Source organism: Drosophila pseudoobscura, chromosome 4, assembly GCF_009870125.1.
Source record: "Drosophila pseudoobscura strain MV-25-SWS-2005 chromosome 4, UCI_Dpse_MV25, whole genome shotgun sequence".
NCBI classification, from domain to species: domain Eukaryota; kingdom Metazoa; phylum Arthropoda; class Insecta; order Diptera; family Drosophilidae; genus Drosophila; species Drosophila pseudoobscura.
This window is the reverse complement of record NC_046681.1, coordinates 30,353,665-30,634,658: the sequence shown is the minus strand read 5'-3', so window position 1 is coordinate 30,634,658 and position 280,994 is coordinate 30,353,665. Positions and strand designations below refer to the sequence as shown.

Below are 280,994 nucleotides of genomic sequence, written 5' to 3'. Positions count from 1 at the left end.
TGCTGCGCACAACCGCATACACACACACACCCACACATCCACACAGACACTCAACCCAATGCTGGCTGCCCCGGACCAGAGGGCGGAACAACAAGGAAAGAAAAACGAAGATGTAAACAAAAGAAGCAATAGCTCTGGCTGCCCCGGACCAGTGGGCAGAGGAGTATCGAAAACAAACAAAAAACGAATAGAAGACTAGATACAGAATAAGGAAAACATGTACATATATGTATATATATAGTCGCCCTTTGTGCCAATGGCAACCAAATGTTCCCCTTAATTGGTAGTTTAAATTTTAAATCTAAGTTAAGAGTATTATGCTTTAGCTCTACCCACTTCCCCTCCCCCCTTTGGCAAACGGACTGTTTACCGAAGTGGAGTGAGGTTCCCAAAAGATGATTGCGCCGGCAGAACTGCCGGCAGAAGAGAATTCGTGCTGCCTAAAGCATTGTATATGCTGCCTACAGCTGCTAATAGCAGTTCGTAGACAGCTACTTACATATATTTATAAATGCAGCCCCAACAAATTGTACCCAAAATGCTAATAGTAGTATTAGTACAATAAAGTCCACATAGCGTAACGTAGCCCTGGCTCCCCTAACCTGCTGGTCAGGCCAAGGCTCGAGCCGGGTTACGTTGCGTTATGTTAGTTACGTATCGCCTCCGTTGCATACGACACATCAAAAAACAAAAAAAAAAAAAAAAAAACAAAAAATATTAAAGCAATAAAAATTGCTAAAAATATTCAAAATATATTGCACATGTATTAATATACATTGTGCAATATTTTTGCAAATACATTCCGGGCAACGAAGTGTTGTGCCGTGTAAAAGTGTTCGCTGTGCAAACATAACCCAAGTGCCGACAGTGAAAAAACGTGGGGTAGGCTGCAGCCGCTGCTGTCCCCCCCCCCTCCAGCACGTTCACACGTGTGTAAATTTGTGCAAATAAAGCCACAAACAGTAAACAATGGTGCGAAAACCGTGCCCTAAGTCAAAAAAGAAGACCAATTCGGCCTCGTGTGCTCCCTGTTCGGACAGCGAGGATGACCTCCATCCCTCCCCGCAACTAATGCGCCCCCTCTCCTGTCGTTCGGCCTCATTGGCGGATCTGACAAGCGACATGCCATCAACTTCAGCTGCCGCTGCAGCCAAGTTGATGCAGGCCCCGCCCACAGTGAAGCCATTGCCATCCCCCCTCGCTACCATGGTAACCAGAGCCTCTGCTGCAGCTGCTCGTGCTGCCATTCCTGCTGCTGCCAAAGCCGCCGCCCCTACTCGCGTAGCTGCTGCCGCAGCTAAACGCCCTCCAGCTGCAACAGCTCCCACTACTGCTAGTGCTGCACATGTAGCCGCCCACGCCGCTCAACGTCCACCAGTTTCTGCTGGTGCCCTTGCAGCACCTGTGCAGAGCCAGCCGACTCTGCACGAGATCCTCAAGAAGCAGCGGGAGCAACTGGAAAGGGAAAAGAAAGCAACTGCCAAGCTGATGGCAGAGTATGAGGCCCGGAATAAGAAGCGGACGACCACCTTGGGCTCGCCAATCATAAAGGCGTCGGCCAAGAAGAACAAGCGGACAGCAATCCCCAAGGAGAAGCCTGACTCTAGCCAGAGGAGTATAACGAATTACTTCGATATACTCTCGGATGCTGACGACGTAGCCAATGACGAGATGGATGTGGACACTGACTGCAGCGAGGGAGAGATGGAAGCCGAGGAACCTGTTCCCACAAACAGGCCCTCTACTCCACACACCACCCCCCCGCCTGCTCCTACCACTGCGGACGCACCCAACGCTGCTGCCACTGCTGACGCCAGAACTGTGCGGCCAGCCCCCATATTCATCCCCAACGTCACCGAAATCGTTCCCCTGCTCCAATGCATTGACAATGCCATTGGCGCAGGCACATATGACACCAAGACTGCCCACAACGGATCGCTAAAGGTCATGTGCCACACAATGGATGGCTACAGGGCCCTAATCCGGCTCCTATCCGAGGGGGAAGGTGTGGAATACCACACGTTTCGCCTGCGTAGCGAAAGGGGAATGCGTATTGTTATACGCCACCTGCATCGCTCCACACCCACAGACTGGGTGCGCGAACAGCTCGACAGACTTGGCTACAAGGTGAGGCATATTGCCAATATTCCGAAACGATTCACGAAGGAGCCGTTGGACCTATTCGAGGTGGAGCTAGAGCCTCAGGAGACCAACAACAGCATCTACGAGCTAACGGCAATCTGCAGCCAACGGATCAAGGTTGAGAAGCCCATACGCGCGCCAGGCGTTCCCCAGTGCCACAAATGCCAGATGTTTGGGCACTCCAAAAACTACTGCAACCGGGCAGTCATATGCCTGAAGTGTGCAGAGAAACATGACCCCAAGGACTGCCCCAAGAAGCGGGAGGATGTGCCGAAATGCGCCAACTGCAACGGTCCCCATGTTGCCAGCTACCGTGGTTGTGTCAAATATAAAGAATACTGCAACAGAAGGAACAACGGGTTAGAAAATACCAACAGGATGTTGAGCAAACTATCAATGCCTACCTTACCCGCCACTCAGGGTTTGCGTCGTCCCCGCCAGCCACCCGTCACCAACCAGCAGGGCTTTCCAGCACTGCAGCAGCCGCGCCGCCGGCGATCGCGCTCAGGCGCAATAGCTCCTGCTCCTCCAGCTCAGACGAGCACCTATGCCGATGCACTCCGCACAAGGCAGCCAGCGAGTCATCCCCAGCCCCTTTCAGGGACGCAAGTATGGCAGACAACCCCAACCACAGCGACCGCAGCTGGACTCCAGCCCACGGTGAGCAACCAGAACGACCGTCCTAGCGATGAGCTCAGCCAGAAACTGGACTATCTCATCACCCTGCTGACTCAGGAGCGGATCCAGCATGCGGCCGCCGCTGCTGAAGCCACCCAGAAACTGGAAGAGAAAGTGGATGTTCTAATTGCTCAAATGACCAGGCTGACAGATTGTCTGTACGCTGGCATACAGGCGAGTTCCCATGCCGGGAATGTGTAGTGCTGGTTCAGCCAAGCCAACGAAAGCGCACACAAAGGAAGCAAACAAGCAAAAGCTCTGGCTGCCCCGGACCAGTGGGCAGAGGAGAAACAAAACAAGACAAATGAAAGGAACAAGAAGACAATTATTAGAATAAATAACATATATATATAATCGCCCTTCCCGCCAACGTAAGGCAACCAATATGTTCCCCTTAATTATAGCCTAAATTTAAATCTAAACTAAGTCTAGAGTATTATGCTTTAGCTCTACCCACTCCCCCTCCCCCCCTCTGGCAAACGGACTGTTTACCAAGGCGGAGAGATATTCACACAAGATGATTGCGCCGGCAGCACTGCCGGCAGAAGAGATTTCGTGCTGTTCAAAGCATTGTATTTGCTGCCTACGACTGCTCTCAGCAGTTCGTAGACAGCTATTTACATATATTTTTAAGCTACAGCCCCAACAAATTGTACTAAAAATGCTCCATAGTATAGGTACAATAAAGTCCCCATAGCGCAACGTAACTCTGGCTCCCCTAACCTGCTGGATCAGGCCAAGGCGTGAGCTGGGTTACGTTGCGTTATGTTAATTGCGTATTGCCACCGTGCATACGGCAAACAAAGGGCAAAGAAATGGGGCATCAGCATCAACGCTTCCAAAACTGTGCACATAGTGCATACGTTGCGCACGATCCAGCAGCCAGATGATGATTTGCAGCCGCACATCGCCGACCAGCGAATCAGTAGCGTCGCCGTGCACTCATATCTGGGGGTCAAGCTGGATGCTAAGCTACAGTTCCACCTGCACATCACCAACGTCGTCACCAAGGTCAGGGCAAGGGTCCAAAAACTGCGCTGGCTCCTGAACACCAACAGCAAATTGAACCTCAAAACCAAGGTAATGCTGTACAAGCAGATGATCGCACCGATCTGGCAGTACACATTGGCCGTATGGGGTCCATTAGCTACCAGCGCAGAATTTGGACGAATACAAGTCGAGCAGAACAAGACCCTACGGCTGATTTGCAATGCGCCATGGTACGTGAGGAACGACACCATCCACAGGGACCTGGAAGTGGACACGGTAGAGGCAGTCTACGAGAGGGCATGCAAAAGGTACTCTGAACAAATGAGATCACACCACAATATTGAGGCAGCCAAAGTGGTCAATGACCCTTATGTACCGCACAGAATCACAAGACCCCGGTACTCCGAGTACCTTAGCAAACACCTTCCCAAAGAACTCGCGAAGCACGAGTGGAACCGTATCGAGATGATCCCAAATCAGCGCCCATACACCGAAGAAGAACAAATCAGCCACGACCGGAACCTTGATGACATGCGAAGGATGCTGATCAGGATGGATCGCCCAGTGTCGCCGCCAACAGAGTTCAATTACTACACAGAGGTCATACTGCCAAGACGGAGGCTACTGGAGCCTGCCCCCATAGCCACGATCGATCTGACGGTCAGCAGCAGAAGGCAGCGATTGGAGCGATTGGGACTGGCAATAGAAGCAGCACTGAACGACATAGCTGACACACATTCGCGGCACAGCGAGAACGGCCAAGGCAATGTAAGCACACACACACACACTAGCACAAATGCCCATGAGAGTCCACCACCGTCGGCAACAGGCTCAAGAAACACAGAAAATAACAGCCAAAATGCTCAGCAACAGTGAAGACTTACCGCCAGCATAGTCCCGTTCAGCCCCCAAGGAGGCAGCAGCAACCATGGCTGCCGCATCTGGACACAGAATACACACACGCACGAAGGAAAACACACAGAGTAGAAGACTCATGCGACCGACTGCCAAAAACGCGTCCGACCAAGGCGCTGCTGTTTGAAACTGTGAGCGTTAGCTTTTCTGCTGCGCAATTTCTGTCTCCTCCTTCTCCTATAGATCTCGAATTGCCGCCAGAGAAGTCCCTGAGAGGAAGAGAGAGGGCAACAACTGGAAGGTGGTGGATTTCTGCCATCTCCGCTGCCGAGACAACTGTCTGCTGCGCACAACCACACACACACACATACACACAGCACTCAACCCAATGCTGGCTGCCCCGGACCAGAGGGCGGAACAACAAAGGAAGAAGAATGAAGAAGGAATCAAAACAAACAATAGCTCTGGCTGCCCCGGACCAGTGGGCAGAGGAGAACCAAAAAGATGACAAAACAAATAGAAGACAAGATATAAATAAGATAAACATGTACATATATATATAATCGCCCTTCCCGCCAATGTGAGGCAACCAATATGTTCCCCCTTAATTATAATCTACATTTAAAATTTAAACTAAGTCTAGAGTATTATGCTTTAACTCTACCCACTCCCCCTCCCCCCTTTGGCAAACGGACTGTTTACCAAAGCGGAGAGATATATACAAAAGATGATTGCGCCGGCAGAACTGCCGGCAGAGGAGAATTCGCGCTGTGTAAAGCAATGTATTCGCTGCCTACGGCTGCTAAATAGCAGTCTGTAGACAGCTACATACATACATATTTATAAGATACAGCCCCAACAAATTGTACCCAAAATGCTAGAATGTAGTATTAGTACAATAAAGTCCACATAACGTAACGTAGCCCTGGCTCCCCTAACCTGCTGGTCAGGCCAAGGCTCGAGCCGGGTTACGTTGCGTTATGATAGTTACGTATCGCCTCCGCTGCATACGACACATCAAAAAAAAAAAACAAATAAAATAAAATTAAATTCAGCCAAAATACAATTCAAAACACTTACCAAATCTGCAGCAAACCTGAAAATAAAACAAAATTTAAAACGTCAGCAACTAAGCAAGCAACCAGAAGACATCCCAACACAACATCCAGGGAATCAACTTGAAAATAAAAAAAAAAATATATTCAATAAAAGCCAAAAAATATAAAAACTAAAAGTACTTAACTTAAATGCCGACAATTTACCACCAAACCTACAAAATATAAACCTGCAAATAAAATAAAATTAAATTCAGCCAAAATACAATTCAGAACACTTACCAAATCTGCAGCAAACCAGAAAATAAAACAAAATTTAAAACGTCAGCAACTAAGCAAGCAACCAGAAGACATCCCAACACAACACCCAGGGAATCAACTTGAAAATAAAATAATTATATTCAATAAAAGCCAACAAATATAAAAACAAAAAATTACTTAACTTGAATGCCGACAATTTACCACCAAACCTATAAAATATAAACCTGCAAATAAAATAAAATTAAATCCAGCCAAAATACAATTCAAAACACTTACCAAATCTGCAGCAAACCAGAAAATAAAACAAAATTTAAAACGTCAGCAACTAAGCAAGCAACCAGAAGACATCCCAACACAACACCCAGGGAATCAACTTGAAAATAAAATAATTATATTCAATAAAAGCCAACAAATATAAAAACAAAAAATTACTTAACTTGAATGCCGACAATTTACCACCAAACCTATAAAATATAAACCTGCAAATAAAATAAAATTAAATCCAGCCAAAATACAATTCAAAACACTTACCAAATCGGCAGCAAACCTGAAAATAAAACAAAATTTAAAACGTCAGCAACTAAGCAAGCAACCAGAAGACATCCCAACACAACATCCAGGGAATCAACTTGAAAATAAAATAATTATATTCAATAAAAGCCAACAAATATAAAAACAAAAAATTACTTAACTTGAATGCCGACAATTTACCACCAAACCTATAAAATATAAACCTGCAAATAAAATAAAATTAAATCCAGCCAAAATACAATTCAGAACACTTACCAAATCTGTAGCAAACCTGAAAATAAAACAAAATTAACAAAAAAAAAAAACTCAAAAATCAACAAATACACAACTCAAACTACTTACCAAATTCTCCGCACATCAAAAGTCAAAACCTGAAAATAAAACAAAAAAACAAAAAGTTTTTATATCTTTTACAGATAGCAAGCAAATGCATCATCGCTTTCACGAAACTTACATCCTCCAGACCCATACGCATCCCGGGTGGCCGGACCAGCAGCCACTCGGTTGATCGAGCCAATCCACAGGCAACGCATCCTCGGTGGCCGGACCAGCAGCCACTCGGCCGAGCGGGCTAACCTGAGCTTAATCTTAAAATAAAATTAAATTAAAGCAAGAAAAAAAAAATTTTTTTTAATTAATTGTAATAAATACCACATTGTTATCGATATTTATGTAATCTTATGTTGCCAAAACTTGTAATGTTGTCAGATATAATGTTATATGTTGCTAGATAGTAATAAGAACATTAATAAAGTTTGCGTCAGGTCACACTGAGCAAGTTTACACATCAAAAGGTAATGCTGTACAAGCAGATGATCGCACCGATCTGGCAGTACACATTGGCCGTATGGGGTCCATTAGCTACCAGCGCAGAATTTGGACGAATACAAGTCGAGCAGAACAAGACCCTACGGCTGATTTGCAATGCGCCATGGTACGTGAGGAACGACACCATCCACAGGGACCTGGAAGTGGACACGGTAGAGGCAGTCTACGAGAGGGCATGCAAAAGGTACTCGGAACAAATGAGATCACACCACAACATTGAGGCAGCCAAAGTGGTCAATGACCCTTATGTACCGCACCGTATCACAAGACCCCGGTACTCCGAGTACCTTAGCAAACACCTTCCCAAGGAACTCGCGAAGCACGAGTGGAACCGTATCGAAATGATCCCCAACCAGCGCCCGTTCACAGAAGAAGACCAAATCAGCCATGACAGGAACCTCGATGACATGCGTAGGATGCTGATCAGGATGGATCGCCCAGTGTCGCCGCCAACAGAATATAACTATTACACCGAGGTTATTCTGCCAAGACGGAGGTTACTGGAGCCCGCTCCCATAGCCACAATTGACTTGACGGTCAGCAGCAGAAGGCAGCGACTAGAGCAACTGGGCCTGGCAATAGAAGCAGCTATAAACGATATATCCAACGACCAGACGCCTGACACACACTCGCGGCACAGCGACAACGGCCAAGGCAATGGGAACACACACACACACACTAACGCAAATGCCCATGAGAGTCAACCACCGCCAGCAACGGGAACAAGGAACACAGAGAATAACAGCCAAAATGTACAGCAGCAATGAAGACTCACCGCCAGCAAAGTCCCTTTCAGCCCCAAAGATTGCAACAACCATGGCTGCCACATTTGAACACAGAATATACACATGCACGAAGGAAAACACAGAAGTATATGCGAGCGCGACAAATAGCCGTTACGGAATGATCACTCTGACAAACATCTTCCCGAACCGAGCAACTAATAACATGGAAATGGACAACTGTGAACTTAAAAAGAGTAGAAGACTCATGCGACCGACTGCCAAAAAACGCGTCCGACCAAGGCGCCGCTGTTTCACAACTATGAGCGTTAGCATTTCTGCTGCGCAACTTCTGTTTCTCCTTCTCCTACAGATCTCGTATTGCCGCCAGAGAAGTCCCTGAGAGGAAGAGAGAGGACAACAACTACTGGAAGGTGGTGGATTTCTGCCATCTCCACTGCCGAGACAACTGACTGCTGCGCATAACCGCATACACACACACCCACACATCCACACAGACACTCAACCCAATGCTGGCCGCCCCGGACCAGAGGGCGGAACAACAAGGAAAGAAAACTAAGATGTAAACAAAAGAAGCAATAGCTCTGGCTGCCCCGGACCAGTGGGCAGAGGAGTATCGAAAACAAACAAAAAACGAATAGAAGACTAGATACAGAATAAGGAAAACATGTACATATATGTATATATATAATCGCCCTTTGTGCCAATGGCAACCAAATGTTCCCCTTAATTGATAGTTTAAATTTTAAATCTAAGTTAAGAGTATTATGCTTTAGCTCTACCCACTTCCCCTCCCCCCTTTGGCAAACGGACTGTTTACCGAAGTGGAGAGAGGTTCCCAAAATATGATTGCGCCGGCAGAACTGCCGGCAGAAGAGAGTTCGTGCTGCCTAAAGCATTGTATATGCTGCCTACAGCTGCTAATAGCAGCTCGTAGACAGCAACTTACATATATTTATAAGTAAAAATGCAGCCCCAATACATTGTACCTAAAATGCTAAGAAGTATCTGTACAATAAAGTCCACATAGCGTAACGTAGCCCTGGCTCCCCTAACCTGCTGGTCAGGCCAAGGCTCGAGCCGGGTTACGTTGCGTTATGTTAGAAAAGCATCTAAAAGAAGACACAAACCTAGTGATAGACGGCTACCACGTCTACATGGCAAACCACCCGTCAAACCGGAGCAGAGGCGGAGCGGCGGTAATCATCAAGTGCAACATCCCGCACATTTCCCTCGCACCAACAAGAGAGGACTCCATCCAAATGTGCACCACAGCTGTAACAATAAAAAACCATCAAACAATAAACATTGGTGCGATCTATTGTCCACCTGCACACGAATGGGCTGATACACAATTTAAACAGGTTTTCGACTCTCTGGGTAGCAGATTTATCGTAGCTGGGGATTGGAACGCCAAAAGTCAGTGGTGGGGCAATGCAAGATCCTGTAGAAGAGGGGCTGCACTTCTGAAATGCATCCAGGAAAACGACCAAAACATACTGGCCACTGGATCCCCCACCCATTTCCCTTCAAATCGACGACATATGCCGTCTGCTATAGACTTTGCGGTTTATAAGGGTATTAGACACAATTTAATTCACATCGAAACATCATATGATTTAGGTTCAGACCACAACATGCAAATCATTAGACTCCTCCTGAGACCTGAATATGGAAAAAAGAAGATACTATTACCAAAAAATGCAAGTATCAGAAGATTTCAAGCTCACCTTGAACAGCGAATTCATCTGGAGACTGAACTTCACAACGGCGACGACATAGACGATGCAGTGGCTATCCTTGAAAGAAACATCTACATTGCAGCTGAATTGGCCTCGCAAGCCTCAAGTAACCAGCACACAGTGTACGGACCGCAAAACCTTCATCTTGACTCGCAAACGCTGAAAGCGATCAAGATCAAAAGAATACTCTGTAAAATCAACCAAAGAGATAGGTGCTCCAACCCCCTCATTGCACGCACTATCAATCAGCTGACTAACAGAATACGTAAACGGATCAAGCTGCAAAAAGACAAACAAATGAACAGACTGTTACACGACATCGACCCAACTGATAGGTACAGTATGCAGAAACTATGGCGGCTCACCAATACAATCAAGAGACAGCCTATTCCAAATCTGCCAGTCAGGAGGCACGTGGCGGAAGGGCAGCAAGCTCCTGCTGATCCTTGGTGCAAAACTACGGAGGAAAAAGCTGAGGCCTTTGCGCAGCACCTGGAAGCACGTTTCACGCCAAAGATCACGGCAGCCCTAGAAGACAGAGAAGAAATTAACGCAGTATTGCAAGAAAACGGTCCAGCTGCTCAAATAATCAGACCTGTGACCATCCAGGAACTCAAATCGGAAATCAAGAAGCTCAAGACGAAAAAGGCACCCGGTTTCGACAGCATCGACAATCGCGTCATTAAATCTCTGCCAACATCCGCCATCGAGTATCTGCTGTTGATATGCAACTCGGCTCTGCAGTTCGGCCACTTCCCAAAGTCCTGGAAATGCGCAAAAATTTCAATGTTAAGGAAGCCAGGAAAGCCGAGTGATAGGCTTGAGTCCTACAGACCCATCAGCCTACTTACAGGTTTCTCCAAAATCCTCGAACGCCTCATCCTCAAGCGACTCTTTGAAGAAGAAAGCTTTGCCATGGCTATTCCTAACCATCAATTTGGCTTCAGAACGCAGCATTCAGCGGAACAGCAAATCGGACGTGTCACGCAATTTATCCTCAGATCCTACGAAGCGCAGCGGCATTGCAGTGCCGTGTACATGGATATCCAGGAAGCCTTCGATAGAGTCTGGCATCAGGGTCTTCTCTGCAAAGTTAAAACGATAATACCTGACAATTTATACATTCTACTCACCAGCTATCTCTCTGACAGAAGCTTCAAAGTCGTCTGCTGCAACAACATCACCTCAAGCCTAAAGCACATAACCGCTGGAGTGCCGCAAGGAAGCGTACTTGGCCCAGTGCTCTACAATCTTTACACTGCCGACATGCCGCAGCCACCAAGACACGCAAATGCAACCCAAATGCTAGCAACGTACGCTGATGACGCAGTATACCTCGTATCTGCCCTGTGTCCAAAACAAGCCAACGAAAATATGGAGCGGCTCCTGGCTGATGCATTATCATGGTCTAAGAAATGGGGAATAACCATCAGTCTTGCAAAAACTGCTCATGTTCTACACACTCTCTCACCTGCGCAGCAACACACTCCAGCTCCAAGGTTAGCCGGGCAACTCCTGGCCAAAAAATCCGTCATGCCATACCTGGGAATACAAATGGATACGAAGCTCAATTTTAATAAACATGTAGCGGCTGTTGTCACTAAAACAAGGGCCAGGATCAAAAAGCTCGACTGGATCATCGGCAGAAACAGCAAACTCCCTCTACCTCCAAAGGTCCTCCTTTATAAGCAGCTGATTGCCCCAATATGGCAGTATGCTATGCCAGTCTGGGGGCCACTGACTTCAAGCATGCAAATGGCCAAGCTCCAGACGATCCAAAACAAAGCTCTCAGAGCAATGACGAATGCTCCCTGGTATGTGAGCAACAATGCACTGCATGCGGATCTCCAAGTAGCAACTGTGGAAGAAGTTTTTAACAGACTCTGCAGGAACTACTACACTCGGCTAATGCAGCACACAAACTTACTTGCCTGTGAGATCGCAACGCATCCATACATTCCAAGAAGGCTGGCCAGGCCAAGGTATACCGCAATGATTGAAGAGCACAATCCAAACAGCAACAGAAGCCTGACAGCCATCCAAACAATACTGCTCCAAGTCAGACGCGAGAACTGGCTGCGCAATCCATTTGCAACACACAACATGGAAATCAGCCGCAGTAGCGCAAATGCAGCTGCTACGCAGGCAAATGACGCCCCCAGCAGAGAACCTGATGATGAACAGCGGCAGCTCCAGAATCCAGATGATGGCGGCGGCTGAAAAGAAACTAAAACCCCTTTTATTCTTCCACAGACACGAATCCACTCACCTTCACAGAAAATCGTAGTCCACATCCAGAATGACGATGCACTGGACCTCGGCCAGCTTCAGCCCTGTTGATGCTGTCCTGCAGTCCCAGTTTAGCGTCGACACTCGCAAGGATTCCACTTCGCAGCTGATGACGAGACCAATAGGCGTAGTGATGTTCTCCACGGCTGCATACTCCACCTGAAATCAAAATAAAAACAAATAAAAATAATGTAAACAATAAGTATAGTGTTACCCTAGCATTTAGACAAACTATCGATACCTACTAAAAAAAATACCAAATAAGCCAATATCGTAACAAATGTTACCCTGCCAATTAACAGCCACTTCTGCAACTACATGTAATGTAGATAAGCAGCCGGCGCGAAACTATTTGTAAAATATGCTAATTTTAAGAGTATAATCAAATAAAACGGTTCTCTCTTCATGTCAGCCTCCCTCCCCCCCTGCTAATGCAGGTGGCGATGGGATTGGTTCGACATGAAGAGAGACTGCCAATTTAGTTCGCTAGACGAACACAACCAAAATGCATACACACCAGCTGCGCAAGGAACGTGGCTACCGTATCATCTTGAGAAATCTGCATCACTCTACTCCTTGCGATTGGATACGCAAATTAATTGGCGAGATGGGTCTTTCAGTGCGTTATGTAAATGTAATTAAACATAGGCGCAGCCGCAAGCCGTTAAACATGTTTGAAGTTGAATTGGAACCAACCTTAGACAATGGTAATGACAAAATCCTATCACTGACTACTATGGGAAACCAGGAAATTTCAGTTGAACGACAAATGAGACGCATTGACCCTGTTCAATGCCACCGCTGCCAATGCTTTGGCCACAGTAAAAATTACTGTCGCCGAGCTTTTGTTTGCCAAAAATGTGCCGGGGCACACCCATCCACAGCGTGCGCCGAGGCTAAGATCCCAAATCCTAAATGTGCCAATTGTGGGGAAGGACATGTTGCCAGCTATAGGGGCTGCAAGGCGTTTAAGCAAGCCCAGGCAACACTCAAATCCTACCGGGCGCACATTGCTATTGGAAAACAAAAGCGGACAAACTGGCAGCACCAGAAGAATATCAACTCCACTCGGCAGAATGCAGCTTACAGCGGGGAAATAAACAAAAGCTTGAGATGGCAGCAGCGAAAACAAAAACACCACCTACCTAAACCACACCAAAACACGCAGCAGCAGCACAACAACAACAGCTCCCAGCCGACCAACAGCCAGAACATTAACAAGGCCCCAAAACGCCAGCTTTTTAGTCAACTTTTCAGCAACAACAATAAACTGTCCGTTGGCCAGCAGGAAAGCAACATCAGCAGGGCCCCTCGCGGGCATCACCAGCAGCAGCGAAAGACACAAAAGCCTGCGCCGGCTAACCTGCAGCAACAACATAACAACTCCCAACAGCCCACCGTCAGCCGGTACACTAATAAGACGCCAAACCTCCAGCCTTTTAGCAACAAAAATCAACCATCCGATGACCTTCAGGGCAACAGCATCAGCAGGCCACACTCCTCCTCTCGTGGGCATCAACAACAGCAGCGAGAGTCACAGAAGCACGCCCCCCAACCACAGCTATACCAGCAGCCTGGGGCCCCATATGTGAATGACCAGCTAATGCAGGTAGTGCACCAAAATCTTCTCCTTGTAAGTGAAATGGGCAAAAAAATGGATGCCCTTATAGATCTATTGCATACTTTTATTATCTCAAATAAAGGACAAACTATTTCCACCGCTAATGACATTGTAAATGAATAATTACGCCGAAATACCGTATACTACAAACACTATTTCGGCCAACAATACAGCCAATTCTCTAGCTACTACCACCATAAATGTAAATACAAATAACTTAGCTCATACCACTACTGCTACTACAGGCGCCCAGTACAACAGCTCTCTCAAAATCGTTTATTGGAACGCCTGTGGTCTAAAAAACAAAATTTTGGAGTTAGAACTATTTATGCAGCGTAATAACGTGGACATAATGATGGTTATTGAAACCCGCATAACCACAAATGACCCTACTACCACAATAACAGACAATCTAACCATAAAAGACTACGTACTGTATACTGCCTCACACCCTTCCTCCAGAAGGAAAGGTGGAGTAGCCATTTATGTCAAAACTGGTCTCAAGCACATTGCACTTGAACCAATTACAGAAAATTTCTTGCAGTGTGCTCCCATCGCATTAACCACTAACAATAATGAGGTCATTGCTCTAGCGCCAATATATTGCCCGCCAACTATCACCTGGACGGAGCAGCACTTCAAAAGGTTATTCAAGTACATGAGCGAACTCTGTTATGGCTCCAAATTTATAGTTTGCGGGGACTGGAACGCTAAGCACCCATGGTGGGGAAATGTGCGATCCTGTAAAAGAGGCAGAGTTTTAATGAACACGATCCATGCAAACACCTGCTTAAATGTGTTGGCCACTGGGGGAGCCACACACTACCCATTTGATCAAAGAAAAAGGCCCTCCGCTATCGATTTGGCAGTATATGCTGGCATAAACTATGACAGAATTCACACCTATTCAGCAGTTGACCTGCAATCAGACCATCTTCCTATCTTCATTGACCTGGGCATCAATGGCTCAACGACAGTCCCGGTAACAAAGCGCCGACTTCTACCAAGCAAAGCAAATGTCAAAAAATTCCAAGATTTCCTATCGCAGCGTATCAATCTCAACATGGAAATAAACTCAGGAGAAGACATTGAGGATGCGATCGACATTCTAAATCAAAACATCTACAATGCAGCGGCGGCTGCAACTTCACTAATAAATCCGCGTTCTCACCCACGCACAGGGCAACTACCACTAGATAGGAAAACACAGAAACTATTAAGGCTCAAATGGCAGCATAAAAGGGAGCACATGCGCAGACCCACCTTGGAGACGCGAAGGTTATACAACGCAGCAAATCATCGGCTAAAAAAGGCCCTTCGTAAGGCTAAAAATAACCAGATCAATAACCTTTTCAAAAAAGTAGACGCTCAAGATCGTTACAGAATGCAAAAACTATGGCGCTTAACAAACACTTTAAAGAGGCAGCCAGAACCAAACTGGCCATTGAAAATTCCCAGCAGTAGTGGTAGTAGAGAAGGCTATAGGTGGACAAAGAGTAGCGAGGAGAAAGCTGAAGCTTTTGTTTCACATTTAGAAGAAAGATTCACACCAAAACTAATAAACTCTGACGAATTTAGAAATAGCGTAGTTATGGAGTGTAATGAAATAGCGCAGCTCAAACGCTTAACAACTAAACCTGCCTGGCTTCAGAGGCAACAATTTGGGCGGGAATACGATGTAAATAGACTCCCGTTCAGGCCTATTTCCCCCAATGAAGTTATGATGGAAATCAAATCTCTGCAAAACAAAAAGGCTCCTGGCATGGACCAAATAAACAACAGAGTCATTAAAGCGCTACCTCAAAAGGTAATTATTCATTTGACAAATATTTACAATTGCATCTTGAGACATGGCCATTTCCCCAAACAATGGAAATGTGCTGCTATTACAATGATTAAAAAACCGAGCAAAAATGCAAATGAAGTTGGCTCTTATCGACCGATTAGCCTTTTGGCTGGCTTCTCTAAAATCTTTGAAACCTTGCTCATGAAAAGGATGTTTGAATGCGAAGACTTTGAGAAGGCTATTCCCTCTCATCAGTTTGGATTCAGGAGAGAGCACAGCACGGAGCAACAACTGGCACGCGTTACACAGTATATTCTTGATGCATATGAGAAACAGTTATTTTGTTCTGCTGTATTTATCGACGTGAGCGAAGCCTTTGACCGAGTTTGGCATAATGGTCTACTACTTAAGCTAGCGAAGCTACTCCCGTTTACATATTACAACGTTTTAAAAAGTTACTTAGCAGATAGAACATTTATTGTAAACGGAAACAATGGAATACGCTCGAGACCTGGAAGGATCTGCGCAGGAGTGCCCCAGGGTAGCGTCCTCGGCCCTGTACTCTACACAGTCTTCACGTCGGATATGCCGCTACCGCACCTGTCAGAACAAAATGAAAGAATTGAGTCGAATATATACAACAACATGATGCTTTCTACTTACGCAGATGACACAATCATCCTATGTGCTAAAAAAGAAGCCAGTACAGCGGTTAGAACAAATCAGCGCTATCTTGAACACTTCACTGCCTGGGCTTCCAAATGGTGCATCAGCCTTAATACCAGCAAAACGGTCCATGTCCTCTACACAAGGCGATCGATTGCAAATGGCATAGGTGAGCTATCGCCAAAAATGTACAACGAAGCAATCAAAAGTAAGCCAAGGCATCGCTATCTAGGCTTGATAATGGACAGGAAACTTGTGCTACATGCCCATACCACCCAGTTAGCAATTCGAGTGAGAGCAGCAGCCATGAGACTGAACTGGATCATTGGTCATCAGAGCCGGCTATCTAAAAGATGCAAAATGGTTATTTATAAACAATTAATCGCCCCAATATGGCAATATGCCTTACCTGTATGGGGAGCATTGGTATGCGAATCACAATTTTGCAGGGTAGAAAGCGCACAGAACCAACTCCTACGGAAAATCGTGAAGGCTAGCAGGTACACAAGAAATCAAGTTATCCGAGATGCACACAACATTGACTCTGCAGAAGAAACCTTTGATAAAGCCAGCGGCAGACTAGCAGCTTCACTATTTCGCCATCCAAATCTGGAAGCAAAAAGACTCATCATGCAGCCATTCATTCCTCAAAGGCTTGACCGGCCAAGATACACAAAGCAGCTGGAAACTCACTTTCGGCCTCTCCAACAACAACTCTTGCAGCAGGCAGCACAACAACAACTACTGCTGCCAACTTTAATCAGGCACGAGCAGCTTGAAATTGAACAACAGCGCCAACTCCGGGAGTCCCAAGCCAAGGAAGCACTTGTCGAACGGAAACGCCTTGAACAAGAGCGTTGCATAGCCCTTGGTATCCCGCAGGAGAGACCCTCAATAATCTGGGTTAATTGTATGGCGCAATGTCTCAGAAGAGGAGAAATGAATCGATTAGAAATGGCACAGAAGATTCGTTTTGAACCTGAATACATACAAAGGCTCATAATGACTCCGCTTGAACCGCACGAACTCCCTCCGCCTACTCCAGAGCAGCTTCTCGAAGAGCAGATGCAGTCCCTGCAGCAGCAGCTTGAGAAGGAACTCGACGACGAGATGGACGCAGCATTTGCCGCCGAAGAAAGCCGAGCCCGCACAAATCCGCACCAGGAAGCCTCATCTGTGTGTGTAGAAGCTGCACAACCAAAAGCTATGGCCACTCCAAAACCTGAAAGAAGACAAAACATCATCAATGCCAACCTGGATGGCAATAATTCTGCTTACCTTTATTTACAGGCAAATATCACAGCTACTGACGGCCTCTTGGTGCATCCAAGGCAAATCTGGCGCCCAGCAGTCCATCCGTTGGCCTGCCATCCTGCTGTAATCCCTATGGCTGCCTGCAGCGAGCGGCCTCCCACGCCATCTTCTATAAGGGCCTCGCCTACTGCCGGGATTGACCTGCGTATCCGGAATGACTCTCTGGCAACTTCTCCGAATCCGCTTCGCAGCCTGCAGCAGCCTATCTCTACTCCAAAACCTGAAAGAAGACGACAAATCATCAATGCCAATCTGGATGGCAATAACTCTGCTTACTTCTATCTACAGGCAAACGGCACAGATACTGACGGCCTCCTGGTGAATCCACGACGAAAGCGGAGGCGAGTAGTCCATCCGGTGGCCAGCTATCCTGTTGCGAATCCTCTGGCTGGGCGCAGCGAGCCGGCTGCAATGCTCCCTTCTGCACGGGCCTCGTCCATTGCCGGTGCACATTTCCGTCCCTGGAATCGCCTTTTGACTGGCTCGCCAAATCCGCACCGCAGTATATCCAGCATCCAACGAAGGCCTGTCCGACAGTTACAGCAGCCACTGGTGAATCTTCTTCTCATTGGCCTAATGCTCGATCCATGGCAGTTGCAGCAGTCCAATGACGTCACGTGGCATTTACTCAGACCGCTCCCAGGTCACCTGAAATTTCACCGCCGTCCAGTGCGCCAATGGTGGAAAGGCGCACACCGAAAGACACGCCCTCTGGAAGCATATAAGCGAAGCAATCTATAAAAATCAAATACTTACTCACTTACGGTGCGGCTTTATACTTCCCCTGAGGTTGCAGCAGCCTGATGAAATCACCGGGTCCATTGTTTTGACACCTGCTCAAGCCAACTTGTACAGACCCAATTCCATCCAGTGAGCTGATGATAGAGGTCCATACCTATATACATATACGTCCGCTGTAATTAAATGGGCAAAGAAATTAAAATTAATGTAGCTTATATTTGTTAAATTTATAATTCTTAATACTTACCAAATGTAAACAAATGCACGTTGTTGCCAGAGTGTCTTGATTTCTTGTAATGTAAAGTTAAATGTCCCAACCATGTGTAATTAGTGGTTCAGCTGTTAAATAACAGCCGTTAAAAATATTTGTAAATGCGTTCAAATGTAAATTGCGAAAACAAATAAAATTAGCTGAGGGTCACTGTGGCCAATCAGTCTTATTGTGCTCGCGCCGTCGACACACAACCACAAAAAGTCACTGTGGCCAATCAGTCTTATTGTGCTCGCGCCGTCGACACACAACCACAAAAAAAAAAAACGCGCCGTCGACACACAACCACAAAAAAAAAAAAACACACAATTAATAAAATCAATTATAATTAAATCGCCCTAATTGTCCACACAATTTGTTAACGTTTTTCAAAGCTGTTCGTACGTGAGCGTTTTTTATTTTCTGACTAATTTTACCGTGGTAAAATTTTTTATGTAAAACCCGACGCGCATGTATAAGTATTGCGAGTGTTTGTTCCGTGTATGTAAACGTATACGCATTAACATACATTTGTATGCGCTGAATAGCTTAATACTTACAAGACTTTTCGCGCCAAATTACACACCAATACATCGTCTATGTAAACGTATACGCGTTAATATAAATCCGTGTGCGCTGAATAGCTCTAATACTCATAAGATTACTCGCGCCCTGTAATTTTACACCAATACCAATGAAACCCCGCCTTAAAACAAATACTATCAACATGGCATCAAACCGGGATATGTGTGAGAAAGAGAATCACTCAATTTCAAATGATTTATTTCCCCCTCAAACGCAGCCATCTCCCCCGCATACACCGGCTGCTGAGCCAAGTGCGGTAGGAAATTCAAATGCAAATGCAATTGATGCGCGGGTGGAAAGCGTGCAATATGAGGTTAAGGGGAAAAAAGTTGATCTAAATACCAACAAAGATGCAATTAGCATCTGCAACTCTGAATTTTCTTCGCCTAACGCCACTATGGACTGCTCTCCAATGGTATCCAGTATATCAACCCTCAGCGACGGGACCACTAATCATACCCAAATAAACGACAACAACAACAAGACCCCTGGCCAGAGTACAATGGACAAAAATAATAAAGTAGAAACCAGACTAAATCCTTTGACAACCACGCCACCGCACAGGCCGCGTGTGGCTTCAACTCCCAAATCTACTGCAAAGAACCCTATATCAAAGGCAGGCAATAACTACCGAGTAGGAGATGCCCGGCATAGTACAACTCCGGCCACAAAACCAGGCCCCCTATGCAGTAAAATAAGGAAAGTATTGCCCTTGACTCTGTCCCGACCCAAGCGTCCCCAATCTGTCACTGCTGCTATAGTGATGGAGGCGGTTAAAATGAATATTGGGCCCACTATTGCGGCCAAACTGGCCAAAACTCTTTCCAAAACTGCGACGGCAGCAACAGCCGATGCAGGAGAAAGCAGACATCCCAGCGAAGCTATGGAAATGGATCCATACACACGGGATGACGCTGCAGAGATACCAGGTGACTCAGCCTTGGGTCAGCAGCAACAACAGCAACAGCAGCAAACTCAGCAGAGCCACCTGCAGGATCAGGGTCAGTTGCCGCATCAGCAGCAACAATACAAGGCAGCAGACCAGAAGGAACCTCAACGGCCTATCACAGAAACTAAAATACCAGCCATCTATCTGCATGACGTTTCTAACATACAGCCTTTAATAGAATCCCTTAACAACGCACCAGGGGAACAAAATAAATTTACCACTACCAGTGTAAGGGGTAACAAAATTAAACTGGACTGCGGCGATATGGAAACCTACAACAGAGTCATGGCCAAACTTGATGCAGACAATATAAATATGCATACACACCAGCTGCGCAAGGAACGTGGCTACCGTATCATCTTGAGAAATCTGCATCACTCTACTCCTTGCGATTGGATACGCAAATTAATTGGCGAGATGGGTCTTTCAGTGCGTTATGTAAATGTAATTAAACATAGGCGCAGCCGCAAGCCGTTAAACATGTTTGAAGTTGAATTGGAACCAACCTTAGACAATGGTAATGACAAAATCCTATCACTGACTACTATGGGAAACCAGGAAATTTCAGTTGAACGACAAATGAGACGCATTGACCCTGTTCAATGCCACCGCTGCCAATGCTTTGGCCACAGTAAAAATTACTGTCGCCGAGCTTTTGTTTGCCAAAAATGTGCCGGGGCACACCCATCCACAGCGTGCGCCGAGGCTAAGATCCCAAATCCTAAATGTGCCAATTGTGGGGAAGGACATGTTGCCAGCTATAGGGGCTGCAAGGCGTTTAAGCAAGCCCAGGCAACACTCAAATCCTACCGGGCGCACATTGCTATTGGAAAACAAAAGCGGACAAACTGGCAGCACCAGAAGAATATCAACTCCACTCGGCAGAATGCAGCTTACAGCGGGGAAATAAACAAAAGCTTGAGATGGCAGCAGCGAAAACAAAAACACCACCTACCTAAACCACACCAAAACACGCAGCAGCAGCACAACAACAACAGCTCCCAGCCGACCAACAGCCAGAACATTAACAAGGCCCCAAAACGCCAGCTTTTTAGTCAACTTTTCAGCAACAACAATAAACTGTCCGTTGGCCAGCAGGAAAGCAACATCAGCAGGGCCCCTCGCGGGCATCACCAGCAGCAGCGAAAGACACAAAAGCCTGCGCCGGCTAACCTGCAGCAACAACATAACAACTCCCAACAGCCCACCGTCAGCCGGTACACTAATAAGACGCCAAACCTCCAGCCTTTTAGCAACAAAAATCAACCATCCGATGACCTTCAGGGCAACAGCATCAGCAGGCCACACTCCTCCTCTCGTGGGCATCAACAACAGCAGCGAGAGTCACAGAAGCACGCCCCCCAACCACAGCTATACCAGCAGCCTGGGGCCCCATATGTGAATGACCAGCTAATGCAGGTAGTGCACCAAAATCTTCTCCTTGTAAGTGAAATGGGCAAAAAAATGGATGCCCTTATAGATCTATTGCATACTTTTATTATCTCAAATAAAGGACAAACTATTTCCACCGCTAATGACATTGTAAATGAATAATTACGCCGAAATACCGTATACTACAAACACTATTTCGGCCAACAATACAGCCAATTCTCTAGCTACTACCACCATAAATGTAAATACAAATAACTTAGCTCATACCACTACTGCTACTACAGGCGCCCAGTACAACAGCTCTCTCAAAATCGTTTATTGGAACGCCTGTGGTCTAAAAAACAAAATTTTGGAGTTAGAACTATTTATGCAGCGTAATAACGTGGACATAATGATGGTTATTGAAACCCGCATAACCACAAATGACCCTACTACCACAATAACAGACAATCTAACCATAAAAGACTACGTACTGTATACTGCCTCACACCCTTCCTCCAGAAGGAAAGGTGGAGTAGCCATTTATGTCAAAACTGGTCTCAAGCACATTGCACTTGAACCAATTACAGAAAATTTCTTGCAGTGTGCTCCCATCGCATTAACCACTAACAATAATGAGGTCATTGCTCTAGCGCCAATATATTGCCCGCCAACTATCACCTGGACGGAGCAGCACTTCAAAAGGTTATTCAAGTACATGAGCGAACTCTGTTATGGCTCCAAATTTATAGTTTGCGGGGACTGGAACGCTAAGCACCCATGGTGGGGAAATGTGCGATCCTGTAAAAGAGGCAGAGTTTTAATGAACACGATCCATGCAAACACCTGCTTAAATGTGTTGGCCACTGGGGGAGCCACACACTACCCATTTGATCAAAGAAAAAGGCCCTCCGCTATCGATTTGGCAGTATATGCTGGCATAAACTATGACAGAATTCACACCTATTCAGCAGTTGACCTGCAATCAGACCATCTTCCTATCTTCATTGACCTGGGCATCAATGGCTCAACGACAGTCCCGGTAACAAAGCGCCGACTTCTACCAAGCAAAGCAAATGTCAAAAAATTCCAAGATTTCCTATCGCAGCGTATCAATCTCAACATGGAAATAAACTCAGGAGAAGACATTGAGGATGCGATCGACATTCTAAATCAAAACATCTACAATGCAGCGGCGGCTGCAACTTCACTAATAAATCCGCGTTCTCACCCACGCACAGGGCAACTACCACTAGATAGGAAAACACAGAAACTATTAAGGCTCAAATGGCAGCATAAAAGGGAGCACATGCGCAGACCCACCTTGGAGACGCGAAGGTTATACAACGCAGCAAATCATCGGCTAAAAAAGGCCCTTCGTAAGGCTAAAAATAACCAGATCAATAACCTTTTCAAAAAAGTAGACGCTCAAGATCGTTACAGAATGCAAAAACTATGGCGCTTAACAAACACTTTAAAGAGGCAGCCAGAACCAAACTGGCCATTGAAAATTCCCAGCAGTAGTGGTAGTAGAGAAGGCTATAGGTGGACAAAGAGTAGCGAGGAGAAAGCTGAAGCTTTTGTTTCACATTTAGAAGAAAGATTCACACCAAAACTAATAAACTCTGACGAATTTAGAAATAGCGTAGTTATGGAGTGTAATGAAATAGCGCAGCTCAAACGCTTAACAACTAAACCTGCCTGGCTTCAGAGGCAACAATTTGGGCGGGAATACGATGTAAATAGACTCCCGTTCAGGCCTATTTCCCCCAATGAAGTTATGATGGAAATCAAATCTCTGCAAAACAAAAAGGCTCCTGGCATGGACCAAATAAACAACAGAGTCATTAAAGCGCTACCTCAAAAGGTAATTATTCATTTGACAAATATTTACAATTGCATCTTGAGACATGGCCATTTCCCCAAACAATGGAAATGTGCTGCTATTACAATGATTAAAAAACCGAGCAAAAATGCAAATGAAGTTGGCTCTTATCGACCGATTAGCCTTTTGGCTGGCTTCTCTAAAATCTTTGAAACCTTGCTCATGAAAAGGATGTTTGAATGCGAAGACTTTGAGAAGGCTATTCCCTCTCATCAGTTTGGATTCAGGAGAGAGCACAGCACGGAGCAACAACTGGCACGCGTTACACAGTATATTCTTGATGCATATGAGAAACAGTTATTTTGTTCTGCTGTATTTATCGACGTGAGCGAAGCCTTTGACCGAGTTTGGCATAATGGTCTACTACTTAAGCTAGCGAAGCTACTCCCGTTTACATATTACAACGTTTTAAAAAGTTACTTAGCAGATAGAACATTTATTGTAAACGGAAACAATGGAATACGCTCGAGACCTGGAAGGATCTGCGCAGGAGTGCCCCAGGGTAGCGTCCTCGGCCCTGTACTCTACACAGTCTTCACGTCGGATATGCCGCTACCGCACCTGTCAGAACAAAATGAAAGAATTGAGTCGAATATATACAACAACATGATGCTTTCTACTTACGCAGATGACACAATCATCCTATGTGCTAAAAAAGAAGCCAGTACAGCGGTTAGAACAAATCAGCGCTATCTTGAACACTTCACTGCCTGGGCTTCCAAATGGTGCATCAGCCTTAATACCAGCAAAACGGTCCATGTCCTCTACACAAGGCGATCGATTGCAAATGGCATAGGTGAGCTATCGCCAAAAATGTACAACGAAGCAATCAAAAGTAAGCCAAGGCATCGCTATCTAGGCTTGATAATGGACAGGAAACTTGTGCTACATGCCCATACCACCCAGTTAGCAATTCGAGTGAGAGCAGCAGCCATGAGACTGAACTGGATCATTGGTCATCAGAGCCGGCTATCTAAAAGATGCAAAATGGTTATTTATAAACAATTAATCGCCCCAATATGGCAATATGCCTTACCTGTATGGGGAGCATTGGTATGCGAATCACAATTTTGCAGGGTAGAAAGCGCACAGAACCAACTCCTACGGAAAATCGTGAAGGCTAGCAGGTACACAAGAAATCAAGTTATCCGAGATGCACACAACATTGACTCTGCAGAAGAAACCTTTGATAAAGCCAGCGGCAGACTAGCAGCTTCACTATTTCGCCATCCAAATCTGGAAGCAAAAAGACTCATCATGCAGCCATTCATTCCTCAAAGGCTTGACCGGCCAAGATACACAAAGCAGCTGGAAACTCACTTTCGGCCTCTCCAACAACAACTCTTGCAGCAGGCAGCACAACAACAACTACTGCTGCCAACTTTAATCAGGCACGAGCAGCTTGAAATTGAACAACAGCGCCAACTCCGGGAGTCCCAAGCCAAGGAAGCACTTGTCGAACGGAAACGCCTTGAACAAGAGCGTTGCATAGCCCTTGGTATCCCGCAGGAGAGACCCTCAATAATCTGGGTTAATTGTATGGCGCAATGTCTCAGAAGAGGAGAAATGAATCGATTAGAAATGGCACAGAAGATTCGTTTTGAACCTGAATACATACAAAGGCTCATAATGACTCCGCTTGAACCGCACGAACTCCCTCCGCCTACTCCAGAGCAGCTTCTCGAAGAGCAGATGCAGTCCCTGCAGCAGCAGCTTGAGAAGGAACTCGACGACGAGATGGACGCAGCATTTGCCGCCGAAGAAAGCCGAGCCCGCACAAATCCGCACCAGGAAGCCTCATCTGTGTGTGTAGAAGCTGCACAACCAAAAGCTATGGCCACTCCAAAACCTGAAAGAAGACAAAACATCATCAATGCCAACCTGGATGGCAATAATTCTGCTTACCTTTATTTACAGGCAAATATCACAGCTACTGACGGCCTCTTGGTGCATCCAAGGCAAATCTGGCGCCCAGCAGTCCATCCGTTGGCCTGCCATCCTGCTGTAATCCCTATGGCTGCCTGCAGCGAGCGGCCTCCCACGCCATCTTCTATAAGGGCCTCGCCTACTGCCGGGATTGACCTGCGTATCCGGAATGACTCTCTGGCAACTTCTCCGAATCCGCTTCGCAGCCTGCAGCAGCCTATCTCTACTCCAAAACCTGAAAGAAGACGACAAATCATCAATGCCAATCTGGATGGCAATAACTCTGCTTACTTCTATCTACAGGCAAACGGCACAGATACTGACGGCCTCCTGGTGAATCCACGACGAAAGCGGAGGCGAGTAGTCCATCCGGTGGCCAGCTATCCTGTTGCGAATCCTCTGGCTGGGCGCAGCGAGCCGGCTGCAATGCTCCCTTCTGCACGGGCCTCGTCCATTGCCGGTGCACATTTCCGTCCCTGGAATCGCCTTTTGACTGGCTCGCCAAATCCGCACCGCAGTATATCCAGCATCCAACGAAGGCCTGTCCGACAGTTACAGCAGCCACTGGTGAATCTTCTTCTCATTGGCCTAATGCTCGATCCATGGCAGTTGCAGCAGTCCAATGACGTCACGTGGCATTTACTCAGACCGCTCCCAGGTCACCTGAAATTTCACCGCCGTCCAGTGCGCCAATGGTGGAAAGGCGCACACCGAAAGACACGCCCTCTGGAAGCATATAAGCGAAGCAATCTATAAAAATCAAATACTTACTCACTTACGGTGCGGCTTTATACTTCCCCTGAGGTTGCAGCAGCCTGATGAAATCACCGGGTCCATTGTTTTGACACCTGCTCAAGCCAACTTGTACAGACCCAATTCCATCCAGTGAGCTGATGATAGAGGTCCATACCTATATACATATACGTCCGCTGTAATTAAATGGGCAAAGAAATTAAAATTAATGTAGCTTATATTTGTTAAATTTATAATTCTTAATACTTACCAAATGTAAACAAATGCACGTTGTTGCCAGAGTGTCTTGATTTCTTGTAATGTAAAGTTAAATGTCCCAACCATGTGTAATTAGTGGTTCAGCTGTTAAATAACAGCCGTTAAAAATATTTGTAAATGCGTTCAAATGTAAATTGCGAAAACAAATAAAATTAGCTGAGGGTCACTGTGGCCAATCAGTCTTATTGTGCTCGCGCCGTCGACACACAACCACAAAAGAATATCAACTCCACTCGGCAGAATGCAGCTTACAGCGGGGAAATAAACAAAAGCTTGAGATGGCAGCAGCGAAAACAAAAACACCACCTACCTAAACCACACCAAAACACGCAGCAGCAGCACAACAACAACAGCTCCCAGCCGACCAACAGCCAGAACATTAACAAGGCCCCAAAACGCCAGCTTTTTAGTCAACTTTTCAGCAACAACAATAAACTGTCCGTTGGCCAGCAGGAAAGCAACATCAGCAGGGCCCCTCGCGGGCATCACCAGCAGCAGCGAAAGACACAAAAGCCTGCGCCGGCTAACCTGCAGCAACAACATAACAACTCCCAACAGCCCACCGTCAGCCGGTACACTAATAAGACGCCAAACCTCCAGCCTTTTAGCAACAAAAATCAACCATCCGATGACCTTCAGGGCAACAGCATCAGCAGGCCACACTCCTCCTCTCGTGGGCATCAACAACAGCAGCGAGAGTCACAGAAGCACGCCCCCCAACCACAGCTATACCAGCAGCCTGGGGCCCCATATGTGAATGACCAGCTAATGCAGGTAGTGCACCAAAATCTTCTCCTTGTAAGTGAAATGGGCAAAAAAATGGATGCCCTTATAGATCTATTGCATACTTTTATTATCTCAAATAAAGGACAAACTATTTCCACCGCTAATGACATTGTAAATGAATAATTACGCCGAAATACCGTATACTACAAACACTATTTCGGCCAACAATACAGCCAATTCTCTAGCTACTACCACCATAAATGTAAATACAAATAACTTAGCTCATACCACTACTGCTACTACAGGCGCCCAGTACAACAGCTCTCTCAAAATCGTTTATTGGAACGCCTGTGGTCTAAAAAACAAAATTTTGGAGTTAGAACTATTTATGCAGCGTAATAACGTGGACATAATGATGGTTATTGAAACCCGCATAACCACAAATGACCCTACTACCACAATAACAGACAATCTAACCATAAAAGACTACGTACTGTATACTGCCTCACACCCTTCCTCCAGAAGGAAAGGTGGAGTAGCCATTTATGTCAAAACTGGTCTCAAGCACATTGCACTTGAACCAATTACAGAAAATTTCTTGCAGTGTGCTCCCATCGCATTAACCACTAACAATAATGAGGTCATTGCTCTAGCGCCAATATATTGCCCGCCAACTATCACCTGGACGGAGCAGCACTTCAAAAGGTTATTCAAGTACATGAGCGAACTCTGTTATGGCTCCAAATTTATAGTTTGCGGGGACTGGAACGCTAAGCACCCATGGTGGGGAAATGTGCGATCCTGTAAAAGAGGCAGAGTTTTAATGAACACGATCCATGCAAACACCTGCTTAAATGTGTTGGCCACTGGGGGAGCCACACACTACCCATTTGATCAAAGAAAAAGGCCCTCCGCTATCGATTTGGCAGTATATGCTGGCATAAACTATGACAGAATTCACACCTATTCAGCAGTTGACCTGCAATCAGACCATCTTCCTATCTTCATTGACCTGGGCATCAATGGCTCAACGACAGTCCCGGTAACAAAGCGCCGACTTCTACCAAGCAAAGCAAATGTCAAAAAATTCCAAGATTTCCTATCGCAGCGTATCAATCTCAACATGGAAATAAACTCAGGAGAAGACATTGAGGATGCGATCGACATTCTAAATCAAAACATCTACAATGCAGCGGCGGCTGCAACTTCACTAATAAATCCGCGTTCTCACCCACGCACAGGGCAACTACCACTAGATAGGAAAACACAGAAACTATTAAGGCTCAAATGGCAGCATAAAAGGGAGCACATGCGCAGACCCACCTTGGAGACGCGAAGGTTATACAACGCAGCAAATCATCGGCTAAAAAAGGCCCTTCGTAAGGCTAAAAATAACCAGATCAATAACCTTTTCAAAAAAGTAGACGCTCAAGATCGTTACAGAATGCAAAAACTATGGCGCTTAACAAACACTTTAAAGAGGCAGCCAGAACCAAACTGGCCATTGAAAATTCCCAGCAGTAGTGGTAGTAGAGAAGGCTATAGGTGGACAAAGAGTAGCGAGGAGAAAGCTGAAGCTTTTGTTTCACATTTAGAAGAAAGATTCACACCAAAACTAATAAACTCTGACGAATTTAGAAATAGCGTAGTTATGGAGTGTAATGAAATAGCGCAGCTCAAACGCTTAACAACTAAACCTGCCTGGCTTCAGAGGCAACAATTTGGGCGGGAATACGATGTAAATAGACTCCCGTTCAGGCCTATTTCCCCCAATGAAGTTATGATGGAAATCAAATCTCTGCAAAACAAAAAGGCTCCTGGCATGGACCAAATAAACAACAGAGTCATTAAAGCGCTACCTCAAAAGGTAATTATTCATTTGACAAATATTTACAATTGCATCTTGAGACATGGCCATTTCCCCAAACAATGGAAATGTGCTGCTATTACAATGATTAAAAAACCGAGCAAAAATGCAAATGAAGTTGGCTCTTATCGACCGATTAGCCTTTTGGCTGGCTTCTCTAAAATCTTTGAAACCTTGCTCATGAAAAGGATGTTTGAATGCGAAGACTTTGAGAAGGCTATTCCCTCTCATCAGTTTGGATTCAGGAGAGAGCACAGCACGGAGCAACAACTGGCACGCGTTACACAGTATATTCTTGATGCATATGAGAAACAGTTATTTTGTTCTGCTGTATTTATCGACGTGAGCGAAGCCTTTGACCGAGTTTGGCATAATGGTCTACTACTTAAGCTAGCGAAGCTACTCCCGTTTACATATTACAACGTTTTAAAAAGTTACTTAGCAGATAGAACATTTATTGTAAACGGAAACAATGGAATACGCTCGAGACCTGGAAGGATCTGCGCAGGAGTGCCCCAGGGTAGCGTCCTCGGCCCTGTACTCTACACAGTCTTCACGTCGGATATGCCGCTACCGCACCTGTCAGAACAAAATGAAAGAATTGAGTCGAATATATACAACAACATGATGCTTTCTACTTACGCAGATGACACAATCATCCTATGTGCTAAAAAAGAAGCCAGTACAGCGGTTAGAACAAATCAGCGCTATCTTGAACACTTCACTGCCTGGGCTTCCAAATGGTGCATCAGCCTTAATACCAGCAAAACGGTCCATGTCCTCTACACAAGGCGATCGATTGCAAATGGCATAGGTGAGCTATCGCCAAAAATGTACAACGAAGCAATCAAAAGTAAGCCAAGGCATCGCTATCTAGGCTTGATAATGGACAGGAAACTTGTGCTACATGCCCATACCACCCAGTTAGCAATTCGAGTGAGAGCAGCAGCCATGAGACTGAACTGGATCATTGGTCATCAGAGCCGGCTATCTAAAAGATGCAAAATGGTTATTTATAAACAATTAATCGCCCCAATATGGCAATATGCCTTACCTGTATGGGGAGCATTGGTATGCGAATCACAATTTTGCAGGGTAGAAAGCGCACAGAACCAACTCCTACGGAAAATCGTGAAGGCTAGCAGGTACACAAGAAATCAAGTTATCCGAGATGCACACAACATTGACTCTGCAGAAGAAACCTTTGATAAAGCCAGCGGCAGACTAGCAGCTTCACTATTTCGCCATCCAAATCTGGAAGCAAAAAGACTCATCATGCAGCCATTCATTCCTCAAAGGCTTGACCGGCCAAGATACACAAAGCAGCTGGAAACTCACTTTCGGCCTCTCCAACAACAACTCTTGCAGCAGGCAGCACAACAACAACTACTGCTGCCAACTTTAATCAGGCACGAGCAGCTTGAAATTGAACAACAGCGCCAACTCCGGGAGTCCCAAGCCAAGGAAGCACTTGTCGAACGGAAACGCCTTGAACAAGAGCGTTGCATAGCCCTTGGTATCCCGCAGGAGAGACCCTCAATAATCTGGGTTAATTGTATGGCGCAATGTCTCAGAAGAGGAGAAATGAATCGATTAGAAATGGCACAGAAGATTCGTTTTGAACCTGAATACATACAAAGGCTCATAATGACTCCGCTTGAACCGCACGAACTCCCTCCGCCTACTCCAGAGCAGCTTCTCGAAGAGCAGATGCAGTCCCTGCAGCAGCAGCTTGAGAAGGAACTCGACGACGAGATGGACGCAGCATTTGCCGCCGAAGAAAGCCGAGCCCGCACAAATCCGCACCAGGAAGCCTCATCTGTGTGTGTAGAAGCTGCACAACCAAAAGCTATGGCCACTCCAAAACCTGAAAGAAGACAAAACATCATCAATGCCAACCTGGATGGCAATAATTCTGCTTACCTTTATTTACAGGCAAATATCACAGCTACTGACGGCCTCTTGGTGCATCCAAGGCAAATCTGGCGCCCAGCAGTCCATCCGTTGGCCTGCCATCCTGCTGTAATCCCTATGGCTGCCTGCAGCGAGCGGCCTCCCACGCCATCTTCTATAAGGGCCTCGCCTACTGCCGGGATTGACCTGCGTATCCGGAATGACTCTCTGGCAACTTCTCCGAATCCGCTTCGCAGCCTGCAGCAGCCTATCTCTACTCCAAAACCTGAAAGAAGACGACAAATCATCAATGCCAATCTGGATGGCAATAACTCTGCTTACTTCTATCTACAGGCAAACGGCACAGATACTGACGGCCTCCTGGTGAATCCACGACGAAAGCGGAGGCGAGTAGTCCATCCGGTGGCCAGCTATCCTGTTGCGAATCCTCTGGCTGGGCGCAGCGAGCCGGCTGCAATGCTCCCTTCTGCACGGGCCTCGTCCATTGCCGGTGCACATTTCCGTCCCTGGAATCGCCTTTTGACTGGCTCGCCAAATCCGCACCGCAGTATATCCAGCATCCAACGAAGGCCTGTCCGACAGTTACAGCAGCCACTGGTGAATCTTCTTCTCATTGGCCTAATGCTCGATCCATGGCAGTTGCAGCAGTCCAATGACGTCACGTGGCATTTACTCAGACCGCTCCCAGGTCACCTGAAATTTCACCGCCGTCCAGTGCGCCAATGGTGGAAAGGCGCACACCGAAAGACACGCCCTCTGGAAGCATATAAGCGAAGCAATCTATAAAAATCAAATACTTACTCACTTACGGTGCGGCTTTATACTTCCCCTGAGGTTGCAGCAGCCTGATGAAATCACCGGGTCCATTGTTTTGACACCTGCTCAAGCCAACTTGTACAGACCCAATTCCATCCAGTGAGCTGATGATAGAGGTCCATACCTATATACATATACGTCCGCTGTAATTAAATGGGCAAAGAAATTAAAATTAATGTAGCTTATATTTGTTAAATTTATAATTCTTAATACTTACCAAATGTAAACAAATGCACGTTGTTGCCAGAGTGTCTTGATTTCTTGTAATGTAAAGTTAAATGTCCCAACCATGTGTAATTAGTGGTTCAGCTGTTAAATAACAGCCGTTAAAAATATTTGTAAATGCGTTCAAATGTAAATTGCGAAAACAAATAAAATTAGCTGAGGGTCACTGTGGCCAATCAGTCTTATTGTGCTCGCGCCGTCGACACACAACCACAACCTACCTAAACCACACCAAAACACGCAGCAGCAGCACAACAACAACAGCTCCCAGCCGACCAACAGCCAGAACATTAACAAGGCCCCAAAACGCCAGCTTTTTAGTCAACTTTTCAGCAACAACAATAAACTGTCCGTTGGCCAGCAGGAAAGCAACATCAGCAGGGCCCCTCGCGGGCATCACCAGCAGCAGCGAAAGACACAAAAGCCTGCGCCGGCTAACCTGCAGCAACAACATAACAACTCCCAACAACCCACCATCAGCCGGTACACTAATAAGACGCCAAACCTCCAGCCTTTTAGCAACAAAAATCAACCATCCGATGACCTTCAGGGCAACAGCATCAGCAGGCCACACTCCTCCTCTCGTGGGCATCAACAACAGCAGCGAGAGTCACAGAAGCACGCCCCCCAACCACAGCTATACCAGCAGCCTGGGGCCCCATATGTGAATGACCAGCTAATGCAGGTAGTGCACCAAAATCTTCTCCTTGTAAGTGAAATGGGCAAAAAAATGGATGCCCTTATAGATCTATTGCATACTTTTATTATCTCAAATAAAGGACAAACTATTTCCACCGCTAATGACATTGTAAATGAATAATTACGCCGAAATACCGTATACTACAAACACTATTTCGGCCAACAATACAGCCAACTCTCTAGCTACTACCACCATAAATGTAAATACAAAAAACTTCGCTCATACCACTACTGCTACTACAGGCGCCCAGTACAACAGCTCTCTCAAAATCGTTTATTGGAACGCCTGTGGTCTAAAAAACAAAATTTTGGAATTAGAACTATTTATGCAGCGTAATAACGTGGACATAATGATGGTTATTGAAACCCGCATAACCACAAATGACCCTACTACCACAATAACAGACAATCTAACCATAAAAGACTACGTACTGTATACTGCCTCACACCCTTCCTCCAGAAGGAAAGGTGGAGTAGCCATTTATGTCAAAACTGGTCTCAAGCACATTGCACTTGAACCAATTACAGAAAATTTCTTGCAGTGTGCTCCCATCGCATTAACCACTAACAATAATGAGGTCATTGCTCTAGCGCCAATATATTGCCCGCCAACTATCACCTGGACGGAGCAGCACTTCAAAAGGTTATTCAAGTACATGAGCGAACTCTGTTATGGCTCCAAATTTATAGTTTGCGGGGACTGGAACGCTAAGCACCCATGGTGGGGAAATGTGCGATCCTGTAAAAGAGGCAGAGTTTTAATGAACACGATCCATGCAAACACCTGCTTAAATGTGTTGGCCACTGGGGGAGCCACACACTACCCATTTGATCAAAGAAAAAGGCCCTCCGCTATCGATTTGGCAGTATATGCTGGCATAAACTATGACAGAATTCACACCTATTCAGCAGTTGACCTGCAATCAGACCATCTTCCTATCTTCATTGACCTGGGCATCAATGGCTCAACGACAGTCCCGGTAACAAAGCGCCGACTTCTACCAAGCAAAGCAAATGTCAAAAAATTCCAAGAATTCCTATCGCAGCGTATCAATCTCAACATGGAAATAAACTCAGGAGAAGACATTGAGGATGCGATCGACATTCTAAATCAAAACATCTACAATGCAGCGGCGGCTGCAACTTCACTAATAAATCCGCGTTCTCACCCACGCACAGGGCAACTACCACTAGATAGGAAAACACAGAAACTATTAAGGCTCAAATGGCAGCATAAAAGGGAGCACATGCGCAGACCCACCTTGGAGACGCGAAGGTTATACAACGCAGCAAATCATCGGCTAAAAAAGGCCCTTCGTAAGGCTAAAAATAACCAGATCAATAACCTTTTCAAAAAAGTAGACGCTCAAGATCGTTACAGAATGCAAAAACTATGGCGCTTAACAAACACTTTAAAGAGGCAGCCAGAACCAAACTGGCCATTGAAAATTCCCAGCAGTAATGGTAGTAGAGAAGGCTATAGGTGGACAAAGAGTAGCGAGGAGAAAGCTGAAGCTTTTGTTTCACATTTAGAAGAAAGATTCACACCAAAACTAATAAACTCTGACGAATTTAGAAATAGCGTAGTTATGGAGTGTAATGAAATAGCGCAGCTCAAACGCTTAACAACTAAACCTGCCTGGCTTCAGAGGCAACAATTTGGGCGGGAATACGATGTAAATAGACTCCCGTTCAGGCCTATTTCCCCCAATGAAGTTATGATGGAAATCAAATCTCTGCAAAACAAAAAAGCTCCTGGCATGGACCAAATAAACAACAGAGTCATTAAAGCGCTACCTCAAAAGGTAATTATTCATTTGACAAATATTTACAATTGCATCTTGAGACATGGCCATTTCCCCAAACAATGGAAATGTGCTGCTATTACAATGATTAAAAAACCGAGCAAAAATGCAAATGAAGTTGGCTCTTATCGACCGATTAGCCTTTTGGCTGGCTTCTCTAAAATCTTTGAAACCTTGCTCATGAAAAGGATGTTTGAATGCGAAGACTTTGAGAAGGCTATTCCCTCTCATCAGTTTGGATTCAGGAGAGAGCACAGCACGGAGCAACAACTGTCACGCGTTACACAGTATATTCTTGATGCATATGAGAAACAGTTATTTTGTTCTGCTGTATTTATCGACGTGAGCGAAGCCTTTGACCGAGTTTGGCATAATGGTCTACTACTTAAGCTAGCGAAGCTACTCCCGTTTACATATTACAACGTTTTAAAAAGTTACTTAGCAGATAGAACATTTATTGTAAACGGAAACAATGGAATACGCTCGAGACCTGGAAGGATCTGCGCAGGAGTGCCCCAGGGTAGCGTCCTCGGCCCTGTACTCTACACAGTCTTCACGTCGGATATGCCGCTACCGCACCTGTCAGAACAAAATGAAAGAATTGAGTCGAATATATACAACAACATGATGCTTTCTACTTACGCAGATGACACAATCATCCTATGTGCTAAAAAAGAAGCCAGTACAGCGCTTAGAACAAATCAGCGCTATCTTGAACACTTCACTGCCTGGGCTTCCAAATGGTGCATCAGCCTTAATACCAGCAAAACGGTCCATGTCCTCTACACAAGGCGATCGATTGCAAATGGCATAGGTGAGCTATCGCCAAAAATGTACAACGAAGCAATCAAAAGTAAGCCAAGGCATCGCTATCTAGGCTTGATAATGGACAGGAAACTTGTGCTACATGCCCATACCACCCAGTTAGCAATTCGAGTGAGAGCAGCAGCCATGAGACTGAACTGGATCATTGGTCATCAGAGCCGGCTATCTAAAAGATGCAAAATGGTTATTTATAAACAATTAATCGCCCCAATATGGCAATATGCCTTACCTGTATGGGGAGCATTGGTATGCGAATCACAATTTTGCAGGGTAGAAAGCGCACAGAACCAACTCCTACGGAAAATCGTGAAGGCTAGCAGGTACACAAGAAATCAAGTTATCCGAGATGCACACAACATTGACTCTGCAGAAGAAACCTTTGATAAAGCCAGCGGCAGACTAGCAGCTTCACTATTTCGCCATCCAAATCTGGAAGCAAAAAGACTCATCATGCAGCCATTCATTCCTCAAAGGCTTGACCGGCCAAGATACACAAAGCAGCTGGAAACTCACTTTCGGCCTCTCCAACAACAACTCTTGCAGCAGGCAGCACAACAACAACTACTGCTGCCAACTTTAATCAGGCACGAGCAGCTTGAAATTGAACAACAGCGCCAACTCCGGGAGTCCCAAGCCAAGGAAGCACTTGTCGAACGGAAACGCCTTGAACAAGAGCGTTGCATAGCCCTTGGTATCCCGCAGGAGAGACCCTCAATAATCTGGGTTAATTGTATGGCGCAATGTCTCAGAAGAGGAGAAATGAATCGATTAGAAATGGCACAGAAGATTCGTTTTGAACCTGAATACATACAAAGGCTCATAATGACTCCGCTTGAACCGCACGAACTCCCTCCGCCTACTCCAGAGCAGCTTCTCGAAGAGCAGATGAAGTCCCTGCAGCAGCAGCTTGAGAAGGAACTCGACGACGAGATGGACGCAGCATTTGCCGCCGAAGAAAGCCGAGCCCGCACAAATCCGCACCAGGAAGCCTCATCTGTGTGTGTAGAAGCTGCACAACCAAAAGCTATGGCCACTCCAAAACCTGAAAGAAGACAAAACATCATCAATGCCAACCTGGATGGCAATAATTCTGCTTACCTTTATTTACAGGCAAATATCACAGCTACTGACGGCCTCTTGGTGCATCCAAGGCAAATCTGGCGCCCAGCAGTCCATCCGTTGGCCTGCCATCCTGCTGTAATTCCTATGGCTGCCTGCAGCGAGCGGCCTCCCACGCCATCTTCTATAAGGGCCTCGCCTACTGCCGGGATTGACCTGCGTATCCGGAATGACTTTCTGGCAACTTCTCCGAATCCGCTTCGCAGCCTGCAGCAGCCTATCTCTACTCCAAAACCTGAAAGAAGACGACAAATCATCAATGCCAATCTGGATGGCAATAACTCTGCTTACTTCTATCTACAGGCAAACGGCACAGATACTGACGGCCTCATGGTGAATCCACGACGAAAGCGGAGGCGAGTAGTCCATCCGGTGGCCAGCTATCCTGTTGCGAATCCTCTGGCTGGGCGCAGCGAGCCGGCTGCAATGCTCCCTTCTGCACGGGCCTCGTCCATTGCCGGTGCACATTTCCGTCCCTGGAATCGCCTTTTGACTGGCTCGCCAAATCCGCACCGCAGTATATCCAGCATCCAACGAAGGCCTGTCCGACAGTTACAGCAGCCACTGGTGAATCTTCTTCTCATTGGCCTAATGCTCGATCCATGGCAGTTGCAGCAGTCCAATGACGTCACGTGGCATTTACTCAGACCGCTCCCAGGTCACCTGAAATTTCACCGCCGTCCAGTGCGCCAATGGTGGAAAGGCGCACACCGAAAGACACGCCCTCTGGAAGCATATAAGCGAAGCAATCTATAAAAATCAAATACTTACTCACTTACGGTGCGGCTTTATACTTCCCCTGAGGTTGCAGCAGCCTGATGAAATCACCGGGTCCATTGTTTTGACACCTGCTCAAGCCAACTTGTACAGACCCAATTCCATCCAGTGAGCTGATGATAGAGGTCCATACCTATATACATATACGTCCGCTGAAATTAAATGGGCAAAAAAATTAGAATTAATATAGCTTATATTTGTTAAATTTATAATTTTTAATACTTACCAAATGTAAACAAATGCACGTTGTTGCCAGAGTGTCTTGATTTCTTGTAATGTAAAGTTAAATGTCCCAACCATGTGTAATTAGTGGTTCAGCTGTTAAATAACAGCCGTTAAAAATATTTGTAAATGCGTTCAAATGTAAATTGCGAAAACAAATAAAATTAGCTGAGGGTCACTGTGGCCAATCAGTCTTATTGTGCTCGCGCCGTCGACACACAACCACAAAAAAAAAAAAAAAAAAAAAAAAAAAAAAAAAAAAAAAACACACAATTAATAAAATCAATTATAATTAAATCGCCCTAATTGTCCACACAATTTGTTAACGTTTTTCAAAGCTGTTCGTACGTGAGCGTTTTTTATTTTCTGACTAATTTTACCGTGGTAAAATTTTTTATGTAAAACCCGACGCGCATGTATAAGTATTGCGAGTGTTTGTTCCGTGTATGTAAACGTATACGCATTAACATACATTTGTATGCGCTGAATAGCTTAATACTTACAAGACTTTTCGCGCCAAATTACACACCAATACATCGTCTATGTAAACGTATACGCGTTAATATAAATCCGTGTGCGCTGAATAGCTCTAATACTCATAAGATTACTCGCGCCCTGTAATTTTACACCAATACCAATGAAACCCCGCCTTAAAACAAATACTATCAACATGGCATCAAACCGGGATATGTGTGAGAAAGAGAATCACTCAATTTCAAATGATTTATTTCCCCCTCAAACGCAGCCATCTCCCCCGCATACACCGGCTGCTGAGCCAAGTGCGGTAGGAAATTCAAATGCAAATGCAATTGATGCGCGGGTGGAAAGCGTGCAATATGAGGTTAAGGGGAAAAAAGTTGATCTAAATACCAACAAAGATGCAATTAGCATCTGCAACTCTGAATTTTCTTCGCCTAACGCCACTATGGACTGCTCTCCAATGGTATCCAGTATATCAACCCTCAGCGACGGGACCACTAATCATACCCAAATAAACGACAACAACAACAAGACCCCTGGCCAGAGTACAATGGACAAAAATAATAAAGTAGAAACCAGACTAAATCCTTTGACAACCACGCCACCGCACAGGCCGCGTGTGGCTTCAACTCCCAAATCTACTGCAAAGAACCCTATATCAAAGGCAGGCAATAACTACCGAGTAGGAGATGCCCGGCATAGTACAACTCCGGCCACAAAACCAGGCCCCCTATGCAGTAAAATAAGGAAAGTATTGCCCTTGACTCTGTCCCGACCCAAGCGTCCCCAATCTGTCACTGCTGCTATAGTGATGGAGGCGGTTAAAATGAATATTGGGCCCACTATTGCGGCCAAACTGGCCAAAACTCTTTCCAAAACTGCGACGGCAGCAACAGCCGATGCAGGAGAAAGCAGACATCCCAGCGAAGCTATGGAAATGGATCCATACACACGGGATGACGCTGCAGAGATACCAGGTGACTCAGCCTTGGGTCAGCAGCAACAACAGCAACAGCAGCAAACTCAGCAGAGCCACCTGCAGGATCAGGGTCAGTTGCCGCATCAGCAGCAACAATACAAGGCAGCAGACCAGAAGGAACCTCAACGGCCTATCACAGAAACTAAAATACCAGCCATCTATCTGCATGACGTTTCTAACATACAGCCTTTAATAGAATCCCTTAACAACGCACCAGGGGAACAAAATAAATTTACCACTACCAGTGTAAGGGGTAACAAAATTAAACTGGACTGCGGCGATATGGAAACCTACAACAGAGTCATGGCCAAACTTGATGCAGACAATATAAATATGCATACACACCAGCTGCGCAAGGAACGTGGCTACCGTATCATCTTGAGAAATCTGCATCACTCTACTCCTTGCGATTGGATACGCAAATTAATTGGCGAGATGGGTCTTTCAGTGCGTTATGTAAATGTAATTAAACATAGGCGCAGCCGCAAGCCGTTAAACATGTTTGAAGTTGAATTGGAACCAACCTTAGACAATGGTAATGACAAAATCCTATCACTGACTACTATGGGAAACCAGGAAATTTCAGTTGAACGACAAATGAGACGCATTGACCCTGTTCAATGCCACCGCTGCCAATGCTTTGGCCACAGTAAAAATTACTGTCGCCGAGCTTTTGTTTGCCAAAAATGTGCCGGGGCACACCCATCCACAGCGTGCGCCGAGGCTAAGATCCCAAATCCTAAATGTGCCAATTGTGGGGAAGGACATGTTGCCAGCTATAGGGGCTGCAAGGCGTTTAAGCAAGCCCAGGCAACACTCAAATCCTACCGGGCGCACATTGCTATTGGAAAACAAAAGCGGACAAACTGGCAGCACCAGAAGAATATCAACTCCACTCGGCAGAATGCAGCTTACAGCGGGGAAATAAACAAAAGCTTGAGATGGCAGCAGCGAAAACAAAAACACCACCTACCTAAACCACACCAAAACACGCAGCAGCAGCACAACAACAACAGCTCCCAGCCGACCAACAGCCAGAACATTAACAAGGCCCCAAAACGCCAGCTTTTTAGTCAACTTTTCAGCAACAACAATAAACTGTCCGTTGGCCAGCAGGAAAGCAACATCAGCAGGGCCCCTCGCGGGCATCACCAGCAGCAGCGAAAGACACAAAAGCCTGCGCCGGCTAACCTGCAGCAACAACATAACAACTCCCAACAGCCCACCGTCAGCCGGTACACTAATAAGACGCCAAACCTCCAGCCTTTTAGCAACAAAAATCAACCATCCGATGACCTTCAGGGCAACAGCATCAGCAGGCCACACTCCTCCTCTCGTGGGCATCAACAACAGCAGCGAGAGTCACAGAAGCACGCCCCCCAACCACAGCTATACCAGCAGCCTGGGGCCCCATATGTGAATGACCAGCTAATGCAGGTAGTGCACCAAAATCTTCTCCTTGTAAGTGAAATGGGCAAAAAAATGGATGCCCTTATAGATCTATTGCATACTTTTATTATCTCAAATAAAGGACAAACTATTTCCACCGCTAATGACATTGTAAATGAATAATTACGCCGAAATACCGTATACTACAAACACTATTTCGGCCAACAATACAGCCAATTCTCTAGCTACTACCACCATAAATGTAAATACAAATAACTTAGCTCATACCACTACTGCTACTACAGGCGCCCAGTACAACAGCTCTCTCAAAATCGTTTATTGGAACGCCTGTGGTCTAAAAAACAAAATTTTGGAGTTAGAACTATTTATGCAGCGTAATAACGTGGACATAATGATGGTTATTGAAACCCGCATAACCACAAATGACCCTACTACCACAATAACAGACAATCTAACCATAAAAGACTACGTACTGTATACTGCCTCACACCCTTCCTCCAGAAGGAAAGGTGGAGTAGCCATTTATGTCAAAACTGGTCTCAAGCACATTGCACTTGAACCAATTACAGAAAATTTCTTGCAGTGTGCTCCCATCGCATTAACCACTAACAATAATGAGGTCATTGCTCTAGCGCCAATATATTGCCCGCCAACTATCACCTGGACGGAGCAGCACTTCAAAAGGTTATTCAAGTACATGAGCGAACTCTGTTATGGCTCCAAATTTATAGTTTGCGGGGACTGGAACGCTAAGCACCCATGGTGGGGAAATGTGCGATCCTGTAAAAGAGGCAGAGTTTTAATGAACACGATCCATGCAAACACCTGCTTAAATGTGTTGGCCACTGGGGGAGCCACACACTACCCATTTGATCAAAGAAAAAGGCCCTCCGCTATCGATTTGGCAGTATATGCTGGCATAAACTATGACAGAATTCACACCTATTCAGCAGTTGACCTGCAATCAGACCATCTTCCTATCTTCATTGACCTGGGCATCAATGGCTCAACGACAGTCCCGGTAACAAAGCGCCGACTTCTACCAAGCAAAGCAAATGTCAAAAAATTCCAAGATTTCCTATCGCAGCGTATCAATCTCAACATGGAAATAAACTCAGGAGAAGACATTGAGGATGCGATCGACATTCTAAATCAAAACATCTACAATGCAGCGGCGGCTGCAACTTCACTAATAAATCCGCGTTCTCACCCACGCACAGGGCAACTACCACTAGATAGGAAAACACAGAAACTATTAAGGCTCAAATGGCAGCATAAAAGGGAGCACATGCGCAGACCCACCTTGGAGACGCGAAGGTTATACAACGCAGCAAATCATCGGCTAAAAAAGGCCCTTCGTAAGGCTAAAAATAACCAGATCAATAACCTTTTCAAAAAAGTAGACGCTCAAGATCGTTACAGAATGCAAAAACTATGGCGCTTAACAAACACTTTAAAGAGGCAGCCAGAACCAAACTGGCCATTGAAAATTCCCAGCAGTAGTGGTAGTAGAGAAGGCTATAGGTGGACAAAGAGTAGCGAGGAGAAAGCTGAAGCTTTTGTTTCACATTTAGAAGAAAGATTCACACCAAAACTAATAAACTCTGACGAATTTAGAAATAGCGTAGTTATGGAGTGTAATGAAATAGCGCAGCTCAAACGCTTAACAACTAAACCTGCCTGGCTTCAGAGGCAACAATTTGGGCGGGAATACGATGTAAATAGACTCCCGTTCAGGCCTATTTCCCCCAATGAAGTTATGATGGAAATCAAATCTCTGCAAAACAAAAAGGCTCCTGGCATGGACCAAATAAACAACAGAGTCATTAAAGCGCTACCTCAAAAGGTAATTATTCATTTGACAAATATTTACAATTGCATCTTGAGACATGGCCATTTCCCCAAACAATGGAAATGTGCTGCTATTACAATGATTAAAAAACCGAGCAAAAATGCAAATGAAGTTGGCTCTTATCGACCGATTAGCCTTTTGGCTGGCTTCTCTAAAATCTTTGAAACCTTGCTCATGAAAAGGATGTTTGAATGCGAAGACTTTGAGAAGGCTATTCCCTCTCATCAGTTTGGATTCAGGAGAGAGCACAGCACGGAGCAACAACTGGCACGCGTTACACAGTATATTCTTGATGCATATGAGAAACAGTTATTTTGTTCTGCTGTATTTATCGACGTGAGCGAAGCCTTTGACCGAGTTTGGCATAATGGTCTACTACTTAAGCTAGCGAAGCTACTCCCGTTTACATATTACAACGTTTTAAAAAGTTACTTAGCAGATAGAACATTTATTGTAAACGGAAACAATGGAATACGCTCGAGACCTGGAAGGATCTGCGCAGGAGTGCCCCAGGGTAGCGTCCTCGGCCCTGTACTCTACACAGTCTTCACGTCGGATATGCCGCTACCGCACCTGTCAGAACAAAATGAAAGAATTGAGTCGAATATATACAACAACATGATGCTTTCTACTTACGCAGATGACACAATCATCCTATGTGCTAAAAAAGAAGCCAGTACAGCGGTTAGAACAAATCAGCGCTATCTTGAACACTTCACTGCCTGGGCTTCCAAATGGTGCATCAGCCTTAATACCAGCAAAACGGTCCATGTCCTCTACACAAGGCGATCGATTGCAAATGGCATAGGTGAGCTATCGCCAAAAATGTACAACGAAGCAATCAAAAGTAAGCCAAGGCATCGCTATCTAGGCTTGATAATGGACAGGAAACTTGTGCTACATGCCCATACCACCCAGTTAGCAATTCGAGTGAGAGCAGCAGCCATGAGACTGAACTGGATCATTGGTCATCAGAGCCGGCTATCTAAAAGATGCAAAATGGTTATTTATAAACAATTAATCGCCCCAATATGGCAATATGCCTTACCTGTATGGGGAGCATTGGTATGCGAATCACAATTTTGCAGGGTAGAAAGCGCACAGAACCAACTCCTACGGAAAATCGTGAAGGCTAGCAGGTACACAAGAAATCAAGTTATCCGAGATGCACACAACATTGACTCTGCAGAAGAAACCTTTGATAAAGCCAGCGGCAGACTAGCAGCTTCACTATTTCGCCATCCAAATCTGGAAGCAAAAAGACTCATCATGCAGCCATTCATTCCTCAAAGGCTTGACCGGCCAAGATACACAAAGCAGCTGGAAACTCACTTTCGGCCTCTCCAACAACAACTCTTGCAGCAGGCAGCACAACAACAACTACTGCTGCCAACTTTAATCAGGCACGAGCAGCTTGAAATTGAACAACAGCGCCAACTCCGGGAGTCCCAAGCCAAGGAAGCACTTGTCGAACGGAAACGCCTTGAACAAGAGCGTTGCATAGCCCTTGGTATCCCGCAGGAGAGACCCTCAATAATCTGGGTTAATTGTATGGCGCAATGTCTCAGAAGAGGAGAAATGAATCGATTAGAAATGGCACAGAAGATTCGTTTTGAACCTGAATACATACAAAGGCTCATAATGACTCCGCTTGAACCGCACGAACTCCCTCCGCCTACTCCAGAGCAGCTTCTCGAAGAGCAGATGCAGTCCCTGCAGCAGCAGCTTGAGAAGGAACTCGACGACGAGATGGACGCAGCATTTGCCGCCGAAGAAAGCCGAGCCCGCACAAATCCGCACCAGGAAGCCTCATCTGTGTGTGTAGAAGCTGCACAACCAAAAGCTATGGCCACTCCAAAACCTGAAAGAAGACAAAACATCATCAATGCCAACCTGGATGGCAATAATTCTGCTTACCTTTATTTACAGGCAAATATCACAGCTACTGACGGCCTCTTGGTGCATCCAAGGCAAATCTGGCGCCCAGCAGTCCATCCGTTGGCCTGCCATCCTGCTGTAATCCCTATGGCTGCCTGCAGCGAGCGGCCTCCCACGCCATCTTCTATAAGGGCCTCGCCTACTGCCGGGATTGACCTGCGTATCCGGAATGACTCTCTGGCAACTTCTCCGAATCCGCTTCGCAGCCTGCAGCAGCCTATCTCTACTCCAAAACCTGAAAGAAGACGACAAATCATCAATGCCAATCTGGATGGCAATAACTCTGCTTACTTCTATCTACAGGCAAACGGCACAGATACTGACGGCCTCCTGGTGAATCCACGACGAAAGCGGAGGCGAGTAGTCCATCCGGTGGCCAGCTATCCTGTTGCGAATCCTCTGGCTGGGCGCAGCGAGCCGGCTGCAATGCTCCCTTCTGCACGGGCCTCGTCCATTGCCGGTGCACATTTCCGTCCCTGGAATCGCCTTTTGACTGGCTCGCCAAATCCGCACCGCAGTATATCCAGCATCCAACGAAGGCCTGTCCGACAGTTACAGCAGCCACTGGTGAATCTTCTTCTCATTGGCCTAATGCTCGATCCATGGCAGTTGCAGCAGTCCAATGACGTCACGTGGCATTTACTCAGACCGCTCCCAGGTCACCTGAAATTTCACCGCCGTCCAGTGCGCCAATGGTGGAAAGGCGCACACCGAAAGACACGCCCTCTGGAAGCATATAAGCGAAGCAATCTATAAAAATCAAATACTTACTCACTTACGGTGCGGCTTTATACTTCCCCTGAGGTTGCAGCAGCCTGATGAAATCACCGGGTCCATTGTTTTGACACCTGCTCAAGCCAACTTGTACAGACCCAATTCCATCCAGTGAGCTGATGATAGAGGTCCATACCTATATACATATACGTCCGCTGTAATTAAATGGGCAAAGAAATTAAAATTAATGTAGCTTATATTTGTTAAATTTATAATTCTTAATACTTACCAAATGTAAACAAATGCACGTTGTTGCCAGAGTGTCTTGATTTCTTGTAATGTAAAGTTAAATGTCCCAACCATGTGTAATTAGTGGTTCAGCTGTTAAATAACAGCCGTTAAAAATATTTGTAAATGCGTTCAAATGTAAATTGCGAAAACAAATAAAATTAGCTGAGGGTCACTGTGGCCAATCAGTCTTATTGTGCTCGCGCCGTCGACACACAACCACAATAGAGCCATTAAAGGGAGATCCGATGGACAGCCACTCGACCAGTTCGAGTTGGAGATAGCCCCCAAGCCGGATGAAAGCCACCACGATGTCCTCCAATTAACCCAGCTGGGCAACCAGTTGGTGACCGTGGAAAGGCAGGCCAAGCCGGTGGACCCAGCCCAGTGCCACAGATGTCAGGCATTCGGGCACACCCGCACCTACTGCAGGCGTTCATTCGTCTGTATGAAGTGTGCGGGTGCCCACGCGACCACGGCATGTGCCAAGCCAAGGGCAGACGCCCCTAAATGCGCCAATTGCCAGGGCGCCCACATCAGCGCCTACAAGGGATGTCCGGCATTCAAGGCAGCAAGGGGCCGCCTTCTGTCCCACCGAGTGGCCATGCAGGAGTTGCGTCGCAAGCGCAGCTCGCTCCTGCAGCCATTGCCAGAGCAGCAGCCACCACCAGCAAGAACAACACCAGCACATCCAGGGCGCCGACAGCAGCAGCAACAGCCAGCTCAAACGCCAGCCAATCCCTGGCGCGGACAGCAGCAGCAGGCAGCAAGGACGCCACTCAATGTATCCTCTCCTGGGCGACGAAGAGGACAACAACATCAGCAGAAGCAGCAGCAGCAGCCAATACATACAAATAAACAGACGCCTGCTGCCTCTGACCCACGCACTGGGCGACGACGTCCAGAGCAGCCATTGAGCCGTTCCCAGGCACAACAGCAGCAGCTGCAACAGCAGCCGCAGCGCGAACAACAACAGCGACAGCAGCAGCAGCAGCAGCTTGTCAATGCACGCTCCTGGCAGCAGCCGCAGCAGCAACGCCAATTCGATCCAGACCACCAACAGCCATCCTCACGATGCGACGGCTCCTGCAGACAAGTCATACTGGAAAATATAAAAAGAATGACACAGTTAGAAAAAAAAATTGAAGAGATGACGCTATTACTTTCCACCTTTATTCCGGGGCAAGTGAACACAAATGCAAATGACCCTTCCAATGCCTAGACATAACTATATGAGAATCCTATCCTCCAATACTTCTGCCGAATCTGCCCCTACCATCCACTGTATAACCCAAAACGATGGCACCATTAAAATCGCATTCTGGAATGCAGGCGGGGTAAAAAATAAGATAAAAGAGCTAGAGATGTTCATGGACCGGGAGGGCCTCCATGTCATGATGGTCATTGAGACACGATGCAAAGACATCAACATAGATGGATACGTCACATACTACGCCAAAAACCCAACCAATAGGCGTCGAGGGGGAATAGCCACACTGGTCCGCACAGACGTAAAGCATACAGCTCTCCAGCCAATCAACAGCGAAAAAATCCAATGTGCCCCCGTTTCCCTATTACCAGATGACGGCAGTGATAGAGGAACGACGGTTCTCGCACCGCTCTACTGCCCGCCATCCTACAGATGGACAAAGAAGGAATTCCATCAGCTTTTTACAGTCTTTGACATAACGACGAGTGGCTCGCCAAATAACAAGTACATATTATGCGGTGACTGGAATGCCAAACACCCTTGGTGGGGTAACTTTAGGTCCTGCCAACGAGGAAGGGAATTGTTTGAAGCGACCCAGCTCCGAAAAAAACACAATGTCCTGGCCACTGGTGCGGCCACCCACTACCCCTACGATCGGAGAAAAACTCCCTCTGCCATCGACTTTGCCATTACAAGTGGAGTACAAAAGAACCAAGTCATGATCCACGCCTCCATGGACCTGGATTCAGACCACCTGCCAATGGTAATCCACCTCTACAAGCCTGGCCAACATAACTCCTCCAACAAGCCCACTCATATCTCCCGACTACTGCCCAAGGGAGCCAACAAACTAAAATTCCAGGAATATCTCGAACAAAATATTCACCTGAACACGGAGGTAAATTCTGGCCAAGACATTGACGACGCGGTGGACATTTTCACTAAGAATATTACAGACGCGGCTGCCATCGCCTCCAAAAAATGCCCGCAACCAAACACCAAAGCCTACTACAGACAACACGCCATCCTCGACGGTCCCACTAGACAACTACTGGAAGAAAAGCAAGAGAAAAAGAGAGTATTTCTGGCACTTAGAACGACTGAGTCCAGGAAGCTCTACAGGAAAGCCCAAAACAAGCTGAGCAAGGCCTTGGCTGCCACTAAAACGGAAAAAATCAATGGCAAGTTGAGAGCTATAAGCTCCACGGACGGACACAACTTGGCCAAGTTGTGGCAAATTACCAAATTAATCAAGAAACAGCCGATACCAAACTGGCCAGTTATGACGAATGACGATGAACAAATAAGATGGACTCGGAGCACCCTCGAGAAGGCAGAAGCTTTCGCCAATCATATGGAGGAAAGACTCACCCCACTACACACAAGCACAGCCACGGAAAGGACAAAAATAATTGAAGAACTGACAAGGCAAAAGCGGACCATGCAAGATGACAACGCCGCCAATGAGCTGCAGCATAAAAAACACTTTACGAAACCAATTACTCTGGAGGAACTGCAAAAAGAAATCAGACTACTAAAAACAAAGAAGGCCCCAGGGGAGGACAACATTGACAATAGGCTAATAAAACTATTACCAAAAAAAGCCAACCTCTATCTCCTGCTAATATTTAATTCAATCTTACGAATAGGCCACTACCCTAGGAAATGGAAACACGCAGAGATAGTTATGATCCCAAAGCCAAAGAAAAATCCCTCACATATGAAGTCATACCGCCCAATCAGCCTCCTATCGGGCCTCTCAAAAGTATTTGAGAGACTCCTGCTCAAACGGCTGCTGAGCGAAGAGGCATTCCACAAAGCCATCCCGGACCACCAGTTTGGCTTCAGGAAGGAGCATGGCGCAGAGCAGCAACTGACCAGAGTCACCCAATTTATCCTCAGGGCCTACGAGGAAAAACAGTACTGCTCAGCAGTATTCATTGACGTAGCTGAGGCCTTCGACCGTGTCTGGCATGAAGGATTACTGTCAAAACTAATAAAAATACTTCCCCTCAGACTCTATACAATCCTAGAAAACTACCTGTCTGGGAGAACTTTTGCCATTAAATGCAACGATGGCATCAAGTCTAGGACAGGGCGAATCACAGCTGGAGTTCCTCAAGGGAGTGTGCTAGGCCCCATCCTTTACACGATCTTCTCCTCCGACATGCCACTACCTGCGCTCACGCACAGAAGTTTACATACGAATCCGGGCCCCAAAAAAATGCTCCTATCAACATATGCGGACGACACGGCCATACTGAGCATGGGAGACTATCCCGCAATGGCGGTCCAACGAAACAACAACTACTTAACGCAACTGGTAATATGGGCTAAAAAATGGTCCATAACCATCAACCCAGTAAAAACGGCACACGTCATTTTCTCCAAAAGAAGAGTACAGATTAACAACATCCCAATAAAAATAGATGGCATACAGGTCCCAGTCAAAAAAAGCACTATTTATCTGGGCGTCAAGATTGACAGCGGACTTACAATGAGTGCACACGTGACGCAACTCCGAATAAAAATGTGGGCCAGAGCCAAAAAATTGAACTGGCTGATCGGTGCAGGAAGCAAGCTGGCAAAGAAATGTAAAATGCTGATGATAAGACAGCTCATCGCCCCACTCTGGCAATACACCCTACCAGTGTGGGGTGCCCTATGCTCCAACACGCAAATCAAAAGAATACAGGGACCGTACAACAAACTAATAAGATGCTCTCTTAAAGCGGGAAGATATGCCAGAAACGAAGCACTTAGGGCGAGATACGACCTACTCACTGTGGAAGAGCTTTTCCAAAAAGCCAGCGGCCGATACGCCATTGCCCTAGCCACCCACACAAATCCAGAAGCCCGCAATCTGGTTGCCAATCCATTTGTTCCAACAAGACTACTAAGGCCGCGGTACCTAAACCAAATAACCAACCACTTTATACCTCTGCAGGCTCAGGCTAACATCACACAACAGCAAAAGCAGAGCCCCACCACTAGCACCCAACACGCGCCTCGCGAAACCACCAACCAGCTACCCACTCTTCTGCGGATCCAAGAGGAGGCTAAGGAAAAGCAGGAGACTGCAAGAAAGGAACTGCAACGAGCTAAACAAATGGAAGAGAGAACACGCCGACCAGCAAGCCGATACTGTGAATCAGTTATAAACGAAATCAAGCGACGTTACGCTAATGGCCAGTATACAAGGGAGGAGGCCATTAGGCAGGTGGAGGGCCAAAACCTGGCAGTGCAGAGGCTGGTGATCCCTGACTACACGCCAGCCACCATAGTCATATCGGACGAAATTCCAAATGGCCCACCCTCCACAGCAATTGACACTGCAGCACTAGTAATAACAATCTCAGACGAAGACTCAACAAACCACCTACAAGCTCAACTACAGCCCCAAGAGTAACTACAATAGACACAGCTGCTGACCCATTAACCGCGCTAGATCGAACTGAAGGGGCTATCCAAATACTCACAGCACTCCGAAGATCTGCCCATCCTTCCATCAATCCATTGGAGAGTGTACTCCCGTATCCGATTGGCCGAATGGGGGCCCTCTGTATATTTCCTCCGTCACTATTGAGGATACAGGGTCCCTCAGACGACTGAATGAGATCGACGCCATTCCAGCTGGCGACACACACACGCACACTCACTCTCTTCAGGTCAAAGGAGAGGGGTGATGGCGGGAACGTGAGCGCCTAAAACATGGGGGCTGTAGCCAGCACACCTGAAACAAAAAAAGAAAACAAGCCATTAGACCAAACACCAATGAAAATCTGCCTCACACAACAACAAAAACTGACGGCCGGATCAGAGCCGCCAGTATGCAGAGCGCTGATGCTTGCTTACAAACCCAAATGCAGATACACACGCAACTACATCCAATCCAAATCGGGGGCTGGCTTCGAGCCGCTCGAACCTTGTGTGAGGTGTCTGCTTTTGCCCTGAGCTGGTGGCCAGATCCAGTGCCATGGCATTCAGAGTGCCCTATGGTCCTGGAAATGAAAAAATTTATCAGCCACAAATACGATTAAAAAGGGCTCTCAAAATACTTAATGCCAGCCATTCAGACACACACACACACACACATCCACTACACTTGGGCGGCCGGACCTGTGCCGTTCGAGTAGATGTGTGTCGTGTCCGCCATTGCCCTCATCTGGTTGCTGGAACCAGGTGCCGTGGCATTCAGAGTGCCATCTGTACCTGGAATGGAAATACACACACACACACAACCATTACACTTGGGCGGCCGGACCTGTGCCGTTCGAGTTATGTGTGTCATTGTCCACCTTTGCCCACAGCTGGTGGCCGGAACAGTGCCACTTGCTCTACATCAGGGCCACAATTGCCGACGCACACACACACTCACATCCATTTCACTTTGGCGGCCGGACCCGTGTCGCCTCAGTGATATGTATGCCGTCTACTCCTGACTCCCAGCTGGTGGCCGGACCTGTGCCACTGGTTCTCCAAGAGGGCAGCCACAGCCACAACGACGACGAGGTGCTAATTGCAGCTACCTCTGACGACTCTGGATGACGCCAATTTCGACGACCAGGGGGGACGACGGGGTCGGCCGGTATGCAACGCAATGTCTTTACAAGCATTGTGTTTTGCTATGCCGGCCGATGCTTCTAGTCTTCCCTGTAGCTATAAAAAAAAGATATAGACATTATTTTAAATTGTTATGTTTATTGTAATATTGTAAACGTAAATCAATTGTACCTGTTTTGTCTCGTCTTTGTTCCAGTGTAGTATCTCTTTTATTACCTGTTTTTCCGTCGTCTCCACTTCAGTCTACTACTTACCTGTATTGTTATTACTGCAAGTGCTTGTCTCTTTTTTATTTAGTGTATTTCCTTTTATTTTCCACGCAAAGCACATGCATTGTTTACCTTTTCTCTTTATCTATTCCTCAATTGACTACGTGTTGCAACACTGCACTTTCTGAATTTTCGATCTCATTTCTTTAACCCCTTCTTCCCCCCCCCCATTGTTATTATCGTAATTAGTCGGTTCTCCGACACCCCACTAAAAAATTATTACAATCTGTGATAAAACTTCGGCGGCAACGGTGCTAACAATTGATTATCGGTTTCGTAATCGATTTCCAAATCAGCATCAGTTGCCGCCACACCCCACCACTACGGCCTAAATTGAGCCAAATATGCTAGTCTTCGCATAATTCCACTACGTTCCCTATAAACTGCCCGCCCACATGTACATGATACATTCCTAGTCGTCTGCCCTCAGCAGGCGGCAAGGGTAGTAGAGGGGACTGAAGACCACATACCGCATAACAGCCAACAAAACATCAAGTTGACAAACTCACAGGGGATTGCAAATCAAATTTTAAGTTGGGGAGAAATACAGGGAAGGGACAGCATACTTTTGAGCGTGGCCCCACTTATCTTTCTTGACTTTCACACCGCACACACACACACTTGACACCCTCTTGACGATTCCCTCTTTTGGAGCCTTTTGCCCCGATCGTGGAATGGTCTAGAGTTCTGGATCTGTGTCCCAACGAGGAAGGTCGTGTCGTGAGCGTTGTGGAGTCGAGTCGTGTTTCGAGGTTTAGTTCCTCCGTCAAAGTGCCGAATATTTTGTCTCTCTCTTGTTTTCTTTTCCCCTTGCCCCCCGCCCCCTGCTGACTGCGGGCCTAGTCGAGGTTACAAGTGTTTAACGTTGCTGCAGTTTATATGTTTGTAAATTATTGTGCCATTAAATGTACTAGTGTGTTTGAGTGCCGTTTAAAGTTAAATTGTAAAACAAACAAAAAAAATGTACATAAATTAATATTAAGACATATACTGCCCACAAAAATCCCAACTAATAAAGCAACGCGCTTGGTTGCTGGCGGCTCACACCCCAGCCTCTCAGTTCCTCCCCCCTGTAAGGTGGAGCACTGTTGAGCCCTCAACCCAAAGCGGGTATATAATTTGGAATAATTCCAAATAAGCGAAAAAAAAAAAAAAAAGCAGAAAATCCATCAGCTGGATTTTGGTGGCGTGTATGATTGAAGTTGCATCTGCTTGTGTTTTTGGAGTTGGCTCATCGGACCGAGTGGCACAGGTGCGGCCACCCGGGATGCGTTGTTAATGTTGTTGGCATTGGCATCAATGTGTGATGCCAACGGTATGTGTTGTTGGCCGAGTGGCTGCTGGTCCGGCCACATAGACGATGATGTGTGATTGTTGGCGACCACAGCATGTTTATCACTGTTTTGCAGAATCTGCTGATAGGCTTCTTTGCCTTTCTTGTTTTTCTTTAGAGAGTTTTTGGGCTACTGCGTCCGACTTTTGTTTAGTGCGTTCCTCCTCTTGGAGACGCAAGAGTGTTGGGAGGGATTGGCTTTCCGTTTGTGTAGTTTGATATGGTTGCAGATTTGGTGTCTTCTTATGCGGGATTATGTGTTGTCTTTGCTGCTGAGTATATCTTACTCTCGTTAGCTGGATTGGTGGCTGGATTTTGGTGCCGTGCATCGTTTGGTGGAATGCCCTACGAAAACGCCAGCGCGCGCCGCCGACGCCAACAAACACCAACACAAACCACCGCAAATCCCCACAAAAAGGCGCCAAGCCCAAAAGTGAACGCCGAAACAACGCCACTCTCTCACGTCAAAACGGGTGAGGGAGAAGGCGGAGGAGAGCGATCAAGCCAACGCCCAGGGGCGGGATGCCATGGAAGCCGACACAAGTCAACCAACAGCCAGAAACAATCCCACACACACACACACAAACGCGACTTCGTCTGTGTAAAGTGCGGTGGTTCGTCCACTGCACCCAGCTAAATGCAAAAGTTGCGGTGGTTTAACAACTTCTGTCAACGCGGTTTTGTCTGTGTAAAGTGCGGTGGTTCGTCCACTGCACCCATCTAAATGCAAGCCCTACGCTGATGCTGATATGAGGATCAGATGGAGCCCGCTCCGAGGACAGGAACGGACTGAAAAGGCGCAATCCATTGCAGAAGAAAGCACATGTTAATTTTAAGTCTAGTGTTACCTTAACTTTCTTCACTCAATATACTTGCATGAAAAAATACCGAATACCTACAACTAGTGTTACCTTCCCATTGTTCAGCTAAAAACATTGCAACTACATGTAAAATGCAAAATATGGCATGTATTATTTGAATTTATTACATATACAAATAAGTAGATGGCGTATAGGAGCGGTGGCGCTCAAGTTCCATTTTAAAAGAAAACACATGTTAATGTTAAGTCTAGTGTTACCTTAACATTCTTCAGTCAAAACATACCGAATACATACCATTGCTGTAACTAGTGTTACCTTCCCATTGCTCAGCTAAAAACATTGAAACTACATGTAAAATGTAAAAAAGGTAGTTGGCGCCAAGAAATTTTGTAAAATATGCTAATTTAAGAGTATAAGCAAATAAAACGGTTTTCTCTTCATGTCGGCCTCCCTCCCCCCTGCTAATACAGGTGGCGATGGGATTGGTTCGATATGAAGAGAGACTGCCAATTTAGTTCGCAAGACGAACACAACACAAAATAGATACACAAACTAACTAGATACACAAACTTACTAGAGAAACACAAAAAAGAACATTAATAAAGAAAGCTTCAGGTCACCCTAAAGTGCCCTGAGCCAGTCAAACCATTAAAAAAAATTACCGTAAAGTAAAAAAAAAATGCCTAAATGTTAAAAAAATTGTAAAAGTTTCCATAAATAATGTTAAATGTTGCTAATAAGTAATAAGAACATTAATAAAGATTGCGTCAGGGTCACTCTAAGTGCTCTGAGCAAGTTTATACATCAAAATAAATAAATAAAGTTAAAATCATCACAAAAAATCATTAAAACCAACGGGCCGACACACACACACACACGACCGGATCGAACCCGTTGCGTATCGAACTTGGTTCGAGCTCGAGCAGCGGGTCGATCCGTGCCATTGCCCAGCCTGCGCCAATACCACGACAACCAGCAACAACACAACCACAACCACAAATACCACCAACCCAGCAACCCCAAAGCGGAGCTACCGAAATCGGCATCTACACGGCCAGCCAACACACACACTAACACGGTCGGATCGAGCTCAAACTCGGCTCATACCAAACCTGGTATGAGTTCGGGCGAGGGACCGATTCGCGCCGTTGTTCAGCCACCAATACCAGTGACGCCACGCCCCCATCGTCCGTGAGAGTGACGATGAAGAGAGAGAGAGATAGCAGGCCAGCCGTCGTAGCCGCCATCACCACCAGATGCAGCGGCCACCAATAAAAAGAAGCAAGCAGCAAAAAAAGCCAAAGCAGAAAATCCATCAGCTGGATTTTGGTGGCGTGTATGATTGAAGTTGCATCTGCTTGTGTTTTTGGAGTTGGCTCATCGGACCGAGTGGCACAGGTGCGGCCACCCGGGATGCGTTGTTAATGTTGTTGGCATTGGCATCAATGTGTGATGCCAACGGTATGTGTTGTTGGCCGAGTGGCTGCTGGTCCGGCCACATAGACGATGATGTGTGATTGTTGGCGACCACAGCATGTTTATCACTGTTTTGCAGAATCTGCTGATAGGCTTCTTTGCCTTTCTTGTTTTTCTTTAGAGAGTTTTTGGGCTACTGCGTCCGACTTTTGTTTAGTGCGTTCCTCCTCTTGGAGACGCAAGAGTGTTGGGAGGGATTGGCTTTCCGTTTGTGTAGTTTGATATGGTTGCAGATTTGGTGTCTTCTTATGCGGGATTATGTGTTGTCTTTGCTGCTGAGTATATCTTACTCTCGTTAGCTGGATTGGTGGCTGGATTTTGGTGCCGTGCATCGTTTGGTGGAATGCCCTACGAAAACGCCAGCGCGCGCCGCCGACGCCAACAAACACCAACACAAACCACCGCAAATCCCCACAAAAAGGCGCCAAGCCCAAAAGTGAACGCCGAAACAACGCCACTCTCTCACGTCAAAACGGGTGAGGGAGAAGGCGGAGGAGAGCGATCAAGCCAACGCCCAGGGGCGGGATGCCATGGAAGCCGACACAAGTCAACCAACAGCCAGAAACAATCCCACACACACACACACAAACGCGACTTCGTCTGTGTAAAGTGCGGTGGTTCGTCCACTGCACCCAGCTAAATGCAAAAGTTGCGGTGGTTTAACAACTTCTGTCAACGCGGTTTTGTCTGTGTAAAGTGCGGTGGTTCGTCCACTGCACCCATCTAAATGCAAGCCCTACGCTGATGCTGATATGAGGATCAGATGGAGCCCGCTCCGAGGACAGGAACGGACTGAAAAGGCGCAATCCATTGCAGAAGAAAGCACATGTTAATTTTAAGTCTAGTGTTACCTTAACTTTCTTCACTCAATATACTTGCATGAAAAAATACCGAATACCTACAACTAGTGTTACCTTCCCATTGTTCAGCTAAAAACATTGCAACTACATGTAAAATGCAAAATATGGCATGTATTATTTGAATTTATTACATATACAAATAAGTAGATGGCGTATAGGAGCGGTGGCGCTCAAGTTCCATTTTAAAAGAAAACACATGTTAATGTTAAGTCTAGTGTTACCTTAACATTCTTCAGTCAAAACATACCGAATACATACCATTGCTGTAACTAGTGTTACCTTCCCATTGCTCAGCTAAAAACATTGAAACTACATGTAAAATGTAAAAAAGGTAGTTGGCGCCAAGAAATTTTGTAAAATATGCTAATTTAAGAGTATAAGCAAATAAAACGGTTTTCTCTTCATGTCGGCCTCCCTCCCCCCTGCTAATACAGGTGGCGATGGGATTGGTTCGATATGAAGAGAGACTGCCAATTTAGTTCGCAAGACGAACACAACACAAAATAGATACACAAACTAACTAGATACACAAACTTACTAGAGAAACACAAAAAAGAACATTAATAAAGAAAGCTTCAGGTCACCCTAAAGTGCCCTGAGCCAGTCAAACCATTAAAAAAATTACCGTAAAGTAAAAAAAAAATGCCTAAATGTTAAAAAAATTGTAAAAGTTTCCATAAATAATGTTAAATGTTGCTAATAAGTAATAAGAACATTAATAAAGATTGCGTCAGGGTCACTCTAAGTGCTCTGAGCAAGTTTATACATCAAAATAAATAAATAAAGTTAAAATCATCACAAAAAATCATTAAAACCAACGGGCCGACACACACACACACACGACCGGATCGAACCCGTTGCGTATCGAACTTGGTTCGAGCTCGAGCAGCGGGTCGATCCGTGCCATTGCCCAGCCTGCGCCAATACCACGACAACCAGCAACAACACAACCACAACCACAAATACCACCAACCCAGCAACCCCAAAGCGGAGCTACCGAAATCGGCATCTACACGGCCAGCCAACACACACACTAACACGGTCGGATCGAGCTCAAACTCGGCTCATACCAAACCTGGTATGAGTTCGGGCGAGGGACCGATTCGCGCCGTTGTTCAGCCACCAATACCAGTGACGCCACGCCCCCATCGTCCGTGAGAGTGACGATGAAGAGAGAGAGAGATAGCAGGCCAGCCGTCGTAGCCGCCATCACCACCAGATGCAGCGGCCACCAATAAAAAGAAGCAAGCAGCAAAAAAAGCCAAAGCAGAAAATCCATCAGCTGGATTTTGGTGGCGTGTATGATTGAAGTTGCATCTGCTTGTGTTTTTGGAGTTGGCTCATCGGACCGAGTGGCACAGGTGCGGCCACCCGGGATGCGTTGTTAATGTTGTTGGCATTGGCATCAATGTGTGATGCCAACGGTATGTGTTGTTGGCCGAGTGGCTGCTGGTCCGGCCACATAGACGATGATGTGTGATTGTTGGCGACCACAGCATGTTTATCACTGTTTTGCAGAATCTGCTGATAGGCTTCTTTGCCTTTCTTGTTTTTCTTTAGAGAGTTTTTGGGCTACTGCGTCCGACTTTTGTTTAGTGCGTTCCTCCTCTTGGAGACGCAAGAGTGTTGGGAGGGATTGGCTTTCCGTTTGTGTAGTTTGATATGGTTGCAGATTTGGTGTCTTCTTATGCGGGATTATGTGTTGTCTTTGCTGCTGAGTATATCTTACTCTCGTTAGCTGGATTGGTGGCTGGATTTTGGTGCCGTGCATCGTTTGGTGGAATGCCCTACGAAAACGCCAGCGCGCGCCGCCGACGCCAACAAACACCAACACAAACCACCGCAAATCCCCACAAAAAGGCGCCAAGCCCAAAAGTGAACGCCGAAACAACGCCACTCTCTCACGTCAAAACGGGTGAGGGAGAAGGCGGAGGAGAGCGATCAAGCCAACGCCCAGGGGCGGGATGCCATGGAAGCCGACACAAGTCAACCAACAGCCAGAAACAATCCCACACACACACACACAAACGCGACTTCGTCTGTGTAAAGTGCGGTGGTTCGTCCACTGCACCCAGCTAAATGCAAAAGTTGCGGTGGTTTAACAACTTCTGTCAACGCGGTTTTGTCTGTGTAAAGTGCGGTGGTTCGTCCACTGCACCCATCTAAATGCAAGCCCTACGCTGATGCTGATATGAGGATCAGATGGAGCCCGCTCCGAGGACAGGAACGGACTGAAAAGGCGCAATCCATTGCAGAAGAAAGCACATGTTAATTTTAAGTCTAGTGTTACCTTAACTTTCTTCACTCAATATACTTGCATGAAAAAATACCGAATACCTACAACTAGTGTTACCTTCCCATTGTTCAGCTAAAAACATTGCAACTACATGTAAAATGCAAAATATGGCATGTATTATTTGAATTTATTACATATACAAATAAGTGGATGGCGTAGAGGAGCGGTGGCGCTCAAGTTCCATTTTAAAAGAAAACTCATGTTCATGTTAAGTTGAGTGTTACCTTAACTTTCTTCACTCAAAACACTTGCATGAAAAAATACCGAATACCGACAACTAGTGTTACCTTCCCATTATTCAGCTAAAAATATTGCAACTACATGTAAAATGTAAAATATGGCATGTATTTTTGAATTTATTACATATAAAAATAAGTCGATGGCGTATAGGAGCGGTGGCGCTCAAGTTCCGTTTTAAAAGAAAACACATGTTAATGTTAAGTCTAGTGTTACCTTAACTTTCTTCACTCAATATACTTGCATGAAAAAATACCGAATACCTACAACTAGTGTTACCTTCCCATTGTTCAGCTAAAAACATTGCAACTACATGTAAAATGCAAAATATGGCATGTATTATTTGAATTTATTACATATACAAATAAGTAGATGGCGTATAGGAGCGGTGGCGCTCAAGTTCCATTTTAAAAGAAAACACATGTTCATGTTAAGTTGAGTGTTACCTTAACTTTCTTCACTCAAAACACTTGCATGAATAAATACCGAATACCTACAACTAGTGTTACCTTCCCATTATTCAGCTAAAAACATTGCAACTACATGTAAAATGTAAAATATGGCATGTATTTTTGAATTTATTACATATAAAAATAAGTCGATGGTGTATAGGAGCGGTGGCGCTCAAGTTCCGTTTTAAAAGAAAACACATGTTCATGTTAAGTTGAGTGTTACCTTAACTTTCTTCACTCAAAACACTTGCATGAAAAAATACCGAATACCGACAACTAGTGTTACCTTCTCATTATTCAGCTAAAAATATTGCAACTACATGTAAAATGTAAAATATGGCATGTATTTTTGAATTTATTACATATAAATTTAAGTCGATGGCGTATAGGAGCGGTGGCGCTCAAGTTCCGTTTTAAAAGAAAACACATGTGCATGTTAAGTTGAGTGTTACCTTAACTTTCTTCACTCAAAACACTTGCATGAAAAAATACCGAATACCTACAACTAGTGTTACCTTCCCATTGTTTAGCTAAAAACATTGCAACTACATGTAAAATGTAAAATATGGCATGTATTTTTGAATTTATTACATATAAAAATAAGTCGATTGCGTATAGGAGCGGTGCCGCTCAAGTTCCATTTTAAAAGAAAACACATGTTCATGTTAAGTTGAGTGTTACCTTAACTTTCTTCACTCAAAACACTTGCATGAAAAAATACCGAATACCTACAACTAGTGTTACCTTCCCATTATTCAGCTAAAAACATTGCAACTACATGTAAAATGTAAAATCTGGCATGTATTTTTGAATTTATTACATATAAAAATAAGTCGATGGCGTATAGGAGCGGTGGCGCTCAAGTTCCGTTTTAAAAGAAAACACATGTTCAGGTTAAGTTGAGTGTTACCTTAACTTTCTTCACTCAAAACACTTGCATGAAAAAATACCGAATACCTACAACTAGTGTTACCTTCCCATTGCTCAGCTAAAAACATTGCAACTACATGTAAAATGTAAAAAATGGCATGTATTTTGTAATTTATTACATATAAAAATACGTCGATGGCGTATAGGAGCGGTGGCGCTCAAGTTCCGTTTTAAGCGAAAACACATGTTCATGTTAAGTTGAGTGTTACCTTAACTTTCTTCACTCAAAACACTTGCATGCAAAAATACCGAATACCTACAACTAGTGTTACCTTCCGATTGCTTAGCTAAAAACATTGCAACTACATGTAAAATGTAAAATATGGCATGTATTATTTGAATTTATTACATATACAAATAAGAAGATGGCCTATAGGAGCGGTGGCGCTGGAGTTCCATTTTAAAAGAAAACACATGTTAATGTTAAGTCTAGTGTTACCTTAACTTTCTTCACTCAAAACATACCGAATACCTACCATTGCTGTAACTAGTGTTACCTTCCCATTGCTCAGCTAAAAACATTCAAACTACATGTAAAATGTAAAAAAGGCAGTTGGCGCCAAGAAACTTTGTAAAAAATGCTAATTTAAGAGTATAAGTGCAAATAAAATAGGTATTTCTTTTTGACGGCCTCTCTGCCCCTCCTGCTAATGCAAGGTGTGAAAAAACTGTTCTGCTTCAAGAAGTTAGTCTTCTAATATTTCTCCCACGACAAACACACTTAAAAAAAAAAAAATTACAACAAACGAGCCATAAAAAAAAAATATCCAGCCAGTTTCTACACATTACACATTCTCATTCTCAGAGTCACGGCAGATCTAGAAGACAGGAAGGAAATCGAATCACCCGAAATCGCAACACATCCATGCATCCCCAGGAGGCTAGCCAGACCAAGGTAAGCCTCAATGGCAAACGCAGAAAATGCCCAATTTGTAATTGCTTAAAGAGGCGGCCACTTAATTGATATTGTTTTCAAAACATAGTCTAAATATATTGTAAAGAACCAAACCAAAAAAAACTAGCTCTCTTATGGACATCGATTGTTTTTTTAAAAGTCATTCGATGTTTCCATACCGTACTAAAAGATGGCACACCCTGCATATACATTTTTTTTATAGGTAGTGTATTTAAATATATCATTATTTTAGTTCAAATCGCTTTTTTATATGTGATGTGCAAAGACGTCGAGAACCGACGGCGTTTAAATAATATTTATATAATTTATAATCTACCTGTCTAAAATAAAGATATAAATGGGCTTTTTTATTCTTGTAATATTTTAAATATTATGGTTTAATTTATATGTATACGTCGTATATTTACCTATTCAAATTAAGCAAGCAAATAACAGCTTTTCTTTTATTTCCCACGCCCAAGTGGCCCCACCCACCCTGCGCATTCTTTATTTATTTTGTTTCGGTCAGGTCAGTTTATGAAGACTCAAACAATCTCAAATTTTGGTTCTAGCGGCCAGCAATACAATAATACACACGCAAAGTACCTGCGAATGCGTTTGCCCATACATTAAAACATGCTGGAGGCACAACAGAAAACTGAAAATAATACAGACATAACAAAGAAAACTAAAAGAGCTTTCAATCTCATATTTTTGTCACACAATATTGTGTGTACAACACATGCAAAGATGTTCTCTCTGCGTTTGGCTCATGATAAAGAGGCGGTAGCCGAACGCCAGACCTGAAGCCCATGGGACGCAATATTCTGTGTTCGATGCTGCACTATGATGCATTCTATGAACTGGCACATCTATGTAGACATATACTGTATGGCTAGTGGCTGCAGGGAACATCGTGTAAGGTCTTCACTTTGATATTTTTTCAAGCGATCCAGTCTTTGATCTTCCACTAGAAGATTTTTAATGTTTAGCTGATTTTATTGCTGAGTTGCGTACAACTACTGTTGGTTTAGTTGATAAATAATTGTTACCACTGGCCGTCATTTATTTATCAATTGCGTACTTAACGTCCAGCCAATCCTGGAATGGTTCCGCTTTATTATGTCATTTACGATAGCCTTTCTTACGGCCCTAACTGCCGATAGTTTTTTCTAATGATTTCCAGTAGACTAAGCTTGGTGGTAATTTTTTTTTTTCAGTAGATTACTTTGCCTGATACCTGCCCTAGCCTGAACCACCTTTACACCTTTTACACATCTTCCCCCATCAGGCGGTAAAACCTGCGAAGATACCGAAATGTTCTACATGTTCAAGAAATCTCAGTTCTTGCTGATTCTGCTTGATTGGATTTTATATGCTCTTTACAGTCTCGACGTACGTCAAGATACGTCAGCGACTGAAGAAATCGTAGTGCAACCCCATTTTCGCCCACGTCCTTCAGTTTTTAACTAAACCCTTTCATTTACTTCATATAATCAGTAAGCACGGTGTTCATATACCAAGGTAAGGTTGGTGCTGGTACCCTGACACCCAGTTTTTTCCGAGATTCTAGTATTTTCTTGGGAAAATGCCATACGTTACGTGTTTCGTCATGCTGTGACAAATTATATTGCATTATGTTGGATAAGCATAGATCAATTGTACGGCAGAGCTGTTAAGCGACCGGATACATCCAAATATATATAAAACATAGCAAACTATACATGTACTGTATTTCAGATTACATGTATTAACTTACCAACGTTTCCCAATAACGGTCCACGGGAACTGTAAACAAGAGATAAATCGTCGATTAAGTTTATTGCAATAATTTTTTTTGTGAAAATTTCACGTATTGTACATACACACATACATAAATATAAACTATTGTAAGGAGAGTCTTTTGGCGCATATTTAAAATACTACCAGGCGATCAGTTTCGATTGGTTGTCGTTATATTTTATTTGTTTATTTATCGCGGTGATTCCTATTATATTGTTACAATTAAAATACCCATATGTGCATGTGGGTCATTCGTTTGGATCTTTAATATATTTTTGTAAAGGAAAATACATTATCTTATAGTTGGTTACAGAAATACAAGGACAGTGTATAATATACATACATACAAGCATGTTGATTAAAAACTTTTGGGCAAACGCATACAACGCACAATCGACAACATATAGTGGCAATAATAAAAGATACAAAAATATGTGTACAATTTAAACATAATAAATGTGTGTAATTTCTAGTCAAAGCATATCCAAGATTTTATACAATTTGAAAGAGGCCAACTGAATTACCTTGACGGTTACAAGAGGGTCGGGTTGGGGTGGCTGGCTCCTTTTTTGTGATAACAGATCTGAGCGAGAAATCTATACTATGTATATGTATACCTTAAGCTCATCAATTGTAGGGGAGCTGTCTATTAAGTAAATATAGGCGGATAGTATGACAACTACAACTTATGCTGTGTGAGAGGACTGCACACATCGAATTGTTTTAAATTAAATAGCGTAGAGCGCAGATACAGTAAAAAACAAAAGCCAAAGACGGGCTGCAGGCAGATGCAGCCTGCTTCTCTGACTTTTAACTTTTAAAAACAAAAACTAAAAATTACGTTGCTGTTGGTGTTTCTGTTGATGGCTTCAACCTTTTAGCACTCGGTGACGGTGGCAACGGTTTTTCAGCGTCTAGTCAGTTGATCTCCAAATGCTTTGCCTCCTCCCACGAGAATCCGTCGCGTCCAAAGTGACCGTATGTGCTAGTGCGCTGGTAAATCGGCTGACGCAGGTTCAAGTCCCTGTAACATAAAAAAAAACATAAATATAGTATGTACATAATTAGCCTAGAGCTCAGTTTCCACTTACTTCACAATCTTGCCGGGCCTAAGGTCAAAGTTGCGTTTGATAATCTCGAGCAGTTCCTTTTGTGATTTATGGGAAGTACCGTAGTCAAACACAGTGATAGACAGAGGCTCGGCCAAGCCAATGGCGTACGAGACCTGAACGAGACAGCGCTTGCAAAGTCCAGCCTTTACCAAGGATTTGGCAACCCAGCGTGCTGCGTACGCCGCAGATCTGTCAACCTTGGTAAAATCCTTGCCTGAGAAGGCACCACCGCCATGTGCACCCCAGCCTCCATAGGTATCCACAATGATTTTGCGGCCCGTTAGACCAGCGTCACCCATCGGACCACCAATGACGAAGAGTCCGCAAGGATTGATGTGGACAATGGTGTTGGCATCAAAGTATTTAGCGGGAATGACAACTTTCACAACTTTCTCCATAACCTCCGAACGCAGAGTTTCCAACGAAATCTTCTCCGAGTGTTGCATGGAAACGACAATAGTATGAACGCGCTTGGGCACTGCCGAGCCTTGATTGAAGAGATACTCGCAGGTTACTTGAGTCTTGGAGTCAGGGCGAGCCCACCAGAACACGTCCGAGCGGCGCAGCTCAGCAATCTTTTCGTTAAGCTTGTGGGCCAGCACTACAGTGAGGGGCATACATTCATCTGTCTCATCGGTAGCATATCCAAACATGATTCCCTGAAAATAGTTTTAAGGTCGGTTAAGCTTTGCTCTTTATGATATTACGCCAAACGAAAGCAACACAAATCAAAAAGCCGTACCCAATTGTAAGCATAATGTGTAAAATACACTAAGGTTTAGGATTAGTAGGGGATGATTCAAGCAACAAGTTTTCAGAGTTATATATTGGGATTGGGGTGTAGAGTAGCTGTAACTAAGTAGCAAAAGTAATGGTCAGATAGTGTAAATGTACATATGTATGCTTGCGGAAATTATGCGCTAGTGTGTGCCTTGGTTTTGCGCATTTGTTATTTGAAACAATAGACTAAGCTGAACGACAGAATAAAAAGGCCAAATCATATATTTCAAATAATTTGCAGATCCTGCAATGATCGAATTTTTCGGCTTCAAATAACAAGCGATGCGGTGAAATGCATTCCCAAACATGGCATCATTGCGATGATGCGACTTTGAAACATCATAAAATGTGGTACAGTAATAGCAATAGACAAACTACAAAAGATTTCAAAATTAATCGCAATACTGAGTCTTGCTAAGCTCTTTTAATTAGTTACGCAAATGAATAGGAAACAATAAATATGTGCAACTAAAAAAATTGTATTAGTGGCGGTAAAGCCCCTTCCAACAGAGTTATGATACCGCCTAAGCCATACCACCGAGCAAACAGATGTGCTAACCCGCAACCAAATGACAAACATGACAAACATCGTAAGGCGCAACTCTTTGGAAAGGGAATACGATCCTCGGCCTGCCGAGTATGCCATTACTTAACAGTTTACTGTTTCTAATTCACACCTGATCTCCGGCACCGATTTCTTCCTCAGGGCGATTGACATGCACGCCAGCAGCAATTTCGGGAGATTGTTGGTCCAATGCCAAAAGCACGTTGCACGTTTTAAAATCGAAACCTTTGAGTTTTGAAAGTCGTTTGCAAAATTGATAATATCGTATAAGATAAGATATTGGTTTGTATCGTGTTTTTTTGTACACATGAAACGAGAGAGAAAGAATAAAAGAAAATAGCGCAGCAATATTGCGCACACACAGGGAAAATGTCTTTAAATAATGTATAGCAAATGATTTTATTCACCCTATTATTCTAGTTTATATGTATGTAAAATGTTTATAATTAATTAAAGATGTTTGAAACCGTAGCCGTTGCTGGATCTTCAATCTTCAACAAATCAATCCACCGCAATAAGTATCATAATAATAGTTGATTTTTAGTCGTTTGACCTGTGTCTAGGAAACCATACTTATAGTCATCTGTGTTTTGACAACTACAGGGAAGTTTCTTAATAACACTATGCAACAGCAAATTTACGCTTCGAACCAAACGGACTTCTGATAGTTTTGGCCCTTTACATTTTTTTTTTTATTAGGTATGATTTTTCATGATGTGGTCCTTTGTAATTTTCAAAACCTTGTACATTCTTTTACACTTTTCTTCATAGGATGTTCTTCTTTTTTTCACATAACTTAACCATCTTACATCTGTTTGTATTGAACTTTGAAATTCTGAAAAGCTGATAAATTCAGCTTCAAAAGCCCCAAATCTATCACAAAAAGTCGGCTTGGTTCGACGCATAAATAAAAAGTTTATTTTTGTTTCCTAGTGTAATAAGTCGCATGCAATATTTATTTCCTGTTGGTATGAGTTCTTGAGGAACGCTTTCGTAAAAGCTCTACATCGAGTATGTATACCTATGACTGGGTTTGGTAGAATGAGGATTTATGTCGTTAGAATATCCGAAGTGTAACTAAAGTGATTGTATGCAATTGTTTGAGCCCACAAAATGGTTTTTTTTTCTCAAGGCTTTCCAATTGTCAATGCAACATGTAACAATCTTTGTCCTAAATTTGTAGACATTAATCCAAAATATTTATATGGGTACATTTATGGTACTGTAATGCGATCGTTGGCCCAATATTATTGTTAAACTGAAATCAGCTGAGTTCCTTGAAATGGGGTTGTAACCTTGTGATATTATAATTAAATGAAATATATGAAAATTAGATGGCTAGTTGATCTCTTTTCAGTGAAATGAAACACTTGTTGGCCTGCGATCGAGCAAAGTGAGTGGGAAAAATATACGATATAAGAGCAACATTGAACAAAATGTAAACGTAACGAACAAACGCACACACTTTTCCGCATCACTTAGTGCTAGGCGGTAGTAGGAGAACGGAATATCTTTGCTGTACCTGGTCACCAGCGCCGACGTCGTCTTCTTCGCGGTTGATGTGGACACCGTTGGCAATGTCTGGGGACTGTTGTTCAATGGCGACAAGCAGATTTAGGGTCTTCCAATCGAAACCTTTTTAATTTTGATTTGATTTTGTTTTAAGTTTAATAATGTCTTTGCATGTGTGTAACGGTAAATGCCTGAAATCCCACCCAAAAATATGTCTCTCTATATTCTACGGTAGACCTATCGAACTTACCCTTGGAGGAGTCATCGTAGCCGATATGCTGGACAGTCTCACGTACAACCTTCTGGTAATCGACAACGGCCTTCGATGTGATCTCGCCGCAGAGCAGAATCATACCTGTCTTTGCAACAGTTTCTAAAATTAAAGAAAGATTAATTTTGTGTTCAAAGCACGGCGTCGGCAACAAGTCAAGCAACTCCAGGGAGTCCAAAGCTTCCCAATGCCCATTATGGATTGAAGAAATTTGTTTATTTGTCAAGGGTACAGCATTGGGCGGCTAGCATTACACACGCGTCGATTGTTGTGCCGATGTTTACTTTATAGACGAATTTGTTTACTGATGGCAAGACACTACCAGACAACAACAAAATTAACTTATCTCGCTTTAAACTTGCCACTATCAGTCTTCAGAGCTGACTTTAAGAGTCCCACAGAGGCTTATTTATTAGATTCCATTTTCGGGATTCAAGCTTTGTGGCCGACAGAGTTGTTGCTTGATGACTTTGTTTTTAATTTACCACATGCTACTTTCGCGTTAGGATCCTGCTTGAGATGTGCATCCAAGATAGCATCGCTGATTTGATCGCACATTTTGTCTGTAAAAAAGAGCAGAGAATAAGAAAATTATATAAAATTTGTATCGAAAAGCACAACTGCAATGGACAATGGGAGGGAGAGGATGCGGGTAGAGCGAGTGTGCCAAATAGTTGCCAGTTATGTGCTTTCCCCCGACATTTGTCGCCGACCAGGCGCGACAGAAAAAATTGCTGGGCCATGCAGTTTATTTTAATTTTTTCAGTCTGCGATTGACAGCGAAATTCAATACCACTTTATATGCCAATGTGTATAACTTTGAACACAAGCTGCGATGCCGCTGTACAAACAAAAGATTAAAGCAAAAAAAAAAAGAAGCATACCCACATGAGATCCTGGGATTCATATAACGCCGCCACAACTGACACCAGTCCCGATGCCAGCGTTTAGAATCGCAACACGCCTGCGAAATGGGAGCTTTTCGGCAGGTTTCATTGGAAATAGCGTTATTGAACCTATATTTTGAGTCAGCATTGGAGGGTTCAACAGGTTTCCACTTCTTTGCCTTATGAGCTTCAAAAGTCAATAACTGTTGAATTATTTTAGTGTCGCATCGTCTCGATTACATCTGGGAAAGTGATCGCTCTTAGCACAATAGTACTTGGAAACACGCTGAACAAATGGATTTACATAAATAAACTCCAAGAAATAACCTGCGACTTAATTCACATAGTGACTGAACATCTGATAGTCCCGAATACTTTGCAAAAACCTAATAAGACATTGTTCATCATTTCCGGCAAACTTAAGTGTCACTCATTCATCATAGCGCGACAGGTGAAATTAATGGCGACTTTCCAGGGCCTCTCTTTTGGGTCACTCTCCCCGCTTATCAAACAGCAGATCTGTCTAGGGCTGTCTTATGCAGCCAACTTAATTAGCGTTATAAAATGGTAAAAGCAATCAATGCGTAGTATAAAAGGTCGCTCTCTCTTATCAGCAAATAATATTAGTACGTACACATCTGTATATATGTACCTATACATACCCGCATTTATGTACATACAGCTCATTACATTCACATGGACCTACTGATATAAACAAATAGCAAGGCGGCGTCGGACATGCGGCGAAACACTTTGCCAGCTCGATGGAAACACGTGGTCGGCCATTTCATCAGCAAGATAAGCTTGAAAAGCTAAGAAGCTCCCTGCCACATAAGCCGCCAACGTGGATTTGTTTTATTTTGGCCATTGTTTTGATCGTCTTCTGCATAACAGGAACTTACATATATGTAGAAGTACACAACAGTATACTATATACATACATACATATGTATGTGTATATTTAGCGTTCGGCAATGGTGGCAGAGAATATTCCATACATGTAGTCCCAAAAGCACATGGTGCGCATGACGCAAAATTCACAAATGTGTGAGAGCGGAGCGAAGAGAACAAGTCTATAAATTGCGTCAACCCCACAAACAGAAGGTTGGGCCTCGCAGCTGTGCGGGGGCTAGAAAGTGTCCAGCTGTTTGAGGGCAGATACTTTGTTCTGTCGGGGTTCATGGGGTGCCAGCTGGTATATTTCTATGCAGCAATTGCATCTTCAATGCAAATTTACTAAAAGTATCTACATACATATTTGTATGCATATCTCGCGACACTGCTCGATATGGTTCGAAAAACCGGCACATATAGTCCCCTTACCTGTTCACCCTAAGAAAATGCTGCTTTTAGACGGCCGCTGCTGAGTAAACAAGCACGTTTTTCGACACAAAATCTCATTCCGCAGCAGCTACAACAGAAGCGCAAATTGTAGTAACAATAAGGTTCGACGAGGGATAGTCGCATGAGCAAAGGTGAGCGCACCAGCGCTCAGCCGCCATTTTCTTAGATCTTAAACAACCCGCATTAACATTGCAATACAAAAAGGTTTTAGCAGACAGTCAACAAGCTGACCGAATAGCGGGAGACAGGGCCAGACCCCAGTTCCTGGAGAAACAGTTATGTTAGGTTAAGAGAAGAACAGAGAAACACAGCAAACTGACGCAGACGCCAAGTGCGAGAGTATGCGTATGGATGTGCATGTACATACATATGTATGTATTCATATATGCAGATGCATGGCCGCGCTATGATGCAATAGAAGATACCTGGGATGCAATTGCAGAAGGCTGAGCTACACGATTTATGTGGTTTAAGGGACGGGAGCACGGGACTTACCTGGATGACCCTCGCCAACAGATTCGGAAGTAAATAGGAATGTTTGTCCATCTTCCATGTCATAGGAATTTCCATTGCTGCCATTACAACCATTGGCGCTGTGTCCGTTTGTCTTTTGCGGCATTTTGGGTGGAATTCGTTTAATTCTTTTCGTTCAGTTGTGGATTAAGCTGTGTAAAAAAACGAAGCAAACAGTTGGCATAAGTTAATAGGGAGAATATTCATGAGCAGATTGATTTTCCACACTCTCACTAAAGAACTATTTTTCACATGTACGAGTAGTCGGCGCCGCTGTCGCCGCTGCTCTGCTGTTTTTTAGCTTTAGACATTTTCCGGTTTTGCACGCTTTTCGTAGTGTATATTTTTATATAATCACAAAGCGTATTTTTATTTTTCCTTTCATGCGGCGAGCCCTGGTGTTTCTGAAGCTCACACTAGCACAGCAAGCAACGACAGAATCTAGCACGCACCGACACTCACGTTATAAAAGGTCAATAACTATTCGACAGGCGCTGTGTTTTGTATACTAGTTTATACACTAGTTCCGTTTCTATTGCTATTAATTCAATAAATTATACACACTGAGTCTCTAATGTTTCAGCGACGGCAACGTAATAAGCAGCGCAGCCAACACACGTCCAATCTTTGCGACGGTTCTGTAGAAAAAGAGCGCACACTTTTTGTGAGTTTTAAAATTTATACCTCGTTCGCCAGAATTTTTCGTGAGCGAGAGCGAATATAGAAGCGGGAGAGTGAGCGGGAGAATATATTTTTGGGGTTTACGGTGGCGCTCTTTGTTGGTTGTTGGGGCCGCAAAACTTTCCTAGCGTTCTGGAGTGACATCTCCACGTTTTTTCTTACCTACCCACTGATAAAAACAGCTGTTTATGAGTGCTGCCACCTCGTTGGAAAATATACTTCTCGGATCTGGGTCCTTTGTACTTACTTTAATTAGAATATTGGGCGCGGGCTCGACAATTTCACACTCACGACTTGTCTACTGCTCGAACAGAGTTCGACTGCGGTCGATTTGTGAAAGCAAATGCTAATTTATAAACTTTTTGCAGCCCCAACTCGGAAAGATGAGTCGGCATGAAATAAGAGCTTATCAAAACCAAATCTATGCGGTACTATTCGAAAAACAGCTTATTCGCGCAACCATTTGAAAATGTAATTAATACTCTGCCCCATTCTTGTCAAGGAATATTTACTAAATCGCAATATGATCTCATTATTTGACTATGAGTATAATTTGGATGCACTTATGGCTTTCAGCTCTACCCGATATGATTCGTCGGTCAATGACAGACCACCCGACACTAATCAATGAAATATATACAATTTAGGATTTTCAAGCCATCTGTAATTGATTTCTTTGCAACATGGTCACCTCATGATAACGACAAACGAGGTCTTCCAAGATCAAGGCGCCGGTTATCAGCTTTCTGCATAATATAGTAAAGATTCTAAAAACCGACTCAAAATAGCCGAAAAAAACAAGCTGCATTATCTTTCAAATGATTTTGACCCCCCTAGGTCTGATCGCGTGGGGCTCAAAAACAACATTCACATGTGTATGTTTGTATATTCCAGTATATAGTTAAAATATGCGAATGGGAACTCTATTGTTAAGCCTGAAAGAAACAGAAAATCGGACCTAGTTACACGGTAGTCGCACCGCAACGTCTTCTAACATTGAAATTGTCAATTTCGAGCTAGATCTCTGCACAAAAGTTATCAGTGCCGGCCCCTGCGACCCCCATCGCCAACGTGACTTGACAGAAGTCGAAATGACGCCTTGCGAACTGATGATTAATAATCTTGTTTGTGTATAGTTCGTTTTGAATCAATTAAACTCTATTACAGGCACAATTTCCGTTCAAATATTTTGCGGTGCCTGCCCGTATCTGGTAGTTACTGCGATAATATGGCAACGCTGCGATAAATTATATCTGATAAACAGCTGTTACTGACGTGTTTTCGGTGTAATGAAAGGAAAACAAATTGTTGAAATTGTTTAATATTAGTTAAATGCGTGCGATCCGCATATCACTGCATCGCTTAAAATGAATCTTAGCCGCTGGTCACTGTTTTGGAATGCAGCTGTAATTTGTCTCGTACTGCAAACAGTAGCGGTGGACATCAACGGGCAGGAATCACCAAATACAATACTTAAAAATTCTAGTACAGCAGAAAATAGTAACGCCAGTCATGTAAATTCCTCACCCAGCAATCCATTGGTGAACGTCCCAGTCTCGACTGTTTCTCCCATCAATGGGAGCACCACAAGGAAGGGAAACACCTCTACTCTAGTCACGGAACCTCCGCTCATTGATTCTCATGCTGTTGAGCAAGAACACAACTCCTCGCTGTCTTTATTCTTTGTCATTTGTGTAATTATGCTAGGTATTCTACTGATCCACTCAATGCTTCAGACTGGCTTCCAATATCTGCCGGAGAGCATTGTAGTGGTGTTCCTTGGCGCCTTTATTGGACTTTCGTTGAACGTTATGTCTGGCCAAAATGGCAGCTGGAAGCGCGAAGAGGTGTTTTCTCCAATGGGTTTCTTCCTTGTCCTCTTGCCGCCCATTATTTTTGAGTCCGGCTACAATTTGCACAAAGGAAACTTTTTTCAAAACATTGGCTCGATTCTAGTCTTCGCAATTTTTGGCACAACCATATCTGCTTTAGTCATCGGAGCCGGAATATATTTGCTTGGTCTTGCAGAGGTGGCATTCCGGTAAGTAAATTTCCTTCTTTTCTCTTCGGTTGCTCAACTGTTGCTAACTTCATTCACTCTCTCGCAGGCTTAGCTTTTCAGAGTCTTTTGCCTTTGGATCGCTCATCTCAGCAGTTGACCCTGTCGCCACTGTGGCTATTTTTCATGCACTGGATGTTGATCCAATACTTAACATGTTGGTGTTTGGCGAGAGCATTCTAAACGACGCAATATCGATTGTTCTAACCGCTTCCATCACACAATCTGTCAACGCAAATGCAGAGGCTAGCACGGGAGAGGCAATCTTTAGTGCCCTAAAGACGTTCTGTGCCATGTTCTTTGCTTCGGCCGGCATCGGAGTCATCTTCGCATTGATATCGGCACTCTTACTTAAGCACATTGACTTGCGGAAGCATCCGTCCCTTGAGTTTGCCATGATGCTTATGTTCACCTACGCTCCCTACGTTTTAGCCGAGGGAATTCACTTAAGTGGTAAATAATTTATGTAAAGACAATTAGAGTGATCGCTAAGAGCTACTGAGAGTTATTGTATATAACTTATTAATTTTACTTCCTCACAGGAATTATGGCCATACTGTTTTGTGGAATCGTGATGTCTCACTACACACATTTCAACTTGTCTACGGTAAGTTACTAATATTTATTTGTTTTCCTTGCAACACATTCTAAACACCATCTTACTCCAATTACAGGTAACTCAAATCACCATGCAGCAAACAATGAGGACCTTGGCTTTTATAGCAGAAACTTGTGTGTTCGCCTATCTGGGACTAGCGATCTTTTCATTCAAGCACCAAGTTGAGCTGTCTTTTGTTATATGGGCGATCGTATTGTGTCTTATTGGACGAGCCTGCAACATTTTTCCTCTCGCATTTTTGGTTAACAAATTCCGCGAGCACAAAATCAACAACAAGATGCAGTTTATTATGTGGTTTTCTGGCTTACGTGGAGCTATTTCCTATGCGTTATCTTTGCACTTAAATCTTGACAGCCAAGAGAAACGCCACGTTATTATTACAACCACGTAAGCGTAGACAGTTTGTAACAAAATGACAGGGTTCTTTAATTTTCGATCCGCAGGTTGATAATCGTGCTTTTCACAACCTTGGTTTTGGGTGGTTCTACCATGCCGCTGCTAAAGTATCTTAAGCCTGGAAAAAAACGAAGACCACGTGGAACTGTTCGCAACTCATCGGAGGAGGCAGTGGGAGCGCGTCGCAGCAGCAACAGCCGCAAACGCTCAAAGTCTATTTCCCTCTCGAAGACACGGGAGTGGGGTCAGGCGATTGATTCAGAGCACTTGTCCGAACTTACCGAAGAGGAGGATGTCTCCTTTACCCAGGCTCGCAATCGCTTTGGGCGCCTCGATCGCAAGTACTTCATTCCGTTTTTCACCCGTCGATTCAACAGCCAGGAGCTGCATGAGTGCAAGTCTCAGATGGCGGACTTGACCAATAAATGGTACCAGGCGATTCGTGTGAGTCCCTTAGATTCGGATGAGTCGGATGAGGAGATTGGATTAGCGGCTAGCACCAGTCAGAGCCATCTCACACGGTCGTAGAATTAGATGATAGATGGAACTCTGTGGCTGTGTTAATACTTTGTGGCCAGTGTGAAGGATCATATGTATTTATTTTTGTTGTTGATATAGATCAAATGTAGCCCGTTTTCTTTTTTATGAACGCGAAAATGTGGTGGTGGCGTACGTTAACTTGTTTAATATTTGTTTTCTTTATGTTGTTTTTGGTGGATATAAATCCTAATAGATTGTTTTTTGGGGTTGTCTTTATTTATCAGCTTCAAGCAGTATTCCATTGCAATCCAACATTTCTCTCTGGGGGACATTTCAAAACAGCCATTTTGAGGTCCACTAAGTCAAAACTAATTATTGAAACTTCAAAGTATATTATAGTTGTATTTGTGATTTTGTAAATGTTTGAAAACCAAATAATTAAAGATGTAAATGTGATACGAATAACAAGGAATGAACTTGAGCTTGGTGACAAGTGTTTGAAGTTTTGAGTGGAAAAACCAGAAAACATTTCTCAATTCTCTTTGGCAAAAGTCATATTAATTCATTGCTAATTGATACTATTATGACCTATTAAAACTAAAATTGTCTACAAAATGTGTGCATGTCTGTGCGTTACAGTGCCATCTACAGTTCTTTGTGCGCTGGCTCCTCATTGAGCGCAGTTTCCGAGTCGCTGCTGACTGCAATCAAAACAATATAGAAAATCGTTAAGGATATTTAAGCATATTCTGTTTAATCAGGAATACTGCTGATCTTTGAAATGACTTGGGCGCGAATTATTCACAGAATAAACACTATGTCCCACTTGGACACTATGATGGCTAAGTTCTGCTTATAATGACTTCATAATGAGTTCCTCCAACTGCTTTGTGTCGATTTCGGGCTTATGGCCTGCTTGTGGCGAATTAAGCCAGTACTCAGAAGCAGCAATATATACGGCAACAGCCGCACCAACAACGCAGCCCCAGCCAATATGTGTGGAGCTTTGAAAGATAACACAAGTGGCCACGCACATGCCGAAGTAAGTGAGTAACCGCGTGAAGTTCACATACGAGTCGCGTTCCTCTGCGGATTGGTCTTTGGAGAGCAGGTGCGCGAGAAATGTGGGGTAAAATTATTTTTTAGATGGTTTTTTTTCCAAAAATTACGAGCTGCGTCCCAATCCATTTACTTACCTTGACATTTGCCATCTTTGAGTACAAAGCCATCCGCACACTGCTTGCACATGTCTGGACCATCGCCATCACAACCATTACATGACCGATCACACTCGAGACAAGAAAATGATCCTTCGTTGTTCACACAGAACTGCTGCGGACGGCAAGCGGTTGGACGCTGCTGATCCAGGCATTCATTGATATCGACGCATCCAGTTTCCGAATCCATGTGCCACCCATCCTTGCACTTGCGGCAGCTCTTTGGACCAGCCCCAGTGCAACCGCCATCGCCACACGCAGCATGGCACTGTGTGCACAAGAGCTTCTTTTCATCGCGGAATGATTCATAGTACTGAAGGGCACACTCTTTGCAATTAGATCCCGCGTAGCCAGCGTCACATAAACACTTTCCGTTTCCCTTTCGCGTTCCGGCTCCTTTGCACTTGCCTGCATTGTAAATACAGTATGATAATCGGAACAATTATAAATATAATGTTTTCGTTCATACCGTTCCCGCTGCACTCGCTACAAGGCAAACAGTTTGGCCCATAGGTGTTCGGCGGGCAGCACACGCTCAACTGTTCAATACACAGCCAGGACTGAAGGTCCGGACTCTCGGCTTGCTTATGGGTGAACCAGTCTTCAATTGCCGCTTCGTGTTCGTTGGCGAGGTTGTGGCAATGGTCTTTGTTGACCACTTCTGCCTCTGAGCACAGTCTCTCTTGGATCTCCACGAGGCGGACTTCACTGTTTTTATAGGAACGTAGTTTTTCCTCCTCCCAAGCCGTATCTCCACCACCATGCCCCCGCTTGGTGCGTTCCAGGCCAACTTTGAAAGATGTTGCCAGCAAACTACAGGCCTTACAAGGCGGAGGTGTAGCCTTATCGCCTGATGTGGATGCCACCGCCAAAGCCAGAAATGCCATTATGGTTGAATAATGATTAATAAACAACATGTTTTTGTGCTTCTTTCGTTATAACCCCGGGCCATCAGAAATATACCGAAGCTACGTCACATATTTCAAAATATACCGTATGATGAAAAACCGAATTTAGCCCACTTAAGCCCCCTCTATTTAAATAGTTCAACTACTTTAGGTAAATGGCGGAAAATAAAATAAATTCTTCTGGTAAATTCAATTCATCTTTCCTTTGAATTTAAAAAAAAAAAACACGATATCTTTCACCTGAACTGCGTTAAGATTATAAAATTATTATTATTTTCGGTGGAATATTAAAATACCCTCTTGGCCTACAATGGGTTATCGTTCTCCGGCAAGGATTGGAAACCATATTCCTCGATTTTGATATTCCGTCGAATATTATTAGCTAAATAGAATATATAGCCAAGCCCACATAATTTTATCCAATTAATGGTCCTATTTTCTAGTTGACTGGCTTACTTTAAACATATGCTCTTATTGGATTTTGCTAAACAAAGGTTTTAGCAAAAATGGTCAAACAAAAAAAGGTTTTAGCGAATGACATTCATGCCCACTTCATTTTAGGCCATTTATGGATAAATTTTCTACAAGATTGGCTAGTTTTTTTTAGTCCTTTCTTTTATTGCATTTTTTCTAAAACAAGGTTTTAACAAAAAAGTTCAACAAAAAAGCAGTCGCAGTTGCTGGTACTTTAAAACTTGATGCGTGAATACGTAGATATGTATTTGTATACTCTATTTCGTTAGTTTAATATGAAGATCGATTTTCCGAACTGTTTTTAAAACGTAATTAATAAAAAAATTTTCTCAAATTAATATGTTTTAGATATATTCATGCATATGATTATCATCTTGTATAATAAATATATCTCGATCCTGGTACCTAATCTTGGTATCTTTAAGAAGACAATAAGCTGCAGAATATCGTTGAAATATCTTTAAAACAGAGATTAAATTGTTTTTGTCTTCTTTGGAGCCTGGGATGGCAAACATTTTTGGCCGAGAGCAAAAATCGCGTCGACCCGTTTTAACCGGTTCGTAGTTTGGCGGTATATTTAAAAAAGCTAAGTTTATATGGATATACTATATGTGGTGTATATCAAATACATATTAAAAATAACTAATTAATACCAATTGGGCTCAGTTAAAGTGACCAACATGGCAAGTACCTGCTGAATGGCATGATGGCAGGAAACGGCCGCGACAAAATGTCCGGTTCGGTTATTGATACTATCGACTGATGAAAATACCATATATACCGTAATACCGTAAGTATATATATGTTTAATTCATTAAGACTGATATAGCCCAGTAATACCAGCAATATACTGTAAGGTTAGTGGTAATACCTATTAAATCCTATTATTTTTCGTTTTTTGCACTGCCCACTGCCCATAAAGTCATGTCATGGAACTAATTATTTGAAAGTCAAATTTTTTAAAGTTCAAAATTTGTATTAATTGAGTATACAGTAAAGTATGAAAACCTATGACCGTTCGCGAAATTGACTCGGCTTCTGATATTTTTTTCTTAAAGAATAGTAACTTTTGAGCTATATGGTATTTTATATCGACATCAATCAGCATATTCATTATAGTACGGCTACTAACAGATGCAGTACTATCAGTCATTGTTCTTTCTTGTTCTTTCAATATCCTCAAAATGCACTTTGCGACCCATTCTGAAACGGGATCCGCAAGAACAGCTATTTTACATATTATTTTGTCTTTAGTTCTGGAGAGTTTTATAAAAAGATAAGAACAAAAATTAAGTGCATTTATATTTTTTTCCAGGCTTCAAAAATAAAAAAATTTATTGTTACATAAAGATTTTTGAATCTTACAACTGTTTATATATATATGCTCCCGCACGGAAGCAGATTATGCAGCCGTTCTGTCGCGTCATCTCGCTAAGTAGCCCAACAAAGACATATTGAAGAAATCCCAAAAATTTAAGCTACACTGAGAGAATAAAAGACAGGGGAATAGTTAGTGTTGTAAATCTTCTAACCTATCCTGGCGAGGATGAATTTGAATTGCTAAAATATGACATATGTGTAGATACTTTATATAATTAAAACACATCAAGCATAATTATACCTAAAAGAGGTCCCCTCAAATAGGGGTTATTATATTTTACTTAAATGTTCTGTTAAAAATTATTCGTGAAAATGTGTATATTGTACGTTTGTACAAAAATAAATATTTGGGCTTATTATTAAATGACGTGAAAAATTGTAATTTAGCCTTTCGTGTCTGTCTATTCAAAATGTATATTGTTGAGGATCATGGGATACAATTAAAAAGTTACAGTGTAAACTTTGCATGGTCATTATAGTTTTTGGCAGTTTTTACATAATTTCAAGCAAATGAACTAGTTTATAAATAGTTGGTAAATAGTATATTTTACGTATATTTGCTTCCTAGACAAATTGAATAAATTATTATTACAAACTTACTTAAAATAGTCCGAAACGCTAGACATGAAAATGCAGAATAAGAGGAGATTTTATCAGAATACTTGACGCCATTGAATAGCAACAATTACCATTTCAATGGAGTGCTTTTGTTGTAGTATGCGTTTGCCCTAAGAGGAAATAAAATATATGCTGAAGAATTCATTTAAAAATAATAGGAACACAAAAAAAACTTACTTAACAACGCCAAGATTTTGAATTGCGGTAAGAGTTATTAAAGGTGTTAAGCGTTCTATAAAACGATCGTTGTTACGTTCCAATTCACGTTGGTAATCCTTTTGATCTGAAAGTATTAGGTTACGATTCTTTTTCAAAGCATCAGCACATCGCTTTGAAAACTCGCGAAAACACAGCCGTAATTTGTTTTGCTGTTTCGTTGGTACGGTTGTGCCATCTGATAAATTTAAGAGAAAAACGCTAGCCATTTCCATAGGTCCTTGGTTAACGGTCGTTCCAATACATCCTTGCAAGACCATTTGCAATATTTTAGGATCAGCAGGCTCCTGATTTGTAGCAGCCGCCAATTCAACTGTTTTCTTTTGAATATCCTAATCAAAAAACAGATACGAAGTTGAGATTAATAACTGCTCAGATCGCATACCATCAGTTTACTTACCTCAATTGCTACTTCAATTGGATCCAAGACTATTTGCTGCCGACTAATTACCATTATTCTTGTTTTTACATATGGAAAGTGATTGGCTGTTGTTAAAATTGTCTTTCTCTTGCATTGTTCATGCAACTCTCCATGGGCCTTACCACTTTTTGTAAATGGTGTGGCATATATAAAACGTTCTAAATTTGATCAATAGGTGTTAATATAATATAAATGCTATAAATACAAATAAACACGTACTAATGTTAAAGTTCCTCTCAAAGTAGGTTTCGCGATGACGCATTTCATATGTTTCAAAATAAGGTTCTACGTATGTGATTTGAATATATGCCTTTTCGGCATCTAATGAGTTCACATCAACTGTATTCGAGTCCTTTATGATATGTACAGAATCTGGGCCAAATCGTTCCGTATAAAAGTTCTAAAAATGATAAGAGCATATATTTAACTGTGTTCAAACACTTTAAAAAGTGTTAATTTTTTTGTATGGCTGCAAAAAAGATCCCATTACATATCCCATGCTAAAGGTGACCTGCTTAAATAGCAGGCGTCGTTAAACTTGAGGTTGGAAAATTTCCGAAAAGCCTATATTTTCACTGTGCAAGTCTTAACCTCAATTTGCTCGAAGTGACTTCAAATTAAATCAGAAATGTTAAACACCACTTCAGCAACGAAGGAAATCAGAAAGGTATATATTTATATATATATATATATATATATATATATATATGTCTGAAAGGTAATACAAAAATATTCTTCACTTAAGTTTCTTCGCATATGATTCTACATACTAAGTGCACACAGGGTAATGTAATCGTCATATTGCAGTACATTTAAATTGAAGAGATTGGGACCAACAATATATATAGTCTTTGAAAAAGCATGCACTGTATCCGATAGAATCATAATATAGAATTGTTGCCAGTTTAAGAGAAATTAATAGAAAAAATTCCCCCTTCGAGAAATCCCGTGTACACCCTTGTTTCAAATAATTGAATATTGTATACCTGTAGTCGGCTGAATATCTCTGGTAACTTTGTCAATGTCGGCTCCTTGTAAATAAATTCTTGTTGATCTAAATCTCCAAATTTGCTTCCATAGAAACCCACACGAAAATATGTACCAAACACTCGCTTGCCCTGTTTAAATATAGAAAATTGGTTTTAAAAATCATTTCTTGCATTGGTGTATCAACGTGCTGCTTACCTGTAGCTGGGAGATTCGATTAAATGCTTCCTGCAATTTTCCGTGAACTTTACCTAGCTTAAGAAAGTCTCTGTTGGCTTCGCAGATGGGTATTAAAATCTTATATACTTCGTTCATTGCTTCATACATTCCAGCGACTTGAAATGAGTTGGAAGCCTCTTCAAGCAGCGCCTTTAGGCCAGTCTCAGTAAAATGGTTTCCCAGGCAAATACCATCCTCGCCAGGGCTAAGCACATCATCTGATACGGCCGACTCCATGAGCGTATTTGGGGAAATGCGTTGAAAGCTGACTGCTCCAACAGGTAAATGGGTCTGAGACTCCAACATGCTGAGATATTCTGAGACTAAGGCAGCTGCGTGAACGTAGCACATGGCTGCCTCTGTATGATTAGCACGTTCACGGTGCTTTTTGGCCATGTTTTCTAACCAGGTCAACCGCAGGTCTGGATTGTTTTGGTATCCTTTGGCTATACGATTCATGAGATCCAGCAACATTTCTGGGTCTTCCTGATATTCCTTCATTTTCACTGTATCCGATAGAATCATATGCAGATTGAAAAGCAAATCTTGCACCTGCTCAGGAAATGATGTATCCTGTAGATCGGAGTCTGACTCGGCATAAACTAAGACCGTTTTCAGGGCTCGACGAAGTGATTGCTCGCTAAATACAGTGCTGGTACCAACTAATGAACTTAACGACATTGTTACTTGCATCTTGACGCGAGCAAAGTTCTAAAATGACAAAATTCGAATCATATACAAGTTGTAAAAAGTATTTAAAATAATAAAACCTACATTTCCAATTTCAAAGTTTTGTCTCATTAGTAAATATAACGAGGCTGCAGCCTGTGAGCGTATTCCTGGTAAAAGCGATCCACAATGCTTTAGTAATATCAAACACAAATCCGCACAGATGTCCGTTTCCTCGTCAAACAATAGGTTGGGGAATTTAAAAATTAGCGCACGCTGAGAGGCAAACAAATTTTGCAGCGCCAGCGTTGACTGATTACGGGAGAGTGCGTGAAGCAGCACTTTAAGCAGAGTACCAAGTAAGTTATGGTGAATGTTGGCAGCTACGTGCACTAATATTTCTAGAGTGTCGAGTAGAACAAGCGTAATTTCAGTTGCCAATGACCCTTCGATAAAGTGGCTCAGCTCCAGATCGTGCTCATTTTTGCCAACACTATCGGTGTAGGGCGAACGGTAGGGCATCTGATCCTTTCGCCACCGGAATTTCTCGGTCGAATTGCGATCTTTTCGACGATTAATTAGATCATAGCGGGCGGAGTTCGTACCTCTTATACATTCTTCCAATTTTTCCTTTACGTCAGTAGATGCGTTCTTTCTGAAACTTTGTGTATTGGTCCGCTTTAGGGTGGGAATGTATTTTTGTCCCGTATACTCAAAAGTTTTTAGGCAGACATTTACCACTTGTAGCATTTGGTGCACCCTATGAGGAGTTAAACCTAGCAACCAGCGGTATAATATGTTACGCTCCAAATTCTTAAGTACCCAAAGAAAGCATACTAACAAGTGGCGCGTGTTTTCAGAGCTTAATGGGGACTTGTTTTTTACTTGTTCACTCATGTAGTAGGGGCGACTTCCAGATATTGCGTACGCCACTTCTGGACTTATAGTCGCTGCTGCAATAGTTTGCTGCGGTCCTTGATAATCTTCAAGCTGCCCGATCTGATGTAAGCGGTCATGATCAATGCCATGCTGATGCAATTGGGGAATGCTGTCCATCACTATGAATAGAAGCGGTATGTATAAAGACGCCACACGGGCGCGTGCTTCCGTTTCGCTATACCGTGTATCTAAATCATGTGAAGTCATCAGGTTACGAATGCAGCGTATCGCTTTTCCGTGCAATTGGGGATTGGGTACCTTCATTACTGAAGCCAAATCGCTTAAAACCAGTCCGACAAGAAAGTGTTGTTGAAGGAACTCCTGACTAAGATCGGCTTGCACTGCACGCTCAAGCGAACCCTAAAAAACGAAAATGATTGAGAACTGCAGTGTACTTGTTCTAATGTGCACTTACACATGATGTTTGACTGTTGCTCGACGTCGTACTTGGGGTTGGGCTGCAGGGTGCTGAAATCATTGTATATGAAGTCCCGAATGGCAAATTCAGTGCTACAAAGTGCTCATGGCTGCATACAATTCTCAGAAAATCTATCTTATAATTCATTAAGTCTGGAATAGACGCGTTCTTCGAAATTAGCACTTTAGTATACGTTTTTATCAGTCCAAAAACAAATCCGCGGTCCATGATGCTTAATACATCAAATATGAAAAAGCTTAGACTAGCATTCAAGGATTGTGCCAACTTGGGTTCATTACTATGATATCCCACAACTTTTGTGGTAACTAAATGAACTAGTGTTGACAGATCGTCATTATATTGATGTGGAAATCGATTTTTACGTGGCGCGTTTAAAGTGTTTGAATTGTGCAAATGCTCTATCATAGACTTGACAATAAGCTCGAATAAAAACCATGAATTCGCCATGGCTAGCTCTGCTGCTTTCCCACTGGCAACGACCCAGTGAAGGGCCAGTTCTTCGTGCAGCAGCCGTTCTTGAACATCACGACCAACAATAGAGTGTAGCATATTAATAGCAGGATCTGCGAAGGAAAGTGAATGCGTTAAATCGTAAAGTATTTCACAAAAGTTGTACTAACCCTTGCGATCCAAACTCCGACCACTGGTTGAAACATTGTCATACAAACTGTATGAATTGCTTAATTGCAAGTCTTCGGTGTTGCTTCGTCTGCAGGTAAACCGCTGCTTGCTGAGGAGTGGGTGTGGTATTTTACATTGAAATTGCACATAAGTTGAAAACAAACTTTGCCGTCCATATTGATCAACTATTAAATCGTCGCTTAATATTGACAAAAGTGAAGATACTAAGCAAAGAACTTCGAAGACTGTAGATCCCAGGGACATAGTCTGTCCACCAATTTTGTGGGTCGTAACTAACAATTCAATAAGCTTGTCCAACACTAGGGGTAAGTGTCTTACTAATGGCTCACGGTTTGCATGCTCGATATCCAACAAACACTTTTTCAACTCAGCCTCCATATTCCCCTCGCCGATATGTGAAGGTATATTACGGGTGTCCACATATTCACACAACAAGAAAAAACGATCGAGGAACGAATCCAAAGTATGTATTGCAGTCACTGCCTCTACGTTAATGGCGAACACGGCTCGATGATTGTCAAGCCACTTAATTCCTGGCAGGTGTACATTTGGAGGTATAAAAGAATAATTTTCTGGCGGAGTCTCCACCATAACAGGAAGATTAAATTCACCAACTTTCAGTTTGCCATCCTCTAATAGGGGCAGCCAAGTGTATCCGATGGGGGTTTCTACAGAAGGCTGCAAATCCTGTGGTTTTTTTTGGCAGGACACGTGGTATATGGTGAATAGTAGATGGTGATGCTGTTTTATGGACGCAGGTAAGGCTATCTTAATCTCATCATAGAATGACGGACATTTATTATGATAATTTACAGCCGTAAATGCTTCAGAAGAAAATTTGGGGCAAGATGATTTGCCAAAAATAGCATTAACTGCATCTTTCGAGGTCTCTCCAGCCATTAGTTGAACACGAACGGCAATGTTACGTGCTGAGCCGGCGCGTGAAGAGAAATTGAGCTCCTTTGGCGACACGAAAAGTAAGTTCCGATAGCTATAGTGTGGATTGTATATAGCTGATTGCGGGAATTCTAGAATTTCTTTGATTGGTCGAATATTTTCACCACTTTGTGGGTTAATTTTAGCCAACTCTGGTGTTAGCGAGTTTTTGACTTCCTCAACACATGGAGATATTTCCAGTTTAATCGAGCCTGGAATGCATTTGTATTTTTTCATAACTGAGCTCGGCCGCTTTAGCTCCGGTAATATTTTATATAAATCTTCATCCTTCATTTTATCTGCCTCTTGCTTAAAGAAGCTGGGAACCGATATCGTAATAGGCCGAAAGTTCTCAACAACATTCGCGAAATCATCTGGTGACCATGAACGCCGTTTCTCCTTTCGCTCTAGAGAACCACGCCGAGTAAGCGTTCCACTCATATCATTTGCTTTGCGTCTTAGTTGATCAAAGCTACTCGTGGAAGACTTGCGATCTAAGCTGTTGGAGCTTGGAGCCGTACCTAAGCCGCCACAAACGTTACCGCTGCCAGCCGAATCACGCTCTCCTCCACCAACATCCTTGTGCTCAAAGCTGTCACCATTGAAGACGTTTGTTAAATAAATGCCAGTCCAAGCAAATGGCATTCGATATTTTCCCAAGCGCTCACAATAGTCTGCAGCATTTGATTTTACCTTTTCACGGTACTTGTCTTTGTCTTCCTTTAAGTAAGGTTCAACGGAATTGTTAATATCCCCCTGTAGCACTTTCTCCAGACGAATAACCAAAAACAAATCATTGCTCGGGTAAGAAACTTCAAATATTGCCGAGTGACTTTGGGTGCTTATGTCGGCGCATTGGACGTGGCTGGACAACATTCGTTTGAGACCGTCTGAGTTCATGTCAAAGTAAAAGTTCTCTGATAGTTTTTGACGTTCCTTGGCATCATATAAAGCCATAGAAGCAAATATTGGTTCTACCTCGAGTTCGAGTCGAAGCTGCAGACACTTCACCTGAATGCGATGACCCATATGTTCCATAGGAATCTCAGCAAGCAGTCTGCGTTCGATACGCTCCTCCTCTGCTTCAGATTCCGGGTACAGGGAAAAAAGAGCAACCTGTCGATCTTGCTGGCGTCGCACTTCATTGGTTTGATCAATTTGTTCGGGCGGTACATTATTAAGCAAGTTTGGTATTAGAGGATCATTAACAGAACGGCGCAAATCAAAACTTGCCCACGAACCGCGAGGTGTCAAAGTGTCCGTGCATGAGCTAACTGAAGCCAGGCTAGCTATCGATTGCCTGGAGCTGGGTGTGCAACTTTCGCTTTTGTACGTGAATGTTTCATCAAAAGATGCAAAGTCTTTGTCTATCTCGAACTCTTGTTGGTATGCGGAGGGACTAATTGTGCCCCGATCAATGTGTTCACGTATGTAACACGAGCTTGAGTAGTGCCTTTGAGCATATTCTACCACCTTCCATGGACGGGTATAGCAGTTCACACACTCCTGCACGTGCTGCGGCAAATCAGTTCTGTAAAAAGATTTTTAAGTACTACAAACTACAGTTACAAATTACACGGACTACGTACATTTCTTCATTTGGTGTAATGTGATCAATCGTTCGGATTTTGCGTGGAATGGTTTTAACAGTTACATCGCCCTGGGGGAAGTCCAAGATAAGCTTCAATGGATCGCGGTTGACGATGTTCATATGTTGTACGAGGAACTCCTCATAGTCAAGCGGATCTGTGGGAGATAGCTTTTTGCGAAAAATGCAACATTATCAGAAAGTAAATAAGCATCGCCGTATAGACTATGAAACAAAACTTACTGCGGATGAACACAGAGAGGTGTCTGCTGACTTTGATTGGATGTGGTAATTACAAACATTTTTTCGAACATCTGCAGCAGGCTGTCTGGTGTATGAAAAAATTGGGGTAGATGCAATTATTGGGCGTTTCTTTGTTTGTTGGCTTAACCTTGCGAATGCTCACTTACTTTGATACTTTTTGCACAAACGAGCGCTGTGCGTTTGACATTTTGTTGTTATCAAAAGAAAGCCACTAACTGTATTTAAGTTAATTTAATTGTTATTTTAGTTAGTTATTTTAATTGCAATCAGTGTGACCGCGGACTTATCGTTAACATATACGGTCTGACTCTCAGAAATATACCTAAACTACGTCACATATTTCAAAATATACCGTAAATATACTGACGAATTATTTGTTGCATTTGTTCAAGTTGCATTACATTCTTCGTTTTGGATATTCCGTGGAATATATCTAGCTAGGTAAGATCATAAATTTATCCGATTATTACATAAATTTCCTACATGACTGGTTAACTTTAAGTTCTCATCATTATTGGATTGTTTATAAAATAAGGTTTAAACAAAACCGGTCAAAAACAATTTCCACTAAATTAATTTAATTACATGGTAACTGCACGATAACTACACATTAGCTACATATTAACTACATTTTCATGTAATTACTAAAGGCGACATCTGAAGGGCAAATGTGTACGTTTCAAAAATTGTTGTCCTTTTTCTTTTCATATATGTAAGCCCGAAACGCCCGTTGTCCATTTTTTGACATGCCTTTTTGTCCTACATTCCGGACAAGAGATTTTGAGATTTTGATGGAAAACGATCAGGAATTCGATTCTGATCACGAATTAATATTCGATGTGGCCTGGGACTTGGCTCTAAGTGGCATTTCTACACGGTTTCTACATTGGTGCATTGGACAAGAGGGTGAGTCCATAACGTGTCTTAAAATATACTGGAAAAACACTAGGAAAAGTATACAAATTGCGAGATATGTGAGCTAGACGTGGTGGCAAGAAAACAAGAAAATCCGATAGAGTATACATACAGTATATGGTTAGTGGTTTGACCCTCCGAAAGATACCAAAATATACCGTCCAATTTTAAAAATATACCGTAATGACGAACCCAAGTTATATTATACATATTATACATATATTTTTAAGTACTCCCAATTATTGTATTTTAACTATAGCACTGTTTAAACAAAAAAGGACAACAAAAAAACAGTGGCAACGTAAGTGAGAATGGAATGTAGGGAAAATCTCAGAGGAAATCTCAAAAAAATCCCACAAAACTTAAGCGCCAAATATAAATTGTTTGAAAGTGAATGAGTGAAAAGGATTTAAATGCAATCTATTGGAATAAATGATACACATAAGTAAGATTTGTGTGCGAAAATTCAAAAAACCTGCGTATGGAAGTTTCTATACCCTTTGTTCTCTAATATATCCAATAAATAAATACTATTGCCGAAAACAGTGCGCCCGTGCGTTGCGGATAGAGGTGGAGAAACAACGATTCAGTGTTGCCATTCTAGCCTATTTAAGACTAGATCTATTTTATTGGAAAACGGATATGCTTGAATAATTATGAAAACTCTTATAGCGTTAAATCTAGCCTTTTTTAATTTCACTAAAAAATATATTTAGTCCCTTGGCAAAGTACAGATGACTCTATAAAGCTTTGGTCAGAAGAACGTACTGACTTTTAAAGTTGCTGGCGAAAACGAACTTTTTGAAGAAATAGCTTTATTTGATATTGGAATTTTAATTTTCGCGCCGGATTGTTACTATAGCAGGAAGGCACAAATCTTTTTGCAGTGGCTATGCTTCCTCCTTCTTTCTTTCACACACTCTTCGTAGTACAATGTCAGCGACGTCTAGGTAAGTATCGGGAATAAAAAGAGGCCTAGCAGCAACTCACGTTGCCCCTCGTTCTGTTTGTTAGTGTAATTAATTATCTTTGTAAAATTATAGTTTAGACCGAAACAAACGGGAACATTGTAACACAGATCATTTTGAAGATATAGTTCTGAGTCAGAATAATTATTTGCATTATTCATATTTTAAATTTAAATAATTTTTACTGTAAACAAAAAAAAACGAGGGGGAACGTTGTGAGTTGCTGCGGACACCGCAACTCTACGGTTATACCCGATACTAAGTCAGTATGGCTCTCCTCCAGCAGGCGGCGTCTAATATTAAACGACACGACAAAGAGTGCGTGCGAGAGAGACAGAAAATCAGTCTGAGCGTGACGTCGGGCGCTGCGTAGCCAATGCAAATTGATTTGTTCCTTTTGGCTACAAAAATTATCTGATCTGATCCAGATTCAGCAATCTGATAGATATGGTCATTATCTATGATTCTGCGTTTTTAGTTTTCTCAAATCTGAAATATTGTGGATGCAACAGATTTTCGTCCTTTGTGTGGGCGGAAGGGGGTGGGGCGAAATTTTGAGAGACACGTTTTATAGTGAGATCTAAGAGGAGTGCGGATTCCAAATTTGGTTACTCTAGCGTTAATAGTCTCTGAGATTTGTGAATATCCCCAGATTTGCATCTTTTGCGGGGGCGGAAGGGGGTGTGGCGAAATTTTGAAACAAACTCGTCTCGGTCTGATATATTAGGAGTGTGGATACCAAATTTGGTTGCTCTAGCTTTTATAGTCTCTGAGATCTAGGCGCTAATGTTTTACTCTAAGCAAAGCCGCCTATGCTACGTGTGTGTTAGAGAGAGACAGGGCGAGAAAAAATGAAATTGTTTTCTTGATGCTGGCTATAATAATAATACGATCCAATTCAGATTCTGCAGTCTAAAAGATATGGTCATTCTCTACGATTCTGCGTTTTTGGTTTTATCGTATCTTGAAAATTGTAGATTTTCGCCCTTTGTGGGGGCGGAAGTGGGCGGGGCAAAGTTTTGAAATATTTTTGTAGCAGTGACATATCACAGAAGTCTGGATCCAAAACATCGTTGCTCTAGCTCTTATAGTCTTTGAGCATTAGGCGCTGAAGGGGACGGACAGACGGACAGACGGACGGACGGACAGACGGACAGACGGACAGACAGACATGGCTCAATCGACTCGGCTATTGATGCTGATCAAGAATATATATACTTTATGGGGTCGGAAACGATTCCTTCTGGACGTTACACACATCCACTTTTACCACAAATCTAATATACCCCAATACTCATTTTGAGTATCGGGTATAATAAAGCAAACATAAAAAATAAATTATTTTTTTAATTTTTGGCCTAGAAAATAGGAAAAAAATTAAAAAATTAAATATTCCTGATTTTATTATCATTAAAAAAATGAATTTCCTAAATATATGTTTATTATTTTAAAAGCTATATCTTTAGTTCCGCTTGATTGACTGTTTCTTCGGAAGAACCAAGTAGGATAGGCCGATTAGCGCAACCAAGCACAATATCAAGTATATAATCTTCCAAAGCAATGGTCTAAAGAAAACGATTTGGCGCATACTCCAGCTGAGCCAAATGGAGTTCCGCACCTATTCAAGATTCTACACTGCCGAGGCTCTCTATTTAAATCTATTTGAATCTAAATCTATTTAAAATAGTGTTACATATAGCAAGGATACTCATGCGACGCCACATGGCACTTTATTTCAATTTTCATGCGCTTCCGGCCAAACGACATGTGCCGCAAGTTTTCACTTTCACCCACAAGCAACAGCTGCATTGGCTTTGGCGGGATTTTTTTTATAGATTTAGAGCACGCCACGCACATTCCGACGCGCTTGAGAATGTGCTGTTTTTACGAGCTGCAACATCCCAGCCGGTATACAGAAGTGGCATGTTTGTCATTGAGAGAGAGTGGTGCATTTGATGTGGGTGTCGCAGAATATGTAGTATGAGTTGGATTTCGCCTGGACAAAAATTCGTAAATTTTATCTGTCAACGAGACCCACGTAATAACTTCGTGGTTGATTTGATTTGCTAAGTTGATCTAATGTCATCATTCACATACGTGTGCAAACAGCTAACCATCCTTTTACTGTTATCCCAGAGCAATGGACAAGTAAGGTGACACGAAAAATAAGTAATCTGCCACATATACATATGTATGTACATTCACGGGATATAATTGGTGGTGGCGACAATCTTAATGAATTCTTAAACATTTAAAATACATAAATATGTATTACTTCAGCGTTAATCCATTTCTTTATATGTATGTACTTTTTTATATTGTTTTTAAATTATAAATACACTCAACAAAATTTCTCAGAAACAAGTTTATTGGTAATAAAATAATTGGGATGAATTTAATAGAAAACATTATATTCTTACAAGTATTAAAATGTCTTCTGACATTTAATTTTGTAAAAAAAAGTTGTTTGTTTAACCAAAATTTTCTTTTGTGTTGACGCACCTTGGCCGCGACTTGGAAAACACTTGAGATCATTTTTTGCGCTGACGACAAATTATGACAAACTGTGAGGGGAGCGATAATTTCCATACACCCAAATATATGGAAGACATGGCCAGCTGCGATGCCGGCAATTTTGTTTATGTGCATTTTAACCCAGGGTTGCGCCTTATTGCCCGTTAACGTCTAGGGGCATTTAGAGCGAAGACATAAATATGAGTTGCTTGTCTTCCGATTCGTTAAAAATTTAAATATTAAACAGTGAATGCTCAAAATATGCATTTCCAAATACAAGACTTTGATTTCTTAGTTATAATCTCGAACTAATAAAAACCTTTCCATTATTTTTAAGGACTGCTTTCGAATTATCATCTTCACTGATAGTCCATAGTATCCTGATAGTAGTCCATATTACCCTGATAGTACTAATACATGTAATAGAGAAAGGTGCTGGCAACAAAGACTGGGACGCCTCCGCTATCCGTTTTGAACTTTTGTGCCAGAAAGCAGACACTTGAACGACAGATGCCACTATGCGCCAGCATCAAAACGTTGCCAAAAAGTCGGCCGCTGGGTACAAAGTCCAATTAGTGACATTCTAACAAGATGTTGCATACAGACTCGCACCGCGATCGCCACGTATGTACATACATATGTATTTAATACTCGTATACTCAATGAATCGGTCCGAAGAAGCAAAGCTCTTCTAATTGTCTACATATTTTTAACGGCTGGCGCCAATTTTCTTCATGTGCAGCGTACTATCAACCAGAAGTTGTATATCTGAGGCTGTTCGACTGCAGTATACCCGGTAAAGTTTCTGATAAAATATTGTTTTTAAATGTTCATATATGTATGTATGTACATACTCATGTATATACATATGTAGTCGGGTTTCTTTCTTCCTGATTCTTGTTTTGTCTGCCAAGTATCAGCATTTTGTTCTTTTTATGAACGAATATTATTTTGGTTCTGGAATTCGGGAGTTTTGGCTAATCGCTGGACCTTTAGAAAATCTAGGTTTTAGTTTAGCCAGCCATTATTTTTAGATTATGTGGCTTTTGACTCCTATGGCCACGTAGGGCTATGCTTATGCGAATGTTCAAATTAAAATATACAAAATATTCGTAAAAAACCTAATGTAATGAAAAAAAAGAAACTGTAAATATGCATTCTAATTAGTACTCTTAAAAAGATTAGTATTACTTTATTGGCAGACCTATGCTTTCAGCTATTTTTGGCAGGTTAAAGTGCTAACTTGAAATGTATTTTGGTCTTGCCAAGTAAACGTTGAAGCAATGTGTTAATTAAATTATAGTAAACTATTTGTATCTGCAGATTTGTGCTATTTTTATTATACTCATATGAATAAAACCATATTAATAACTGTCTGGCACCTTTCGAGGTGTTCATTTTTGATTACTTTGCCGCGTGCCAGACGGGTCGAAGTAAGAATATTGAAGAATGGGCCAGGTACACCGAGAAATAGAATATGCAATTAAACTGGATTTTTAAAGTAAATTTGAAATTTCCATTATCTAATCTACAATATATTTTACATATTTTTTGTACGACAGATATTGCGGCAGTAGGTTTTAACCAAAAAAGACTGAATACTATTTTTGCTGATAAACTAAAATGACTACCATGGTCAGCACTAACCGACACAACGACAAAGGCTAGAAGGGTATAGAATAGAAGAATAAATTCATATGAAACACTATTTATTATGGCAAACAATTGTTCCAAACAATAGAAATCTTGCTAAGGGCTCGGTCCAGTCGCGTAGTGCAAATTTGGGTGGGTCAGCGCCGGGATTAGGAGGGTGCCTGCTGAGCGAAGCGGTAACGCCAGATCATAAACTCTCGACTGAGCCCTTTCGACTGGGCGTTCGTAAGGAACCAAAACTAATCCAATTAATAATTTAACATTTCTACTAAGTATGTAATATTGTTATAGTGTTGGCAATTTATCGTAATGCATCAGCTGCATCGCTTTCAATAAACTTTTCACTTTATTTTCGATAAAATTTGGATACCTTCAGTTCCTTGCTCCATCGTCAGGGTCATTTTACCTGCTGCTGATATTCCGTATTATTGAATGAACTTTCCAAAAGCACCTGAAAGACCCAACCGCATGTAGCAGTTATTAATTTAGGCACGACGACGCCGATCAACAGTCGATGCCCGCCAGCATATCTTCAGCCGCAGAGGCAGTTGGTCTGCACCTTTCCATGACAAGGCGTCCTCAAAGAACTTAGGCCGGCTGTGTCCCGAACACTAAAAATAATAGCGACAGACTTTCCGTGCAAACATAAGTATATATGTACATATACTCGTATCTTATATATACATGGGTATATGTGCATGTGTTTGATGGGCAAGTGCAGTCTATACATGTTTCTGTGGTACGTGGGTATACGGAAAAGTGCCTTGAATACTTAAATTTCTCTCTTAAATTAGCTATCCATAGCCATCACAAATGAAAAGTAGAGTCCTACAAGCATTCAATCTGATTTCTGCAGCAAAACACGCAACTTAGAGAAAAGTGTTTGTTTGTGAATGCAGATGAATTGTAAGTTTTAAAACTCATGATTTGAGAAATTTGCGATCTTTCGTCGCATAAACTTAGCAACAGATGTGTTCAGCACGCAAATGAAGAATTCAAACCAGTTGATGTTGTTTCGACGCCGACAAGTGGAAGTGGCGAATGCGCCAACATTGGCAAATGAGTGGCCAATAGTCCGTGTCGTGTCCATCGCTATACGCTGTGGCATGTGTCAACGTCAGCGCGCGACAACTGCAAGGCACCTGGTCGACATAGTGGATGGTGGTTATTTTACTTATTTGCATTGCATTTATGACACAGCATACATAGTCCGAGGCCACGGCAACCAGCTGTGCGCCTGGCGCCAGTCAAAAATTAACAAAATCGTCTTCTGTCTGGCTCTTTGTGTGTTGACTGCAAAAATGAAAAATCCTATATAACAAAAGGCAAATGAACAATACAAAGCCATTTTATGGCGAGGATATTCAATGCCCAGATACGAACGGTTAATAGCAGGAAGTGCAGCTAAAGGCCAGCGTGAAGACAGGTACCACAAAACCCTAATATTTCAAGATTCTGTCTCTTGCCTGAGGTATTCTGAGTTGAGGATTGTTTTGAAATTCGGCCAAACTTGCTTTGGCACCTGCCTAGCTTTTTTGCCTGTACGCAGTTTCAAAAAAGTATTGCTTTTTATCAGGGCCACACAAGTTTAGCCCTAGTTAATAGAGCTTCTTATATTGTATGTTTTGGTAGTGCTATGCGGATCTCAGCATGAGTGACACTGAGGATGCAAACCAAGTGTGGCCCAATACTTTTTCGAGCGCCATAGACCGGTGTATAAATAGAAAGATTCGAGGCAAATGCAGTACCAATACCACCACATGCCAAGACATTCTGTAAAGTAACTTATCCTCTACCTCGTTTTGGGGCTGTGGCCTGATGGCACTTCTGCCCAGAGCGATCTCGATTTTCATATTAACAATTTGCTGCTGCCGTATTGCTTCTGTGTAATTTCCTATACACAAAGCAGTATGTATGTATGTATATGTACATACATATGTGTCGACGCTCATACGTCCAGTCGGGGGATTTGACGGGAGGGTGACTGCATGAAGATGCAAACGCGTTGCTTACATTTTTGCTGATACGCTTGCGGGTGTTTCTCGTACCAAGAAGCGTGGGAAATTGTTGCGATTTCGTTTTCTGGACTCATTAAATGTTCTTTTGGCTTCTTCCTATTGCGTGCAAAACCTCTCACAAATTGCAGTTGTGGGGGTTGTCTGCAATCTGTCTCGCCAGCAGCCCTGATTTCGAACTTTTTGACATTAATAGCCTAAGTTTCAGTATCTAATTGTGTTTTATGGGTATGATTGCCCGCACGCATGCATTTGATTGCCGATGTCGATTCCACGTTTGGCTTGCGGCTGTCACGTTTTAAAGGAGCTGAGCTTTTCCCTGCTCCTGGATCAAAATGAAAAAAGTCAAACAAGCGTCCGATATATTTAAATATTTAATTGAGGTGTGTTTGGGGGGGGAGGAGGTTGAAACCAAACCATTTTGGTGTGGGTCGCCTTAATCACCTGCTGTTACATACTAGTTAGATTAGGCGGGAGTTCGTTCCCAGCTTACACCAGATGTGCGCATACTCATAATTTCCCAGGCAGAGTCAAACATTTTCCCAGCAAGGAATACGTCATGTGAAGACACTATGTCGCCAGTCTCAGCGCGACTGGGCGCAAATTTCACACATTTTGCATTTAAGGATGTGTACGTTCCTATCCTTCTCTTTCTGGTCACCATATGTTCCATTAGTCGCCGACAGTGCAGTTTCCATGAAAAATCGCAAATCAGGCTGACGCCGCTGAAGGTCGCAGGGCGGGGCAAGCGAGCACATGTGTTGTCCCCCGAGGCCAGGCAGTGTCCATGTGTGACTGGATGTGCCATGTGCTCAGAACTTCGCTTCTGTAAATAAATTGTTTGAAGTCTGCTGTTGTAAGCAATCCTTTCACACCACCGAGAATACTGCGTGTCAGCCTTAAGAATTGACAAGGAACAAAAAAAAAAACAAAGATGTTAAACAGATTGACGGAAGCTGGTGCTAGTTCTTGCTTTAAATGGTGCAACAGACACTTGTGAATTTACTTTCGCGATAAACTAGCTTGACCTAAAAGATAGTTTAGCTTAAGAGATTGGCCTTGGCTGACATGTTTCCCCAAATGAAGAACAAACAATATGAATAAATCGCTGAACAACTTCTAGGGGGGTACCCGCATCCTCGTGACAGGACAGGCGGGCGGTCGGTTGGTTGCATTACTTTTAATCAATGCTGAACGTAACAATAACGATAGAACATGTGCAATTACGGGAGCGTATGTATGGATGTATGAAAAATTGTATATAAATGTTTCATGCCAATAGTTAGATGAAAAGCTTACATTTACAGTAGGTATGCATGTTTACACAAGCAGTACACTGTGGCTGCTTATCTGGATATTTTGCAGGCTTTCGACCGGGTGTGGCACGAGGGACTACTCGCCAAGATCAAAATTACGCTCAAATCCAAATCCCTCTACGGTCCGAAGGTAAACAGGGCAGACCCTCAAGGTCGCAACATTTGCTGACGACACAGCGGTACTCTCGATGGTTATCTGTGTCAATACAGCAATACCTCAAGCTGTTTGAAAACTGGGTCTTCCTGTTTGGGAAACTCGTGGAGCAGCGTAGGAATCACACATACCTCGGAGTTACACTGGATGCACGTTTAACTTTCGACAGTCACATCCGCAGCGTGAGGAGCAAGTTGGTGGTAAGGTCCAGAAAATGTTCTGGCTACTTAAACAAAGCAATAAGCTCAGTTTATAAAACAAAGTCATGATCTACAAAGCCATACTACCCCCTGACTGCAAGTACGACATTGAGGTGTATGGGATTGCCGCCCAGACTAACCTTGCGAGGATCATGACATTCCAGAGTAAATTTCTGCGTAGGATCTCCGAAGCTGAGTAGTACATCCGTAAGCGAGACATCGCCAAGGACCTTAACGTAGTTGGTGATGTTATCAACAATCAAGCGAAAAGCCATATTTGTAAGCTCAGAAGCCACCCTAATGTACTGGCTAAGTGTCTTGCGAGATCCAGATACCGGCGTAGGCAGAATACACCAGGCGACCTACCCAACAGGATGATCTAAGAGGACCCCAACCCTAGAATACCTCGACAGATAATTGAGACAAATAATATCCTCATCCAAATTCTTCGACCTTGATGTTGTAATTTTTCTGTGACTGTTGTATAAGTTACTCTAACAGTAACCACAAACAACATAATTTGTAGCAGTGATATTATTTTATAACCAAAAATACAAAATAAAATCCTGAATATAATAAAAAAAATGTTTAAAACATATCCATTTGGGTACAGCTGACATTAGCTATGACAATTCCGAGAAGTCAGTGCTACCTGGCATCGAAATGACTTGGGTGGGTAATTCCAGAAATCTATCAATCGTTCGCGGGTCAGTTGAACTATAGGCATTGGCCGGAAATTAGTCTTAGCAGACTGAAAACAATTAGCGATTGAGACTTGACCTAGCACGCGAGGATAGCGCCACGTCACAATTTGCGCAGGTAACGGTATACGAATAAAGTAGGTATGTATATTTGCTTGATTTTATTTGTATATGCATACATATGTTCACCATTTTAAATTAATATAGACACATATTTATTTTCCCCAGAAGGAAGCCCCTTCCTCGAGCTTTATAGGCGACTGTATACTTAGTTTTTAAAAGGGTCAGCTTGTGTAACCGTTTGCAGCCAATCTGAGCGCTTTGAGTTTCAAACAGAAGCCAAATCAATAAGTGCAATTCCATAAAAAACTTACCAAACTAATTCTTTAGTAATTCTAGCTGGGGTTTGAAAAAAATGGTTGATTTTCAAGGAGACGATCAAATTTCGCCGACACGTACACAATCCACTTTTCGAAGTCGAGCGGTCCTTATCCTTGAACCTCGCGCTGGACAAAAGACAACGGCTAAAAAGCTTTATCGCGACCTCAGCGGCGGTAACGGTGGCTGCTTAAGTTGCCACTACGGCGGCTGGAGCTGGAGTCTCCCGTCCAGCTCCAGAAAACAGGTTAGCCAGCCGTCCAATCGCATTCTTATAAAGCAGAACAAGTCCCTAAAAAACGAAAGTCATCATTCAAAAAGTATTCTGCGCGACAGCAACAAACTCGTGCCCAACGTACATCTGCTGCTGAGCTCGGGGTATACCAGGCACAAGGAACCCTAACGATATTCTGGCCCACCTCATTTCCGCGATTGGTTTTGTTCTGTGCCGCGTAAGACGAAGCGAAGGCATGATCATGCGAAATTTAAACTTTTTCCTAGAATTATTTTATTTAATACCCAATACGCACGGAGTACACAAGTTCGGTAAATATGTATGTATGAACATTCCTATGTACATATGTATGTACGTATACATATGTATGCATTTGGAAAAGGATATTCGTGTAGGTATTGAGTTAGACGCATATGTATATACATATATACTCGCTACCTCAATCACGAACATTGACACTCTCAGCGAAAAAGGCCCGTGCTATCGATGACGCCATTTCAGATCTTAAATCTGCAAATGAGGCTACCCTGTGTTTAATTTTTTTCTTACAGCACAGCTCGTAAATTAAAACCACAAACGCCGCCAATCCCAATCCAGACACCAACACACCACATACAATATCCTTGACTTGTTGCATGTGCTGCATACAGCATACACCTTATCACGTGTGGCCAAAGTTATGGGGAGGGGATATTGTCGCCACTGAACAGCGACTGGTGTAGCTGTTTTTTTTTTTTTTTTTTTTAAGCCATTTTTGCCGTGTTGTCGCAACTTGTTTGTTGGCTTTGGAAAAATGGGAGCTTTGGACCCTTGACCAAGTGTAATGGCTCTGTGAAATTAAAAAAAAAAAAACAAGTGGACTAGATCCTTGCTATTTAATCTTCATTTACATAGGTATGTACATTAGTATGTATGGGGGATGGTAACGCTGTGTTACGCAAACTTCTCAAATTTGTTGGCATTGCATCACACTCGTAAATACAAATTAATAATCTGCAACCATTGTCAAAGACGTCAAAAGCAGAAGCATCTACACATATGTGACGCATTTGATTCCTACTGCGCAAACGCCTTGCTGGTGAAACAGATAAAAAGTGAAAAGGTTTTTTGGGGATATCCTGAAAATGACAGAAGCCACGTCAGCAATATAAATCTGGCCCATGGGGCTGGGTGGGAGGTGTGGTGGTTCTAGCTTAAATATTCCAAAAAATTTCGAAACCCAAAATATATATTACCATAGCATGTCCATACCATACCTCTTTTACTTTGTCGGCAACATGTTTCCCAGTCACATTTTTAGGTCCCCAGTAACATATTAAAATTTTCTCCGAGGAGGGAAGACTACGAAATCAAAGTAATTGGTTCGTGCCAGTTCGTGAGAGCGTCTTACTTGAAACATACCTTATGTCCATACCATACATTTTTTTTACCTTGCCAGCAACATGTTTCCTTGTCACATTTTTAGGCTGCCAACATATGAAATGTTCGCCGATGTGGGAAGGCCACGAAATCAAAGTAAGGTTGGTTCTTTGTCCGTTCGTGATAACCCCCTACTTAAACATTCCTTATGCCCATACCATACATTTTTTTACCTTGCCGGCAACATGCTTCCCAGTTGCATTTTCAGGTTGCCAGCAACATTTTTAGGTCCCCAGCAACAAAGGCGGGCGTATTTGAATGAATGAAAGAATGAATGAAAGAAACTGTCTGAAACATGTTTTGGCCACCGACAAGGAAACAACAGACAAAGTAGTGTCGGATTTTCTTCTGAACTCGAAAAAGTTCGTTGATTTTGATATATTAAAAAAAAAAAACAATTCAAACAAGACATTTTTGCCAGAAAACAAATACTTAAAATATTTAATTCAACAAACCCTACTTTTTTGTAAACGGTCTGAAAATACTCGTGAAAATCGGAAATGAAACAGCAATAAAAAAAAATGTTAAATGATCAAAATAGTTATACAGTTTTCTTGTGAAGGAGCCTTATAAACAAGCGCAAGCTTTATATAATTTAAAAACAAAGTGTTAATGATAGAGAGATATCAATTAGTTTCCGTTGATATCGTATCAGTTACTGAAAATCAAACTACTACGCGCCGCTGACCATCGTTAAAAAACAGCGTACTTGGCCCGTTTTTTGGATTACGCGCTCCTTCTAAGCAAGTTTGTGACTTTTAGGCATTTCGACTATGGCTGTTGCCCAACCAGACAAACTCTACATGCAATTAAGTGCAGCGGAACTAGCGGCCATCATTATGAAAGGTAAGAGCGCACGAAATGTTATTAAGGGCTTTGGCCACCTGTTGCCGGCTAACTGTGCAATTTAAACATGCACTTTAATATTCCCCTATATAAGTGCATGCGTACTAAGTACATATGTTCATATGTATATTGTATGTATGTATGTATGTCCCGCACCTGGAAGTTATGTTTTTGGATTATATTTTGCGTGTTGAATAAGTCACATAAAGATCTAGATGCGGTTGCAGAGTACATTACAGCAATGGATATAATTAATCCGATGCTGAGTCAGCAATTCTACTGCCAATTTGTTATTCTGAATTGAAGTGAAATCTCTGTAATAGAAACGTTACCAGATAAAGAGGTTCGAAAAGCAAAGTAGTTAGAAAAACCAGCTGTGCAAAAGCTCTAAATGAAGAACCGAACATGATGACTATCTGATGACAGATAGTATACTTTATGGGGGATGTGCTGGGCCATTCAGCACCAGCAGCGTAATCATAAAAGGGAAACAGTCCTTTGAGGGTGGCAAGCAATTGAGATACAGACAGATACGTAAACAACGCCAACTATTTGTCGCCGCCGTATGTCTGCCTGGGTTCTGTGACGCATATGTCAAACAGGCACTTTGCCCGCTCTAGTGAATTGAGGACGACGACGTCGCCAGACATATTGGCAATTTGTGTGTGACTGGGTTTGAGCACAGTTGGCCTCGAGAACGACTCAGATTCACTCAGGATTAAACTCAAAATTTTAAGATTCAGTATGAATCTAGAAAATATGTTTGTTCGTCGTTTCCGAAAGTTTGTATGTGTTCCAAAACTTTGCTTCTTTTAAAATGAAATAATATTTTAATGTAGTGTCGGTATTTTCTCTTAGGGCCTTCGAAGCTTGTCATTGGCGCCAAGTATATTTATTTACCAAACATGGCATTTCAATAGTTGTCATTAGGGAACTCGAATTGATTTTTTTTTGTACTATTTTTTCATAATCTAACATTCCTGATAATGTCGGAATCAGCTAGGACCAAAATGAGAGCCACACATTGGTCAATAATGCAAGTAAAAGGCTGTGAGCCATAGTCTCTGGTTAATTAAGCGATCGCAATGCACCATTATAATTTTGTTGTGTTTCATTCATAAAAATGGCGCGTCATTTTACTACAATACTCGTACACCATTTAGTCGTATAGACATATGTACATACATATAAATCTCATCTATAAATTTATGGATCTTTATATGCACGTCTGAATGTAAATATGTCTGTATGTTGATAAGCTCAGACTTCCCACACACGGAACGCTTCCCAGTGGACCGACCGGCAGCCAAAAGCCGCCTATGATGATAACCTTTGGCTGACTTTTGGCGTGAATATGGGATTTTCTGATGCCTCTGACAGTTAGTGTCTGCCTCTTTTAAGTAGGTTTTAGCTGATTTTCACGGCAGGGCATTCATTCTTGGAAAGAAAGCCCAATAACGTCTAAATGGCTGCCAATTTTAATGCAAAAACGTCAAGTTTGGCTTTGTGATCAAAAACTCATTAGATGCATGTAAAAAAAAATCAGAACTGACTTTGTATCATAATATGTATGTACCGCCAAAAACATCTTTGTCCCCAAGATTGGGAATTGATCCTATTCGGTTTCTACTCACTACACCGTTTGTCTATCATACTATATAGGCCATCATTCAATGCACTCCTTATATGATAGATAAAGGCAGATGTTAACCACGAATACTTCGTTTATCTCGATCCACACACAAAACCTTACATTCATATATGTAACTGAGATGTTATATACGACGTGACGTGCACAGGTGTTTTGGCTTATACGACGCCATTGACGAAGTCGGCTTTAAGCAAACATTTGTCTGAATAAGAAATACAATCCTCAATATGAATGCTCTACACACAAGGGCTAGAGCTGTAGCTATAGAACTGCTGTTATTTATCCAGCCTGATTTCGTCGCTGCAATGTCAGTCAGTTGCTTTAAATTTCGTATGTTGTTTGTCTGTCTAAAATTAGAAAAGATAGCACAATAATTTGCTTATAAATAGTTGTGTCAACATGCAAAAACATACCTTCCGTCGTGTTTCCATACGTGTCTGGCTCGACTCAGATAAACGGTATACTTAGTACAAGTTAATACATCTGTATTTACATAGGTGGGAAACCGCTATCATATGATCTAGTACGTATGAGGAGCAAAAGTGGGGTAATAATGCATATCATTGGCCAGATGTATTATAGAAATATTTTGTAACGGAAAAGCACATAATTAAGTTCACTAAATGAACAGCTGTACTGTATTCTTGGGTAAAACTTATAGTATACTCTCTATTACTGTTGGCGATAAGAAAAAATAATACTATCCTGCCTGCCCAAGTCCATTGATTTGCATTTCACCCGAACACTTGCAGTTGGAGCGAAGTACACCTTTATTTTTTCGTGTTTTTGTTTTATTAATTACTAACCGGGTTGTTGGCTTCTGATGCAGTGGCTGCTGCTGCTGAACTTGAACTGACTTTATTCGCCAGACGCAAAATAAATTACTTTCAACAAGTAAGCTGTGCTTAAACGCTTTTTAAATACCTTTAGAGGTCAGTGGTAGACCGACGGGCCTGGAAACAGGTTTCATTTTCGCGAGCAATGCAAAATTTGAATTTGCATTTTAGGACGTACATATGTATGTATGTAGATACATCAACTTTTTAACAGATACATATAATTTTGTACTTGCCAAATAGCACCAAAGGATAATGATTTTATATAGATGTTAATAGTTGTGTCTCACAGCCACAAACTAAATCGAGTACACAAATATATCAATGGGCGTTTGGATATAATCATAAAAGATTTTTGGTGTGCTGGTCAAAACAACCGCGAGGGGCTCCGAATGCCCTATGCGGCATGTGTTCCGCGAAAAGGGGGATTTTTTTAAATTTACCAAGCCTTACTTTAAGCAACCGGTTCAGCGTAAATACGTCACAAATGGAAGAAGACAACTAACATTTTAACTCTTTTGTTTATTTTTAGATTCACCCAATTCAAACGACCGTGATGCGGGTTTTTGTTCCGCCAGCTCGGAAAGCGAAGGCGGCGACGATTTAGCCGTTGAGCAAACGCGCAGTGGCAGTCCCAACATCGAACTAAAAGGAACTGAAGACTTCGGAACAGCAGACTCTAAGCCAATAGCACTAATCCGCAACAAACGCAAGAGTACGGAACCTTCGAAAGTTGTGGGATCGATGACGTCCACATTTGGACAAGCCAACGCTTGTCCTTCCTCCTGCGCGAGTATTGCTGCAACAGGCCCGCTTAAGAAACGCATACGATATACCTCTTCTGCTGATTCAGCAGTGGTTTTGACACCTACAAGCTATAGCCCCAGTCGTAGTGTGCCAACCCCGTTAAGCTTGGAACACGAGATCATACCAAATCCGGCCCATATATTTGTTCGTCACCCAGGCGTCACTACTCTGCACCGCACGTTCGCCACGCATCCAGAGCAGAAAGAACCCCTAGAATTGGTGACAAAGAAACCACAGCAGCTAATTGAAACAGAAAAAAAATCGGAGACTTACTCCACAATGCAGAACAGAAAACCACAAAATCCAAAAAAGACATTGCACAAAAAAATGGCGAAAGAAGCAATCGCGGCATCATTGATTGATGCAAATCTTAGCGATGAGGACATGTGCAAGGTTGGGTCGGGGTCCGATACTTCTACATTGCGTCCGCACTCGCACCAACGCAATTATAAAAACATGACGCGGGAGCGCCGCATTGAGGCGAATGCGCGGGAGCGGACTCGAGTGCACACTATTTCTGCCGCCTACGAGACGCTACGACACGCCGTTCCAGCATATGCCAGCACTCAGAAGCTATCCAAGCTCTCTGTGCTGCGAGTAGCTTGTTCCTATATACTGACCCTCAGCCGTATGGCTGGTCAGGACTACAGCGCTGATCAATCGGAGCCGTCCATTGCCGATTGCATCGAGGCCGTCACATCAACTATTCAAACGGAAGGAAAGGTGAAGCGCAAGAAAGACGAGTAATCGGTATAGTTTACCAACTCTGAAAGACTTTTATTGGGACTGATTACTGCTCATGTTACTGTTAGTCGCGTGTGTTTGATTGTGGGTCAGTTTGACATACTGTACTCATAACCACACGTTCTAGGTTTTAGGTATAGTTGGGGTCACAAGTGACCGAATAGCTTTACAAGTTTTTAAAGCTTTGTTTATAGAGATATACACACCAGCTAATTTGTAAGTAGAGGGTACACAATAGGCGCGTTATATACATATTCTAGTGTACATACATACTCTTATATATATGTACATATGTAGGTATGCGTACTTGCCATAATTGATATTTTTAGAATCTAAGACCAGCGATGTGATCCTAATTTAAAGTTGCTTTTAAACTTTGAAACTATAAGAATATTGAAACAGCTCAATGTTTTTGGCAGTACAAATATTGAAGAACACAACAATTGTTACCCCTAACATACATAGGATGTATGTACTCACGGCTTTTCATAATCCAAATTGACAATAATAGTATGGGAAATCCTAAAACTGTATGCCAAACTACTAAGTAACTTTGTATGATGTAGGTATACGTACCGATACACTTAAATATAGCCGATTTTCTCATAAAAGCGGCAAATTCCTAAAAAGTCACTAAATTTAATAATGGAAGTCATTAGTTTTACACTACTGGCAAAGTAGATAGTTTCCAATGTACAAAAGTAACTATACCATTTTTACAGATATATTATTCAAGAGATGAGCAAGATGTATGTACACAAATACAAACGAAGATCCGCAAATGGAACTAAAATGAAAACCTGAAATTTTCTTGTCTGTGTGAATATTTATAGTCTTTTACGCCTAAATTGAAATCTCATTGTTATAAGTACAGTGTATATGTATGTAAATTATGTAGAGATATAAACATAAGTGCCATAAAAGCAGTAAATATACAAATCCGACTGTCAAATGCCATGTATCCTTTAATTATCTGGTTGGGAATCGAGTTTCCAGTGCAAAAGAAGTGCAGAGTGGTGTTGACCCATTAGTCACCTGGGTGCGAGCGTACTTGGAAGATTACAAACAAATACGAAGAACCAAACAGCGGTAACTGGGTAGAGGGGTAATTTATGTCTATACGTTAAATAATCTTATCGCTTCGCAACAAGCCATTTGGCGGTATAATAAAGTCAACAGGTGCGCACAGAATGGCAGGCGATCGATTCAGTACACCCGAACCCATCAACCCAGCTATTATAAACGCGTTTTGGCACACCATAGTCCCTTATCAGGTTCGGAAATAAATTTGTCAGCTAATCTAGCAGGCACAAAGTTTAACGATATCATGGTATAGTTAACATAGTGCAAGCGTACCCATGACGCATACAGGAACGATGCCAAACTAATAACTAGGCGTATACTATACTCGTATAAAACGAGGTGCCTGCATCTATTTGACCCAGTGCAATAGCCGCCAGAAATTACATCAGCTTTTAGAAAACAGGTTAATTAGAGCAGTCTCTGATCAGTATATAATGACTAAAAATGCAAACGTTACTTCGCTTGAGCCAGGTGGCTGTGCCTACACTTGTTTGTGGCCAATTATACAAAAATATTTACATCAGCTTATTTAAATTTCTACTCGAGGTTATTCTCCTAGTAGTAATCGTACTGTATATTTGAGTACATTTACAACGAATATATTCAAACAGTGTTAAAATTAATTCAATAATATGGTAATGAGACAACGGGATACTTATACATACATATATTAGCACAATCAAACTGTTTTTGTGCAAATAATAAAGAGAATGATTCAGCAATTCGACTGTCTTATGAGTAGGCATGTTTGCATCTATCTCTGGCTGGCTGGGAGCTTCAAATTTGATTGCAGTGCAGCATTCTGTAAGCAGTCTGTCGTCGTTGCTATCGATCGAAACAGTGCACAATGGAATTGTATCACGCCCAGCTAACCTCCTCCTCCTCTAAGACTAATCAGATGTAATCCGACATAAAACATCAAATTAATGTTTCATCACTTGAGAAACTGCGAAAGTGGAATATTTTACGTTTTTACCAAACGAATAGTCTATACAAGTAGGCTTCTTGAGTAGGAACATTGACTTTCCATTCTATTCTAGTTAAATTATCTGCTACGGACGTAAGCCTGACGTAATTACAGCAGTCTATTTCAAATACACCGGGCACAGAGGCAGCTATAATAAAAAGCTCCGCCATCTCACTTGAAAAGTGGTTACATTTGTCAATGAAGGCCCTAGAGCTAGTTATAATTCTATATCAATGAACCTGGAATTACATGTAATCGATTTATATGTAATGCCTCTATATATTGAAACAATTCAACATTTTATGAATTATTTAGTTGAGTCTTAGTGCTTCTCTGTATGGAGTTTAGCCATAATAAAATTCTGTTTTGCACAATATGCAAAATGGGAAGTTCATTGAACTAATGAACCACTGGACGGTGGCCATATGAATGCACACTTGTTTCGCCCGGCTGTCTACTGGTGAATCGGTATTAAACTGATTCGGCTTTTTACATGGGATTGTGCGGTTGACTTAGATAAGGAAGACAGCCTGTAGCTGTAGCTGTAGAAGTAATCCATTTCGTGGGTAGTGCTACCGGCATCTACCTTTATATTGTCTGACTACCTAAGGGAAGTTTGGGCAATCGCGTAAAAATTATTTTCAAAACAAAATAATTGAAACAATCATCAAAAGATCATCAAAAAATAATGAAATAAATTTTGCGAACGCATTTAAAATGAGACAAAGCTAATTTATATTCCGACAACACAACGGCGGGACCTCAAGAGCACCGAAGAGAAACAAAAAATTAAATGCAGGGTATGGCAAAGAACCAAGCGACTGCAGCTCTGTTCAGTGATATTAATAAGATTTATTCTCACATTAAAACTCTTTCTCCTTACGCAGGCACAGTCGATACAGTCTCATGTCCCATGTCGACGATTCCCCCAACCATTCGAAATCACACAGAGGCTCCGACTGTAGATTTCGGACTCTGCTCCGACTTCGACTCCGACGCCAAACTCGTGATGTTCACTGTTCACTGCCTGTTGCAACATTAAAGACATTAAACAAATGGACATCTGTTGCCAGCCGGCACAAGTTTTGTGCTTAGCTCGCACGGGGGCTCACGGGGCGTCTTCCACGAGGAGACTTCTACTGCCAACGCAAAAAATTAGCATTTGTGTAAACAATTAAAATAAACTAAACTATGGCAAGTCGGTGCATCACATGTCGTGATGAGATGTTATTTTAGTGGTAGCAAACTGAGAAATTGTTGTGCAAATATTGGCTTAAATATCGTCTAAAAATACCCATTCCAACTGTAGTTGCTGTTTTAACCCATAGCAGACGTCAAATATTGTCGCACCTGTCGCAGGTGTGGCCAACGTCTATTTCGGGGCGCACTTGCGCGTGTGCCATTGAAAGTGCGAGGGTGATCCGAGCCATCTTTCCTCATGGCATCACATGCTGTAGCTCCAAGCGTGATCTGTTCATTTAATATGCGTATAAATTAACATAGCTGACGTTGGCCGGACTGGACTACGTTGATAATTAGGTACAAATTTACTACTTGTCATAATAGCAAGGCTAAAAATAGCTGCCGCCTTTGTTATTTGGTTTTAGGCTAAATTAAGCCTACACTTTAATAAATTTGGTTCGATACATTTTTAACCAAATATTAATCAATTTATATGGTATAGAATAACTTTTCTGTCTGCCTTTTCTGCTTTCTAACCGGAAGTGAAACATTTGGGAGACCGATTTCTGGGAATATTTGCACAGATGGCGGCATTTAGTTAGGACTGAATGAAACTTATTTGCAACGGCAAATTAACATGTCCCCAAATTAACGGGGATGGGATGGGGTCTGTAAGTGCATGTGTGTGTGTTGCAGCACAACGCGCACACGATTCATTGGCGCCAAGATTGCAAGGTACAAGTGACAATTTTTAAATAAAACCAGACTGTCGCGCTAGTGGCGGGGCCATTGCAATCGTTGACCAAGCTAAAACACAAAAGAAGAAAAGGAACCTAGCTATTAGGCGAAGCGACACGACGCGACGCGACACGACGGCTACTCTTCATTGCTTGCCAAATGTTTGTCTAGCAATTGTCGTGTAAAATATTTTAAATATACTGGATCTTTCACGTCCCAACATGTTATACATATGCATGTATGTACATATGTCCATATTATAGGTACTTACACATATACACACAAAAGTTTATCATTAGCCTTTAATGCAGTAAGAGCTGCATATAGTTCAATAATCGGTCGTATACGTTATTCTTCGTCATCTGTTGTTTCCAACTTATAATACCACCATGCATACTCCGTATTGACACCCAGTTGTTTATTGAATGGCTATCGTGGCCAATTATCACGTACTTTGCGGTAAATTAAGTACAAGCGATTGTCTGTGTGCGTAATTGACGTGGCAGACGGGAATTTCAATTGACAGATAGACAGACGGTGAGCAATGCGCATGTGCGCAGACGTTAACACAAAAGTGTCGCCAGATCCTCGTCGCCAATCTTGCCATGAAAAAATGTCACTTGGCGCCAACATTTTGCATTCAAATTAAATTAGTTGGAGCCGGCCATCTATTCGTTTAACATAGATGAAAAGTAAAGCATTTCGAATTGAAGATCCGTTAGCTTACCCCAGATAATTGCCAAAAGGATACAAAAAAGATGCACGCACCAGTTAGCAAAAGGTCTCATTAAAAAATACGTGGGGGCGTTGTTTGAGTTCCTATATTTACTCCGCAAAAATTTATATTTGGTCAATCCTGTTTATCTAAAAGGGTGTCCGCCGTAAATTATAAACTTGCCTGCGTGAAAGAATTCCAAAGCAATCATCTTTTAACAAACTCGTCTACATAGCATGTACATATGTGTGTGTATATTCAAAATTGATTGGATTTACTTTAAGCACGCAACATTCGAAGTTTTCATTAGACGAGTGCTTCGTAAACTTTTTGGTTTTTAAAATCAACACAAAATTGATTGTACAGTAAGTTCGTAGAACGATTTTATGAAGTTGAATGTCATATCTGACTACATATTGGCTGTATTCTGAGAAACTATCAGGTGCATATATTGGTTGATACTGGACCAGACTCTTATTGTCTACCTTACTGCGTAATAAAGAAAAGTGATGCAATTTTCACACAAGTTTACAACAGAGCTATGGGAAATTGCTTAGTTGTTTCAATGAATCTTACATTACTTTCCACGGCCTAAAATAGCAGGCACTGCCAACGCAGTTCTGTTGTTCAAAACAATGCTAAAGTTGGACGCCACACAAGCCACCAGCGGATCCAGTTCAACTTTGGCCAACTATCAATGCTATTCAGCGTGCAGCGTCAAAGCAGCGGACCCTGAAAGCCAATAAGGCAAGTGCAACATCTGGGTGCACCATTGACTGGCTCTCTAGCAGCAACATGTGCAAGATTAAATGCACAATCCCAGCGAAGTCAGTTACAGAACGCATTAAGAGCCCATCCCAGAGGGCAGTAAGCCATACTTTCCCCTGGCGACGGTCGCGACGGCCATCAAGTAGACCGGGTGAGCAACACGATGCCTATCAGTGCAACAAAATTTACACATTGGTGCTGCTACCAGCTGTGACCACCGCCATCGCCAAACGAAGGCTATCCAGTATAATCCTGGTTGCAATGTAGGAAGACATGCGCATTGAATTGGCGCCAGCGCGTCCACGTCCACGCAACATGCCTTGCCGGACCCACCGCTCATCATCCCACTCGTCTGCCTGTTCTGGCCAAATGTGCCACATTGAAAATGATACATACACATCGAATTATACGTATTCACACATACCTCTCCTATACTTATAATTTACATATATGTATTGTATACATTTTTCTTGTTTTTACACTTAAATTTGTACTTATGTTTAATGGGGGTCCAATCACATGGCATGGCTAATCCAATGGGCAGGGATTGTACATCGGTCAAATCTAAAAAATTCACAATTGGGATAGTAGGACTGTCCAATATTATTCGCATTCAAAAAAGGTCAGATATTGATTGTATTAAATTATCGACAAACATAATTTTAACGCGACTAGAAAAGAAAACTATATGGGTAGAAAAGGCCCTTTCCAAGACATCAGCAATGAAGAAGCAAAGAAACAGCAATAAACTTGCTGGAATTTTCGTGCAGGGACCCGAAAAAAAAACTGTTTGTAACACAAAGCAAGTAGCAAAACAACAGACGCCGACCCGACGCTGATGCCATTGCCGACGGGACGGACTGTGGCTGCCGGTGGCTGGCGGATGGCGACGACAATACCGAAAAAGGATGCGAGCGAACGATGTGATTCTGATGTGTCCAACTACCATATAAAAATATGCAATCAAACGAGTGTAAGATTGATCTCGGGCGATATTCTGAGAAATCGAGAGCCGGAGCAGCGGTCGGTTTGTGGGTCCCTTAGTTGGAGGAGAGCACACACACACACCCAGACCGACAAGTATAATACAGCATTTTTAAAGAAGGATCGGTCGGTCAAATGTAGGTTTAGAAGCGAACCAAGAATGTCCCATTTTGTGGATTTATCGCTGCCAACAATGGGCACCGATAGCCCTAGTTTGACCAAACGTAAACCTTAAGTTGTAGAGTTAATATTAATAATTTATAAGTGTATGTTTTAACACTGTTATGTATGAAATACAATATCGGCAAAAAGATAAAATGGAGTATTATCTATATGTTGTTGGGTATTTTCTGAATCAGAATCAAACATCTTCGATTTAAGCCGATCAGAACAAATATCCACAGATTTAACTTCCCAACTATTTTCGCCCGAGCTCTGGAAGCTTTGTCCTTGATCAAGTGCTCTTATGGTAGTCCATACGAGAACACATAAAAGGTTGTTGTCACTTCCATACCACGTAATTGGTTCTGACATTGCTTAAAACGCACTCACATTGGCAGGGTTGTCTGAATCCATGGGATTAGCATCGTGTCCAGTGAAAAAAGTGATTGATTTCCTTTCAATCCTTTCTGCCACGAATAGCGTTCTCTGCAGTCCATACACTATACAAAACTGTATGTCCACTCACCAATTTTTCGTTAACTTCTTTTTTGGATGGTTCGTAATTCGGACGGCGACGAGCATTCAGCTTTTCGCAGACTGCGTGAGTACGTCGCATGCGAAACGAGTTGCATTCCGTTGACCATTTCAAACAATTGCCACTGGCAACTGCTGTAGCAACAGCAACAGCCACAGCAAAGGCACAGGGACAGCGGCAGAGCCAGCGGACAAAACCCCAATTGAGGTTTAATTTAGAATGTACCCACTGCTACCGCACTGCGGAGGCATAGGCATTGATTGCGCCGTGTTCTGTGTGACAACAGTACACAGTTGGAATATTGATAAGCCCCTCGATACTCAAACTGCAGCACCAACAGCGGCTCACTTTTCCGCCTGGCCTGGCTGGCTAATCGGCGGAGGCTGGCGAACACAACATGTTGTAAAATGGTGCGAATGCATTTGTTACCATTTACTTCTGAACTGGCTCGTACTATCGCCGGCCCAATTTCGTCCAATTCGATTGGTTTTTTTGGTCGGAAATTCTTCAATGCGACATTTCTTAGGCCCTAATTATACCTGGGCCTGCGTAGTGAGGGGGGCAAGGGTTTATTGCCAGCGCAGGGTTTACATGTGTACATATGTATGCATATGTGTACATAGTACGTAGGTATGGAGGATTAGTATCCAAATCCGTAGGGCTGTGCTAACTATTCTTTATTATGAAGAGGATACAATGAGTGGCTATATAAGAGCTGGAGCATCTTGATTATAAGCAATTACGAATTCTGTTATGCTGAGTAAAGAGTCCCGAGACGTCAACATCCTTTAAATTAAATTAATAACATTATCAATCCTGACAAATTGATACAATGCACTGGCCATGGTATGCGTAAAATGCGAAGCCGGATCAACGAGATGCCACAGAACAGGTGATGATTGAAAGCCAGGGACTGCCCAGAAGCAACATAAAGAAGCAGCATAAAAAATATGAAATTAATAATTAACAGGCCCAGCAGCAATAAAATCGTCTTCAGCAGCTGGCCAATCAATAGGGGAAGAGAAAACGATACCAGCGATAATTACTATACGCACTATACGCATCCTGAACGAAGTATCCGAAATACTAAAAGATTGCCACAGCACTTGGAATTCACAATTTTCGGTTAGACTTTTCAGCGATCAAAGAGACCAAATGAACCTTTTGTTTTTTTTTTTTTTTAATAAATTTGAACATAAACGTATGGGTGACCAATTGGCGGTGCCTTCCATGCCCGCATAATTAATTTTGATTAATTACCGCAAATGGGTACACTCATCAAACCAGGAGCCAAGCCAGATTGTCCTCTTTTCGCTCACATTTTTTCACGAAATTTACCAGCATTTCAAGGCCTGTTGATGAAATGTTTTTATACTCAGCCGTTCAACGCGTGTAGCAAAATTAACGTCTGTTTAGTTAGATCTGTTAAATATTTATCATTTTGAAATATCTCATTCTTTTGTAACCTGTATGCTGTTCAGTGGGGTTAAGAAGTACAGGCTGGCTATGAGTGTTAATTACTTGTTGCGAAAATACATACATTTATTCATGTAAAATAGTTGCTGTTAATAAATGTTATAATAATATATACTATATACATATGGACCACCACCAAAGCCACAAAATAAGCCAAAGGATGCCAGCCAACTCTGGACCCAACGTCGCAGTAGACAATGACAATCGGTAATCCACTTCATTAGCAAAATGGACCAAAGCATGCGTAACACGTACGAACTTGAACCATAAATAATATTTTTTCTTGGCAATCGCAGCGTTGGCAGAGACTACTTCCTTTGGCAAGCCCTGGGAAATATTTACAGGGATGACGTTTTCGGCTTGAATTGTTTTGCTGGTGCTTTTTGTTGGCCATGCCAAAACAATGTCAACTGTCTTGCTAAACACATGTAGACATAAACGTCAATTGAGGACAGCATGCTCAGTGACGACCCTGGCAGTACTGCACTGCAATACTGTGTCCTTAATCGATTATCGTTTTTAATAATCAATTTCCGAGGCCCTTCAGACGGTCAGGTCCGGAGCGGTCTTGTCTGAGCTTCCTCTGCTCGTGCTCCTGCTCCTGCTGCTGCTGCTACGTGCTGCTTATGGGCAGAGGCTCAGTTGACAACGACAGCACATTGACATTTATGAGTTGGAGCGCGGCGCATTGCACTAGACCTTACTCCTTACTCCAGGGCGCAGAGCAGAGCTATTTTAATTGCAGAAAATTCTGTATACGTTTGGTAAAGATGAAATCATAAATCTACGCACACAGTGAGTGGCAGTCGTGTGGTGTGTGTCGGCCGATCGTAGTAGTAGTTTGTTGGACAGCAGCAGCGCCAGCCAACAATAGCAAAAATGGCACCCAGATCGAGGCAATAAAGACGACGTGGTTCTTATAAATATAAATTTGTACAACATGTCTTTCGACAGGTTGCGTTTCCGTCCAAGAAGAAGGGTAAAGCCACATATTCAATAACATTTTCAGGAATTATTCAATGTGAGTTTGGCGCAAAGTTCTGATAGCTCGTTGGATGATTGATTGGTCTGAAAAGGAAAAGATGTACGTCAGTTAAAGGTATCGACATAGCCTGGCAGATCGCTAGAACGATCTATTTTATTGGCATATAGTATACTCACTAGATCGGGGCCGACCGAGCCTGGTGGTCTCGATGACTACATCCCAGAGCCTCACGTCTCCACGGATATTAACAATATCCACACACTCTGGGTTCATTTGATGCTTAAAGCCAAGCAAGAGTTTTCTGTTCACGAACAACTCGTAGTAGTTAGGTCGACATGCAATTAATATGACAAAGGCTTTTCCAGGTCTTAGACTTGTGTGAAGGTGTGACACTTTCCTCTTCACCCAGGAGCCATTTAAATAAGCGCTCCGTGTGATGTTTACCTTACCAACTTTATCGCGTGATTTTCGCAAAAAACTCGGGCTAAAATAAAACGACACGGTTGGCTGTGGCCAAATTTGCTGGCCCTGCTGTAACGCCACACTGAAACTTTGGGGCATCATGCGTACCCGGCCTTCGATTCGAACTGCACGTCCCTCTATGAGTTTTTCGTGGTTTGGCACGCGGCCGTAAAATGGAAGTGCTAGGTTTGTATTTACTTGCCTTGCAGCTCTCTGCAGTTTGGATAAATTGTCCAGGGAGGCCCAGCTTTGTAGCATTCTAGTGGCTTCCTCATTGACCCATTTCAATAAACTAGAGTCGTAGACAAACGGTAGAGCTCGAGCCACTGATTGAGATAGCCGAATCGGATACTCTGTCACATAATATTTATCAATGACAATTTCATCAATGTCACCGCGTAAGTCGATTGCACCTAGCCATCTATACGGCATGCGATGAGCGTATTCGGCAAAATGATAACCATTTACTGAAATGTAGAACGATTCCACTGTGAGGAGTATCTGCATCCAAAAAGTATCCCCGCGTCTCAGTTGAAAGCGGAGCGGTGATGAATTTTCCTCAAGTCCCCATTTTCCCATTAAACGGGAGTTGCGCACAATATAGTTTTGAGGTAGTCGTGCACCGAGTTGCAGCAACACATCGCAGTGATCGCAATTTTCTTTTCCTTTTATAGTGAGGAAATCGATGGTAAAATGTTCACATGCACTAAGAATAAGTCCGTGGAAAAAGAAACTTAGCCCCGGCCTTGGCGGATCCAACAGTTTAAAGTGTTTTCGTCGATTGGCAGCAGTTCGTTTCTCATAAAACATTGACATCGCATCCCTTTCTCGTCGCAGGGCAATGGTGGTAGCACCGGGTAAAAAATTCATGGCGGGTAGGCATACTCGAGCAAAATTTTACTAATTGAACAGATTTTGACCGAAAAATAAACGTATATTTGATGAAGATCTAACTATTTCGAAAAACCTCGTACAACAATGTGCTTATGTTGTTGGCAACATTCATTACTGCCTAATGTTTAACCAAAACAGAAAAGATTTCCGCACTGTACTACAAGGGTGGTCACAGTCAGTCCTCGATTGGTGCTCGATCGGAAGAGCATTCAGATGTGATTAATCACATCTAATCACAACATACTTTCTCAAGCGTATTCGGATCCGTTCATCAGTGGTATTGTATATGACAATCACGTAGTAGAACTGTGTTTGGTGAAGCAGCACGGCTGGTTCAAGGACTCGAATAATTAACAAAGCACCAAGCTCAACATAGGAGAATAGTGCATACTGGAGTCTGATTAGGACCTTCACCTCCAGTATGTGGTTGGTTTCCAGTTAGCGATGCAGATCCAACTCGGGTATCAAGAGCGAGAGGGGGGTAACTAGAAAGTCCATTAAAAAACTATAAGCTTACACTTTTTGGAAATAAAAGTTCCCATCTGATTTTAGCCTTGTACTCCGTCTATACAGTGCCACTGACCTTTTTCAGGCGCTTCATTGACAACAAGGTATATTTCACTATCAGACATTGTCAAACATGTGCTTTTTTAAATACAATAAAATATAATTTGAATTGGCGTTTAAATTCAAAGCGAAAATCGCGCTACAATTTTAAAATATTTTCCAGCAGTCTGGCAGTTCCCTGGCGCTGTTTCACGTTTCGGTGCAATATTTAAACGATGAAGTGGCGCCCTCATCGGTGTAAGAGGGAGTTTCTTGAAAGTGAAGATAAGATATTGATATTAAACGAGGGGGAACGTTGTGAGTTGCTGCGGACACCGCAACTCTACAGTTATACCCGATACTAAGTCAGTATGGCTCTCCTCCGGCAGACGCCGCTAATATTAAGCGACACGACAAAGAATGCGTGCGAGAGAGACAGAAAATCAGTCTGAGCGTGACGTCGGGCACTGCGTAGCCAGTGCAAATTGATTTGTTCCTTTTGGCTATAAAAATGATCTGATCTGATCCAAATCCAAAGCAACCGGATAGATATGGTCATTCTCTATAATTCTGCGGTTTTAGTTTTCTCGAATCTGCAATATTGTGGATGCAACAGATTTTCGTCCTTTGTGGGGGTGGGGCGAAATTATGAGATATACGTTTTATAGTGACATCTTAAAGGAGTGTGTGTACCAAATTTGGTTACTCTAGCCTTAATAGTCTCTGAGATTTGTGGTTGCCCCAGATTTTCGTCCTTTGCGGGGGCGGAAGGGGGTGTGTCGAAATTTTGACACAAAACGGTCAAGATCCGATATCACAGGAGTGTGGATACCAAATTTGGTTGCTCTAGCTCTTATGGGTTCTGAGATCCTTGAACTCATATTTAGCAATTTGCAAAACCGACCATGAAACCTGTGTGTTAGAGTGAGACAGAGCGAGAAAGAGTGAAATTGTTTTCGTGATTCTGGCTGTAATAATTATACGATCTGGTTCAGATTTTGCACTCTAGAAGATATAGTCATCTTCTACGATTCTGCGTTTTTAGTTTTCTCGTATCGTCGAAATTGTGGATGCCACAGATTTTCGCCCTTTGTGGGGGCGGAAGTGGGCGGGGCAAAGTTTTGAAATATTTTTGGAGCAGTGACATATCACAGAAGTCTGGATCCAAAACATCGTTGCTCTAGCTCTTATAGTCTTTGAGCATTAGGCGCTGAAGGGGACGGACAGACAGACATGGCTCAATCGACTCGGCTATTGATGCTGATCAAGAATATATATACTTTATGGGGTCGGAAACGATTCCTTCTGGACGTTACACACATACACTTTTACCACAAATCTAATATACCCCAATACTCATTTTGAGTATCGGGTATAAAAATGCTGATTTAGCAGCATTAAATGCTGTCATAGCAGCTGTCCTTCCTACAGATGTTGCAGCAACATAATATGTAAAATCGGCCTTTATATTGTACGTAGTGTAAATTTAAATATTATTAAAATTTCTTTTTTATAATATTTATTTAATTACACAATTTTTTTACTCATAGAAAACAAGCTTAGCAATTTATTATTGTCGCTCAAAAACTTGGACAAAAGAAATGAATAAACAAAATTCATGCTCGTAGTGGTTCAAGATGCAGCTCTCCATAGCTAGTATTCGTCATAGTACATGGGATTGTGATAGATACGCACATTCTTCCCTTTAACCATCGGATTGTGCTCCAGAGTGACGTTCCATAACTTCAGATCTCCTTGTATGTACACTGTGTCAACAATCTCAGGGCTTACTTTGTATTTAAATTCTGTTATGAACCGCCGGTTGACATAGACTTCAAATGATTCCTTAGCACATACAATGGCTAAACTGAAAGTTCGACCGGGACGGAAATTTGTATCTAACTCTGAACGTTCCTCTTCCGCCCAGCTACCATTGTACCAGGCATTGCGACACACGACTGCTTTTCCGATGGCACCGCTGCTCGCCTTCGAGAATCGTGGGTTTAAATGGAATGCTATTACAGGATGTGGCCATATGTCTCGGCCCTGCTGCAAGTTTATGTAGAATGAATGTGGAAGAAGACGCACGCGTCCTTCAATCTTCAAGCATCGACCCTCAACTAATGACTGCGTTGGCAGGGAGCCATAATATGGCAATGTAAGACCTGGATCGTTTGTGCTGTGTGTACTCTTTGGGCTGTCTGAATGTGTAACTGGCGCACTGATAAGGCACCATTCATGAGGTATATTGATAGCCTCCTCAATGTTGGCATCAATTTCATCAAGTCCGTCCTCTATGTGGAGTGCAATGTTCTTAGCCTGGGATTCGGGCAATCGTTGAGGATAGTTTTCCACTATGATTCGCTGCATTTCCACATCTTCGACATCGCCTTTTACCTCCAGAATTTTAACTGCAATATATGGAATTCGATGAGCATACTCAGCAAAGTGGTTACCGTTCACCGATATCATATAGCAAGCGTCTGTAATGAGCACTTGAATGGCGAAATTATCGCCTCTGCGTAGTAAAAAAGGCAGTGCTGAAGAAACTTCCTCGCTGCCCCATATATCGGCCACTTTGGTGTTTCGGACGATATAATTTTGGGGCAATCGTGGATTAATGTGAAGTGCCACATCCCGCGTCTCATTGTTGTGCACCAAGTTTATGGAGAATCTGTGGGATTGGTTCGAATGTTGTAATCAGATGGAAATTGATCAAATTGGATTAAATTGGATTTCAGACCTACCTCTCACAGTTAATTGCTATTTTGCCAGTAATGGTGAAGCTAACTCCTTCACTTAGTTTTCCAATTTGTTCGTTGCTGTACTTTGGCAGTGCATCTGAATATTCGTAAAATGAGGCCTAAAATGTGAATTTGATTTAATAGTCTTTAGATTTATGAACACTCCTTTACAATACTGCGTAGCGGCTTCGTTAGTTCAGGGTAAATGTTAAGGAAGGATAACATCATTCAAAATTCAAGCAGTTCGTATGAAGTGCCAACAATGGGAAGGCCTACTCAACGTAAAAACTCAAGTTCAATTTTAAAATAAAATTTTAAAAAATGTAGATATATATGTCAGCACTACATTTGGGTTTGGACATTAATTATACACGTAGGCCACATATTTAATTTTTTTCAAGTTCTTCCTATTTTTTTCATTGTTGTTTATTCTGAATGCATAACGCATTTTCAATAACATAACAAAGATCCACATACATTTATGTATACATATTCTTCACTTACTGCTTACCTCATTCAAACCGCCCTGTTTGTTCTGGTCACCACAGCAGAGCAGTTTTCTACATAAATCCCCAAGACACATTTTATATCCTTAGTTAAAACGGAGGCTACACAAAAACTTGAATAACTATACACTTTACACTTCAACATATGTATGCATTCTCTGGTACATTCGGTAAAAACATATTCTATCAATAGGCAAAAAACGAACAACATTTACAGCTATATATGTATATTTAATAGAAGGCCTCTAAGTGTGTAATCAATAATCTTTAATTCAACTAATATCTGCTTTCACGTAGCTAAATGATGATTCAAAAGCTGTCCTTGTATTTACGATCACAGTACATATAATTATATATTATAGGTACATATGTATGTAGTATATACACAGTATGAACTTGGGCACTACAATATATTTTGGTTCCCCATTGCCTTCGGTTATTCGAGAGATTTTTAGGCGTCAGCCAAGCCAAAAAAGTACGCCCTAAAGAACACCCGGTGAATCCATTATTGACCGCTTTGTTTTATTGAAACAACCACTATTATATTATTTGGATTTACAACATTTTTCGCTGCAGCTATAGCAATTGTTTATATTTATTCGGTTGTCTCACGCTTCGCGAATGACTCGCTATAAGAAACTCAAAACAACACCAGTGGGACAGCGCTAAAAAGCTTTTGTACAATAAAAGTGTGCTGCGTACTTCTACTGTACAGATATTAGTACTTGAGAATGTTTTTAAGTATGAGCTTCTGAACGAGCTTCAATATGAGATATTGTACAAATAAATACACATATTTATGCATATTTTTGTAAATAACATTATAATGATGGCGAACGTGCCAGGCCTTTGAACGGAGAAAACAAAAATGAGAGTACAACACTTTTTATGCCACGACTGTTGAAACAGCTGTGCAAAGCTTTCCAATGCACCCCAACAAATGCGAAAGAGAGAAGACTCTTTAAAGCACGCTAAATGTCACAGTAAAGACGCAAAAAGAGTGAATTAAATGAATATGTATAAGTGTACTAGATACTGGTATTCCAAAATATGTAACAAAACCGAAATATAGAAAGCTTATCGAGCTCGTACTCATGCATACACACATACATTTTTAAAGACACATATAGAAGAATATAACCCTAGGCTGTCATATGTTTACTGATTACGTACATTGAACTCCCTGCCATCAACAATTTCGATGTCAGACAAATAATCCATCTGGCAAAGGTGCTGACGCTCCGCTTCCTGAAACCTTAAATGCAGTTCCTGCGCTGTATCGTCGAAGTTTTCAATAATTTGGTTACAGTCTGCGCCGGCCTCAATGGCAGCAAAATCCACGTCTCTCCTACGATGCATGCTTTCCGCGTTTTTTATGTACTGACGCAACCAGAACTCCCGGCAATGAAATCGAAACAATTCTAGTCGACGCTTGGTATGGTAGTAGGTTAAACTGCGGTCAATGTTAAAGGCGTTTTGCCAAAATGCATCCGACAGATCGAGTAGTTCGCGAACGGAGCGGCAGACTAGTAGTATTATTGCCGTCATACTAACAAAAACGGGTTAGCAAATTTACGCGTTTCTCGTGATGCAGATGCGATTTGATGAAGCTTACACTCTCTTTTCTCTCTCTCACTGTCTGGTATTCAGCGCAGACTTGGCAAACGAGATGGGGCTCGTTTGTGTGATGTACGTATAGTATATGTACATACATGTATGTGCTCAAGTGCTCATGTGTTGGTGCCTGTTGATATTATTTCTGTGCGCACAGTTCTCTAGTCTTCTATGCCAGTGCCGCCACCTTTATGCTAAAAGTTTACATGGGCAATGAAATAGTTAAGCTTTTTCGTTGTGATAAGGTGCGAGGTTTATAAGTGTGGTGCGACATACATATCTCATAACGGAACACATACAAGCAAAATTAGGCGCGAGCGTTGTATATTGTAAGTTTCGATAACTGTGCCGCAATCAGTTGTATCAGCATTGAAAGGCGTTTCTTAACCCAGGGATTTTACCCTTACTTTGATTCTCCTCTGGCTTAAATGATAATGTACAATCGAAGGATTGTACTCAGTACTTACATCATGTACTTGTTCAAAGTGCAGGCGATGTTCTTCATCGCTGCTATAGTTCGCTCCACGCTTTCGCTTTCCATAGCAGCAATTCATCATTAATTATAAGACGACACTATCAAACAAATGTAAACAGAGAACATATGGATGTAGGTTTTTTATCAATCACAGCCATTATCAGTTAATGAGATCGGGATAAAATAAATTTTACGATAACGGTGTTTAAATCTTGCCTATGGTTATGTACATAGTGTACATATGTACATGTTTTCTTTTGAAACAAAAAATTTATTTTTAAAATATTGGCGGCGTCACACTGCCAGTGCGGGTCGTTCATCTTCCTTTGCTGAAGGAAGCACCATTCACCTGCTAGCACCGCTCTGTAGGAACAACCGCCGCACAACGCGAGACATATTCAACTGATGTTTTGCTTTGCTTGTTGTCATCAACTGACTCAGACAAGACAACCTGTGCCCGTGTGTACGAGTATAGTATATAGAATCTTTATTTTTTATACCCGATACTCAAAATGAGTATTGGGGTATATTAGATTTGTGGTAAAAGTGGATGTGTGTAACGTCCAGAAGGAATCGTTTCCGACCCTATAAAGTATATATATTCTTAATCAGCATCAATAGCCGAGTCGATTGAGCCCTGTCTGTCTGTCCGTCCGTCCGTCTGTCCGTCTGTCCGTCTGTCCGTCTGTCCGTCTGTCCGTCCCCTTCAGCGCCTAATGCTCAAAGACTATAAGAGCTAGAGCAACGATGTTTTGGATCCAGACTTCTGTGATATGTCACTGCTCCAAAAATATTTCAAAACTTTGCCCCGCCCACTTCCGCCCCCACAAAGGGCGAAAATCTGTGGCATCCACAATTTCGACGATACGAGAAAACTAAAAACGCAGAATCGTAGAAGACGACTATATCTTCTAGAGTGCAAAATCTGAACCAGATCGTATAATTATTACAGCCAGAATCACGAAAACAATTTCACTCTTTCTCGCTCTGTCTCACTCTAACACACAGGTTTCATGGTCGGTTTTGCCAATTGCAAAATGTGAGTTCAAGGATCTCAGAACCTATAAAAGCCAGAGCAACCAAATTTGGTATCCACACTCCTGTGATATCGGACCTTGACCGTTTCCTGTCCAAATTTCGCCACACCCCCTTCCGCCCCCGCAAAGGACGAAAATCTGAGGCAACCACAAATCTCAGAGACTATTAAGGCTAGAGTAACCAAATTTGGTACACACCCTCCTTTAAGATGTCACTATAAAACGTATATCTCAGAATTTCGCCCCACCCCCATCCGCCCCCACAAAGAACGAAAATCTGTTGCATCCACAATATTGCAGATTTGAGAAAACTAAAAACGCAGAATCATAGATAATGACCATATCTATCAGATTGCTGAATCTGGATCAGATCAGACCATTTTTTTAGCCAAAAGGAACAAATCAATTTGCAGTGGCTACGCAGCGCCCGACGTCACGCTCAGACTGATTTTCTGTCTCTCTCGCACGCACTCTTTGTCGTGTCGTTTAATATTAGCGGCGTCTGCCGGAGGAGAGCCATACTGACTTAGTATCGGGTATAACTCTAGAGTTGCGGTGTCCGCAGCAACTCACAACGTTCCCCCTCGTTTTTTTTAAAACTCGATTCGATTCGTTTCGTTTCAAATTATATAGTTGTCAACAAATCCATATTACTTGTTTCAATTTTAAATTTTATAATACATAATTATCGCATAATACAAATAAATGTTTAATATTTATTTCGCGAAAATAGTGATTGCTGGGGTTATTATGTTATTAAACAAAATCTGAATGGTTATTTAGAGGTAAAACTAAGCAACGTAAGAGTAGACTTCGCAATAGCTGATGACTTACATACATATGCATACTATTAAGAGCTGATTATGAATGGAGGTTTGATCTTCTGTTTTATAGATGGTATTGTTCAATGATTGTAAGTGAAAAGAAACAATTTGACAAAAGCGGCTATCCAGCACTCCCTTCAATTTTCTTGTTCCAAGAAATGAATTGCATAATAGTAGTTTACGTTAAGCATTTTCTATGTTAGAATATTTACATATATATATGTATATGTATGTACAAAAAACCCTTATTGGGATAAAAGATAAGATGTTGCAAAATTACTAAAAGTACTTAATACGGACCAAATCATTAGGAAGTATCAAATATGATCTTTAAGCATAAAGAGAAGTGCCATTTTACATACTGGTCCAACTCAGTGTATATATTCCTTGAAATTTTCAAATAGTTTAACTATTTTCGCACCATTACGGCTAATAAGCTTCAGCTGCACAAATAACTGCTATATACTATAACATAGTTAATGTATTCGCGTGTACATTAAACACATCGACATTTTTGCATGAAAATGCGTCTTAAATATATACAATATTTGTCCAAAAATATATTGTCGTATTTGATACGTGAAAGGTAAGCGAGTCGTGTATTTCAAACATCTCAACGTTGCCGTGTCGACCGTGTACCCATTGAGTGTTGTGATTTCAGGGACGATAATGTTTTGTCACCGCTAGGTCCCTTATAATACTTGGACATAGTCTTGCTGGTGCGTGCGGGGCGACTGCTGCTACTGCTGCCGCTCCTTTCTAAGGCTTTCTCCCCTTCCGTTTTCAACGGCAAGTCATCATCCTCATCCCATCGCTCGGGTTTCTTTTCTTCATCCGCTGAGTCTTCCACTAATACGTCGGTCTTGGATTTGCGATTTCTACGATTCCGCGACGAGGAAGAGCTAACATCTGTACGTTCAGATTTTTCACTAAAAAGAAAAAAACAAGTTATTTGTATGTTTATAATATAACTAGGGCACTCACTCTTTCAGTGATGGTTTTCTTTCTTCAGATACTTTAGATCTACGTTTCAGTAGCGCAAGCTCTCGTTCCGCTATGGCCTTTTTATGCTCCTCAGCTGATTCGGAAGCACTCGGCTTGGTGGTTGAGTCTGCCAATTGTTTCACTGGCTCTTCCTGCTTGACTCGCTTCAATTGTTGCTGTTGCTCCTGGGCCTTTTTCAAAGAACGTTTTAGTGCGCTTCGGACAGTATCTCGTGAACTCTCCGGTGGCAAATCGCTATTCTGGGGTAGACCAATGGCCTCTAACAATTTTTGACCAAGAGCAGACTTGACATCTGATTTGCGAATTCCTGTTTTGCCGACACCTTCGATATCATTGAAAATACCTGCAGCGGCATCAGTTGTTGCCTCAGGTTGTTCCTGAGCGTTGGGTGTAATATCGTCATTGTTTTTGGCTTCAGGGACGGTACTAGTGGGTGCTTGTGACAATTCTAATGGCTCTTGAGGACTTGGCGATTTCCCATCTTTATTTGTATCCTCTTCTGTATTCTTAGAAATAGTAGGCCCTGTTGCAGCACTGGTTTCATTCCCTTTTATGAGAGTCAGGGGTTCTTCCTCATTAGGCACTATGATTTCAGGCAGTTCGGATAACGGAGTGACGGTCTTGCGCCTCTTTACAATTGGGCGTGTTATCAAAGGTTCTTGGGGTTGCGGGCTTAGGTCGTCTACCTCGCTGATGTCAGAAACAGTTTGAACGCCCTCTAGGGCCGGTTGCGGTTCGACTAGCACAATATCTTCCAAATTTAGATTACTGCTGGATGCACTACGACGACGGTGGCTTTTATATTGGTCTTTTGATTCCTGTTGTTCCTTAAGCATTGAAATAAGCGCTTCGTTAAGCGCATCGGCTGGATTAGATCTGAATTGTGACATTAGCATAGAGTTGATGTTTAGTAGCTCGTTGGTAACACGTTCCGCATTCGATGTGGCGGCTGCAGTGTCAGTGTGCGGCTTTCCAGAAACAAATTCGCGGGCGCGCATCTTTCGTTGTGGGCGCTTTACGGAGGGGACTGTCTTTATGAGCCGTAATTGTGGTGGTTCCTGATCGGTGGGACTAGATGGCACTAATTGAACTGACGTTTCCGGAGGTAATTTATATGGAATCGAGCTTGATAAGTCAGCTATGTTTATAACCTCGTTTACCGCCGGTGAAGTCAACGAGTTCGATGCGAAAAGGGATGTAGACGACTGATTTTCGTGGTTTTGCACCACCGCCAGCATAGGAGCCAAATACGGGCCGAGCAACTGCGTGAGATCAGTGTCTTGCAAGAGATTGTTGTCAGACATAATACCGGCAAACTTTGAGCTCTTTAAACGAGTCATTTGCTCTTCACAATTTCCGTCTGAGACTGGCCATTTGAGTGCTTTTAGAATAAGCCTTAACAAGTCAGGATCCCGAATAACACTTCCCAATGAAATGGCATCCGTAAGGCTATTTACATTAGACATCGATGGCGATGGGCCAGAACTTTGTGGACCGGTCGGTGCTAACGTTAAGTCGAGTGTGACAGGGGCAGATTTGGTTGGGCTTGAAACTATCTTTTTAAGTTTTGATGGCCCCTTTTGGACCATGTGGTGGACATCATCCTTTTTTTTCTTGGGTGCCGCTATAATAATGTGCTCCGGCAGTGCTTCTTCGACGCATGGCTCACATCCATACAGGGATCGGTGTGGCACTACTGTAGTGGTGACCAATGGTCTAAGATTGGCAACTGGTTGTCGACTTTGAGCCGATTTCAGCAATGATACCTGTCCACTGTGTATGGCTTTTATATTGTTCAATGCATTTTTGAGATTTCTCCGTTTTTGCTGCAGCACGCTATTGGGAAGATTAGGAATGCCGACACTACTGGGAGAGGGTGAAGCCTGCACGGAAGCTTGAGGATTTCTGGTATCCGTTCCGTTGGAGTTTTGTCCGGAATCCTTTTTGGTGCTACTACTACTGAAAGTAGGTGCGTTGCCCGTAACGCGTCCATGCGTCTGAATAAAGTTAATCACGCCTGCCGGCGAATGTTTCTTTTCCGGGATGCTTTTCGATGTTTTCAAAGCCCTCACATCGGAATGAAGGGGAGCTAAGGATGGAGGACACTGCATCGACCGCTGTGCTATCGACATCGGTGCCGAACCGTAACGCGTATCAACAAAAACGCTGCTGCGCCGCCTTGGTATATTATTGCTTGTCCCTGTACTTATGCCAGCCATGCTATTACTATAGCTGGAAGATGCCACTGGTAGGGCATGCTCCCTTCGCGTCTCGTGGTGGATCTCCTTCACTCTATCGCCCACGATGTCATCCTCTTCTTGAGTGCCCGCCTGGGGCATTGATACAGTGATGGTGGTTTCTGGTCCACGAGTCAGAAAAATCGGACGGAATTCATCAGGCACCGAATGCTTTTCCACGTTTTTTCTAACTGTCTGCTCCATTGGCATGTCAAGCCGTGCTGCCGTTGCTTCGCGATCATTTTTTGGCTGAAAGATTTAATGATATCTAAGCTTAATGGTTTCTTAATTAAAAAGACTGATTAGTTTTACCACTGTGCTTAGTAAAAAGTCCCGAAACACAAGTTGTGTGTGCTTTGCTATATTCGAGAGTGACGATGTTGCCTCCACCTGCCGATAGCAGGATTTGCAGAGTACCTTGGGCAGTGGATCCTCCTCAGCTACCTAAAAAGATTGAAGGATGAATAAACAATACAAATTTGCCATTATTATAATCCCATATCAACAGGTTTAATGTGTCGTGCACCTGTACATGGACGCTTTTTCGCTACCACAGCCACTATTTTCAATTTTTTTTTGCCAATTTTGATCGACTATTACACACATAAATATACGTATTACATGCAGCATTTGCAGTTTTGCACAAATACATTTTCCGTTGTTATACTTAGAAGCTTTTACGATTTTTTTCTCGTTTTGTTTGCGAGAATGTCATATTTGTTAAGCTTTGTTTTGGGAATGCGACTCTTCTTAAGTCGCGAGATATAAATAAATCTATCTTTGCAATGGACTCTAAATTCTGCAGTAACGGATCTGGTTATAGTCGTGCAAACATAAATTTCTTTTTATACTATGTATTACCATTTTCAAATTCTTCAATTTCAAATGGGCGCGAGGCTAGACACTACCAGGGATGAAGCATACAAAATTTAGTATTTTTTTTGCCGATACACACTAAAAATGCCATACCGCGGTCCGGTTTGCAAAAACATTCTGTGCATAGAGCATAATTGCAATACCTCAAGGATTATATATTTACTTACGTTTAGGTATAGATGACGCGATATTTTATCCTTTAAACCTTGGGTCTTGAATATGAAAACACTTTCGACCACAGAGTTGTTTTTGCTCTTAGTGTTGGCCGCACAAATACGACACAAGTGCTCAAACTGTGCATCCATTTTAACAATTTACTAAAATGTCTCAATATTTATGCCGAATTCAATGCACGCACACTGCCATGGGTCGCTCGCCTTGCAAACTATATTTTTATAACATTTTTACAATTACAATTTCGTGAAAGTCGCGCGCGAACAATAACAAACTGTATTTATCCACATTGAAAGCGGCAAGAGAAGAGAGCAACTGATCTTGCTCTCTCAAACTCACATTTTGCTTTCTTCTTTTGACGTTATCCGCACTCGCTATGCTATGTTTTTGGTCGAAAAATAACTTTTCTTTCTCAAATATATTGTTTAAATGTTTTCAGCGCGTGGTTCGTTTTCTTTACAATGTTCTTATAAGGCCACTGCGGTCTATAAGGTAAATTTTCCAGCTTCAAATTGACTTTTGCCACACGATTTCACCAACACTTGCGTTCACACGAGCCAACAAAATAAAAATGAACGAAATAAACGTTGCTGTTTGCTATTACACTCTCCACCCTCCCATACATATGCATTCTTTCACGCACACACGCGCGCTGCGACGGTTTACTGTACTCTCACGTCGCTGTTGCTGTTGCTTATATTACACATTTACACGAATTTTTTGTTTCTTTTTTTTGTGCAGTGGTGTATGTGAACGCCTGGTATTCAGTCTGTTTGATGGCGCACAGCCAGTTTTCCGCTCTGTCCGTGTGGCCTCAATGTTTGTGCCTGTGTGCATATACCAGGGTATATGCATGAATTTTGGTTGGCTTTTCTTTCTGCCAGTACCAGGGGCGGACTGGGCAGATAATGTTTGTTAAAATTATGTCACTGAGGATGTGAAGCACTTGATGGAGAGAGATTCTGTTTAGCTTGTATACTAGGTATTAAATATGTGCACTTGTTTGTGAAACCAATGGATATCGAAGATTCGAGTCGAATGTTCTCTCTTCTTTACCAAAACTAGTTGTTGCTTTGTTCATGTGTGTGTGTGTTCGTCTGGCGCGTGAGAGTACATGCATACGTGTGGGTATTTGTCGTATTATGCTTTGGTGCTTCTGATCTTTCATTCCTTTTGTTGCTATTTCTTTTCGTTATCGTTGTATATTTCCTTTCGTTTTTCTATTCGTGTATTATGCAGAGAATTCATATGTACATACATATGTAAAAACTTTTGAATTATTTAAAGTTAATGTATGCAATTATCATCAAAAAGGGCCGGGCGGGTAATAAGAAAGTATTTTAGGATCTCTGAAATATAAATTAATATCGAAAGAACCCATTTAGTCGCTATTTTAATATAAAACAAAAAAGTAGGCAAACGTTTTCCTTTGTTTCAAATTTATCTATATAGATTATATGATCATAGATAGATATTTTCGGTTACATAATATCTATGGGAACCATTTATAACATACATTTCTGAGCAATACCTTGTGTTTACGATTTTCACTGTTAAAAAATATTCTTTCCTTTTTTTTCATACTATAAGTATAAGAACTCCACTATGTCAAACGCGGGTTTAGGTACAGCTAATATATATGGGTATTTACTGCCTATTTGTATACACACAGAGCTATGAACAAATGCATATGCATCCCTTCGCCGCAAGGTATGCAATATCTGTTTGTTATTTATTTTATAAACTTTTTTTTAATGTTAACGCATGCTGAAATCGCATAACTAAAAGAACATAGCACCATCAATGAAATAAAGTGGCCATATTTGAATAAATGTACATATATGTATGTAAATATACACGGCAGGGAAGCATGGAAGCAAAAATACCATCCTCGGTCAAAACGAGCTCTCCATAAGGATTTAGTGGGTGGCTGACACTTTAATGGGAACTGAACAGTATTAACCACCATTCCCAGAAGATACGGATGACAGCGCTTGAGGTACGAACATTCTCTCTCATCTCTTTAGAGAAGTGACACTCTGGCACACTGGTGTATGCAAAGATTGGTTCGGTTTCTCTAGTGGCGACACACGCGTCTCAAGCCCGTCCTTTCCAATACTCCCTCAATACTGCGTCACAATACCACCTCCCAGTACAAAACTCACTGCTTTTGCAAAGAAGAATATATGATCTAAGCGCCGAAAGCCTTGGGATCAATTAATATTATGTAACTCCTTCAACTAATATGATTAGAGAAGCCAGTTAAACCAAATAAAGCACGTAGATTGAAAACAGAAACACAAACCATGGAATCTGTTAACTTCTTTAAGACAGAATAATAAACACTGCTGTAGTGAAGAAGAAGGAACATGAAAGGGATTGCGCTTCAGCCCATCTGATTTGCAGAAATTGATTTATAGCACGGAGTGTCTCATATCAACATGGTGGATCGTGTGCATGGATGTGTTCACTTAAAAAGTGTCTACTCTGGTAAAAGCATACATACATACATAGTTAGATATGTACATATGTATGTGTGTATCCACATATTTATATTATTTCACTTCTGCTTCTGCTTTGTTCGCTCCAATGCGAGTTTTTGCACATTTCTCTATTAACATATGAATATGTGCATACATTTAAGTAAGTAAGTATCCCACGACTCTGTAAGAATATTTTAAAAAGATACCTTGAGGAGACTAGAAACTAAAGATGGATATATTTCCGAAAAGCAGCTCGTACAGTATTTAAATCGGCTAGTCCAAATCAGCTCACCTCTCTAACAGACTGGTCTTGCAGACCCAGGAGACAGAAACTGATTCCGAACCTGCTCCAAATCACGAGGATTTGGTTTCCCGAATCGAGTACGAGGCTGGGCACGTTCCTGTCGGCTCCGGGTAGTCGCAACCCAATCCAAGAACCCAACACCATTTTCGACCCTACAGGCAGAGTAGAGAATGGCATACTATAGACGCAGCGTGCTCACTGAAACGCATATTCAAAGATTAAACTCCAGTACAGTACATTGTGCATATCCACATATATATATAAAAATATAGCCCCAAAAGTATGCTTTCATTCCATTTTTAAAATGATATCTAGTACGAATGTAGATAGCATGTAAATTTATCACGCCGCTGCAAATTGCCAAATATATAGCTATATGATAGTGTGGGTATCATATACATATGTACGTATATATTTTGGCTTTCAGCCTTCGAATTGTAGAAGTACGTTCTCGGCAACTCGCGCTGCCGCTAACATCATCTCGAGTGAGTATGAATGGTGCTTAGTGCAATGAATTCATAGTAGAGGTGGGTGCGGAGAATGCATTGTGAAAAATAGTTTGCATAGGCTGATGGTTGCCATTGCTCTGTGATTCGTACATAGATACTGCTATAAAGGGATTGCAAATGGACGGGCAAAGACCGCACCTTTGCATGTCAAAGATAGTTTGACATAATGTATCATCAATTGAATCATAAACTCAAAACAATTGCAATCCATTTGATACGATCTGAAATCTGAAATTTGGCACAAGGCGCGCACTTATTCGTTTGGACTGCAAGGTGGGGCATGGGGGATGGAAATTCCCCATGAATGCGCCTCATGTTACTCGAGTCATAAACAAAACACGCCTCCTTGGAACTATAATTTCAGTAAGCTCGTCTCCTCATTAAATGCCACGAGGGTACTTCAATTGCTCGATTGAGAATAATACATCTCGCAATGCCTTTACCCATACATTGGCTACAGAAAGCACCGGAAACAACCTACTGCGCTCAAATTATCAAATTTCTAAGATAAATCTTTGATATAAGAACATTAAACTGTACAGAGTATGGTACTTTCCATATTGAGTTAAATTTTACGTTGTTCAGAGATCCGCCTGTTGAACCGTGCCCAAAAGTTGGTAATTAATCTGCTTAAAAGTTTCTCGAAAGACATGACTAGCTGGCCATGCGTCTGTCTATTTGGTTTGGTCTGTCCACAGGCAGCCTATAGATCGTGCGCTGCCTTTCGCGCCTGCTGTCGTGGTGTTCACGAATTTGCTCCAAATGTAGCGCTGTGTGACCACAGACCCACCGGATAGAGGCGTGGGGTAGTCAGTTTTGCGGGGTTGGTTTTGTTTGAAGATTATGTAAATAAATTTGGACATTTTTAAATGGGAAAGGTACATTTTTTTAATACTCGACAAGGATTTAAGTAACTATATTTCAGAGACTAAAAAATTGATTGATCCGTAAGTATATTGCCATATCCTCTCTTTGACTTGACACGTGGAATTCATGCAATGCCAACCAACTTCCTATAATATAATATCAACAATTAGTCAGCCATACACAGAGCTCATGGTTTCTTACTTGAGTACGGGTTACGAAGTCAACAGAGAGAGAAAGGAGAGAGACAACTTTTATGACACCATGACCTCTCCAAGTGCTCCCGGTTAAATCAAAGCAATTGGATATTACCACACACAGAGCAAAACAAAACATTCAAGTAATTTGATTTACAATTTGTTTCAGGTTACGAGTTACAGTGATGAAGTGAATACCGCGTAGACATGGGTACATGGGTACTCGGGTAGAGTGACCCAAACATGAACGAACAACTACAAACCGACAATAAGAGAAAGAGTTGTGTCGCGTCCCGTCGCTTGCCTTGCGGAACAATTTGGAGCAGAATGTAGACCCCCGATCTCACAATTGTGGGCGGAGCAGCTTTGCAGACAGACAGCCCAGCTAATGCCCATTCGTTATAGTCAGAAGGCATGAGCATTAGCTAACTGATTTTGTAATGCATTGCAGCCCTTGTATTGTGTGCAATTCGAAAGCACGTCAAATTGCCACAGACAAAGCCAAGCCACAACAGATAAGTTTGTTCTCCAAACCCGTAAATCACGCATTGTACGCATCGCAATTGGTCAGGCCACGCACTTGAACTTGTCCATTGCGGGTGCATGTGTAATGCCAGTTATACAGTTATGCCAGTCTCTGTATGAGACTCCGTTTCCCTCGGCCTAGCCCTCGCTTGCTGTCGAAAGTTAAGGAAGTAGATTGACGCAATAAGGTTCTGCCAAGAATCAGCAGCGTAAGTTTCTTCCGCATTGCGAGTCGACTCCCGATTAAGCGGAACTGGATCCTGGTGGCAGTTAAAGAGGGCCCGCTAGTAGCCCAGTTGTTGATTTCCAGGTTGGTAATTGTCTTGCTGGCGAAACGACCTTGAGATTTATATGCTTTTGCCAGTTGATATCGAAATGGTAGTTCTGAAGTCTGAGCCGTGTAGTAGAGTACGGCTACAGTTTGTCATTCAAATCCGGTTTATTTAACCTACGCTCGCTGTTTCTTAACTTGGTGCGGTAGAGTGTGATATTATTATCAAAAAGTGGCTACCAACCAGAGTACAGAGTAAAGAGTATGGAGTGTTCACATCTAGAACGACTAGCATGTAATTTTTAAAACGCCCAAACAGGTATACATACATACATATGTGCAAGAAAACATTAATAGAGCTGTTGGTGCATCCAGCGGACTTCTCGCATATGCTTGCAATATAATTATTGTCTTAATACTTACCTTAATACCTTCTACATTTCATAATTAATCTATTAGTTAAGCAGTTTGTGAAATTTATGTGAATGTAGATAGCCGTTTTCCAGCAACTACAAGCATAACTGGTCTGGTTAAAGATAATTACTTTAAAAACATAGAACTCGTATATAAAACGGGTGAGACGAATGAAGAACGAGTACGTACGTATGAGCCAGCTTCGTCTGCCACTCCCACTTTGGTCAGTGTTTGCAAATGGCTTAGTTTAAAAAAAATCACAAATGCAAAACGAGGATATAGTTAGCTCCATTGTTTGAGGGACGCAGCCAGAGAACATTCCAATTTCGACAACAAGAGCTTTGACGGGAATGACGCCTTTGGTTACGATCAATTATTCTTATTTTCGAAAGTGAAAAATCATTTGTATAATTATTTCTGAATCCAACAAACCAAAAACTTAAAAGTCGATCAGCGCAAAAACAAGAGCTCACCTTGATGATCACAGAGAACTTATATGATATTAACTGCTGCTCGTAGTTGCTTGAATAAAATAAGGCGTGGTTCGTAGTGTTTTTGGTCAACCGATCAGCAAAGTCCGGTACTAGCCTCTTGTAATTTGTTCTAGACACCAGCATTTTCGCTCTGCTTAAGTTGCTTTCAGCACCTGCACCCTCCGCCTCACTATCTCCGTCTTCGTTTCTTGTGTGTCCACAAAGCGGGAATTGTAGCACAGAGCAGCCACCCAGTACTGATTTGACGGGTGTTGCGACACCGTCACGCCAAGTTGTAGAGAACGGGAAGGTCAACAAGTTACTTCTCGCTACCTTTGTTTTGGCGTTGCATTCACGTTGCTGTTGCTGTTGTTGTTGCACAACAAAATCAGAATTTCATTTTGTTTATTGCTGCAGCTGAGACTGGAATGTGTACATAGCCAAAAATTCCTGTCATGGAACTTTCCAAAATGCACTATTTGCGACATGTCAAATTTTCGGGATAGTAGAAAATTGGTTTGTTATGTACACATGTACATATGTTTGTACATACATACATATCTATGTATGTATATCCATTTCCCAGCCACCATGTGTGCTTGTCTTTTTTTGGATTGGCAGGTGTCAGCATGTTTTCTTGTTTCCTCACGTTTATAAGAGTGTCTATGTATTACTGTATTTTTGAAAAGGCCTCATTAATTTACTTTATATGTATTAGAAAGGCAAGCAACATGCGTACCCAATGTTGAGGAATTTGGCCGAAAATTACTTTCAATATGCTCCATAAAAGCTTATAGCGCTCTTGTGTATGTACGCCGATCAATTTCATGGATTTTGCGTATCACTGGAGCGTTAACGGCTGCAATAAATTGGAATACAAGTAGTCAAAGTCGAACCGTATTGACAAGGGCAAGTAAAATAAAGTACCTGCGGCATGCGCCAAGCATCTAAGTCAAAGGCAACCAACAGCACTAAACATCCACCGATCTGCTGGCCAAAATTATACAAATCGAATGACGCATGAAAAAGTTAGTAAGGGGACTGTGAAATGGCGAAGGCAAACATAAAATCTTGTCGGATCTTGGTATCCCTCTCCATCGGTTTTTATTTTGGCTAAGGCACTGTGTCCTTTTAAATGAGGACTGGGATCAGGCACCAAATGCAAGACCTTGTAGGGTAGCTTTATTTTATCACTCTACAGTTTTCAGTGAAGTGTAACTGCCACCGACTTACCATTTTTGATTTGTCACTCACATCAAGAGTATGGTTTAATGCGTTGAATTTCGTATTAACGTTCACGAACACGAATGTACGTACGTACATTTTAATTAAGCTTTTTCCAGGCCATTTTTACCATTCCACAATGATTTTTTCAATTAACGGGACCATTATTATGGGTATATTTTGTTGTTGTTGAAGTGCAACACTCCCATACGTTAATCGACCCCTGAAAACACAATAGATACGTACTCCGAACAAAGCACAATGAAGGCCCTAATAAATGCGGCCTGCATGTGTAGACGTAGACGGAGTGCCAGTGTATGTGTTGACATGTAGGCTTACCAGGCCATAAGCTTTTTATAAAAGAAGTAATAGGGAAGTTTTCAAGGTCGGGGACATTTAACGGTTGAGCACATGAAAAGGGGTTTCATGTGTGTCAACCTATGATCGCCTTCTGACGGACACCATTTTAACGAAACCATTAAAATATTATCATGAAAACCTTAAATAGTTTGCAACGGAAAGGAGATTATTGCGCGTTGATAAATTTGCACCGCCTATTTATATAGTGAATGGCAAGTATTTCTGGCCTTTTGGGGCGCTGTCTGCGTCGTTTTTCGTTTTTGCAATGGTACGCGAGACAGAAAACAGAAACGACTAATTGTAAGACATTTGTAAGCACTCATAAAGATTTCGGCTGTCGGTCGTTGGTTAATTTTTGTAATTAAGACATTAAGCAGCATTATTATAATTCGTTTGTGAAATTGTCCATTAAGCCTAATAACTACCTGCCAAACTATGACAAAGTTGCGGGAACATTTGGCGCATGGTGTCTGTTGAAATAAATACCAATCTTCACATTCACATTGCGCATAGACCATGAACTATACACAATTTTAAGCTTACATTTCAAACAGATCAACAAAGTACGGTTCCAGTGATTGAAATATGTTCTAGGCCCCATCTTCTTAATTTAAACGCTTATATTACCCAGAATCTCAGATTCATCAAAATACGATCAAGTTTTTCTTGAAGGCCCTAAAGTGACCTCCTGGTGGCTCAACTGTGAAAATTAGACACTTCCGAAACAAAACAAAAATGTCTAAGGCAGAACAACGCCTTGTCCTCCGCTCGCAAAATAAATCGTGTGAAACACAATTCAGTAATAAATAAATTAATACAGAACTTGTACATATATTAATGTCTATGCCATGCTTTAGTCATCAAGTCTAGGCACCCAACCGGCCACTCACCAGAGCGCCTTTTATTCGTGCTCTGCAGGCAGTAGCTTTGGCTTTGGTCGGTTGCTTTGGCCCAGTTCTAGGCCGTTGCCATGTTTCGAGCACGGTTTCACTTTCAATTATCTGACTCCGAATTGTTGAATTAAACAAGGCGTTAGCGTTAAGCTATTCCAAATGTGATCACATTTGGTTTCTGTTCATTGGATTGTATTGGTATGGCAAACATAAGCCACCAAGGACATCAATACGCGAAAGATTTTATACTTTACATGAAAAAGTTCACTGCCAGATTGCCAATTCATTGGCGAGAGACGGATTGGTAGTTCCACCATTGGTAGTTTTACCAAATAGTGCATTCTGGAATGCATTGTAGCTTAGTGTAAATCAAAAGCCTACGGGAAACTGCTCTGCCGAAAAGAAAAATGTCTGAACTGTAACAGTATTTCATAATCCAGCATGGCGCATGGGGCACATAGTTGTGGCGCCGGCCAAGAGAGGCTGGGGAGGTGGCCAGGTTGTTGGTGAGCGGCCGAGCTGGTGTGCTTCGGTTTTTCGTTGTGGTTCGAGAAAAACTACCCAGTTATCTGCCTTGCAGCAGTATATGGTTTGCAACTGCTCGAGCACTGTGGGTAAAATTCTTAGCTAAAGTGCTAAATTTTAAGAAAACAGAAGCATACAGTCTTTTAATGGAATGGCGATCGGAAGCGAACAAATTGCTAAGGAAAAGAAAACAAAAAAATTCCCGCAAATGGTACGATTTTCTTGGTTTACTGTGCAGAAAGATCGCGTGGACGTGCTAGTTCTCCAGCTCCCCAGGCAAAGGCCTTTTAATAATAAAACAAGCTTTACTCTTACTTTCAAAAGCTTAAGAGATACCAAAGTGCCGAAGTAAACAAACCACGGACCACGAATGCGAACGACGTACGAGTGCAATAACAGCAGTAACAGGCACTGTAAAGTAACAGCAAGAGCCGACCACAGCTCAGTCGAAGCTGGGGCCAAGCTTAAGCTTGGGGCCCGAAACTTGGCGTCGCCTGTCTGAGCTTGCTTGAGTGTCTCGAGACACTTGATCCGCACAGTCGCGTTGTATAGTTGCTCCGATTAGGACGTGTGGTTCGCTCAAGCGCACGGTAAGAGGAGATTCGTGAGGGTCATATGCCTAAACAGAACGTGCTAGCGCGAATTTTAAAAATAGTTTTCATTATCATTCAAAAATCGATATGCTTAAGCTATATGCGTATATATGCGTACCGTGTGCTGACTGCGACTATTGCCCTCGACTCGACCAATAAATCGTACATAGAAAGCAGGCACAACTGCATTGCAGCAGAGCACCAGCCCCAGCCCCAGCTCAAGCGTGTGTATCGGTAGACTCGCTTTGCGTCGAAAAGAAAGTTTTCGCTAAATATACAAGCATCAACAAACAAAAATAAAAACGTGCAACTTTTGTTTTATTTTGCTTGGCATTTTCATCGCCACGCTCTAGACTCGCTCGCACATCACACAGTTTTCCGATTTGGTAGTGCCCGCGAATACCGTATGCCGTATGGGAAATCTGAATCACAGCAGCAAACGGGCGATCTGCGTTTCGATCTTTCGTTTGTCTCTTTGCATTTTGCTAAGCCTTCTTTTCCATAGCAACTGTCGGTCATTGCAGCAGCTAAGAGTGAAAAACTGAAAAACTGAAATACGGAAAAACCGCTTGCTAAAAGCAAAAGAGAAAAACTAAGTGTTGTAATCTGTGAACGTGTGTGTGAACTATGCATCGCCGCTGTGGGTAAAGCCACAAACGAAAGCTCAAATAACAGGGGAATCAACTGCATCTACTGCAACTGCAACAATACAAACACATCCAAATAAAGTGCAGCCACAGCCACAGCAGAAACAAAGCCCACAGTCAAGAAAATTGTAACACAAGGCCCGATACAAAAACAAAAAATCTAAATTGAAAGATTGCTACACTGCCTTCTTAGTTATTTACCAATTGTATGCAACTGAAACAGCTTTTTCTCAACTGCAACTGTTGCTGTTGTTGCTGTTGCTGTTGCTGCTCCCCGTTCTGGCCGTGCTGCCCGTCGAGACCGTGCACCAGCACCGTGTTCGGTTTGAGCTTGTCTATTGATATTTTAAGTTCTGTGAACTAACCTCAAAACGCAACAGCACCAACCACATCAAGAAAATTTACAGTTACAGTTACAACGACGACGCGCAATACCTGCAACATGGAGTTTTCAACATATCGAATAAGTTTTCTGTGGCTGCTGGGATTATGTCTGCTGCTATTCAAAACAGGTAAGTCGGGAACTTCTGGGTCGCAATGTTTAAATACTTGAAGACTTTAAAATCTGGGGAGAGCTCTCATAGCTCTCTATAGGAAATAGCTGATTCATCTTTAGTACGAAATGCAAGGTTCTAATAGTACTTGGCGGAGACCTCCCACATGAGTTCAGTTTACGGCTAGAAAATGCTGCATTCTTAGCAAATATCAATTTTGTTTAGTTAAGGGCTTAGTGAACGCACTATTTGAGATCCAATGGACTCGAATGGCTGGTCGCCTGATTGCCAAGTTTGGTTAAAGCAGTCGAAATTTGATGCTTTCGCGAGCTAGCAGAAGTTTCAAATTTTTCTTTGGGAGGTATTTTCTCTCATGCCTCTTGTTGGGTTGGTCCAGGAGCTACACACGATTGAGTTAATCGGGTCTGTACTTTTTTGAATTGTATTGTAGCTACCTTTCGCAGAGAAATAAGGCTACAAATGGATTGCTGTTACCACATTTAGTGCCACCATTCGAAAGAAAGTAAGAGTTAGAGAATACATTCGATATCCGACTTCTCTCTGATCTTTTATTTAAGCGGGATTCATTCGTATGTTTTATATACTCGTAAATATGTGCATATGTGTAAATGATTAACGCCTATTCTCTTTTGTCGATGAGGTGATACCTCAAACATATTGGGTACTTTGTTATGGAAATATATTTTCGGCAGAAAAATTGAGAAGACAAACTAGTTTTGGTTTCGGTTTCAGTCACAAGCAAACCACAAGAAATCGGATTTCAATTCAATAATCTTGGAAGAAGTCAAACCACCAGCTGCAAGCCAGCACTTGCTGCTAGCTGAAGCTACGGCCGGTGGATATTTGGCCAATGTTTGCTATCCACGAAAAATTTACGCCATTGGGGGATTAATCGCTTGTCAAAGAAACGCGGTGAAATGTAAATGGGTGTTTGTATGTGTGCTTACATAAGGAGATAACTAATTAGATGTAGTATGTGAACACATACAGCCTGATCACCTGCTCTATTTACCAGCGAAACAATAACATAATCGAGCATTTCGAGCATAACAAGCCAAACCATGTCAAGCTATTGGTCAGCTGCTCGGGTTGTCCACTCAACGAAATGCTGGGTAATGGTAATGGACTTATGTAAGTTATGCCAATCAGCCAGCCGGCCAACCAGCTTATGGCACAGATATTAATTGCACACAACACACTGGCTTGAATGGCATGAATGAGTTGTGAATGTGAATAAGTGTTTGGCTAAGTGAGTGAGTGTGTCGGTGTAACCGAGCAAATTGCGGTAATAATAACTGTTAATAATCCCCGAACAGTTCACTTAATTGTTTGTCTACATTTAAATATGCAAAATTCACCAATTCACCAAAAAAACAAGCCGCAGGAAATCAATGATCGTTGGCCGTTTGCGTATGCATGTAAGTCTGAACAGATAGACTGAATAAACTGAAATAAGAACTGGGTTTCCATTTTTTTTCTTGGTCCACATTAACCGGGTCTGGTCAGGGATTAAGTTAACCTTTAAACGAACTTTCGATCGTGGTTGCTGTCTCACTCTCTCTCTTCTCAATAAAAATACAAATTAATATTAAAATTACGTGCAAGTAATTAAAAGTAAGAGCATGCACACCTACTGCTCCTCATTTCGTTTGGCCACTGCCCCTCGAGTGCGCTCGGCGAAACGGCACTCAATTGTTGCTTATACCTACCTATAGTAGGTAGCATTAATTCCTCTTTCGTAGGGGTTTGTCCAATGGGTCGTATACTGAATACTTTAGGATAACTTTAAGTTTCAAAATTGTATTGGGACTTGAAAAGAGGCCCACACACATGTGTGCACGTCCCATTGGGCATTGCAGAAGATACGTGCAAGTACAGTGTGTACAGTTACCTTGGCAAGTACTTGGCAGGCAACCTTGCCCTTTCTCTGCCTAGTGCACAAATTATAATGAAAGCTTCAGTTCACTTTCGTTGCTGCATTTTGGAATTGAGTTGAAATCTGTGAGTGCGAGTGTCTGTGTGAGTGTGAAAGCGAAAGACTTCCTAATTGATTGTTATTTCAACGAGAAGTCGCTTCCAAAACGATATAATTATCATTATTGTTTGGTCAAGACCGAAGCTTGGAAGAGCGTGTGAATTAAAACTAGCGACTCACAGTCTACACATGAATATTTGAATAGTGGAGAATGTGCGGAACTTGGCTTAACACTTATCGATGCCAGGAGGGCCGTGATAGGGGAAGAAGGGAAGTGAAATAAACGAACCATAAAACAGTTTCTTGCCACTGATGACACAATAAAACAGAAACAAATGCGTGTACAACAAAGCAATAAAGATAAATAAAAAGCAAAAGAAAGTCATAAAGCATAACACGTAGACTGCTGACTGACTGAGCGGCTGAGACAGTGACAATACTCGTACTTTCCATTTCGTTGAACTATAACTTCCAAAACTTTGATGTCATTTCTACGAGTTAACGAAAGGTCGCTTGGTTGGTCTCCGCTGAAGCGTTTTCTTGTAGAAAACACATTACCCACTACCCACTAACAAATGTCTGTCTCTGACCCACTGAAAATATTTTCATTCGTTATTGCTGGAAAACGTTCCAGTAAATTGTGCATAAAATCGTATGTACAAGTATGTAAAGCACGACTGGCCATTGCAATGGAAGGGCCTGGTAGAAGGGCAAAACACTGTGAATGGTTAACAGCGAAAGTACCTGAGCAAAAGAACTGTATTCGATGTAGTTTAGTTTCAGTATTACTAGCCTGTACATTGGACTCTCTTTTCGCCACTTCGATGATCGGTGGAGCTCTTCGCTGTACAATTACTGTGGGACACGAAGTGTCAATGCCAATTCAGCAATGGCAACTACCGCCACGCCCTCGCCATTCATTGTGGGCTAACGTAACTACTAACTCTAAGTATGTGTTACCACAGGCCACAGGCGGTGTCAACGCTTACCGTGCGAAAGTGTTGGAGCATGCGGAAGACAGTCATTAAATTACTTGGCTAGGTCTTCGAATGTAGAGTGTAATGTGAACGCTTTATTCCTATGTGTATACATACATACCTACGTATGGTGGCATGGCGCAACTTTGTTTTGCATGCACTCGCTCAGCACTAGTGGCTCGGTGCGGTGCACTTTCGCTTTTGTGCGGTCCGGCACAAACACACACCACACAGATCTGATGCAGGCTTGAGTGATTCAGTTTCCCAGTACCATGGTAGTCCCTAAATTTTGATTTTGATTTCGAAAGGCAACAGTTAATTTTCGTTGGGTTGCAAGTTTAAATATTTGGTCGGCACTATACTACACTAAACAGCCATCACAAAACCAACATCCACAGCACCCAACATCCTCTCCTACACTTAACGATTGCCCTAAGAGCTATAAGGTCTTAATGGTGCTACTCACCTTGAAATGCACATGTTATCGTATTATAGTCGTAGCTGCAAATTATTTTCGCTGTGCAATGAGCAATCTATTAAAGCATTGCCACAGCCCGACAACATCCATAACCAATGTGAATAGAGCTTTGACGTTTGTATGCGTCGTGGGGTGGAATTACATGAAGCCCGAAGCTGCTCGGGCTGCTCCACTTAACACTCTCACACCTGCCGCTGCCGCTGCCACTGCCCCTGCCCCTGCACCGTGCCACGGCCAAATAGCTCTCTTTTTCTTTCACTACAACAATGCCTGGCAGCTGAATGTTGTATGTGGATTGCGTAAAAACTTTTAATTTTTATGATTATTTTATGCGTATTTCACTTCACATTCACGCCAGGTTGCATTCAACACACATAGACATAGATAGACACCCGACCCGAGCTGCGTGCCACTTTAATTGATTAGACAGGCTGTGCTGTAGTTTCTAGCTGGACATCCTATGTGGCGGTACAAAAAGCCACCCAGTCAGATGACTTGTGTGGAAATATGATGCATGTCGAAATAACAATACTTCATATTTTTCGAATTTTTCGGGTTTTTATTTTTTGCAGTCCACACGAATCAGAATTTATAATTCAATTCATTCAAATCGAAGGTAGAAGATAGAAAGGTTGTGTGTCAAAACCGAAGAACCGTGTAGTCCGCACCAGGCACCTGCCAGTAAGTCTGCTGTTTCTGTCTGTTTACTCAGCCCCCCTCGCTGTCCTAGTTTGACTGTGAAAACATGAGCAAGAGTTCTATACACGAATGTAGAAACGCATGATTAATGTTAGTCTAGTTTAAAGTTATGCCATTGCAAATGAAGCAAACAAAAAAGGGCTTGGGATTAAACGTCCAAATCATAATATGCATACGCAATACTTGTGGCCGTTTTTTACCACAGACAAGACAATTTAAGCCCGCCTCTTGAGACTCTCACGGCATTTGTTCTTGGACGCATGATCACGGGATCGCCTGAATTTGCGATGTGGCAGACAACCCATACAAGGTCATTCCGGACCCATAGCTGAGCAATTTAGAAAGGTAAACTTATAATAAATAATTGTATTGTATTGTATTTTGGGCGGACACGGACCGATTTGTCAAGGTCCCAGTCGAATTTAGATACCAGCCACAGTCGGGACTGGCGATTATGATTCACCAGAGTCCGGGAATCTTATGTAAATCTACATTTGTAGGCATCATAAATTGCAATGACTATCCCATACACTCATAAATACATATGTACATACATATATACTGGTACATATGTATGTATCCCTTTATTAATGAACGTCGGGCAGCAGTAACAAGAATGAAAGTAAAAGCGGTATCCCCAATCCCCCAATCCATGCTCGGGCACAGCACGATTCGTCTGTTCGGCCTGTGGCTTTTTCATTGTCTCCTTTGTGGGCAGGTAAATGGATAAACTGGATTTTTGCAGATGCTCGATTCAACGACCTTGACGCGATCGCCGTTGCTGCTTTGTTTTGTAGTTTAATGGACCGTTGTTTTTTTTAAGTTCAAATCGGAATTAAGGCTCAAGGCTGCCAAGGGCACATGTTGCCGACATGCTCCGGCTCCTCCTGCTCCTCATACCCCTCGCAATAAGTATGCGCATCGTTTTTCATTTTCAATTTTGCAAATACTTTGCAGTACTGCAGCATGTGCTGTTCACCTTTCACTTTCACCAGCAGCAGTAGCTGCGGCTGTGGCTCTAGAGCGTATTAGTTAGGCCCGCTTAAAGAGCGATGGCGGCCGACAGTGACAATAGCGTAGTTTGCTTGTCTGAGTTTATCGATTAGTGTTCGCGCCGATTGCATAACAACATCTATATCTCATCTGGGTCGCTAGGAGCCTCACTTCATTAAGTGTTCAGTGTCAAATGCAATGGGCTGCAGGACAGACCAGGCAGGCATCACAGCCGATTACGCATGCGTCGGTCGCACCGAGCTCAAAGCGAAGCTTTTAACATGCAGAGCACTGCTCTATTAATCATTGGGAACGGGCAGTCTGTCAGCTGGGGCTTGCAACTGTTGCAAGCCTGAATGCATTTGAATGCATATCTATGCTTGTAGATACACGGTTGTACATATACACTCAGGTGTATGTACACTTACTTTATGAAATGTAGCTTTGCCCAAGTATCTCTTTGTTTTGGTCATTTACGAGTAGAGTGCGTGGATGATATTTCTGGTAATGTTGCCGTTTAAGCCAATTTCACTCGCCTGTTGCGGTCATTCGGGTTTTTGAATGGCGAGGCTCATTGCACCGCACAGATACTGCCGATTTGCCTGATGAAAACCTGATGGGAAGCCGAAGTCACCACTCCACTCCACGCCACAATCGAATTTTCAATGTCGGAGGAAGTGAGGATGGTGGGCAGCGTGATCCTCGCTTGACCAAGTAACTGGTTTCCCATGCAGCCGATAGTTTGACGACTTTTCAGCGAGTGGGGTGCACTTCTTGATTTGATTTTAAATGAAATCATCCACAATGGTTTTGGTGGTTTTTTGCGGACATTTTGCTTGGAAGGCTATTGCTCCGCTCCGTTGGGTGAATGTTTCCGTACGCGCGCCCAATACAACAAAATACAAGACCGCATTATCAAGTCATCGTACCACCCTCCAACTGTCTGCAAGTCTACCCACAACTCTGTCACTTGATCTGCAGACGCGGATCACATGACTTTTGCTTTTGAATACTACCGCCAGCAATTCGGCTGTTATATGGAAGTGGCGACTCATCGAACAGGCTACACGTACGAGCAAGCACTTAGACAACATTTAAATACTCGCAAGATGCCGGTTTCAGCTTGTGTGTTCTTCTTTTTTACTTGTTCACTAACTTGTTTCACTTTTTATCACTGAGTTCGTTGTTGCTTTCCAGTCGCAGATAACGGTATTTTCACTTGCAATGTTTGCTTTGATTAACTGGTTTCAGCACCCATTTTGGAGATCATTGATCATCGATGACTCTTAATTTTCATATTCAAACATTACATCTTATATTTTTGATTGTAGGAGGCACTTGGTTCTGGGCATACCTACAACAAGTCTTACGACTCCTGAGTCCAAATAGATGGAGGTGGGTGTATCCGAGTGCACAGGGGCAAACTCAATTGGTCGCTAGTTTAGTTGTGGTTACTGTCAATTGTGTTACAGAAAAGTTGACATTTAACCGGCAGTGCGGCAAGTAATTTGCATGGTCACGCTGCCGTCACTCATGAGCAGCTGCATTGTGGTGTGCAGGGTGTGGTCCAGCAGCAAACCGCATTCAGCGTGGGAAAATTCGCGTGTATGCCGTCAGACGGCTGAAATTGATTTGACGAAGACAACACATATTCATACTCATACAGAGGAGCAGTTCAATGTCGTGTATATCATTTGTCTAGCTCGCCAGCACTGATTTGATTAATTTATTACTGGGTGCAAGCCCAGTCCTTAGGCAGGCAGGACCACTGGCAAACACAGGCACACATGTCTACAGAGGGTTACAGATACAACGAGGAGATAAAGCGATCATCCTGAGACATTCGTACGCCTGCGTATAAAAATATTTCAATTGTTACTGGTACTTAAAAATGCTATAAATTTATTGTGGCGTGGCGTGGCCCTGGCTGAAGGCTGGATAAGTCGCAAGACGACATCGCCGAAAGAGCGTAGGACTCGCCACCAATATACTTCACTTTTGTTTACAATAGCAGCAGACAAGCGATGCGGATTCCGAACAGAGTGCTGCGCTGCGTACCCGCCTTCTTGTACTTTATGAGATGCTTTTGTCCTGATTGCATGCCAACAATAATTCTGCACTCTACGGCGTGCCGTCTCATCTCCTCTGAACTGTCTTACTCGTACTCGAGTCCTACGCTGAAGTATTCTACACTGAAGTTCGCACCGCATAATTCATAGATGTGACACCGATAAGCAGCGTGTACAATGTACCTCTTGCGCAGATACTACCTTATGACACTCACATGCGTGAGCCGATGTAGGCAACAGTTTAATGCATTTCTGTAGTTCAGAGAGTAACGTTTTACGCGTGGATTACTCATGAAATGTGCCTAGGCCTATTATTTGTTTGTTCTTGGTTAAAACCCATAATTCGTATAAAATTTGAAGCTAGCGGGAAAATACGTGATTGGTTTTGAATGACGGATGACTATTTGTTAGCCTTGAATGTTTTTGTCAGCATCGGATCATACCGAAATATCATCGCGTAGATCTCGACTTTTTTACAAAACAAGCAATGGCAGAACACAGCATTTAAAACACGCATAATTTAACTAAAACTCTTCGAGACGCCAGACCGACCCAATCAAGCAAACCGGATAGTAATCCAACGAACAAATGATATCCGCTTAGTCAAATACGGCTCCGCTTTGCCTGGCAAAGTATATTATGTATGTATGTATTAGACAGTTATTAGTCATTGAGTTATTAAAAGATTCGGCTAAATTAACAAAATATGAGCAAATTCCCAACCGTCCCAACCGTCAGGGGAAGTATCCAACCGTTTGGGAAGTAAGCGATCCGTTAAACGCTCAAAAGTAAAGACGCAATCTTTCGTGCTCGCTCCACAAAATACTTGAGGTGTCAGTCACGAGAGTGGAGGAACACATAAGCTCAGACCAGACCGAAGCTCAAGTTCAAAACTCCAAATGTAGCCCACTTCTGTCAGAAGCGAAGCCACCTCGGAGGACGGGACGTCCTTGACTTTGGCTTTTCACACGATACTAGCCGAGTATCTTTGATCTTTGCAATAAAAATGCTTGTCTAACATCCACCTGACTTTGGTGGGCTTAGAGCAAATAGTATTTGAAAAATTGTATTACTACCAATCATATTTTTGATCTGCTGGCACATCTGTGCATATATACATGTACGAGTATGTGCATACAGCATGTATGAACTCGTATGCCCAGAGTATGTTGCTTTGTATGGTATGGTGCTATTATTAATTTTACTTTTCTTCAACGATTTTGTGTTTTTGTGTTTTTTTCGCTTTGATTAGTTGTGGTTTGACTTTGCCTTCTGCTTAATAATCGTTGCCTTCGCAGTGTTTGTGCTGCCAATTAGACATCTTGATTAAAAGCTGTTAATGAAGCTTTGTTGTATCGGACGCGAACACACGCAGACTTAAATACCACGTTGGAAGCAAGCCCCACACGCAGCCCAATGCAATTTATTAGTTTAATGTCTTGGTTGTGCCGCAGTCCCATAAAGTCTTGTGGCTCCTTCTGTTGCTGTTGGTGGTGGAACATACATATGTGTGTACGTAGTATGTTTGAGTCGACGTGAACTATGGTATTTTTTTCAGCCCGATTCTTACGCCTTAAGGGCTTGCGCCGATTTCTTGTCCGGTCCTGTACTCGTTTATGTATGTTACCCAGAACGTCTTACAGAGAAACTCCATTTAGTTAATTGCAACGACTAAAAGCCTTTTCGGGTTCTGCGTGTCATTTGTGGGGTGAAACCGCAAATGCAACTAATGCAGTGTCATCGCTTGATCACAAGTACAACAACGTTCATCTGACATTTAAAAGAAAGCCCAAGCTGTCATTGGAAACTCCCTGATGGTCATGGCCTACGAAAGCTTACCATCTTGTAATAAGCGGTCGTTTAACCAGTCGCAGCCCAAACAACCGTTGATGCAACATCGCGTCGGGACTCTGCCGGTTTTCGCTTTTTATCATTTGCTCCGTTGTGGTTGGTGCGGTGTTTTTTGGTGTTACTGGTTGCTGGTGCTTTTACCTGCCAAACATGTGGCATCGGTTCAAGTTCAACGACAGGGCGGACAGGTGCGCCTGCGGCGGATGCTCCATACCACCCAGCCGCTTGGATGTCAAAGCATTTTTAAATTCACCAAATCGTTGATGTTGATGGTATCATTGGAGTTGAAGGACTTCCCTCCTCAGCATATTATCTTCTTCAGCATTTTTTGGGCTTGCTGAGGCAACCTAAATGGTCGCGGCTGGGCTTCGTTAGTCTTCGATTTGATGTAAATGATCACTCGTCGCTTTAGCAGCGCCGAGGAAAAGGTGAAGGTCATTATTAGCCGTTAGCGAGAGGCATTTTATGTTATGTTTTGTTATGTGCTTGTGTATTATATTGTGTATCAGTGGTTTCTGACCCGAAAAACTTATTCAGTCCATTGAGTGCAAGATATCTCCTAGATTCTATTTAGACATGTCACACCCAGCATAGACCAAATACGCTGCTGCACAACGAATCGAATCGAATCGACCCGAGCCCTGGTAAGTGCTCCCCACATTACCATATTTAACATTTAAATTGCATGGACAACCTTGGCATCGTTTTAGCTTACAAAGAGAACAAAGTCTCATGAACAGACACAGAATACAGAATACAGAAACCGAAGCAAACACACAAACACAAACGAGAACAATCCACAAAGAGTACATGCTCAGAAATTAGAACTTTACAATCACGATCTGTGCTGCTGGTGCCGGCGCTGGTTGCGGCTCTAGCGATGGGACTCTAGCTGGTGGCACTTACCTACAGCGTACACATGTTATTAATTTGACGCGTTTAACTCCATAAATGTTGAAGTGGCAAGAGGGTGCGTGCTGCAGCAGAGTTGAGCTAGACAAACGTACGTCTGTACTGCTGTACTGCATTTGCGGTTGCAAAAGTGGATGGCATTAAGACAAGTTTGTTGCCCAAGTCTTTTGTTTTATGCTACTCGTGGGGAAGCTTCTGGCTTTTGCAGCTGTCTTTAGCTTGGCTTTGCACATAAACGACTGTGTGGGGACCTGGTTTTAATTGGTTCACATTATTTATAAGCTAGCAGCCAACTACTACATACAGACAGACATAAGATCTAATGAATTCCGAAACCCAGACACTCCCTCGAGCTACTTTTTCAAGCTTGGGAACTCAAACACACAACCAACCAAGGCTCAGAGTCACTGGTGAACTGAACTGAGCTGAACTGAACCGCTGTTACACTTAATTCAACAAATTAGTTCGCCAAAATGGAATTGAATTGCGCCCAAAGGCAGCGAGTTTCTGTTTCTCTATTTCTCTGTTGCATAACGCCTAGGCGAGTAGTTGAGTCGCCGGATCTCTCGTTCGAGCTGTGGACTGTGGGCGTTGACGGGCGTCGCTTTAAAAGTTCTTTCTGAGCTCAGGAATGGCAGCTCCAAATGCAATAATTATCCATCCACTCTTTACAATTGGCACCAGGCAAGGCAACCTTTCGATTTTGTTTTGAACCGTTGGGCTTGGGCCTGGGCTTGGCATTCATGTGAACCGTTTACTGGTTAAGGCCTTTAGTTTTTAGTGCCATGACTCACTGGCAGCTTTTTGATACCAATCTCTTTTCACTGCTTCATGAAATATTGCAAGCTTGCAAGCATTTACTTGTTCTGGTTTTGCTTGGCCGGGGATCAATTCTTTTTGGGGGGACAACTTCGCCCATGTCCACTAGCCATATTTGAAATTGCTCTGCGCTGATGAAGTCCCGAAAATTATGTACACACCCCAGCAGGCTAACATTCGCAGCCGTAAAGCCAAGTATCTCAATAGAATATGGCAATGCCACATTCTAGAAGAGATCAGAATATTCCAAGTGACAAAACACCAGAAGATTTCTGGCGACTGAACTGGTTGTATAATAATTCCTATACTACAATACTAACTAAGCCAAAACTTAAGTGTGAAAAATACATGACCCAAATAAAATCCAGGGCCAGATAAATAAACAAACCAAGTGGCAATAATAATAACAGCTATAAGACCGAGCCGGACCAAGTGCTGGAGTCAATTAGATTCAGCACCATTTGCTTTTATTGTCTTGGTATAATTGTTTTTACCATTGTCATTACTGCTGTTATACTAGTAATTGTTTGGTTTTCAAAAAAGGCGCTTTGTCGCCGTCTTGTTCAGCTCAGACTCAGATCCGCCGTCGACACAGAACGCCAACGCAGACAGATAGAAACAAAAATAGTTATTCCTTCTTTATTTCATATATATTGGTGGCAGTGGCGGCGGCGGCGGCGGCGGCGGTGGCGGCGGTGGCATTCTCTTGCGCAACATTAGCAGCAGCCGTCGCCTTTTATAGTCAGCCGGGTAAAGGCGTTGTGACCCTGAATTGGTTTCTGACTTGATCTCATAGCGTAATTCTGAAAGCCACAAACCGCGTTCAATCATTACATAAGAGTATTGTCTATGTAAACACTCATGTTCAATCAAACAAAATTCAAATGTCATTTGGGCTGGTTCCAGATATATCCATATATATGTACATCGAGAATACATCCAAAACACTGCTCTCGCACACGGAAAATTGAGTTTTTTGAGTATTTTAGCTTAATTATGTCGCGACAAAATGTGCACAAGGATCATTAAGATAGAGTATCGAAAACATGGAAGTTTGGCGGATTATGGCTCGTATGCCATAAAATTTTTTTGCATATTGTTCGCTCAGAGCGAACCGAACAGTTTGTTTCGATTTGGGCACACCCAAAATATGCCCTGGACCAAACAGGCGACAGGCGACCAGCAGTCCACTCGTGAGGCCGACATGCCGCTCACTTTTGGATTCTAATGCCAGAAGTCGCCAGCTTATTGCAATGCCTTTCTGAATTCGGCATAAGCATTTAATGTCGTTAGCAGGCGCCCACAATTACATTCACGCGAAATGGCAATGCTCTGTGGATGTGGGTTGGTTCAGACATGGGCTGATCCATTTTTAATTTCAACGGATTTGAGATCAATACTTCCGTTCCTCTCAAAAGTACTAGAGTATACATATATAGGCTTTTTAAAAAATAAAAATGGAATAAAATTGGAAATCAAAGGTTATAATATAATATATAATAATATAATATATATATATATATGTATATATCAATAAGGTATTCAAAGATAAAGGCATTTTATTCTCTTACTTCCAATCTCATATAAGAGTAGGACATTCAGTAACAGTCGATAGCATCCACCATAGATAGATAGATGCTATTCCACCTAGCTACGAGTATAGTTTGAATTCAATCTGTGAGTGACTTTTTAGTAATTTGGCTCACCCACACACCCGCACGTGGATTTGATATAGTCGTTATGCATAAGCGCTTTACAAAACGTTTGTAGCAATTACTTTTTTTCTACAAAGCGACTGGAGACTCTGGGGCCACTCTGAGATCTCGCAGTGGCTGGGGCTGGGCTCTGCTGTACTGGGCCTGTGCTGGGGCTTGGGCTGGGGCTTGGGCTGGGGCTTGGGCTGGGGCTTGGGCTGGGTGTTTGTTTCGTTTGTTTTCAGATTCGAGCTAAGCTGGCCACCTTTGTGTGGTGTGGTGTGGTGTGGTGTGGTGTGGTGGGGTGGTGGCCTTTGCTTTACTTTTGGCATTTTAGTTTATGGCGTGCAGTAAGCGTGTGCCAATGGTGGGTGATCCGTTTTAGGGGCGCTGAACTCGACAACAACAAGGGACAAATAAAAGGCTTGAATTACGACTTACCGCTTGTAGAATTTAAGTTTCATTTCCACATTTTCCAGATGCACGAGAGGCATTTCCGCATCAAAATACTTACTGAAACACAAAATGTAAAATATTGTTTAATATATGTACATATGTACGTACTCGCACAACACAAATGTGGAAATGTCTTTGACGCCACCAAGAGCAGACATGCGGTACACATGAAGACGGAAAGTGAAGGCAACTCGGCAGCCGTTCCCATGAGAAATATACAAAACATGCAGGGCAAAGGGAAACAATGCGAGCAATCTCCGTTGCCTAGACTCCCATTAAGTGACTGCGACGGCGACTGCGACTGCGACGGCGACTGCGACTGCGAGTGCTGGCTGCCCTGCACGGCCTAGACCTGAGCTCTGAGTTCGCAGCTCCAACTAGCAGGCCGCGAGCTGCCGTGCGAAAATTTGAAATTCAAATGCATTTCTCTGTTATTGCAGACTGAAACTCGAAGTATACGTTGCAACTGCAACTGCAACTGCGGCTGGGGAACGTTAATTACAAGCTGCGTTTTAATATCGTGCAGTAGGTGTAACGGCAAAAGTCAAACAGAAGACTGAAAACAGCTACAGCCTCTGCCGCATTATGATACTCATACCTGCCGCTTACATCATAGTCACCGCATCGATTTATGTCTGGCTCTTGACTGCATTTATTGTAATACGAAAATGTTTTAAACGTGCTGCGAGCGTTTTGCCAGAGCTGGAAGCAAGCAGTGAGCTGCCTCTGGCCTGGCCAAAGACCTTACCCACGCACTACGCATCCCCAGTCTCAGTCTCAGTCTCGTCTCACAGCAGAGTCGTTTCCGTTAAGTGTAGCCAGCAGTCACGACCATATCTCCCAGTGGGTCGTAGATATAAGTTGTTTCAATAGCCCAATTTCCACAATTCATCTTGCAGCGAAAATGAGACGGCGAATCTGTAGCTTCCCTGGGCTTCCCAGCTCCACAGCAGATGTGCGCCAAAATTATTATTTATTATTTATTACGATTGCGACAATTGAACGCAATTTCTTTTCGAATGCGGAAGATTTCAATTTGCAGTTCCAGTCCCTCGCTGTCCGTAGAGTTATTTTCTTTATTTACAAATTACGCGTACGTAATCGTGCAGAGCACTTTGGTCTGTATGACAGACTGACATAAATTTGATAGAGATGGGCTCGAAATTAATCTCAGGCTGTGGAGGACGAATGTGTGAATGTGAATGTGAGTGCGTGGGAAAATATGCTGTGGTGTGGGAAGCCATTGACTGATGCTTGAGTCTGCCAAAAAAATATACGTCTAATCGAACGGCAGATAACGGACAAGACAGAGCCAGATGCTGCCAACTTACAAAAATTTCAGGAAAACTGGCTCGTGAAATGTACAATACGATCCACTTAAAATGAAGACATTGAAATGTTTCTGTTCCGCCCATGTCCCATCAGCAGGAGGCATATATCAAGCCGCGGCATAATGGCCATTCACCTAAACTGCAGGCAGACCACGCCTTTGCCCCGCTACCGAAGATACAAACGATCGAGGCAGCATGAGCGATGGAGTGCCAAAACCATCACGTCAACAACAGCATGACAAGCCATAAAACTGCACCGAAGACGAACGAAGACAACCCATCCAGGTGGTACAGTACTGTTGGCATGTGGTGTGGCCCCCTTCGACCGCAAAAGTGTGATTACCAATTCGCAATTTGAAATGCAGGGGCGTCGTCCTCCCGTTTCGATTGGCAGTAGCCCGAAAATGCATATTGGCTAATTATTTGAGCTATCCCAAAATCCCAAACTCTGAAACTCGTGAATAGCGGAAGCGACAATTATGCAAACAATGAAGCGGAAATTGTAAATGAAGGAGAAAAGTTGAACAAACTTTGCAAACACTATTTGATAAGGCATAATTTGCAATAACGCATCTTCAAGTTAGACCACGAGCACTGATCCACTCCCCATGTGATCATTATTGTATTCTATCCAGTCAGCACAGACTCCAAGTCTCCAATTCGCTTTGCAGCATTATAACTCTAATGTCTGTACCTGCTTGCAGCATTAAGATTTCTTGTGACGTGTGCCCCAACAAGTACTGGAATGTAAGACAGTAAGCCGCCCCGTAAAAATATTACAACTGTTGCCCTGGCAACAAAGATTTCCGGCACTATCAAGTTGTTGCTAGCTACGGTTGTGGTTGGTCTGCTGGTCTGGCCTGGTCATTGTTGCAGTGTCTGCAGTTGCTCTGGCGCTTATCAAAATCATTTAAATGAAAAGTGAAAGGAAAATTGTTATTGCTACAAAGCTCTTATGACTGCCCGTGGCTGTCTATGTCAGCCTCAAATTTGTCGCTGCATGTCCAAGTCCAAGTCAAGTGCTCGGGCTTACGGGGCTGGCTTACGAGTTCGAAAATGTATTTTGGCCGATCATTCAAGCATCCATCGCATAGCACCAGCTAAACTATTTTTAATGCTTGCCTGTTTAGAAACCTTTTACCATTTGATCGAGGGATAGCTTTTGGATAAAATATCTGTATTTCTGTGGGCACTACCAGAGAGCCGTCCAAGTCTTGAGGCATACCAACCGACTTCCGCGCACGTTTAGCGCAATGCAAATTTAGCGCAACAAATTTTAAAAATGCTTTATATGTCAAATCAATTCTCTAGCAATAAAGTTGGCCTCTGAAAAATCTGCAATCCCCTGAATTCAGCACCAAACTTTGGCCTGTCTGGTGTCTGGGGTCAACAATTACACGATCCGCTTGTTAGCAGCAATGTTGCGGGGCACCATCTGCAAGAAACGAGTACCTTGACCTGTGTGCGTGTGTATTTGGTATGTGTGGAGATGCCAATGGGGCAGATGTACTCGTACTCGTACTCGTCAGCAGTCACTGGGGCGAGTGGGGCGTTTTCCTTTCAAATTGAATTGAACGCTCAAACGGTAAATGGTAATAGGCAACACAAGCTGCAGACCGCTGAAGCAGAAATTGTTTACTGTATGCAAATTTTGGCTTTTGGTTATCCACACTTTGTAAGTGCTTCCTTCGTGATGGCAGCTACTTTTGAATTTGATGTTCCGCCAAATTTATGGTTTGTTGCTTTTGCAATTTGTTACTGCCATCGCCCACTACTTTGTTTTCCTCTGTCTGATCTCTGCTGGGGAGCTGCTGGGGATAGACCATGACCTTCGCGGGTATGAGGTCGGATGGGAGGTAAGGCTGTTTTCATCTCTTCATCTGCGCTTGCTGCTGGCCAAGATGCGGCGCAGCGGTCAAGGCAAACTCAAAATTAGTATTTGTATTTTTTTGGTAGGTAGCGTGCACCTACTCCTCGACAGTTGGCCAGACGTTGAGTTTTCTCTAACAACTTTAACACGAAACCCCCCGAATCTCCACTCCACCCCAGCTATCATCATTGGCTATCATGTCGCAATTGTGGCCACAGGAAAGATATTGAAATGTAACGCAGAGCGTCGTTAGCCAGATCTGTGACGAAATCGAGCTGCCATCATGTACTACAAAACACAGCATAACGAAACAACGCAGAAATGCATTTGCAGCAGATCGCCCTCAAGCCAAACAACATTTACAAAATCGAAATCAGTTTCGTATTTGTGGAGCAAATCACGCGTTTTAGCGCGGTTAGGCTCCATTTTCACTGTTCCTTTTCGTAGGTCCGAGCTCCGAGCTCCCAGTAGCACCCCAGACAGCCTCTGTCCAGAGTTTGCTGACTGTCACCGCCCAGACTTTGGCCAGCGGCTGCGATTATTGCAGACCTATTGCCAATTGTGAATGCGACACACGAGCCGTGGACATTGCTTGGCCCATAAATTCGAGTAGTGGCTGTTACTGTTGCAGTTGCAGTGGCCTCAGTGACTAGCCGGCTGGCCCAGTCGATTCACAAGTAAGCGAAAGTGATCGATTTTGAAGTAGGCGTGGCTCTGAGCGGGCCTTGCGCCACAATGTGGCGTTGTCGTTGGCGGCGGCTCGACGTCGCGTGGTCTAGTTGCTGCCACTAGCAAAAAGATCTGAGATACTAGCTGCTACTCGTACATACAGCTGCTATGAATGGCTTGGTGAGTGCCGCAGTGTGCTGTGTGTCTGTCGGTTATGCAACATTCCTGGTTTGACCCACTTTCGCGATCGCCGAAGTTTTTCTTGAGTTTTTTGTCGCCAATACAGCATTGGGCAGCATTCACTTTAGGCAACTTAAATGCAAATATAGTTTATGCCCGTAGACCGCTTTCGGCAAAAATTGTAGTGGAACATACTGGAATACTCTGGAGCAGTATTGTATTGAGTATTGAGACATTTTGAGGAACAAACTACAAGAATCCATTCGAAGCTGGCCCCTGCAACAGCAGTTCCTGCTCCAATTCCAACAGTTCGCCGAATTGATCCCTGTGGACAGAGGCAAACGAGACCACGGGAGCGACAACCATATTTTGAAAATTATTTGAAAGTTTGCTGCCAATTAACATTTTGAAAAGTTGTCCGGTTGATAAAATCGTGTGCCACAAGTGTCATATTGCCAGTCATAACGAGTGAGCCAACTGGCGTGCTGTGCTGTGCTGCGTGCCCCAAAAGCCAAGTCGTTTGCGTGTATACCGCTGACATGTACATACAGGTGGCTGCTCCATATGACTAAGAGGCATGCTGCAGTCAGCGAAAATTCCGCTGTATGCTGTGCACCATTTTTTTGGCACATTTTTGGTGTTTTATTCAAATTCTGTACAGATTTAGTTCATTTTCGCAATCTTTATGCCAGAATCCTTGAACTAAAACCCACATACAAATAAAAATAAATACTAAAGATCAACTGATCAATTGGCACAACCGAAAAGTTCAGACCACATATCATTATTACGAGTAGGCGACAAGCGAAAATTGTACCAGGAGCGGCGCATAAAGCCACAATATGGACGTAACTATTAAGCCGAACTAGTCGAGGCAGTGAACACACATAAACCTACTGGAAAAATACAGTATGTACTGGCCAGCCAGGGCTTAATCTCAAGTCTTGAGTCTGCAGCTAAGTCTCGTGAATGTCCAAAGAAAGTCAATGGTGTCCAAAGACTACAAAGAGTAGCCCCTGCGCAGCCTTCGCTGCGGAGTGGTGTGTTGTGTGTTGTGTGTCTGTGTGTATCTGTGTGGCGACTGCCTTGCCAGCAAATTGGAGCATTCTCCCCCAAATAGTTGAAAGAAAAAGCGAGCGACTAGTGCACTGCACAGCACAGCACTGTACTCTGTACAGTGTACATTGTACATTGTCGATTATGTATGTATGTGTGGCAATACAAAAGCCAGTCGATAGTCATGTTGCATAATAGCCGAAAAGCACTTCGAGCCGGAGCTCTACTTAGTATTTGAATGTGGCCCACGGCTATGAAAAGGAAAGCAACCGGGCAAGAGGTACGAGGCATGAGGCATGAGGCAAGAGTAAGCGCTGCATATTTCCTGTTTTGTGGTACACACGAAAATAGGTTCACTACTGCGCTTGCTTTGCTGCTGGCGATTATTTAATTTTTTATTATTTCTTGCTATCTCTGACTGCCCAAATCTGTTCCCCGTAAATCTGTCATGCTGCTGAGCGTTGAAATCGAAATTGGTTAATTTTGATTGCACAGAGAGATGCGGCATTATCACTAAATGATGGTGTTATCTTACGAGCATAACGAAGCGCTCACTTTAGGTGTCTTCCGTTGCGGACGGACGGACGGTCCGATCGAATAAGCAACGTCCCCAGTTACGCTCATCTGTTCGCGTGGCGTGTGGACTTACGAGAACAGGAGGGGCCCTTGCGACCACGTATATCATTAATTATTAGCTAAAGAAAACCTGAACTGAGATGCGAATCAATAAAGATATTTATAGGGCAGTCTCAGAGTAATCGAAAGTCGTAATTTTGTTTGCAAAGCTATGCTAGATTTGGCTCCGCTTTTCAACCGTTCTGTGGCATATATTATTCTCAGAGTGGGTTTACGTGTGCTTATGGCAGATTATTTATGGCTTGTTGTTGCAAAAATATCGTTGGCAACAGCCACAGTAGCAGAGTAGCCAGGAACGCAGTTTGAGCACGTATCTGTGTCTGTGTGTTTGTCAGTGAGGCAGGAGCAGGAGCAGGGCAACTATAGATCTTCTCCATTCTCTGTTAGTCCGATTTTGCGGTTTGGATCCCCAGAGTTTGCTGCCAGGAAATGCAGCTGCAGCACAGCACCGACTTTTCTTTTCGAAAGGAAAAGTTCGACTGGAACTGATTCCCCCCTGCTGCTTGTTGCAAGCTTCCTGCGCGTGCGCATGCAAAGCGAATGGAATGGAAGCCAATCGCCTTGCTGTTGCTGATGTTTGTTGATGTTGGTGTTTGGTTTCTGTTGGTCAGCTGGGGCATGTTTCGTAATGGGAGAAAAGTCGGAATGCAACAACAATTGGGGCGGTCGCCTTTGCGCTCATCGGGGGCGCTGGGCGAAGACGCTTACTTCAATTGATCTCTCCAGCCGATTGCCGATTGAAAATGAAAACCTAAGCCAAAGTCCGCCCATGATTTATATTTCCGTCTGGCGGGTGTGCGAGCGTGCGTTTAATTGCGGACCGCACCCGAATCGCAGCGAATCGAAAGACTTAGGCAACGAACTTGTCGGCTGCCTGTTGGCCACGTTTAATTAAAAGTTCAAAGCGATCACGCGAAAAAAAAATTGAGCCATCAATTGAGGCGGTCAGATAGTCCAATACGAGATACATACATATGTCCGTAGTACGAGTAAATCAACGACCAAATACTTTGGGGCGGATATATTTAGTTGCAATCCTACTGTTATTCGATATTCTTGCTGTCCTGTCGACCATTTCTATACGGTCGAAGCCTCATTATGGTCGACATAAATCGGATTTCGAGGCTGCATTCGACGATGTTGCCACCAAACGAGGTGGCAATTAGTGCAATGTTTCGCGTCATTTGTCTAAATTTGGCCATGCTATTGGCGGTTGCCAATTTGATGGCTTTAAATAAGTCGGAGGCAGTGTTGAAATGCCGCCTCGCCAACTTATGGCTTAAAGACCATAAAGCTTTGAAGCATCGGCGACCGTCGTCGACGACGACGTAGCGTAGCGGTGGGCCTAGGATCATCAGTCGTTAACGTAGCGACGGTGGCGTCGATGGAGGCATCAGTGAGACATTAAACAAATGGCGCTTTACATAAATTAGCGCCTTTCGCACGGAAACGCTCAATCAACACAAACAATCGATTGATATACGGCGTGAATTTCAGGGTTTGAACTCTTTGCCACAGCTTGTGCTGTGGCTGAACCTCACACTGCTGGTGCTGCTGGTGGCACCAGACGGGGTCACTTATAAATATTCAACGATTTAAAGATACGACAGTTTTATTGATTTTAAATGCTCAACATCTTTTAAGCAGCGGCATTCAAATAAATTGATAATAAAATGCCTCACGCTGATCTTCAGCAAGTTGTCCAGACAAGACGTGATGCTTTTTTAGCTGTAAAGTCTACCACAGCCAGAGACGGCAGTTTTTGTGTCGCTGAACTACGAGTACCCTGAGTGCCATGTGTTTTATTGCTGCTTCCGACTGACATGAAAGTCAAGTTGCTCATCAAGGGGCGCTTATGGCTTACGGCAGAGAAGTTGTTGGTCGAGTGCACTTCGGGCACACCACACGAAAAGGCCAAATTGTAAAGCTTTCGGCACGCTTCTCAGTGCATCATCGCCTAAGAGACTATACTTTGGCGTGGAGGAGCTTGGGTAGCTTCGTAAGAATGTATGCCCGGAATGCTGTGAACAAGGGTACTGGTACTCTAATACGTAGACTGCTTTCAATAAAAATCGCGCTACGTGCTGCACTTATGTATATACGAAACACTAAACCAAAGCCAACGACAAGCGCCAAACAAAACAAAACCAATCAGGCCTATGGTCGAATTACTGCGCGTTGCATAACAACCCAGCCGCCTAGCCACCTAGTCGCTTTGAACCTTAGCTTCGGCTTTAGATTTGGCCTCACCGTCAGTTTTAGCGTTGACTCGTACAATATATTGTTTAGTGGAGCAGAAAGCACGATTGCATAGCACTAGCGGCAGCGGCAGCGGCAGCGACACAAATGCAATAACAACAGGCAACAACGAATCAACAACAACAATCTGACCAGCGGACGCGTCAGGGGCTGCCAAGTGTGGGCAGCCGCTGCCTAATACAAATGTCATTCGTGCGGATAGTGGATGGGCAGCTCTAGGCTCTTGCATGGTCAATTGCCGTTGGCACGTGATTAGCTTTCATTGTGCGCCACCATCGCCATCGTATATCGTGTATCAGCCACTCAGATCACTCACTCGGTCACTAGTAGCACTTGCACTTGCGAATAGTCGAGCTGCCGGCTGCCGGCTGCCGTCTGCACAGTTACCGGCGAAGATTCAAAAACTGCGACGATTTTGCGCGTTAATTACACAATTTGTGGAGCGTGGAGCGTGACGCGTCTGCTGCATGCTAAGTAGATGATGTACGCTACCTCAAGGAGCCTTGACACCATTGGAGAAATACTCGCCAGTCAATGACGTCAATACAAAGCGCTAGGAGATGTTGTGCATACTATTGAAAGCAATTGCAGAGCAGTCTGCCCTTTGTGTCCATACCATTTTTGTAATAAAACCCTTTTTCGACACTTTGCGTACACTTTGCGACTCCTACTAGATCCCAGCGGGGGCCTAATTTGACTTATACACTGACTTCGAATAAACTATTCATCTACGCCCAATCATGTCAAAGATTTTGTTTCAAATGAGGCAGGAGGAGGCTTGTCGCCTCTAAAAGTGAATGGAAAGTGATGTAGGGAGAAGCCGGTCTATCAAAATGCGAAAATCCGTGCTGCTCGTTCAATTTAATGTTCAACGTACTTCTCGTGCCACTCGTGTCCAGTCAAAAGTGCAACATAACGGCACCGTTATTGTTTGTTCAGTCCCCGCGTTACAATCAAAGCGTAACATAATGCTGCGAACATAATTTCGGCCCATTTTGTGGCTTCATTTGTGTGCCAGAAGAAAATGGTAGTACTACCATGTACTCCAATAATCCGATCCGCGACCACCGACAGGCCAATTACATAAATGTGTAAAAAGTACAGCAGTGTATTGCAGTGCACATTATGGAGTTCTGAATCTGAGTCTGTACCTTAGATTTTACTGACGACTTGTGCAATTTGAGCATTTCTGATTGAACGGCTTTGGAATGAATGGCTTGCGGCAAGCTTGCTTAATTTATTAGTTATCGTACAGTCATAAACCCGAGACTCGTCAAGCAAATCGAATTTTTTGCAATCTAGTGGAGTCGGGCGCGCCATCGCCTTACTTGGTTAGCATTGTTAGCGCAGCGCTTAGGCTTGAAATAACTTTGATTGCAAAGAATTGATTTCAATTGAATTCAAATTGAGCCTCAATTGTTCAGCGTAATCAGTTTTATATTTGGTTTCGGCTTTTCTGACTTTGGAGGGGTTTTCTGGTTTCCAGTCCGCTGTTGCCTGATGCCTTCGCCAACGTCGCGACGGGGCCAAATTCATTCTGTCTTGACTCTTGAGCACTGCGCTTGGAGGTTAGCTCTTATTTTTGGGTGCAGTTACCTTTCTGAAGCATAAACCGAGCTTATAACGGCACGTTTTTATAATTAAAACTTTTTTGCCAGCGAATTGTCACCACTTGATGGCTGATTCAGCGCAAATCGCTTTGAAGGCGAACGCTTTTGGATCGCTTTTACTGCTTAAGTCTTTCGGTTGTTCGGATGCTGGCGATGTAGATTGCTACAATGGTCATAAATTTCGGGTATTATGCAACCACATGTGCCATTCTTTCTCCTGCTAGCACTCGTGGTTTGTCGTTTCTTAATTAACATTCCGGCGTCGCGCGCCAAAACGAGTGAAAAAACAACACCATTGACCACCGAGCCCTGTCTGTAGAGTGACGATAATTTGAGGGGAATAAACTTTGAATACGGAACTCATCGCCATCTGGCCTACACAATGCTTTATTCACATGTTTGTACATATGTACATCCCAATCAAAGAAAAATCCAGTAAATAACTAATTAAATTGTTACAATTCCGTCATGACTGGACTATACTGGACTGTCTGTTCTGTTTGCCTTTGCGGATATTTCAGCACCAGTCAGTCTGTACCACTGAGCCACTCTTTGTATTATTAAAAAAGCTATAGCCCAAGCACAAGGAAAATTTTGTTCATGCGGCATTTCGTTAAGATTGAGAAGGTCACGTTAGCAACGGCATCAACGGCAATCAAAATGTTTCTGCGCCAACAAGAACTCTGCATCTTGGCCACACTCATGCATCTGCATTTGTGTTCGAATATATATATATATATATATAATTATATATGTATATATATGTATGTATGTGCTGTGTAGGTAGATGTATAAAAAAATACATTACAAGTGCAAATAAAACCGTAACAGGCCTACGTGTAGAGTTCGGCGATTGGCTATCGCTCAATGGAGCGCAACTGCAATAAAAGAGCTACTGCCGCTGCCAATATTGACCCCTTTCCGCTGCGGCTGCCGCTGATGGCAAGACTGTTCCCCGGCTGCTGTTCTTGCCGCTGGAGATGTTGCAATTGACATTAACGATTCTGAACCAGCCACGGATAGATGTATGTTGGCCCGATTATAGTGTGTTTCAGTTAGTGCATTGTGTAGGATATGCATTCAAAAGCAGTTAAAGTATTAAGAAGAGAAGTTATACTTATACTCTTTATTCATTCTGTGTATCTCCAAATCTCTTCACGTTGCCATCACAGGATGCACAGAAGCGCAAGGGAAACGCGCCTCACGTATCACCAGCTCCCGCAGCTTTGGCACCAACGTCAAGTCCACAAGCTCCAATGGCCTTAGCTTCGACTGCCCCGAGGAGTTCGGCTATTACCCGCACCCCACGGACTGCACACAGTACTACGTGTGTGTGTTCGGTGGGGCACTTCTTGAGAGCTGCACCGGCGGCCTGATGTACTCGCACGAGCTGCAGACCTGTGACTGGCCACGAAACGTAGGCTGCGAGTTGGTGGACACTTCCACGGAGCGCGGCCCCGCACGTAGCCAGAGCCAGACGCAGCAACAACATCAGCAGCACGTGCCTAGCCGTGTGCGCTTTGGGTCTGCTTTTGGCAGTTCGGGTGGTGCCCCAAAGGCGCCCACAGTGGCTCCGCAGTACCACCGCTCTCCGCCACAGGTCATACAGGCTCAGGTCCAGCATATCCCGCCGCCGCCCCCAGAGCTACGCGTCCCACCCAATCCGGTGGTCACATCGCGGGGTCAGCCGAAGCCATTGCTGGACGCGCAGGAGGACATAGCGAAGGTATGTCGAAGTTCAACAGACTCCATCCAGAATATAGGGAATACGAGCAGTATGAGCATTTGTTCTATTTATATATTTAGCTGTACGCGGAGGCGCAGGAAACACTGCCGCCCGTGGAGGAGGAGGAGTCCGATCGCCAGCAGCGGGTGTACCGCGGCCAGCCAAGTACCGTTAGCCAGGTTCAGCGGGATCGCGATGGTATCATACATCAGGCCAGCATTAATGCCATACCCCAGAGCGGGAAGCTTGGATCGTACGCCTTCGGAACAGCCTACAGGTAAGCAGCGATCATCCCTTCTAGCAAAGCTTGAGTGTCATGTACTTTCCTCGTTGCTTATTTAACTGAATTGAATTCGCTCTGCATTGATGCTACTCACTCTACCTTACTGAAGCTAAATTGATTCTAAATTCTCCGCAACTCATCGTATTTCATGCTCTTTCTCTCATACAATGCATTATCTGCACTATCTCTATATATCTTGCTCCAACAACAAACCACCGACCACCGACACACCACAATCCGAACGACCGAACCGCTTTTGGCCAAAAACTGTACGCAAACAGCGAAAGCTTGGACGACGAACAGACGCTCGAATACGAACTGTCACAGAACCGACTCGAGGCACTCGATGTGGACAGGCGACCACGCAAACGACGTGACCTCACAGTGCAGACTACGCCAGTTGCGGACACAGAAACGCAGACGCCAACAAAACCAGAACCAGAAGCAAATGTGCAAGCAGAAGTGCCCAACGATTCGAATACGTCGAGTGAAGTTATGGAACCTGAAAGCCCCAGCCCCAGCGCCAAACCTAGCTCGCTCCTTGGCAATAGTGAATCTTCCAATAGCTCCAATAACTCACAAGAGCACTACGACGAGGCGGCTCCAGCTGTATCTAAGCCACAAAAATACTCCTCGAAGATCAGTCAGCCACGAGAAAAGAGTGGAAGTGCAGTAATTGAATTCGACTACGTTAATACGGGTGCAGATGGTGAAGAAGGTGATGACGGGGACGGGGACGACAGCCCAGAGGATGCGGCAACAGGGGAATCAAAAAGACGCCCACGTCAACTTCGCCCCGTAACGCACACTTCCACCAAGTGGACGGGGCCGAACTATCGTGCCATTGACGCGCCTCCTCCACCCCACCAAGGATACCAGCAGCACCAAACTGGCCAGAGCTACAGCTTCGGTAGCTTCAACCCATATCTTACGCCTCCGGCCAACCCCGGCCACACTCAACAGCCGTTCGGCAGTCACAACTACAACCAAATAAGCCCCGGCTACCCGGCTCAGGCCTATCTTCACCAGCAACAGCAGATTTCAGCTCCGAACCAACAAAAGCCCAAGGTCGTCTACACCGGCTACAATCTTTCGCTGCCTCCTCCTCCGTTAGAGGACGACTTTCGTCCAATAGCGGGAAACTACTTCAGATCGCCAAATGGGGTACCGAGCAGCCCACGAACACCACTACCCGCGCAAAACCTCCAACAGCAGCAGCAGCAGCAGCACTCCAGCCCCGGAGATCTACTACCGTATTTAATACAACAGCTGAAGGAATTAAAGGAACGACGCAAGCATCTACAAGCAGAAAACTTTGCCTATTTTCATCTGGAGAACCAACCAATAACACCTGGTCCGTCTCCCGGCTCCACACCCCCCACACCCGCAGCCCAAACGCCATTCGCGTACTACTCCCACTCTCAGGTTTCGTCAGGTGACTCGTCCAAGCCCACCCAACAGGTGACACCGAACGGACAGTTCAGTACCATGGGAGGCTTTTACAATAATCAGAGTCCGGACCAAGCACCGTACACCGCGAACTATGCAGGAAAACTGGTCTCGCAGTATAGCATAGGCGGCAGCACCACGGAGAGCAACTATTTTCAGTACAATGTTATAGCTAATCAGAAGATGAAAGGGGTCTACAGCACGGCCAAGCCAAACCAAATAGGACATGCTGCGGTCAAGGTGCGCCCCCCTGTCACCCCGCTGCAGGTCACACAGAGCATAAACATTGTCTCAGCGCCCAACCTGGCCTACAGCCGGCCCGCAACAGGTCTGCAACAGGTGCCTTTCCGCGACTTTTCGCACCTACCCGTAGGCATAACCTACGCGGGAAACCTCACAATGCCGGAATCATATCAGACTTTTACAAAGTCGATCACTTCAGAGGCTCCGCCAACGCCTACTTCGCCAACGACTGCCAACAACAAGCCCAAACTGTCAAATTTTCAATTCAACATCCATGAATTCATGGCTAACCTAAAGTCCAGCGACCTGGCAAGCGTGAACCCGGCCATAAACCCGCTGATGAAGTATTTCAAGCAGGTGAGCAGCGATGGAAATGGCAATCTGCGCAATGCCGTGGTCCTTCGTCGCCCAGTCCCCCCCTCCTCGAGCAGCAATACCGGCACGACCACCACTTTGAGTACATCTACACCAAAAACACGACTAAGACCAAATCTCACCATTTCTACGCCTACAATACCAACCACTGCGAGACCTCTCAAGGGCTACGAGAGCTTCATCAAGGGGATACAAAACCAAATCAACAAGCAGACCTCGACACACAGTGCATCCCTGCACACAACAACAACTACTCCAACGCCGCGAATAAGACCCACCATTAGGACTAGCAGCATCACAACGACTCTTGAAAGCGTCGACTACTATGACGAGGACTACGAGGAAGATGAGGATATACTGCCACCGTCCCGCATGCCGCCGTACATGCCAATGTCCGAGACAATGGCCCCACCACGCCCGCAACTGGTGTCCACCACTGCGCCTGTCACCGAGTCGCCTGGAAAAATACGTGGCAGCTTTCAGACGGGCTTCCTGGAAGCCACAACGACACGGCGTCCATTCCCCAACTTTGTGCAGCTGAACAGCAGGCCCAGTAATGAGACTGGTGCAGGTGCTGGAGGAGTACCGTCATTCATCAACTTTCCCAGCGACATATTCCAGGAACTAAAGCAACGTCTGCCCCAGTTGCCAGAATCGACCACACCTACGCCAGGTGCCCCTACTCCGCGGAGCACGCGTCCCAGCTCCACGCCAGCATCAACATCCACACGGGTGCGTTACACAACCCGGCCCCGCACTAGGGGCCAACAAAAGTGGATGACGATGGCTCCCCCCGCATCAGCTACAGCTGCAGCTAAGGGAGTCGAGAACAACACCGAACGGGCGAAAAATGAAAGTAGTTCAGCCTCCGGTTACTACTTCGGCAAGCAAAGCCACAGCAGCATAGGTGGCCTCCAGTTGAACTCTATTCACGCCGGCGGCTCAGTCTCAGGAACGGACAGAAACAGGTAGCTATATAACAAGTCGAGGGCAGCCGCAATCGATGTTTGACTGAATTCAGACTACTTTGTGCCGCTACACAAATACACAAGAAATACCCGTATACATATACAGAATACAAGAATACAGCAGTCAAATGTACATATACTCAATACTATACGCCCGTCCGCCCGTCTTGCGGCACTACTGTTTATACGACCCATTACTAAACGATCTTAACAGAATGAGATTGAGTCTACCATCTACCAAAGTTGTACAGTTGACTAAACAAAATTGTTCTTGGACCTGGCTACACTAACCTCTAACCCTAAATTTAACCTAAACCTTGACTACGTTTTACCTGCTCTAACCTCCTGTGCTGTGCTCATTCTTCGATACTATCTCTTTACCCGCAATGCTTCATGCTCCAAGCTCCATGCTCATTTTGCTCATATTTATATCAAATTGAACTACTTTTTGATCTCGTTTTACATTTCTCTCCCCCGTTTTACGTACGTATAAATACCATCATTACGTCTACATAATACATAATACTCGTATATCTATGTTTAATTCCACTTGTGCATTTCGGCCAATGTAAATAATCTGCGCCACTTCAATCCAATCACAAAATTCACCAACACAAAATTCCAACAAAAACTTCAACAACGGTTACAGAGTTGAGACATCTTCACCGTCATCGCGGGGGGGGGCGCCAACACCCAACGCTAATATCTTTGTACAGCCCACGCCACAAGCCCCATCGCCACAGGTAGAATCCAATCGTAACTACTACAACGCATCCATATTTAATCACGGGGGCGGCTACCAGCCATCGCGGCAGCAACAACAGCAGCAACAACAACAACAGCTACAGCCAACACCATTTCAACAGGCGCAACCGCAATCGCCAAAACATGAGCAGCAGGCACAAGCCATACCAAATCCCTATGATTCATCATATTATTCTGTTTACGACGACGATATCGATTTATACAGGGACATTGAGTATCAACAACAACAGCAAGACCATCAGGAGCAGCAGCAGCAGCAGCAGCAGCCGCAGCAACAGCAGCAATATCAACAACCAGCAGTACGCCACCAGCAGACGCAATCAACCTACCGCCCATTGGAGCTATCGGCCACACCGACTCCTCCTCAGAAGCCGCAATACAGCAACCAACCGACGTTGACCTACAGCACGGACTACGATGAGGATATTAATGCACAGGTAGGGGATATATTTAATATACGCATAGGGAATATCACCGAAAACCGACTGTTTTTAGATCGAGCAAGACAACGTGTACGATCAGCCAACTCGTTCGCCCCAAAGGTAAGTGACACCACTCCCCCATGCACCACCCCTAAAATCGCTCATGAACTCAATCTGGGAGCATATCGACGAAAACCATTATCATTATACAGAAAGTCTAAAGTGCAGAGCACTTTACCATAACTGCATTGAGAGAAGGGGAGTCCTTTTTAGTTCCCAAGCCCAGCCCCCAACTGCACCTCAGTTAGAATTATGCCCTAGAAAAATTGCACACAATCACACTCCAACACAAACTCAAATACAGACGCCATCAAAATTAACACATTTCCAAGATGCCATACTCTTGCCAAACCGATTACACACCCAACCACAAAACATTTGTCTACCGGAACAGGCCGGAGCAGGTGGCCATCCAAAGACTGAATGCGCGGCCAACATCCACGATGACACCCCCCACACGTCCCGATGTACGTCACTACTATGACACTCTTACCACGCCCAATTCGGGCATCGGGGAATCCGATTACAGCTACTCTAGCTCTGGAGAGTACGCGTACAACAGTTCGCCAGGGGACTATGATCAGAGCGAGCACACTTTGATGCAGGTTGTTACGGATGCAGGCAGAGATACGAGAGGTGATTACGATTTGATCGCAAATGTCGTGGGTCACACCCAAAGGAAGACAACAAAGCCACCCGCCACAAGCGGCCAGAACACTCAAGCCACTCCAGCAATAAGTTGGAGTACAACGAAGGGTTTCACCACACAAACTGTAAGGGCTACAAAGCCCACAACAACATCAACAACAACAACCAGCACAACAAAAACAACATCAACTACAACACCACCATCACCAACGACAACAACAACAACAACGAAACCCCAAAGGTATTTCGAGAGTCACATTGCGTTAGCATTAGCGCCTGCATTCAATTCATTCACCGTTTGAGAGCAACAAAGTCAAACTAGCAGACTCGTCTCTCCGTTTTTCGTCTCTCGGTTTTCCCTTGTGCAGTTTTAGTTTGCTTTTAGGCCACAGTTTGTAAGTTCTCATTCGGCAATCATCTCACGCGAAAGCTTTTCAAATCGGCTCACATTATACACAGACTACACACTCTCCGGAACGGTATGTCATAGATCTACCATCGGTGCATACATATGTATATGTAATATCTACCGCTTCTTCGATATTGCTTCGCGTTAGACTATCATTTTAAGTAGGTAAATGCAGCTGACTGTCTCTGTGTCCCTCTGTTCTTCTTGTTTTTCTGTTGTAATGTGGTTAAGTACAACCCGTTCTCATATTCATTGCATGATTATTCATAAGATAACCGATACGTGTCGCGATATATCCGTACGCATGAGCATGATTTAATAATTTGAATCCATTACTTTGACAGCCCCAGTCGAGAATGAGATAACAATTCCACATATCTGAATTCTGAATTCTGAAAACTGAGAACCAAAAAGGCTAGGGACTGATACTAGGATTTCGAAAAATCGAAAGCTTAGCAACTAAGTTACTAACTTATGTGATTACTTATCCAAATACACGTCTCTTCAACAGCTCGAAAGCGCATGCAAATAAAATCTATATACAACATGCTATAAACATGTCAAAGACAACCACAAACACTACACAGCCACCAACGACCAGCACAACAACACCCCCAATATACCATCCTTCGACATATAGTTCCAATCCCTTTCTCAAATCGAAGCTCCAAAGCCTAGCCAAGTCGCTGGTCAGCTTTGTTGCCAACAGCCACACTCAAGGCGAATCGACTAATTATCATCCAGCTAAGATTCAGAACCAGACCCACTCCCAACTCAAACTCCAAAGGCAACCTGAAGTCCAAGTCCCAGCCCAAGCATATCCCCCAGTCACTGAACCCTCAACGACGCAATGGCCTCTGGTGGAGGACAGTCCCAGCAGTCAACTAGAACATGCGGAGACCGTCTTCGATGAGAGTCAGAACGTCCACGTGCAGACGGCCGAGGCACCCAGTAGCCGATCCTTTGAGACCAGCACGTCGCCCAAGTTTCTGGACTTCATTAATGCCGCCGCATACGGCACAAGTCCGCGCGGTAATCTTCTGCACTCCGTTCCCGACAAAAAGCCCGTGAAAACAGCCTTCCATCAGCTGCAAAAAAAAAATCCATATAGAGGCGTGGAAAGAGGGTATCTAAATGACCAACGTTCGACGGTGCCACAGCAGCCGAATAAGCGCATACAGACCTACATCTCATCAGATGTGGAACCGCAGAGTTTCAGATCTCCGGCAAGCGAACCCCTCGTGCCAGTTGCATCGATTGAGCTAGTGGATAGCTCAAGCACCACACCAGGCACCAGGCCTAGTAAAGCGGTTCAATATAGTCTACAAAGTGGATCGCACGGCTTTAGTCTTCGTGCTGAGGATTTCGGCCACAACGAAGGTCCAGTTGTCTCCGAGACGTTGTCTGATCGGAAGGAGAGTCAGCCACCAAGTACAAGTACAAGTACAAGTACAAGTACAAGTACAAGTACAAGTACAAGTACAAGTACAATTACAAGTACTGGTACAAGTGCAAGTACAAGTACAAGTACAAGTACAAGTACTTCTACAACACCATACAACAGCGATGTGGATGTCATACCCACAACATATGCTCCACCACTTCGTATTTGGCGCAATGGACGACCCACCATTCAGGCATATACCAAGGCTACAACCACGACCTCAAAATCCGCTGCAACAGCTCCTTGGTGGACCGATAGTGTGGAATCCAGCAGCACTATAAGAACTACGACTACGCCGAAAGCTCAGGGGACGCCAAGCACCGAGCGGTACATATCGCCGGGACAAAGTTTCACGGCTCGCGCAAATCACTTTAAGGACAGCCTGAACCGCGTAACTGCCAACCCAGCAATGCGCTTTGTCTCACCATACAAGAGTCTTGAGAACTTACTGCAGGAGGAGCGACAGCATCCAAATACCATGTTACGGACGACGGCCAGACCGCGTTACACAAATTCGCCAGCTTCACCGCCTTTCCTACAGACCACGCAGAAACCGCCAAAGAATCTCTTTCTTTCGGGGATGTCGCCTAGAAACACCAGTCAGGATGTCCTTGCCACAATGGCGACAGGAAATGCTCGAAACTTTAGCGTCAGCGACGCGATTTTGAGCACTTTTAGTCCCCAACGACCGGCACCAAGTATGCTGCGTAGCTCCACCTCCAGCAGCACCACTAGCACCACCGAGACACCACCTCCAACGACAACCACTATACCAACGACTATATCGGCGGTAATCGCCTCATCGCCTATTCGAGTCTCCCAGGTTTCGATGCGTCCTCGCGGCCGCTCTCGCTACACAGTCGCAACTCTTGACAATTTATCGGAGAGCGTGGACGAGCCCACGACCTATGCCCCCAGGTTCAGATTACCCAGCAGCTACGAGGCCAATCAGTATCAGTATCCAAAACGAAAGCCCCAGCGCGTCCGAATAGCCGGCAATCAGAGGCCGTCGTCCGCCGAACCCACGGCAAAGCCTCATGAAAAATACGAGTCATATAAGGCTGCCTTACAGGCCAAGGATTCAACCCCTTTTAACTCTCAAAATGTACACGCAAAGAATTTATCCGCGCAATCGGTGAATGACAAGTTACTTAAACGCAAACCAATTGAGAATGAGACTAGCACATCGGATGGGCCACGAGCCGAGGCATTGATTGGGCATCAGCTACTAGAAGCCAGGCAGCAAAATAGCATAGAGGAAATGGGAACCGCATCGGCATCTAGCTCCACAGAGCACGTGGTAGCCATAACAGACCGTCCCCCCACTGTGAAGTTGCTCTACTCAAACAAATATCGCCAGCAAACGGCAGAACGCACATTAGCGGAAAGTCTTCAGAATGCCGGGTACCTAACTACCGGCAATGGGCGGATCCAAAAGTTCCGTCCTGTGAGTGTCCTCGAGCAACTGAAGCAGTTCCTCGCCGGCAGCGACAGCAATAGCAACAGCAACAGCGATGAGAGTGGCACCTCCCAATTTGTTGACGAATATTCGCACCCAGAAATAAAGGCAGCCGTCGATGAAATCAAGCAGCTTTATGTACCCACGAGTCGATCGACTACGATCACCACTACGACCACGCTTCGTCCTACCACTACGCCTATTGCGCCTCCCACTACTACCTCCCGTCCTAATATCGGAGGTGTTACTGCTCCGTCTAGACCAATAGCAATCCAATCCAAAGCCTATTCCTCCTATTCCTCTTCCACTTTTAGCATCTTGAGCACCGATCCTCCCACCTCTCCAACAGTCAGATCCACCCTGAGCACCACTCCCGATGTTAGTACCACTAGAACTCCCACCATCCCAACAACAGTTCCTCCAACAACTGCTAGCGCCACTGCCACCGCTACACCCTCTTCCATGTTTGCTCCGCCAACTGCGCGCGCTTCGAGGGTTAACAATGTCATAAGATCATCGATTGCCGCTGCTGCCGCCCAATCGTCCAGCTCAGGCTCTCTCTCAGGCTCCTCTACCTATCAGCAGCAGCAAATGCAACCAGCGGGTGGTAAAGCTAATAAGTTCCAATTTGGATTTGCTCCCAACAATAAGAACCAGCAACAACACCAACACCAAAACAACAATCACAACAGCAACAACAATGCCGCAGCCGCAGCCTCAGTGAAATGCTCTGATAGCACATTGAGCGCCAAATGCAACGAAATCCCCTCAAGGTATAGAAACTCATACCGATTGCTTCTAAGTTCAGTCGAATACCAAGTCATCACTCTACTATCTATATCGCTCTCTATTCTCTCTATTAGAATTCACCGTAATTTCGTTTTTGAACACCAACCAACCCCATAGTCCATAGTCCCACATAGTTACACTGTACTGTAAAGTAAAGTATTGTACTGTACTGTACTGTACTGTACTGTACTGAACTATACTGTACTGAACAACAACTATACCGTTGTACTGTTCTATAGCTTTCTATAGTCTCTCATTACTCCCCACATTCACCCACCTCTAATACTCTATTTAGCTACTTCGTACTTGGTTGATGTTGAATGTTGGCTTTCTACTTAGTCTCTGTGCCCACAGCACAGCACAGTACTCGTATCTCTTAGCTAAACCACAAATACCTAATAAGCAATAAACTTTTGTACACATGTACATACATATGTATTCCGTAGGTACGTACATATGATCACAGTAATCCAGTTGCCTTCACTTCACTTAAATTTCTCGCTGGCCTAGTGCAATGATACACCAATATATTCGTATAAGTACCTGCTACTTTTTAGCTGCTGTGTAAAATGTTGCAACAAACAAAAAACAAAAAAAATGGTAAACAATATCTAAGACGGTGTACGTATGGAATTCCGTTGTTAACTGATCACGGCATACACAAGGTGGTGGCCCGTTTAAGTTCGTAAAATCGTAATACACCTTCAGTTGTTTTTTTTAGTTTATATTTTTCGGTAAAAATGAATTTGTAGAATCAAAACGAGATTTCATGTCGCAACAATGTGAGAACTAAGAAGTTTGAAACACAACTTAAATCGATTGTATAACAATGTTTGTCTGGGCGTAATTCCAAAACTATGAACTCGGTCGTCACAGATTCCCGCATTCAATATAGAACACAAGATACAGAAAATATCTGTACCAGGACCAGTTTCAATTCGCACATTTTACCGAGCTTTAATTTAGTAAGGGCTTGCGTGTTGCCTAGTGTCGCAAGTAAAGATTTAAGTTTGACTCAACAGCTTTTTTCCAGCTTCCGCGTTTCCCCCGGGCTGGAAGAAGGCTTGAAGCACCCAAGCATCCGACGAAAATATTACCATCCCAAGAAAAGTGGCTAAATCCGAATTATACACATCTCTGCGGTCTCTTATAGCCTTGTCATTTCTCAGCATAGTTTTAGCTCCCAAAACCCCACAACACGTGACAAATAAGTATACAAACTATACAACTTTTTGGTTCTCACTATATAATGATGTCGAATAATTGGCCGATAAATTCTTATAAATCTTACTTTTTCTGTTGGTGGTGGATGTTCGGTTTTGGATACAAAAATGAAACTCATCTTCAAATAAACACTAACCTCCATCAAAATGTATATACATATATGTACCTTCTAGTATGTAAAGACTAATGAAATGCATTTGATGCATGTACTCGTATCTCTTGCCTATTTGTGTAGCACGAGCTAGTAGATAAGTAACTGAAACTCTAACTCTATCTGAGTAGAGCATTGCTTTATTGAGCACAACTTGAATATTCGAATACTTCATAAAAATCGCATTTCATCGAATTGTACTTAGAAACCACAATAGAAACCGGGGCGGCACCATTTACGCTAATCAGGATCGGGACGTTGTCGCTACAGCCAACCGAGGAACGCATCCCCCGTAAGTATCGCTAGATGAGAGCAAGTAAGAGAACATTTCATCTGACTACATTTATGACATTGCAGACGAACACGTCCCACGCTTAAGCCATCTGGAACTATTGTCTCAAAGGCTCAAGAATTTGTAGATATATATAGATATCCACCAACGCGGCCGGACCCCATATACCCACAGCCCACACCCGACAAAACTGCTGCCAAGTGCCGCAAAGATGTGTGCCTCCTTCCAGACTGTTATTGTGGAGGCCGAGATATACCTGGTAAGTGAGAATTTAGTTGTGTCTGACTAAAATCGATCAGGGCTACTTCTCGTGCGAAATAACGAATAACGATGCATTGCCAATAACGTGTAGGCGGCTTAAATGTAACGGAGATACCACAAATTGTATTAATAACGTTTGACGATGCGATCAACCCCATTAACATTGATATCTACAAAGAGCTTTTCAATAACAAGACACGCAAGAACCCTAATGGGTGTCCTTGGCGCGCAACCTTTTACCTATCCCACGAGTGGACAGACTATGGCATGGTCCAGGATATGTACTCTGAGGGACATGAAATGGCCTCGCACACAGTCTCGTAAGTTGCGATTACCGCTCACTTTGACGCTCTCCTCGACATCGATAAATCAACATCCACAAAGGCCACTGCATTAAGTCTCTTCATCTATTTCTTTCTTGCTTATCTTTTTTGTATTTATATTTCTGGGTACGAGATTGAAACTCTATTGTATTGCTTTTTCTCTACATTTTTCCATTCCATTACCGTGCATTTTCGTTTCGCGAATACTAGCCGAGCTTCCCGCTGAAAGCATACCGCAAATTGTTCTTTTGACTTTCGATGATTCCGTGAATGATTTGAATAAGCAATTGTACACGGACCTCTTTGAGAAGGGGCGCGTCAATCCCAACGGGTGCCCCATCACAGCCACATTCTACGTCTCCCACGAATGGACTGATTACAGTCAGGTGCAAAATCTCTACGCCGATGGACATGAAATGGCCTCCCATACAGTTTCGTAAGTAGTCGACATCCATGTTCGACATCTCTTGTTACACAACACAGAATACACAGCACACAACAGCCAAAACGGAAAAGTCGCCACAGCCCCAAGGGCTAGTAGCTAGTAAAAAATATTTGTAGTAATCTGTAGTTTAGAGAAATCGACAGCCGCACAAAAATTCCATTCCAAAAAATCACTTACGTCACTTAATACATCGTTGAACTAACAAGAGAACATTCCCAGGTCTAGTTGCAACTATCCTAACCACCAATTTGTATCTACAGTCATAGCTTTGGCGAGCAATTCTCGCAGAAAAAGTGGACTCGTGAAATAGCTGGCCAACGAGAGATTCTTGCGGCATATGGTGGTGTTAAGTTATCGGATGTTAGGGGCATGAGAGCGCCGTTCCTCTCGGTTGGCGGCAACAAAATGTATAAAATGTTGTATGACTCTAACTTCACCTACGACTCATCCATGCCGGTCTATGAAAACCGACCCCCTTCCTGGCCATACACTCTGGACTACAAGATTTTCCACGATTGCATGATTCCACCCTGCCCAACACGCTCATACCCAGGTGTGTGGCAAGTGCCTATGGTCATGTGGCAGGACTTGAACGGAGGACGTTGTTCGATGGGCGATGCCTGCTCAAACCCCAGTGATGCGGAGGGTGTCACGAAAATGATTATGAAGAACTTTGAGCGGCACTACACCACAAACAGGTAAATCGAGTGAAATTATAAAAGTTATGTGTAAAAACGGACGTCAATTGATGCATGTTTACCCTTAGAGCACCTTTCGGACTGTTCTACCATGCGGCCTGGTTTACGCAGCCCCACCATAAAGAAGGTTTCATTAAATTCCTCGACGCTATCAATTCCATGTCCGATGTTTGGATCCTAACCAACTGGCAGGCTTTGCAATGGGTGCGGGATCCAACACCCATATCCCGCATTAACTCTTTCCAACCATTCCAGTGCGATTATTCGGTAAGACTCCCATTACTGAAGGAACCCACTAATGACTAATGCTTAAATATATTTTTAACTAACCGAAGGACCGGCCGAAGCGCTGCAACAACCCGAAAGTGTGCAATCTGTGGCATAAATCTGGCGTTCGCTACATGAAGACTTGTCAGCCCTGCCCAGACATCTACCCTTGGACCGGAAAGTCGGGCATCCGATCATCACGCATCGATAATGATAATGTTGAGGAACCGGCGGCGGCGTAAGACATCGTCTATCATCAGTCTCTTCTGCAGTACGCAGAGGAACAAGATCATAGGCTAACAGCAGTCTGAAGTAGCAGAAGGAACAAGTAGCGAAGTAGCTATCTAAGACGCCGAACTGTCGAAGCGACGATGGTGGTCATGGGTAGCCCAAAATACGGAATTCACTCGTTAAAATGTTTTCATTTACTTTAATACTTTAGCTAATTTTTTAAACGACAACAGCAATCATAGTTAATTTTTTTTGGAGCATGTGACTACAAATTATTTATTCCCTCTTACATACAGTGCATACTCGGTACCTACTATATCTGTATATTCCTATAGATTGCTTGTTATACGGATTCTTGTAGTTGCACACGCAAATGCAAACCGAGCAGGACCCTTGTAAAGCAATTAGGCGTAAGACTGTAGACTAATAAGTACTAATACTAATAAATTGTGCGTGGTTGGCAGCCCTTTGGGTCCTTTTTAAAATGCATGAGTAGGCAAGAGGATTGGGAAGGAAGCCAGAAAGCATGACAAGTAGTGGTTAGGCTAATGTATTTTCATTTAACTTGTGATAAATATTTACATCTGAATTTATGTATTATTATATGTGCAAAAGTCTCTTCAAAATCATATCCTTATCTAGCTCCTTTTCACGAATATCGCAATATATTTTTATCTTTCTATTAAGAGTGTTTTTGTCAAACTATTGTCAAGTTATTTGATTATCCCTGGAATTGGGTGCATTCAAATAGATACGTTCTTTCGTACATATTACTACCCCTTTCTTTCATTCCACTACATTCTGCTACACCTAAGTATTTAGTATTTAGTACCACAGCTAAGATTAGTAGTGGCAGTTTTAGACTTTTAGAGTACAAGCAGAAGATATTGCATACTGATGTATGCTAAGAATTTATCATATTATTTAAGTTGTATACTAGTAGCATTCTGTATATCATGCACATCCTTTTGAATTGTTAGTCTTGGTAATGGATAATGAATACGATACCGGATTGGATCAACTGATAGAAGTCAATGAGAAAACGTATAAAGTGAGGAGCTGGGAGCGAATATACATAGACATAGATAAAACGATATTATTGCCAATGCTTAGCCGCGTTCTTCATACAAAACCAACTTAACTAAATCGACGTGCAAGCCAATCGAATGTTCGAAGTTTATCACGTAAGATATGATTATGCGAAAGTATTAAGGGGATTTGAAATGCAATAATTAAAGCGACATTGATAAGCGATTCGGTTTGCTAACAAACAATCGAATACATATATGTATCATATAAGGACATCAAAAATAAATAGTAAACTCTTCACAGCAGGGCGCAATGTAGGAAACGAGTGAATTAAGTATTTTGTGCTAATGATTGTAAAAAGCTACACCTATGTATGTATGAATGTACGTTGCATGTCTATAATAAAGTTTAATATTTAAATCACAATTAACAACTTCGAGCATCGAAAATATGAACTATCGACTTCTGTGAATAAGCGGAAAGGCGGAGCTCTGCAGCAGGTGCTACAATTAATATCAAAATAACAGAAAATGGGTGTAATTTGATGAGGTGATGAACCCTTGCGTGCAACACTGCGACTGGCTATTCAAGCAGTTATAAAAGGAGCAGCATGTGGCACTCTGCACACATTTCAGCAAGACGTCGTTGAAAAGTAACCATCATGTGGACGAAGTGGATTGTGCTGGCACTGTTCACAAGCCAATGCGCCGAGATAGGTGCTGCATTATATCCAGTCGACTTCACTGAAAAGTGTGTTAGCAGGCGACTTATCAATCGTTATGGTTTGAACGAAGAAATCTATGGGCTGAGGATTTGTGGAGGCGGAAAACCAAATCAAATGCGTCTCCGACGACGTGTTGATTCAACTTTTCACGGCAAACCAAAGCCACGCGGAGAGCTTCTGGCCAATAAATTTCACATAAATGCATATAGTTTGGATCAGACCAACTCCCTTGTGGCGCTTGTCAACAAAATAGCTCATGAGTACTTGGGAAAGTGTCCACCGGTTATACATTACGATGCTTTTGTGGAGAAATCGGATGGACTCGTGTTGGAGACTCTATTCAAGGTAAGTTCGTAAAAGTGTCAAATGCAAAACCACTGTGAACTCGAAATCATCGACTTTGCAGACCATTCCTATTTCGTTTTATCATGGCGAAATCAATGCCCGCTATGAGGCTGAAAATCCCCACCTCACAAGTCATATCGACAGCAATTGCAAGAGCTACATTCTGTTCCTTTCGGACCCGCTGATGGCACGTAAGATTCTAGGTCCTCAGACAGAGAGCCGCGTGGTGCTCGTCTCACGGTCAACGCAGTGGAAGCTCCGTGACTTTCTGTCTTCGGAGCTGTCCTCAAATATTGTGAATTTACTCGTTATTGGGGAGTCGCTGATGGCGGATCCAATGCGAGTAAGTACAAGCTTATAATAATGCATTCCTTGGAGATTCACTCACCTTTGTCGTAGGAGCGTCCGTACGTATTGTACACCCACAAGCTGTACGCAGATGGTCTCGGCTCGAATACACCTGTCGTTCTTACTAGCTGGATAAAAGGCGGTCTATCCCGACCCCACATAAATCTCTTCCCTCCAAAATTCCAAGCTGGCTTTGCAGGACATCGTTTTCAAGTCTCTGCTGCCAATCAACCGCCTTTCATATTTCGTATACGCACTTTGGACTCTTCGGGCATGCTGCAGCTGCAATGGGACGGCGTGGAGTTGCGGTTGCTGAACATGATTTCGAAGCGTCTGAACTTCTCGGTGGATATCTCAGAGGCTCCTAGGGTGTCCGATAGTCGCAGCATCGTTGAGAACATTCAGACGGAGATTGCCCAAAAGACAGTTGACATAGGAATGTCCGGTATTTACGTGACTGCGGAGCGTCTGCGGGAGACCGACATGTCCGTCGGACACTCGCGCGATTGTGCGGCTTTCATTACGTTGGCGTCCAAGGCGCTGCCAAAATATAGGGCCATCATGGGCCCGTTCCAGTGGCCAGTTTGGGTGGCTCTTATTTGCGTGTACCTGGGTGCGATCGTTCCGATTGTATTCACCGACCGCTTGACGCTGAGCCATTTGCTGGGAAACTGGGGAGAGGTGGAAAATATGTTTTGGTATGTGTTTGGCATGTTCACAAACGCTTTTACCTTCACCGGCAAATACTCGTGGAGCAATACGCAAAAGAACTCAACGCGTTTGCTTATCGGCGCCTATTGGCTCTTCACGATAATCATTACATCTTGCTACACCGGATCGATCATAGCGTTTGTGACATTGCCGGCGTTTCCAGATACGGTTGACTCTGTCTTAGATTTGCTCGGACTCTTCTTTCGCGTTGGCACGCTGGGTGAGTAGCGTCAGTAGCAAGTAGTCGACGAACAGTCCGTAATAGAGCCCACATCCATTTTTATAGACAACGGAGGCTGGGAGACATGGTTTCAAAATTCCACACACATTCCCACGTCACGGCTTTACAGGAAAATGGAGTTCGTAGGGAGTCTGGAAGAAGGCATCGGAAACGTCACGCAAAGTTTCTTTTGGAACTACGCATTTCTTGGATCAAAAGCTCAGCTTGAATACTTGGTCCAATCGAATTTCTCGGATGAGTAAGAACTATTGCTTTGGGTCAATGATTTTTACAATGATTTTTCATGTAGAAATATATCGCGGCGTTCGGCACTTCATCTGAGCGAAGAGTGTTTCGCTCTCTTCCAAATTGGTTTCCTGTTTCCTCGAGAATCTGTGTACAAGCGAAAGATCGACTCTATGATTTTGCTGGCCCAGCAAAGCGGACTTATTAGCAAAATCAACAATGAGGTAAGCTGGGTCATGCAGCGTTCAACATCAGGTCGCTTGCTGCAGGCCAGTTCGTCCAGCTCCCTGCGAGAAATCATCCAGGAGGAACGCCAGCTGACCACCGCGGACACAGAGGGGATGTTTCTTCTAATGGCACTGGGATACTTTCTGGGCGGAACTGCCCTGGTATCCGAAATCGTAGGAGGAATCACCAACAAGTGCCGGCAAATCATCAAACGTTCTCGGAAGTCAGCCTCCAGCTCGTGGTCCTCCCAAAAGAGTTCCGCACTTGGCCTAGGTGGAGAGCGTACATCTGCCCAGAAAATAGAGCACGACGAACGCAAGGCGGCGCGTCGTGACGCGGCAGACGATGGCCAGAAGATGAGTTTCGGAATGCGGGAACTTAATTTGACGCGCACAACGTTTCGTGAATTATATGGGAATTACAGCAGAGCAGATCAGCAGCAAAGCTGTGGCCACAAGCCTTCGGATCTCGTGCAGTCCCACGAGCACACCGCCCAGAACGAATCTCTGGATTGTTTGGATGAGTTAATAGCTCATTTGGAGAAGGCCGAAGCTCAAAGTGACCCTTCTTCAGCTCAGCAGTTTTTTCCTGACGAATATTTTGGTGCAAACACCGAACACGCGAGCGTCGAATGTTTTGGTCCAAGCACAGAACAATCAAGCGACACAACACAGAAGTAAATAATCAAAATGGCGTATTTTACCGAAATGCAAGGGCAAAGGCGCATGCTATAACGGTTTAAACAAAAATGTAACTTTGCAAACTGTTTCTCCCTCTGTACGTCATACACCTTGCAAAATATATCTGTAAGACTCACCTTCTTGTGCTAACGCATCCAGTAAAAAACATCTAAATGCATAAAAGGTTCAAAAGCATGCAAATATGGGAAAGAGTCATTATTAATTTGGTTTCAAAGTAGTTCGAAAACGAGTATGTTAAAATTATTAAAGGAAATAAATTATACATTCCTCTATTGCAGTATATACTGTATGGTTAGTGTCCATAGTCCGTAGATATGTAGTTGGTATGTAGCGAATGTATAGTTCCCCTGTACACAATTTACATTTTTTTTAATCCTATTTTATAAACAATTCAATAACAGGTATTAATCAAAATGAACCAATCCTTTTGAAAATTGATTTATGAATCGGTTAAAATTATTTAATACAAAACAGAATTAAAAAATCGAGGAATATGACATCCAATCATGGGCTAATAACGATTAAGCCATTGTCGAGCAACTTGTCAACAATCCATACAGCTGTTCAGCTGAAAGATATCGAGATCATTTTTTCGAACACTTTAAAAACATTCTACGCGGATTTATTCAAGCTGTTCACCTCTTGAAATAGAGGGGGTTAAGTGGGTTAAGTTCGTTTTTGTCATCAGTATATATCAGTCCGTATATTTTTGAGGGTCAGACCGTATATTTGTGACTAGAACCGCGCTTTTGTCTGAGCGTTCGGATTAGGGGATTGCGCCATTTTAAGAGTTTTTTATATTGGAGTTTAGCGATAACCGCAACTCGTATCTACCCCGAATTGAGCGTTTTATTATTTTCGGTATTTATTTTCGGTTCAAGGCATTTTTGGTATTTTTTTAATCTAGCTTGAAAATCTGGAGCGCTGTCGTCATCGATATCGATGTATGGATATATCAATATTTTAACATCCCTAAAAAATGCCGTCATGAGCGGGTCGCGTCGCAGCAGAATTTTCCCACCCACTGAATAATTAATAAAGGTGTACAGTTAAGGTGCAAAGCAAACTCTTAAGAGATTAAAAGTGGAGTTTTGTTTGTTTTCGGTAATTGTTCGGTTATTGTTTAAATACAGATATAGCTAGAGGCAGTGATATATAAACGTTGCAAATACAGTTTTGTGTACGTGTGTAAAGCGACAACAAAAACAGGCATTTCTTCAAGCCGACGCCTCTTCACTGAAAAAGTGCGAACACTTTCGTATAAGCGGATAAAAACGTTCCGAATAAACTAAAACATTAAACAAATTGTGAACATAACTAAATTTAATGAAAACGTAGCAAACAAAATTTTAATTTCTAGTGTACATAAATATATCACACATACATACAAACGTTCTAATGCTATGCAGTGAGTCAGCCACACACACAAACACCCTTGCAGCATGAGTATACCTATGCCGTCATGTCATCTTTCGTTGACAGTGTTGTTTTTATACCCTAAACAGAATTTTATAACATTTTGAGATGCACTATTCGCACTAAGGCACTATTCGAGCCACTTGGTCCTAAAACAAAAGTAGCGGAAGCCTTTATTTAAAAATGTAGTTCCCTTGCATTTTAAAGTTAATCCAAAAGAAATTGTATTATTTTGGTATTAAATGGAGAGTCAAACCATTAGTGTAAGGGTATACAGTCCTCAGTGCGCAAAAATATTTGTCCCGCCTTTCGTTTCTGGTTTTCTATGTTCGTTTAATACATTCACACATTTTACGTGCATTGTGTAGATGAATGAAAATAAATGTGCTGCCGGCGTAAAATAGCAATTTTTAGCTTACCATTACCGTAATGGCAGATTAAAAAAATATGAAATTGGGTCATCACTCCGCTTCTGTTCTGTTGTAGTAAACCGATTGTATACAACCAGTATTATCACCCAAAGCCACAAGGTTACATTCGGGAAATTGAACAGTGGCGATCCGTTAATTATTCGACTGTCGCTGGCGACCGTAACCATCCACATCCATGTCTTGTTTTTACGAGTATGTTCAACGCAGCATAGCGAGTTCATTAACTCCATAAACCAGTAACACCAATACAAATGTACATTTCTAGCTTGAGCTGGCCGTACCCTTTTTTGTACCAGTCTCTTAATATTTGCGTGGGCAATTTAATATATTTTTTCAAAAACAATGCTCCATGTACAAATGTGATTTTCAATCTCACCAGTTGGTTACTTAGCTACTTTTATTTGGCTTCCTCTGATCGTTGAACATGCATAGCAATGGCAACATATGCATGTATGTATGTATGTATATGCATAGAAGAATACAAGCATATGTACATACAAACTTTGCCAACGTTTCACCCGCCCACAAACGATTTCCCGACGTTCATTTGAAATCTCGGCACAACTTGTTTAACAAGTCTTGTAAATCGAGTTCTCGCTTTGGCTCGGCTCGGGTCATAGATTATTTTTCTGGCGTTCTGCTTTCTTATGAAAATTTGTATCTATTTTGGCAACACTCCCGTTTTTAAAATGGCCATAGAGTTTCATTTATTATTTATTCTCAACGTAATGTATTCAATGTATTATTTTGATATCATTTCAGTGTTTTTAAATCCCCAAAAAGTGAAATCCGTATTGTTATTGTGTTACGTCAAATTAAATTCGTGCAACAATGTTAAAGTTTATTCGTGGAAAGGGGCAACAGCCGACAGCAGAACGACAACGGCTGCAGAAGGATCTCTTTGCATATCGTAAGGTACGTATGTAAGGTGTGGACGTACGTATACAGGCACAGCCATGAAATATTCTTGTATATATGTATGTTATCATTCGTTTTGCTTACCAGACTAAAAAGTCTTACTCACTTTTAGGCAGCTTTATATTGATAAGTTTTTATCAGCAGAACAGTACTTTTCGTGATATGTAGTTTCATTGAACACTCAGAAGTATGGTAGACTTAAATAGTCCAAGGCAATTGCTAAAAATTTTGAAAGAAAAAAATGTACATATTGATTTGAATGGAGCTGATTTCTTAATGTCTCACCTTTACAATACATACATACAAGGGTGTGCCAATTGACCTATTCAGTTGTGGGGTCGTCATATTTCATTGAAAACTGACTGCTATGCGGCGTCTATTGGCCCATATACATATTTTTTGTTTGTTTTAGAGCTTGTTAAGCCACTTAAAGTTCTTTGAAAGAACTGTACGTAATGTTTTGAACCGACTGTCGCATGAATCATTAGGAAAGTAAAGCCTTGTCTGAAGCGGACCTCGATAAGTGGGTCAAGCGAATTGCACCATTTTGTAATATGGCTTTGCAAGCACTTTTACCTGTTGCGGAGCTACTTTTATATAAAAAGAAGGTTGGAATATAAATACACGTGCAATCATCGTCGATGTCATCAAGTTCTTCCAACAATATTTCCAATGACTTCATTCACAATTCAGTCTCGATGTTTGTATATGTTCGTGGACAAACATATGTATAGTTACATATACGATATTGCAGGTTAAATGATAATATAAACGAAAGATAATTTCTCTTTAAAACGCATGCACCAAGACAATACAAATATGTTTAAATAGTAACATATATAGACAGTGTAATCCCTTGGCGAGCCAAAATTAGTCATCTAAATCTATTGTTGCGAGGTACACAGAGAACATTCTCATATTCACCAACCCCAAATAATAAAAATTGTACACATAGTACAATCATAGCACAGATAGTCACCAGTCAGTACCACGAAGGCAGTAGTTGATAAGATTAATTTTGTTTGTTTTATGTGCTGCTGCCCTCAGGAGTACCACATACATGCATATGTGTATACCTATGTACATAAATACATGCCCATACGAAGGAAAATATCGAGAGTATATATTGTTTGCGTAGATAGGCGTGGTATCTTCCGCTGATAAGATTTCAAACAACCTACAACAGATCCCAGGGAAAAGGAAATGCTGCACCTGTATGTGGGTCAAAATACTCGTACCGCCGTTTGTTCAAGTTTTCAGAACAAGCCACAGAATGTCTACCTTACATCAAGGATTTTGATTCACCAATACATAAAATTAAAATTATTTTCATATAAACCAATGTTTAATGTGGTTTTTGCGGCGACTTTATCGTTATATATCGTATATCGATACAAAATATGCATTCAATATTAAATTTAAGAGTTTCTACTCAGCCCAGTAGGAGGTAAAAATATATATTCCTGCCATATATCACAGATGGGACTTTTCGTCGGAAGCTCTTACTTCGCTGTGTAGCAGGTAGCATTTTATACAAATTAGAATACCTTTTGCAAGGGTATACAAATGCTTCATTAAACTTTTAGAGATGCTTGGATGACTACGCTGTCGCTTCTCTCATTAAGAATGTGTCGAAAAGCAAAGTTCTTCACGGTCTGCGGGCGAAACAGTTTCATCTTATTCAACTTTGGGCATGTGTTGCTTCATTTTCACACTCCGCCACTGTTAAGGTTTTAGCTGAGGCTATACTTCTAGGAACAATGCCGAAGTTAAGTTAAAAACTTCTTTCGTGCTTTTATTTTTAGTTTAATCAGAACTACGCTGTTGGTAAGGTAAAAAGACAGCTTTCGTTTAGGACGTAGTCATAAGTAAACCATTGTTGCGTATTTTGTTAACTATGTACACAAAAGCGTCAACAAAAATTGTATTAAACAACATTGCCAAAGCATATCGGGGTAACGTCATTGAACAAGTTAATGCGATTTTCCAACTGACTACTTTTAAGGTAAACTGAACGTAAACTGAAAATATGAACAAATGCGGAGATAAGCAAAACAATATAATATGCATAAATATTTAATTATGTTTATCATTTCTCTATTTTCAGACTGCGCAGCATGGCTTTCCACACAAACCTTCAGCTCTGGCATACGATCCTGTTGCAAAGCTCATGGCGATTGGCACACAAACAGGTGCCATAAAAGTATTTGGTCAACCCGGAGTGGAGTTATATGCCCAGCATACGTTGGTCAATAATTCGGCAGCGGAGCTCAATGTTCAGTTGCTAGAGTGGGTTTACGGCACAGGCCGCATACTTTCGTTGACAGCAGCAAATCAGCTGATCCTGTGGGAACCAGTAGGCACTACACTGGTACCAATCAAAACATTGCCGTTTGACGGAAAACTTAAGAAGGTCTCCTCGCTCTGCTGTTCTCTGAATAAAGATTTACTGTGGATAGGAACGGAAGGCGGAAATATCTATCAGCTCGATTTAAAATCTTTCACAATACGAGAACCAGTCATCTACCACGATGTCGTTCTGGAGCAAGTGCCCCCGACTTACAAGCTCAATCCAGGGGCAATTGAGTCTATTCGACAGCTTCCAAATTCATTGAATAAACTCCTAATTGCCTACAATCGTGGCCTATGCGTGCTTTGGGATATGGAAACATCTGCCGTAGAGCGCGCATACATTGCACCGGGACATGGACAAAGCGTGGGGCTTTCTGTTAATTCAACTGGAACTGAATTTAGCTGGTATCATGCGGACGGTTCGTACGCAACGTGGAGCATAGATAATGGAGAACCGCCACAAAATGTAAACTATGTACCATATGGGCCCGATCCTTGCAAGAGCATTAATCGCCTTTACAAGGGCCAGAGAGGGTAAGTAAATTTGTAATTTTAAAAAAAGACATTCTGTGCTATAGTATTTTATATTTCTAGCACCAACGACGTGATCGTTTTTTCCGGCGGCATGCCGCGTTCAGCGTATGGGGATCATAATTGCGTTTCAGTACATGTCAGCGATGGACACAAAGTATGTCTCGACTTTACATCTAAGGTTATAGACTTTTTTGTTACGTACAAGGAGGGAAGTGACGACGTTGAAGTACTGATTGTTTTGCTGGAAGAAGAGCTGTGCGCATACGACCTGACCGACCCTAGTATTTTGTCAATCAAGGCTCCCTATCTCCATTCAGTGCATGCGTCAGCTGTGACATGCAACTATCTTGCCTCTCAAGTCACCCAGGGAGTGTACGAACGTATTTTACGAGCAGGAGATGAACAAGATATCGACTACAGCAGTATTGACTGGCCCATCACCGGCGGCGTGTTGACCGACGATTCAGTTGAATCTGATGAGGACGAAGTGGTGAAAGATTACGAAATACTTTTAACAGGTCACGAGGATGGGTCGGTTAAATTCTGGGATTGTACTGGAGTCCTGCTTAAACCTATATACAATTTTAAAACGGCAAGCATTTTTGGGAACGAGCATGAATACCGGGAAGATGGAGCTGCCGACATAAGTGCAGAACAACTTGACGAAGGAGAACCACCATTTCGTAAGGCTGGTTTGTTTGACCCTTACTCTGATGACCCGCGATTGGCCGTTAAAAAAATAGCATTTTGCCCCAAGACAGGCCAGTTAGTTGTGGGTGGAACTGCCGGCCAAATTGTTATTGCTGATTTCGACACTGCTGCCGAGGATCAAAGTTCTCTAAAGTATAACTCTATGAACTTGGTCAGCGACCGCGATGGTTTCGTATGGAAGGGACACGATCAGCTCAATGTTCGCGCCAATTTGTTAGAGGACAATGCAGTCCCATTGACCGAAAATGGGGTTAATATAACGGGAGTACTTCAAGTTCTTCCACCCGCAAGCATCACTTGCATGGCCCTGGAAGCTAATTGGGGCCTTGTGTCCGGTGGAACAGCGCATGGATTAGTACTGTTTGACTTCAAAAACTTTGTTCCGGTGTTCCACCGCTGCACATTAAATCCAAATGACCTAACTGGAGCTGGCGAGCAATTGTCCCGTCGTAAGTCGTTCAAAAAATCACTGCGAGAGTCATTTCGAAAGCTCCGAAAGGGTCGATCTACACGAAACAATCCAACCAACCAGGTGCCCACTACGGCAAGTCTTACATAAATAATTACAATTAAGAACAAAACAATTTACTGAATAATTCCTTGCAGTTGGAAGCGCGTCCTGTTGAGAGGCAAATAGAGGCACGTTGCACCGACGACGGCTTGGGATCCATGGTGCGATGCCTACTGTTCGCTAAAACTTATGTCACCAACGGTAAGTATTCCTAATAAATGCATATAACAATACATTTCGACATTAATTAATTGAATATTTATTTTCAGTCAACATAACATCGCCGACTTTGTGGTCAGCTACAAACGCTAGTACCGTTTCTGTTTTCCTCCTACACTTACCACCAGCGCAGACCGCCGCAACCACTGTACCACCCGCAAGTGGAAATGTACCACCGCAGGCATCCCGTCGTATTTCTGCGCAGCTTGCAAAAGAGATTCAGTTAAAACATCGTGCTCCTGTTGTGGGAATATCTATTTTTGATCAGACAGGTAGCCCTGTCGATCAATTTAATGCTGGAGAAAACGGTTCGCCTCCGCATCGCCTACTGATCGCCTCCGAAGAACAATTCAAAGTATTTTCGCTGCCGCAATTAAAACCAATAAATAAGTACAAGTTAACGGCGAACGAAGGGGCTCGCATACGTCGAATTCACTTTGGATCATTTAGCTGTCGCATATCGCCGGAACTATTGCAAAGTCTTCATTCCGGCAGTCCAACCAAGTCCGTACGTTCCCATGGCGAGGGCGATGGCGCTGGAAATGTGAGCGCTACGTCAGCTGCTGGACGCGGTGACTTGTACCATGAGATGGCGCTGATTTGTCTGACTAACATGGGAGATATTATGGTTTTATCAGTCCCTGAGCTAAAGAGACAACTGAATGCTGCTGCCGTGCGACGTGAAGATATCAAGTAGGTGGAAATTGACATCATTTTAGTTCATAACAGTCTTATATACTATCTATTATCATTCTACAGCGGCATTTCTTCGCTCTGCTTCACCAATGACGGAGAAGCTCTGTACATGATGTCCTCTTCAGAACTGCAGCGCATCGCTCTCTCTACTTCTAAAGTGGTACAACCTACAGGCATTGTGGAGGTTGAACCGTTAGAGAGTGAGGACAACGAGACCGCATCGCTGGTGAACGACGGCAATGAAAGCGATAAGGATGGCGAAGCAAATAAAGAACTCGCAAATACTGCCTCAGACACACAACCACCAGTGGCTACGCTACGCGCCAAACCGCTAGAGCTGAACGCTGATAGAAGTAGTCTCCACCTAACTAACGGGATTAGCAATAGCAACTCACCCAACCGTGCCAATGAGACTATCACAAGCTCTATAGGTGACATCACCGTTGACTCTGTCCGCGACCATTTAAATACAACAACCACCACACTGTGTTCTACAACTACAGAGGAGACTGTTGGTGAGTGAACCACTCCCTAGTAGTTTAATATAACCCGCTTTTGTCTGTTCTCTTGTAAAAATACCCATACAATTTACATTAATTCTGCAAATGTTCTGTACTGGGAATATCACTGGTCAAATCACTTATCTATTGTCAACATCAATGTGGCTTTTATTCGTTATTATTTAAATAAGCCGAATGCTTACCATTTTATCTACCCTTTGATTTTAGATCTGCAACAGTAATTGTACAACCGACACATAATCCAGTCCAATTTGTAATATTAAAGCTGCCCACTATTTATTTCTACAATCTTCACACAATTTTAAGTGGTTTTGCATGCCCTATGTAATATTTTTAAACGACTTATGTCGCCTATGTAATCTATTCTTCACTGTACATAAATATTATTAATTAAATTAATATAATTTTTCAACCGTAGGTCGATTATCTGTGCTTAGCACGCAAACGAACCAAGCCACTACTACCGTGAACATGAAGGACATTCCCGACATTAACATACCTAATTTAATGGACTTGGCATCAAAGAGGTGCGTGCTCTCATAAAACAAACACAAGCAGTCATAATAAATAAATAAATAAAAAAATAATAATTTTCTTCAAAACAGCAACACGACAGAGACGAGCACCAGTTCTGTAGTAATAAAATCGGTAATTACGAGCATATCACACGAAAAGACAAACGGCGAGAGCGAAAACGTAACAACAAAAACCACAGCGCATGAAGAAAGTCAGTTTTAAAAAAAATGGAGCCATAAAGGCATATATTTTATACTTTATATATGTACCACACCACACCACACATGTACACATCTAAACGGCACCTTCATATCCATACAAGAAGAATATCGTACTGAACACGATCCGAAGGCAACTGTTGCATTTTCGACAAAAAATCTATTACATATGTTACAATGCATGTTATTTTATGTAATTCAAAATAATGTTAAGTTTATATTGTAATCTATACAATCCATTCGCGTGTTTACAAGTTTTTAGTGGAATTTACTCCTTTTTGTATGTATTAGTCCTTTCAACATTACAAAAGCTTCATACCTGTTGCATATGAGCTGTTTACATTTCCATACTTAACGATAGACAAAAAGTACAATACGGAACACGTATGCCTTATCAGAAATGACTATTTACAACAGATTTTATACAAGTATTAAACATTCAGATCATTATACAACTTTTATATAGTAACTATATCAACTATTTAATTTACTATTGTTTGAACCGCGCGGGTTTAGCGGGTAAGTTTATGTACGACTCACAGCTAAGAAGTCAAAGTTGACCTCATTTGAGCGCGGGGATTCAATACTTTTTATTCTCTCGTAACACTTGTTGCATGCAAGTTTTGATTATTTTCGTGAGGCGCCATCCAGCGCCTAAGAATCAAGCTCAATCCGTGGACATTTCTTACGTTGACCTGTTAGGGGGCTTGCCGCCAGGACACAGGCATCTGTACCGAATTTGTTTAAGCCGGTTGTGTCTCTCAGTGGAAATCAAGAAAAATCCGAAATTTGAATCGGTAGTTGAAGAGGCGGCTTAAGCCGCTATATTTTCTGCTGCGCTGAGTTGGGGACACTTTGGGAAGAACAATTAAACTACATTTAATTCGTTGTTGTTGGCCGAAAGCACCGAGCATCGGAGCGGCTAGCGCAATCGCAAAGCAGCCACACTTCAATGAGAGCGCGTTCCAAAGCGACCAGCATCGGCAAACCTATGTGCTTCGAGTGACAAAGTGCTTTAGAGTGCCATTTATGGAATTCCTATCTTCTTGTCCCGACCCACTGATCGACAACGGAAAATCAACAATTAAATGCCTAATAAATGAAATTCGTCAGTTCTTGTCACTGGTCCGACCGAAAGTTGGGCTGCCTTCTTCCACCCAGGAGATAGGATGTGAAAAAAACGATTGTGAAAGCGAAATATAGGGCATGGCGTTTTTTAACTTTAGATTCCGTTGCCCTCAATTTGTGCCGATCAGTAGCCATGTTGTCCCAGACCCTATGCCATTGAGATTCTTTTCCATCCACAGCATTTTAGGCGCTTGTCGAGGAAAGCACTTACGTCGATTGAGTGACCAGGTATGAGTGGATTTCTGAGCGCAATTGCGAGTCATTCGAGTATTTCCAGGGTTTTTTTTTAGACTCCCTATTAGTGGATCTCGAGTGGAAAAATATAAATATTATTTAGGCTTTGAGGATTTACAAATTTTTATTATGTACATACATACGTACATACATATGTACGTACGTACATATAAATGTCATGGTGTTTGGGGGTAATTGTAGAATTTTCTTTTAGTGAATAAATTAATTTTATAATGTTTTGAACTGGAAAAATGGCCACCTCAAGCACAGGGGCCATTTGGATGGTCTGGGCAGGCTGGCCTCATTAACACCTGAGGTCGAGTCAGATTAACAGAACCAGCGGAGGCAATCGGATTGAATTCTTCCCTTGATTTGTTTGTGAAAATGAAATGGATGGCAAGTGCGATTCTCCCTCCCCGAATTTAAGCTTGTACCTAGCACGAAAATGATTTAGAATTAATAATGAGTGAAGGTAAACCATGGGAAGGAATATACAGCGTGAATATACCGAGTGAACCTTGCCCATGCCCAATATGTTTTGGCATGTTCACAAACGCTTTTACCTTCACCGGCAAATACTCGTGGAGCAATACGCAAAAGAACTCCACGCGTTTGCTTATCGGCGCCTATTGGTTCTTCACGATAATCATTACATCTTGCTACACCGGATCGATCATAGCGTTTGTGACATTGCCGGCGTTTCCAGATACGGTTGACTCTGTCTTAGATTTGCTCGGACTCTTCTTTCGCGTTGGCACGCTGGGTGAGTAGCGTCAGTAGCAAGTAGTCGACGAACAGTCCGTAATAGAGCCCACGTCTTTCACATGTACATATATGTATGCACATCCATTTTTATAGACAACGGAGGCTGGGAGACATGGTTTCAAAATTCCACACACATTCCCACGTCACGGCTTTACAGGAAAATGGAGTTCGTAGGGAGTCTGGAAGAAGGCATCGGAAACGTCACGCAAAGTTTCTTTTGGAACTACGCATTTCTTGGATCAAAAGCTCAGCTTGAATACTTGGTCCAATCGAATTTCTCGGATGAGTAAGAACTATTGCTTTGGGTCAATGATTTTTACAATGATTTTTCATGTAGAAATATATCGCGGCGTTCGGCACTTCATCTGAGCGAAGAGTGTTTCGCTCTCTTCCAAATTGGTTTCCTGTTTCCTCGAGAATCTGTGTACAAGCGAAAGATCGACTCTATGATTTTGCTGGCCCAGCAAAGCGGACTTATTAGCAAAATCAGCAATGAGGTAAGCTGGGTCATGCAGCGTTCAACATCAGGTCGCTTGCTGCAGGCCAGTTCGTCCAGCTCCCTGCGAGAAATCATCCAGGAGGAACGCCAGCTGACCACCGCGGACACAGAGGGGATGTTTCTCCTAATGGCACTGGGATACTTTCTGGGCGGAACTGCCCTGGTATCCGAAATCGTAGGAGGAATCACCAACAAGTGCCGGCAAATCATCAAACGTTCTCGGAAGTCAGCCTCCAGCTCGTGGTCCTCCCAAAAGAGTTCCGCACTTGGCCTAGGTGGAGAGCGTACATCTGCCCAGAAAATAGAGCACGACGAACGCAAGGCGGCGCGTCGTGACGCGGCAGACGATGTCCAGAAGATGAGTTTCGGAATGCGGGAACTTAATTTGACGCGCACAACGTTTCGTGAATTATATGGGAATTACAGCAGAGCAGATCAGCAGCAAAGCTGTGGCCACAAGCCTTCGGATCTCGTGCAGTCCCACGAGCACACCGCCCAGAACGAATCTCTGGATTGTTTGGATGAGTTAATAGCTCATTTGGAGAAGGCCGAAGCTCAAAGTGACCCTTCTTCAGCTCAGCAGTTTTTTCCTGACGAATATTTTGGTGCAAACACCGAACACGCGAGCGTCGAATGTTTTGGTCCAAACACAGAACAATCAAGCGACACAACACAGAAGTAAATAATCAAAATGGCGTATTTTACCGAAATGCAAGGGCAAAGGCGCATGCTATAACGGTTTAAACAAAAATGTAACTTCGCAAACTGTTTCTCCCTCTGTACGTCATACACCTTGCAAAATATATCTGTAAGACTCACCTTCTTGTGCTAACGCATCCAGTAAAAATCATCTAAATGCATAAAAGGTTCAAAAGCATGCAAATCTGGGAAAGAGTCATTATTAATTTGGTTTCAAAGTAGTTCGAAAACGAGTATGTTAAAATCATTAAAGGAAATAAATTATACATTCCTCTATTGCAGTATATACTGTATGGTTAGTGTCCATAGTCCGTAGATATGTAGTTGGTATGTAGCGAATGTGTAGTTCCCAAGTACACAATTTACATTTTTGTTGTCCTGTTTTGTCTAAACCTATTCAATTACAGGTATTTCTTAAAATTAACTTAAAATTGATTCATCAATCGTATAAATTCACGTGTTAATGGCTGAGGGTCTTAGCTAGCTAGTAGTGTCAAAAGGAATATAAAAATTGAGGAATAAGATTTCCGAACAATCGACCAGTTGGTATGAAAATACTCTACGAAAGTATGAATCTTGAAGAATTTTGGAGCAGTTCAGGTGATAGAATCCTTTATTTTCCTTCTTTTAAGTAAAGATGAAGGATAGGCTGGATCTACAACATCAACTATTCAGTCAATTTTTACTCCTGTTTAAATTACGGTGGATTTAAAAAACTAAGTTATTTTTATGTCATCGGTATATTTACGGTATATTCCGGTATATTTCTGAGGGTCAGTCACACTGGTTGCACGTAGGCCATTTATACTCGCATGCCCGCGAAATGTCGAATTTTTTCAAGCTCAAAACGCAAAATGGCACAGCAGCCATATATCTGTGTAAATTCATAAATATCTAAATAAATAAATGTAGATAAACATTAGTGTTTGAAACTAATAATTAAAGTGTATGTGTGGAACGTGTTATTTGTAGCCTCAAATCATTTCTCGCAATAAGGAAATATTTTCCCGCGCTTTCTGCCGCACTGCACAATGTGCTAACGCATATACATATACAATGAAAAAAAGAGTGTGTGCGTGCTGCACATTTTATATTTTTTGTTGTTTGTTTACACATGTGCGCGTTTTCGCGGCATCCTCGTTCGTATAAAAATATTAAGTTAACCGTTTTTGTGCAATTCCTTCTTGTTTTTAATTTTTTCTGTTATTCTACTATAAAGTGTAAAAAGTTTCACTGAACAAATTATTATTAGTAATAATAAGTTTAACGATAACCCAAACCTTTGTTTGAAATCGAAGCCCCCAAATTAAAATTAGTGTGGCAAAATTGCTTATAATTTACTCTTCTCCTGTGCTTAAATAAGCACATCATTAAATAATAATGAATTTTGTGAATGCAAGGAGTAATATGCCAACAACTTTGGTTCTTATTATTGTGTGTTTCCCAAAAGTTTTTAATCAACATGCTTGTATGTACATACATATGTATTTTTCTGCAAAAAACTATAAGCTAATAAATAAATATTTTCCTCCAAATTTCCTCAAAAATATATTAAATATCCAAACGAATGACCATGATAATTGCAATTACATATATAATAAGAACCATCGCAATAAATGAACAAATAAAATAAACAGGCAACCAATCGAAAATGGTTGTGGTATTTTAATTATGCGCTAAAGGACTCTCCTTACAATAGTTAATATTTATGTATGTATGTTTGTATGGACAATATGTGAAATTTTGAAAAACTGCGATAAACTTAATCGACAATTTATCTCTCTTGTTTACAGTTCCAGTGGACCTTTATTGGGAAAAGTTGGTAAGTTTATATGTAGTACATGTAATCTAAAATACAATACATATATAGTTTTCTATGTTTATGCTTATTTGGATGTATCCGGTATATCACTCAACAGCTCGGCCGTACAATTGATTTATGCTATAATCAGTATAATGCAATATAATTTGTCACAGCATGGCGAAACAGGTAACGTATGGCATTTTCCCATGAAAATGTCTTGATAAAAACTAGAATCTCGGATAAAACTAGGTTTTAGGGTACCAGCACCAACCTTCCCTTGGTATATGAACAGCGTGCTTAGTACTTATATGAAGTAAAATTAAAGTATTTAGTTAAAAGCTGAAGGACGTGGGCGAAAATGGGGTTGCACGACGATTTCTTCAGTCGCTGGCGTATCATGACGTACGCCGAGACTGTAAAGAGCATATAAAATCCAATCAAGCAGAAGACAGACCACAAATAGTGCATGTTTTCAAAGCCCAGAAAAATTAACAAGAACTGAGATTTCTTGAACATGCAGAACATTTCGGTATCTTCGCAGATTGTATCGCCCCTTCCGTAGTCGTATAGCGCTGCTACTAGCCCCTCCATACCATGGCGCAAATAGCTAAGAGACATCAAAAATCGCATGATAGGGGAAATGTATGTATCTTTGCCGTAGCCAATGCCATATATAGACAGCAAGATCAGAGGCACAGCCAGTACAGGACCCATGAACATTCCATTCTAGAAAGGTGTAAAGGTAGTTCAGACTAGGTATCAGGCAAAGTAATCAACTGAAAAACGAAACTTACCACCAAGCTTAGTCTACTGGAAATCAGTAAGCCAAAACTATCAGAGGTTAGGGCCGTAAGAAAGGCTATCGTAAATAACATAATAAAGCGGAACCATTCCAGAGGCTGGCTGGACATTAAGTACACAATTGATAAATAAATTACGGCCAGTACGAACATCGATGGTAATTTGGCAGAAATCATTGCAGCGTAGTAGGAGCTTAGGCGGTACCACTGGTTGAAGTATTCCCTCTTCAACAGATTTATTTCCGACGGAACTGTTTGCCAAAAAAAAAATAAATATAAATTAGATTGTATAGGAAGAGAGTAACAGACGAACATGACATACAATAAAGCAGTACAGGCATCATTGGCAGGTACAAGTAAGCTATTACAATAGTAAACATAAAGCCAAAGTTGAACAGCGCTTTGGAAGCCAGACGTCCCACTCCGACATAAAGGCCTCCCACGATTAGTGCTAGCACTATGTTCATGTAGAACTTTAGCTTGATGTATGACTGGAAGATTTAAGGAAAATAAGATCCGTGCTGTTGGCCAATTCATTCTCGTCGCCACTTACCTTGTCCCGCCACATTTGGAGTAGCATGCGGGTCAGCAGCAGCTTATACTGCATCCACCAGCTAGATTTCGACTGCAATAGCTTTGGGTTGATTTCCTCATCGAACTGCTCCATTTCATAGAATGACGACGCGCCGGACGTTGTGTCGGTTTTGGTGGGTGTGATTTTGCCATCGTCCGCTGACGGAGTCCACCGCGTAATCTTACCGTTGCACACGGCCTCGACCATTGGCTCCTGGTAAGCATTGCCATACTCGTGACAGGCCACCTCAATGATAAAGTCGGCCGGGTTGTATGTGACGGGACAGCTCAGCCCCAAGTATTGCATGTAGGGTACAATGTTGCTCCCAGCTCCCTGGTAAACGCATTGACCTTCGGCCAGTACGTACACAGTGTCAATCATCTCAAAGATCTTGGCGGACGGGGTATGAATTGAGCAGATTACAGTGCGCCCCCCGGCAGCCAACATCTTCAATAGCGACATGCACTGGGAGCTAGACAGATCGTCCAGGCCGCTTTTGGCCTTCAATTAGGATTTACAGATTTGGAAATACTTATCATGCACTTACGTTGTGGGCTCGTCCAGGAAAAGGACAGGTGGATTATTGACCAGTTCAAGGGCAACGCACAAGCGCTTCCGTTCACCTCCAGACAGCCTTAGAGCTTTTGTGTTTTCTGATTTTTTTAATCGTAGCATTCCCAAAATTTCATCTATCTATGCAATATTGATCAAATAAACTCAAATAGAAATTCGTTTCGATGTATGTATTTATGGTACTCACAACTTCTAGCTTTTGTTTTAAGCGCAGATCATTTCCCAGTTTCAGATGGGCGGCTAGGAGCATCATTTCGAGCACAGTAAATTGCGGATCAAGAACATCGGTCTGAAAAGCATTTGAAATTAAATCAACCTTCTGGACTGGACTGCACAGCAACAAAGCCCTTGTACCTGCATTATGTATCGGGACATTTTCCGGAAGACTCTCATATCCCTTGGATGGCTGTTGACTAATATCTCGCCGACATTGTTGACAGCCCTGCACAGGGTATCATAGTTTAAGTCAGTGATCAGTGGTAGGTGAAAATCAGTTTGATATATCTTACCCAAATCCCGCTAGTAGGTTCAACAGAGTCGTTTTCCCAGCTCCTGAGGGTCCCATAATCGCGGTCAGTTCATGAGAGCGAAATTCACCATTCACTTCCCGCAAAATCTGCTTCGTCTTTTGGGCTGCAAGACGCGATGGGTCATTAAAAGGTGATAGTAGGTGAACTAAATAGGTGACTGTGTGATATGGAATGTATGAATTGTGGTTAAATGGCACATACACTCATGTACATATTTCATCAGATGAGTATAGAATTGACGTCTATAATTGTTGTTTAATATATGCATTTTTAGCCACACAAAATAATTGGGTAGTTGGACATGCAGTGCAATTACTTGGGAAAATATCCCCAATTATCATTCTTAATAATGCAATATTATACACGATACGTTCATTAGCATTTACTTAGCTGTAATGAGTGAGTGGCCCTCGCATTAACTTACCGTTGCATCGGTCCGAAACTTCACAATTTAGTCCCGTAAACTGCAAGTTAACTGCTGGCCAGGCTGGCAAATACTTTAATCCGTTAGTAGATTGGAAATCCTCTGAATGGTCGGGTAGTTCAAGGCTTATGGCATTGATATCGCTGCTGTACTGCAGCGAACTATTTTGGGAGCTGGTGCTGCCTTTGATGCTACTAGTCGATTTCATCTTGATTGCCTGTTAATACCTCAATAAGTAATTAATGCCGTTGTTTAGGTTGAAGTCATTGCCCCTGAAATGTAGGATGGGAACAAGCTTTAAGTAAACGAGTAGAGCTATAACCTCTCGATACTGTTAGGCGCAATCCTCGACGGCGCTTTTCGCTCTGTCTCACTCTCTCTCTCTCTTTCTCGACGCGGTCAGTATTTTTTGTCTGTTTATTTGCATATTGGTAATCAATTAGTAGTCAGAATCACATGCAATGTGGAAATAAGTAAATAATTGTAAACCAGTTTGTCAAAAGTATTCACTGCTTGTTCGTTGTCTCAAGACGTTTTGTATTATTATTCTAATTAGCGATGCGGGCACTTGAAACCTTTCATCCCCCTACAAGTGAGTATTTGCATTTATTACAATTACTTACGCTTCGATACGACTACAAAACGCGGTGCTTTCGTTCTGGAAACAAATTTCGCACTGAGCAAAGAACTTTTTAAACGAATTTCATTTCCTCGGCTGGAGCGGGAACGCGCGAGTGCTGTGCTGTGCTAGAGCGCAGCTCGAAAAATAAACTCAGATTTTCAATTGATTGAAAGTAGTACGGGAACGACTGGCGGCCACAGCATGAATTCTGACCGAGTGACTGACTGACTGACTGGCTGGTTGAACAGCCGGCTGACTGTATGCCGATCCAATCTGGGTGTCTGAGTATCTGGGTATGTGGGGGAGAGTAAGTATCACGTCACGGGTTACTGGTGAGTAATTTCAGTAGAGGCAGGCAAACAAAACTTGTCCAGAATTTTGCAACTACCACGTTGCGCTGTCCCAGCCGGAGCCGCAGCCGAAGATAAGCGAGCGGCAACTTCCAGTTCAAGTTGCTGTTGCAGTTGCAACTGCAGTAACTGCACAACAGCTTTGGGGAATACGAATACTAGTAGAGAACGTTATCAACTTGTACATATGTACAGCAGAGCAACAGCGGAAGCTTTATTGGATTGATATTTGAGGGCGACAGCTGATAGCTATGTACATATACTCCTCTTTTTCATTGTTTATCTTTACTTGGCTCTCATTGATTGCATGCTCCATATAATTCCCCGCATTAGTGCATGAAAGTATAAGCCCGAACAATATACAGATGCATACAGAATGATACTCGTACACACGTTTCTGAACTGCTTCACTTGGCTTTGTTCGTGGAAAGTCTTAGCGGCATGGCATGAATACGAAATAGGAGCGAAAATCGGTGGGAACAGGGTGCGTGCCGTCACCAATGGCCTTACTTAAAAGTCTTTTGTATCGTACTGTTTACGCGTTTGAGTACCATTTCCTCAAATATTTGGGTATTTCCAGTACCCAGTACTTTATGAATATATCCATGACTTTGTATGAGGTGCCGTGTAAGGGTATGCAAGAGGCGACGTGCCAAAAGATTCTTTATTCTTTGTTTCGTATCTTGTCTTTTTTGTGTGAGTAATGGCGCATGCAAATGCAATGAAGCGGCGAATGTTGAACTTTGCTTTGACTGTGCGATATATGATTAAAAATCCCATATGTACACATGTATGTATGTATCTATGAAGCATAGGCTAAATTCACCATACCATTATAATTATATGCGACTATTTGTATGTACGAGTATTCCCACATTTATCAGGGCATATTCGGGCACCGAGCTTTATTTTGGTGTCCCAGAAGCAGATTTGTCTGACATACACTAGTGTCAACATTGGCGCTAAGAGAAGCGGGCTCCAGACGCTGTTAGAGGATTCTTACATCTATCACAGTGTTATCACCGACTCCAACCGGATACGTGGTGGCTATATTTCTAAATGAGATAATTCCGAGTGCAATCAGTTGACTTTTCAGTGGGTTATATAGTGGGTTTCCGACGTTATCAGAACGTTAGATCATAATGATGATTCCCTTAGTTGACCCAACAATCGATTAAACAGTACTTGCTGATTGTATGTGCCAGCGGGAATTGGCACGGCGGCTGAAAATATTTTCTATCATATTTTTGTACGTACATACATACATACATATGTGTATATGCACACAACCACAATCACACTCGCGCAGCCATTCCGACTTTCAGGTTCAACGAACGCGCTTAGATATTGCTGCTGGTGGGTATTATTATGTATTTACATCTACATCTGCGTAAGTGCACCACTCGCTGGCACTAGCCTTCACCACAATCGGAGAGGGAGAGAGAAAGGAGAGGGTCGTAGAGCTTCATTGCACTTACTCCGCTTTCTTTTTGTTGTTGCTGCTCGCGTTAGCTTTCCACTCTCTTTCGCCTGGCAAAGGCAGCTGTTTACGGGTGGCATGGATGGTGGGGAGACTGAGAGTCGGCAACAACAACGACAATGACAACTACAACGAAACCGGCAGCAGCGACGACTTGTTGCACCAACGACCGAAAATGTACTGAAAGCAAATGAAGGAAGAACAACAGAGTGGCATGACTGCCCCCTGCCCACAGAAGACAAAGAAAAGTGGAAAGAACACTTCTAGGCAAAGAAAGAGAGCTTTTTTCATCCTATGCAGCAGCAAACCCTTGGCAAACTTGTTCGGCAGCCTCTGATTTTCGATATAGCAGGATAACATACTCTATTTATAGGCCCATCCTCTAGAAATGATCTGTGCAACGAATGTGTAAACAACTGTCAATGCCCATGCCCCAGTGGAATTCATTATTCACATTTAGATAGTCCACAAGTCTAGTCCCAAGAAAAAGTTCTCATTACGAACAGTATAAACATAAGGAAAGGGGGTACTGAGAGCTGGTATGAAGAACTTAATGCGAGAACATTAATTTTGCATGAAATTGGAAAACCGTTCGCTAAATCTTTCCAAAATGATGGTGACTTTGAAACCGCTGGCATTTCTAAACCATTTCCTACATTTTATTAACGAGACGCAATAGCAAATTCATTGCGACGGCATGGCAAATGTTCCTCGATGCAATCAGATTTCGTATTCATTTGACAGACGTGCAGACTCGCAAAAGAAACAAATTTGTACCAATTGATATTTTTTCCTCTTTAGCCATTTCATTTTAATTATTTGTGCAATGATCGCCCACGCAATTAAATTGAAGTGACGCCAGGTGGCGATCAATATCGGCCACATAAACAAATTATGACATACTTTTGGGCTGACTAAATCCGTAGCCTTGACGTTGAAAATCATTAAAAAAATTATCTAGAATTAATTTTTGCACAATATAGAACTGTAGTGTTTTACAAATAAATTCGTTATATAGTAAACTTCGTTGTACCTAAGTTCGTAATACAGAAGCTCGACTGTATTTTCCAATTCCATTATATTTCTCAGCCATACATAAATCGGCCGATTATCGATGAGTTTTCCACAAAATGTGTGTTTTTCGTCTTTATCCTCACGATCCTGAAAGAACAACCCTTACAGCGCCCAAACTTTTATTTTGGCCAATCATTTTATAAACAATTCTCAACGAAGAACATACAACTATATTTTTTTTATTTATTTATTTGTATATTTGAAGGCTGACAATACAATTCTTAACCTGAGAGAAATTGTGGAAAACTAGCTGGCAGGTCATCGGCTCTTTACTATAAGTTTTAAATTTGATATACAAGTATTGGTTTGTATAGATAAGTATTTAACAGCCAGAAGGAAGCGTTTCCGAGTCCATAAAGTATATACCTACATTAATTCTATATCAGTATCAATATAGCATCAATATTTGATCGGTCCATACATAACCATGTCTGTCTATCCAAGCCCGCCTGTCAATTTCCCTGATGTCGCATCTGTTGGCAATGTTGATGGAGATCTTCCGTACTTTCTGCGAAGGCTTCGACCTGGCTGCAGTTTTAACCTCATTAACCTTCTCAGGGTCTTAGGTTTTGTACTCATGTGTAATTGCTGGTCTATCAGATCGGATGATCAGATGACTGTGTATTATTGGTTCCTGAAGTAAATCGAATCAAGACTTTTTTGTACAGCATTTCTTTATTTCCTCCACGAATCAACTATAAATATAAATGTGATTACAAAATATGTTTTTCACTTAAATAACATGTGAATTTATCAGAAACCTGTATTTTAAAAATTGTTATAAAATAGTTTTACACAGTCGTAATTTAATGCATCTTGAATACAAATTGCAAGATTTTTTGTTGTTGTACATGTATATATGTATAAAATATGTTTTTGTTCACGGACGACAATATATAATTTCCTCCTTGCTTGTACACATTTCAAAGGTCACATGAAAATAGTATATATTTAATATTATATTGGTTTTGGCAAAATAGTGTGATTTGATGTGTGAATTTTTCTTACCTACAGCCCTATATTTGCTTACTCCTTAATTGTGGTTTGTTCAATGTGATTTAGTTTGATCAAATGTTATCTTTAGCTACATCTGGGACTGGAATAAAGCGCGTATCACTTAGATTATGAATTTCGCAACTAAAAACTAGGCAAAAATAAAATGTACAAGGATTAAAAATTAAGAACCCAGAACGCTTTGTTGTTAACTAAATAGGTATTAGGTACATAAAAAGCTTTTAGAACCGAAATCAATATTTAATTTTACAAAAACCTAGCGCACAGTCTTAAGCTTCCAGCGCAAGAACAGGTACGCTGAAATGCGCAGCACCACAAAGATCACGACAAGGGCCACAATGTCCAGCGTAAAGTTCGCGTTCACCATGTCCAGCTCCTCCAGCGTCGTGATGGGCGACTTGAAATGGCAATAGGTCTGGAAGCATCGCAGCTTCTCACGCTCGTAGCCGTAGGTGGCCAGAGCGGTGCCCTCGAAGCCGTAGCGGATGTACGATAGATACGTGATCCAACGTAAGTACACCGGTATAGCGTCGAAGGAGACGAAGAAACCGGAGAACAGCAGGAATGGCACAGACATAACCGGGGCAAGGAAGACTCCATTCTGGACGTTCATGGCAGCGCCAACCACCAGACCGACGGACTGAGCGACGAAGGAGATGAGTAGGCAGGCCGACAGGAACATCGAGAACCGGAACAGTTCCCAAGGTTGCGAGGTGAAGTAATATACGATGGATACGTAGATGACACAGAAAATTGCCTGGTAAAAATAGAAGATAAATATTCGTTCTGTGGTTCGTTTAAAGGGCTTTGAAAAACTTACTTGAAATGGTAGATCAGCCACTGATATAGCCAGATAGTAGGATTTCAACGAATACCAGCGATTAAAGTTCTCCTTTAACAGCACGGGCATCTCAAGTGGGACTAAACACGATGGATTTGATACACATATGAGTACATAATATACATATATTGTGTTGTTAAATCACTTACATGATAGAATCGTTATGGTCATTGAGGTGTACATGAGGAACAACATGTTAAAGAACAAGAAACCGAGGTTGCTGAGCACCTTGGCTCCATCATTGCCAATGTCGTAGTAGAGGGCTCCAATCAGAAAACCAACCAAAAGATGAGCAAACAATCGTAGGTACATAAGCGTCTATGAGAAAAAAGTTATTATTGCATTAGTTATTGGTTCTCTAAAAATTTTCGCAGGTGCCAAACTTACCCAATCGCGATAGCTGAAAAGCAAAGTTCGCTTGAGCACCACCCAGAACTGATGGAACTGCGACGTCGGGTACCGCTCCGGCGATGTAATCTCCTCCGAGAGCAGAGCCGTTGTACAGTTGTCCGTCTTCTCCACGTCAATCATGGCATCGCCTTTCTCATTGGTGCTGACCACGGCAGTCCCAGTGTTGGTGTTCTTCACAATATCGTTGACCATTCCATTTAGCAAACCATTGTTTAAGGTCAGATTGTCCTCGTACTTGCTTCCGCTGACGTTTGAGGCATCGTTCTTGTCCAGGATGGCCTTCAGATTTTGTACCTTCACCAGATCATTGCGGGCCTTCAGTCCAGCATAGTCCGCGGAGGAACGGATGTCCCTCTTGCCATTGTCGATTGCCTCCACCAGTTTGCGAGTGTGATCGCCGTGCTCCCCGCAAGAAACCTCAATGACATAGCTTGCCGGGTTGTGGTAGCTGGGGCACTCCAAGTTCAGGGTGGAGAGAAAGGGCACCAGCTGCTTGGTGCTGCCCTGGTAGACGCACTGTCCGTCCGCGAGAGTGTACAACTGGTCGAACATCTCGAACAGACGAGCGGAAGGCTGATGGATGGTGCAGATGACTGTGCGTCCACCTGCGGCCAGCATTTTCAGGAGATGAATGCACTGGAAACAGGTCGAGCTGTCCAGGCCGGAGGTGGGTTCGTCAAAAAACATGATGGGTGGATTGCTGACCAGCTCCAGGGCAATGGATAGACGCTTCTTCTGGCCGCCTGACAGATTGCGAGTCATCGTATTGCGGTGCTCGCTCAGGCTCAGAGTCAGCAAAATGTCATCGATCTGTAAGAGACATCTAACTTATTAGCGCTGTGGAATTTCCTTTCATTAAGTTTGGTTTTTGCCTGGCCGCGATGACTTGCAAGACTTTTGAAAATAGCCTAAACAGACTTCCATATTGTCACCTACGGGTATTGTGATATATTCTGCCAGAAACTGGTTCTGTTCTGAGTTAAAAATATGCGTCGGGAATACAGACACCTAAGTCTGGAACTTTGATTTAGCTTGTCCAATTCATAATTGAGTGTGTTGTCTGTATGTACATACTTATGTGCCTGGCCGTCTGTCTGTACTTTGATCGAATTACTTACCATTGAATTCTTCTCAGGCTTTGTGAACTTTTTGCTGAGCTTTAGATTCGTTGCCACCGTCATCGCTTCCTGCACAGTTAGATTTCCGTGCAGCTGATTATCCTGCATTATGTAAGCGGATAACTTGCGGAAAGCACTCAGGTTGCGTTCGGCGCCGTTCATGGTGACGCTTCCTTCGATGCTCGAGGTTCTGCAGGAAAAAATAAAATCGTATTTAAGGATGCTATGGACTTGCTGTAGCGAATCCATCAAGGACTGATCACGGCCATCGGAAAGCTTTTCATAAGGTTTCCATCTAAAAAAGGTCTCGTTAAAATGCATATGCCTACCATATTGGCATGTTGGCAAGCCCGTGGAGACAGTTGCTTCATTGGTTATCATTGAATTTTGAACAGAGCTAATAACACAGATAATTAGACCCCTATTTTTTCCTTGCATATCTACGAGTGTGTACACTTATATCATATATTAAAGTACTAGTATGTACATAGGCATGTGTATAGTATGTGCACGCGATTGGAGAACTGTTGCGCAAAGAGGTTGGTTCCAAAGTTCAGCAAACTAGTAGCGTATTCCCACACAAGTATTTCAACTAATAAAACACAAACAAAGCGAGGCGCTGATTACACTCTGATATATGTGTATATGTATGTATGTAAGTACATATGTACATGGCATGACAAAAATCGGCTTCCTGCGATTCAGTCAACCTCTCATTCCCATATCGATTCATGGCGATTCATGGCTAGCGACTTGTCCGCCGCCTAGCTCCTAGTAAAAACAGTAACAACTAAGCAAGTTAATTTGAAATGTTTATGATTATTATGCCGCACAGCAAAACTTCTTCAACGTTTTCAATAAACGAATAAAGATAATAACTTTGGAAGGGGCGGATGAGGATTCCGTACCCACGGTGCATAAATTATATAATTTCAAAGAACCCATTCTGTGCTCGTGCAGAGTCGCGAAAAGGTCGGCGGTTCAAGCTCTCTGAGAGGCAGTGTACTTATCAAGTCGTACATATTTCTTTATAGTAATGCTGATAATACAGGGCGGGCTTATAAATATACTCGCACTAGCACTAGTACGGCGCAACAGGCACCGTGTGCCGTACATTCTGGTGTATTTCCACAAGGTCATAAACACACATACACACATGCGAAAATATGTACCAGCTACTCGTTGTGAATGCAAATTATCATCATCGGCATCAGACAAAGCCAAACTTACTTGTAGCCAGACAAAATATTCAGGAGCGTACTCTTGCCAGCGCCGGATGGTCCCATGATGGCTGTGAGCTCTCCTGACCGCAGGCGCCCGCTGACGCCCTTCAGAATTGTTTTGGCATCTGAAATGACAAGATGTATGAAATTAGTGTTTTTGGGGAAATCTTTTATCAGGCCTAAAAATAGTCGCCTTCATGATTAATCTAACGTTATTGAACCAAGCGCCGCCACTTAACTATGGCGAAGCTATTAAATGTCATCGGACGATCAAGTGTGAAGTGAAGTCAATAGGTAAAAAAAATAAAAAAAAGACTGGCAATCAAACAGCATAACCCGGTCATTGGCCCCTGCCTGCGAGCTTTGTTGCCCTCCATCTCCATCTGGACGCCGCGGCGTCTGAGCGGTGAATGCAGACAATAGAGCTGTGTCTGAAGCTTTACAAGCGCTGGTATTCAACGATTCCGGTGATCAGATAGTCCTTAATGTTTCTTGGGTGCGTTTTAGATTGTAGGTGCTTTCAATAACATATTCTTGAGGGTTTTAAACGATCCGCCTCAGAATCTCATATTGGCGTATTCTTTTCAAATAAAAACAGCTTAGATGAATGAGCAGACGCGGAAGTGCCTTATGTACACCATACACCATATGAATAAAATATAAACTAGAAAATAACATCTGTGGAGGAAAATGCTAATAAACCAGTTTGCTCTCGGGCACGCGCGGATATTCGCAATTGCCGGTTACGAATCTTCGCCAAAGATGGACATATCGACCATTTGTATGGCTCTCAGGTAATGATCTTTTGTCATTGATGCGATCGTAGCAGACTGCGATCGCGGGGCTGTGGGTTAGTGGTAGAAACTACTAACTGAAGAGATGTTGTTTTAAATGGCCATTACAAAACAATCCAATTTAGGCGTGTCGTAACTCAGACTAGTTACTAGTCAGTTGCCGTGACCTATAGCTTCGCTCTAGCGTTCACAAAAAACTTGAATTGTACGAATCTCGTGCATATGTACATAGGTTGGTTTAATTTAGTTGCCCGACAGCTCACTTGATTACAAAATACGGCGCTATATAAGCTGGTAGTGAACCTCAACTGACAGACTGCGACTGCCAAGCCGCATACTAGCGTAGCCACTAACTATACGCAATGCTTCGCAACTCGGCTGTATCCGTCCCGAAATTGGGACTGGGGCTGGAGCTATGGCTGTGGCTGTGGCTCGACTGAAGTGCGCTACGCTTGACAGACTTTAGTCCAAACGCTAAGGCCAATTCAGAGCTGTTCATTTTATTCCACAGATACTCGTATCCCGAGCAGCCACTAAGTTGGCCAAAAATTTGTGCGCAGAAGAAGCTTCCAAGGGCATTTCAGTCGGTGTTTGGGGAATCAAAAGGAGGGAATCTTGCTTGTAGTTATTTTTAATTGTACAAGCAAGTGCAGCCGCCTCAAGGCGAGCACTTGAAATAAAAATCTGGAATGGCCTTTTGAGAACATTCGCAGGTATTTCCATAATTGTTTAACCCGAGTAACCCGAATGCCAACAGCGGCGGCAGTTGCTTCATGCCACTTTACTTTGTATACATTATTAGCCCGAAAACTTAGCACGTCTCCGAGAGTGGCGTGCCATCTGCAAATCTTTTGCCTTAAGATGAAACATACACTCGCATGTGCAAATATACTCTTTCAATTGTAGGTAATAGGAGTGTGTATGTATGCACATACTCTTACATATATTCTTACTGACTCAATTGAGTCGTATTGCCGACCTTTGTGTCTCGTCACTGATGATTGTTATTCGCATCAGACTTAAAGGTTTGCGGCTGTGCAAAGTTCAGCTTGCTGGCGCTTTCAATTACCTTTGTACTTAGTTGAAGTTGATGTGCTTCGAACGGGCTGCGCTTAAAGCTTAAACAGGCTGTGGCAGTTACTTAAAATTGCTTTGGGATGCATGGTATCTATAGACTGGAGCGTTAAAGTTGTTGTCCTTGCATCATTTTAGCTGCATATCAAGCGATACAGAAGTGAAGTCTTTGTAGTATCTGGCCCCATACCTGGAGCTGGATCTGAGAATTGTATTGATTTATGGATTTCTGAGAACAAAGCAGCTGTGCCCATATGAATACCCAATTATTGGAAATATCGCTGGGCCATCATTACTAATTCAAAATGGACATATAGGAGGGAATAAAGCTATTCATCACATTTACTGAACATGTACTCACAGGGGCACCCCACACAGATATGACAGTCCAGGTGCATACATATGTACATACATACATATGTACAGATATACCATTGATTACACTTGTTTTGGATAGCAATTTATGTGTTCCGAAGGGAGTTTAACCCCAAACCTTCTTTCATATCTATCCGCCTATGAATAAAACCTAATCGCTGTGCTAACACAACAAGCACACACTCGTACTCGTACTGGTACTGATGCCTCTACAATCAAATACACGGAGAATACGGACTGGCATAGAATGCTTTTTGCTCATTAACAGCACAATAGCTACGCCAGTGTCAGTACCAGCGCCAGATCCAAACCCCCACACACTGCTCCACCCATGTTTAGCTGCGGATACATACGAAAAACAATTGTTCATGCATACATATGTATGTACATACATATGTACATATACTTGTAGAGAGAAGTATGTACATGGTTCGCATTCTTGATGCGGACATCGGGTATCAAATCAACTTGTTGACTGTCCGTCCCAATAGGAAAAATTGTGTGTGTGGGCAGTAACAGTAACTCTAGCGACTATGTATCGGTCAATGGCTTATCGCGCATTACTGTGCCCTTTGGCCACTATTCACTAGTCACTAGTCACTAGTCACTAGCGTTACTAGTTTAATGGGGAAATCAATCCTATAAGCTGACAGCTTACCCCACGTTCTTTACTCAGGGTGGCAACGCCACAGACAACCGCTGATATGACGCTGCGAGAACAAAGAAACCAGAAATCAAAAACCAGCACGAAGCCGGAGCGCAGCTAAAGCAAACAAGTAAAACTTGCTAAAGTTGGGGAAACGGCGCGTAGTGCGTAATAGCAACAAATCCGCTCCGAAGATGAAACTTGCAGTCGAGAAAATATACATACAGATGTACATATGTATGTATAACCACAGTATTACAGAATTCGTATGTGAGGGCGGTGAGGCCTTGCCTTCCGTTGCCTTTCATAGACTAAGAGAATGCACAAAGAAAGCGAAAACGATGAGAATGAGAATGAGCAGGCGCGTCCAGTTCATGCTCACGGTCTCTGCTCACTCTGTTGTTGTGGGGTAAAGGTGTGGAAACCTATACTTATGTAAATATGTTGGTATGCATTTTCCAGATAGGTTTTCACACTGTACTTACTGCTGCGGTTTCCTTCCTTGACGCGGTATGTCAGGTTGTGGAACGCCAAGTCCACTGCCGGTCGCTTGGGCAAATGCTGGAGGGTCTTCGGTTGGGCGGGCACAACCTGGGCTTTCAGCTGTGCTGCTCCTCCAGTACCCAGCCTGTTGTCGTTCAATAGATTTGCATTATCGCTCTTAGTCATCTTGTCAATCAAGCAATCAATCAATCAGATATGGGGTTGAAAAACAAAATGCAACCACTACTGTATTCTGTGTGTGTATTCGTATTTAGAAACTTTGACACTGCGACGCGATTCGTTCACTGCCCTGGCAGCAATATTGCACCGGGTATTTTTGTTGTTGTTCCCCTTCTGCCCTTTTCGTTCCCGTTCCCGATTAAACCACCACCGTGTGGTCTTCTCTCAGAAAATAATTCCACCCGTGCGTATGAAAGGGCGCTCCTGCTTCTCGGATTTTTGAACTTTACTCGCTCGCGGGTTGATCGTGAATGAACGGGCCCCAGTTGTGGCAGTGGAACGAAGCCAGAAATTAATACCACTGCCGCCAGGCAGAGAGTATATACCTGAAAACACACAAACAGCAACAGCTGAGCAGCTGAGATAGCTACTGCTATGCTATGCGTCTGAGCGTGATGGCACTAGTACCCCCAGTTCTTGTTCATATTCTAGCGAGCGCCACAATGGCTGCCTGTGTGCGTGTGAGCGGGGAGAGAGCGTCAGTTGGGGTATTCTCAGAGTGCTGCTCCCCAGAAGAATTCCTGATAATTAGAGTTCTCTGGGAAATTTAGACTTCGCTGGGTAATTCGTTTGGATATCGTCGATACCTATTCCCATGCATGAAAACTTGCCATCTTATATTTAACTACATACATATGTATGTATGTATGTATGTATGTACATTGTATTTCTACTATGTACTACTACATATATGTATAAAAATGCTTATCGGCCAGGCCTTGTATTAAAAGTTTATAACAAGCTGTTCTGCGCGTGGTGTAAGACATTCTATATTGATAATCCTATCGGTTGGATAATAGATTGACCGTTTCCAAAAATAGTAAGAATGTAATGAAGTAACTAGGAAGCACATTTGTTCTGATAACGAAATCGGGTATTTCATATGTTAAATTACAAGTTCATGGCTTTGGGAAAACTGTGATTCATAAACTAATTGCATTGACGTATGGACTGCCTCGAAAAGCTTGGCCAGTATCTTTCTGATAGCAGGTTCGTTCAGTTGATAATGTACCTTGTACTTTGAAACCTTTTATGATGTACCGGAAAACACAATTATGGGTTTCCAGTTCTATAGCTGGATACCTTGTATCGGCATGCGATAAGGGAATACTTGTTTGAACAAACAGCTATGAAAGTTGACAGCTGTTATGCTGTAACTCAGCTAACCCTCCAACTCCTCCAATTTTATGTGGCATGAGGTCATTATATAGCGCGTGGGAATTTCGTTGGCACAACCAGGGTTTTCTGTGACTACGAATATTTCCCTTTTTTTGTGGTTTTTTAATCAAATCACAATAAGATGGTGTTCAAAGTAACATCGCATATTGACATCGTTTCAGTTTAGTGAGGAGAGGCCTTGGCTGAAGAATTACTCGGTTTAAGCATGTAACCATGTTCTGAAAGCCAAACATCTGAGCTTAGTCTCTTACAAGCGCAGCATTGCTGCACTCATCAAAAATCAAAGTAGGAGAATTGCAAAATGTAGCAAAGGGAAACCGGTTTGGTGGATTTTGTCGACTTCGCGAAGTGAAAAGAGGTACAAAGTGTGTGTTAACATGGGAGGCATTTTCCAAGCACATGCCACAATTTACTCGGTTTCGTGTTTTCCTTTGCAAATTTGTTCAATTTCGCTCCAAGATAGCTTACTTAAAAGGGGTGCAGTCGTTTCCAGTTAAAAGTTCCATAAATGTTATGCAAAGTTTATATACATATGTATTTCGACAGACGCCAATTCCGATGACTCCTACTGTGGAAATCACTAAGACGCGTTGAGGTTTTCAAATTGCGGAGATCTCAACGATTGGCAGGGATTAAAAACCGGTTTCACTTCTGGCCCTTGTTGCTGTTTGCCGGGGAACATTGTGGGTTAACCGCAACTGATTTCATTTCATAAAAATGCTCTGAAGTCGCATAAACTTGTTGGGGTACATTTTGTTTAAAACCCCACTCTGCTGTGACTACTACTTACAGGTTATTATTCTCCAAAAACTGCTTCCAGCTTTTATAGTCCATGGTAATGGGGTATCAACCCTTGGAGAAGCCACAAAAAACCTGCCACAGGTCCAGGGTACAGGTTGAGCAACAAGTGGCCTTCGCAAGCTTTGACCAAAAGTGTCAAATAATCAAATTATAATCTCAATGAGTCGTTCGGAAAATAAAACTGAATTATAAAATTTATCTTTGTTGTTGCAACAACCGCAATTCAATCAGCGGCCCAAACTTTCCTTGTGGCTTGCGAAAGGCAACTAATGCCGGCCATCCATTGGAAACGATGCTAACAACTGGAAAAGCTTAGTACGAGTGACGTGACTGAAAATGATGCAGGCGGCCCAGTGGCATGCCACACACCAACACACAGAGCTACATAAGGTATGTATTTACATTGCATATACAGCGGATGGATGGTGGAAATTCGTACTCGCACACATATTCATATTGAGCTTGTGGTTCACTTCACAGTATGTGCGTATGTACGTATGTATGTATGTATGATTTTCATTTAGTTTGCTGTATTTTTGTTATAGCGACCTGAAGCTCGGGAAATGTTATGTCAGACAGGCGGAAAACTGCTTGAAAGCTTGTTTCCCGCCATTTGCCTTTTTTTTTGGATCAGGACGTGCCGATTGCTGCGATGGAGCAGCTTATAGGCCACACTCCGTTTTGTGTTCGAGTGTATCGCTGTACATACTTTGGAGTCGATGTTGTTCGAGCTCTTACTTTGAAGAGCCATGGCCGCCAGTGCCTGTTGCTTTAATAGCAAAACCCCTAGAGAACACTCTACGATTTGAAATTTTTAGCACCGAGCCCACCGTAAAAGGCCTAAAAGCATGCAACAGGTTATGGTGTATCGCATCTGGGATGGCAGCGTACATTACAAATTCTGGCCGGGGTCTCTGATAACCACTCTTAGATTGAGAAACTCAAACCCGAAATCTTTTTCAAACGAAAAAAAAAACTACTGATTCGTTGTATCGGATAACTATCCTTAGAGAAACGTTCATCAGTCACCATGTATAATAACAGCTGATCCAACAGCCCCCATAATATCTTGTTTATGTAAAATATGTATGCGTGTGTTGAACTTTGTACTAGAAATGGGTCTAGGAGCGTTTTGGTCGATGAAGTGAGAGCGCATGCATTCACCACCACCACCATCTCTTTAATGCTTAGCTCTCTCCCTGCCGCGCTGTAATACGATGGAGAGAGAGAGAGAGAGAGAGAGTCGAAAGTGAGAGCAAATATTGTGTACATCGTACAGTGCTTTAAATAAAAATACACCCAGAAGAACATACACAGTGTACCACTGCTGTTTCTTAAGAAAATTGTCTTTGCCATCCATAAATCATACAAATGTTAACACCTAAAGAAAGAAAACATATGTGTGTACATACATACATATGTACATATGGATCCAAAATATTACAAACATGTCTACTCATCACAACCAATGCACATATTACATTTGTCAAAGTAACGGTAGATTTAGTCTAATCTCGTAGCCTTGAAATATTCTGGTTCTCTCTGCGCTCTCAGACAGGCGCTCCGAGAGCAAATTTGTTTGTGTATTCGGTGCTCTTCCAACGCTATCTGCGCGGTGCTCGAATGTGTGTGCGTGTATATGCTGCTCATTGTCTGTTTTGGACCCACTTGTGTTGGGGCTTGCTTGGGTCTGTTTGTAGGAGACTTCATCCGCTGCCGCTGCCGCAGTGAGCGCCAGCTGCAAACGCGATAAAGAAAAACTGAGACAGACCGAGACCGAAAAGTGAATGTTGTCGCACAGACACAAGCCTTCCAAACCTCGAATTGGTTGGGTGTCCTCAGCAGCAGTTCCCGCAGCAACGGAATAAACCACAGCGCAAGTCCCGCAATTCACAAAAGCCTGCCCTGCACCACCAGAAAAAATTTAGTAAGATATATAACCGTAAATTGGACAAAAAAAAGTGAAAAGTAAGTCTGATAAAAAAACCCACTCCTACACAGTCTTTAGTTAGTGCAAGGAAAAATAAATTGCTGAGCGAAAAGTAATTACATAAAAATTAGCTGCGGAAAAGTAGGACTGAACGTTGGAGAGCACTGAGACCCTCATCTCGTGTCCACCCCATATCAATCATCCTTGAACTGGTGCACTTACACAGTTCGACGTACACTCTTACACTCTATCTCTCTGTCTATCTGAAGTGCAATACAGAAGTAAACGAATAATTTTCTCTACATTTTTTCAATCAAGCTTCACCATGGCATTCCGCGTGGCCGGACTCTTCCTGAAAAAGGAGCTAGTTGCTCCCGCAACACAGCAGCTCCGTCTATTCCGCACATCAAAAACAGCGTGGTCCACGTTCCTGGTGAATTCCCCGAACACGGCCCTGGACAAGAGCATCCTGCAGCGATATCGTAATCTAGAGACGCCTGCCAATCGAGTGCAAGCCACCTACCTCTGGATTGACGGCACTGGCGAGAACATTCGCCTGAAGGACCGCGTCCTGGACAAAGTTCCAAGTTCCGTGGAGGACCTGCCTGACTGGCAGTACGATGGAAGCTCGACCTATCAGGCACATGGCGAGAATTCGGACACTACTCTCAAGCCGCGTGCCATCTACCGAGATCCCTTCAAGCCGGGCAGGAACGATGTCATTGTCCTGTGCGACACCTACAACGCCGATGGCAAGCCCACACCCTCCAACAAACGCGCAGCCTTCCAGGCAGCCGTTGACAAGATTGGGGACCAGGAGCCTTGGTTTGGAATTGAACAGGAATATACGCTGCTTGATGTGGATGGACGTCCTTTCGGTTGGCCCGACAACGGTTTTCCAGCACCCCAAGGACCCTACTACTGCGGCGTTGGTGCCGACCGTGTGTACGCTCGAGATCTCGTGGAAGCCCACACCGTGGCCTGCTTGTACGCAGGCATTGACTTTGCCGGCACCAACGCTGAGGTGATGCCCGCCCAGTGGGAGTATCAGGTGGGTCCCAGCAACGGCCTGAAGGCCAGCGATGATCTCTGGGTCTCGCGCTACATCCTGCAGCGTATTGCCGAAGAGTACGGCGTGGTTGTCACCTTTGACCCCAAGCCAATGGAGGGCCAATGGAATGGGGCTGGCGCCCACACGAACTTCTCCACCAAGGCAATGCGCGCTGACGGCGGAATCAAGGCCATCGAGGCGGCCATCGAGAAGTTGAGCAAGCAGCATGAGCGCCACATCAAGGCGTACGACCCCAAGGAAGGCAAGGACAACGAACGGCGCCTGGTCGGCCGCCTGGAGACATCCAGCATCGACAAATTCTCGTGGGGCGTGGCCAACCGTGCCGTCAGTGTGCGGGTTCCGCGCGGCGTTGCGACAGCTGGCAAGGGTTACTTCGAGGATCGTCGCCCAAGTTCCAACTGCGACCCGTACGCCGTGTGTGGCGCCCTGGTGCGCACTTGCCTGCTGAACGAGTAGAGGAGAGGGGGAGAGAGTGTGTAGGCTGTAGGCTGCTGGTGGGCGTACAATTTTCTTGTACATAGCATATAATTGAACTTTGGAGCAGACCGGGGCCAAACCGTGCGGTTTGGCTGATAATTTGGCTAATTTTCGATTTTGAGTGGAGCAAATATAATTTTGCTTGTGTGAAAAAGACAAAAAGCAGAGAGCACGAGTAGCGTGTGGTTAGCATTTAAGAAGTGTAGGAGGGAAACAGAACAGAAACAAAAACTGAAAAAGTGAACCTGAGCGTGAACTACTGAAGAGAGCCCGAGATTTTGAAAATATTTTGCCATTAATATTTTTACAAATAATGTATACTTTATCCTTGCTTTAAACTAATTAATAAATTAATTTTAAAATTACGTTTATGCAAAACGTTCATAAGCACATCTGTACATACACATAAACGAAGAGAGAAACAATTGGTTTTGAACATCTCCATGATGTTCGGTCCAGTATCATTTGTAATTGCAAGTTCCATGCAAGTGTTTTGTGCAATCTTTTGAGTTGTTTATTTGTTGATTTGCCTGCCAGGAATTCCTCAATACCCCTGCGAAAATGAAAGTTGGATGAAATGAGTATCAGAAAATTAGACAAATATTATATTTATTAACCACTTGCATATCCTCACATACATGCATAAATTATGCATAAATGAATATTGTTTGTAGTGTAGTGTTTGTTGTTGAGTAGAATCTGTTGAAAACAATTTTAATGAAAATATATACAATATCGTACACAAGACACTTCAGACTTGTCGATCTTCACTGTTTGCCACCATTGCATTGTACAACATTCTATATGTATTTATGTATCTCTAGTACAAGCGCATTGAATAATCAAGAATTCCAATGCAATTCATATAAACATTTCAAGTAAAAAGCACAAAGTTGTAAACAAAATACCCATTACTAAATGTCTAATTTATTTTCCTTCTATTCTGGCGAGCTCTCAAAAGCGACACGCTGTAATTGTTGTGAGAAGCAGTGGAGGAATACATATACATACATATGTATGTATGTATGTATAGAACGGCTGGTTTGTATAAGTAGCACGAGGGGAACGAACGTAAAACTAAAGCAATACCTTGTATATATTTAAATGGAAAGTTTTCCACCAATACCATAAAATGAGTCGCATGGGCTGACACTGAAAGTTCTGAAGATCGAGTGCCTGCGGTTCGATATGAAATTATAAATACATATGTATGTACATACGAGAAAACAATGCATTTAGTACATGCAGTATATTGGCGATGCATACACACAGCTGATAATGTGGACTTCGAGTGCATTTTGCTGATGACAGGGCACCTTAACGCATGACAATCAAATATTGATTGACCCTAGAGGGGTGGCCTTAATCGTTTCTAAAGGGTGCTTATTCACCCCGACTCTGCCTCCGCCCCACGTTACCATGTGGATTTCATGCCTTGCCTTGGACTGCCGCCACTTGTGGCCCTTGCATCACCTTTACACCAACCGTTCTGTGTGTTTTCGTACTCGTTGTTCACATTCACATATTGCAGTGCTCGTTTCGCCTTGTTTGTCGGGGCTGGCTCTGATGCCCTTGGTAAAACTCTGCCCGCGGATTACGGGACATGTAACTGTAATGGGACCGGGCCGCAAGCTCGCAAAAGATAAGGCGGTTTGTTCATCATAATACTGAATACACACACACACACACCATATTATCAGTTTGCCAGAGCCAGAGAAAGCACTGCAACTGAGTTGAGTGTGCTAGGTTCAGAGATTCCAATACATGAAAACCATATTGCCTAGCAGGGCAGATAACCCGTGCAATTTGGGGTCTATATACTCTATGAGGCCGGAAACATTCCTTTGGCCAAGCACTTAACCTCACAGACCCGTTTGCTGTTGCAGCGTTATGTGTGTGTGTATGTGTGTGTAGATATAAGACTGTAGATTCCCATAAACAATCATAATCAAGACTAAGGCTTGTTATGAACGCAGAACTTGAGAGTTCCGCACCGAAATCCATAGCAAGATCGTTAATGAAGTTCATCTAAATTCATGGAACGAGTTTCGAGATGTCAACATCTTACAATGCAGTGGATATCTGTGGATATCCAGTTATGCTCAGCTGCCTAACCAATTCCTTCTCTATGCCCATTTGCATAATATCAAATGATAAGCTGAAAAGTGTTTTGGTGCTGAACAAAATAAAGGAACAGAAATGTATTTTCAATGTCCACAATCTTATCGTCGGCTTTACTGTGATAAGCACTAAAGAAATACATTTGTACATCTTTATAAATATAAATTTTCAAAAGTACATTGCATTTCTACATTGCAAATGTTCTAGTCTGCAATACATATTTCATTTTTAGGCCTACTGATGAACGAGATTATTTGAGCAAAAGTCATTGGCTGTGGGCGGTTTATTAAGCAATGAAATATAATTTGAACATTCACTTCATTTGTACGGCGTTTAAAGTCCGAAACAGCTGATAAGATGCTCCTTCCGCCTGCACAAGTCTGACCAGCACTTGTTATTATCTGTTTTGGCGTGGCATTTAACTCGGTCAATAGAATGATGGCACTGGTTATCAGTGGTCGCGTTATCAAATGGTTATAAATCATGGTGGAAATAAAAACATTGCCGCGTTGGCAAGGGAATTACTTCTGAAATTTAATTGATGTAATCGATGTCCCTGTTCTGTATGCAGAGAAGACAACTGTTCTTTTATACACATACGCACATTTTTACCTATATGTACATATGTACGTGTTCGAACAAATAAATATAAATTAAAAAAATTTTGGCGCACGGCCATGGTGCGTGATGTGTTACTGATCGACCTGCTCCTGAACAGCGGAGGCCTGAAAAATGAGAACTTTAACCCCCATTAATTTTCAGTGTGTACTATATGTATGCATATGTGAGCGACTCTCTAACGCCAGCTTCGAATGGCAAAAAGCGAAGCCAAAACTGGGTCAAGAAACTTATATAGGCCCCTTTGGGTAGAGCAGGATGATGCGGAATAAAATACGAACTACTGATAAGACCAGATCTACAGCTACAATGTGTAGCGTCGGCTACGTCACAGACAGAGAAATAAAAACAGTAAAAGCAGTAAAAACAATAAAATAAAGGAAAAATCAAAAGCAAAACACCCAAAACCTGTTTATGGAGGTGCAGGTGTTGCGATCGTTGCTGGGGGCTGCGTTGGGTTTATTGTTTCAATTGGTTTTGTACCAACTGCTCGTTGAGATTACCGTTTATAGGACTACTAATAGCCCCTCATAATTGATTACTCGATGAAAAATATATGGCAGTAGCACAGTGTCACAGTTTGATTATGGAATCGCAGTGTCACTTGTCACTCGAGTGGAATGGCATGTCCTGTGACTGATGTGCAAAAATAAATTTTTCACGTATCGTGTTTATACAACTCCTGGGAAGAGTGCAATTTTTTTAGGAATGGTTTGTTTCTCTAAGACGAGTCTTCGTCCTTATCTGCGGTGCGTGTCGATATTGCGTGGTCTTCCGCTAAAGCAGACGGCCGCACGATTTGTATATAACTTTTTATCTGGCCTATTTATCTAATTTCACACTGCTCACGCCATTCGTAATATTTTGGTCGTGATGTGTGGGGCTATATTTAATCTGTAGCGCTCTATAGAACCTCACGTCATATAGTCTTCTGGAATGGCTGGCGAATCGAAAATTTTTAGGCTCTGCTCCCTGTCCCTGTCCGTTTCCTATTTTGTTTTCTTTTTTCCCCGGCACAATTCAGTACCCCTCTTGTCCTACGAAAAATTTAAAAATCTGAGAAAAGCGTTCTTCCCTGATTTATTTATTGCATTCGTGCTCGTCGTTACTTTCTCTGTCTGCGCAGCACACGCGAGTGGAAATCTTTGCGTCATCAGCACCACGCACGCGTCCGCCAAGTGATCTTGTTCTTCAGCTGATTGGCTTGGCGCATTGAACGAAACAAAGTTCACCGAGGCAATCACCAAAAGCAGAAGCGATGACGGGCACAGACACAGACCCGGGCATTGCGCTTTAATTTAAGTTCGAATTATGTGTTTTGATTCGGATGTCCTATTATGGATTAATTTTTGGATTTTTGGATAATTCGTCTATGCTGTGCTTAAATACACTTTCTTTTGCGAAGAGCTTGATTGTTGTTTCTTTCCAGCTGATAGGGCACTTGCGATAAGTGGACAATCTGTTTACTGGAGAGTTGTTTATGCAGCTTGCAGAATTCTTACATGATACCAAAGTTGACTGAACTGAACCATCACAAGCATCGCATCACAGTCATCGGCATTTCTTTGTTTCTTAGTCAGATAGATATAATTAACCTCATTTTAAACCTATTTACGTGCATATTAATAATTTTGGGGATACTTTGTTTCTTTGTTTCTGCGTACAGTTCATTATTACACATTCACTCATATATGTAAGTCCATGAGTTCATTCACTTATCAGTCCAGCTCCTTAATTTAGCCCTCCAGCACAGAAATTGTAGCAACTGCATCCCATTCCATTCCCTGTTGCTCCAGTTGCTCATTAGGCATCCCAAAATTATTTCGAAGACCTATAAGAGCACTCGCAGTAGTTTTCGCTCCATATTGGTTTGGTCGCTACGATTTCTGATAATTAGCTTGGGGGCACAATAGGACTCGTATGCAAAAGCGAATCAACCTTTTTAAAAGCTGTTGCTACAAAGCAGCAAGAATCCAAAGAAAAACTTTAAATCAAACCACCTTTCAAAATAGGCGAAATTTCAGACCTTTATTTCATTTTACTGCCTTTTTAAAAGCTTTTCCATGTGAACTTTTATTGAACAAATAATTTTACCCGATAAATGAAGATATTTTCTTTAGGATTAGGTAAATTTTTAAGGAAGTAGGCGACTGCGTTATTTTGAAATTTTTATTTTGTATTGATCATTTTTATATTTTGTTAAACAACTATTGTTCATCACTTATTATTATAAAATTGAATCGGTTTGTTAATTTGGGGAAGCATATTTTTGGGGATGTATCAGTATACAGAATGTACGTCCAAGTAATTTGTCACACAAAATATTTCGGATCGCGACCAGTCGGATCCAGTCGACATGGCCTTTTGTGATTGACATCAATCTCCTTGATTAACTGGAGGGATGCATTTTCACAAGTTCCACAAGAGGTAATCGAGAGCAGGACAGGTGTTTTTGTTGAATGCTGATTTATTTTGCTGAGACAAGACGTTCTTCCTGCCGACTCATTCGTTGGCACCACAGGACTTTTTTATAACCTTGCCCGCCATAAAATAAGTAGACAACGGCCTTATCCGGCCGCGGGGCAGCTCCTCATATAGTCCTCCCTTTACCGTGAAGGAGTGCTTCGGCTGATAGAGCAAGCCCAGGAGCGGGTTCTTTGGATTGATACGCATGTTGTTCATGGCGTAGGTTCCCTTGGTGAGCGGACAGCTGAGTGAGTAGTTACTTTGTTTCAGCACGTTGTCCTTGACGGGCTTGAACAGCGGAACCGAGTTGAAAACATTTTGCAAGTCGCACAATCTGGTGGAGGCATTGTATATGGTGCGGGGCTTCTCCTTGCTGGATCGCTGAACGATTAGGATTCGGGACACAGGCGAGGCGATCTCCTCGTTGATTGTGGTAAGGGAGCCAATCCCAGTTTGGTTAGAAAATGTCATGTTCACTACAAACCGGGGACGGTCGTCTGTCCAGTTTGCGTAGGTTAGAATCACGTAGTAACAGTTCTAGTGAGAGCGTTCTGATATGGTTAGACTTCTGCTGGTGAGGACACACGAATACGAACCTCCTTGCTCTCGATTTCTAGGTGGCCAGTCAACATCATCATTATCCAAGCGATGATGCACACAAGAGTGCTCCAAGCAAATCGCATGTTCTCTGAGCTTCCAACGATAAAACATAATGAGCCCAATGAGTACTCGACTACTGACAAACATGAGTTCTATCGAGTGCAAAATGTGATAATTAGCTACCCCATCAAATTCACATTAAAATCAGTCATTTAGTCAATTTAGTCAATAATAACTACGAGGGAGCATCATTGATTAGTCTAGTACAATATATCGAGCTGCTGTGCTATGTTTAGAATTTGGTTCAGTCTGTGACATATGCGCTCCGAGCCCGTGTTCTTCAGAAGTTCGGCCAGCTGATGGTGTTCTTTTTGCTCGGTGGTCACATTCACATTCTCGGCTAGGATAAATCGCGTCATGAATATGGCATGGGGCACCTGGATGTAGGCAACACGTTTCACCTCCGCCCGAAATCTGTGGAGCATCGGTACACAATAAACACAATCTCTTACGGGTTCATTCCCTTATCTTACGCTTCGTAGCTGTATCCTGATACCTCTGCCCCCACTCGATCCAGACAGCTTATAAATTCCTTGTAGTAGACCTCCAACATGTGTTCGAAGTGTAGCTCCAAGATAGGCATATCAACGCTTGATAACAGAAACGAGATTATGTCATGCGCAACGGAATCGTATTGTGCTGTTTGAAAGTCGATTATTTTCATGTGAGTGGGCGTGCCAGAGGGGCCTGAAAAAAGAACTACGTATATTAGATGCTTGTGTACTTTTAAAAAGAGGGGTTCCTGCCTGACTGACCGTATTGGAACATCAGATTGTTAATCCAGAAGTCCGAATGGATTATACTAGTGAATTGTCCATCCGGCATGTTTGAGGGAGCTGCAAGAAAGTCGAAGAACTCGTCTGACAATTTCTTAACGCGGGATATCAACTCCTCGTTATTGTTGGTCGCTTTTCGTATGTCTTCTAGTGTCTCCGCTTTCATTATGGCCTTCGACTCTGGCGCCGCCGCATGCCAATCGAATTTTTCGAAGAAAGGTTTAATCTGCTCCTGGAAAAAATGTGGCTTCAGTAGCCGCAATGCAAGAGGAAGCGCATGAAACTGGGCCATGTATGTAAGCGCCATCAATGTGTGAGATAGATCGTAGGGCTGCAGCCTCTGGCCTGGGACGTAGTGGCTGCTTCGCAAATTTTCCAGCACCAATATGGCATGCTTGTCCACCAGCTGGCAGCTCGGATCAAGCGATGTCCGTGAGCCGTAGTATCGCGCGAATCCGTCAAAGTTGGCAGCCTGCGGGATTCCCGCCTCCTCCTGTAGTGTGGCTAAGGCAGGCGCCAGTATTTTATATACTGCATTTTCAGTGAGACAAGTCCTTTCCGGCTGAATGAATTGCCAGAATTTTGGATCTGTAGGTGGGACTTTGGCCACCAGATTCTTTTCATAAAGCTCTCCATCTGGGCGAAGCACCTGAGCGCGTATTGATAGCAGAACGCTCCCGTAATTGTCGCCTGGTTGCGTCAGACTGTTGGTTTGGTAGCTGCGAAGGCTTCCTCCGGAAAGGTGGGGCTCAATCACGTGGCCAAGATCGCAAATATCTGGTAAACTGTCCATGCTGCTTCACTACTTAATTGGTACTCTGGTTATGTACGACAGCAAGATCGGAGCAAGCTTCTATCTCAAGGGGTCTTTGCCTTAACTGATTAGCTTTCTGATAACAGAAAGGTGTGAGAAAGCTGTCGTCGCCTCGTGATTTAGCAAAATGTTTATTTGGTATTGTTATGACTTCGATATGCATAATTATATCTGTAGTGACTTAGTAGAATAAATTAAACTTTTTCCCCAACCGCAAGATCTCGCCAAACTTAGCTACAATGTCCTTAGCTCCAGTGTTCTTAGTCAACACGGTCAGGTCCACGTCTTTGTAGTCTGTTGGCAGCTTGCTGCTGTCAGCCAAAATAACTTTCATCATAAAAATGGCATGGGGAAGCTGTAAGTGTGCTTGTTTATGAACTTCATCGAGGAATCTGAGAATGGAAATGCGAATGCAAATTTGAGTTTTTATGTTAAGTAAAATAAACCATATCACGATGTTTTGTATCTACAGAGTAAGTAGTTTATCTGGACTTGTCTGTTGGGAAAATACTTACGTCTCGTATCTATAGCTGTTAGTATCCACACCGACTGCACGCAAAGATTTAATAAAAGCATTGTAATAAATTTTTAGCAGATTGTAGAAATTCTCATCCAAAACCTGTGTTTCCACACTGGAGAATAGTAAAAATATTATATCGTGGACCAAAGACCCATATTGTGCAATTTGGAAGTCGACAATTTTTAGCTTGACCGGGACGCCGTCATCGTCTGGAAGGGATTGGGCTATAAAATTAATCCTTTCAAAAAAATTTTCGCACCTTACTATATTTCACCATTAAATTGTTGATCCACAAATCTCCGTGCACGAGCGTAGTGAAAGGACCATCCTCCACGTCTTTGCCAGCTTGAAACGCATCGAATTTGTCTAGCAACTCTTTGACACGTTTGACATCACTTTCATCACCATTGGTCGCAGATTTGATGTCAGTTAGGATATCATTGTTCATCAAATCTTTCTCTTCGGCTGATATATTAAGGTTCATGTCGAATTTTTTAAAGTAGGGCCGCACATACTCTTCATATATCTGTGGGGTTTTTAGCCGCAAGGCAATTGGAAGGGCGTGATACTGGGCCAAGTAATGGAGAATTAGCACAGTGTGCGCCAGATCATAGGGCTTGTGACGGTTCCCAGGCTTATAGTCGCGAATTGTTAAATTTTCCTGAACAAGTACGGCGTCCCGGTCCACCTTGGTGGCTCTGTCGTTCAGAGAGATGCGGGATCCATAGTAGCGGGGAAAGCCATCGAAGAGTTCGGCGGGCAAGACACCAGCTTTAAGCTGGAGCTTTTTCAGCTCAGGTGCTAAATACTTATAGACAGCATTTTCTGTGATGCAGGTTCTTTCGGGCTGAAAGATTTGCCAGTAAATTTCGTTGGTGACAGGTGGAAGCTTGGCAATCAGCGGCAATTCCCGTACTACAATATCAGTATCCTTGATTTGTGCCTGAATAGCCAACATCACGCTGCCGTAGTTATCCCCAGGCTTGGTCAGGTAACAGCTAGAATATGACTCCAACGTGGTTCCCTCTGGCAAATAAGGCTGGATCACTTTGTGTAGATCCGTAATTTTCGGAACTTCTCCCATGTCGGATCGGCTTGTGCTGCTCCGTTCTCAGTCAATGACGATTGAAAAATGGGAATGACTGAGCGAAGTCAACGTGCTTTTTACTCTCGGTTCTTTATGTGTAGTTCCTATAGCATTATTTAGCTTAAATGCATGTGTGGTAGTCAAATTATTTGTTAACTAAACGAGCGGCGGTCGGCTCTGGGCGAAAAATTGGCTCAAGTGGGGCAGATAACATTTATAGAATGATACCTGGTTCTCGCGGGGTATACGTGACAGCCAGAAGGAAATGTTTTCCACCGCTCTAACTATCAAGAACCTTTTTGCACCGGCTTATTTCGAGAAGAACATTCATAATTTCGTCTCATATGTACGGTGTATTTCGTAGGTGTCAACATTTTAAATGGAAAAATCTGAAATGTTTTTTTTTATTTCTGGTGCTCTGTTTGTTTCGGCGTGCAGGTCACCCTTCAGTCGCCCTGACTAAATAGAACGCTTCATTCATATCACTCGAGGTGCTGATGGGAGATGAATTGTGTAAAGCTAGTACTACAAGAGGCTGCTCAATCAATAGCGGCAACGATGGCATCAGCAACAATCAGTAACATCAACATGTGGATGCCTAATTAAAATGTCTTTGTTATCACAGATGCTTATGCATTGTGTTCAATATCTATGTATCATTCATTCCATGCATTCAATATAAGAGGACATTGAATTTATATCGATATATAATGTCTTTTGTTGCAATTTTTTGTATATTTCAAGGGATGAAACTGTTTTTAGGGACTCTTGAACAATTGTGATGTTTTTTTTTGATCTGGCAGCGCGAAAACTTCATCTTAAACCAAAAACATCAGAAAAATAATGTAGGGAGGACAAAAAGAAAAAAATCGAACAGAATTTATTCTTAACAAATGCGTATGATTGAGTGTGTAAATGTGTAATGTGTAAATTTTGAGACCTGTATGTTAATAATTAGAATTTTTCAAAATAAAATGCCGATAACTTTCACTTATCGCACAAAAACACTTGTATTTTTTCTGTGTTTAACCCTGTGTATCGATAGTTGATTCAAATGTCACGGGTTATAATCTTATGAGGTGAAACAACAGAAAAATAAAATAAATTTCATCCAAAAAAGTGTTTTGGTGATTCTCAATTTTCGTATCTTATTCAAATTTTGGCCAGTTCAAGAAAAGTAGCACATATCAATTGGAATTTAAATTGTAATTTAAATTCATCGCATTGAAGTATAGCGCGCATATCGATATATATGTACATCACTAATAAATACAACAATACACAATACAAAATCGTGAAAAACAAAAATTAGAAAAAAACAATGGACCTGCAAGTAATAATGCAACAAATGATGCAAGATTTAAACGGATATGGCTATAGATATGCAATGCAAGCGGGTCAGCAGCCCTACGACCAATATCCGCAAAATAGTGTATTCGACCAGGCCCCGGGTCCAGAAGAACAGGACGACGAAGATGACGAGGACGATGATGAACAACGCACCTTGTTCTGTGGAAATCTGGACCAACGCGTTACAGAGGAAATCCTGTACGAAGTTTTCGTGCAAGCAGGTCCTATTGAGGGTGTACGCATTCCCTCGGACAACACTGGACGGCAGCGCAACTTTGGGTTTGTGATATATCAGCGAATATCTGCGGTTCCGTTTGCATTGGAGCTGTACCAGGGCTTGGAATTGTTTCAAAAAAAGGTTACCATCAAACAGCAAGGGGCAGACAAGGTCAAGCCGCCATCATTTGGACAAAATCGTTTACACAACCCGTTCATGCACGAGTTGCCCGGTCATTTACCTAATGACTCTGGAGCACCACGCCACGGTCGTCACAGCTTACACGGTGCCAGACCATATGATCGAAGTTCTGGCGCGAACAACAAGTACAATAATGGGGACCTGCGTCGCCGCTCCGACAGCTCAGTTATGGATCGCAATCGGCCGAGGGCACATCCGCATCCTCAGCACCACCATCAGCATGATAGACGTTCGGACCAACGCAACAATAACAAGCGAAGATTACTTTGAGCCTATGCCTCCAATAAAATCAGAATCAGTTAAATGTAACAATTTTTTTTATTAGTCTTTAAGTATCGCTTACAAACATCTAGATATAAACTTTTGTATGTATCGTAAAGCAGAGGTCTAAATCATAACATCACACTAACGCCCTTCATCAATGATTTTGCATTCCATTAAACTGTTCAGATGACAGATGCTTACTATTGCGTATGCATCAGCTAACGTGTTATACTTCTTAGCGTCTTCTCCACATTCCTATACGTGCGCGATGGTATAACTTCCAGCAAGAGTCGTTGGTAACTGCTGTGCTCGGACAGGGCGCGGAACAAGGACTTGGCATAGCTGCGAGTTTCCAAGCTTCCTTCAAGCAGAAGATTGGCGCCGACCACAAAGAACTTATCGCGGCTCTCGCGGCCCATAGCATATATGCGATCACTGCCTAGTCGCTCGACTAGTCGGAATAGTAGCTTGGACGTTGAAGTACGAACCAAAGCGTTCTGATGCTGTGCACCCTTGGTTGCAAGAATATTTAATACCTTTACTGGCTGAGCGTGATCCACCATCGACTCCAGAGCGTGAGTTGCGTCCGCACGTATGAAGCGATTTGTGTCTGCGGTTCGATGCAATAGTGCACAGACCAGATCATCACATTCCTGTTCCAGATACTTGGACTTTAAGCTGAACAATTCAGCGGCGGCCTGACAGGATGCACGTGCCACCTGAGAGCGTAAATTCCGGACAGAGCGGGTGAGTTGTATGCAGGTCATGTGCATGTGGCTGTCCAGAAAGTCGGCATGGCAGCGAATCAGACGAACCGTGCTCTTTAAGCCGACTATGTTCATCTCCCAGTTGCTGGAGTCTAGCTGGTCAAAGGTCTTGTGTAGGGCCTCGCGAGGCTTCTCGAAGCGCGACATGTTTTGGGGGAATAGCTCCGCCTGTGAAATCTTGATGGCCTGCTTCACAGGAGAGACGCGCCGTTGCCCGCGCAAAAAATATGACGTCTTTGACTTTTGCTTAAGCTGCGCGTGTTGAGTCTTCCCTCTGACAGTGATGTTCCCCATTTGCGAGCCTGATTGCGAAGTATTGTCAGTAGTACTTGTACTGGTATTATCCAAAGAGCCTTGCTTCGAGGCAGGGCGTACTCCATAGAGTGACTCTAGGGAAATGCTGCGAGGCTGCATAACCAAGTTATCATGTAAAGGTCTCAACTTTGAGGTAAAGGAACCGCCTGTACGATTCGCAGATGTTGTCATTTCGTTTGCTGCCAACGGGTCCTCTAGTGGCTTTAAAGGCGAAGACTCAGTGGGTGTCGCCTCCAGTTCATGCTGCACTTCTTCGACCACCACGAAACTGTTGCTGCCCTCAATGTCTTCTTCAATGGGCAGCGACTTTGTTGATTGGGCCCTTGATAGTTGCGGTGACACGTCTTCCAGCTGAGTTTTGATACTTTCTGTTTTACTGTGGAGACTGTTGACACTCTCGTTACGTTTCAGCGTGTCTTCAGGGGGCAGGTGTTCCGTTTCCTCTTCTATGACTGTAAATATATTGAAGATGAGCATTAAAATTGTACGTCTATTAACAAGTTGTTAAAGTGAAAACATTGTTATAGATTGTATCATGTGTCGGTAATGTTAGTGACATTGTGAGGATAAAAAACCCCAAAATTCTAATTTGTTTAAAAGAAAACGTAATGAAAAAAATAAGTGTGTGAAACAAGAGTGCTGTTTTAATGGGTAGTCCTACTTGATACAATGTCATCCACTACGAGCTCTCCAAAGGACTCGACCGCGTTGCGCTCCAGACTCAAGACCTCCATTTTTTTATCAACGCTGTCGCCACTCCGAGCCGGACTTTTTGGTCGTCTGTCCATCTCACAGTGGCTGTTACTTGATTTGGCCGAGGCTGTTGACTTCTGTGAGTAGCTTGTGGACTTCACAGAGAGCGGGGACCCGTCCGTAGTTCCTTTGTCCGTCTGCGATCCTAAGGTCGATGACCGAACTGTTTCCGGATCTGCTCCAATGTGAACGCTTGCATTAGGAGAGGTAAGAATAGAGCTTAAAATGGGAAATAGGTTACTGAATAACTTACAACTCTTCAGACGGGAGCACAGCATACACATTGTCTTTTTCACCATCTACCGGTGTCTGAATCACTTCCCAGGTCGACTTATCATCGACATGTTCACTATCTGTATCAATTTGCATCGATTTTCTGAACTCTTGACATTTGCTATCCATTGGCGCCGTGTTGGTGCAGCAGGTGCCGGAAAGCTGATTGTTCCGATTGTAAGATATAGCCTCGCACAGTGTTGAATGCGCGTCAATTGCCTTTTGGCAAATATACGCCCAGCCAGAGCGGAGAAGAGTGCGTGTCCGACGTAGTAGATTGGACGCCTGTCCGCCACAGGAAAATGCATTCTGCATTTTAAGAAATACTATACTACACTACTACACTCAACTATTCACTTGAAAAACCCGTATTCGGTGTAAAACAAATTAAATACCAGCGCGAAGACAATTAACGCAAAGACAGTGAACTACTTCAAGCAACACCACTGTGCAGACTGTTTGCAATGCTCGTCAAAAGTAGTTTTGACCATTTGGACAATGGGCTGCCCCCACAACTATTCACGTACTTCTGTATTTCCATACTTGGAATCCACAACAAAGCCAGAGTTGCAAATGGAAAACAGGACATTGCGTTTTCCAAGAATTCACACGAATACACACACACTACACGTCCACTTAACTTAAGGGGCCCCCCATCCCCACACAATAGCCAGAAGGAAAAGCCACGAAAAAGGTCGCAGTATGGTCTAGCGACGAACTTCCAGACGAACTAGCCATGTTTCTGACCAGGCGGTCGCCGTATCCACAAGAATACACTCCATTCTGGTTTGCAGACGAGGGCCAACTTAGTCATGTTCGGGTCTCTTCGTTTCGCTATGGGCTAGCCGTTGGCTGCCTCTACCCGAAGTCTGTCATGTGAGGGATGTATGTAGGTACATACGTAGGATATAGGTAAGTATGTATCTGAAGAGGTGACATTTTCACCAATATTCCGAAATAGATCGGAAATATGCTTATGTACATATACTATACACATGAATACATCTTGAGGAAGTTTTAGACAAAGTTTCTAGACGTAAGTCCATGAATTTTACTACTCCTTGCTCTGGAATTTTTCTTTCGAAGTCATAGCCCAACAAAGGAAAATTGATTTTCTTGGGAAGGCAGAAGATGCGTCCAGTGGAAGCCGAATCGCCAGTGGTCAATTGAAGGTTTGTCGCAGGCGACGTTGTTCGATTCTCCACATTCCCTTGCCATAGCCCTAAATATCACCAACGCGAGCCCCACTGCGCATTTAAATTATTTAGGTTAAATAACGTGACACCTTTAAGACTAAGGGTCTTTGGTTTGACTCAGATGCGTGCACCGAGAGCCGGGTGAGGCGCGACCGCTAAATTCGCCTATAAAAACTGCGGCTAATGGTTAACCCGCATGGGGCTCGAGACTATATCAGAGTTGGGCATTCAAATATGTAGGTTAACATTCGTCAACGAACATGGGTATGGGTAGATTGTGGGGGTTGTGGTTTTGGCTTTGTACAGCTGACCAGAAGTGTGTGGGGTTTGATGCCGGTCCGGTGAATTGAGATATGGAGGCAACACTTACTCTGGTTTTGCGGCGCCGGCGCACTCTCTTCCCAACGTATGTGGTGATTGTAGGTTATCAATGGAAAAGCTGCGCTGCTGTTTCCTGTGTATTTCGTTAGTTTTGAGCATTTCTCCATCTATAGAGTATATGATATAAATATGAAAAAAGTTAAAAGAGTGCTTTGATAGGTTTCCGTACCTTGTGCTTGGCCGGTGTTTCGTGTCCTACTGCTTTGCTGCGAAAGCGTGAAGGAGTGCTGGTGCTGCAGCTTCTTGCGCAGCATCTGGCTCTGGTGCGATTTAGTAGGATTCGTATAGCTGACTTTTGGGTATGCTTGACCATCCAATGTGTAGGACGTGGTAGACCTCTGCATGCTGCGCATAAAATTGTTCACAAAATCCGTATGTTGGTTCATGGCGGGAAATCTTTAAGGAATGTGCATTCAATCTTGAAAGTACTCTCTTTGCAAGCTATTGATACACTACCTTGAGCTGGGTCCTGAAAGATGACTCCCAGTGCGGGATGTTAGCTGTATAAAGCTGCCAGTGCTCCCACTGCTGCAAGTGGTTGCCGTGCTGTCAGTGCTTCGGCCATCCATCGAAGTATCTGAGCACGTTTTGCCCACCATGCGACGGTCCATAAGATTTCCTTCATTGGGAGAGACGACAAGACATTACTTGAAAGATCTATACATACAATATCCAAATCTTACCATGCATTGTCCTAGCTCCGAAACTTAATCTCTGAGAAAAGTCCTACGAGCAAAAGTACAATATAATTTTTTTTATTTTGATATTTTTTAATCGGAAAAACTAACACTTGAACTCACATTGGGGCTAGCTATGTCCAGGGTTTCTGGAGGAGAGTGGAAGGAATGTCGATGCAGGCTCTCATTGACGTGAGTAAAGCTGAAAGTAAAAGCCTCTACCAGTATAATGTACGGGGTGTTATTAAGTTTTCCACTGCTAACCTGTGGAGTGTCTCTGTCCTGTCTTTTGCTTCTGTGCTTTCCTGGACGACCCTCTGTCTGCCCGCAGCACGCATGCGTCGCCTTTTGATGGCATTTGGTGAGGCTGAGCCGTCGCCTTGGTTTATCCAGTCAATATCTGCACCGTTCCTATTGCCGGGCTTTTCAGTTTGGTTGAAAATAAACAAGACGGAACTGTCCGGCGTTATAATGGGCAACTGCAGGCGGGACAGACGCATTCTCGTAGCATCGAGCATGAGGGGACCGAGCTCCACGCCTGATGCTATTTCGGATACAATCGCCAGAACCTGCTTGACAGATGATATGTCAGCCAAGACGGCAAGTACCTCCAGTGCCGCCTGGCGCACGCGTCGCTTGCGATTTAACGAGGAGTATATTGTCTGCGCCGTCAGCAGGTTGATGTCGAAGCATGTGCCAGGAAAGGTCATCAAAGCGAAAATAGACATTTGGAGGGCATGATCGCGGAACTGTGGTCGGATCGATGAAAAACGCGCATCGTTAGTTTCGGGGAAACTTAGAACGTGTTATGAACTTACCTTTGAGCTCTTGGCATGCATGAACTCCGGTGCAGTAAGTTTGGCAACAATGGTGCCCGCTGGCAGGCGCTGCATTAGTGCCTTGCAGACTCGATTCGCCCCAGCAGTGCCTTGGCGGCACAGCCCTGTTAGAATCTGAAGGGTGCGCTCCTCCAAGTTGTCCAGCGGAAGGCGTGTGATCAGGTTTACCAGCAATTCACGTTTGAGTTCAGCTATGTCAAAGTGTCGCTCCGAGGAGAGTAATGTTCGCAGCAAGCTGTCCAAGTACGGCTGCACCTGAGCTAAATTACCCGAAGAGCTTAGGGCGAGCTCTAGATGGGAAAATCCCTGCAAGCGATGTCGCCAGTCCTGTTCAAAAAGAAAGAACGATGTTTATAGGCACGCTGTTCATTTGTATGGGGCAAGTGTTTTATTGCCTATTTGCTCCATTTTCGCAAATTAGATATATTCATGCAATACAAATATTTCCCGAAAGTGTCCATTGGCCATTAGAGAGTGCAAATGCGAGCCAACTTTAGATAGTTGACTTCTAAACCCGTGCCATTTATGGTGTCCTCGTCCTCCTAGGCGACTTTTCGTACCTGTTTGTATTTAGTACGCGCTATAATTTCGGTTAATGTTTTTTATATTTTTGTGCTTGTACTGACCCACTTCCTGGCACGCTCGGTTTCGGCCCGCTCCCGCTTTCTCTAGAGTCTTCACCCGAAAGCATTTCGTAATGTTGGTCTTACTATTTTATCGTCGCCTATGCAAGCTGGGTGTGAGTGATTGTTCCTGTTCTTGTTTTTGTTCCGGCAAGCTGCTATGAATATCGCGTGCACTTAAATGATTGACCGGCCAGCTACGCTACTGCCGGAGGACTCTTTGGCACTATGCAGTTACAGCTCTAAGCCAATCCAATACCCATTCCGCATAGCATGAACTGTTACCGGAATCCCCCAGCTTTTTTGCAGCACTCAAAAAGTTCAGATTGATAAGGGGGACATCACAGCCAGAAAGTATGTATGTATGTGCAATGTACATAGTGTTTCCAACTTTAAACTGCTGACGCATATTGACGTCTCCATTTTTACAATACTTTAAGTGGTTTTTCCTATGAGAATCGTTTTATGTTGTGAAGAATTGACGTGAGGATACAAAGTTGCAAGTAATAATTTAAAAGTTCTAGTTTTTGGATATAGTCTTACTCAAAAACTTCGTATATGCATATAAAGTCCGTACCACTCCACGCTCCCCAAAGTGCTTACGAAATTCTTCAAACAAATAATTTTGCTTTGAAACGTATATGTCAAAAATTAATAGGTCATTGATACAGCCACGGTCCGCATTGTTTTCCATCGTCATCGATATAGGTGGGCAGGGGCAGAAACAGCGCTTATCGCTGAAATTTTCATTAGTAAGCAAGGGGTCGCAGTGGCCGGCAATGCGAGTATAATAGCAGTAGTAATAGCGACTACACGTTGGAGGTGGAGTGATGCGTGTCTCGTACGTAGTAAAGCCAGGCGTCTGCCATTATGAAGGCAGAATTATGAACGCATATGAAATTGTATATATCCTAGTGACCCAGTTAGAAAAAAAAGAGCAGGGCGGCACAGTCCGTACAAGCGACAGGCTGCGTTGTGGTAGCGTGTGGTATAATTTAATTCCTTCATTTTTCGTATTACAATGTAGACAGTATGGGTGGGACTTTGTGAGAGGAGTGCAGGAGCAATTACTCTGAGCATGCTAAATTTCGGACAATAACTCGACTGCAATTATGGTGATGTGGCAGAAACAGCGGCAGCCAATTTTCTGGAGGTAGATTAATCGTCACAGTTTCGGAACTTACCCCAGATCGGAGGTCCATCAGAGTTTTGTAGTTGACAATGTCCAGGTCCTCCCACGATTTCGGTGTGACTGGTGACTCCGCCGACATTATGGAGCTGGTTCGTGCTCTTAAGGATTGAGTCGGGGATGGAGATGGCGATACCGCAACGGACTCCGTCATGTCCTCGATGCGGCGCATAGATCGCGGTGAGGGATCTCGTTGAAGATTGTGAAGCACTTCGATCTGTTTGTGCGGAACTTTGGGACTAATATTGTTGCTTCCAGCTGGACTCGTGCTGCGACTACGGGAAAGAGGTGATTGCGGCGGCGGAGTCAATTTCGATTCTTCCGTCTGATGTTTGGGAGAGCTATACGAGCTTGGACTTGCCGTTGACTGATCGGCTTGCACGTTGCTCTGTGGACGGACAGACTGAGAGCTAAATGGGAGAGGCAGGGGTTTGGTATTATCATAAGGTATTTCCACGACCAGTGCCGATGTCTTGCTATCGCCGAGTGCACTTGGAATGCTAACGACAGGTTCACCCTCTATCGGAAAATGCCGAGGAGACCCCGAGGAGTCATCTAGCGTTATTATAGCAGGGCCGTGAATGGGCTGACCTGTTCGTTTGGAATTGTTTGAGGAAATAGCCGCGTCGCTGTCGGGAGTACGCATTTTCACTATCTCTCCACCAAAGGTCACTCGCTTTAGCCCACGAGAGGGCGTGCTGGGCTCGGACTTGGTTTCAGATCCGGCAGTAGGATGCTCGTCCAATTCAGAATCGCTGATAACTTGGACTATTCCTGCCCCTTCTCTCAGATCCTGATGGGACCTCGCACTACCCATCAGTGCTCGGCAAGCAAGCTCTGTTGGTTCAATATCTTTGGAGTACACTCGAGCTGGACTGTCGTACTCTTCTGTCTCGGTATCCGCCTCCAGCAAGCGCATGGTCACAGTGTCGTCATTGATTTTGATTTCCGTCTCCATAATGACCTTTCCTTTATCAGAACAGCTTGGTTGCTGCAGCTGTAGCGAAGAGTCCAACGGATGGATAGAGGTGCTACTGCTCCTCCAGCTCTGTTCCCTCGGCAGAGCTCGCCACGCTCCCGTTTTGACTTCTCCTGCGCGATTTGGCTTTTCACAAACTCCATATACCTGACACAGCTGATAATACTTGGACAGGGCGGTGTGGCCGCACACCGCGTTCATAATAGCTTCAAATTCATGGACTCCTAAAATCTCTCTCATTTTGGACAAAACCTTCAGCGTAATCTCCTGCTGAGCCAGTTGGTCCAAGTGCTCCACCACACGCTGCAAAGCTTGCTGCACTATGAAGTGCCGTTGGGGGGTGTGCAAAATCGATTGAAGTATTGCGGGGAGTGAAAGCAGGACTCCGCAGCTAAGTCGGCCGTGGTCAGACTCCATGGGAGTTAAGCCAGTGTCGAGAATCTTTAGTACGACCGATTCTGGAATAGCTGTTTCAGCAAGATAGACTCGTAGGCAGTCGAGGGCCCCCTTACGAACGGTGGGCGCCTGGTGACCCAAGTTCTCGACCAGCAGGCCGATCAGCTGGTGTTCCTCTATGTGATTGTCGGCCCTGTCTTGCATCACCACAAGGACGTCGACGAGAACTCGCAGAGCGTGTTGGCGCACCTGCCACTCTGGATCCTGTAAGCGTTCGTGGAACTCTGCATACATGGCGTTGGGGCAAATTGTTTCCGGCAGGCGGCGAGTGCGAAGAATATGCTCCCACAGTGGTGTCAGTTGCACTGCACCTATCGGAGCCTCTGTTCGTCGTTGCATTTTCGTTAGTGGGAGGAGCCCAGCCCCCACGCTGGCTGACTGGTTGTTATTCTTGTCCTTGACTTCGCTTCCCGTTGTACCACTCACGTATGTGACACTCTCGCTGGCCTCGCAGTTGTAGTCATTCATCGGAGTGCGAGTGCTATTGGCCGCTGACGTTGCCGTGGTCGCTATAGGGAGCGGCACACTGTTAGTGCCATCTTTGCGTTCCAAAATACGTCGAAAGAACATACTGAGCCTCCCGTTTCGGACTCACTTTTCGCAATGCAATTATCTGACTAGCTGCCGTCGGCCTATTCACTTGCTTTTAATTTTGAATTGTCACGCACGCTTGCATCCGGTCCGAAATGTCCTATGACTGGTTGTGCTACCTTCCTTTCATTTTCTGTTCGTATCTATCTTTGAGGCACAACAGGAACTTTCAACTCTCTAGCAACGACTGAGAATATTACTGTTTGCTGACTGCTTTTGTAGCCAACGCTAGAACTTGGACATTGTGAGCCTAGCTAAACATCATTGAGAACGATCCACTGCGCATGACGGCGCTGCTCTCCGCCTCGAGCTACCGCTCTGCTGTAACTTCCTAAGCAACAGATAGTTTGCTACCACCATTTTACATTTAAATACGTCCAAAAAATGTTGTCAACAGAATATTATCACGATCTTGGTGAATTTCTTCTGTTTTTCGACAGCTCGCAACCCTATAGGATTTTATAGAAAAATGCAGCCTAACTTACAAAATGACCGTAAACCCGTAAAAGTATAACGGTCGCAAAGGGTTAATTTAATATACTTTAGTTAATATATATTTTCAACATTAATTTAACATACATATGTAGTTAGTAAATCGTACAAGATGGCTCGAAAAAAGTTGTAGTAGACGGGCAAGTTTGTCAAGTTTTCTCCAATACTGGAAGACCCAAAACAAAGTAGCACAATATCAAGAACTTAATCTTCCAAAGCAATCCCCTAAAGAAACCGATTTGGCGCATAGTCTTCCAGCTGAGGAGCTCCGCACCTATACAAGATTCTACAATGGCGAGGGTCTCTATAAAAACTGAGGGCGTGCTGCAGCGATGTCCTAAGCAGGTTGTGGACCAAGGCCAATGGCTACTTAATTTGTACTTGAAGCTGCCTATGTTGCGTCGACTGATGCACATCAACGGAGTCGCTGGAGCTGTTTCAGGTGTCGCCGAATATCTTGCACATGTAGAACGCGTGAGTGAATCAGTATATAATTGTGGATATATTTTTAAATACATATTCCTTCACAGCGGACTCTTATACCCTACGTTTTGCCACAAGCCGAGTCGTATCCGATTTCCCCCCGCCAGACGGAGTCCTATCCAAACATTACCGAGGCGTATTCGAGACAGACCGAGTCCCATCCCAGCCAGACTGAATTGTGTTCCAGCAGGACAGAAGCGCACCCCTTACCTGATTTGAACCCGGCCATTTGACGCGAGTTTTTTTTGTACGGTGGCGCCCCAATCGGTGATTTCTTTAACTACATTTTCAAAAATAACAAATTACAGACTAGTTTTGTTTTCTCCGTTATTTTAGGCCCGTGCGACGGCTTCCTGTGATCGGAAAAATATCCCTGATTTGCTGGAGTCCTTATCAAGGACCAAGGAACAAGGAAATGTACTCCAGGCGTATAAATATTGTTCTTGCCGTTATTTTAGGCTCGATCGGGACCTGCCAGGAACCCACGTGCTCAGATAAATATCCTTGATCCTTCGGTAAGGACATCAACCGCCCCAACCATACATATTTATTTTTCCCGGCTTTTTGTGGCCCGATCGGGACATGCGTCATCTTACTGTGTTTGGAACAGCACCCTTGATCTAATGCAGTCCGTATCAAGGACCAAGGATCAAGGATATTGTCCCCAGACCTATATATCTTGTTTTCTCCTTTATTTGTGGCCTGATCGGGGAGTGCCACGGCTTCCCGTGATCAGATATATGTCCTTGATTCTTTGATAAGGACCTCAGCCATACATATTTATATCTCGGCTATTTGTGGACCGATCTGGGCGTGCGATGGCTTCCTGTGATCGGAAAAGTGTTCGTGATTTGCTAGTCCTTATCAAGGATCAAGAACATATTCCCCAATTAAAAATATTTAGTTTTCTCCGCTATTTGTGAACCGATTTCGGCGTGCCACGCCTTTTTGTAATCGGGATAGTTTCCCGGATTAAGGATACAGCAAGGATAATTTTTCAACAGTTTTATTCATCAAAACTTAGCTTAGTATAAATAAATAAACAAGTGGAAAACATTTTTAGTTACTATCTAAATGAATGGATGCGTGTATCTAGCATCTAGTAGACCGCGTAGCCCCTCCCTTGGTTGCCATAGTCAAAGTCCTTGTTGTCGATGGCCAGGTTGAAGGATGACGATGGCTTATTAGGTGTGAATCTTGCAATGGGTGCGCTTCTGTCCTACTGAGATACGATTCTGTCTGGCAGGAAAAAGACTCGGTCTGACTCGAAAACGCCTCGCTCATGCTTGGATAGGATCGTCTGGCTGGGGCAAATCAGATACGACATGGTTTGTGGCAAAGCGTAGGGTACATATCTAAGTCCTCTGTGAAGGAAGATAGAATTAAAAATATATGCAAAATTATATACGGATCCGCTTACGCGTCGTGAAACTGAAGTCCAGCGTTTGATTCGGCGGCTTATGAATGGGGGGTTGCTGACATTATTTCCCGTTGGCGTAAACCAACAACTCCGCCGTCGATCGCTGGTCATTGCTGCAGCGGACGGGCGCCACATTGTCAGCTGACCACACAGCAGCGTCATCACGACAGGCCAGCCAGTGGCTGTCACAGAGGACGAGGAGCAACGGCGGAATCACCCGTGGAGAAGGTACCGACAGTTAGCGAACTGGAAAGACGAAGAAAACAGCGTGGGAGGCAAGGAAGAGGGCCATGGCAGTGGCCGGACCAAATTATCGGAAAAAAGGCCACAGGCTCGCGCGACAAGAAGCATGTCCCGAATCATGCCCCTGGTAAACAAGCGAATCAGTGACAGCGGGCACGGAAGAGGTACTCCTAGCCACCCGAGGGTGCGACCTGCTAAAAAGAAAGGTAGAGTTTAATAAAGTAACACTATCTTAATGATATGCAAATCTTCGGAAGGCTATATCTCAGATAAATAGGGCCAGATCGGTGAAGGACCAACTCTCCCAGGATAGTGAGGGTCCAGACTGTAGAGCGGTATCAAAATCTCGCCTATGAAAATGCGGCCGATTTTTGGCAAATTTAATGATGTAACCATCATGATTTTTTGTGAAAATCGTGAAAAAATGGATGTCCCTGTTTCCGATGACAGTCGATTGACAGGACCCTCCCGGTCAGGAAAAGACATGCCGCACTCCGTTCGGCTGCCGTATAGCAGAGATATAGCATGCAGAAAAACCCAGTATTCTAATGAAATCTAAAATCCAAATGTTCGAAATTCTATATCTCGGCTATTTATGGGCCGATCGGTGAAGGACCAACTCTCCCAGGAGAGTGAGGGTCCAGACTGTCGAACGGCTTCAAAATCTCGCCTATGAAAATGCGGCCTATTTTTGCCAAATTTAATGATGTAACCATCATGATTTTTTGCGAAAATCGTGAAAAAATGGATGTCCCTTTTTCCGATGGCAGTCGATTGGGAGGACTCTGCCGATCGCAAGAATACAGACCGAACTCCGGCTGCCATATAGCAGAGATATAGCGTGCAGAAGAACCCAGTACTATAATGAAACGCAAAATCAAAATATTCGAAAGACTGATTCATACATATTTTGATTTCTTCGCTATTTATGATCCGATTTAGGCGTGCGACAGCTTCCTGTGATCGTCCGAATTTTGGTGATTTGGTGAAATCCTTATCATGGGCCAAGGATCAAGGATATTTTCTACAATCATATTTATCCAGTTTTCTTCGTTATTTGTGGTCCGATCTGGCTGTTCCATAGGTTCGTGTATTTGGATATCCTTGATACTTTGCTAGCTCCAATAGCCCTATCTTGTTTTCTCCCTTATTTGTAGCCCGATCTGGGCGTGGATTGGTCCGCCGTGATTATACTGATTTACTTTCACGTCTTGAAGCTGAAGCCCAGCTTTTGATTCGGCAGCATATGAAAGGGGGTTGCTGACATTATTTCCCAGCTACACAGCAGCGTCATCGGGATAGGCCAGCCAGTGGCTGCCACAGAGGACGAGGAGTTAACGACAGCGAGCGAATTTGAAAGACGAAGAAAACAGCGTGGGATGCTAGGAAGAGGGCCATGGCAGTGGCCGGGTCAAAATGTCGGACAAAAAGCCACAGCCTCGCGCGACAAGAATCATGTCCCGAGGGGCGCACGGCATCGTGGCCACGAGCGCAGGAGCCAGCCGGGGCTAACAATCAGTCAGTATATATTGTATATTGGTATCCACGAGCAACAAGGAGGTATGCCTGGGTACGGGAGGGGCCGAAATGTTATAATTAAATGAAGAGTTAAATAAAGTAAATGAATAAATAATAACTTAAGGTAAGGGGAGGTGATCGTGGCATAGAAGTTTGTTGCCCGAGACGTTATTGGCCAATAGAGCTGGAGGGAATACAAAAATAAAAGAATAGTAACCAAGAAAAAATAGTTAATGGCAAATGGCAATGAATATGGGGGAAACAAGGAAAACTTACGCGGTCAAAGCCGATGAGGAAAGCATGGTGCAGCAAATAACTAATGTTATTGTACCAATGCAAGCGATCGTTGATGCAGTATCGATCTGGCAAGCTGGAGTACCTCGCCGGTGAGATTATCGAGAACGATTAGAACGATTTTATTGAGCAACAAAACCATCCGAAATGGAAACTTGTGGTTTTATCTAGTATGTGAGCAGAAGCTATAAAAAGTTTGTGACGAGACACAGCCGTTGAGGTGGATACATTTTTTAACATTTTACTACGTATTTATTTCAAATACCAATTTTACATGTACATACATGCATGATAAAATGTAAGTAAGTATACATATCTAAAGGAATGCGAAGTATCTCTGAAAGTCATTGTCTATGGCTACGACTAAGGTGGTAAGGGAAGTTTAGGTGAATTGTGTCAATAAGTTAGAAAAATGTATTTAATGTACTTAAATGGCGATAAATATCAATAAAATAAGTAGCTGGAACTAATTTAATATAGCACACAGAAAACATATACACAAGTACGGAAGGTAATTATCAATAAGATTATCCAATTAATAGTTTTGGGCTTCCTTAAAAAATTCGCTGACACTGATACTCGGTTATATATTGTAGGTTTGTGTGTTTATATGTTGATCAGTCGATAAATTGTTTTTTTAAAACCCTAACTGAAGTTTACTAAGGAAGTTTGGCCTTGATACAAGGCGTTCAAAAAGCAACTAGTGTCTAAATTATTACAAGGCATAAGATCTACGGATCTACAGATCGCGTAAATCTATTCTAATTAAAAAATATTTTCGATACGCTTTCGTTGTACATTGCGAAATGAAATGGCAATACTTAATACCTACTAGAGGGAGGGGGTTGGCAATTTTACACACAATTTACACATAAATATATAAGAATATTTTTCTGCATCTGTTGCTTGTACTGTTCCACCAGTCTACACGTATTCCTCTGGTGCGGCCTGGCCATTCGAGGGCAGTCGAAGAGTTGACACGGCCTGTGGCTGTTGCTGTTGTTGCTGCTGTGGCGTGTCCGTCGTATCAGGCAGCTCTGCAATATCTTTAAACACGCCCATCAGATTCTCATAGCTTGGCCCCCAGTTGAGCAAGTACTCCCATCCCAAAGTAGTGGCGGATGGGGAGGCGGCGCCGTTCGCTTTGCGATAAATGCCGCTCAAGTGGTTGGCAATGTCATCGTCACTGGCCACCAGAGTGCTGAGCGAGCCGCGGAACGAGGATTCGAAGCCATCGTATGGGTGCGGGGGTATGGGAGGGGTTTTGACGACACTTTGATTACGGCTGGGCTCACCGCTGAGCGCTCGAGCGACAGGACTCCGGCCATCCAAAAGGCTCTTGCTGGTCGAGTATTTTCCATCACCACTCAAGCTATTGTTATCGTACTCGATCTCGGAACAGGTGAAACTGTCGTTGCCGCTCTCATCCGTCGAAGTTGAGCTGTGGGCATCCACGTCAGTGTTGTGCATCCCGCCTCCCAATGACATGTGGAGGGCGCTGCTGGGCACTCGCGGCGCCTCGCTACTTGACGACACAGCATCGAGTGTTGAGACGAGGCTGCAGGTTCTCGGACGGGCATTAAGGCGTTCGATCTCTTCGGCAGTCAGACCCATAGAGGTTTGTGGCGGCGCCTGCTGTGGAACGCCAGGCTTCTGACGGCTGGCACTGGAGCTCTGCCCAGAGAGCTGCGACATGACCGGGCTGTTCAGACTGCGTTCACTGTTGCTGTGCAGGGCATCCTTGCCGACCCCGCCAGAGCTGGAAGTGGTGGCCAAGAGCGCGCTCTGCAAGGGTTTGCCCGAAATATCGTGCAGCGTGAGAATGCGTGGTTGCTGGGAGCTCAGCTCCGAGCTTGGCGAAAGCCGTGCCAGTGGCGTGCTTTGATGAGTGCGAGAGGCGCTATTTGGCGGAGGCGGCTGTCCGCCCTGGTTGCGGGACACGAACGGAGCGTTGACGGCGTGTCGGGGCGAGTGCCGATGCTGCTGCTGGCTGGCCGCGCTTTGGTGCTTGTGGTGGGTATAGGCGGCCACGGGTGGAGAGGTGGCTTTGTACTTCCGCATGCCACCCGCCTCGCGGTAGCCCTTGTAGTGGTACACAATATCAATGTCCGAGGGAGCGATCGAGCTGGCGTTCTCCAAGTCGTAGTGTTCCGGGTATTCGGAGCCCATGTCTACAGAGCTGCCGTGGTCGAGCGGATGCATCGAATTCGGTGGCGGTATGGAGAGATGGTGCTCCTCCCTGATAAGCGGACTCTTGCCCACGACCTCGCGTTCTATGATGTCTGGTCGCTGAGGACGCTGCTGTGGTTGTGGCAGCTCTGCCGTTGGTGTGAGCTCACTGCGCTCCTTGAACTTCTTAGTCAGGAGCTCAGGTCCCACGAGATGGTGCGTGGGTGGGCGCAAATGCTCGGTGGCTCCCACCGGTGGAGCCGGGGCTTCGTTGGGGTGCAGACCTCGTGCCAGTACGTGGTCCACTTGACTCTGAGGCAGTGGTGGCCCGCCCAACACTCCGCCAGGGTGTTTAATTTTGAAGCCCGGCACTCCGCAGCTGAGGCTGCCAATCTTTTCCTGCTTCCCACGGAATCGGTATATAACGTACGATCCCAGAATGGCGACCACCAAAATGACAAAGAATACGATCACCAAAGTGATGCCGATGCTCAGTGGATCCGCAACTTGGGCCGCATCTACTCCAATGTCGCCACTACAGCCTAGCTCCACCTTTCCGTGATGCTGCACTTCGGGAAAGATGCTGCCGGACCCGTTCAGGGGCTGCAGTTCATGATTGATCGTAAAGTTTGCCACGCAACCGACGAACAGTTCGGCATATCCGTCCGCCCGAAGAAGCTCACTGGGAGCACCGCCCACAGTCAGTGTGGTTAGGTATGGGTCCAGGAAGTCGTGCACTCCCGCAATGTCGAGCTCATCGCCCACCTGACGACCGTCAATGAACAGCTGCAGACTGCGACTCTCGCTGTGCAGACTTACGTTGTGCCACCTGCCATCGTGCAGCGAGGCTGGCTCCTGTACCGTCATGTTGATGGTCAGCTGTTGCTTGGAGAAGTATACGAGTTTTCCCTCTTTCAGCGACAGAGAAGTGAACATCTGATTGGTGGCCGAATACAAGAGCAGTCCACGCGGCTGATAAGTGCGGAAGAGCAGGCTTAGTACTTTGGGCGCTTCGTATATCTGGGATGCTGCTGAGATGCTAATGCTCTGTCTGGAACTGGCATTGGCGGTTTGTCGTCTTTCGCGTGTGATAATGTCCGACCAAGCGTCCTTGCTATTGTACAGGTTGTCCAGCAGCTGCATGCGACGATGCAGCTCGGAGATTCTAAACTCAAGAAAGGCCCCGCCGCTCAGTGTGACTGGCTCAAGGGAGTCGGAGCAGTCGGGCGATTGCAGATGCCCTCCACACTGGCACAACGAGCTCGACCAGCGGTCTATACACTGCCCGGCGAACCCTCCGCAGCGCTCTGCCGCCAAGGAAGGCTGACAGGCCTGGCGATTGCAGCCGGGAATAATGCCTCTCTTTTGGAGCGGTGTGCTCAGGTTCAGGGAGCGTCCGGCGATGTGCACGCTGTGCAAGCAGCCCACAAGATCATCGCTGTGCACTTGACCAGGACGCTCCAGGATGGGATCCGCAGAGGCCAACCCGCCAATCAGAAGCGGCTGTTTGTTGAAGTTGAGTGTGCTGTGAGGAACCAGAAGATATAAAAATGAAAATATTGGATTGAGTGCGCCTCATCTTATACATCATTCGCAGTACTCACCCCACAGGTCCGACCTCGTCCGCATAGCAGGTGGAATCCCCTGGTGTGCATTCGGCACATACGTCTCCAGAGTCTGCACACTTAGCTACGCTCAGCGACATGACCCGTCCGTTACGCGTGGCCGTAACTTTGTGCCAGCTTCCATCGGCAAGATTGCGGCCGGCTACCACGGTGCTGATGGCCGTTCGTGCCCCGCCCGATGAAAAATAGGCCTGGCCATGCACCAACTCAATGGCCAGGAAGTCCGAGCGGCCACCGCTGTGCATGCCGTAGTTGTACAGCAACAGGGAGTTGGGCTTTGTGGTGGCAAACACGATGGATATGTCGTTGGTGGTCACGTCCAGGGCCGGGAAGGTCATGAAGGAGAGCGGCTCGAAGCCGTAGCTGAAGCGCTCACAGTGACGCCCGTAGCGACCAGCGGTACAACTGCACTTGTATCCCGGCTTGAGGTTGACGCACAATCCACCGTGCAGACAGGGATTGGGTCGGCAAGAGTCCGACACGCTCTCGCACTGGTTCCCCCGGAATCCCGGCCGGCAGAGGCAAAAGTACGACGATCCATCGGAGCTGCGTTGGCAGCTGCCGCCATTGCGACAGGGCTTGCTCCAGCACACGTCGCTGCGCTCCCGCTGGCATTGTTTGCCATCGCGGTTCGATGGACAGACGCACTGAAAGTCGTTCCCGATGCGCCGACACTGAGCCTGCAGCTGACAGGGATTGGGTAGGCATGGATCTTGCCTCCGGTTGCACTGTTCCCCCGAGAATCCATTGGTGCACTGACAGCTGTAGTCATGGACGAGGCGTGGCCCACTTAAGACGAGTGTGGGACTGTCGATGATGCCGAAGATGTGGGTATCCAGCAGTCGGATAGAGGCACTGCAGACGCCTCCATTCTCACAGACGTCGGGCTCGCTGCAGGGTTCGTAGCCAATGACCACCTCCTTCTGCAGGAGCTCGGCTAGAGCGGCTCGCTTCTCCCGGAGACGCTCAATAACATGGCGCGGCTGTTGGTAGGTTCGCCTTGCGGAGCGCACGGCCAGCAGAACCTCCAGGCTGCTTGCATTCCCCCCATTCCCCAAAAGGCTGTATAGGAAAAGCTCATCGTCGCTGGCCAAGCGGGATTTCAGCATCTCCATAACCGGGCGATAGTGCTGGGCCAGGAACTGGGCCGCCGTCATGTTCCGCACCAAGACGGACACCGTATGGGAAAGTGTATCATTATTGTAGGTCTGGAAGTCAACGGTCAGCTTCGAGGTAACATCGCTGTGCTTGCCATCATTTCCTGTGTAGCTGACGGCGTAGGCTGTGGGCGTGGTGTGCGAGGTGGTGTACAAGTCACAGCCTCGGGGTATAGCCAGCTGGAGCTGGCCTTGGGGCTGAGCCTGCAAGCGACAGCGATAGTCGCCCACAATATCGATGTCATTGGGGCGGACATCGGCAAGCTTTACGTTTGAGGGAAGGTCCCCGTTGAAGATACCGACTGCCACGTGAAGGTTACGCGGCGTGGATGGATTGTCGTTCTGGTCGAGCACTGTGATGATCAGCGTGTGCTGGGCCCGCTGCCTAGGCTTTCCGCTGTCTTCCACCTCAATCACCGCCTCCAAGGTGGGCGTGATCTCCCGATCGAAGCTGCCCGTGGACTTCACCAGTCCAGAGATTTTGTCAACACTCAGCCAGGACTTATGTTTACCCGCCACCAGTTGATAAGTGAAGGGTCCGCCATTGCGAGGAAGGTCCGGATCGGTCGCCGAGAGCGTCATTATCGATGTACCTGCTGGTTCGTTCTCGGAAACATACCCCAGCAGCCCCTCAGGAGCGAACACCGGACCGTTGTCGTTGACGTCATCCAGATCTATTCGCACTGTGGCACTTCCCGTTTGGGGTGGCAGGCCGGTGTCGATGGCCCCAATCACGAGACTATAGTGGGCAATGTCCTCGCGATCCAGCCGCGCAGCCGTGCTAATCTCTCCACTCTGGACATCGATCTTGAAGCCCTGTTTCAGGTTGCCGTTGATGATGGAGTAGCTGAACTGATTGTTCTGCGGCCGCACGTCCTTGTCCACGGCTCTGACTGTCGTAACTTTGGTTCCAATCGGAGCGGCCTCTGAAATAACTGACGTGTAGTAGCGCTTAAGGAATTCGGGGGGATCGTTGCCGTCCTGAATGGAGATTATGACCTGCGCCTCATCGGTGTCGTTGCCCCTAATGCTGCCATAGTTCTTTGCCATAACTGTGAGCACCACCCGATTCTGCGTTTCGCGGTCGAGGTGGCGTGCTACGTGGATCACACCCGTGTAGGTGTTGATGGCGAAGCCCTTGTCGTTGCTGGAGCCCACCAGCAAGTAGTAGACGCGACCATCCTCGCCGCTGTCTTTGTCCGTGGCCTGGACAGCGCCCACTATGGTGCCCACTGCAGATGTCTCGGACACATCGAAGTGGAAGACGGGCTGCAGGAATTGGGGATAGAACTCGTTCACTCCCAGGATGTGCACGTAGAGTGTGGCATAGCTCTCCATGCTGGAGTCGGGGTTCTTGGCCTTTAGCTGTAGCGCGAAGGTGCGCCGTTCTTCGTAGTCAAAGGTGGCCGCGGAGGAGATGGTCCCGTTGCTGGAGTTCATCAGGAAGAAGTGGCGATCTGTGCCGCTGGGCAGAAATGAGTAATGAACAATGGCATTCTTCGGGGAGTCCTTGTCGGTGGCGTGGGCCTGGAAAACGAATGTGCCCACTGGCTTGTTCTCCGCTACGTAGCCATGGTACTCGGACTGATTGAAGAGCGGCGGATTATCATTGACATCAGTCAGGATAATGGTCAGCAGGGCCACAGCGGACAGCGGCTTGAAGCCCAGGTCCTGTACTGTGATGTTCAGATGGTACTCTTGTACCAAATCGTAGTCCAGCTGCTGGCGAATCAGAATCCCCCCAGTGCGCTCATCCACCATGAAGTCGCGGTTTTCGTTGCCGCCCGAAATGGCGTAGCGCAGCATTCCATTCGGCCCAACATCTTCGTCCGTGGCTCCAACTGTCAGGATTGTGGATCCAATCGGTTCATTCTCTGGCACAATCACTTGGTAGCTCCGGGCTGTAAACTCGGGTGTATGGTGGTTCTCGCCCGTGACCACAATAGTGACACGGGTCCGGTCCGATTGCGGGGGCACCCCGTGATCGATGGCCTTGACGGTGAGCTCGAAGCGGGAGTTTGTGGGCACATTTAGGAGGGGCTTGGCGAGCGATATCCAGCCATCGTGCTTGCCGATGGCGAAGAACGCGCTAAGGTTGCCGTACACCAAAGCATAGTCCATCTCATTGGCGGCACCCATGTCCTGCTTGTCCGTAGCATGAACCTGCACAATGCGTTGGCCTGGACGGGCGTGCTCCGGCAGTGGCGACAGGTAAGCGGCTTGCTCGAACTTGGGCGGATTGTTTTTGGCGTCGACGATGTTGATGTTGACCAGACACTCCGAATACAGCGGCGGCTTTCCATTGTCCGTGGCCAAAATCGTGAGGGCGTACATGTTCTCGGGAGATCTAACGTACTGCGAGCGCTTGTACTGGATCGCTTTCTTGCTGAAGATCTCCCCCGTGGCGGGATCAATGCTGAACATGGGTGACGGCTGCTGCAGCGAATACGAGATTACAGAGTTGGGACCCAGCTTGTCCCGGTCGGTGGCTATAATCTGGCCCACAAGTGCTACAGGATGCAGCAGTTCCGGAAAGCTGAAGCTGTAAAAGCTGTGCTCAAACTCCGGCGCATTGTCGTTCTGATCCTGGATCGTAATCGTAATGGGCGTTTCCGCTCGCCAAGCTCCGTCCGAGGCGACCACTTTCAGTATGTACTCGTCCTCCTGCTCGCGGTCCAGATGACCCGCCACGGTGATGTTGCCGCTGAGGGGTTCGATTTTGAACTTCTCCCCTGGATTCGCGCTGAAGGAGTATGTGGCATTGGCGTTCTGGCCCAGGTCCAAGTCCGACGAGGTCACTCGGATGACAAAGCTCCCGATCTCGGCGTTTTCCGTTACATTAAGCGAAAACAATCGCGTGAACTTGGGCGGATTGTCGTTCTTATCCAGAAGGTGCAAGAGCACACTGGCAGTGCCCGTCAGCTGAGGCACGCCCTGGTCCACGGCCTCAACCACGAAAGCGTAGTCGCTTAGCTCCTCACGATCGAGGCGCATGGTCGTGTAAATCTCGCCGGAATCGGTGATCTCGAATGTGCCCTCGTAGTCGTTGCTCAGACGGTAGCTGACCTCGCCATTGTCACCCGAGTCCCGATCTCTGGCCTTGACGACTGCAATCAACTGCGGTGGGGACTCCTCCTCGAGAACCTCGGCGTTGTAGATGAGCTTATCCATGATCGGGGCATTGTCGTTGGCATCCGTGACGTTGATGGTCACAAGCATAACGCTGCGCAGGCTGGGCCTGTCGCCATCCGAAGCCTCCACCCAGATCTCGTACGCGTGCGTCAGCTCATAGTCGAGGCCGTCGTGGCCCACACTGAGAGCCCCGCTGCTGACATCAATACGCACCGCGTCTCCCATATTGCCCCCTGCTATGCCATAACGTATATTGGCGGCAGATCCCTTTTTGGGCGAGCTAGCTGCGACTTTGGTCACAATCTTGCCCGGCTGAACATCCTCTGGCAGGGTGAAGCGTGTGTTGGCCATATACGAGTACGTGGGAAAGAGCTCGGCGGGGCGCAGCATCACCGACAACTCCGCTGAGGAGGTCTGCTGAGTCTGTCCCTGGTCCGTGGCCTGCATTACGATGCTGTAGATCGTGTCGCCAGGAGATTTCTTCCTGATTTTTAGTTCCAGACTGGTGCTTATCGCTCCAGTCTTGAAATTGACCTCGAAGAACTCTTGGTCCCTGCCACTGATGCTGTAGTGGATCACGGCATTGTCGCCCTCATCCAGGTCCACGGCCCTGGCGCCAAAAACAAACTCGCCCGCGGCTATCCTGTCCGGCACTGCAATGCTGTAGCTGCCCGACTCGAACTTGGGCTCATTGTCGTTGACATCTCCCACGGTGATAGTGAGATTTACGGACGAGGCACGGGGCTCGGTGATGGAACTGTCCTGGGCCATAAGCGTCAGATGGTAGACAGCGGTCTCTTCGCGATCCAGTACAGTGGCTGTGGTAATCACTCCCGTGTCCGTGTCTATGTGAAACCGCGCCATATGCTCGCCGAGCAGATTGAAGCGAAGCTTCGCGTTCAGCCCCGCATCCTTGTCCGTTGCAGTTGGCTGCAGGACCAGGGTGCCTATGGGCAGGTTCTCCTGGATGCTGGCGTGGTAGGACTGCAGCTCAAAGACGGGCCCATTGTCGTTGATGTCCTGCACCTCGACACGCACGATGCCAGTGCCTGTCAGGGGCGGAGATCCTGTGTCCATTGCCACGAGTGTGAGTATATATTCGCTCTGCGTTTCGCGGTCGAGCTGCTTGAGCAGAGCTATGGCGCCAGTCGAGGCGTTTATGCGGAATAGATCAGAGTCGCCCTCCTTTAGGAAGTACCGCACCTGCGAGTTTAGCGGAGGCGTGTCCGCATCGTACGCGTTCACCGTGAGAACGTACCCGTCGTTTGGCGGCACCGTGTTCTCCATAACACGTGCCAGGTACGGCGAGTCGAGGAACGTGGGCCGATTGTCGTTTATATCCAGGATGCCGATGATCAGCTCGGCCGTGTCACTGGCACTATTCTCCACGGCACAGTCCTCGGCGCGCACTGTAAGGGTGTAGCGAGCATTCCGCTCGTAGTTCAGGTTCTTGGCCACCCGCACTACGCCTGTGTCCTCGCTGATGCTGAAGTCCTGGTTCTGGTCGCCGGTCATAATAGAGTAGCGAATGCGGCCGTTGGCTCCCTCGTCCACATCTGTTGCGGACACCTGCAGGACCATAGCCCCAATGCTGGCGTTCTCCGCCACCGAGGCCGAGTACTGTTTCGGGTCGAACACTGGACTGTTGTCGTTCTCATCGAGTATTCGGACCAGCAGCTGGGTGGTGGTAGCCTGCGGTGGTTCGCCCCGGTCGCGTGCCGTTATATTCAGAACGTAGCTGGATCGCAACTCCCGATCAAGAGCATCCACTATGCGCAGTAGGCCATCGGTCGGATTAAGGGAAAAGGGAAGCCGCTCCGATAGCCCCTCAGACGCGTCGTCGTCAGGTGCGGCCTCCTCAAGAAGATAATCGATGTAGCCATTGCGGCCCTCGTCATAGTCAACAGCTTTCACTGCGATAACGACCGTATTGATGGCCACGTTCTCCATGATCGCCGTTTCGTTTGCGGAAACGAACACGGGCACTTCATCGTTGACATCTTTGATGAGTATCGTTACCTGGGGCGAAAAGTCGAGAGGAAAAAGGAGATCAGTAGATCGCAGAGATCAGTCTTAGGGTAATTTTGTGGATGGGTTGGCATCCAGGGGATAGATAGATCTTGATAAAACGGTAAACGCCAAGTGTGGCTCAGTTTTTCAAGCCAACGAACGAATGAAGGATAAAGACTCAAATGACACACATTTAAACGCGGGTCCCGCGATGTTTCAAAAAAATCTTTCAATTAATTAGGGTCGCTGTTCTACCTTTGTAGAATATTATACATATGTATGTAAGTAATAGTCGGCTCGAAAGACGCTAGATTGGTTGGCCGTCACAATTGCCTTTTTTTGACACTGCGCATTTAGTCTTTTATCTTTTATCTGTTAAAATATTTTTCATTGCACGTTATTCCAAACATTTCACTTTATTCTTTTCTTTAAGCTAACAACTCCACGAGGTCGGTTTGTATATCCAATATTGCCCAATACGAAAAGGATTTATCAATTGATTTTCCTGTGCGCTTACCTTCACGGTAGATGAGAGTCGTTGCTGCTTTTGATGGGCCAAAAACTGTTGCTGTTGGTTGGTTTGATGGTACCGTCTGGGGGAGCGGTACTTAAGCTTCAGTTGCGTCTCCTCTAGCTCACTGAAAGTGGCAATTTCATCGGCACAGTCGCGTGCTGTGACCGTCAAAGTGTATGAGGAGCGGCGCTCCCTGTCGAGCTGGCGACGCGTTCGGATGGTGCCGTTGCTGTCGATGCCAAACTCTTCGTCGGCATCTCCTGCTGTGATGATGTACTCGATGAGTCCATTGTTACCTTAAAACAAACAATAATTAGTCATCAAACTATACTGTTGAATATACTGTGGGTGGACTGTAGTTTACCCGAGTCGATGTCCTTGGCTGAGACAGTGACTACCTCCATGCCTGTGGGCACATTCTCAAACACTTCGCTCGAGTAGCTCATGGGGTCGAACAGGGGTGCGTTGTCGTTCAGGTCGAGAACGTTGCAGTATACTGTGATGGTGGTCGATAGGCTAGGCTGTCCACTATCCTGAGCTTGTACAATCAAAATGTAGTGCTGTACCTGTGGGACCCAAAAAAAAACCAATGCATGGAACGATGATGGATGGCATGTTCGTTGAGGGTTACGTACCTCTTCGTAGTCTAAGCGGGCCGTAAGGGTGAGCATTCCTGTTTGCGGATTCAGACTGAATACATCGTTGGCCCAGTCTGAGACGACTCCGTAGGAAAGTTGGGAGTTCTGGCCGAGGTCCGCATCTCTGGCCACAACCTGACCCACCTGGTAGCCCCGGGGAGCGTTCTCCGGAATATCGAAGGAGTACACAGACTCCTCAAACATCGGTGGGTTGTCGTTGGTGTCACTCACCTGAGGGAAAGGTTAGTTGTGGGGAGTGGACCACAGCAGGAAGGGATTTTCTTACCTCAATTGCTATGTAGGTTTCCGTGTACTGTACCCCATCTGAAACCCGAATGCGCACGTCGTATTTGCTCTTCGTTTCCCGGTCGAGAGTGTCGTTCAGCACTAGCCTACCAGTCGTGGGTTCCAGCTGGAACTTTCCGTCCTGGCCGTCAATCAGCAGGAACTTGACAGTGCCCAGAGTATCAGGATCGTGGGCGCGTATCGTTGCAATTGTGTGTCCAATCTCCAGGTCCTCGCTGACATTGTAAGCGAATGGCGTTTCGAGGAACTGCGGGGGACTGTCGTTCTTATCGAGAACTGTTACTTTGACCTGCCGGAGGGAGAATACTCGAAAAAGTGAGTGAGTGACCTATAAAGCATCTACAAGCAATACAAGTATGTACAACGAAGCAAATACACCAAATGATTGGATCGCCGATGGCGATGTCGATTTCATCAAGCGGAAACTCGTTCCATATTTGGCACTAAATACACCAGAATACAGACTATCTACGAGTATGTATTGTACCCACTTATGTACCCGAACTTCTGTCGCAATGTCAATCGCATTCTTCATCTCTATGGCCTGGGCTTGACCCGCTTACGCTTTAGCTCCGTCTCCGGCTTGTTACATGAACTTTCTGCTGAAGCTGAATGTTCCGCTTGTTTATGACCTAGGGAAATATAGTTTAGGCCAGGTTCTCACATGACCGCCATTAAGTTCGACACAACCAAAAACCGGCTAAACCTACTCTAACTTTAAGAAATTTACTTTTGGCTGTCGCCATTGTCACCATTGTCACCATTTAACATTCATTTGAATTTGACATGTCTGGCCTGTTCGTGCTGCGTGCCTTTAGCATCTCTCTGTAAGTAGGGGAGTCCGAGACGGACCTCCGCACACAAACATGAACAGTTGACTTCAAGACGCACCATATGAGTAAGAGTACGGTCTAAGTATGAGTAATATATGTAGTATGTAAAGCAGGCGTTGAACACTTTCAGGGACTTTCGGAACCCATTATTTCTCAGAGGAGTTTTGAGAATGTGGATGAATGTGGTACTTACTTCCCCTTTCCCTTCCCCTCCCCTTGTTTAAGAATCAATCCTCTAATCAAGCCGCAATAAAATCGTGGCCGTTGGGCTACATAAACCGAGCTCGTAACTCTTGCCTAACTTTAACTTCCACACACAGTGCCCAGACGCAGTCCCACTCTGGACTCTGAAGGACAAAAGCCAAGAAAGCAATAAATACGCCAAAAGAGAGGCAGAGGCCAGACATAGAGACACAGAGCCAGCCAGAGCCGCACGTAAAATATAGCATCGTGTGATGTTGGTGCTCGTGGGTCTGGTGTTAAGTCGGTCGCTAGTACTGAGGTGGGCTCATGGAAGTGCATGCGAGCAAATACTGCATTTGTAATAAAATTTATGCAAATTTGTAACATCAGACAGCGCCTTGAGTGTGCCATTCAACAGACAACGACTAGGACGTGGATGTGAAGCCTGACACTGGGATGCATCGCTGAAGCGATCCGCGGGAGGAGCCACAAATGTACGTTAGTAGACACCCGGCTGTTCGCCTGCTCGCCTGTTGGGCTGTTGGGCTTTTTGGCAGAGAGTCTATCAGCAAAACACCATTTACGGCCCGGGGCAAAGTGAAATGTGTGCAGCTAATTGAACTAATTTGAGCAGTGGAAAGCGGGTGCAGCTGCAAGAAATGTGACCATTTGTCAATCCCCTTAATGGCCCACGGAAGAAGGCACAGGAGAGGAACGCTATACCACACTACACGACACGAAACGAAACAACACGACTCGGAGCGGATCGGAGTGGATCGGAGCGGAACAGTGATTAGAAATAGGATGGCAATAAATTTGCGTAAAATTCCAAACCCGATCTGTCCTGAAACTGGCGACATTTTGATTGAAAGCCAGCCGCAAGGCAATCTCTCCGTTTCCATTTCCGTTCATGCCACGCGGTTTCTCTGCTTCTCTGTTTCTCTACGCTTTAATTGAGTTTCGTTTCAATCGGTCATGAGGCCAAAGCATGCCACTCGCAGAAGACTAGAAATCGACACTAAGCACCAGTCCATTTCTATTATAGTCCCTTACTGCCGATTGTTCTGGCTGTTCCAAATTTCGCAGGTATGTATTGGGGACCGGATGAAGGCACAGTCATGGCACCCAGTGTGGCCAGCGGAGGCTGGTGAATACTTAAATATAACGCAAATAGCGCAAAAAAAAAAAATTGAAAACATGACAATCGTTTTAAATCAATGAAACAATGAATTGATTGAAACCCTCTTCGCACGCGAGCAACAGCCACAGATACATCCACTAAAGCATAGTTCCTTGTACCAGCGACGCATGTGTGTGTGAGTCTGGGGAACGCTGGCTTAAACGTTGCTTCGTGCCCCATGAAGTTGCTGCTGCTGGCTGCACGAAACTGGAACTACAGCGCGCACATTTGCATGCGTACATTGTTGGCATACCTACGCATACAACGTGTCTGTCGAGGCCATGCCACGAACACGCGGACGCGGTCGCAGATGCCGAAAATGGGGATCAGTACTGGCTTGTATCGAGCTCAGTAGGAGGTGGAGGAGGAGAAGGAGAAGAGCAGTGCAGGGAAAGGGCCGACCATTCCGATGGCTGGCTGCAAACAGAGCAGCTCAGCATTATTTTCCTTTATTTTTATTCTTGCTTTACTTCTGCATGCTTTCTGCCAGAAAACCAGTAAAAGAAGGCCAGAAGTTGAGTTCTTCGCGTCTGTGCCATGCCCTTCAGCCGAAGCTTCCCCACTGGTGGTAGAAGCTGGGCCGATGCTGTGAAGAGGCCCTGACTCCTGGCGTGTAGGGTACCAGCAACATCAACATATACAGCACCAGCACCAGCCATAATTAAAGGCATCTGCCAATGAAGCATCTTATTATAATTCTATCACTGCGGCCCATTTATGCAGGCAGCTCTGCGTTGTAAAATATTTTCTCGATACACAGGTCTGGTTGGTTTCTTTTCCTCATCACCTCCCCCCGCGACCATACTCCTCTATCAAATTCATTCAGCAGATATCAGGAGAGCAGCTTAGGGACGCCGAATCCGCCTGTTGTTTGCCTGTTAATTTGCATTTCAAGGCATAGCCGCAACTGCATGTAGAATATCCGAACCGAACCGATCCGAACTGGGGCTCAGGCTTCAGATCACTTGGAGTTGGAGTTCCTTGGAGCACCGGCTGGCGTGTAATCAACATTTCATATCAGCACAAGACATTAAAAGCGCATTAGTGCGGTCTCGACTTGCACTGATAAGCCGGCCCTTAAAGCTGGCCCAGTAATGGCCGCCACAATGGGCCAGGCAGAAGGTAAGGCAAAAGTCATAGCTCTGCATCTGCATCTGCCCTCTGCATCATGCGAGTGGAATGTGAATGTGAGGATATGGGGATGTGGACTTACCTTTGTGTGCGCTGTGCGCGGCTGTCCGCCTAGAGCGATGGCGTAGACCTCCACCTCATAGCTGTTCGGCCCTGCCTCGCGGTCCAGTTCGGCCGCTGTCGAGAGTATCCCCAGCTTTGCATCAATGTCGAACAATCGATCCACTTGCACCGGCAGGGCGCTGTTCCCCGCCGCAGTCACATTCGTCACAAAGTACTCGATTTCGGAGCCATGCAGATGGGCATTTACCGTGAGGATGCTCGTGCCGATTGGCTCGTTCTCATAAACAGAGCCGGACAATGCGTCGGGCTGTTCGAAAATAGGTACGGATAGATCGCTACCCGGCATGCCCGGCGTGATGATCGTTATGTACACCTCGCTGCTCTTGCGTTCGCTTTGCACCGCCTCGTCGGTGGCCTTTAGGGTGAGCTGGTGGCGAATTTCGCGCTTATACTGGGCCCCTGCGCTGAAGGTGATGATGCCCGTGTTGCGCTGCAGCCGGAATAGCTCCTGCTGGCCGCTTACGATCTCGTATGTAACAAGGCCATTGCTCGAGGAGTCGGCGTCCCGGGCTTGAACCTGTATCACGGGTTCCTCCCTATTGCCTTGCAGCTTCAGTGGCAGGATGGCCGCATTCATGGACACAAAGATAGGGGCATTGTCGTTGATGTCCTCGACAATCACCGTAACGAGCTTCTCGGTGGAGAGCTGTCTGCTCGAGGGTTGTGCCCGATCGGTAGCCACAACCGTGAGCCGGAAAGTATCTATGGACTCGCGGTCGATCTCCCGGAGCGTGTGGATGACTCCAGTCTCCGTGTTGATGCCGAAGTGGCGTCCGCCCGTCAGCTCGGGCTCCTGCCTGCTAATGGCGTAGCTCACTTTCCCGTTTAGGCCCGAGTCGGGATCGTCCGCTGTGACTGTCACTATCGGTGTCTTCAGAGCAATGCCCTCTTTGATTTGCCGCACAATCGCCGTGCTGGGGAAGATGGGCGGATTGTCGTTGTCGTCCACGACCACCACGTTGTAGAGCACAGTGGTGGACAGCGATGGAGTGCCGCAGTCCGAGGCCGTGATGTTGAGCGTGTAGCTGGTGATGTCCTCGTAGTCGAGCGCCTTGTGCAAATAGAGGCTGCCACTCACGCTGTCGATGTGGAAGGTGTCCCTACGGTTGCCCGCCGAAATGCTGAAGACCACCTGGCTGTTGACGCCCTGGTCGGAATCGCTGGCCCGAAAGCGCATCAGTTCCGTGCCACTAGGGCTGGTCTCCAACACCGACACCTCGCTACTCGACTGCGTGAACTCTGGGGCATTGTCGTTTTCGTCCAGCACCACAATGCTGATGGTGGCATTCGAGCTGAGGGGCCCCTTCAGGGCTGCGTCCCGGGCTTCGACGATTAGGTGATGCACATCCTGGGACTCGCGATCCAGCTTTCGGGCCAGCGTCAGCTGTCCCGTGGCACTGTCCAGGCTGAACAACCCCGCCCCGTTGCCCTTCGCAAGGAAGTAGTACACATCGCCGTTGAGGCCCTCATCCGCGTCCTGGGTGAACACGTGCATGATGTGCGTGCCCTCGGAGGCTCCCTCGGAGATGGTCACATGGTACGGGGCACGCAGAAACTCGGGGGCATTGTCGTTGACATCCGTGACAATCACCTTCACCTTTACCTTGTCGTGCAGCCGCGGACTGCCGTTGTCCGTGACCATGGCTTCCAGCATCAGGAAGTTGCCGATTCCTCTCGAGGCACTGCGCTCCTCCTCGCTGCTTTCTGTGTTCCGGTTCTCTTTCACCAGGGCCTCCCGATCAAAGGGCCTGAGGGTCCTGATGAAGCCGTTGCGCGTATCTATCATAAAATCCTGTGTCTGGGTGGAGAGTGTAAAGCTCAGCTCTGCGTTGCGGCCAATGTCCCGGTCCACGGCCAGCAGCTTGCCAACGAACGTGTCCGCGGGGGCGTTCTCCGGAATGCTGAAGGTGAACGTGCTGTTGGTGAACTGGGGCGCATTGTCGTTCTCATCGATGACATGGATGACCACGGGCACAACGGAGGAGCGTGAGGGGTCGCCCGAATCTTGACAGGACACCGTCAGGGCGTAGTAGTCGCGCTCCTCCCTGTCCAGGGGGGCACGAACAAACAAATAACCATCCGGAAACACGCCAAACATGCGATCCGCGTTTCCCTCAATGATTTCGTACGATATGCGACCGTTCTCTCCCAGATCGATGTCGGTGGCGGCCAGTGCAAAGAATCGCGTATTCACCTTGGTCGTCTCCAGAAGCGAGGTCTCGTACGAGGTGTGGTCGAACACGGGCGTGTGATCGTTCACGTCGGCAATATGCACCAGGAGGCTCAGCCTGTTGGACAGCGGAGGGGTTCCCGCATCCGTGGCCATCAGCTCCACGTGCAGAGTGGAGCCCGGCTCCGCTCGGACTGGACGCTGCAGGTACAACACTCCCGTCACTGGGCCTATTCGGAACTGCTGGTCGGGGTTGTGGGTGAGGTTGTAGCTGACGCGACTGTTGATGCCAGCGTCCCGGTCCCGGACCCGTGACAAGTAAATCTCCTGCCCCACAGCAGCGTTCTCTGGCAGCGCAATTGTTGGCTCTGCATCACGATCCAGAGCGAAACTGGGCGCATTATCGTTCAGATCGATGATCGCAATGTTGACATTGCACTTGCCATACACAATGCCAGGGCCAGTCCTAGAGTTAGGACTGAAGCTGGAACTAGAGCTGGATGCCAAGATAACCAGGCGATAGTATGATTGCTCTTCTCGATCGATGGGGCGTGCGGTGGTGATGCGGCCACTGTTGGCATCGATGGCAAAATTACCAGCCCTGTCCCCATGGATAATGATGTACTCGATGGCTGCGACCTGCCCCTTAACCTTAACCTGCACCAGCCCCACCTCGCGGCCCAGACGCGCCGGCTGCTGCTCGTGATCCTCAGAAAGGTGGAACTCGTAGGCACCCTGGCTGCCACACTCCAGCTCTGTCTCTATCTTCGACTGCAGCACAATGTCCACCACAGCGTCCTGTCCACTCCGTCGCTGGCCAGAGTCCCGCGCCGAGACCAGCAGCTTGTAGTGGGGCTTTGTGGCGGTGCGTGCCCTGTCAGCAATGTCGCCACGCAGCATGACAGCGCCAGAGTGCGCGTCAACCTGGAACACGCCCTCGCCACCTGACTCCAAGGTGTATGTAATTAAGGCATTATCGCCCTCGTCCCGATCTGTGGCCGTGACATGGAGCAGCGTTCGTTCCTTTGCCATCCCGTTTTCGTTCTCCTTCTCATTGGCCTGGCCATGACCATCTACGATGTCATCCACGTCGCTGAACGTGTAGATGTAGTGCTGGGGATAAAACTCGGGATCGTTATCGTTGATATCTAAGACGCTCAAGTAGACGGTAGCCGTGGCCGACTGTGGTGTGGGTGCACCCTGGTCGCGGGCGATCACAAAAATTTCATAATTCGCCATTGTCTCACGATCGAGTGCCTTGCGCGTCGTTAATTGGCCCGTTATGGAGTCGATTGCGAACTGCTGCTGATAGAGACGCTCCACGCTGGGCGCCAGCGAGAATGCGACAGAGCCGTTCGTTCCCTGGTCGTGATCGGTGGCAGTCAGCGTGCATACCAGGCTCTGGGGTGCCACGTCCTCGCTGAGGCTGACGTTCAGCTGTTGCTGGCCGAACTGCGGGGCCTCGTCGTTCTCGTCCAGAACGGTCACCTTCAGCTGCGTGTAGGCGAACTTTGGATTGGGGCCGCCGTCGCGGGCCGAGATGCTCAGTTCCACGCTGTCCTTTATCTCCCTGTCCAGGGCACCGGCAGTGGCAATCAGGCCAGTGGCAGCGTCAATCGAGAACCACTTGAGCTCGTTTCCCGAGAGGATCTCGTAATGGACTTGCGCATTGACGCCCGTGTCCTCATCCGTGGCCGTTATCGAGGCTACGTAGCTCCCGGTAGGCGCCAGTTCGCTGAGCACCGCCGAATACTCGGACTTCTCAAACACTGGCTCGTGGTCGTTCACATCGTTAACGTCTATGATCAGGTGGGCCGTCGTGATGCGTGCCGGCGTGCCCCTGTCCATGGCCACGACAGTCAGGTTGTACTTCCCAATCTCCTCCCGATCGAGCACTCCGTTCACGCGCACAATGTGGAAGAGCGGCGTCTTCTCCAGGCGGAAGTGGCCCAGCTCGTTGCCAGAGACGATCCGGGTGGTTGTCTCTCCGTTGAGGCCATCGTCCGAGTCAATCACAGACACAGCGGCCACGACGGTGCCATTCACGGCGTTCTCATCGACGGTGGCCACACTGCCGGTGGGCGGAAAGTACTGGAATCGAATGATGGGATCGTGGTCATTTGTGTCCAAGAGGTTCACCGTCACATACGTGCGCCCGTCCTGTCGCGGGGAGCCATGGTCCCGCGCGAACACCGTGAAAACACAGCTTTTCTGACCACCGCCTCTGCCATTCTGCTGCGTCTGCTGGGGGCAGTTGACGCGCTCCGTGGTGGATATAACGCCCGTCTCCGGATCCACTGTGAACTGGTGCTCCGTTTCGGCCAGATAGTACGTCAGCTTGCTGTTGTCGCCCAGGTCGTTGTCCGATGCCATGACAGTGACCACCGGGGTGCCGGCTACAGCAGTCTCGTTCAGCGAAACATTGTAGTCGCTGTGGTCGAAGATGGGCGGATTATCATTCACGTCCAGAATGGTGACGTTCACCTGCAGAAAACCCAGGCGGGGCGGGGAACCACCGTCCCGGGCCGATATATTCAGCTGGTAGCTGCCTCGCGACTCGCGGTCTAGATTGCCCGTCGTCTCCAAGTGCAGGTAGGATGTATCCCCGCTTGGGTTTGTGGTGGTAGCCAGACGGAACTTGTGGTCCACGTTGCCGTTAACAATCTCGTACTGATCGGTGACTCCGTTTTCGCCAGTGTCCGCATCGGTGGCCGCGTCCAGCAGCAGCCGCGTGCCCGACACGGCGCTCTCGGAAAAAGAAACCGCGATGCTGGGCTCAGGAAACTCTGGCGCATTATCGTTAATGTCGAGCACCTTGATGCGCACCTCTATGGGGTATGTGGGCTGCGAGGAGAGCACCACCAGGTCGTAGTGATCGCGCATGCCCTCGCGATCAAGCACTAGGTTCGTCTTCACCTCCCCTGTGACGGGGTCCAGTGAGAACTCGCGCGGGGGCTCGTTGAAGCGGTACGTGAACTTCGGCTTGGTGGGTATGAAGCCCACCAGGGTGCCACGCGGCTGCCCCTCGAGCACCTCAAAGTCCGCACTGGTGTCCACCGCTCGGGACTGCATCTCGGCCGCCGGCGAGGAGCTCCGTCGCCTAGGAAAGGCCGCGTACTGTTCGTAGGTGGTGGCGTAGCTACGCCCTCGGGGCGCCAGTAACTCGAGTGTGGGGCCCAGCTTGATGTCCCCCGCTTGACAGCAGGATTCCATGGACAGCCACAGGAAGAGGAGCAGCAGGGGAGCCCAAACTCCAGCCTGCTCCCTTCTGCGTCCACGGAGCCGCCAGTCCATCGTCTCTTTGGAGCTCCTGGGAGCTGGTATTGGACGTAGTGGGCCGTATTCCTTAAATTTCGCACTTTCTTGTTCGCTTCTTTCCCTTCCCCTTCTCCTTTGTCTTTGTCTACTTTTCAACTTTTTCATTTGCTGTACACTTTTTTACTTTCTGCTTTGCTTTGCTCTCGGTGCATTTTAGATCATTTTCACGTCAGTTCACATCTTTCGAATGGTTTATCGATTCGTCAGTAAAATTCGCCTGAAAAAATATATAAAATAAGAATAATATTAGTACGAGTCGCATGTCCAGACTTTGTTTCAATTTACTCATGGTCGATTAATGCGCCAATGAAGTTCATGTATCACCATGTGCTTGTTGGAATAACACTTTCAATTAACAAAAAACAGCAGCCATTTCATACTCCGTCGAGCATAAAATTGCATGCGCCACTCGGGCGGGTGCAAGCTGTTCGCTCTACGGTGCCCAGTGGCATATGAGGCGCGAAAGCGTAACCAGCGTTTTCCAGCGCCTAGCTGCACGACCGTGGAGCTCTCAGATAGGCCTTCATCTGTTCCCCATTTCCCCAGTTAATAAATCAACCCCTATTAGCCCACGCCTTCTCCAGGGACTGGGGATCTTTGCAGTCGAAATAAAAATACGGGCATATATTCGAACTGATTGAAGGCAAGCTAGGCAAGCGAGGCAAGTCTACGGCATAGAAGGCACCGCTCTTCTTTGGCTTTTAGGAAAATCTAATCAAGATTTAGGCGGCGTCTATTAATCAAATGAAATTCCAAAGCACACACACACACACACATGGAGACGGAGACACAGAGATGATGGGAAAACAGCCATCGCATCCATTAATACCATGCGCGTCAGCTTTGGACCAAATGAATGCTTTGTGGGGGCAATCTCTTGTTAGTTTTCGATTCTATAAGAGTATCAATACAAAGACAGGAGACCCACTGTCACTGCCCCGCCCCTGCCCAACTCAGCGAAGACCAAAAACCAAGAACAACGTGCAACATTGTGTGTAGAATCGAGCTCTAAAACTGATTCGTATTCGTATTAACACTCGTATAGCGTAAAATCCCAAATGGACAGCGACAGCTGGTAGTGCTCGACCACGGGATACCCTTCCACTAACCCCGAGTGTGTTTAGCACGAGTGCTGTGTGGGGGTCAAGTGATTGTTAGAAGTGATAATACGCCTTGAAGGGAAAGGGTATGAGACATCGTTAGATGGACTAACTAGACAAAAGTATGGCAGCGGACCCGCACTATCTGTCAGAATGTGGGTTGTGGATCAGATCTCTACAAGTATACATACGTAGCTGAAAATGCGTCGTAAATTTCGTTTTTGTTGTCCGAAGCGAAGCTTTTCAAGCCGAACCCGTTCATTAATCTTCAAAATCTACCTGCTCTAATGGTATTGTTGGTTGTTGCTGCTTATGCGACTGAGGCTGCTGCGGCTGCTGCTGGTTCTGGTGCTGTTCCTGGCAGTCTTCCATTTCGTTTTCGGTCGTTTGGTCTCTATCAAATATATTTTTTATTTCTTGGTGTTTTGTGTTCTTTATTGTGGGACCGGACCAAAACACACACACGAAGCCCAGGAAGGTCTGTGCCTTTCCCTGTCTCTTGTATCTATCGAATACCAAATACCGATTGCATTAGTAAGACGCTCAAAATCAGTTCCGAGTATTTCAAACTTTTGAAACTTCTCCCCCATATTCTTCTCTTCCTTCATGGCAGAGATGTTCCCAGCGTAAGTGAAAACCTCGGTGATATCGCCAGTCGGTCGAGCTTGAACTCTTCAAAGCTGACTCCGAAGAGTTCACTCTTTAATCATATTAGTGAACCCATCTGCGGGCATCGAGATTTAAATATTGGCCACATGAATGTCTCGAGAGGAAGGGAACGAGAGGCAAAAGCCATTTGTTTGATTGATGTATGCATATTGTTTTATCTGTCTCTTTTACACTTTCCCATACGCATCGCTGGCTTATGGCATATCTGGTTTCCACGCCATTAATATCGATGCGATGGCGATGGCCATGGCTCTGCGGGCTATTTTTGAGAGCTCATAAATACCATATCTGTGCAAGATTTGACTGTGCCTCTGCCGGGCCTATACCGTATACTAAGCCGTATTTGCAATGCAAATTCAAATACACAACAAAGGGCAGAGCATAAAAAAGATACAAGTATCGCTAGGACAGAACAGAACAGATATCTTTCGGCGACCAGGAACCGTCTTCGAAATTTCGTGAGGAACGCTCATTGGGGGAACGCCTGCAGGAACAGGCAGTGGCAGAGGCACTAACACACCCATGCACACCGCCAGATCCTTATTATTATGAATTTGTATTTTATTTGGGCTTTTCACTTTACATCTCACTACAACAAGTCAAAGCGAGCAGCGGAACAGTCCAGTAGAGCTCTGTGGAGTTTGGAGTTCGGGCTGGCCAAAGAAAACGTGTTTTCCATATTTCCATATTCATTTACATTTCGCTGCTGATCGGCGTGCAAGCGCAAGCGCAAGCCGATGCTAGGCACAGATACACACTCATACAATGGATACACCATGGAGAGGGGCTACAAGATTTTGAACAAAAAGGAATATTTTCTTGCTTCTTTCTTTGTCGATATTTCTTACAATAACAAAACTCACAACCATTTGAACCATTACGTGGCAACATTTTGTGCTCAACTCTCCGCTCAGCTCAGATCTCGGATCGGATGAAATCTGCTCACGGTCCCAGCTTTGGTTGAGCCCCAGCATCGTATCATCCGACAACAACAGAGGCCAACCTTTACTTCAACCACAACGACAGCGACAACGACAACGACAAGAGCAACAACTGCCCCTGCCTCTGGCCCTGCCTCTGCCTACGTTACCGTTGCCTTTGGCTTATAATAATTCAACAATTAATCTTATTTGTGTTAGTCGCGTCAAGACGCGGCGCTGTCTGCCGCCTGCCTGCCTTCGCCAACCGCTCAGATGTACGAGTACTCATATGTGTTGTACTATACATGCATATGTGCATGGTATGTACATATGTACATATATTGTACATTCACATTCATCGTTTTTTTTTTGCATACCACAATTGTATTATACTGCTATGAATGCGATTGCATTAGCCAAAGTTGTTTGCACAGCGCGTGGGCGTGATCCCAGAATGGAAATGAGTGGAAAAGTGATTTGTTTCTGGCTGTTGGATTTTACGCAAATTTGTTGTTCTGGGTTTAGCATTGGTTCGGGTTATCGGATTCTCACTGCGGAACTTTCGCAAACGTAATGCCGCTGGCTGAAGGATCAGTCGAAATGAGCCCGAAATGGGAGACCAAATCAGTGTTAGTGCAATCTCATATATGCTAGCATATAATAGCATAGCTATGAATGATTGTATGTATGTACATATGTACGTACATATATACAAGTACCTACCATTTTTCTTCACATTTTTAAATTCATTTTAGTGTTGGTGGGCTCGCACGGATACGGACACGGGAACAGGCGCGGATACCGATACCGATACCGATGGGGGCACACAAGCACGAACGCACAGAGGCACACACACACTTGCGGACATCTGAAATGGCTGCAGACGCAGCATATTTTTTTCTTTTAGCAAAACGTGTTTTGCTTCATTTTTCGCTCTTGTATATGGCTTGTTGCAGCAGTGGCTGCTCGCTGCAACGTTGTTGGAATTTTTCACTTATAAAAATTTGCAACGGCGACACACAGATGTACATGCTCACACACAGGCGAGCTATACACACGGATACACTTGGAGCAAGACTCTGGGAGCACTTAATTTCCAGCTGCTTTGAATTTATATTTCAACAAATTGATTTGGATTTGTGCTCAGAGTAAACGCCGCACTGCACAGAGACACATTGAGCAAAAGCCCTATGTTCGGATACAGTGGCATGTATCTCCAGTTGGAGAAAAGCAAACCGAATCCAAGTCACTGACGCACCTTCACTTTTGTCAACCGTTTCACGCACGCGCGCCTTTTCGAATCGCAGAACTCGGCCCAAAGTCTCGCTCAGTGGTCGCAACGTAACTGAAAACTGAATGCCGAGCGCCACGAGTGGAGTTGCAAGCAGAGATTATGAGCAGAGCGGGAGCCGAGCCAAGGCTGGAAAAGCCGACTGACAGGTTTAGGCAAAGAGAATCTCACACAGGGAGAGGGAGAGAAAAAGAGATATACTCTCCTGACCGCCATATACGTGCCAAATGTGGTAGCTTGTTCTTCTGCGCTCTTCTCTGCACTCTACCTGTTGTGGCATCGGCAGCGGCATCGGCAGCGACAGCAGCAGCGGCAGCGGAGGCCTGCAACACATTTTTCACTTGTTGCAGTTTCGTTTTTCATTTTCTTGTTCGGAATTGTTGCCTGCGCTCTCTCTGGCCAGCTCTTCCATGAACCTATCCGATTCGCTCTCGCTGTGCCTTGGACTCTGGGGCACAGACGGAGCCAGAGCCAAAGACAGAGCCGCCCCTCCGACTTAGGCCATAATGCTGCCCCGTACTCGGGCGCATAGCCAGTCCGACAAGATTCAATAGCCACCGGCGACCCATACACAACAACAATAAAAATTACTTGCCTGCTGTAGAATGTACATAGAGTGTGTGGGGGGTGTGTGGATGCTTCACTTGCTCCTGTTGTTGCTGTTGTATTTGCTTTCGTTATTGTGCTCAGTCGTGCTCACTCGGTCCCACTCCGACTCCAACGCTAACTCTAAGGAGCTGGCATCCAAAGTTGAACGGGGAGAAGGAAACGAAAAACGATGACGACGAAGATGAAGACGAAGGCGAGGGCCTGCTCCCAGGTCGGGTTTGGTTTGCTTTAGGAATAAGAAATTCTTCTGTTTCTTCGGCGCTCTCTCTCTTCAACAACATCGGACCTCACTCCCTCTCTGGGGTCTCTCCTAGTCTCTCTCCATCGCTCTCTTTGTTGCGGGCACTTTTTATTTGGTTACTTCCCTGGACCGTCGGACCGTCTTGGGCAGCGCCGTAGAATTTTGTTTAGCATAGAAACTGGTTTCAAATTAAAATTATCGCTGGTCATTTTTCTTATGGTTAGTTGTCGTTTACTTCGCTGTTGTTGTCGTTGTTGTCGCCGCTGCTGCCGTTGTTGTTGTTACTGGTGCTGGAATTTCGGTGTTTGGTGTTTGGGACGGACCTGCGTTTTACTTCCCTTTACCGGGGTTGGACTGCTCTGCTATGCTGCTCGGGCTGGTGGTGTGAACTAGCTCTGCTCTGTCGCTGTCCATGTGATGCGTGTGTCGGACACCGGGCGCCCTAAAGTATGTATGTATGTACATATATATATATTATGTATGTATGTGAGAGAGTAAGAAAAGAAGGCTGAGAATGAGTCGCTGTCTGGGGCTGGGATCTTGCCTGCAGACTGTCGGATGTCGCTACCCTGGCTGTGGCTGGCCATCTTTATTCTTATTAGGTTCGAAATTCGAAAATGGGACTGCTGAAATTCCCGGAATTCCCGACGGCACTTAAAACCTAAGCGAGCACTCGGTTCCATATTGATTGTAAGCTGTGTGGAACATCCAAAGGTACCGTACTGTAAAGTTCCGGGAATAGGGTCAGGTTGGGTTGGATTGGGTCCGCAAATCCAACACATACTAGACATAAATAAGTCCACCATGTGCACCAGCACTCTGCCTAGACCACATTGAAGTGCATAGAGTGTGGATCATGTGAGTAAACCACAGCCAGTCCCGCGACTCGCTGGCTGCCTCGTAAAACTGTCACTTAATGTAGTAAAAAGAGCATAACAAGAGTTTTGTCCGATTTTATTTCTTTATGAATGTCGTCGCTGCCGAAATGCCAGGCACGGCCCGGGCCAAGCAGGAGAGCAAAAGCAAACGGCCAATGGCAACAGCAGCCGCAACAGAAAGGCAGCCCGGTCTGGGCGCATTCTTATCTTTTGAGAAATATTACAAAAACACGCAGAGCCCAGCACCAAGTCCAAGCCCAAGTCCTGGCCAGGCAGCGCAGTGATGCGCCGCGGCCACTGCTGCCAAGTCCAAGCCCGAGACCCAAGAGCAGTCAGAAAGGTAAACCAATAAAAATAGCTGAGCCTACGACGCGACACACTGCAGTTCTTGCCGTTGCCTTTGCCAGTAGAGAATTCGCGGGTTCTCCTCCTCCTCCTCCTACTCCGTGCTTATCGCTGCTCTTCGTTCCACTTCCACTTCTAGCGGCAGCCAGAGCTATAGTGTGGGCGATGGGCTCAACACAATGCCCAAGTCGATATCAAGACCTCTACCGAGTCGTTGTCGTACGTGTGACTTGATCATTTTTAGCCAAGGAATGACATTATACTTGTAGGGGGATCACTATGCATCACTTTTATAAACATAAGAATACTTATTGAAATGTTAATCTTGATATAATATTTCATCATTGTGGTAATTCTATTCTAGTTGCTGCGATGCTGTGGTACAAAGTTGTTTGAATTGGTTAGATTTACCCGGGCACTTGTTCAGTATTGTAAAGTTTTGAAGCGCCAGTGCTGCAAAGTGGACGTGACTATTCAAACAGCTGGTCCAATGTTTTCATGATATGCATATGCATATGTTCTAGAGTACGTATGTATGTATGTGTGTATAAAACACCTCATATGTGGTTTCCCAGAGCAAGCGTGATAACTTATAATCTGGCCATTGCTTGACGATTAGATTAGATGCAGTGGATTCTTCTTTATCTCACACTTAATTTATTTGATCATCCAACGCTGGGAAGAAGCGTGGGCTCGAAACACAAACACGAACATACGTACATACACATACAATTTAGCCCTAGGGATTATAGTGATAGTGGAGTGTAGTGTTTGCTACAGCGGGGTGGGAGGATATTTTGACTATGTGTACTGAAAACTGATTTGATTACATACATTGTTAGAGTATAATGGTATTAGATATTAGATAGATATTAGAAATTTTCTAATGCATATACTGGCTCGTACATGTGGCTATGGCTATCTAGTCCTGTTTCTTTTGTGCGGCTGTCTTTTTGATCGTGGGAACCGCGGCCTCGATTGCCGCCCCATTGGCATCCGCCTGCCCCTCCAACGGCAGCGACTTGGCGCCAGACGCTCCTGCCGCGGCCTGCTCCTCCATCTCGCCGGAGAAGCCGAATTCGTTGACTCGCTTTAGGTCGACGCGGTACTGCCAGCGCTGGTATAGGAACACAAAGAATATGATGTCGTCGCGGAAGCAGCCTAATCGGTACATGGTGGGCATCTTGATGACGAACGCAAAGATGTCGTCGATGAATGTGTTGAGGAACTTGTAGGTCATCATGCGCCACGGCATGTGGGCGACAGACTTCATCTTGTAGTTGATGAACAGCTGCGGAGTCATCAGGATGAATCCGAACGTCAGCAGGTAGCTGTAGAGCATGTTCAGCACAAAGGAGTACCAGCCCTTGTGCTCGTTGTAGATCAGCGAATAGATGAAGTAGCACACCAGCAAGGGGAAGCAGGCCCAGCCCAGATACTTGAAGGCAAGCCTGTCGTACTCCTTGGTGGAGCTCTCCGAGTAGGAGCCCTTGTCGTTGAAGCTGATGCGGGGGAACACGCCCAGGATCTTCTGATCGTGGTTGTAGTTGATGTCGACCACCTTGTGGATCTTCCACACCTCAATTCCCAGGCCCACGAAGCAGGATATGCGTATCATGAAGTTTGTTTCATTGTCCAGCACATACAACAGTATGATGAGCGACTGAAACACGGCGAAAAACACGGAGCGGACTGAGAGGCCCTCCAGCGACTTTCGGTTGTTCCAGAACTGAATGTCGTTCTTGAAGGCCAGCAGCTCGAACACCGAATGCAATATAGAGACGGCCACCGTGATGCCGAGCAGATAGATGTTGGTGTCGAGCAAGGTCTCCTTGAGCGAGTCCTGGTCCTCGTCTGTCTCCTCCACAGCACCGGCTGCCATAATGTCGCCCAGCATATTGCCAGCCCATTTGTTCTTCATCTGCTTGGCGGCATACAGCTGCCACTTGAACATTCCGAGTGGCTGGAAGGTCAGGTGTAGCTCCAGCTCGGGAGTGGTCTGGTTTATGGGTAAATATTCACGCTGCAGATTCCAGTAGTCATTGACAAACAGAATGGGCAAATAGGTCTTACCGCCATCCACAAACTTGACATACTCGTCCAGTGGCGGCGGCACCGAGCCTTGGGCCCAGTTGGTCTGGTCCACCACGAGGTTGACGGTCAGATTGGGATGCCAGTGGGACACGATCTGGTCCTTGAGATTCGCGTGTTTCAGCTCGTGCTCCAGTTTCTCCTTCTCGCTGGCCAGCAGGTTGTAGTTGCGGTTCACTCGCAGCTTCTTGAACTTGTTTAGCTGGTGCTGCTGATGGCCCATGTGACCGCTCCGGGCATAGTTGGGCGATTTTGGGTCTGGGCTCTCGCCGCTCCTGGTCACAAAGGCGTGCAGATAGACACTTCCGTTGTTCATTAAATGCTGACTGGCCTTTATTTGCAAGTTGTGGCTGTAGATGCCGTCCTTGGTGGGGCCCGAGCTCCAATCGCCATACGTGAGATCCTCCTGGAGCCAAAGCAGATTCGCCTTTTGCTGGAAGTTTACAACGTCCGGTTCCTCAGAGAGCCAGACGTGCAAATCGAAATCTGTGCCGTTCTCAAAATAGTTCCACGCGGTTATTTTTGGACCCGCATTGGCCACGCTCTTGTCTTCGCCGGCATTCGTCTGCGGCTTTCGGAAGAAAGAGCTGACGAAGTAGATGATCAGGGCTCGCAAGATAAGCGACTTGGTCATGGCAAAGAAGGACTCCATGCGAGTGGGCTGATTTTGGGGCTGTTGTTGCTGGGGTTCTTGACCTTCAGCACCCACATTATTGGCCAGCTCAGCGTTCCCATTCCCAGCAGCCACCTGAAAATGAGGGCAGCATTGAAATGTCTCGTGCACGGCTGATGCAATTGAAGAAAGCCTTGATTTTGCTTACCGCGCCTTCAGCCGCAGGCCGTTCATCACCCGCAGTCGACATGTTGTGTGCTTTAAACGTTATCCACGTTTTTCGTTAAGGTTTTTTACACAACGTTCTTTTCCATAAATTGCAATTAGCGCTGTCAAAGAATCGATAGTACTATCGACAGGCAACTAACTATCGATTGAATTTGTACACTATCGATGTGCGCGTGAAACTGAGGTATCAATAGAGGTAAAAATGTAGTCTGCTTGGAATTAAATACAAAGAAGCTGCAAATACTTTAAACTTTGTGTTTAAAGCAATATTGCACTATTTTAATGTTCACCAAACGTAAATACAGCTCCCGACTCGCCGGCGACGAGCAACAGGAGAATGCGGCTGCAGACGCTGGGCCAAACACCAATCAACAGGAGATTGCGGCTGCAGACCATGGGCCAAACACCAAGCAACAGTGTCAGCCAAAATCACCATTGGTAGAGTCACAGTCTCAGTCAAAGTCACAGCGTAAAAAACCTCCATCCGAGTTCGAAAAGACTTGGCTAAAACTAAAAAATTCTACGTCCACAAGCAGTAGTCCGAGACCAACGGATTGGGCTACCAGGTTTGCGACATGTAGGGAGCTAGCGAACACCAGTTGGCCAGCATTGCCGCGTACAAAAAAATCCACTTATTTCTGCAAGTCACACAATTATTCTAGATCCGCCAGCGCACAAACTGGCAACAGAGCCCCTCGAAAGATATCGGAACTTTGGAACGAATTTAAAGACGAGTCACTGAATGATTCGAGCCACACCGGCTTATCCAATGATAGCTACATTGGTTCCTTGCCGGAACAAATGATTACCAAACGTAAATACAGCTCCCGACCTGCCGGCGACGAGCAACAGGAGAATGCGGCTGCAGACGCTGGTCCAAACACCAAGCAACAGTGTCAGCCAAAATCACCATTGGTGGAGTCACAGCGTAAAAAACCTCCATCCGAGTTCGAAAAGGCTTGGCTAAACCTACAAAATTCCACGTCCATAAGCAGTAGTCCGAGAACAACGGATTGGGCTACCAGGTTTGAGACATGTAGGGAGTTAGCGAACACCAGTTGGCCAGCACTGCCGCGTAGGACAAAATCAATGCCATTTTGCAGGTCACAGAACTCTCGTAGATCCGCCAGCGCACAAACTGGCAGCAGAGCCCCTGGAAAGATATCGGAGCTTTGGAGCGAATTCAAAGACGAGTCACTGAATGATTCGAGCCACACCGGCGTATCCGATGATAGCTACATTGGTTCCTCGCCGGAACAAATCATCACCAAACGTAAATACAGCTCCCGACCTGACGGCGACGAGCAACAGGAGAATGCGGCTGCAGACGCTGGGCCAAACACCAAGCAACAGTGTCAGCTAAAATCACCATTGGTGGAGTCACAGCGTAAAAAACCTCCATCCGAGTTCGAAAAGGCTTGGCTCAACCTACAAAATTCCACGTCCATAAGCAGTAGTCCGAGAACAACGGATTGGGCTACCAGGTTTGCGACATGTAGGGAGTTAGCGAACACCAGTTGGCCAGCACTGCCGCGTAGGACAAAATCAATGCCATTTTGCAGGTCACACATCTCTCCTAGATCCGCCAGCTCACAGACATCGCAACTTTGGAACGAATTAAAAGACCAGTCAATGAATGGCTACATTGATTCCTCGCTAGGAGTTCAACTAGTGCCAGAACCAACCGTCCGTCAATACCTTCCAGCTTTCAGCAGGAAGAAGGCGGTTCCTGAGCGTTGTGTTAAAGGAGGCTACGTGGACGAGTTCAGGACGATGATGAAGGAAACCAGTATGAATCATCGCCATCTAAGCGACAGAAAATCCACCCACACAGTCCACTTGCTGGATATCTCCAAAGACTTCGGCGTTTATATGGCCCGAGTAGAACCAGTCCCTGAGACGAACAGTGGAGATTCGACGTTTAATATTCTACTACCTTCGGAAATTGGAGATAAAGTTAGTGTCGGCTCTACGGTAAAATTTTATCTCGATTCGAAAACCAACAAACCTCTTCAGCTACGAAACAGGCAAAGGATGTATTTCCAGCCACTCAATATTTTAAAATTAAAAAAGGAAATGCACACAGTGGATAATTTGTAGAAAAATAAGACTCAGAATATATAAATACTTACCAGCACAGACTGTTCCTTCAGAATGCTTTCAATAACACGTTGTGCAAGAAATCTGTAAATAAAAAGACATTTTCATTAGGTATCCCCCACAGATTACTACTACTTTCATACCTGGCATCTACCTCATTACAGCTATAAATATAAGAAAAATGGCATTGCTTTGCTCATCCGTCCGAGCAGCTATATTGATATCAATCAGGACATTTGTTTTTTCTCAATAATCCTTAAATTGCTGAATTGTCTCCCTTGTTTTGTCAAATAACTTCTTCGGCGTGTCCAGACGGTGCTGGTCGCCCACGATAATGCGGCTGGCACTGGCCGGTTGGTTGAGAGTCCGGGTGAATTAATTAAGATAATCTACAACACATTGCCATCATTATTCAAAAGCTCGCGTAGACGGTAGGAAACAAAGCGTTCGGCGGTGGACAGTCGTTCGGCTTGAGAGTCTCCTCGGGAATGCCCACTCCCGTGTGGAGCTGTAGTATGTTCAGATTCTCGACACTCAGGCTAATCACATCGGTGGCGGTCAAAAACATTAGTTGCTTCAGCATATCCAGCTGAACTTGGTGCTTGGTGGACTGGTTCAGGATCTGGCTTTTCTGCGTGAGATCGGCCTTCCAACGTGCCAGCTCCTCGACCATGACACTGCTAGTCAGAAACTTGGATCGCCAGACCTCGCATTGTCCCGCATGAAACTTAATTTGCTCGGTATGCGTCGTCAGATTGTTGGCAGTATCGATCAGGGCTCGAGCCAGCTGCAACTTGTCTTCGGTGAGCAGATTGACGCGAGTCTGCAGATCCTCACCCACTGACGCCACCAGCAGGTTCTTTAGCTCCCTATTGACGTGCGTTTGAAATTTTTATTGGGCCTGGAAGTAGTCACGTTCCTCCCTCTTTTTCGAGAGCTGGAGAGGATATCTAACTCGCCGTTGCTGGCATCTTTATTGCCGCTCTCTTTAGGTTCAGGGTCCAGTTCTTGGATGCGCAGTATGGACCCTTGATCCACGAGTACACCAATGTCCAGGTTATTTTTTTCGCGATGAATTTTATGTTTTGTCGATGGTGCAGCAGTCATGGGATTCACAGCTCCTGGATATGGCTCAAAGGGAACGAATTTTGGAGGTTTAGTCTTTTTGTGTTCCGGCAGCGGTTCGTGACGCGGTTGGACAAGACACTAAGATCAAGAACAATTGTCACAATTTATACTGGCTGTGTATCTGTAGGTGCTTACTTTTTTGGATGTGGCAGATCCTCGATCAAATGTCCTGTGAGTCGTATGCGACGATGGGCCACCACCACCATGCGCATCTTGTCGCCCAAATCCTGAACCTCTTAATTTTGTGCAAAAGTGCCCAGGTGATAGACCTCATCCGGGCTCTGGACGACCTCCTCTTCCCCGTCGACTTTCTTGAGGAAAACCCCAACGTAGGGGTGATTAAGGCTAACTTTGCGACGCAGCAGATCCATAACAATTGAGTAGTGGTGGCCACTGGAATTCTGGATATCTATCCCAGCATTTGCACTCACCTCCACAACCTTCATGAATCGGGGAAACAAGGGATTCTTACGCATGGCTAACAGCGGAACATGTGGCCATACGTCGAGCACGGTTACTGTGGCAGGTAGGTCGGACAGCAGTTTTGTTACCGCTGACGCTTTCTTGTCGTCGGGATCATCGCGATTGCGACTGTAGAAGCGCTGAGCCCTCACCATGGCGCGGTTACTGACAAAGACTCACCGCAAAGAAGTTAAACTCGCCGTTGTGTGTGGAGAGAGCACACATTCGAGCACAAAGCAGAGCTGGCCAGCATATTGCCCTCGTTTCGGTAGGCATTCATGGCATGCATGTGGAGTTATCAAAGAAGGCATTCAGGCTTCACAAAGCACCCCGAGAGCACCGTTCGGAGCCACAGGTATGCAGAGAATGGTTGTTTACTTGTCGTTGTCGCTTCCAATTGAATTAACACGTTTTGCAAGAAATCTTTAAATAAAAAGACATTTTTATTAGTTATCCCAATTTGAAGAAAATGCAAGCCCGTTGAACGAAGTGCCAAAGGCGACACCTGACGGACATCATGTAATGTAAAATGTAAAAATATGTAGAATTTGCGCAGCAACATTTACCAAGCACAAAATACTCCAAATGTGAAACCCCCTCAAACGACATTTGTACAAACATCACACGTCTCAGTTATTCAGAGCTGTCTGCAAACACTCATTTTTGCGTTTTATCGATCATGATAGAGAGATCTCGCTCTTTTTTCAGCAAATTTTAGCAGAGTCTAATATCATACAGCTATTGAATGCCGAAGTATCGATTCATTCACTTATCGCCTAAAAGTATCGCAGCTACCCGTGTATATATATCGATATATTGATATCACACTATATTAGCTTCCCTGATTTTCCTTTTCTTTTGGAATAGCATTTGGTTGCACGTTTTCTCTGGTGAGTTGCTGAAATAATGTGAAAATAATTGGTAAACAGTGAAAGTGTTGCAAAAACATACTGTCCATGGTCGAGCCATGTGGATGTGCAGCGAAAACTGGTGGCATCGAGACGGTTTCGACAGAATATAACGCTAAACAGCCCGCCCACTTGGCAGTAGGTCGGACCTAACCTCGAAGCCGCCACAGAAACTGCGAAAATAGCAGAAAATGTGATTCTTTCGTGAAATGAAACTTGGGCGACCTTAACTAATGTCTTATTTTGCGTTTGCAGCAACGATTCGAAAATGCAAATCTTCGTGAAAACTCTCACTGGCAAGACCATCACCTTGGAGGTCGAGCCCTCTGACACCATCGAGAATGTCAAGGCTAAGATCCAGGACAAGGAGGGCATTCCCCCAGATCAGCAGCGTCTGATCTTCGCCGGCAAGCAGCTGGAGGATGGCCGCACTCTGTCCGACTACAACATCCAGAAGGAGTCGACCCTGCACTTGGTGCTCCGCCTGCGCGGTGGTATCATCGAGCCCTCGCTCCGCATCTTGGCTCAGAAGTACAACTGCGACAAGATGATCTGCCGCAAGTGCTACGCCCGTCTGCACCCCCGTGCCACCAACTGCCGCAAGAAGAAGTGCGGACACACCAACAACTTGCGCCCCAAGAAGAAGTTGAAGTAGATTCTGCCCCTGCCACCCGGCTGTGCCTGCTTCTACAGCAGCATCTAATCTGCCCCTACACCATCCATGGCGGAGACAACATATAATCCAATGGTTCACAATCTAAGTAAATATATATACATTTTGTAAAACGATCAGCTCAAGCTACGATTCACTGAGAAATGTATTTGCCTGTATTTGCTAAAAGGCGCACCGCAACCATCCCATGTGTATCTGTTGTATCTGCTGTCGTGCCATTGTCGTGTGTGTCTTGTTATGATCCAGTCACAACCCGTTCCGAGTCAACTGGAGCTAGAACTCTTATACTGCGATTAGTAACGCGTCTCTGTGGATGACACTCCAGCTTTGAGCCTTTCAAGCCTGTTTCTGTTTGGGTTCTTGCCAACTGTCGATGCGATTGAGCAGCAGCTGGTTTCAGTTTACATCCAGGAAGCGGGAGGCCGACCGCAGTCATTGATATGCCATTTGGCAGCGACCTTTGCTACTGTTGCGAACTGCATCTGTGGTTTGCCAAAGGGAAAGGGAAGGGGTCCGGTCCCCGAGTCCGCGTCTCTGTATCGTCATGGATCGATGGAGCAGACCTACTTGGGCACGACGACTACTGTGAGTACAGTTAATTGGTTCCATTGACTCCGGATTCTCTGTACTCTGGAATAACTGGCACTTGTCCGCTACAAGACGCAAACAAGAGGCTTCCGTTGAGCGAAATGGATATTATACCATCCCCAGCCATGTTGGTTGAGATTCTCCGCTGGTCTTGGACCCCCCTGCCAAAGCTTATTTTATAATTCTCTTAATAACCCAAGGGTGACTGAGCCAGAGCATTCGAATGGCGCAGGCCCGTCGCTACCTGGAGACGGCCAAAAGGGTTCACGCCGCCGTGCGAAAAGTCCTGATAAACAAAACCTGATAACACAAACGGAGAAAAGCAGCTTCAAGAAGGGACGAGAACGTGGACCACGCCACAGACCCGCGCCCAGCAGCCAGGCGCAAATTGCGGTCAACATTAATTAAAAAGTACAGAGTGGGCGACCGCCAAACAAGGCAGATGACTCCCCTCGCCCCGCAGAGTGCTTTTGGGTGTGTACCGCGAATGAGGAAACAACGGATTCAGAGCAATGCAAAATTTTAATGGCCGCCACCTCCCTCCGGCAGCGGGCGTGGCCCTGGAAAGATGGAAAAGCGAACTCCAGCCCTACCGGCCTTGTACAGTGGTCCATGCAGAACGTCGCCATCACAACTGCCTGCAGAAACTACGCAAAGCTCCGATCTCGGAGTTCTGACCACTGTGTACTTCGCTCGAATGTCGCTCATACTGTCATACAATATAAAAAGGTGTTATGTGCAGGCGTGGGGCGTTGGGCGTGGGGCGTGGGGAAAAGTATTTTAAAAATTAAGGCACTGCCTCCTGGACAGTCGCCCGCTTATTTATGGGTCCCGGGTTCCCTCTCCTGTCTCCTGGCCAGCTCTCGAAAATGCTTTCCGACTTCTGCCGCTTCCTCCTCCTGCCTCTCCCGACCACCACCGAGCGAGTTGTTGTTTTCCTTTTACATTTTTGCAACGCACGGGAGTGCGCTGGAGCAAGTATCGACTGGTGCCGTGCGTTGTGGTGCGCATCTTCGTCGCCGTTTTGCAAGTTTCGGGCTTTATCCTTTGGGCTTACTTCAGGCGCCACCTCCGCCTCCGTCATCTTCGGGGACTTTTATGGCCTGGTCGCAGTTTACATAACAGATGTGACCAGAATAATTAAGAGTGTGCTTCGTGGTTTGGTCGCTTCGATGGCGAGTGTCTTCGATTCCTCGATCCAGGCCCAATGTCCGATGCGGGTTTCTTGAGTGACCCAGATATCCCCTCTACTCTACTCCGCTCGAGGACATCCACTTGGATGCCTTCTCTGGCCATTGGCACTCTTAACGTTTTGGGCGTTTTTTTTTTGGACGGGTCAGGACGGAGCCGGCGTTTGGAGCGCATTAATATTGCAGACGGAGTCCGTTTCCCATCCCATCCCCGAGCTCTCCGCGCTCCTTTACGTCGAAAAGTGCCCATTGAAAATTGAACGAGTTTCCTTTTGCGCCACTTGCACTTTGCGGATTTCTCGTTTCCATATGGTGCGGCAGGCCATGGCGGGGCTCCGCGACTTGCTCGGATGGGGGATTGCGTGAGTTATGGCCGACGCTTATGCTACAAAGTCAACTGCTGATTGCCTGGATGTTCGAATGGATAGTTTCTGAATACTGCGGCTTCGGCAGCGAGCAAGTCGAACAAAGTAATTCTCCTCGCTCCCAATCGGTGGAGCACGGCAGTAAGTTGCTCTAAAATATGCACTCCGCGGCCTTCAAATTGGAGTGGAATTCGGATGGAAATTGGGAACGGGCATGGTCATGGGGGACACCTCTGCGCATATAGCGGAATGAAAGTTGGCTCCTGGCTCACTGAGAGAGAAAAAAGCGGATTTTTCAATCGAGAACAATTTTCAATTTGAAATAAATTTCCAGCCCGACTGGGGGTCCTGCCTTCTGCCTTATCCGCGCGTCTCCATCTTTGGCCCGACTTTCTCTTTCGCGTGGACTTTTCTCTCTGTGGACTCCCCGCCAAGTGTCCTGCTAGGGCAGGCGGCAGGCGGCTGGCGGCTTGCGGCAGGCAGAAGACGCAAGAGGCGGGAACAGCCCCAAGATATGCCAAACAGCCAAACGTTTATAAATTGGGCGCTAGTGTGGAATCCCAATGGTAATGATGCCGAAGCAGAGAGTGGATGAGGGGGGAGCGGGGAGGGGAAGTGGGTTAGGCGATTCCATGGAGAACCGGGAACTGAGATGTCAGAAATACACACGCAGTGGCACAGGGGATGGGTGGCCAATAAGGAAATATAAATTGCTCAAAAGGAGCACCGGGCGACGCACGAATCCGTTGGATACAAATGCGAACGACTATTGTAAGGCAGTGCGTGTAATTTAATATGCATAAATCGATACTTTTGCTTGGGGTCCGCATCCACATCCACGTTCACATCTACGTCCACGTCCTCCCATTCCCATCCTCTCCAGATATGTGAATGGGATTGGCTGTGTAGGCTCCTCTCCTTCTGTTGTTTGTGTTCTATTTTGAGCGCAAAATTGTTATTTGTTTTTACGTATTTTCCGCTCTCTTTACGGCCAGGAGGGAGGGACTGGTGACTGAGGACTGGGAAGTAAGGAGGAGTTGCGCTTTGCATATCTACAGTTTATGGCTTTCATACAGTTAACATTTTCCCACAGATAAGCACTTCTGGCACCGCCATGTGCTGTGTCTCTGTCTCTGTGTGTCCTCCTGCCCTCCTCCTGCTGCTGTCGGTTATGGGTGTCGCTCTCTTCCGTTCTGTTCTTGTATCGCAAATAATTTGAAAAGTAATTTTATTCAATTTCAATTGTGCCCGTGGTGGGGGGGGAGTCATTGTGAATGTGGATGTGAATGGGCGGAAGTGAATGGTCTCGATTTCATATGCCTCCGATACGAGTATGAGCGGAAGCTGGGAGAAGTAGACAGATATACGGATATGCCGAAACACGGAGGGATGGACGGACACGCAATCGGTTAGGCGACATATTGATTTCCTTGATAAATCGCAAATACTTAATAAAAATACACTCAAGTGATGGGTCACATCTCCCCATTCGGAAGCAGTAGCTCTAAGGGGACGAAAAATATCATCTGAACGGCCCGAAATATTTCCTATGTTTAGGGGAAACTCTTAAGGACTCCCATCTAATCACGTTGCAGAAGTTACTTTAAGCATTGAGTCCTTCCCGCGGCCTGCGGGTAGCATGCAACGAAAGTCAACTGTGCGATGCAGTCTTCTGGGACTAAGAGTTCCACGCCCCTATCCTTCTCACCAGCGTCTATTTGCATGGCGCACAATAACGTTTCTATAACTATTCGAGAGTAAACAAAGGACTCGACTACACAATCCAGCGTGCCTGCGTGGAGGAGTCCTCCGTGCTCTGTCCTCCTCCTTCCTGCCCGCATCATCGACAGCCGCAACTATTTTTCTTCCAGCTGAACTTTCGCCTCCCCAGTCGTCGTTGTCGCTTCATCTTAACATTCAGTGTGCTATGCGATTAACCAGACATCAATGGCTAAGGCCAAAACCGTAGCCAACTCAACTAGTAGCTGTGGCCTCCCCGTGCCGGATGCCGCATGGCCCATCCCCAATCCCTTTCCATTGCTGTAACCGTTGCCGATGCTGTTCCCTGGTGCTGCATCTCGGCGAACCACAAAGTTGGAAATTAGTTTGTTTTTCTGTCAAGGTGCCAGTGGAGCTACTTGGATTTTTGGCTTTGTTGGCTTACATTGCCAGTGGGCCCCGTCTCGTCCCTGCCCGTCCTGCCCCGTCTCGTCCCTGCCCGTCCCAGCCCGGACAGACATGAACCGCAGAGGAGTTCTCCTGCCTCAATGCTGAGGTCTGAGCTTTAACTTCAGTGCTCCCGATATCTGATATATGGCTGAAAGTCCATAGAGATAGAAGGGCATTGATGAGGTATTAATCCTTGGATCCAGCATGTATGATGTACAATGTGGCGCGATGTGGAATAGAGTTTTCCCACAAGAAATTGCGCTAGATTGGTCGAAAAATGTGCATAAGAAGTATTCAAAGACGCTTCTTTATTTGCTTTTCCCCAATTCAAATCGATTCGATTTGTGGACTTTCCGCCTGAACCTGCTGAGCATTGAATTCCATGCCAATAGTATGCCAGCTCGTATGCAAATTGAGTTTGTGCAATTGTCCTCAATTGGATGCGTTTAAGTTGTCAAAGCTTCACTCACAATGGAGATAGGATGGGATAGGATATGGGGCTGTGGTTGGGGTCAAGGGTGCGAGAGCGATAAAAGGCATAACACAAATCAAATATTCTCGATTGTCTATCCATCCGGCTTGTTGCTCCCCCCATATCCACTCTCTCTCCTCTCTTGTCACTCTTCTTCCGTTCGGATCGAGTTCGGGCACTTTGCACAATTTCGAGTCATTAAAAATGCAAACGGCTTATTGGCCAGACAGACTGAGGGGACTAAAGTCCTTCCTTCCCACCAAGTCACTTCTGTACCCCTTCCGTAGCCCAGGTTGGGCGTGTCCCAGCCATTTTACTCCCCCTCAGGGGAAGTCCAATCATTTGGACGGTTGCAGCTAAAGTAATGTGTTGGTGTGTTGGAGTGCGTGTGCGGTGGTGTGTGTTGGTGTGTGTGTTGGTGTGTTGTTGTTGGTGTGTATTTGTTGGTGTGTGTGCTGTTCTGTCCAAAGTTTGAGCAACTTTGCTGTTTTTCAAAAATATTGACACGCAAAGTTTGTGCAATCACCAAACAAATTACTTCATCAATTTTACAAAACAACAGAAATTTAAGATCTTTTAAAACTTTTCTGCCAACCAAGCAACGTCCCAAGAACACGGAAGAAGTGGCTGTGCCGCCGCCTCTCTCGTTGTACGTATTTTACAAGTAGATACTTTCCCGCGCTGCAGGCGCCCACTGGCTGTCCTCCTCCGGCATCCGGGCACACGCACACTCAGAGTCCGGACTCTGGTCTCCGGAGTTCTGTAGAGTTCTGGATGATGGTGGGATGATGGAAGCGAGGCGAGGGCAAGAGGCTGAGGTTAAGGCACAACAAAAGCCAGAAACAGAAAAGTTTGCAACAAATTGCTTATGCTCCCCAACATACAGAAATACATGGAAAGCAGTCAGTGGCCAGGGAAAGCCTTGCTGGAACTTGTTAATTTTGACCAGCTGTCCCAGCAGTAAACTGCCTCCACCCGACTCCCCAGTCCCCAGTCCCCAGTCCACAGGATCTGCTCTTGGACGAGGACCAGGCAAATCAACCCCCTCCCCACTCCCCAATCGCTTCGGATGGAGGATAAGATTTTGTTAGTAAAAATGCTACTTGAGCATAAATGAAATCCAAAAGATAGACGCTACATGGATACATGGATACACGGATACAAGGGTGGATTCTCGAGATAGAGGCTCTCTTGGGGCAGGACTACTGCTTAACCGGATCGCTTTGAGCTGCGCTGCACTTACTGGGTTGTGTGTCTTGCCCCAGTTCTTCAGCTACTCCTCGAGCATTAAAAGAGCATTTCAAATTTACGTTCCGCTCCGTTGGTGACGTCTTGGTCATAGAAAAGTTAGGCTCGAATCCGAAATAAAATAACGCTTAGGCGAAAGGGGAATGGAAGCAGCATTTCCTTTCCCTTCCCTCCGTCTGCCCGTAAAAAGTTCATTTGATGCTTTGTTTCGGGTTACCCCGGATGTCGTTCGGCCTTAGACAGTTTTGACAGTAACGTGTAACATGCTTTGCATATTGAATCGAGCTCCGTGCATGCGATATCCACAGACGTTCCTTCTTCTACCGCTCCCCATTGGGTTCTGTTGCGGGATGTTCGGAACAGAGACATTTTACAAAATTCGATTTTGACAAGTTGACTTCACTTATTTGCAAATTACTTGTGTACAGCCTTCAGCCAACACAAGACACCCACCGCACACCCACCAGACGCACTCTCCTTGGAAGATCGCACGACGGTCTTATATGTTTATCGGAATGTCCTGTCGTTAATTGCATGCTACTTTGCCCCGATTCTCATCGGGGCCACCGCCACACCCACACCGCCTCCATATCGCTGCTTTCGATATGTTGTGCACGTGCTCATTGCCCTGTCCCTGGACACTGGACATTGGACACACTGTCAACTGGCGAGTCGATGTCCGTGACAAGTGGCTCATTGATTTTTAGCACTTTGTGCCGAACTCTGACACTTACGGACAGCTGGACAGGACACGACTCGACAGGGCTGGAGTGGAGTGGAGTGGTATGGCGAAGAGGGCAGACGGTCAGACAGACGGGCAATTGACGGTCAAGCGAACGGGTAATACGTGTCGTCCATGTCGCTGCTTACGGCCATGCATTATGAATTATTCATGCAATTATGCGCGATGTCCACCAATTTTCATATGCCGATGCTACGCTTCGCAGGGAGCTCGTGGCACGTTGGGAGCTGTGGCTGTGGCCCACCCGTTGAGGTGGTCCCGTCGCCTTGCATGTGGAGACGAAGACCCTAGAGAGGGCCATGGCATGCATCATCAGCCGAGGGCATCAAAGCACTGAAGAGTGTCGTTCTCGATGCCCGATGCCCGCAAAGTTTAGCAATTTCATGCATTTCTGAATAATGTCCACAGTTGAAAGGCAAACATTTGCCCAAAGTTTCGTACTAGACGAGCTCTGCACCGCAAGCTGCTCGGTTTCCTGCATTGTTTTACTCGTAGTTTTGCATATGCCCGGGGCTTCGGGCAGCTGTAGCTTCAGCTGCGCCCTCGTGTGAGTCTGCGTTGTGAAGTGCCTGGCAGGTGGTGTGGCAGGTTGGGGCAACTAATTAGTTGAGTCTCAGTAGGCAGCCAGAGCAGCCCATGATCCAGGCTGAAGTTGGTGGCCCCCATCTTATGCCCTTGCCTTGCCTGCATCTAACGCATTCTTCCAGCGCAGCAGCAGCAGAAGTGCACAACATGGCATGTAGTCGTATGCATGGATAAGGAGAAGCTTCTGCACAATGGCACAAATTAAGTTATCAGTGGCTACACACACAGCTACAGCCGGGTGGTGAAGTGTCCTCTGTTCGTTCAGTTAGGATGTCAGGCACGCATAATTCCATCGCATACATTTGAGCGCTAAGTGCCGGGAGAACAAACTAATCCATGGCTCGTTCAAATGTTGGCTGCAACTTCGGCTTAATCGCATTTGACTTTAAAGTTATGCAACATTACAGCAAAAACACTGAGCTGCACACAGAGCAGAGTAGCAGAACAGTATAACAGCATAACAGCATAACAGCAGAGCAGATCTCTTCCTCTTCCCACCATCAGCAGCGGTAGCTATCTCTCGCGCTCTCACTCCTCGCTAATAGTTTCAATTAGGAAAGTTAATGAGTGCGGCTATGTCGAGCGTAAAGGACAAAGTTTCCAGCACTCCAGCACCACTGCAGCCAGCAAGGGCATGGGGGCGCGAGGTTCGATCTAACTAGGCGTGAATTTTTACACAATAAATATTGGAAGAGATTGAGGAGAAGGCAGTAGAGGTAAATTTGCAAGGAATTGTTGGACATCCGGCTTTTCAACTGGCGACTGCACCCGCGGCACTTGCCATGTTTAATGACTGGGATGTCAACGAGGCCCATTCGCATCCCGAGCCCAGAAACACACACACATGGCTGAAAAAGTTCATTTAAATACGAGACGTTAATTGCTGTTGAACATTTATCTTAATTAAGTCGGATCGCAGTGCGACTCAGCTCCAATTTAAGCAGCAGTCTGTGGCAACAGATTGGTGGGGTAGCAGCAGGCAGCTGGGGGGACAGGTCTCTCGTGTCACCTTCATGCTCGAGGTGGCTTGGGGGGGGATGTAGGACGAACTGCCTCGAAGACAATTTCTCATATTAAGTCGTTGTCGCCAGAGGCTAAGCACGACAGTCCGGCTCATCTTTACCTTCTTGCCCAGGATCCTCTCACACACTCTCTACGTGCTCAATCTACTCTTCCTAGGCGGCAATGCCTGGGCACTGCCAATGGCAAATAAAACAAATATAAATCATTCGTTTTCACAGTGGCCACAGATCCAGAATCGGATCCAGAAACAACCGAACGGAGAATGGAGAGTGCGGAGATGTTGGTGGCAGTAAAAACTTGTCAAATTTCCTGCAACTTTTTGTGCTGATGTTGTTGTTTGTGGCGGCGGGCACACAAAAAAATTATAAAACTAATTTACAGCAATGCCACTTTGTTTCCACGAGCGGCACACGGGGCGGCAGCGGAAGGAGAGCGAAGAGCGGGAAAAAAGAACTTTTCAATTACCACGCAACGGCAATTTCCGGTCGTAGTCCTGACGGCGCTTCGCCGCCAACCAGCGAATGCTCCCCCGCTTCTGCTGCTGCGCCTGCTCCTGCTCCGCCGCTGAACTTAACAGGTGGACGACAGTTTGGATAAACGAGCTCGTAAAAAACGCATTTAATGTGTTTTTGATGACATGTCAAGTTTGGCTTCTCTTAGTACTGCTCGTGCTTGTACTCTCGTGCTAACGGCGTGGGTGGGTGCCAGGAAGGGAC

At 44.4% G+C, this 280,994-nt stretch overlaps 25 protein-coding genes, 10 long non-coding RNA genes and 1 pseudogene across 81 annotated transcripts; 14 read left to right on the top strand and 22 right to left on the bottom strand.

The window, feature by feature from the left end:
- Window positions 1-3,632: 3,632 nt before the first annotated feature.
- Window positions 3,633-8,964, top strand: LOC117184199 (uncharacterized). Its single transcript, XM_033380748.1, has 2 exons — window positions 3,633-3,900; window positions 7,307-8,964. Exon 2 carries the CDS (start codon window positions 7,310-7,312, stop codon window positions 8,105-8,107), a length of 798 nt encoding a protein of 265 aa, XP_033236639.1. The 5' UTR covers window positions 3,633-3,900; window positions 7,307-7,309; the 3' UTR covers window positions 8,108-8,964.
- LOC26532553 (uncharacterized) lies at window positions 6,792-7,298 on the bottom strand. Its single transcript, XR_001450638.2, has 3 exons — window positions 7,164-7,298; window positions 6,967-7,099; window positions 6,792-6,883 (listed from the first exon to the last, which is right to left on the bottom strand). It is a non-coding gene; the product is annotated as an uncharacterized lncRNA (long non-coding RNA).
- Window positions 8,965-9,652: 688 nt separating the features above from the next.
- LOC26534334 (uncharacterized) lies at window positions 9,653-18,672 on the bottom strand. Of its 5 annotated transcripts, none has more exons than XR_004469445.1 (12): window positions 18,490-18,670; window positions 18,258-18,415; window positions 12,095-12,273; window positions 11,753-12,052; window positions 11,492-11,683; window positions 11,297-11,367; window positions 10,959-11,233; window positions 10,677-10,910; window positions 10,421-10,589; window positions 10,191-10,353; window positions 9,814-10,104; window positions 9,653-9,748 (listed from the first exon to the last, which is right to left on the bottom strand). It is a non-coding gene; the product is annotated as an uncharacterized lncRNA (long non-coding RNA). The 5 variants fall into 5 exon arrangements; XR_004469446.1 differs by having other exon boundaries at window positions 10,677-10,905; XR_004469443.1 differs by having other exon boundaries at window positions 10,677-11,233; window positions 18,490-18,672.
- A 43,482-nt stretch (window positions 18,673-62,154) lies between these two features.
- Sam-S (S-adenosylmethionine Synthetase) lies at window positions 62,155-70,048 on the bottom strand. Of its 7 annotated transcripts, none has more exons than XM_015180128.2 (7): window positions 69,912-70,048; window positions 68,966-69,135; window positions 66,725-66,802; window positions 66,219-66,341; window positions 64,569-64,681; window positions 63,091-63,770; window positions 62,155-63,023 (listed from the first exon to the last, which is right to left on the bottom strand). In XM_015180128.2, the coding sequence occupies exons 2-7, from the start codon at window positions 69,087-69,089 to the stop codon at window positions 62,918-62,920; spliced, it is 1,224 nt and encodes a 407-aa protein (XP_015035614.1). In that variant the 5' UTR covers window positions 69,090-69,135; window positions 69,912-70,048; the 3' UTR covers window positions 62,155-62,917. The 7 variants fall into 7 exon arrangements, with proteins under 7 accessions (XP_015035614.1, XP_015035612.1, XP_015035616.1 ...); XM_015180126.2 differs by lacking the exon at window positions 69,912-70,048 and adding an exon at window positions 69,668-69,814; XM_015180130.2 differs by lacking the exons at window positions 64,569-64,681; window positions 69,912-70,048 and adding exons at window positions 65,979-66,091; window positions 69,548-69,796.
- An 836-nt stretch (window positions 70,049-70,884) lies between these two features.
- Window positions 70,885-73,494, top strand: Nhe1 (Na[+]/H[+] hydrogen exchanger 1). Its single transcript, XM_001357055.4, has 5 exons — window positions 70,885-71,705; window positions 71,773-72,176; window positions 72,266-72,330; window positions 72,398-72,729; window positions 72,786-73,494. The coding sequence occupies exons 1-5, from the start codon at window positions 71,032-71,034 to the stop codon at window positions 73,264-73,266; spliced, it is 1,956 nt and encodes a 651-aa protein (XP_001357091.2). The 5' UTR covers window positions 70,885-71,031; the 3' UTR covers window positions 73,267-73,494.
- A 106-nt stretch (window positions 73,495-73,600) lies between these two features.
- Window positions 73,601-75,435, bottom strand: Creld (Cysteine rich with EGF like domains). Of its 2 annotated transcripts, none has more exons than XM_015180133.2 (3): window positions 74,905-75,435; window positions 74,415-74,843; window positions 73,601-73,919 (listed from the first exon to the last, which is right to left on the bottom strand). In XM_015180133.2, exons 1-3 carry the CDS (start codon window positions 75,350-75,352, stop codon window positions 73,864-73,866), a joined length of 933 nt encoding a protein of 310 aa, XP_015035619.1. In that variant the 5' UTR covers window positions 75,353-75,435; the 3' UTR covers window positions 73,601-73,863. The 2 variants fall into 2 exon arrangements, with proteins under 2 accessions (XP_015035619.1, XP_001357092.2); XM_001357056.4 differs by having other exon boundaries at window positions 73,601-74,316; window positions 74,905-75,433.
- A 1,992-nt stretch (window positions 75,436-77,427) lies between these two features.
- Zir (dedicator of cytokinesis) lies at window positions 77,428-85,437 on the bottom strand. 2 transcript variants are annotated; one of them, XM_015180134.2, is made up of 13 exons: window positions 85,282-85,437; window positions 85,115-85,199; window positions 84,873-85,042; window positions 82,326-84,814; window positions 81,682-82,268; window positions 80,433-81,626; window positions 79,638-80,369; window positions 79,439-79,570; window positions 78,672-78,852; window positions 78,432-78,610; window positions 77,993-78,363; window positions 77,887-77,925; window positions 77,428-77,815 (listed from the first exon to the last, which is right to left on the bottom strand). In XM_015180134.2, exons 1-13 carry the CDS (start codon window positions 85,320-85,322, stop codon window positions 77,794-77,796), a joined length of 6,222 nt encoding a protein of 2,073 aa, XP_015035620.1. In that variant the 5' UTR covers window positions 85,323-85,437; the 3' UTR covers window positions 77,428-77,793. The 2 variants fall into 2 exon arrangements, with proteins under 2 accessions (XP_015035620.1, XP_001357093.1); XM_001357057.4 differs by having other exon boundaries at window positions 77,428-77,925.
- An 8,119-nt stretch (window positions 85,438-93,556) lies between these two features.
- Window positions 93,557-97,861, bottom strand: LOC117184068 (uncharacterized). The gene is made up of 2 exons (XR_004469250.1): window positions 95,946-97,861; window positions 93,557-94,098 (listed from the first exon to the last, which is right to left on the bottom strand). It is a non-coding gene; the product is annotated as an uncharacterized lncRNA (long non-coding RNA).
- Window positions 97,862-97,876: 15 nt separating this feature from the next.
- On the top strand, window positions 97,877-103,439 carry net (atonal bHLH transcription factor 8-like protein net). The gene is made up of 2 exons (XM_001357058.4): window positions 97,877-98,449; window positions 101,469-103,439. The coding sequence occupies exons 1-2, from the start codon at window positions 98,377-98,379 to the stop codon at window positions 102,488-102,490; spliced, it is 1,095 nt and encodes a 364-aa protein (XP_001357094.2). The 5' UTR covers window positions 97,877-98,376; the 3' UTR covers window positions 102,491-103,439.
- On the bottom strand, window positions 100,156-100,933 carry LOC117184067 (uncharacterized). The gene is made up of 2 exons (XR_004469249.1): window positions 100,514-100,933; window positions 100,156-100,447 (listed from the first exon to the last, which is right to left on the bottom strand). It is a non-coding gene; the product is annotated as an uncharacterized lncRNA (long non-coding RNA).
- Window positions 103,440-111,145: 7,706 nt separating the features above from the next.
- On the bottom strand, window positions 111,146-113,504 carry LOC4817757 (galectin-8). 2 transcript variants are annotated; one of them, XR_001451010.2, is made up of 3 exons: window positions 112,259-113,504; window positions 111,890-112,165; window positions 111,146-111,827 (listed from the first exon to the last, which is right to left on the bottom strand). XR_001451010.2 is itself a non-coding variant. In XM_003736095.3 (2 exons), the coding sequence occupies exons 1-2, from the start codon at window positions 113,412-113,414 to the stop codon at window positions 112,110-112,112; spliced, it is 1,212 nt and encodes a 403-aa protein (XP_003736143.3). In that variant the 5' UTR covers window positions 113,415-113,504; the 3' UTR covers window positions 111,146-112,109. The 2 variants fall into 2 exon arrangements, 1 of the variants encoding a protein (XP_003736143.3); XM_003736095.3 differs by having other exon boundaries at window positions 111,146-112,165.
- A 2,015-nt stretch (window positions 113,505-115,519) lies between these two features.
- On the bottom strand, window positions 115,520-119,709 carry galectin. Of its 6 annotated transcripts, none has more exons than XM_033379980.1 (4): window positions 119,540-119,709; window positions 119,316-119,421; window positions 116,732-116,847; window positions 115,520-116,658 (listed from the first exon to the last, which is right to left on the bottom strand). In XM_033379980.1, exons 2-4 carry the CDS (start codon window positions 119,403-119,405, stop codon window positions 115,638-115,640), a joined length of 1,227 nt encoding a protein of 408 aa, XP_033235871.1. In that variant the 5' UTR covers window positions 119,406-119,421; window positions 119,540-119,709; the 3' UTR covers window positions 115,520-115,637. The 6 variants fall into 6 exon arrangements, with proteins under 6 accessions (XP_033235871.1, XP_033235872.1, XP_001357096.5 ...); XM_033379981.1 differs by having other exon boundaries at window positions 119,673-119,690; XM_001357060.5 differs by having other exon boundaries at window positions 119,316-119,709.
- Window positions 119,710-121,045: 1,336 nt separating this feature from the next.
- dbr (debra) lies at window positions 121,046-126,161 on the bottom strand. The gene is made up of 5 exons (XM_001357061.4): window positions 125,816-126,161; window positions 125,470-125,687; window positions 124,739-124,870; window positions 122,169-124,675; window positions 121,046-122,113 (listed from the first exon to the last, which is right to left on the bottom strand). Exons 2-5 carry the CDS (start codon window positions 125,605-125,607, stop codon window positions 121,798-121,800), a joined length of 3,093 nt encoding a protein of 1,030 aa, XP_001357097.2. The 5' UTR covers window positions 125,608-125,687; window positions 125,816-126,161; the 3' UTR covers window positions 121,046-121,797.
- Window positions 126,162-128,457: 2,296 nt separating this feature from the next.
- Window positions 128,458-133,978, bottom strand: LOC117183999 (uncharacterized). Its single transcript, XR_004469126.1, has 4 exons — window positions 132,256-133,978; window positions 131,517-132,189; window positions 129,841-131,421; window positions 128,458-129,785 (listed from the first exon to the last, which is right to left on the bottom strand). It is a non-coding gene; the product is annotated as an uncharacterized lncRNA (long non-coding RNA).
- A 1,000-nt stretch (window positions 133,979-134,978) lies between these two features.
- On the top strand, window positions 134,979-175,194 carry Cda5 (Chitin deacetylase-like 5). 13 transcript variants are annotated; one of them, XM_033380500.1, is made up of 15 exons: window positions 134,979-135,108; window positions 136,166-136,270; window positions 159,980-160,533; window positions 160,614-160,810; window positions 161,098-163,851; window positions 164,822-165,053; window positions 165,112-165,158; window positions 165,493-165,987; window positions 166,667-169,831; window positions 171,428-171,514; window positions 171,580-171,773; window positions 172,309-172,534; window positions 172,804-173,241; window positions 173,310-173,508; window positions 173,577-175,194. In XM_033380500.1, the coding sequence occupies exons 2-15, from the start codon at window positions 136,201-136,203 to the stop codon at window positions 173,748-173,750; spliced, it is 8,832 nt and encodes a 2,943-aa protein (XP_033236391.1). In that variant the 5' UTR covers window positions 134,979-135,108; window positions 136,166-136,200; the 3' UTR covers window positions 173,751-175,194. The 13 variants fall into 13 exon arrangements, with proteins under 13 accessions (XP_033236391.1, XP_033236390.1, XP_001357098.3 ...); XM_033380499.1 differs by lacking the exon at window positions 172,309-172,534 and adding an exon at window positions 171,867-172,095; XM_001357062.4 differs by having other exon boundaries at window positions 164,501-165,053.
- On the top strand, window positions 149,819-151,070 carry LOC117184139 (uncharacterized). The gene is made up of 2 exons (XR_004469372.1): window positions 149,819-150,557; window positions 150,622-151,070. It is a non-coding gene; the product is annotated as an uncharacterized lncRNA (long non-coding RNA).
- Window positions 175,195-175,376: 182 nt separating the features above from the next.
- On the top strand, window positions 175,377-189,555 carry Ir21a (Ionotropic receptor 21a). 2 transcript variants are annotated; one of them, XM_002132433.3, is made up of 5 exons: window positions 175,397-175,837; window positions 175,899-176,180; window positions 176,237-177,116; window positions 177,183-177,375; window positions 177,427-178,465. In XM_002132433.3, exons 1-5 carry the CDS (start codon window positions 175,430-175,432, stop codon window positions 178,268-178,270), a joined length of 2,607 nt encoding a protein of 868 aa, XP_002132469.2. In that variant the 5' UTR covers window positions 175,397-175,429; the 3' UTR covers window positions 178,271-178,465. The 2 variants fall into 2 exon arrangements, with proteins under 2 accessions (XP_033236402.1, XP_002132469.2); XM_033380511.1 differs by lacking the exons at window positions 177,183-177,375; window positions 177,427-178,465 and adding an exon at window positions 189,512-189,555 and having other exon boundaries at window positions 175,377-175,837; window positions 176,237-177,168.
- l(2)gl (LLGL domain-containing protein l(2)gl) lies at window positions 179,244-187,338 on the top strand. 4 transcript variants are annotated; one of them, XM_015180145.2, is made up of 9 exons: window positions 179,244-179,395; window positions 180,901-181,053; window positions 183,164-183,942; window positions 184,003-185,197; window positions 185,260-185,365; window positions 185,434-186,076; window positions 186,143-186,594; window positions 187,019-187,127; window positions 187,206-187,338. In XM_015180145.2, exons 2-9 carry the CDS (start codon window positions 180,970-180,972, stop codon window positions 187,336-187,338), a joined length of 3,501 nt encoding a protein of 1,166 aa, XP_015035631.2. In that variant the 5' UTR covers window positions 179,244-179,395; window positions 180,901-180,969. The 4 variants fall into 4 exon arrangements, 2 of the variants coding, with proteins under 2 accessions (XP_015035631.2, XP_001357099.3); XM_001357063.4 differs by having other exon boundaries at window positions 179,256-179,345; XR_004469371.1 differs by lacking the exons at window positions 179,244-179,395; window positions 180,901-181,053 and adding an exon at window positions 186,808-186,924 and having other exon boundaries at window positions 187,206-187,217.
- Window positions 180,900-181,709, bottom strand: LOC117184141 (uncharacterized). Its single transcript, XR_004469374.1, has 2 exons — window positions 181,342-181,709; window positions 180,900-181,275 (listed from the first exon to the last, which is right to left on the bottom strand). It is a non-coding gene; the product is annotated as an uncharacterized lncRNA (long non-coding RNA).
- Window positions 188,802-189,245, bottom strand: LOC117184140 (uncharacterized). Its single transcript, XR_004469373.1, has 2 exons — window positions 189,192-189,245; window positions 188,802-189,130 (listed from the first exon to the last, which is right to left on the bottom strand). It is a non-coding gene; the product is annotated as an uncharacterized lncRNA (long non-coding RNA).
- Window positions 189,159-190,847, top strand: LOC117184011 (ionotropic receptor 21a-like). Its single transcript, XM_033379902.1, has 3 exons — window positions 189,159-189,459; window positions 189,555-189,747; window positions 189,799-190,847. Exons 1-3 carry the CDS (start codon window positions 189,159-189,161, stop codon window positions 190,640-190,642), a joined length of 1,338 nt encoding a protein of 445 aa, XP_033235793.1. The 3' UTR covers window positions 190,643-190,847.
- A 771-nt stretch (window positions 190,848-191,618) lies between these two features.
- On the top strand, window positions 191,619-234,326 carry LOC6903286 (uncharacterized). The gene is made up of 4 exons (XR_001451019.2): window positions 191,619-192,481; window positions 233,444-233,667; window positions 233,724-233,943; window positions 234,013-234,326. It is a non-coding gene; the product is annotated as an uncharacterized lncRNA (long non-coding RNA).
- LOC4817719 (ATP-binding cassette sub-family G member 4) lies at window positions 192,441-197,987 on the bottom strand. Of its 2 annotated transcripts, none has more exons than XM_033380512.1 (10): window positions 197,815-197,987; window positions 195,365-195,636; window positions 194,920-195,043; window positions 194,765-194,852; window positions 194,598-194,699; window positions 194,385-194,530; window positions 193,817-194,330; window positions 193,586-193,754; window positions 193,258-193,514; window positions 192,441-193,189 (listed from the first exon to the last, which is right to left on the bottom strand). In XM_033380512.1, the coding sequence occupies exons 2-10, from the start codon at window positions 195,570-195,572 to the stop codon at window positions 192,761-192,763; spliced, it is 2,037 nt and encodes a 678-aa protein (XP_033236403.1). In that variant the 5' UTR covers window positions 195,573-195,636; window positions 197,815-197,987; the 3' UTR covers window positions 192,441-192,760. The 2 variants fall into 2 exon arrangements, with proteins under 2 accessions (XP_033236403.1, XP_001357100.3); XM_001357064.4 differs by lacking the exon at window positions 197,815-197,987 and adding an exon at window positions 195,988-196,377 and having other exon boundaries at window positions 192,761-193,189.
- On the top strand, window positions 194,696-195,219 carry LOC117183201 (uncharacterized). Its single transcript, XR_001451022.2, has 2 exons — window positions 194,696-194,889; window positions 194,960-195,219. It is a non-coding gene; the product is annotated as an uncharacterized lncRNA (long non-coding RNA).
- LOC4817740 (ATP-binding cassette sub-family G member 1) lies at window positions 199,677-207,055 on the bottom strand. Its single transcript, XM_001357065.4, has 7 exons — window positions 206,872-207,055; window positions 203,505-203,622; window positions 202,275-202,464; window positions 201,133-201,966; window positions 200,895-201,063; window positions 200,725-200,825; window positions 199,677-200,661 (listed from the first exon to the last, which is right to left on the bottom strand). Exons 1-7 carry the CDS (start codon window positions 207,053-207,055, stop codon window positions 200,161-200,163), a joined length of 2,097 nt encoding a protein of 698 aa, XP_001357101.2. The 3' UTR covers window positions 199,677-200,160.
- Gs1 (Glutamine synthetase 1) lies at window positions 210,771-213,315 on the top strand. The gene is made up of 2 exons (XM_015180147.2): window positions 210,771-211,057; window positions 211,338-213,315. The coding sequence occupies exon 2, from the start codon at window positions 211,345-211,347 to the stop codon at window positions 212,545-212,547; it is 1,203 nt and encodes a 400-aa protein (XP_015035633.1). The 5' UTR covers window positions 210,771-211,057; window positions 211,338-211,344; the 3' UTR covers window positions 212,548-213,315.
- On the bottom strand, window positions 217,463-218,473 carry ovm (oven mitt). The gene is made up of 2 exons (XM_001357067.4): window positions 218,370-218,473; window positions 217,463-218,310 (listed from the first exon to the last, which is right to left on the bottom strand). Exons 1-2 carry the CDS (start codon window positions 218,454-218,456, stop codon window positions 217,810-217,812), a joined length of 588 nt encoding a protein of 195 aa, XP_001357103.3. The 5' UTR covers window positions 218,457-218,473; the 3' UTR covers window positions 217,463-217,809.
- Window positions 218,578-220,047, bottom strand: LOC4817800 (uncharacterized). 2 transcript variants are annotated; one of them, XM_033380515.1, is made up of 3 exons: window positions 219,189-220,047; window positions 218,907-219,132; window positions 218,578-218,847 (listed from the first exon to the last, which is right to left on the bottom strand). In XM_033380515.1, the coding sequence occupies exons 1-3, from the start codon at window positions 220,000-220,002 to the stop codon at window positions 218,634-218,636; spliced, it is 1,254 nt and encodes a 417-aa protein (XP_033236406.1). In that variant the 5' UTR covers window positions 220,003-220,047; the 3' UTR covers window positions 218,578-218,633. The 2 variants fall into 2 exon arrangements, with proteins under 2 accessions (XP_033236406.1, XP_001357105.2); XM_001357069.4 differs by having other exon boundaries at window positions 218,907-219,120; window positions 219,189-220,039.
- On the bottom strand, window positions 220,136-221,701 carry LOC4817753 (uncharacterized). 3 transcript variants are annotated; one of them, XM_001357068.4, is made up of 3 exons: window positions 220,808-221,695; window positions 220,539-220,752; window positions 220,136-220,415 (listed from the first exon to the last, which is right to left on the bottom strand). In XM_001357068.4, exons 1-3 carry the CDS (start codon window positions 221,625-221,627, stop codon window positions 220,205-220,207), a joined length of 1,245 nt encoding a protein of 414 aa, XP_001357104.3. In that variant the 5' UTR covers window positions 221,628-221,695; the 3' UTR covers window positions 220,136-220,204. The 3 variants fall into 3 exon arrangements, with proteins under 3 accessions (XP_001357104.3, XP_015035636.1, XP_015035637.1); XM_015180150.2 differs by lacking the exon at window positions 220,136-220,415 and having other exon boundaries at window positions 220,601-220,752; window positions 220,818-221,701; XM_015180151.2 differs by lacking the exon at window positions 220,136-220,415 and having other exon boundaries at window positions 220,601-220,752; window positions 220,803-221,700.
- On the top strand, window positions 222,864-223,816 carry LOC4817743 (RNA-binding protein 7). Its single transcript, XM_001357070.4, has one exon. It carries the CDS (start codon window positions 222,952-222,954, stop codon window positions 223,666-223,668), a length of 717 nt encoding a protein of 238 aa, XP_001357106.1. The 5' UTR covers window positions 222,864-222,951; the 3' UTR covers window positions 223,669-223,816.
- On the bottom strand, window positions 223,698-232,940 carry LOC4817755 (TOG array regulator of axonemal microtubules protein 1). Of its 6 annotated transcripts, none has more exons than XM_015180152.2 (10): window positions 230,671-232,915; window positions 228,843-229,190; window positions 228,289-228,773; window positions 228,148-228,226; window positions 228,031-228,073; window positions 227,804-227,966; window positions 227,517-227,743; window positions 227,337-227,454; window positions 225,406-225,716; window positions 223,698-225,196 (listed from the first exon to the last, which is right to left on the bottom strand). In XM_015180152.2, the coding sequence occupies exons 1-10, from the start codon at window positions 232,678-232,680 to the stop codon at window positions 223,881-223,883; spliced, it is 5,100 nt and encodes a 1,699-aa protein (XP_015035638.2). In that variant the 5' UTR covers window positions 232,681-232,915; the 3' UTR covers window positions 223,698-223,880. The 6 variants fall into 6 exon arrangements, 5 of the variants coding, with proteins under 5 accessions (XP_015035638.2, XP_015035639.2, XP_033236401.1 ...); XM_015180153.2 differs by having other exon boundaries at window positions 225,406-225,689; XM_033380510.1 differs by having other exon boundaries at window positions 227,517-227,692.
- A 3,040-nt stretch (window positions 234,327-237,366) lies between the features above and the next one.
- Window positions 237,367-268,924, bottom strand: ft (cadherin-related tumor suppressor fat). 3 transcript variants are annotated; one of them, XM_001357073.4, is made up of 9 exons: window positions 268,869-268,924; window positions 268,758-268,809; window positions 252,112-257,857; window positions 248,683-248,991; window positions 248,394-248,627; window positions 248,123-248,324; window positions 247,762-248,054; window positions 240,925-247,253; window positions 237,367-240,845 (listed from the first exon to the last, which is right to left on the bottom strand). In XM_001357073.4, the coding sequence occupies exons 3-9, from the start codon at window positions 257,743-257,745 to the stop codon at window positions 238,076-238,078; spliced, it is 15,771 nt and encodes a 5,256-aa protein (XP_001357109.4). In that variant the 5' UTR covers window positions 257,746-257,857; window positions 268,758-268,809; window positions 268,869-268,924; the 3' UTR covers window positions 237,367-238,075. The 3 variants fall into 3 exon arrangements, with proteins under 3 accessions (XP_001357109.4, XP_015035642.2, XP_033236389.1); XM_015180156.2 differs by lacking the exons at window positions 268,758-268,809; window positions 268,869-268,924 and adding an exon at window positions 261,053-261,717; XM_033380498.1 differs by lacking the exons at window positions 268,758-268,809; window positions 268,869-268,924 and adding an exon at window positions 257,926-257,947.
- Window positions 264,328-266,744, bottom strand: LOC4817795 (cleft lip and palate transmembrane protein 1). The gene is made up of 2 exons (XM_001357074.4): window positions 266,606-266,744; window positions 264,328-266,532 (listed from the first exon to the last, which is right to left on the bottom strand). The coding sequence occupies exons 1-2, from the start codon at window positions 266,645-266,647 to the stop codon at window positions 264,616-264,618; spliced, it is 1,959 nt and encodes a 652-aa protein (XP_001357110.1). The 5' UTR covers window positions 266,648-266,744; the 3' UTR covers window positions 264,328-264,615.
- On the top strand, window positions 266,749-268,848 carry LOC6903283 (uncharacterized). 2 transcript variants are annotated; one of them, XM_033380513.1, is made up of 2 exons: window positions 266,749-266,821; window positions 266,931-268,839. In XM_033380513.1, exon 2 carries the CDS (start codon window positions 267,427-267,429, stop codon window positions 268,723-268,725), a length of 1,299 nt encoding a protein of 432 aa, XP_033236404.1. In that variant the 5' UTR covers window positions 266,749-266,821; window positions 266,931-267,426; the 3' UTR covers window positions 268,726-268,839. The 2 variants fall into 2 exon arrangements, with proteins under 2 accessions (XP_033236404.1, XP_033236405.1); XM_033380514.1 differs by having other exon boundaries at window positions 266,778-267,327; window positions 268,222-268,848.
- A 180-nt stretch (window positions 268,925-269,104) lies between the features above and the next one.
- Window positions 269,105-270,470, bottom strand: LOC6903284 (uncharacterized; annotated as a pseudogene).
- Window positions 270,471-271,080: 610 nt separating this feature from the next.
- On the top strand, window positions 271,081-272,076 carry RpL40 (ribosomal protein L40). The gene is made up of 2 exons (XM_001357075.4): window positions 271,081-271,205; window positions 271,479-272,076. The coding sequence occupies exon 2, from the start codon at window positions 271,492-271,494 to the stop codon at window positions 271,876-271,878; it is 387 nt and encodes a 128-aa protein (XP_001357111.1). The 5' UTR covers window positions 271,081-271,205; window positions 271,479-271,491; the 3' UTR covers window positions 271,879-272,076.
- Window positions 272,077-280,994: the final 8,918 nt, after the last annotated feature.

Coding starts and splice junctions, on each gene's coding strand:
- dbr (XM_001357061.4), bottom strand. CDS start 125,607: ATGGATGCACAGTTTGAGCACTTGTGTCGTATTTGTGCGGCCAACACT. Junction 124,871..125,469: donor CGCGTCATCTATACCTAAAC/GTAAGTAAATAT, acceptor CAATCTTTTTAG/GTAGCTGAGGAGGATCCACT. Junction 122,114..122,168: donor AGAAAACCATCACTGAAAGA/GTGAGTGCCCTA, acceptor TTTTCTTTTTAG/TGAAAAATCTGAACGTACAG.
- LOC117184199 (XM_033380748.1), top strand. CDS start 7,310: ATGCTGTACAAGCAGATGATCGCACCGATCTGGCAGTACACATTGGCC.
- Sam-S (XM_015180128.2), bottom strand. CDS start 69,089: ATGCCGCAAAAGACAAACGGACACAGCGCCAATGGTTGTAATGGCAGC. Junction 66,803..68,965: donor TGTTGGCGAGGGTCATCCAG/GTAAGTCCCGTG, acceptor TCTTTTTTACAG/ACAAAATGTGCGATCAAATC. Junction 64,682..66,218: donor CTACGATGACTCCTCCAAGG/GTAAGTTCGATA, acceptor CAAAACTCAAAG/GTTTCGATTTTAAAACGTGC.
- Creld (XM_001357056.4), bottom strand. CDS start 75,352: ATGTTGTTTATTAATCATTATTCAACCATAATGGCATTTCTGGCTTTG. Junction 74,844..74,904: donor TAGCGAGTGCAGCGGGAACG/GTATGAACGAAA, acceptor TTTACAATGCAG/GCAAGTGCAAAGGAGCCGGA. Junction 74,317..74,414: donor CAAAGATGGCAAATGTCAAG/GTAAGTAAATGG, acceptor TGCTCTCCAAAG/ACCAATCCGCAGAGGAACGC.
- LOC4817753 (XM_001357068.4), bottom strand. CDS start 221,627: ATGGGAGAAGTTCCGAAAATTACGGATCTACACAAAGTGATCCAGCCT. Junction 220,753..220,807: donor CAATTTAATGGTGAAATATA/GTAAGGTGCGAA, acceptor AATCCCTTCCAG/ACGATGACGGCGTCCCGGTC. Junction 220,416..220,538: donor AACAGCTATAGATACGAGAC/GTAAGTATTTTC, acceptor TTCCATTCTCAG/ATTCCTCGATGAAGTTCATA.
- ft (XM_001357073.4), bottom strand. CDS start 257,745: ATGAAAAAGTTGAAAAGTAGACAAAGACAAAGGAGAAGGGGAAGGGAA. Junction 248,992..252,111: donor CGCGCACAGCGCACACAAAG/GTAAGTCCACAT, acceptor TCCCTCCGGCAG/GTCAAAGTAACAGTTCTCGA. Junction 248,055..248,122: donor AGCCAAGGACATCGACTCGG/GTAAACTACAGT, acceptor GTTTGTTTTAAG/GTAACAATGGACTCATCGAG.
- Zir (XM_015180134.2), bottom strand. CDS start 85,322: ATGTCAAACGCACAGCGCTCGTTTGTGCAAAAAGTATCAAA. Junction 85,200..85,281: donor TTTGTGCAAAAAGTATCAAA/GTAAGTGAGCAT, acceptor TTCATACACCAG/ACAGCCTGCTGCAGATGTTC. Junction 78,853..79,438: donor AGATATTCAGCCGACTACAG/GTATACAATATT, acceptor TATCATTTTTAG/AACTTTTATACGGAACGATT.
- LOC4817719 (XM_033380512.1), bottom strand. CDS start 195,572: ATGAAATCGACTAGTAGCATCAAAGGCAGCACCAGCTCCCAAAATAGT. Junction 194,853..194,919: donor AACCTACTAGCGGGATTTGG/GTAAGATATATC, acceptor TACCCTGTGCAG/GGCTGTCAACAATGTCGGCG. Junction 193,515..193,585: donor GATGCCTGTACTGCTTTATT/GTATGTCATGTT, acceptor TTTGGCAAACAG/TTCCGTCGGAAATAAATCTG.
- net (XM_001357058.4), top strand. CDS start 98,377: ATGGCTGTTGCCCAACCAGACAAACTCTACATGCAATTAAGTGCAGCG. Junction 98,450..101,468: donor AGCGGCCATCATTATGAAAG/GTAAGAGCGCAC, acceptor GTTTATTTTTAG/ATTCACCCAATTCAAACGAC.
- galectin (XM_033379979.1), bottom strand. CDS start 118,782: ATGACGGCAATAATACTACTAGTCTGCCGCTCCGTTCGCGAACTACTC. Junction 116,848..118,407: donor TTGATGGCAGGGAGTTCAAT/GTACGTAATCAG, acceptor TTCACATTTTAG/GCCTCATTTTACGAATATTC. Junction 116,659..116,731: donor ATAGCAATTAACTGTGAGAG/GTAGGTCTGAAA, acceptor CCAATCCCACAG/ATTCTCCATAAACTTGGTGC.
- LOC4817757 (XM_003736095.3), bottom strand. CDS start 113,414: ATGAATTTTTTACCCGGTGCTACCACCATTGCCCTGCGACGAGAAAGG. Junction 112,166..112,258: donor GCTCGGTCGGCCCCGATCTA/GTGAGTATACTA, acceptor TTTCCTTTTCAG/ACCAATCAATCATCCAACGA.
- Cda5 (XM_001357062.4), top strand. CDS start 136,201: ATGGAGTTTTCAACATATCGAATAAGTTTTCTGTGGCTGCTGGGATTA. Junction 160,811..161,097: donor GCCTTCGGAACAGCCTACAG/GTAAGCAGCGAT, acceptor GTACGCAAACAG/CGAAAGCTTGGACGACGAAC. Junction 172,535..172,803: donor ATGGCCTCCCATACAGTTTC/GTAAGTAGTCGA, acceptor TTGTATCTACAG/TCATAGCTTTGGCGAGCAAT.
- LOC6903283 (XM_033380513.1), top strand. CDS start 267,427: ATGATTACCAAACGTAAATACAGCTCCCGACCTGCCGGCGACGAGCAA.
- LOC4817800 (XM_033380515.1), bottom strand. CDS start 220,002: ATGGACAGTTTACCAGATATTTGCGATCTTGGCCACGTGATTGAGCCC. Junction 219,133..219,188: donor CAATCTGATGTTCCAATACG/GTCAGTCAGGCA, acceptor TAATATACGTAG/TTCTTTTTTCAGGCCCCTCT. Junction 218,848..218,906: donor TCAGGATACAGCTACGAAGC/GTAAGATAAGGG, acceptor GATGCTCCACAG/ATTTCGGGCGGAGGTGAAAC.
- LOC4817795 (XM_001357074.4), bottom strand. CDS start 266,647: ATGTCGACTGCGGGTGATGAACGGCCTGCGGCTGAAGGCGCG. Junction 266,533..266,605: donor GGCCTGCGGCTGAAGGCGCG/GTAAGCAAAATC, acceptor CCTCATTTTCAG/GTGGCTGCTGGGAATGGGAA.
- ovm (XM_001357067.4), bottom strand. CDS start 218,456: ATGCGATTTGCTTGGAGCACTCTTGTGTGCATCATCGCTTGGATAATG. Junction 218,311..218,369: donor TAGAAATCGAGAGCAAGGAG/GTTCGTATTCGT, acceptor CGCTCTCACTAG/AACTGTTACTACGTGATTCT.
- LOC4817740 (XM_001357065.4), bottom strand. CDS start 207,055: ATGACTAAGAGCGATAATGCAAATCTATTGAACGACAACAGGCTGGGT. Junction 200,826..200,894: donor GACCATAACGATTCTATCAT/GTAAGTGATTTA, acceptor CATCGTGTTTAG/TCCCACTTGAGATGCCCGTG. Junction 200,662..200,724: donor TGGCTGATCTACCATTTCAA/GTAAGTTTTTCA, acceptor TATTTTTACCAG/GCAATTTTCTGTGTCATCTA.
- RpL40 (XM_001357075.4), top strand. CDS start 271,492: ATGCAAATCTTCGTGAAAACTCTCACTGGCAAGACCATCACCTTGGAG.
- LOC4817755 (XM_015180152.2), bottom strand. CDS start 232,680: ATGTTCTTTCGACGTATTTTGGAACGCAAAGATGGCACTAACAGTGTG. Junction 228,774..228,842: donor TGCATGCCAAGAGCTCAAAG/GTAAGTTCATAA, acceptor ATCCGACCACAG/TTCCGCGATCATGCCCTCCA. Junction 227,455..227,516: donor AAACACCGGCCAAGCACAAG/GTACGGAAACCT, acceptor TATACTCTATAG/ATGGAGAAATGCTCAAAACT.
- LOC117184011 (XM_033379902.1), top strand. CDS start 189,159: ATGAGTGAAGGTAAACCATGGGAAGGAATATACAGCGTGAATATACCG. Junction 189,460..189,554: donor CTTTCGCGTTGGCACGCTGG/GTGAGTAGCGTC, acceptor CCATTTTTATAG/ACAACGGAGGCTGGGAGACA. Junction 189,748..189,798: donor CAATCGAATTTCTCGGATGA/GTAAGAACTATT, acceptor TTTTTCATGTAG/AAATATATCGCGGCGTTCGG.
- Ir21a (XM_002132433.3), top strand. CDS start 175,430: ATGTGGACGAAGTGGATTGTGCTGGCACTGTTCACAAGCCAATGCGCC. Junction 175,838..175,898: donor TGTTGGAGACTCTATTCAAG/GTAAGTTCGTAA, acceptor TCGACTTTGCAG/ACCATTCCTATTTCGTTTTA. Junction 176,181..176,236: donor TGATGGCGGATCCAATGCGA/GTAAGTACAAGC, acceptor CCTTTGTCGTAG/GAGCGTCCGTACGTATTGTA.
- Nhe1 (XM_001357055.4), top strand. CDS start 71,032: ATGAATCTTAGCCGCTGGTCACTGTTTTGGAATGCAGCTGTAATTTGT. Junction 71,706..71,772: donor CTTGCAGAGGTGGCATTCCG/GTAAGTAAATTT, acceptor ACTCTCTCGCAG/GCTTAGCTTTTCAGAGTCTT. Junction 72,331..72,397: donor CACATTTCAACTTGTCTACG/GTAAGTTACTAA, acceptor CTCCAATTACAG/GTAACTCAAATCACCATGCA.
- Gs1 (XM_015180147.2), top strand. CDS start 211,345: ATGGCATTCCGCGTGGCCGGACTCTTCCTGAAAAAGGAGCTAGTTGCT.
- LOC4817743 (XM_001357070.4), top strand. CDS start 222,952: ATGGACCTGCAAGTAATAATGCAACAAATGATGCAAGATTTAAACGGA.